A 234,820-nucleotide genomic window follows, 5' to 3' on the forward strand; every position below is an offset into this window, starting at 1 on the left:
ATTTCTGTGTAACTAAGTACATACAAAAAATACATTAAATTTATTGGTATAACTTTTTATTTTATACTGAATTTTTAGGAGGGAAAAAAATTCTGCTTGTCATGAATGTGTAAAAATTAGTTTATTATTTTATCATTTAAATGTATTATGTATTTGAATGCTACCAGATGCTACATTGAATATTATGGTAACACTTTATTTTAGTGGCCAATTCTCACTATTACCTTATTAGCATGTCTATTATTAACATATAGGTTGTTTATTAGTACTTATAAAGCACTTATTCTGCATGACCATATTCTACATTCCTAATCCTACCCCAAACCTAAACTTAACAACTACCTTACTAACTATTAATAAGCAGCAAATTGGGAGTTTGAGTTTATTGGTTTATTGGCAAATTCATAGTTAATGGTTTGTTAATAGCGAGAATTGGACCATAAAATAAAGTGTGATCAATATTATTATTATATCATTGGTATATATTCATCCATTTATTCTTTTTTAATTGTTTGTAATGTTTTAGTATTTGAAATCTGAATTGAGTGTTGCTTGACCTTGATTAACATGTCATTATAGGCATTAGTGTGATTTCCTGTTTTTTGACACTCCCTTATTTTTGCACGTAGTATTGGAAAGTTAAATGAAACTTGACTCAGCAATCAAGAAGCTCTGTAATGCCTTTAGCAAAAACAAGTTTAGGCTATTTTTATGAGTAATAATCCTGAAGAATGTTGTGGGATTGTTCTTTTATGATGGGTTATGAATGGATGAATATGCCTCATTGTTAGCCATCCTGATTATTGATTAATGTAAGGGCCAAGTCAAGTTTATTGTCTTTGGAAGAGTAAAGAATACAAAAGAGGCCATGTAGACATAATAAACATTAAATAGCAGATTACATCTCAAATCAGTCCAAGAGGATAGAGGTATCCAGGGACATCAGTAGTTTTGATCATTTTGAGCACAATGACGCTACACAGCAGCAACCCATTTCATATAGACAGTGCTGCTAAACTTATGTGATTACACTGAAAAAACTTGTAATAATAGATGCTCTGATTCTCCTTTATTCTAAAAGAGTGAACTAAAGCTTTACTCTTTGTGTCAAGTAAATAAAGTAAAATAAATAAATTCTAGTGCATGTCTCAAGGAGATAGATGTCACATCACTGCTTACATAAACCTAAAAGTAATCAGATCATCTCTCTTCAACCCACTCTTTTGTGAAATGGGACTTTCCTTGCACTTAAAAGCAAAAACATTATGACTAGTCCTTGTGTGACAACATGTTCAGTAGAGAGCTGATTTAACAGTGCCATGTAACTCAACAATGTATTTGCAAAAGGGTTCCCAGCAGAGGCTGATTTGTTCAGATATGATCTGGTAATATCCTTACATCCACCTTCAACTCTAGCCCAAGCCTGTTCATAGCTCATAGCAATGTTGTGAAAACTTGTGTTGGCACAAGTCATGTGTTGAAATACGCATTATTTTATCACGCTCCAAAAACAATGAAGGCCAGCTGGATCAACGAAATGACAAGCACACATATCACAACCATTTGCAGAAACCTTCAGAGATCAGCGTGGTTAGCGGTTAGTGAGTGCACACAGACACATACATACATAACACACTAGCTTAGCTGCGGTGCAGATTATTATCTGCTTAAATTTGTTGTCTGTGTTTATAATGTTATGGCAACGACACTCATGACACCTCATACCTGTATTTCTGCAGTTCTCACCTGTTAGACTGTCTCTCTTTCTCTCTCTCTCTCTCTCTCTCTCTTACACAAACACAAACTAGGAAGGATGCATTTTTGAGTTTCTTGAGCTTAACACAAATGTACTGTATTTTGCATGTCACGTTTGTTCTCTCCTCTGCGCTGTATCTCACATTTTAACGAGCAAAATGCGTTCTAAATTGCAACTGTCAAGTTAAAATAAGTTTTAAAAACATGTCTTTACACCTTTTTTTTTTTTTTTTACACATTTTTCCATTTCACATCCCTGCATCTAGTGTTTTTAAATGCAAAAACACATTCAATGAGAACAGCCACTTTAAATGGTTTGTCTGTTTCAGCAGCACCATAATAATATTTTATTTGATTGCATATGCTTTGTTCTGTTTTATAGTCCTATTCAATGTCTATAAATGTAGGAAAGAAAGTCCGATTTCCCATATGATGGTGTCTACACATTGCAAATGACTCCAAAGGCCATTGTTTTATCTGAAAGGTGATTTGAGAGCCTATTTGAAGTGCTGCCCTGATAAGATTCAAAACATAAGAGCTGTGCTGTCAAGTGTGCAGCATGTGAGAGAATCACAACACCCTGGCATTCAGATTGTTGTCCCAGCTGTCATGGTGACTGTAACTATGTACAAACATATATTTACATAATGTTTAGAATATGGGAAAACAAAAAGAATAGAATTGTATGCACAAGAGTTAAGATACATTTCAATGTTCAAGATCACCTGAACCGAGCTATACTTTAAAATGGCAGCATAAAAATACTTAAATAAATATCTGGTTCTCTCTCAGATTTGAACAGAATGATAAGCTGCAGTAGATTCTCTCTCAGAAGTTGTCTCTTCCTTGAGGTTTTTTTTTTTCCCTTCTAAATTTAAACTTGCCCTGACATAGCAGAGACACTTGCAAATAATCTATTTATAGACTTTTATTTCACTGGGTGAATTGCTGGTGATGTCATCTAATCACTGTATCTCTATGCATTTTTATTCTTGGTATTATTATTCCACCCCTGTATTTCTATAAAATGTTGAAAAAAAAGTGATTTTGGTGTGAGGGAAATGGTGTATATTGGATAACCCAAAAATTACTGCAGTTTTGTGAAGCTTTCTCAAACCTAAAAGCCAGAGAAGAACACTTTTCTTAGAAATAAAGTCCAGAATAATCAATTATTCATCAGCTGAATTCCAGTAATGGATCGCTTCTATTTCTCGAGCAACTGAGTTTCCTGATCATGTAACTTGGGTTTGGTGTTTGATTTCCTGTAATAAATGATGCCTGATATGGGAGGATGGGCATTTTTCCAGTCCTCCCTAACTGGAGAATACAGGGAAAGTTTTAGCTTGTTGTTAGAAGTGTTTTGGTTCAACATAGAAATTAGCAATTTGCCAACATCTTAATAATTCTCATTTATTATGAAAACAGGTAACACAATCTTCAGAACCTGTTGCATAAGAGCTGGAAGTTGACACTGACAAACAGTTTGACGTTAAATGCTTCAGACAATTACACTAACATTACATCAGCAGCATGGATGGATAACTGACGTGATGCATCTGACTGCCTGACCTTTGATAATGATAATGCCTGACCTGGTAATGAAAAAGGTTAGAGAAAAAAAGTACAAGACCTTAAAGAGTGGGTGAAGGATTTTGAAAATAAAAATGTATATACACACACAAATAACAGTCATTATAAAAATATGAGATCTTGTTAAAAAGATTTATTGTTGAAAAAGATGCCATAAAGATAACTTTACACCAAGAGCATGTCAATATGCACACATATAAGGACTTTGCATGCAACAATTCAAGAGGTAGCAAATAATGGTCATGTGTGTGTGTATAAAGGTGACACGAGGACATTTCAAAATGGCACAGTACTTTGCCAAACCTTTGCCAAACATTCGTCTCTAAGCCTCAACCGAAGCCAGAAACAGAAAATCTAGAGCCAACAAAACTCTAGTCCTACAATCAACTGTTATCCTATGTTCTATTAAAACATGAAATTCCAGCCTTTAGTGTGAGCGTCATTATAACTACAAAGGAAAGGCTGTCATAATTCTTAAAAATTTTAAACAGCAATTTTTAAACAGAAATTTTAAACAGCAGCATTTTCCTGTTTAATTTTCTATTCACATGAAAACTTTTCAAAGTACAGAAATCTAATATGTGAACCAAATTTAGTTTTAAACAAACTAACAGTAACTTGCAAAGTCTTTCGTTGGAGTTAAGCAGGGTCTAGATTTGTTCAGTCTGACTGTAGCGTAGAGACTTAAGAGAATTTCAACCAAACCAGAACCTGGAGCTGGTCAGAGAAGGTTAAGGTAGTAATCAAGCATCCTAACGCTGAACTTTAAGATTTAAAGAGAAGAAAATTTGAAAGCATAAGAAATTTGTTGAAATTTTAGAAGGACAGTGAAACACACCTAAGATTTATGCCCCAAACCAATAAGCATTAGATATCTATTTAAAATATTCTATATGCATTTCGCTAATCAAATATTTCATGCTAAAATATCCATCAAAATATTTTCCCTATTCCAAGTAACTCAGCATATTGCATTGCTGTGCAGTTTATGCTGCTGTCTTTCAAATATAACATTTACTAAAATACAGGACTAAACTTCAGTTCAACTCGCAGGTTTAACTTTGGTCTGCTATGTGCACAAATGTAAATATTGCAGTTATTCCTTCATTTTCTTTATTGCACTTGATGGATTAATAATAAGACAGACTGCTAATCTAAAAATATTTATCAAAACAACAAAAAAAAGAACAAGCAGCAATTCTGAAAGCAAAACACTAAGGGTGAACCATGCCTGGTGATGAATCCTTGGTAAGCAGTGCTCTTTTTGTTCAGGATGAGTGAGTTCAAAGGTGGGAACACTGTTAGATTCCCTAAAGCAATTTAGATGTCTAGTTGTACACAATGAAAGTCTTACTGGCACAGACAAGGCATAAGGAACAAACACTAAGAAACCTAGTCAGTGTGAATCTGAATTCAGGATTCATTACACACACAAGGGGGGAAAGAGGGTATGGAAATTTCAACAGTTGGCTTCAACACTTCCTTTCTTCATCTCTGATGGACTTTTATATAATTGAAGCCCATGTGAAACTCATAATGAGTGTTATGCGTCACACTGTCAGTAAACTGTTTGTATGAATAAATCCCTGAGAAGGTTGAGGGATGCCCTGAGTTTCAGGCTGATGCTCCTTGGGAGGTCAGTTTTGGGTCAATTAAAGGAGAGAGAGGCTCAGATCGGCAGAATCATATGTAAATCAATCTTTGGGCTTGTCGAACACCACTACACCCAATCTGAAGTACCTTTCCTTGGCAGAGCCTATCAAGTTCTCAGCTTGAGAATGACTGTTGCCAGCATAAGGAAGAATGTGTTCCAGCCCAGGGTGACCACAAAAAAAAACCCAACCTGAATGTGAAATTAGAGAATCGATAGAAGATCAGTACTAGAACATGATCTGATGACAGAAAACAAATCAATGTAGATTTAAGGAAAAAGTTAAATGAGTTAAATTCTTATATTTGTGAAAGCCTCTGTTTATACACATGAACCATTTGATCGAAATGATTCACTAGAATGAATCAGACTTGTCAACACTACATGAGAAAGGGGAGCATTTGGGACAGCTGTTGAGTTGAGTTAACCAAACATTATGTAGATAGTTAAAAATCTGGCTCTACAAGACTATTTTTAAATATAGTCACAGATAAAATTGAGAGCAGTTAGTTTAATGTTATTCATATACTATTATAGTATTTATTCATATTTTAAATTAGCTTTTATTTTTATATTTTATATATCAACAGCTCTGATCTACCCTGTACAGTATCAGTAGTCAGTCAACTCAAATATTTCTGGACTTGAACTTTCACTGTGTGGCGTCCTCTGAGCCTTTTTCTATCTAACCAACCATTTCCCCTCCGTGAGCAATGCTTGCAGATAAACAACAGGGAGGCTGTGTGTTTAATTTAGGAATGGATGCAGAGACTCCTCCTGCTCTGTGAATAATTGAGAGAAGAGTGTCAGGTGTCATGAGGTCTGTTGTAACTCAAGATGTTTGTATCAAAAGGAAAATGTTAGGTGAGTGGGACTTAAGAGAAGATTGTTGTGTGTGTGTGTGTGTGTTGGCTGAACACATCACAGAAGAGACGTTAGATATCTGATGTGTGCAGGTAGGACAGTCCCTTTGAAATATGTGACGTGATGACAGAAACACGGTAGTCACTCTGTTTCTATGAATTGTGATAGGTAAGAAGACTCCACCTGTACCATGCAACTCAACCACTTCGACCGTTGCACACTATTCATGTTGTGTACACATTTGAGTTTGAGTTATTTGAGTTATTAAATTATCAATGTATTTATAATATACTTATAATAAATGAATAAATTCTATTTTTATTTGCAATAAATTATAATGTTTATTATTATTATATATTGCAAATAATAGATTCACATTGTTAAGTTCATTTGAACCGATGCTATGTTAAATGTGTGTGTGTGCATGTATAAGTGTACACACTCTACCTCTGTACATGATGCAGCGCAGGGCTTCAGATGCATAGGTCTGGGGCAGTACTAGACTCAAATAACGCAGAGGATATGGGATACACTCAGCTGGCCAGATAACACCTACAGGAGGCAGACAGAGATGACGAATTTCATTAATGTAAAACTTTAATCTGTAACATCATCTATGTGTATATTTTTAGTAGTTATTAGTTAGCTTTTGTAACTTGAGCAGGCCATAAATGACAAATGACAAATTAGATTCTGCATATTAATGTGAGTTATGACTGGTAAGTGGGGTCAAGACCTCACTAAGGAGAATTTCCTTAAAAGAACTATCTATATTTCCTTTAAATTTTTATCTCATCCATCAATCAACATTCACCCTGTTTATTCCACTCCACAGTCAATCCACGATTTTACTCACTGAGAAAAAATTTATGGTGACAATGATAAAAAGTATTATGAAAGATCTGTATTACAGCTTACACCATCCATATGAAGCACACAAGGTATGATGACACTTTCAGATATTACAATATACTAAATAATATTGTGAGCCGTGTCCTGGGCACCTATCAGCGTCGCCCTGGCAACGGAGGAGATCCACCTGCACACAATCACCGCGGGCTGATCGGTCCCAACTGAAGACGCTCAAAGGGCGACTACAAAAGCTGCACCTGAGAAGACACGGGTGAGAAAGCTCTCCAGAAGATCGCCAGCTAATGTTGTGTCTCTTATCTCTCCAGAAAGCGAGTGACCGACCAGCCCGCCACCTGAGCACCGGACACCGATTCCCCTTGCACTCTCAGCCGACCGGGCAAACAGGATCACGCAGCACCGAGGACGAGCACCGGACACTACTGGCACCTTCACGTTCACAACCACTAATAAACACCATCCGGGGCTTTAACCCTTCATCACAGCCTGCCGTGTGATTCTTCAGCCCGCGACACTGGTGGAGAATGCGGGCAAACTGCTGAAGAATCACCGGCATCACCACTCCAGTTACTCACCAGTTTGTTTGTTTTTTTCCCCCTTCTCTGTGTCGTCAGGCGGTGACCACCCCCCCCCCCCCCCAGCCATGGAGGAACTCCTTAAACACCTGACGGAGATCAGTATTAGACAGCAGCAAATTGACGGAGACGGAGCGTGAAGTCCCGCTGCTGGATCCTCGCGGTCAAGCCACCCAGCTCCTGCCGAAGATGACCGTCCACGACGACGCGGAACATTACCTGGGCATGTTCAAGTCCGTAGCCACTCGGGAGGATTGGCCCCGCGAAAGTTGGACACGGATACTGGCCCCATCGCTGACAGGGGAACCCCAGCAGGCCTATTTCTCCATGTCGGACGTGGGAGTATAACAGCCAGTTGTCAGCCCGTGCCCAAGCCGCCGAACTCAACCGCCTCGCCCATCACTGGTTGCTCACCGGGAACCCAAGTGGCCGAACGCGTCGTCGTGGACCGGTATCTGCATGCCCTACCACGCCCCCTTCGACAGGCAGCCGGAATGAGGAACCCGGGGACCGTAGGAGATCTCGTCGAGGTAGTCGAGCTAGTGGAGGCGACGTTGCGACGAGAGGCTGGGGAGCGAGCACCGCCGTTTCCCCGGAGGGTGTACCAGGAGCGACACACGCCAGAGGGCACCCAGCGCGCAGTCAGCAGGTCAGCGGTTCCCGGCATACAGGATGAGCCCATGCCAACGGAGCCTCCGCCCTCACCCAATCGCCCCTGGCTGGCAGGCTGTGCAGTTCATCTGGAACCACCGCGAGGGGCACCCCAGACCGAGGTTTTCATCAACGGCCGACCGTTTACAGCTTTGCTCGACTCCGGGAGCGCCATAAGCCTGGTCCAGTCCTCCATATTTCCCCCATGGGCGGGAACCAAAGCTCGCATATCCATCACCTGCGTCCACGGTGACACCCAGAGTGTACCTACCCGAGTGGTGACCATCTCCACACAGACCGGCACCGGGCCCCTGGAAGTGGGCGTGGTCAAGGACCTGCTGGTACCCGTGCTGCTGGGGAGAGACTGGCCAGGCTTGGAGCAACTACTCACCCAAGCTACCCAGCCTTCCAGCCCTGCCGGGAACCGCCCGAAGAAGAAGGACCTCCGCCGAGCTCCTCGACGGAACCCTGTTCTCCTGGCCTCAGACAGCGCCCGAGATGGTGAGTCCCCCCCCCAAAGTTCTAACCTTTTTTATGATGTCTTCCAACAGGTTAGGGGTGGGGGAAAATTTGTGGAGGAGCAGCTCGGGGATGATCGGCTAAAATATTGCTGGAAGCAAGTACGGGTGCTTGAGGGAAAGGAGGTCCTTCCACCGCCGCCTTAACGAGGTCTCCGAGTTCGATGGATACCCGATGCCCCGTGTCGACGAGCTGCTGGAGCGGCTTGGGAGGGCCCGGTTCATTTCCACGCTGGACCTCACCAAAGGCTACTGGCAGGTACCGTTAACAGAACCCACCAAAGCAAAGACCACCTTCTCCACCCCCAGTGGCCACTGGCAGAACCGGGTTCTCCCCTTCGGGCTGCACGGAGCTCCAGCTACGTTCCAACGGATGATGGACATCTTGCTGCGACCCCATCAGGCTTATGCCACGGCCTACATCAATGATGTCGTCATCCACTCGGAGACCTGGGAGGACCACCTGGAGCGGCTCCGGAGGGTGCTTCTCGAACTGCGGCGGGCTGGGCTCACCGCCAATCCCAAGAAATGCCACCTGGCCCTACCTGAAGCAAAATACCTCGGTTTCCGGGTGGGCCGGGGTCTGATCCGTCCGCAGGAAGGAAAAGTGGCAGCCATTCTCTCGGCCCCAAGGCCCACCTCCAAGAAGCAGGTACGGGCCTTTTTGGGATTGGCGGGGTACTATAGGTGCTTCATACCCAACTTTTCCTCCCTAGCGACAGCCCTGACAGACCTCACCAAGAAGGGACAGCCGGAGAAGGTGAGATGGGGAACCCCAGAAGAAGAGGCGTTCAAGAGGGTAAAAGCGGCGCTCACGTCGGAACTGGTATTGCGGACCCCTGACTTTAACTGTCCCTTCTTGTTGCAGATGCACGCATTCGACACCGGGTTGGGAGCCCTGCTGTCCCAGATAAAAGATGGTGAGGAACACCCGGTGGTCTACATCAGCCGAAAGCTGTCCACGACAGAGCAGCGGTACGCGGCAGTGGAGAAGGAGGCGCTGGCCGTCAAGTGGGCAGTCCTGGAGCTGAAGTATTATCTCCTGGGACGGAAATTCACTCTCATCACCGATCACGCCCCTTTGCAATGGTTGGCCCGGGCGAAGGATACCAATGCCCGGGTGACGCGGTGGTTCCTAGCGCTCCAGGACTTCCACTTTGACGTGCGACATCAAGCTGGAGCCGCCAATGCGGATGGACTCTCCCGCCTGTGGACAGCTTTCGCAGGTCTGTCAGGGGTGAATCCACCCCCAGCCCCCACTTCCCCACTCGCCCGAGGGACCAGGACGAAGCTTAGGGGGGGGGGGGGGTGTGAACCGTGTCCCGGGTACCTATCAGCGTCGCCCTGGCAATGGAGGAGATCCACCTGCGCACAATCACCGCGGGCTGATCGGTCCCAGCTGAAGACGCTCAAAGGGCGACTACAAAAGCTGCACCTGAGAAGACACGGGTGAGAAAGCTCTCCAGAAGATCGCCAGCTAATGTTGTGTCTCTTATCTCTCCAGAAAGCGAGTGACCGACCAGCCCGCCACCTGAGCACCGGACACCGATTCCCCTTGCACTCAGCCGGCCGGCAAACAGGATCACGCAGCACCGAGGACGAGCACCGGACACTACTGGCACCTTCACGTTCACAACCACTAATAAACACACCCTCCGGGGCTTTAACCCTTCATCACAGCCTGCCGTGTGATTCTTCAGTCCGCGACAATATACAGTATGTAAACATAAAATGTCATGAACTGATGCAGTGTTTATTCAGAGGGTAATCTATAAATAGTGATCCAAACACAGGCAAATGTCAAACCAGCAAAACCGTCCAAACAATAACAAGAAACACAGACAAAGAGTAATCCAGAACAAGGGTCAGAATAAATCAAGACAAACGAAAACAGAAAATAACGGCTCAGAAACGCAGTACCTAACACATGCAAAACTTCACAATCAATCACCGAATGAACCAGGCTAACCCTGCGTTCCATTCAGAAGGGCTCACCCCTTCAAAGGGTTTACCCTCCAAATAGCTTGTAGGGGTGTAGGGGTAAAAATAAAAAATAAATTTTTTTTTTTTGGAACACACTTCTGCATCATCTTAACCAGACGATCAAGGAGGCGCTTTCGTCATAAATTTTGTATGCTGTTGACCCCCAGTGGACTTTTACATTAAATATAATGTATATTTGTAAATGTAATGTAATATATATCTGTAATGTATATTGTGTCTATGTATTTGAAACATTTGAATGGACTGATAAAGGTACCTGTAAATTATTTTGTTAAAGTACAATGTCATTTTGACCATAATAATGACAAAATATAAATTGTAAAAAATATTGTAGTATAGAAAAATACTATACATACATTTATAGGGGAAGTCAAACTCTGTGACCCCAAACAACTTCCCTGTGCAAAAGATCATTGAGGCCTGAAGTGTCCATGAGTTCTACCCTTCGAAATCCTTCATTCCGAAGAGCCCTTTGAAGTGGCCAGTTTTAAGCACTTCAGTTTGGAACGACCCTTCAACATTGCGGACATGATTGTTTTCATTCTGAAGTGCCTTTAGAAGGGCGATAGATCCCGTTTGGAACTCACCATGTATATATTGGGTGAGCAGGGTTTACAAGACACAGGTGTAAATCATAGACAGTAAAAGAAATGGACACAGCGACCCCATTGGATTCAACGGAGAAAAATGAAGTCAATTAGAAGCAAACACTTCCTGGGGGTCGGGCGTACTGCGCAGACTCAAACTGAGCTTGATGACGTAAATGTCACGTGAGCAACCTGTAAGTCTTCTAATCGCTGTGCCAAGAGAAATCTGAATCACCCACCGAATCTTCCAGAGAAGGCAAGCGTGAACAGGAGCAAATTTTGGTAAGTATTCTGATTAATTATCTCCCTTGACTTTATACCTCCATGTCCCCCGATAGCCTCATAGACAGTAAAAGATTGCCTGCGAGCTTCTCCTCCTGTCCATACGGTAATTTCTCTACTGTGCGACAGAGAGTCGCTGGTTATGACGCAATCGTTAGCCTATTTTTTACAAAAACTGTTTCTACGGGAACATAACGTTAAGATACAAGGTAATGGAGCCTTTTATATATTTTCTTGTTTCTTTAGAAATAATAAATGGACAAATGGAGTCTTTAAACGGCTCAAATGTAAAGTTATTCACTGTCAAAGTGAGTCAATGGAATGCTAACAGCAGGTGGGGGTCCGCTAGCCAATGGCAGCGCCCAGAGGTGCTTCAAAAAAATATGAAACCCTGGCCCCCTGGTGTAAATTAGTGCTGATAATTTCCCATAATCCTTTGCCCGGACTTAAGTCCAATACTGAATGACAGAGGAATAGGATGGAGTGCCCTCTGGTGGTAATCAAAGGCACTCCAGCTGGGATCAGCTTTGATCAAAGGCACTCATGACATAGCTCCCCTCCTAAAAAGCGTTTTTCAGACACTCCGAAAAAAAAAAAAAAAAACATAAAACAAAAGTCCAGGAGGGTGGTGGAGTGGAGGCGGAACAGGGGGAGGGATAGAGGGCAAGGTCCATGGAGAGGAAGTAGGACTGAAGATTGAGGTAAATTGGGGAGCCAAGGTGGAGCTAAAGGAGCAGGTGACCATGGTGGTGACAACTACAGCAGAGCAGGTGGTGACAAAAGATCTCCACGGTAGAGCCGATGACAACCAATATGGCTCAGGCTGAGCAGATGTCCACCAAAATTGAGCTAATGAGGCAGGAGACCACCAAGGCGGCCCAGACAGGACTGGAATAGAGAGAACAGAGGTTTAACAACTGCCAATGCAGCCACAACAGGACAGGCAAACAGTTCAGAGATGACTTGACAAGACAAGCAGGGAGTTCAGGAATGGCCTCCTTGGCCGTAACATGGCAGGCCTCTCAGAGTAGCCAGTGGTTTTCTCAGAGACGGCCTCCATGGCCATAACAGGGCAAACTGAGTTCAAAGGCGGCCTCCATGGCTGTAACGGGACAGGCAGCGAGTACACAGACTGTAGTCAAAACAGGACAGGTAGGGAGCTCATGAGTTGATGCCAACACAGGACTGAGCTCTGGGGCTTGAGTGGACTCTGGCACAGATTCAAGGACTGGACTGGGCTCTTGAGCAGACTCACGGGCCAGAGAACAATGTGCAGCCCAAACACTCAAAATGGCCATTGCCATTACTGGAGGGGCACCAGAGGGTGATAGAACCTTTGAAATTGCCAGGCTTGAGAGTGCTGAGGCCACTGTGATGCCTGCCGCTCAAACCAACATCAGCGGTGGGTCCTCCACACTGGACATCAGTCTCGGTTGCCTGGGCACTGCCTTACATACATCAAGAGCAACGATCATGATAGCCGGGAACACTGGTTCAGTGTCCATGACGGCTGGAGACTCTGGCATGGCAGCCATCTTGCAGAGAGGCTCTGGAGAGCCAGCCATGACAGGACGAGCCTCTGGAGTGGAAGACACCACAAATACTGGGCTTGCGATCCTCAGTGTAGGGCATGCTGAAACCCGCAGCCTATTAAGCTCCTTGGCCACTGGCCAAGACTTCACAATCACCGACTGAATGAACCAAGCTATATATAGACCAATTTGGGTCACATGCAGCTGTGCACACATTGTGGTGGCAGAAAAACACTGGGAACAAGTGGAGGAAAACAGGTAAAATCCATGGAATAAGAGAAAAAAATATATTTTTGTGTCTTTGGATATCAAAATCGGAATGCAAATAATTTTTTATAGAATACTGTTGTCAAAGACGAAGCTAAAGCTAAACGAAGCTAAACGCAGACGTTTAAACTGACAGATTATGGATAAAACCTGCTATGATTACCCTAGATTCATGAATTTGAATTAAACAATAGGTCTACATAATATTCACATATGCAGTTCATAAAGGTCATATTGTATTAGCCCTGCAGTTATAGCATGAAATAGACAACTAGGTAAACCTATAACATTTACCCATTTTATCTCACAATTCTGAATTTTTTCTTGCAAATGTAAGTTTATATCTCCTAGTTCAGACTTTATATCTCAATTTAATGCAACAATTCTGACGGGGGAAAAAGCCAGAAGTGTGGGATATAAACTCATGATTCTGAGCCGAGGGGAAAAGAGAGAGAATGATGAGTTTATTTTTCTTATCAGAATTGTGAAATATAATCTAAGAAATGTGAGAAAAAATGTTTTATTCCATAGGTTCCATAGACTGCAAGTATAAAACGGTCATTTTCTGCAACCAGATAAGCCATTATCACCGTTTGTAAACACCAAATTGGTCTATAGGGTTAGCAGATAGGGTTAATGAGACACAAGTGCAAACAATGAGTGCTGATGAGTCTAGGCAAAGGATTATGGGAAATGAAGTGCAAGACAACAGGAGCTGTTGGGGGTTCGGTGCGTTGCTCAATGGTCTCACGTCAGTTGTGGTATTGAGGGTGGAAGAGAGCGTTCTACTCCCCACAGTGACAATTCCTAACCTGAGACTCGAACCCACAACCTTCAGGTTACTAATTCGACTCTCTAACCATTAGGCCACAACTGATTTTAAAAGTAGAAAAGAATGTCTGCTGGGTTCATTTCCCTCTCCACTTCCTCTGAATTGCTATTTCAGTCGCTATGCTGTTCTCCAAAAGCACCCCTCATATAAAGTTTTGAAACATACCATTTTAACATAATGTTGCAAAAATAATATGTGTGTAATATTTAACAATAGGTTGTTTTTAAAAAGTGATTCAAATTGATAGTGTCTGATCATACCGGCACGACAATCCCAGACATCATAAGCAAGTGTATATTGAGTGAAGCTCATAGCTCTTATTGGCAGATTACACAGCACTTGCTAGTCAGTGCAACCCTTTACTGCTACAGTTACACATCAGAAACAGAATCAAATATACAGCTTGGTTTGTTACCAAAGCAATCCCTTTGTTGCTGCGGTGGTCAAGCACAACTCACTAGACACAAAGCAAGGAATTATTTATGAATAAATAAACTTATATGTCTCAGTCCCAGGGCTGTTTCTAAAATAAACAAAGCACAGAATTTCATAGAACCAAATTCCCCCTACAACAGCCCTGCTCAGTCTTGACATGCTTAAAGGAATCGTTCACCTAAAAATTCTGTCATCATTTACTCACCTTCAAGTTGTTCCAAACCTGTTTGAATTTCTTTCTTTTTTCCAAGTTTTCTAATTGTATGAATATTTCACAATAGTTTCCCTTTATTTTAATTAAATAAATGCAGCCTTCATTAGCATCAGAGATATCTTTCAAAAACATTAAAAAAAATCTTGCAACCCTAAAATTCTGAAAGGCATACTTTAAAAAACAGACACATTTTCACAGACTTCTAATTATTTGTCAATAAAGGAAGAAAATTAATTATACTTCTAAAACTTAAGATGAGAGGATCTGATTGCTTGAAATTTCGCTTTAGATTACTTTTGGTCTTGTGTAAATATTATGAACAGTCCTGCACAACTGCAAACTTCACAGTGGACTACTAAACACTCTAAATGTAGACTTCAAGGACGGCAAAGGCTGAAGATTTGGGACCGGACTGTTGAAATGTATATATTACTAATAAATATAATTACCCTTTCACTTACAAACCGAAATAAACAGCACACACACACACACACACACACACACAGAGAGATCTTGAACCTGGAGACATACATGTAAAGTATTTATGGGAGATAAACACAGCTAACACACACACAAACACACACACACTCACTTTGAAGACCAACAGGATGAAGATCAGCAGAAGGCTCCCCCTATTGCTAAATCTCTAAAACTGCTTGTTCACGAAGTCTTGATGATAAGTAGTAAATCAGTTAAAATGAAATGTGCCAACTAACTGATTTTATTTGTGAGAACACCAAAAATTTTGTGTAAACAGGCATAATTTCATATCCTGCAGGACGGTTCTAAGTGCAGGGTTGTGAATGGTTTGTGGGTGGTTTGTAAATAAGACAGGAATATAGGCTGAAGTATTCCATTCATTCTTTAGTGAATTCATCCCTAAATCAAAAGATGGCCATCTGGTGGATGTGAGCGGTCTCACCTGCCACCCAGCACCTGTCCAGCAGCACCCTCCTTTCTCTCTAACACAAAGGACAGAGCGGTCAACCCCACTGCCAGGTAAAATGTGATGCTGAAAAGACAAAGAAAAGGAGAGATAGATGATATTGGAAGAGTTCCAACATGATGCAGTAGTATTATCTGGCACTGCAGTTATACTTTTGAATGGCTGTAAGTGTGCATCTGTATTAATGTTGTGATTAATGGCATATATGTGCATGCATGTGTCTTTACCTCAAAACTGCTCCTGGCGTCACAAAAGTTGTGAAATCGGTGTTCTTTTTTCCATATATAGGTTCTTCAAACTATGAAACCACATGAAACAAGAAATAAGGATGGTATTTTAGGAAATGAAGAATAAAGATAGAAATAAAGAAAAAGAAGACAGATAAATGAGAGGATAGAGTTATAAAAGGCACACATAGAGAAAAAATAAACATCAGTGCTCTGTACTCACTTTTATAGGGACGGCCACCATGTATGACAAACTTCCCAGCTTTGTCTCGATAAATGCCTTTTGAAAGTTCAGAATAAGACAAGGGAAATGTTTCATGTATTTGAAGGATGGGGAAAAACTTAAATGTACATTTTTAAAATTCACCTCAAAGGCCTTTTCTGCAGCATTAGAGCAATCTGTCGGTCTGAAATATTAATGAGTAAGAATGTTATACTGAAATACAGTGTCATTGTTTAAAGATGCAGTAGGTAACTTTTGTAAAAAATTATTTTTTACATATTTGTTAAACCTGTCATTATGTCCTGACAGTAGAATATGAGACAGATAATCTGTGAAAAAAATCAAGCTCCTCTGGCTCCTCCCAGTGGTCCTATTCCCATTTGCAGTAATACACCGCTCCGGGTAAGAAACAACCAATCAGAGCTGCGGTCCGTAACTTTTATTGTGTTCAAAATTTACAAAATGTATATAATAAGTGAGTACACCATGAATCAATTTTCCAAACCGTGTTTTTAGCCTGTCCTGAATCACTAGGGTACACCTAATATAAGTGTTTATATTCTGACTATTTTAGATTGCTTCGGGGGTACCGCGGTGGAGTACTAACCCAGTACCTTTGTGATTCTTCATAGACATAAACTGAGAGAAGTAGCTCCGGCTACAATGTTCTTCTGCAAGACGCAAGCAGTTCTGTTTATTAACCGCTAGAGCGTCAAAAGTTACGGACTGCAGCTTTAACTCAAATTATCTTGATTACATAATATGTAATAAAAACTATCTAAACTGATCAATTATAATCATGTAAAATATAAGCTATTAATGGTCTCAGACTTTTGAATCACACAAAATTCTGTGAAAATCAATTCAGCCACAACCATAAAGGCCATAAAGTTATTCAGCTGTTAATAAAACTAACAATAGTAGGAGATTAATACTCTGTGTGCTGCCTTAAAAAGGGCACCCTCTTGTGGAAATAATATGTAATCATGTGAATTCATAAGCGAAGTAATATTGATTGGGCTAAAAGTGAATAGAACTCACTGGTCAGATCCAGCCAAACATGTAGTGATCCTCCATTAACCACCTCTCTGGAGACTCTGGGCTGCAGCATCCTGCACACACACAAAATATTAAAGCATAATTTCACAAGGGCCAATAAGGTACATTTCACAAGGGCCATGTTTAAAGCATAAAAGAAAAACAAAAATATGTGTAATATTTAAATTTATTTTAAGTTCCAGTCAGGACAGAGATGCACAAAACATGACTCAGACACCTTTGGACAGACTCACACAGAAAGGCAGGACAGACCTGCTTTTCTCCACCTTAGAAATGAACTCCCGCAGCCTCTCCCAACACTCTCTCCATCAGTGGCTCTGCTACAGTCGTTGTCACCTGACAAGTCACATTGTTTATACGAATACTTGCGTTTTTTAGGCTGAAGGGAGTTCATACAGGTAGTTGATGTTGATGACATATTCAATCCTTATGTTTTATGTGCACTGATGCAGTCGAGTGTTTCTGACTATTGAAGCAGGTGTTTGTGTTATGTATAAGATATTTGAGTGTGCATGATTAGCTGATGTAAATGAACCCTTAATAGGAGGAATGGGTCTAAAGAACATCTGACACACCTTAAGAAGATGCAGAAAAAAAAAATCATCACACACATACAGTATTGGGTAACAGAAGTGTTTATTGGTTAAAGGAAAAGTTGTAAATTAATCACTTTTATTTAATTGGTTATTTGGAATGAACTGGCCAAACAAGTCAAATGGTCCAAATAGGTTTTTAAAAATATATACAATCAAAACAAAAGACAGCTTATTTGACAGAGCAAATATGTTTCTTTCTAAAGGTGATCTTTAGATTCAGGTTAATGGAACTTGGCAGACATTCTTTGGTCACAACATCAAAATATCTTCAGGTCATTTTCATAACAAACGTCTTTACACAATTGAGCTCACCTTTTGGTTAGATAGCTGGTGAAATTCTCCCCAAACTCTATGACACCCCAATATTCCCCATTACGGATACCAGCAAAAGCTTCAGAATGAGACAAGCTCACCTGCAGAAAGGAAACAGGAAACTGTTCTTTTATCTGGAAATGAACACTGAAAATAAATGTTAAGGTTTTTTAAGTTGTCTTAGTTCCTCTGAATTTTTGAAGTGAAATCAAGAAATGAGGAAGTAAGAGAATAAGAGTCTGTCTGTCTATAATTTCTATTATATTCTTTCTATTCTTTTTTTATTTTAGAGAATTTAAAAAAATACTGTCAACAGACAAAGTTTAGTCCGATATAGATAGGATTTATTTTGTAAATTTTGTGTTTGAAAACAAATGTTTGTACCTGGTAGATGCTTGTGTTGTCAAGGAAAGACAGCAGTGATCTACTATAGGCACTGGGACTGCTTTCATTATTGACCACAGCCACATCAATGTCTTTAGGGTTTCCACCAATACACAAGCACATCAGACAGATCTGAATTACAGGCAACAGGAACTGGAAACAAATAGACCTGAGTACAAACCAGAGGAACACACAGATCATTGTTTTGAGTTAAAATGCTCTGATTATCTAAAAAAAAACAAAAAACACATTGATGCAAGATATCTGCACAGTGCAAGAGATGGTCAACAGGACAACAATTAGATATTTAAGAACATTCAATTATTCCTGCAGTCATCCATTTATTCAATTCGCTTAATAAGAAATAATAAAAATGGACCACTTTCAATTTTTTTGGAAGAGCTGGGATCCCATTTGCTCCAATAGCATTTCTATGACTTTCCAAAAGAGAAAAAAAAAGAAAAATGTCAAACTTGCAGTCACAAAAACTAGCTGTTTGTTATTTAACACCAAGTTAATATAACACATGGTGTTATAAATTTGTTACATTTTTTAAAAATGAAAAAACTAAACTTCACAGTAAAAATCACAGTCTGTCCAAAGGTTTCATAAATAGTTTGATTAGAACATCATTACCCTGGCATTCGCCTCATTCGAACCAACGTCTTGATCATCAGTGCTGCAATGTTACGCCGTTTTGGTATGACGTGTCTGGCTCGCACTTTCCAGTCAGCTGCAGACACACAAGAACATTTCCACGGAAAACATTAGTCTAAATTGTGATCAAAAGATGCTATTCTAAATTCATATTTTTTTTTAGGTACATTTATAAAACCAGTAACAGTTTTGGCTAAGTTTACACTAGTGCGTTTAAATTAAAAAAAAAATTGTCAACCCTCAAAAAACAAGAGACTTTCGAAAATGCTGCAGACCCCGTTTTAGATCGAAAACTCCGGGGATGCGTTTCAGTGTAAACGGACCAAAATGTAGACTTTTGAAAATGATGGCATGGCTGCCCACATTCGCTCTCTTATCAGATAAAAACATCTCAGTAATCCACACGACTCCAGTCCATCAATTTACAAAGTAAAAAGCTGTGTGTTTATAAGAAACAAATCCATCAGTAAAGCATTTTACTTAAAACTGTAATTTCTGGGTAAAATATGGACTGGAATGGTGTTGTGAATTATTATGATGCTTTTAGCAGCTGTTTGAACTCTTATTTTGACGGCACCCATTCACCCCAGAAGATCCACTGGTAAGCAAGTGATGTAATGCTACATCTCTCCAAATCTCCTAAGAAAAAAAAACTCATTAACATATTGAGTGGCCTGAGGATGAGAACATCTTTAGCAAATTATTAATTCAAGTATAAATCAGTCTAAGATGATTCACTTGCAAAATTCTCCAAAGACAAATAAAAATAGAAACAAATTAAACAATTGTTGGCTGGAAGCAGGAGCAGAGCTATAATTTAATATGGACAACATGGTTCACATGATTTGGTCTTTTTTCCCTCATTTTGAGATCTCTGACTTGGCAATCCTGAGCACAGTTTGTAACACTCTTTTGAAAATCTAAAGGAAACACATTTGAGATTACCAATGTCTGTTTCTTTCAGGAGAAAAATCTGAGAAGCTGAAAACTGAAGCAAAGCAAGACTAGGAGAAACGCATTGTTGTTTAAGATATACTTATCATATTTAGAAATTAACGTCACTGTTCTGGATCGGTGAGTGTATGTACATAAACATGTTGTGATTGTGTCTTTGGTGTCACTCTGTGTCTTTTGCGCATGTGACTCAAGAGTAATACATCAATAGGGAAATTATGCACTGCTTCAAACACAACAGGCATCATGCCCTCAAGACAAACTGGAAAAACAACACTTTGAAGAGAAATACAATTAAACAATAGTCAGGTGATTTAACTTGTTCCTGATTCTACTCCTGGAATCAATGTCTACCAGTGCGTTTTTTGACACAATATACAGTAATACACACTAAATATTGCAGGTTTGTCAGTGGTCTCAACACCAGCATTATGAAACTGAAACTATGAAAGTCTATTTAAAACACTAATCAGAATTTAGTGTAAAGAAGATGATTGGTTATTCAAACATAAACGCTCACCTGTACATGACAAAAGCTAGTTTTGAGGTTACGTAATAGGCCACAGTACAAAGTACATTGGCAAATTAAATCACGACTATTAGAAACAAATCTGTACGAGAAATAAATAGATTGGTTCATCCACACCAAAAATCTAAGATTTACTACATTAAATCATGCACTTCTGTTCTGTTTCTCTACATTTAAACTGAGCATCTTTACATGTTAACTAAGAGTGGGAGTGAATTCTGTTACAGGTTTGTGGTCATTTCAGGAAGGTATCTTACCGTATTGGCTTTTCTAGCTTCCTCAATGTAATGCGTTGTAATAATGACGGAAACCTGTCCTCCTCTTACAATGTCTACCAGGTGCTACCATATTCTGTAGAAGGTGAGAGTTTGTTGTATGAGTGTGGTGCTTTTTTTTCTTTTAATGGGACTTTTGTCTTTATATGAGATTTATATGTTTGCATTTGGCTGATGCTTCTTTCTAATGCAACCAACCTTCAATGTATATACTTTTTATTAGTACCAACATTCCCTTGGGAATCAAACCTGAAATTAATTCAAAAAGCAAACATGTGACACGATTAACACAAACTGATACTAAGTGGAAAGTGTAAGGACAGAGAAGGGGAGAAATGTGATCAGGAAATAATACAGGTGAGATGTGAACCTAAATTCCTTTGACAACAATATGTCATGCAATGATTTACATTACTATTCAAATGTTTGTTTGAAGATTTAAAAAAAAAAGAAATTAAGAGTTATTCAGCAAGGACTTAAATTAATGTGACATTTATAATTTTACAAAAGATTTATATTTCAAATAAACACTGTTCATTTTAATTCATCAAAGGTGTTAATTCATGTAAGGTGTTAAGGTCTAGGTTTCAGCCAGCAGTGAAACACAGGATATTAAAGAAGTTTAAGTTACGACACAGTTATGAATGTAAGCTAAAATGTTAAGTTGAGATGTCTGAGAGAGGAAGAGAGAGAGAAATGAGTGGTGCAAGGCAAAAACCTCATGCTTTTAAAATGCAGAACAAGATTCATCTAAATAAAAGAAATGGTAATATATATATAAATAAGTAGCACAGATAAGCAAAGAACTGGTTGAAATATTGTTATTGCTTTTAAACTATCAAATACACAAAAGTTTATGTTGAAAAGTCAAAAACAGTCTGTTATGTCTGTGAAGGTAAACAGCTGGGAAAGAAATAGCATGTTTATATTAGATCTGTGTGGCAGCAGGTTAATATACAGTACATAAATATATCCACTTCTCTCTTGTCTCCTCTGAGGTTGGGACTCTAAATAGTGTTATGTGCTCGTTTGTGCAGCTAAGGATAGAAGAGTTAGCATGCTTTGTTTGAACTTTTGCCATGGCGCTAGAACTGGTATACCATTATGGCTTGCAAAAACAAGAATGGCGGCACCGTGAGTGGAAATGTGCAGATAAAGGGGCGTTGATTTTATAATAAGATCCCTTTGCCACGTCTCAAAGGGAGCGAAATCTGACATGCTAATTTTTTCAGATGCTTGCAGAAAAAGGCTTACCAAAACAAAATTACCGGGTTAATCTTTTTCACATTTCCTGGGTTGGTAGATGCACCGGGGACCTGATTATAGCACTTAAAACCGGAAAAAGTCAGATGTTCATGATATGTCCCCTTTAAATATAAGTCTGTTTCTTACAAATAGTTATTGTAATACTTCGGAATACTCACATGGTTTGGAACAACATGAGGGTGCATACATAATGACAGAATTTTCTTTTTTAGGTCAACTATACCTTTCGGAAAAAAATCACTGCATTGATCATTGCAAAAAATCATGAATGAAATGAAAAATCATTTTACCTGAGATTTCCCACAAGGCTGTTTTTCTGTGGCAGGTCTAGGAAGATGAAAAGAGAGATGAAAAAAGAAAGAGGAAAAATATATGAGGATTCATTTATGGTAATAATCATACACTAGTCTTTGTCAGTGAACACGGGCCTCTACTAATCTTTCACCTGTGGCATGAATCCCACCATCCTTCCTGGCACTACATGTCCTGGGAAAGCGGGGGGTTTCCTGAGCACTGAGATATGACCATGTGAGATCTTTAGAGTTCCCACAATGCATTTCAACAACGTAGTCTTCCCACAGCCACTTGGTCCCAGCAGCCCATAACTAAGGACTGGAAACAAACATAATCAAAGATCCAGTCAATCCTCCACTGCACATCTAATACAATGAGTCATTCAAATCCTGTTTGAATAAAAAAATGTCAATTTTAATATTTAAATTAAAGTTAATAAAAAGTGACAGTAAAGACATTTATAATTAAATGCTGTTCTTTTTAACTTTATATTCAAAGAAGCATAGAAAAAAGTATACCAGTTTCACACAAAAAATTTTCAGAAGCACATTCACAATATTATATATATATATATATATATATATATATATATATATTTCTTGAGCACCAAGTAAGCATTTTAAAAAGATTTCTTGAGTACTGGTGGACTGGATTAATGACTACTGAAGATTCAGCTTTGCTGTAACAGGAATAAATTACATTTTGAAAATAGTTATTTTATAGTATTACTTGTTTTTGTGTATGTTTTTTACACTGTATGATAATATAAATATAGCCTTGGTGAGCTCAAGAGTCATCTTTCAAAAACATGTTACAATCTTCAAACCTTTTTAACGTTCTAAACAAGCAACTGAAATGCAACGCGACTGTAACAATAAAAACTCCATAATTATGAGAAGGAGATGGGAATATAGACCCGTCAGACCTATGGTGATATAAAAATTAGGTAATTGTGATATATATTGTGGCGGGGTGAAGAAGGACACGACGAGGAGGTACAGGTGAGTTCCCCGAAGGTTGGATTTTTATTAATAAATATAGGGTTGAAGGCGGTGGCGTGAGGTGGCTTGGTGCAGGGTGCTCGGCTTTCTCATCGGTCTGTGCGCTGTGGTAGTGTGGGTCCGTTGTGCTCTCCCATGTGCGGTGGGGCTGGCGGTCACACACTGCTCTCTGCAAACAAAACAGATAGATAGGTTTAGCCGAGTCTCGTGGAGACATCTCTCACCTCTGTGTTCGTTTGCTGTGCTTAAGAAGGCAGCTCTTGATGGTGCGCAGATGTGGCCACTCAGCCCGTGACGAGCAGGAGCAGGTGTGACTGCTCGGTTTCCAGGGCGACGCCGATGAGAGCTCGGGACACGTGTCACAATATATATATATATATATATATATATATAGTAAATAAAAGGGAATTCAAGCTGCCTCTGCAGTTGCATCACATTGCATTCACAGATCAAAGGCCAGATGTTAAGACTCTCTAGCCCATCAGTATTGAGTATTTTAGAGGTTTGTTTTGCTACTAGTAGAGAACTCCTAAGGGATGTCATGTCACATGAACATCAGGTAAGAATTTGGGCATGTTTTCTTGCTTAAATTAAGCATTCAAGATTAGTGTAGCCTGAAAACACATTTAAAAAGCCAAAATGGTGGACTCACATTTGGCCCTGAGGCAATGTCAGATTGAGATTGTTGAGGACTTTCAGTTTCCCATATGAACGGCACACATCACGACAGTGGATTGCAGCGCTGCAACTCCTGGTTTCCAAGTCAATCTTCATAGTACTGCTTTCCAAGTGCTACATATAAAGAAATTGAAATTAACTCAAAATAAATATTTCAACCACAGTAGAAAAAATACATGCATCCAAATAAGCTTTAAAAATGTGAAGAAACAAAAATTTAAGAGGAGACACTTACAATTGTTTTAAACTAATTCTGCTTAGACCCTGAAAAGTGTTAAAGAAAATGTATTTGTGGTGTTGTCTATAACAACACCACACACTAGATGACTTACATCGTTAACATGAACGTAAATATGATGCCTCATTTTTTATCCTTATATTTGTTTACTTCTAATTAAATGAAAGCCAAATACACAAATAATATTAAGACTGCATTTCTGATTAAATAAAGCAGTAACTGAGGCCATAAAATCATGAGTATGTTTTGATTTAAAGGTCAGAAGCTATATAGAAAAAAAAAGAAATATATATACAGGTGCTGGTCATATAATTAGAATATAAAAATAAAAAAAATTAATTTTGATGTTTATAACTGACAACTAAGGAAAATCCCAAATTCAGTATCTCAGAAAATTAGAATATTGTGAAAAGGTTCAATATTGAAGACACCTGGTGCCACACTCTAATCAGCTAATTAACTCAAAACGCCTGCAAAGGGCTTTAAATGGTCTCTCAGTCTAGTAATGTAGGCTACACAATCATGGGGAAGACTTCTGACTTGACAGTTGTCCAAAAGACAACCATTGACACCTTACACAAGGAGGGCAAGACACAAAAGGTCATTGCAAAAGAGGCTGACAGTTCACAGAGCTCTGTGTCCAAGCACATTAATAGAGAGGCAAAGGGAAGGAAAAGATGTGGTAGAAAAAAAAGTGTACAAGCAATAGGGATAACCGCACCCTGTAGGGGATTGTAAAACAAAACCCATTCAAAAATTTGGGGGAGATTCACAAATAATGGACTGCAGCTGTAGTCAGTGCTTCAAGAACCACTACGCACAGACGTATGGAAGACATGGGTTTCAGCTGTCGCATTCCTTGTGTCAAGCCACTCTTGAACAACAGACAGCGTCAGAAGCGTCTCGCTTCAAAAAGGACTGGACTGCTGCTGAATAGTCCAAAGTTATGTTCTCTGATGAAAGTAAATTTAGCATTTCCTTTTGGAAATCAGGGTCCCAGAGTCTGGAGGAAGAGAGGAGAGGCACACAATCCACGTTGCTTGAGGTCCAGTGTAAAATTTCCACAGTCAGTGATGGTTTGCGGTGCCATGTCATCTGTTGGTGTTGGTCCACTGTGTTTTCTGAGGTCAAAGGTCAATGCAGCCATATACCAGGAAGTTTTAGAGCACTTCATGCTTTCTACTGCTGACCAACTTTATGGAGATGCAGATTTCATTGCCCAACAGGACTTGGCACCTACACAGTGCCAAAACTTCCAGTACCTGGTTTAAGGACCATGGTATCCCTGTTCTTAATTGGCCAGAAAACTCACCTGACCTTAACCCCATAGAAAATCTATGGGTTATTGTGAAGAGGAAGATGCGATATGCCAGACCCAACAATGCAGAAGAGCTGAAGGCCACTATCAGAGCAGGCTAATGTTTTTTTTGCACAAAAGAAGAAAAAAAAACCATTAGCCTGTAACTCGCCATGTCACTGAAATGACTGTTTTGTTAAATTAAGCTGATCTTTATGCTAACATACGAATATAGTAAATTAATTGGTTTGAGTATCCACAGTAAGACGATCAGGTCTTCAGATAGAAGATTGAATTATGAATTAATTTTAGAAAATATTATTTCATATCATCATTATTGTTACATATAATTATCCATCATGCAGTTGATAAATGACACTGCAATATTCTAATGTGTCTGCCAATTAAATTTTTATGAAACTTTTAATTTTCTTTACTACATTGCAAAACATAGACTTTTTCTCCCCTTTATTTCAGGAAATTATGCTGCTCCTCGTTATTTGAAAGTGAAGAAATCGATAAACTTTTATTTCTATCGGCCAGTGATGATTCTGAAAGGACATACCTGTAAACCGTTGCTATAGTAACGAACACAATTTCATGATAATCATGCTCTTATTTTAGTGCAGTCTCACAGCCACTGTCAAATATTGAGATAAACTTTATAAAGTATCATCTATTTATATTAAATTGGTATCTTCTCCGATATCCATTTTGTGACCATTGAGCCGAATCTTTTCGATCAGCTGGAATGATTCGGGACATTCTACGTTTAATGTGGCTTAATGCATTAAAACAGTGTTTTAAAAGACCAAACTCAGTAAACAAATTAATAATAAAGCATTCTATTCACTGACAGGCAGATGAGTCCAGAATAAGAATGCAATGTGTTTAATTACGTGTTAAGCGTTTTCCTCCCATAGAAAACCATTAGACTAAAAGGAAAACGCGTAACGTGGCGTAATGCATTAAAACGTGTTTTAAAAAGACCAAACTCAGTAAACATTTTTAATAACACATTTTATTTACAGACAAGCAGGTTATGGGTGGAAATTAAACGCTTTGTGTTCGTATTCTGTGCTCATATCTGCTTGTCTGTGAATAGAATGCTTTATTAATAATTTGTTTACTGAGTTTGGTCTTTTTAAAACACTGTTTTAATGCATAAAGCCACGTACTTTCACGTTAAGCGTGCTTTTAGAATGTACCAATTATTCATTTGTGAATTAATCTGGTCAAGAAGAGTAAACTTGCAGCAGCTAACATCTCTTGATTCAATAAATCAGACATAGAGAGTCAAGTTAACAATAAAAAACTGCATTATAGTAAAGGCTTTGTAAAACTGTACAGTGTGTTTAGCTTTTAAAACAGCATTCTCCGTCCTACACCAACTACGCACACATTTCCTATCATGTATGTCTTTGAAAGACGATCGAACCAATCAGAGTAGGTGTGGGGCGGGGCTGCGCGTGCAACGATAGATCAACGCGTGCAGAGACAGCGTCCTCGATCTGCAGGCTGCAGCCGGGTGCTTCTCGACAATTTCGTTACAACAGCTAAAGTGGTTTGATTTTTCAATTTCTTTGTTTTGGAGGAAGCTCCTCCCTGTCACAGCACCTGACAGGAGCTTCACGAGCTGTTTGGGTCCTTCAGACATACTTTCCAACTATTAACCTATTTGCATGCAACCATCAGTGTTTCAATTATGATATAACGAATAAATTCTACTTTAAAGCTAAATAATAACAGTTTAGAAAGCACAAGATACCAGAGCATGAAATAAGTTTCATGCACAGCCGTTAAAACGGTTAAAACATATCAGTCCAAACTTTAGGAAGAAACATAAATTTATACCAAGGCGGCTTTACAAACCTTGAAGAAAAATCACGTCGATTAAATCAAAAGTCCAGCTATCCGGTTGTGAAACACTGTCTTTACTGTCGCAGCGTTATTTCATGACAGATGAAAAAGTGGCGGTAAGTAAGTGTCTCTTCTATTAGTTTACCGACAAGACCCGCCCCCTAACCAATCCGATTCTGAGAAGCCGTGCAGATTCTGTCTGTGATTGGGCAGTTAGGAAGTCGCTCAAAAAGCCATAGCAATCATAGCAAAAGTGGTACACAGGTGGGCAGAATAACGATGTCTAAATGCTGCATTTCTAGACACATACAACAGACACCTTAAAGAAAGAAATCCCTCGGTGATAACAACTTACAATTTGCAACAAAACGTTTTATTGGTTTAAGCAGTCTGCTGAAACTGTTCTAGTGTTGGGGAGTCTGTTTCATTTTAACGAATCGATTATTTTTGATCGATTATTTTGAACACACACAGAGCAGTGAACACACACCCAGAGCAGTGGGCAGCCATTTATGCTGCGGCACCCAGGGAGCCAATGCCTTGCTCAAGGGCACCTAAGTCGTGGTATTGAAGGTGGAGAGAGCACTGTACATGCACTCCCCCCACCTACAATTCCTGCCGGCCCAAGACTCGAACTCACAACCTTCCGATTGCAAGTCCGACTCTCACGACTTCCCCGACTAATGACTAACGACTAACTGGTTCAATGCCCGATTCAGAAGTTATTTTGCGCCCTGCTGCAATTACCCCGTCGCGTGGCATATTTACATGCTCTTAAGAGTCCCAGTAAAGTCATTATAAGGCACAAAAAGCTGTTTATTACTTTTTAATTATGCTAAGGGTGTTTATGTTAGTTTCATGTGTCCAATATCAGTTTGTTGCAGCCATGATTCAGAGCATAAAACATAAAGTCATTTAGAATTAGAAGCTAAATAGAATTTGCTCTTGAAATAAAGCAATATTAAAATGGTTTGAAACACCTCTTGGTTGAATTAGTTTTTAGTAAGCTATAGCCTACTAGAACTGTAATAATACTATAATACTAAAAATATAGCTGTGTTTCTTATCTGCAGTGATAAGCTTTTTAAACTAGTTTAACCGATTCAAATGAAAAGATCCGACTCTTAAGAACGATTCGCACGGTCATCTCTCGTTCCGCTTCTGCGTGATGGTATCTGCAAGTACATGGTTTAGGGGCCACGTTTAATCAGCTTTAAATATTATTCAGATCATGTGCGTCTTTTCTTCAGAGGAGTATCTTCAGACAGCTGTGATTAGTAGAAACATGTTCATTTGCATGAAACATACCGGTAGATACGCATAACAACTATGGGAGAGAGGGGAAAAGAAAAGAGAAGTCATATATCTTAAGATTAAATTGATAAAGTACTGATATAGCACTAATGTGAACATACAGGAGAAAAGAAAACCATCCAAAGAGAATACTAGTTTCTTTTTATTGTTGAACTTTAAAATACAATTTAAAACATTAGACAAAGACACTACTTCCTTTACACACTTTTTTCCTCACAGAAACAGTACAAACATCTTTTCTTTAAGATGTCATAGCACTTCTGTCATTTTCATATTATATCCGATTGTGCGAAATCTCCACCTTAAAAATAGTGACAGGACAATAATAAGACAAACAACCAAAACACAATTAAAAAAGCAGACATGCAGAAAGAAGCATCTCCCTTACTGAAGTGATCAAAACTGCATTATAATATAGTCCCTTCTTGTGTTCTTGTCAGTTGTGGTAAAACAAAATAAATAAACTTACTGGAAGTAAAAAAGGATGGTTAAAAGACAAAAGTGAAAAATTACCTAAAAGCAGGTAGTTATACATCAATTAAAGAAAGCACTGAACTGAATGACATTTAAAATAATAAAAAGAAAAGCACATACTAAAATATTTATAATTTCATATATATACTAAAATATATATACACAGTGCCTTGCGAAAGTATTCGGCCCCCTTGAACTTTGCAACCTTTTGCCACATTTCAGGCTTCAAACATAAAGATGAAGCTGTATTTTTTTGTAAAGAATCAACAAGTGGGACACAATCATGAAGTGGAATGAATTTTATTGGATATTTCAAACTTTAACAAATAAACTGAAAAATTGGGCATGCAAAATTATTCAGCCCCCTTAAGTTAATACTTTGTAGCGCCACCTTTTGCTGCGATTACAGCTGTAAGTCGCTTGGGGTATGTCTCTACCAGTTTTGCACATCGAGAGACTGAAATTTTTGCCCATTCCTCCTTGCAAAACAGCTCGAGCTCAGTGAGGTTGGATGGAGAGCATTTGTGAAGAGCAGTTTTCAGTTCTTTCCACAGATTCTCGATTGGATTCAGGTCTGGACTTTGACTTGGCCATTCTAACACCTGGATATGTTTATTTGTGAACCATGCCATTGTAGATTTTGCTTTGTGTTTTCGATCATCGTCTTGTTGGAAGACAAATCTCCGTCCCAGTCTCCGGTCTTTTGCAGACTCCATCAGGTTTTCTTCCAGAATGGTCCTGTATTTGGCTCCATCCATCTTCCCATCAATTTTAACCATCTTCCCTGTCCCTGCTGAAGAAAAGCAGGCCCAAACCATGATGCTGCCACCACCATGTTTGACAGTGGGGATGGTGCGTTCAGGGTGATGAGCGGTGTTGCTTTTACGCCAAGCATAACATTTTGCATTGTTGCCAAAAAGTTCGATTTTGGTTTCATCTGACCAGAGCACCTTCTTCCACGTTTGGTGTGTCTCCCAGGTGGCTTGTGGCAAACTTTAAACGACACTTTTTATGGATATCTTTAAAAAAAAAAATGGCTTTCTTCTTGCCACTCTTCCATAAAGGCCAGATTTGTGCAGCATACGACTGATTGTTGTCCTATGGACAGAGTCTCCCACCTCAGCTGTAGATCTCTGCAGTTCATCCAGAGTGATCATGGGCCTCTTGGCTGCATCTCTGATCAGTCTTCTCCTTGTATGAGCTGAAGGTTAGAGGGATGGCCAGGTCTTGGTAGATTTGCAGTGGTCTGATACTCCTTCCATTTCAATATTGTCGCTTGCACAGTGCTCCTTGGGATGTTTGGATCTTGGGAAATCTTTTTGTTTCCAAATCCGGCTTTAAACTTCTCCACAACAGTATCTCGGACCTGCCTGGTGTGTTCCTTGTTCTTCATGATGCTCTCTGCGCTTTAAACGGACCTCTGAGACTATCACAGTGCAGGTGCATTTATACGGAGACTTGATTACACACAGGTGGATTCTATTTATCATCATTAGTCATTTAGGTCAACATTGGATCATTCAGAGATCCTCACTGAACTTCTGGAGAGTTTGCTGCACTGAAAGTAAAGGGGCTAAATAATTTTGCACGCCCAATTTTTCAGTTTTTTATTTGTTAAAAAAAGTTGGAAATATCCAGTAAATTTCGTTCCACTTCATGATTGTGTCCCACTTGTTGTTGATTCTTCATAAAAAAATTACAGTTCATATCTTTATGTTTGAAGCCTGAAATGTGGCAAAAGGTCGCAAAGTTCAAGGGGGCCGAATACTTTCGCAAGGCACTGTATATATATATATATATATATATACTGTATATAGCAACCAGGGGTCAGTATTCATTTACAGTCTCTGGTTTCAAGTAGTAAAATGTGCAATTCTGCATTTCACCTCATTGATTAAAAAGTGTCATTTTCACAAACTGCACTCAAAAATAAAAACCATAACAAGTAATATATCATAGATTAAAGGTGAATATGCTATTCTAAATACTCAGTATATTAAAGACAAAGTGTCTTTACTGCTGAAGAAAAATCATCAGCAACATTTTCACATATTCCAGGACAATTCAATCCAGTTTAAACAAATTTAACAACCGTGGAAGTGAAGGAATAGACAGTTTTTAAAATATTACATTTTTACATCAAATGTGATTTTTTTAAATTAATTTCTTTTATGGAACTAACAGTGATTTGAGCTGTTTTTTGAACTGTCTATAAAACCAATGAATGATGAGGCTCCAAGGTGATTGACTGATGCTGTGTTCAGTCATATGTGAAGGCTGCTGGAGTTAGGATGGAGGGGAACATTAGGACCCTGGCCTGCATGAAGGACAGGTCGGGGAGAAGAGAGATGACTTTTGCTGCCTCTTCGCTTATCTTTTCATCTCTTTCTGGCTTCCTGTCAAACACACAGAAAGAATGAGCATTTTCTCAGTAATTGCAGCAGATTTACAACCTATTTTAATCTTTCTAAACCTCTCTAGCTGTAAAGTAGCCATATAGTTGTGCTCATCATGTTAAAAGTGTATGTATTCATGCATGCACATTTCTAACCTGGCTGTTGTTCTGGTTTTCTCCATAGACTCCATGAGTTTTGTAAATGCATCTGCAATGTTGCGACCAGTGGTGTTCTCCATTTTAGCTGTAGTCAGTTCATATATCTCTGGATCAACACCTAAATAAACATATTATATATAATAAAATATACAAAAAAATTTGTTTTAATTTCCCTGTCATGCTTAAAACTTACAGTTCATCATGAAGACAGTGTAACTATGTAAACAGGATCTCAGAAACATTTTAAAGATCATTTTTACCTTTCAATATCATTTTCCAGAAACACAGAGGCAAATCACTCAATAGTGTATTAGATTAAAGGGAGGAAAAAAAGAGATACTCACAGAGGCAGATACTGTGAGAAAGTCCAGAGAGAGGAAGCCAAGGACAGAACACTAGACTACAAATGCTAAAGATGACAAGCTTCACTAAAGACTGATTTTGAAATCACAGACACAAGAGAACAGGAAGGAAAGAAGCTTTCACAGCAAACCACTCACTTCTCTGAGACAAACCCTTTCTGTTCTAACCTGGTAGTGGAGTGTCAGTTTCACTATCTGAGCTACATTCTTCCACAGGGCCAAAATAGTCCAAATTTAGCTCTGATATTCCACCATCTTGTGCTTCACATGAAAGCAGCAGCAATGACAGCAGGACATGGAGGGCAGTATATTGTTAGTAGTTAAGCATACCCACAATATATTAACAATATTTTACGCACTACCATTCAAACGTTTTGGGTCAGTACGATTTTTTTAATTAATACTTTTATTCGGCAAGGACGCATTAAATTAAGAGACAGTAAAGACTTCTACATAGTTACAAAGGATTTCTATTTTAAATAGATGTAGTCAAACATTCTATTTATCAAAGAATTCTGATTTTTTTATCATGTTTTCCACCAAAATATGAAGCTGTTTTTAACATTGATATTAAGAAAATATTATTAAACAAAATCAGCATATCAGAATGATTTCTGAAGGATCATGTAACCCAAAAGAATATTTTAAAATAGAAACAGTTACTTTGAATGGTGTTTACTGCATTTTCTTTAAATAATTAATAAAAACAAACAAACAAACGAAAAAAACTTACCAACCCCAAACTTCTGAACAATAGTGTACATGTATAACAGCAGACAATCACCAGGAAATTTGAATTAGGAGCGACAGGGCAAGAAAAGTGAAGAGAATAAGACAGGAGATGAAAGCAGACTATGAAGAGAATAGAGAAACTATAGTCATACTGTAGTATAATATGTTTATTGACATATTTAATAACAATTTGATGCAACCTAACAGAAAAAAAAATACTATCCAGAAAAAAAAAATCAGGGTCAATAATTTTGGTTAAAGAAATTTTCTGGATTTCTTCATTTAAGCTTGACAAAATTTGTGGCATAATGCTATTTATTTATCACTAAAAATAATTGACTCAAACTTCAATAAAAAAAGCAAAATATTAAGGCAACTGCACTGGGAGAAAGTCTTCAAATACACAATGCCCTAAAATAATACAGCCATAATAAACTGTAAACGATTTTAAGCAAAAAACATTTATAAGAAAAAGAAGGGAGAAGTCAAAATTATTTTCCGTGGTAATCAACATTATGTATTGTATTTGAACCCATAACATTTGCTTAAAATTAAGCGAAAACGGTATATCACAGTATGCAAGAAAAGTTGGTCAAAAAAGTGCATCGATGAATATTTCACTGCCGGTCACAGTGGATTTTGAGACGGTATAAAAAAACAACAACAGAGGGAAGCCAAAATTATACATTTACATTGATTGTATAACAGAAATGACTACCTAATTAAACCTTCACAATTTTAAAATAGCATCTCAATTTGTTGATATGCTATTTACTGTATGTAAATATTTACTGTATGTAAATCTTTGAAAATGTGGTGGTGCTTCCCCTTTAATTGTAGACAAGGCCAGCTGTGCAATGGCTTCAAGTAAGCACCAGCATAAGGTCAGCTATTCCAAAAAAGATTTGCAATCTCTTTTTTAGTCAAACCTACAGTAGCTTGTGCACAGGGACCAATTTGGTTGTATTTTGACAACACAACTGAGAACATACTTGATAATGGGCATAATTCTCTTTATGTCAAATCTTGCATATAATGGCAAGGTAATAAATCACAGTTGAAGCTGCATACTTCTAGTCTGAGGTAGTATATTTCAGCCTCTCTGTGTGTGGACAGCATAGTGACAAGAGCTTGGACTTTAACAGTGAACAAGAGGGGAGAGAGGCAAGATATAAACATAAATGAACATTTAAAAGGGAAACTAAGATGAATGGATTTATATCTTTGCTGACTAAATAGTGTTTCATGAAGAAAGACAAACAACTGGGGAAAAAAAAGTTCCCCATTCTTTGGAGTATAAACAAGATTTTGATGGCTACTTCTCAAATTGTTCTGCTGATGCTAAGTTGGTGCTGTTTTAAATCAACACTGATAAAACAAGTATCAGGAGAGAAACTTTCCTAAGTGGTGTGTGAATTGTGAAGGGACAGGAAGTTTGAAAAATGGAGAGAAGAAAAGTGTGCCATGAGAGAGGAAGGAAGTGCTCAGACAGGGATAAACGGGAAAGCATCAGGAGTAAGATTTCTGCCGTGAGTGGCAAGTGGCTTTTTCTTGAACTCTAGAGAAGGAGGCACGGCGAAAAGACATACCGTCAATACTAATGGCCAAAGAGGATGCCACCTGCAGGATAACACATGGAGTTAGAAAGGTCCTTTTTCAATCACTTTAGGAGTGAGAGAATGTTCAAAAATATAACAAATCTAAAGACTGAAGATTAGATCACTAATATATCTGTATCTATATATCTATGTGTATTTCTGCTCTTTTCACCTGAGTGCATAGAATATTTCCACTCTCCACAGGAGCAAAAGGGGAAAGTGCAGGGGAGGCTGGAGATTTTTGAGACTCTTTGGTGGGCTCCAGCATTCCCTAAGAAGAAGGGACAGATGTTTGGTGAAAACAAAACATATATAACAAAATATATATTTAATTGTTAGAATTGTTCTTTAACAAAAGCATCCTGCCAACAAACTTTCGAATGGCAGTGGATGTTTTTGTGAAGTTTAGGACTTTATTTACCAGTCCAGCAGCAAACATAGGCACGATCACAGGCTGCTTTTTATCTCCAGTGAACAACTACAAGAGGAATAAGAAGACAGTGAAAAAGTCAAATCAATTATAGCAAAAAAAAAAAAAAAAACTAATTCGAATCAGCTCTAAATCCTGTGACTGTCTGTTTTTAGTGTACACTAACTAGCGATATACTTCACATCAGAGAAGAAGCACTTGTTATTAACAATATTGCATGTCTGTGAGGTATGTACTTTCAAGAACTCACAATATTCCTGATTCCTAGCCAATCCAGGAGTATTTTGTTGCTATGGGAACCAGCCCACTTGTATTTAAGGCCATGAGAGCCGAGGATGTCCTGAAGGTGGCGCCACATGGCCAATGCATTCCTTAAGAAATAAAAGAGAACCATGAGCTTCATACCCTGAGTTCTTTCTCTGAATATATAGACAGACTAAACACACAGGATATATTTAAACACTAGTCTATTTAGTGCAGATAATTGTGAGATAATGTTTAAAATAAGAATGTCAGATTGTGAGATGTGAAGTCACAACTATAACAAATAAAGTCACAATTGTAAGATATAAAGTCAACTGAATTGTATTGCATTTGAAAGCAAATTCAGTATATGAGTCCTGACAGTTGAGAAGCTTGTACCCAAGATGAGTCTCTGACTCCTGAGAGCCACTTGTATCCCTTTGCTGCTGAGGATCGTGAATCTGTAGGAATTTGTGGAGGGGCAAGACTTCAGTGACCCCGCTGACCTCAGGACGGATGTCTGAAGGGAAGGCGGTTCTGAAGAGATGCTGTATTTTGCAGCTGAAATCAGCCTGTGAGGGACACAAAACACAGGTTGCAGTTCATTTAAACTTCTTACATACATTTTAAATGTTTGACTATGTGATTAACATCTAACAACTCACAGTGCTACTCTGGAGGTTGTCGCTAGAGGGCGCTACTGAAGTCTCATCATTTTGTTCTTCTTTACCCATGTAAGCACTCTGTTCATCCTCAAATGTGGCCCATGAATCCTGACCATCTTCAGTGGCTTCAGGTGGTCGAAATGCAGCCCACCTGTCATCGCCTCCCACCACCACACCTCCAGACGGAGCTGAACTAAAGTCAGCAAAACTGTCACTAGGAGGCAACTCTGAACAAAAAGCTACTTCATCATCCACTGACTCCTCAGCAAGCTCTTTGTCATCCTTGAAGTCCTCCAGTGTGTCCGTGTCACCAAACTCATCATCTGTGGAGCACCTGGACATTGCAGTGACAAATTCAGGAAATCCTTCCTGGGTTATAGATTCAGTTCGGCTGAAGTCTGAACCCTGAGTTGCATCTCTGAAATCTCCAATATCCTCGTCGGCTGTGGAGTCCATGGGTGTCTCAACCTCCTCATCTACTTCCAACTCTGCTTTTACAGATGTTCCATGATTTTTCCTTGTGTCTCCGCTCTGTATGTTAGCGATTACATCCACATCCAGTGAGGGGGTCGTCTCTGTTTCAGTTATATCTACACAGTTCGCAGACCCGTCTAGACAGCCTGCGTCACCACATACAACAAAGTTCTCCATTTGTTCATGCTCACCTTCAGCCTCTTGTGCATCTCCACAGGAAGTAAACGACTGGGATTCACTACATGACTCCAATATGGTTTCTGTCTCTCCAGGTTCAGATTCTTTAAGCGATAAGTGATTGTTCGAGTCTGACAGGTTGTCCATTTGGTTAATTAACCGGTTTTTGTCTAACACATCAGCTACACTGACGTCCAGTCTAGAGCCTTCCTCAGTGTCTGTGCTTTGTAAGCAGATGGAAAGAGCTTTGTCCTGCTCTGAATTTGCACAAGACCCACTGTAGCCATTACTGAGGCTGTGTCCATCACCCATGTTGCTGTTTTGGACATCAGAAAGTATCGAGGTAGAGTTCTGACCATTTTCAGTAAAGAGCTCCATTTGTAGGTTGGAGGACGTCATGCCATTTGTGAGAATGTCAGACGATTCCTTCTCTGTTTTCTCGACACTACTGATTGATTCTCCTACCATTTTTCTCTCGTCTTCCCATCCACTCCCCGATACAGTGACTTTCTGCACGGATTTGATGTACAGGTCAGGTGGGGAGTCCTCCAGTGTGTTTGATTGGTTGAATGTTGTGAGTGTGTTGAGCTCTGAGAAACAGAAACTGGAGGACATCCCTCCACCATCAAAACCCCCAAACTCCCCAAACTCATCCTCCTCTTCTTCCTCTCCAGCCTCATCCAGTGGAGGAGGAGAGGAAGAGTACAGATGGATGACATCCGGCTCCATGCTCCTCTTGCGCCACCTGTGGCCACATGCACCCCTAGAGAAAAATAAATAAATAAAACAGAAAGACAATTACAGAAAACTTGAGAAAGTTTGAGATATGAATTTAACATTCAAATTACTTTATCAACTCTTTTCAATTAGCATTATGTTTCTTTTCCTCATCTTAATTTAGTACATATTTAATACTTATAATAGTGCACTGCTTGGCAGTTAGGTCTTGTAGTATAGTTTATGACTGATCACTAAAAGCAGGAATAATACAATGGTAAAAAAATAAAAAAATAAACCTTGTGAAAGGCTTCAGGCTGAAGTAGTCAGCACTGCTGGATCAGAGAGCAGCCCATTTATTATTTACCAGCACTTTAGATGTGACCCCTCTTTCATGGGCTAAATCTAGGGCACGGTTTAAAGAGAGCTGCAAAGAGTAACAAGACTTTTTAGCTTGTGCATGAGCAGTGAAAGGACTTGCAATTATTGTTTTTGTTTAAAGATTAATTTTTGTTGTTTTTTACTTTATTATAATAGGACAGTGTAGAACTGACAGGAAGCAAAGTGGGAGAGAGTGAGGGGGCAGGATCAGGAAAGGTCAATGAACCGGGACTCGAACTCGAAACACCCGAAGCGCAATGACGCTGTATGTCGGCTGTCCACGCAGATATCGGCACTAACATAACTTGCAATTATTGACTAGTCCTCAAACCTCAAAGGATCTGACAGGTCTCACACGATGGTAAAAGTATACAGCTACTAATATTTAACCGATTGTCTCTAGACTCATTAACCTGGTGTAAAGTACAACTGTGGTGCAATGAGGAAAATCAATAATTGTGGTCATATGCAAATTCACATTACATTAGTTTAAAGTAGGTTCATGTTTCCTTGTTTATGAAAGTTTCTAACACAGTCACAATTGTGAAATTGAAAGCTAGTTTGTCAAGTTGCAAAAATCTGTACTGTTTTACACAGCTAGCTGATCTACAATCAGTTTAAACAAAATTATAATCAGGTGACAGCTGGATAACAATTCTAGAACTCAAGAAAAAAACCTGTAGAGCATTAACATCTCAGAGACCAAGCATTGATATTAATGATGTATCAATATCAATGCAATGCCCTCAATTACATTTCAGTGAGCACTGAAACACTCAAACACCATTAGTGTTTCAAACACTTGATCCTTTTGCCTCCTTTTGTTGTTTTACATAAGTTCCAATGACAAAGGCCTGTATCAGCATCATGGATGAGGCATGATGATCTAATGGACACTGTTAGTAATCTGACTTGAGGAAAAACTAAATTAGGTCACACAGTAACCTACATACTATACACTACCATTCAAACATTTGAGGCCCATAAATCTCTTATGTTCAAAGAGAATACATTTATTTGATCAAAATCACGGAAATAATTACAATTTTAAAACTATTTTCTATTTTAATATTTTTTTTTCAATGTAGTTTTTTTAGATGGCAAAGATGAATTTCAGCAGTATTTACTCCAGTCTTCAATGCCACATGATCCTTCAGAATATGCTGATTTGGTACTAAAGAAACATTTCTTATTATCAAAAATTTATAAAGCTTGTTTTGCTTAATATTTGTGTGGAAACCTTGATACATTTTATCAGGGCTCTTTCATGAATAGATACAGTTATTTCAAAAAGAAACAATTCAAAAAATTTTGCCATCACTTTTGATCAATTTAATTCATCCTTGCTGAATAAAAGCATTAATTTAATTCACAATAAACAAAGAAAAAAAATCTCAAATAAGTAAAAAAAAATACATCTTACTGACCACAAACTTTTGAACAGTAGCATATACTGCGGTTTGAGTGTGTGTGTTTGTGTGCGAGACAACATGTTTTTCTGCTTATACATAACTACTAAGTAAACTGCACAGATGCACACAAGTACACTGATGTGAATTCGGGCATTTATGATTTGAAATATTTTGCCTACTAGCCCACATACTAGAGTACTTAGTTTGCCTCATGCAAACAGACACGCTCATATACACATGCACACTGTGTAAACGTTGATATGTGATCTTGGAAGGGAGTGTAAACTGATGAGGAAACCCAATCCACTTCCTTTGTGGCCTCAGACAAACAGCACAGACTCAGAGCCGGAGACCAAACATTAAAGGACAAAAACTTTTCCAAACATAAAGCAACAAGATTAAGCCTAATCCAACATTAAAAAGAACTTTCAATTGAAAACAACTTGAATAGTATTGTCCAGCAACAATACACAATACTAGTTTAGAGGGTATTTTTCTACCCCCATGAAAGACAGCTGAGATTAACCAGCCTATGCTTTTCTGAAACAGAAACATTTAAGTTTATGCTGAAAATAAGGATGTTCAAAAAGCCATTCAAAGTATGAACCTATTACAGGGTCCCAAGACCAATGAATTTCCAGGACTTTTTCAGTCATTTTTAGAACATTTCATAGGTAATACACTCACAAGAAATAATTTCTTAGATAAATAGTGAACAATTACATTCACTGTAGAAATTCTATGACTTTTTTTAATAATGGTGAAGAAATCATTAATACCGATGACTGAAAACTGAAAATCAAGGTTGTCCATGACCTTGGGGAATCCTACTTTATTATTATTTTATAAAATCATTTTTTTTTTTTTTAACAGTAATTTAGTTTTTTACTGAAAAAACAGACCTTAATAGTAAAGGCTCATTATACACTTGCCAACTTAATGTAAAAAGGGGCATAATATGTCACCTTTATGTAATATAAGTCTCTGGTGTCCCCAGAATGTGTCTGTAAAGTTTCAGCTCAAAATACCCCACAGATATTATTATATAATTTTGAAAATGCCTGTTTTTCATGCCTGTCTCTTTAAATTGAAAAATGAGCTACTGCTCCCCACCCCTTTTCCAAACTAAGTTCTTACTCGCACACATTTACGTTAAAAACACATGAGTTACAAAAACAGTCGATTATGTCTGTGAATGTTTTAGATCTGTGTGGCAGCAGGAATATACAGTAAATAAATCAGTAATTCCACTGCTCTCTTGTCTCCTCTGAGGCTGGGACCCTAAGTTTGCATGTTTTGCTAAAACTTTCACCTTGGCATTAGAATTGGCACACCTTTGTTGCTTGCAAAATCAAAATGACGGCACCTTGGGTGGAAACTTGCAGATTAAGGGGTGGTAATATTATAATGAGACCCCTTTGCCACGTCACCAAGGGAGCGAAATCAGACGCAATGGTTTTCTCAGATGCTTGCAGAAAAAGGCTTACCAAAACAAAGTTACTGGGTTAATCACACCATAAAACTCACATAGAAACACGTATCTTGTGGCTATATGCATGACATTAACTACAATATGTGTTCTAAAATCCACTCAAAATATCAAACATGTCTGCAATGCTCAAACTGGACTTAATTCTATCATACACTATGCGATACACTATCTGTGAAACCTGTCAACTTGACAACTTGTGTAGTCAAATCCAACCTAAAGGTAAGTTCTTCCACACAAAACAATAATTTCTTTATGGACTCTTCAAAATGGTTGCAACAACATTAAAAGCATAATTCTCCAGAATGGTATTGTATGCTGTAGCAGTAACACTTGTCCTCACAAAAATCACTGGAATAGCCAAACCCATGCATTAGATTATCCGCGTAATTTTAGCCAAATTATTGTAGGACTGTGCCATACGGGAGTAACCCGAGTGTTACTTAACAAGTGTTTTGACTGAAATATGTATAAGCAGAAGACAAATAAGGTAATGTATAAATGACTCGTGACTCCTGGGTCATGTTACAGGGCAGACAACTAGATACCACAATAATGCAAACCAGGAGTCTTTCGCCCTCCTGTTTCATTTCTAAATACAGAGAAATAAACATTGTATAATAAATAACAAAGAATAACATTATAAATAAACATTAAATACAGATTATTTGAATTGCATAGATTATAAGTGTTTTTTCTTCTTTGGAACACAAAAAGAGCTGTTAATCGGATAGGGGTAAAAATTTCAATAGAGGTAAAATTGACAACCTGACAGTCACTATTTAGGTGCATCGCATCTTTTGGTATAATGCCAGTGAAAGGACTGAGACTGACATTCTGCCTTGACATTCAGCTTTTGTATTTCATGAAAGTCATACATGTTTGAAAAAATATGAGTGTGAAAAGATAAATTTAGATAAATATTTATTTAACGTGCACTCGACTAGCGGAAGTGTTTTGCGCGAGCTGTCAGATCTATTCTGGTATTATGGCACGAGACTGTCATCAGCCGGTGTGGTTTCTAATCCACCTCAGAATAACAGTTATCAGGACTAAGCCACAAGAGTAATAATAAAGTAAGTAATACCATCGACGCTGTCATATAATTGTTTATGAGACTTTCTTGTCCTGTGGTCTGAGTGGAGTGACAACAGCGACAACATTATTCTTACCGTCACTTATCTGCTATGGATGATCATGACGGGCACCGATCCTGTTCAGCGAGAGGACAAGTATCTTCTCGTCCCGTCTCGTCTAAGTAAAGTTAAACTGGCTCTCACTGCCAGTTTCTACGCTCATCCGGAGTTCCGTGTCCAACAACATGCAACCATAGACAGTAAAAGAAATGGACACAGCGACCCCATTGGATTCAACGGAGACAAGTGAAGTCAATTAGAAGCACGCACTTCCTGGGGGTCGGGCGTACTGCGCAGACTCAGGCTGAGCTTGATGACGTAGATGTCACGTGAGCAACCTGTAAGTCTTCTAATCGCTGTGCCAAGAGAAATCTGAATCAATCACCGAATCTTCCAAAGAAGGCGAGCGTGAACAGGAGCAAATTCTGGTAAGTATTCTGATTAATTATCTCCCTTGACTTTATACCTCCATGTCCCCCGATAGCCTCATAGACAATAAAAATTGTCTGCTAGCGTCTCCTCTTGTCCATACGGTAATTTCTCTACTGTGCGACAGAGAGATTCGCTGGTTATGACGCAATCGTTAGCTTATTTTTTTTTTTACAAAAACTGCTTCTACGGGACCATAACTTAAGATACAAGGTAATGGAGCCTTTTATACATTTTTGTGTTTCTTTAGAAATAATTAATGGACAAATGGAGTCTTTAAACGCCTCATATGTAAAGTTATTCACTGTCAAAGTGACGCCAAAATGCGTCTAAGAGAATAAAATAATAAATTAACCTTGTGTAATACCTATATTGTTATTATTATTTCAATGAACAGATAAGAGCAATTCATTTGTGTTTTATTGTATATTTGCATAGACTTTTTTTCTGTTTTGTTCGGATATAAATAAATCAATGGCCAGAGACAAGTTACTTGTGTGTTAAAATCTGTTTACTCATACTGACAAAACAGTGTTTTGATTGTGATTGCTGTATGCTATTAACAGTTCCAGTGATTTGGATCATCGGGAGTAGCTACATTTGTCGTGGGGAAGAGAGGGCCAGAGAGACCATCGGGGCCAAGGTTTACTGGTTTGGCTGGGGTGGACTTCGATGGCACGGACTCCTTCCTTTCTTCTACCGGTCCCTCAGAGGAAGAGCAGCCCCGGATGTCCTGCTGATTCACTGCGGCCGGAACGATTTGGGATGCAGGAAGAGCATCGATCTCGTCGCAGCAATGAAGCAGGATCTGCAACATCTCTTTCGGCGTTTCCCTCAGATGACCATTGTGCTGTCTGACATCACCCAGAGACGTCGGTGGAGATCAGGCCTTCCGGGGAAAATTGACAAGCCCCGTAAATGGGTGAACAGTGTCATGGCTACCTTTGTCTTTGGAATGCAGGGGGTTATTGTGCATCACCCTCAAATTGTATTTAACAAGCCTCAACTGTTTCTAAGGGACAAAGTTCATTTTTTCACCTAGGGGTAATGATATTTTTTTTTATAATTTAGCTGAAGGCTTGAGAGTCTTAATCCAGTAGGGGTGATGCTGGATTAAACCTCTAAGCATGTTTTTAACTTGAAACAGTTGAAGATTGTTAAATTGTTTTGGGGTTGTGTATGTGCCTTTTGTCTTTAGTTTAATACATGTTCACATTGGTAGACATAACACTGTTCAATAGTCACTGCTCTTTCTCCCCCCACCCTTCTTTCTCCCCTCCGTGCCATTCATGTCTAGCCATCCACCCCATGACCTCTCACCTTTCTTCCCCACGACGAATGTAGCTAGAGAGGGGATCAGGATAAAAAAAAAAAAAGTATTACTTTTTTAAAATTGTTTTCGTGTTTCAATAAATAAATATTTATTAACGAAATGATTGAATATTTTTTTATCAAAACACACAGTAGACACTTCAAGTAGACTTCCTTTGACAGAAATATCATGTGTTTTTATTACTTATGGTTTAGAACTTCGTAATGATACATATTCAGTCAGTAGCCTTCACAGTGAATATTGATAAGGGAGATGTCAAGACACCTTTAGATTACATTAGATTTATCTTTATTGTCAATGTGTAGAGTATATATATATATATATATATATATAAATAACAGATAACAAAGAACATGTACAATCATCCAAAATTATTAAAAGTGATTCAAATAGCACATGCACACATACATGCATAAACGCACACATTAAAAAGATGTTCGTTTCCTTCTATCTACATCAAACCAAATAGTAACCCATCCAAAACAGACATATATAATCCCAGGAACCATACTGTCAGTATACAATATCCCCTCGAGTCATTTCCGTATCGATTCAATATAGGCTGTTCATTTATAATCTCTTAAAATTGCTTATTGTTCTACATGATTTCATCTCTTCACATAAAACATTTACCCATAGGCTAATATTCAAATAATTGTGCGCTAGGTGTTAAATAATGCAGTTTTGGCTAATAAATCATGGTCAAAAACACTTGAACAAAAAACTTTTTTCTTTAGCTATTTCACGTTATGTAGGCTGACATTTTGTAGATGGCTTCCGACCAGGATGAAAGGGATCACATTCATCTTCAAGCGTAGACCTGTAAATAAATAAAGGAAACTTAACAGCGATTGACATTGAGATTTTTCTTACACTGCCTGTGTAATTTCCTGATAATTTCTCCATTCCCCGTCAATATACCGGCCGTTACCCATACTTCATTATCTAATGAAGTAGATAAATTATTAAAGTTCGTGTGGAGTCTTTAAACGCCTCAGATGTAAAGTTATTCGCTGTCAAAGTGATGCCAAAATGAATGGGAGTCAATGGGATGCTATATATATATATATATATATAAATTCTAAATAATAAAAAACTAATAAAAGCTAATAGCAGGACATAACTTAAAAAAAAAGAAAGAAAAAGTATGTTTTATATTTTATTATTATTATGAGCTTACCAAGAAAAATAAGCTAGTTAATGCTTGTGCATTATTGCATCTGTAACCCTACCCCCCGTTAAAATAATAGGACTATTTTTTTCCAGTTCACTGTTGTAAAATCATTTTGAAATAATATTAATCACCAGATATATAATATTCATTGTCCTTCATTTTGTGTATAACCCATTTAAAAAAAAAAAAGAAGTAATATAGCTCAAAATTGTAAACCTTGTTAATGATGGAATCATTTTTGTTTAACATATAATAAACAAGTCTAGAAGTAGTTTGGGTTATTATGAAAGTCTACATGAGCCTACTTGACAGTAACTGTGATTTAAGGTGATTTCCACACAACAACAGATAGGTGATGGGGATGTTGAAAGTAAAATTTTTATTAAACTGCTGTCAGGTTAGTATATGAAATTATGCTTCTGGGGAACCACAGGTTACTGGAAAGGGTTAAAATAAAGGATTTTCTTTTTTTTTAATACACCAACTGGCGAAACTCCACAATTAGAAATTCACAATTACTGAAATTTATGAATAACTGAGCTATATAAGCATTGGTCGGCAACTGATAAGAAAATAAAGACTAAGAATTGTTCTGAATAGAAGCAGTTCAGATGGGGCTGCTGTCATCTCAGCTTCGTGGCTTTGTTCAATAAATTCTTATTTTGGAGGTCTGCCTCCTGATCATTTTTACTTTTGCAAGATAGAAAGACTTTTCTCCACCACATTACTCACTTCACTGTAAGACAAAAAAACAACAATATTAATAATGATAAAAGAACAAATATATTTATAATTTCTTAAATATATTATAATTAACTATAACATTTGACCCCAAACTTTCTAGCCCCTACTAAATTTACTAATTCTGGGTAAAATAAAATAATGTGTTTTAATGTATTTACTACTAAACAAATCAAAATAACACAAGCTGGTTTTATTTTTATGATCATTTAGTAGCCTAGTAGCAGTAACTAGTCTAGTAGATAGATAGAGAGATGGATTTCAGCCATCTAAATTAACAAATTAACAGAAAATCCTTACATTTTTGAGAATTTCACAATTTCTCTGAAAATATCCTTTAAGGAAGTCAATTTTTGCCATCCTTTGTCATAAAGTATATAGCCTATAAAAGCACCTCCTTCTGTAGAAAAACACCTGTATTTGTGAAAAGCAAATATTCAAAGCAAGGGGAGTCAACGTGCTGTGAGAGTGAACGTTGCAGAGGGAGTCCCACCTGGAGCAGGAGGCCCTTCACCGTCACATGACTGCATGCGTGCGTACGCGCCGTGGATGCCAGTGAACATGGCGGATGAGAACGCAGAAGCGGAGCTCGATTTAAGGGGCCGACAGAGCCTGCTGCTCGACGAGGACACATTTTTCGCCATGGAGGGTCTGCAAGCCACCTTTCAGCAACTTGAAGCCGAGCTTCGGCAGCAAGACATTTCTGAAGAATCGTCTACGGAGTATTGCAATAACTTCTGCCAGGTACGCGCAGCATGTATGCGAATTGTTTATATGTAACGAGCTGTGGTGGCTCGCGTTAGCCGACCAAGATGCAAGTTGAGGCTGCGACCAACCATGCGTGGATGTTTTCTCAACCGTTTAGTGAGCCATGCAAACGCAAAACTATCGAAAGCCAATTGTGTTGGCATGCACGCCCTATACCCAGCAAATTTTGAGTCGTTGCAAGCTTTAAGTTGGCAATTTCAAGTAGCAAGCTGGTTGTGTTAGCTAGCTGATACTGTATAGCGTGTTGCACGGCTTCCCTTGCCCTCAGTTTATGTTGCGGATATACGCTTGTTTAAAATTGTGTGTCTGTGTGGTCTTTAAAACCACGTTCAAGAATCGGCTCAGACGGCCTGTTTGGAACGGGATTTCCATGCATTTTTGGAACAGGTATACCTTGAAGAGGGGGTCCACAGCGCGTTAGTGGGGTGGGGCTCGGTTGTGTTCTGTACTCGGTCTCTACTAACTTTGATGCCCCTCGGTCACGTGTCACTTCTAATCAACCTTTGGAGTGTTTGGGTGCTTGAGTCCTAACTCAGACCCATTTTAAGAGACCCAGTTCTCGTTGCATCCACACTCAGATCTATTTTTAGTTATGATTGGGTTTAATTTTCATTCACACCATGTTGTTTTTATGGAACCAGCCCACTTGAATGTAATTATGTAGTATTGATGATGGTTAGAGCCGTTTTGAATGTTAAGAGTAATTGTACTTCCTGTCAAAGTTAACAGCCAGTGAACAATACTTGTTTGTGTTCAGTAAACTTTTTGGCAACACGTAACATTATTATTGATTTAATTCAGCTACACATAAATAATACATATATAGAGAGAAATTCCATCCCTACTGAATCTTTTTACTACAAAATAGATTAATCATATTTTTAAAATCTACTTTACTGTACTTTAATCACAGTCCCGTTGAACCCTCAAGCCTTCATTTTGTTTGCTTAAGGAATCACATTGAGTTGCATTTGACTGTAGTAGTAGTACAGTTTCTTTATTTTGAAAGAAATGCATACTTTTGTTCAGTAAGACACATTAAATTTATCAAAAGTTACAGTAAAGACATTTACCGTGTTACAAAAGATTACTAATTCAAATAAATTCGAAAAATTATATTCTTATTTATTAAAGAATCCTAAAAAACTCAAAAATGGTTACACTGATGATAATAAATGTTTCTGTGTGCTAAAGCAGCATATTAGAATGCTTTCTGAAGGATCTTGTGACACTGAAGACTGCAGTAATGGCTGCTGAAAGTTCAGATTTTCCATCACAGAAATAAATTACATTTAAAATATTAGAATGGTAAACAGTTATTTGTCTTAGTCTTATGATCAGTCTTGGTGAGCATAAGAGACCTTTTTAAAATTTGATGGCCCTACATTTTTTTTTACGTTAGTGTATATGCTCCTTGTTCTGTCATATTCATACAATATTAACAATGACACATGGTGGAGATGTGTCATTGTTAATATTGTACAGTACAGCAGATTTGTTAGATATAATTCTTAAGTTAAACGAGATCTGGATCTAAATTCTAAAAAGAAGTGTAACTTTTTCCAGGAATGTTAAGTGTGGGGCCTCTTTTCATTTTGAATTTTTATTAAAGTAAATTTTTTTGCAATGTAACTGTTGCATTTTATCTGCATTTTGGTGAGGTTTTTATCATTGTTAAAGGTGAATAACTGTTATTTGTGACAACACACATCAGTTATACGAAGACTATTTTTATGTCTCCATAACACCATAATAATGCTTGTCTTTCAGTGTTGGTGCTGCACTTGTAATTTGGTCATAACAAGCACATTAACAATGTCCCATTGGGAACCTAAAGGACCATTTAGGTTTAACAGGTTTTACAGTGTTCCTGTAGCTCAATTGGTAGAGCATTGCTTTTATTAAGCGTAATGTTGGGGGTTCGATTCCCTGGGAACACATGATAGGTAAAAATTGATAGCCTGAATGCACTGTAAGTCGCTTTGGATAAAAGCGTCTGCTAAATGCATAAATTTAATAGACAATATTTAACCTCAGCTCTGCCCCTTTTATTCCTCAGCATCAGTGTTGCTCTGGCAACCACTCTAGCCAGTCTCAATCCTGACAGATGCCATATGCCACACCCTACCTTAACCCTCCTTAGAAGACATTTGATCATTTACTAAAATTTTTTTTAATAAACTGGTTTTCACTCCTTATGCGTGCATCATGGGTTCTTCTTTCTGATTGAAACTTAACCCATGGACAGATGTTTGTGAAGCGGGAAGGAGTTATACGTTTTCACCAGAGCAGCCATGTTTTGGTTGAAAACAAGTTGGAACAAGTTTGCTGCTTGCTATAAACCTTGAACGGAACTGTCTGCTACTGATATGCTACTGTACTATTGACCCAGTGAGGTCAATAGTACAGTCTTGCGAAACTGCAGATTGCAATGTCCTGCAGTGTGTTTTATTATTTAGAGTAGGCCTATATGAATATTTCTTACTCAAGATCCGGGGTAAATCTGCTTAACAGGGCTATTCCCAGGTACCCAGAGGAAGCTCACCTAATCTTAGTTTTATAGGTTAAATATGGCATGACATTTCCTCTGTCTATAATAAGATATCAGCTGGGATTTAACATCCTTGAGGCTTGAGGTTTGTGAACGAGGAGTTTGCATGTGTATATGAGGTTATCTGGAGTTGCTCTGTGCTGTAGTTATCCCTAAGGTCCAATCAGTGCGCTTCAGCACAGATGGAGTACTGTGGAAGTGATGTATCAGGGGTTTCTCCTCACATCCTCCCTTGTGTGGACCTGTAGGTTTGCGGTAGAGAAAGCATGCTAACCTGTTTGAGTCAGGCTCTCAAAAGACCCTTGTCGACTCTTTGCAGAAGTCAAGCCTCATCCACCTTTGTCTTGTTTCTTGAGCATAATTAACTAGCTCTCAGAAGATTTTATTTGATTTTTTTTAATGTTTTTGACCGATGTCTCTTATACTCACCAAAGCTGCATTTAGTGATCAAAATGCAGCAAAACAATAATGTTGTGAATATTAATACAATTTAAAATAACTGTAAAATTTTTACTTTTGTCCTGTGATGGCAAAACTCCAGTCTTCAGAGTCACACGATCCTTCGGAAATTGTGTTGTGTTAATCTTTTGTAATATTTTAAAAACTTTTACATTTGAAAAATTAAATGCGTCCTTTTGAATAATAAAAAAATCATACTGTCCCTAAACTTGTGAACAGTAGTGTTCATCTGCACAGAATTTGTAAAATGGTTAGAGTACGCACACCCCTTTTTGTTATTAGTGTATTTTTAATATATGTTAGACCTCTGAAGAGCAGTAAATTGCACTTGACTCGCAAATAAAAGTACAGGAGATCATATCTGTGTGGTGTTAAAATAGCTTGTTTTTTTTTAAATGATCTTGTTAATTTCACTTATTCTTGTAGGCTCTAATGCATTACGCTGGAAGCAGGAATTCAGTGGAACATGGATTGGCTCTTTTGGAGGTCTACTGTCTGTCAATCAACTGTTTTGCTGCTGCCAGGCCACATCTCACAGACGACTCCCCAAATGTTGCCCTTGTGCTCAAAAGACTTGCATTGTAAGTGCTATTTTTAGGATGCTAATATATAAAGTTATAAATTGAATATCCATAATTTATTTGTTGCCTTCATTTAATTCTTTACACAAACATTTGTAAAAATAAAATTATGTCCAGTTTTTTGCTGCTGCAACTGATCATGTAGTTTCTAATGATTTATTTTTTTCAAAATGTTGTGATCATCTGCAGGAGTTGCCTTGAATTGTTGTTATCAGTGCCTCAAAATGATATACCTTTGGAAGCATGGCTGCAGTTCCATGGTTCAGTTCAGGTAAGATCAAATTATTTGGTTTTATTGTGCTAAGTTGAATTTGTGTGATTTATAGATCAAAAGTTAATTTTTTACTGAACAAAAGAGGCATAATGAAATTTTCTGGATCCTAAAAGATAAAAAATCTTATTGTGGAGATTAGGGGAATCTTTTTTAGAGCTCAAACCATAATTGCCAGGCCCCCTATTGAAGACCATTTTCACAGATGAGAGACAGTCTGTACTGGTGTTCATGGACCAGGGGCGGATTTACACATGCTCGCTCATCCTGGGGGCCCTAAACACAATGAAGAGATGTATATTTTTGTTATACTTTGGGCTACCTACAACAGTAAAAGAACTAAAACCCCAGAATACATTGAGCAAATAAATATAACAAACAATAGGGTAAAGAAAATGACAAACTATTTCCATGTTTTCCATCTTTTTTTATGTATTGAAATCATGCTTTCTATCTCCTGTTCTATCTCGCAGATGCACATACAGGTAAATCTAAATAAATTAGAATGTCGTGGAAAAGTTAATTTATTTCAGTAATTCAACTCAAATTGTGAAACTCATGTATTAAAAAAATTAATTGCACACAGACTGAAGAAGTTTAAGTCTTTGGTTCTTGTAATTGTGATGATTTTGGCTGACATTTAAAGAAACACCCACCCACAACTCTCAATTAAATCTCAACAAATTAGAATAATTCACAAATTTTTTAGTGAGTTGTTGGCCTTCTTGAAAGTATGTTCACTTACTGTACATGTACTCAATGCTTGGTAGGGGCTCATTTTGCTTTTATTACTCCCTCAATTCGGCGTGGTATGGAGGTGATCAGTTTGTGGCACTGCTGAAGTGGTGTGGAAGCCCAGGTTTCTTTGACAGTGGTCTTCAGCTCATCTGCATTTTTTGGTCTCTTGTTTCTCAATTTCCTCTTGACAATACCTCATAGAGAATCTAATTCAGGTCGGTTGTGGTCTGACTCTTTGTTCAGGCGGCCCATGAGGCCATGCTGCAGTATGGCAGCACAGATTTGCATGCCCTGCTGAACATCACAGGTGAAGGTGGAGCTTGGAATAATCCTGTCCTGGTCTCACTTCTTACCGGTCAGTCAACAGACCCAGATGAAGGTGAGTAACACCATATTAATATTGCTCATTATTCCCACAATAAATGTAAACAAGTTTTGCATGTCACTGCTTTCATATAGAGAGTGATTGAACCTTTTGTTGTTGGTTTAATCAGCTATGTGGACTGGCTGACATTTTATTAATTTTTACCAGATAATGTATGTATTATCTAAAGACCGACATTAAGACAGTGTTGATATCTGCTGTGAGACACAGTCAGCTGTTTACTTATCATTGTCTTCCTCTAAAACAGTGAATGCATATCTTGCTTTGGAGGGAGAAGGTTTCATGGAAATGCGCATTAAACACCTGGAGAAAGTAGGGGAGGTAGAGAAAGCGCTGATCCTAAACAAAGCCTGTGCTAACTGTAGCCTCCTGCCTAACCAGTCTACTTTTCGCCAAACATTTGTCTCCCAACTGTGCCAGCTGCTGCCTAGTGAGGAAGCAATTTTAGAGGTAAAGTTCCCAGATTTCTTTAACGATTTGCTCATAAATCACACATGATGTTTTTTTAATAAACTAAATTCTTTTTCTATATCTCCCTTGCTTCGTAAGATTTCTAGAATAGATGCAAAAGATGTCCTGGACATTATTTGTAACATGGATGCTGAGGGAGAAGAGAGCACAGCTTTCATCCTGTGCACCACTTATTTTACACAGCATCTACAGCAGGACAACTTGGACTGTTCCTGGTATACCTGTTATAGTCAAAATACACTGGACATTATTTGTACTTGTATTTAGCTTTGTTCACTTGTGAACGGATCACTGGGGATAATGCTAATACCATGTGTAAATGAGATCTAGATTTCCATGTGAATGCCATCTCTAATGAAGTTAATTTTTTCCTATGGTGTTTGTCAGGGAGTTAACCCTCGTCTGGAGCAAACTGCAGAGGAGAATTGATGTGTCTCTTGAATCATTTATTGAACGGTGCCTCCAGTTTGGAGCCATTGCCAGGACTATCTACCATCTCCTTTTCCTCATTCGTGTAATTCAAACAGAGGTGAATAGACCTGTTTCCTCCCTTGTTATTTCTTTTAATGTATGCTAAGCTGTTCCTTACTTTTTGTCTATTGCATTTTTTTTCAGGCAATGCTGCTTGGCCTAGCAGTTTCAGTTGAATTGTGCGTGAAGGCTCTTCGGCTTCCAAATCAAGATGTAGATGCAAAAACAATGGTCTGCAAAGCTGTTGCCTGTCTCCTCCCTGATGATCTGGAGGTTATACGGGCTTGTCAGCTCACAGAATTCCTCTTATGTCCTGTTCAGGAAGCCTTCGATGTCCTTGAGGAGCTCTACACACGTCCTGATCAAAAATATGACGAGGAAAATGCCATTATCCCAAATTCCCTGCGTTGTGAGCTGCTACTTTCTCTGAAAGCACATTGGCCCTTTGACCCTGAATTCTGGGACTGGAAGACATTGAAGCGCTCCTGCATTCAGTTATTGGGACTGGAACCTGAGGAAGAAGTAGAGGATGAAGCAGTACCTGAGGGGCTGTGTAATGTTGGAGAAGTTTTGAATGAAGAGGTTGGAAAGGAGGAAGAAGGTGAATCTGAGATTAGTGTATTTAGCAGCACTAAGCAAGAGCAGATAGTGGTAAAAACAGAAATCAGAAAGGGGCAAAAAGACTCAGAAGATGTCTCTAAGAGATCTGACAAGCATGAGAAGAATAAATTTGTCTGTCAGATATGCCAGAAAGAAGTGGTGGAGACACGAATCTGTCAGCATGCCAGAAAACACATGAAAGATGATGTGTGGACATGCCCTGTGTGTCTACAAAAGTTTAAAAGTAAAAAGGAGTTTGAGCCACACTCCAAAAAACACATTCAATTTCCTGCAGGGGGTCACTGGAAAAAGAAAAAAGTGAAGAAGAAGGTGGACCCAAAACAATATTTCAAGGAGGATAGTTTTGATGAGTTAGAGCCGGGTCAAATTCCTTTGGACCCTTCTCTTGCCATGTACTATCAGTCTACCCATGACCCTGTTGTATTAGAACATATATTAGAAAAAGCTGCCAGTGTGCCTGATAATGAAGTAGAAAATGACTACATTACATTTGACTACATTAAAACACACTATAAGTTACAGGATCGTGATGTTTACCAGTGTCCAGCCAGTAACTGCTCAAGAAATTTTAAACTCTTCAAATATTTGGGTGTGCACATCAAAAATGAACATGATAGTGAAGATCCCAGTTTGAAACATTATCTGGAAATGAAAGACCGTCGGGAGAAGTGCACTTTCTGCCGGAAGACCTTCATGACTGCCTATCACCATCGCCAGCACCGCTGGGTCCATTATGGAGATCTTCCCTACATTTGTGTAGTCACAGGTTGCGGTGCCCGTTTTGACACCACCAATGAACTTCTATCACATAAGCATAGCCATGGGTTCCATTTGTCCTATGGCTGTGAGCTGAAAGGCTGCAGTTTCTCCTATTGTGACCTTGGGCAGCTCTACCACCATGAGGCACAGCACTTCCGCGATGCTGCTTACACTTGCACCAGCCCAGGGTGCAAGAACTTTTTCTACTCTCGCAAAGAATTTCTTCAGCACCTGGCAACCCATGGCATCACCTTTACAGAGAAAGACTTTGAGACACAGAGAAAAATTAAAAGAAAACTCTTGCTCCCAGTTATGGAAAGCTCTAGGTCAAAGGTGGAAGTAGAGAAGGGCATCACAAAAGGTTCAAGTTCTTCACAGCTCTTAGTCAACGGTGAATCTAAGGTCTCGTTGACATGTGTTGCTGTCTGCTTTGATGGTAGAAAATTTACGTGTGGCTTAAAAAGTTGTGGAAGGACTTTTACTACCACAAGAGAACTTCAGAAGCACTTGAGAATTGCTCATCCAGATGAATTAAATGAGGAGGATCAGAAAGTACAAGCAAAGCATTCTAAGACTCAAGCCAAAGAATTGCAAAAAAGTGGTCAGGATAACACTCTAAGAAGGTCATCTACAGAGGAATCTAATCACGAAAAGGTTCCCTCACCTGCTCCCGAGTCCATAGATTGTGACGCAACCATTTCAAATGTGGATCTTGGGGCAGCACTGACTGAGATCATGCTTGGATTGAATCAACTAAGCCTTAATTCTCCAAGAACCAGATATACTATGCGTAATTCACAGAGCACTTGTTCACCCACCTTGAAAGCAAGGTCACCTGCCAAAGCAGCTAACAGCAAAAATGAGGTGAGAACTCAAGTATCAAGTAGTGATTCAAAGAAGCTGCCAAGCAAGCCGGAATCGCCACAAACACGTGACAACATTAAAGACTCAGAGAAAACGCAACTTCAAAGCGAACCCTCAACCAAGCCTTACACCTGCGAAGCCAAAAGCTGCCACTACCAGAGCCTTACCAGTTGTGCTTTAATGCAGCACTACATTAAAATTCATGGTTACTCTGAGGAGAAGGTTAAACAGATGGAGATGTTTCAGTCTCAAAGATTCAAGCCTGACGGCACTGAGAATTCTGTCTTGAAGGACAATCAACCACATAGCGAGTTTCTTGTGCAGGCCACAACAAAACCTTACACCTGCGAAGCTAAAAGTTGCCACTACCAGAGTGTTACTAGTCGTGCTTTAATGCAGCACTACATTAAGATTCATGCTTACTCTGAGGAAAAGGTGAAAGAGATGGAGGTGTTTCAATCTCAAACATTCAAGCCTTTCAAGTGCCATCTCTGCTCCAAGAGCTACAGAAACAAAAAAGAATTGAGAATCCACTATATACAAATGCATCACATAAACAAATCTGTTGTTGAGCAGATGAGCTGCTCTTTTAAAAGAAGGCTAGTTGATAAAGAGTATGTGGTGTCATCATCTAAGGTGAGGAACAGGAAGAAGTCTTTGAAGATGGATGATGCTAAAACCCAGAGACGAGAAAAACACCTGTGGCAACTGAAATGCCAAAAACAAGATTATCGGTTATGGAAGAGCAAACTTCGTAGGAAAAATGGACAAGCTAAAGCCGAAGTGAAAATCCAAATCCCTTCTGAAACTGATGCTGATGTAAAACACTCAAATGTTGATGTTAGGGGAAGTCGCCGCTTGGTAGCAAAAGGGAATCTGAGCTACATTCTCACTAAATACAATAAACCCTTTCACTGCGTCCATAAAAACTGCAATGCTGCTTTCAATAATCAGAATGCCCTTGTTGGCCACCTTCAGTTGGTGCATCACTATAACCGCTCACAGTTGTGCTTTCCATGTGAACACAAAGGATGCAATAAGCAGTTTAACAACTTGTCCAGTCTTACTAAACACTACCGTAGAGAGCACAACTTTAACAAAAAGAAAATTACATCAAAAATGCCCTGCAAGTCTAAGAACATTACAAAAAGACGGATGGCTTCATCAGAGGAGCCCATACCAAGGTTCAAGTGTACCTATGCTAACTGCAATGAGTCCTACCATCTCAACAGCAGCCTCTTGCGTCACACAAGTCAGTTTCACCAGAACCAGACTCCTCTTAATCCAGCTGCTACATCTGCAAATGAGTTTAAATCAAGCTATAAAAAGCATGTGTTATATAGGCACTGTGATCCTTCTGATTCCCTTGTGGTGCGACTCCAGAGTACACCTAAAAAAGATGAGTCAAACAGTGGATGCCAAACAAAGTTAATAATCTCCCCTTCTTCCCAGTCATCGAAAGATTCTCAAAAGTTGCCTCACAAGCAACCTTCCTGCCTAAAGGATCAGGAAATTTCTCGGTCTGATGAGAACTTTCAGTCAATTGAAGAAACTGCAGAGGAGGAGCTGGACGAAGTGCCTAAGAACCTAAAAATCAAACTAAAAAAAGGATTTGACCTGATTTTCCTCCGAACACATGAGGAGGCTTTGCAGATGTGTCAAGACCGCTGCCTTCCTGTGGCATTCCCTTGCATGGTACAGAATTGTGACTCTGTAGTCATGAGCATGCATAGTTTGAATCGACATTATATTAGGGTTCACAAATTTAAACGCAAAAAGTTGACGGAAAATAAGGACAAATTATGTTACACTGCTGAAAAGTTAGAGGAGATAATACAAAATAAATCTGCTGTGTCTGCTATCCCTGATTTAACCAGAATTCCAAATGGCGTCCTCAAAATGGAGTATCAGTCCGAACCTGTGCCCCCAGGTGGCCCATCACTCCCAATGAGTCTCCATTCTATCAAAACCGAATCAAAGGGGCAGGAAGTGATTGAGCTTTCAGGGGAGCCATTGCCTGACAGAAGTTTGCTTATTGCTGCTGAGGATTTGCTCTATGGCTCCCCGAAGTCAAGTGGGCACCCTGAAGAGCCTGTTTCTGAGGAGAGTCCTAGGCACAAAGACAGGTCAGAGTCGGAGTTAACAGCACCTCCCCTTATTCGCCCTCCACCCCTTGACCTCTCTCCACCATCTACCCTCAGAATTGCTGTTGATGAAAGCTCACTTGAACCCTCTGGCAAAGACAGTAAATCTATTAACATTCCTTCTACTCTTTCCATATCAGTTCCCACCCCAACTCGGCAGCCCCTCAGACGAAAGAATGAACTCTCTGAACCACCACCCCAAGTTCCTCTTTCACCCATCCCAATGGATCCTGTAATGCACAGTCTAGCCCCACGAGCTTTTGACATTGGAAATTACAAACCTATGGGCTTTGAGTCATCATTCTTGAAGTTCATTAAAGATAAAGAGGAGGAGATTAAATTTGAAAATCCATGGACTGCAGTGGTTACTAATCCTTGTCTCAGACCTGATCCACCTCGCCGCCGTGATTTATTCCGACGGAACTGCTCTGTTAAGGAGAATACTCAAAGAGGAGCACCAATCTCTCGGTGCCGCAAGATTCGCTCATCCCCTCTGAGGCACTTGATGTCTAAAGGAGAGTGTACCTCTATCCAGAATCTTCGTCTGATTTTGGAGAGAGCTTTAGGGGGCTGTGGGGACCAAGCTATAAAACAACTTCAGTTCTTGAAGCCTGTGGTGGTTCTAGAGAGGCCAAAGTCCTTTGCCTCCATTCTTGATCTCTTACCCTCTGAAACTAAAGCATAAGGTTCTATTTGGCACCAAGGCAGTTAAAGCTCTTGCCCACTTTTTTTATTTGAGACTTTCATAGTATTTTTTATATCATTGATACAGTTTTGATTCTTTGCTGCCAGGGTTAGGTACCTTAAGTTGTGAATGTTTATATCTGTAAATATGGACAAATAAAAAAGAATAACAAATGACTTCGAAAATGCATATTCTGTTTTGTATACACATCTGACCAATCATTGTAAATGACTCCAAATGATCCATGTTACACTGAATTGGTTTTATATACACTAAGAATTAGAATTGCAAATACATTTCTTCAATTTACAAATTAAATGGCAACACAGTTGGTTGTTTATGAGTCTTACAAAAATGTTTGGTAATCTTTGAACAGGAGACTGGCCTACATACTGATATTCATACTCAAAAACAAACGTCAATGTCATTTAAAGCAAATTCTCCATTATGCTTGGATTTGGACCTTTTTGCATCAAATAAGAAAAGCAAATCTGAAATACTTGCCAAGTTGTCGAATGTCTTCCCATCTGTAATGTTTGTAGTATGATGCATGTCACTCTGTGAACAAACAGAAGAGAATGAATTTGGGGGGGAGCTACCATACCTTTACTTTTGTATTATTGTAGTTTATATATATATATATATATATATATACACATACACACTGGTTGATTTTACTGTGTCAGAAAGAGCTGTTTTCAAAGGTGCTCACAACAGTCTGTTGTTAAAAGACCCCAATAATACTAGTGATTATTGCAAAGTATAAAATTGCTTATAATTCAAAGTTTTTACTCATACGGTGAAAGTAATTGAATTGATAGTTGAAGATTGAAATCATATCTACACAGTAAGGTCATGTAGTATATTGTTTCTTCTTTGATTACTGTGGTAATCTCATCCACAGAAAATGTAGTCTGTGAATGAAAATATAAGATTGCAGTTATGCAGTATGAATGAAAAAAATAATATTTATTCTACATTTAGAAATAGAAATCACAACTCCACTACCTAGTAGTTATTATTATAATTTCTGTATCAATTCCTCTGAAGACTGATCCTCGTCCACTGAGTGTTTTGTAGTGTCTATGGAGACAGACCAGGGTCACTGCCTGGATTGTAATCACGGCCACAGACTCGCTGTTCTTCATTGTTTTGCATATTTTCGTTTCACAAAGCGTTTTTTGTCGAGTATGAAAAAAATATAGTCGAGAAATACATTTATTTATCTACATGAAGAGTTACCTTTTACCTTTTTTCTACCTGACCTCTATCGTTAGCTCTCTCCTTAATGTATACACAAGTTGTATGAACTAAGATATTGTGCTTTTTTAACGAAACACAATAAAATATTATAATTATAGGTTATATTTAGCTTTTTTGTTTTTTCTTCAACTTGCGTCTCATTTTAAGATATTAAAAAATAAAAACGTTTGTTCGTTATAGTATTATAAAACCAAAGACTGTGTATGAAACCCACGTGCCCAAAGTTAAAGAACGTCACTTGTTTAAATTACGAAAGTTACTAATGTAATTTTTATGATAATTATTTATTTGGTGTATTTAGCCCTGACTTTTGTCAGTATCAATTTCACTGTTGTGGAATTGTTTATCTAAACATAATGTTTGATTAATCTGTATCTGTTTGTATAAATAAGCCAGGAACCCGTTTCGTTGTGCTGTTGTGTCCGATCGAACACAGTTTCTAGTTGCACCCTATTTCCCTTGAATGGGGAAAGGAAGTGATAGAGCATGAGTAATCGTTGTTTGTGCATCCCTTTATGTCGTTTTTCAATATATGGGCTTAACACATACACATTCTTGTAAGGTTCTAGTCTCGTATTGTGTTGGAATAGGTACGAAGATTATCTGTTGTTTTGAATGACTATCAGACAGTGGAATTACTGGAAATCCCGAAGCTAGTTAACGGTGCACTGCAATCAAATAACTACCGAGCCGTAATAATGCTGCAGGAAATTCTCGCATTACCAGTTGAAGACAAAATCTTTTACGCTGTCCTTGTCTTCTCATGGACTGTGTATATTTGGGAGGCTTACCTCGCATGTAGGCAGGTGAGTATATGCTTACTGCTCATCTTGGTTGTGTTTTCGGAAAACATTAAAAGGCAGACACTTTATGCCTTGTTCTATTCTAATTTGTAGACTTTGTTAAAATCCAAATTAATTTCATTTTAGAGCTTTGTGCAAATGCATTGTGATGTTGTAAAACGATGAACCACTCTGGACACTGTATAAACCAACACGTTTTGCCTGTCACAGAGGAGGATCTACAGAAGTACAATGCATGTGCCCACTGAGCTGGGCAAGATAATGGATTCAGAGACATTTGAAAAGTCTCGCCTCTATCAGTTGGACAAGAGCAACTTTGGCTTCTGGTCTGGACTCTACTCTGAGGCAGAGGGCACGGTGAGCTTCATGACAATTTCAAAGTTTTAAATGAAAACGGACTTTTTTTTTTTTTTTGATTGATTGATTGGTTCTTGTTTTTTTAAACAAGTATAAGGCAGATATCTCAACATCTGTAGGTTTCAGTTGCAAGTTTCTCATGAGTGCTCAGGGAGGGGGAAAATGCACCTTATGGTTTCGTTTGAATTAAGCCTGCATATCTTTTATTTTCCTTTTTAATGAACTCCATTCAAGAATCTTTTTTTTCTCACCCCATTTGCATTTGGTTGTTCCTCTTTGAGCATGTTTAATTTATTTCTGTTTTTTTAGCTGATTTTGCTCCTGGGAGGAATCCCATTCCTCTGGAAAGTGTCCGGGATTCTCACAGCTCGGTTTGGTTTTGGTCCAGAGTATGAGGTAGGTATATTCTCTGGAACCTTTTTAGTGGAATATATATATATATATATATATATATATATATATATATATATATATATAAATTTGTTCTCATTATGTGTGAATTTTGGACAGCAAAATCTATCCCGATTAATATGATGCTAGTTCTAACAGGTAATCCCTTTTGTTCTCAAATGTTAGTATAATTTAATGTTAAACTTCAGCTGAATTAGACTTTAAGATATTAGGTATGATATGCTTTTCAATTTTGTAAATGGTGAAAAAATCTGGGCATCACATATTAAACATCTGAGGGTCACACACTACCAGACTTTTAAGTTGTTCTGAACACAACAGGCTCACACAGAAACATGTGACTTGTTGCTAGCAGATGCATAGCTAAAGAAAACGGTATGTGTTCTAAAACTGGCTCAAAATATCAAACATGTATGATATTCTCAGACTGAATGGAATCATAGTTTGGACCTTAAAGAAAAAAAAAAAGTCTGTGTCTGTCATGCAATAGTTTTCTGTCTGGCCAAATCAGATTTTTGGCAGATAGCATTGACTTCTCCAGTCTGCAGAAATCTACGTAAAAGTTGTGTAATGTGTGTTTGGAAAAAGTAGATATTGTCCCGTTATCACATGAACTCATGTAGCTTGTTAGTGGTTGTTTTAATTTTGAAGGATATTTAATATGCAAATGTCTTGCTTTTGGCAGTCCAATCAATTTATTAGTAAAAGTAATTGTTTACTGTGCATACTATATATACTAAATAGTTAACACATCCAGAAGGCATTGCATTATTTAAAATGGTCGTCTTTCTTTCAGATCTCACAGTCTTTGGTGTTCCTGATGTTGGCGACTCTCTTCAGTGCTTTCACTGGCCTTCCCTGGAGCCTCTACAACACATTTGTTATTGAGGAGAAGCATGGATTCAACCAGCAGGTAGATAAAGTCTTGCTCATATCTCTCGCTCTCTCTGTCATAGCAGGAATAAAACTAACTAAATAAAATATACTGAAATGTCTCTTCTGTCCCTTCTTTATAGACACTGGGTTTCTTCCTGAAAGATGCTCTCAAGAAGTTTGCTGTGACTCAGTGTATTTTGTTGCCAGTGACATCATTGCTTCTCTACATCATCAAGATCGGTGGTGATTACTTCTTCATCTATGCCTGGCTCTTCACACTCATTGTCTCTCTGGTCAGTTTTTTTCCTGGCTTTTGATGAATGTGTTGTCTATGAGAAAAAGAAGAGAATTGATCTGTCCCTCTAATTTTGCTCCACAGATTCTGGTGACTATCTACGCAGACTACATCGCCCCACTGTTTGATAAATTCACTCCACTGCCAGATGGAGAGCTGAAGAGTGAGATCGAGAGCATGGCAAAGTCCATCTGCTTCCCCCTCACTAAGGTCTATGTAGTGGAAGGTACAGAAAGCCGTAATCTTTTCATTTTTATTACTTTCTATAGAACTCCTAATAGTACATGAATATAATCTCCCTTCCCATAGTATATCTATGCTCACTTTTTTAGGTTCAAAGAGATCTTCCCACAGTAATGCCTACTTCTATGGTTTCTTCAAAAACAAGCGCATTGTGCTGTTTGACACACTTTTGGAGGATTACTCCCCTTTAAATAAAGCTGGAGAGAAAGAGCCAGGAACGGGAGAGGAGAATGAAGCAGCGAGCAATGAGAGCAAATCCAAACCAAAGGTCAGAGAGTCCGAGCCAGATCAATAATGAATTAGATGAAAGGTTGTTGTTGTTGTTGTTTACATTTTTGTCTGTATTCAGAACAAGAAACAAGGCTGCAGTAACCCTGAGGTTCTGGCAGTTCTTGGGCATGAACTGGGACACTGGAAACTAGGCCATACAGTCAAGAACATTGTCATTAGCCAGGTGTGTTGCTTGCTGTGTGACTGTGCTTTACTGCTTCAACTCCAGTGTTATAGATTCCTAAAATTACATTTGGTATTTTTTCCCTTCCTATCAGCTGTTTTTGTCACTGCACATTTCTGCAATGTTGTTTTCCCCAGTTGTGAAGGTAGAATCTTATTAGGTTGAACAGTAGCTGAGGAAAACATACGACACCATAAGCAAATGATTTTAAGCGCGCTTGAACAGCGGATCATAATTTGAGGATGTTAAGACTCCCTGTTTCTTTACAGATGAACTCCTTCCTGTGCTTCTTCCTTTTTGCTGTCCTGATTGGACGAAAAGAGCTCTTCATGGCATTTGGTTTTCATGACACCCAACCAACTCTTATCGGGCTAATGATCATCTTTCAGTTTATCTTCTCACCTTACAATGAGGTACCACTTGCATTTCTTTTCTTTCTTTCTGAAAAATACACAGGGATTTGTTTTTTAACTATGCACATTCTGTGTAAATATTTTTGCTTAGAAAAACATGTAGGACATTACAGTACATTTGTAAAAGACATGGTCATTTTCTATGAATGTTGTGTATACAAAAGTGTGATATAGCCATACTAGACTGACTCTAGGGCGTTAGCATTTATTAAAAGACAAGGAACCACCAAAATGCCAATACTGTAGCACTAACCTGTCTGTAAGTATGTTTTTGGCTTGCCCGATTTTTGAGAAAATTATTTTTTAGAACTTATTTTATAAGATGGACACAGAAAAAAAATCACACGTACATTTAAATAATTGTTTATAAAGTTGTATGTATATCTAAATCCAACCATTTTCTGGATATTCCATTTTCTGATCCAATTCATCTTCTTTTTCCTACTTCAGTTGCTGTCGTTCTGTTTGACTGTGTTGAGCCGACGGTTTGAGTTTCAGGCAGATGCATTCGCACGCAGTATGGGCCGATCGTCTGAGCTGTACTCTGCTCTCATCAAACTCAATAAGGACAACCTAGGCTTCCCTGTAGCAGACTGGCTCTTTTCCATGTGGCATTACTCCCATCCTCCCCTGCTAGAGCGGCTCAGAGCCCTCACTGGACCCAAGCAAGACTGACAGCTTTGCAAGGGGGTGCCACATTCACCACTCGCTCCCCCAAGAAAGGGTCTCCGCCGGCTTCTATTGGCCATCTGATATTGATGCCTATTTCGCTCTCCTTCCCTTTCTTTTATTTCCATTCCTCTTCTTAAGTATTTGACTTTTTCCATTTGTTTGTTATCGCCTGGAAAGAAGTCTGAATTGTTTTTAGATGGCTTCGTACAACTCTGTGTTCAAGATGTTTGTTTTGAGTGCTCCAGTATGCCTTTTGCATGCATACAGTATGCGTTTGTTTAGACATTTTAACTGTGATTTGCCCTCACAAGTTCTTTAGATCCATGTATTTCGACTTTAATTTAGTGTCATCCACTTGAGTCATGAGAGCGAGGAGGTTAAAACATCTCAGAGGGGTCCTCAGCAACATATGACACCAAAAGATTCTTACATTTAATACTGAGTGCCAGCTGGTTTATTTTAAATAATGTCTGTCTGTTGAAACCGGAATGAGGATTGTCTGCAGTATATTCAGGTGAAATTAAATTCATCAGATCAAAAATGATATGTACTACCCAATGAGAATGGTATTCTCAACTTGTACGGCTCAGTTAAGACAATGAAAATGTCTATTCCAATTTTAGTTCTTTCAACCAAAAAGAGTCTTTGTTTTACCAATTAAAGGGGTTTGAATGTTTGTGTAATTTTTTTTTTTTTGTGAAATATGAGCAACATACAAGGGAATGGTTGACTTTAACAATATTTAATGAGAGGCTAGAAATGTAGTTTTATTTAGTTAATTTTCCCTCTGTGCCAGAGTGTGCAAGAATATCTGTAGATTACGTTATGTGGTCACATTTCCCCCATTTCCTCAGAGAATTTAAACCCTTGATAATATCGGGGTTCTGTTATATCAGTGAATACTGCATTTGAGGATTCTTGTTCACGTTAAGAATGTTACATTAGGTATGCGATCTTGTCAAAATGTTGAACTCTCAAGGCTTTTACAGTAACTGACACGTTCATGGATTAATGCAGAGTGGAGTCCATGGAATGTCCACCTGTTGAAAATAAACTCTAAACCATAGCAAATCCTTAGTGAGAGTTATATGGCTGTATGTTCAAATTTTTTCCACAAGGAATATGTCTTGTGACATCTGGAATGTTTGGACTGGAAAGATGAACTTTTGCATCACTCTGAATAAAACCGATCACAACAGCTTTAGTGCAAGCTTGTTTAATGTTTCCAATCAAGTTTTCCCCAATCAGCTTTATTCACATTCCTTAAGGGGACAAAAAGATCAAGGAGAAAAGCATTTGTACATTTACATTTACATAAGTTTTGATTTACATAATTTTGTTTGTAGTATTTTCATCAAATTTATATTTGCTCTCCTTTAATTTGCATAGACGGATAGCTATTATTAAACCTATGAGGTTAATACCCCACCCCCCCCCCTTCATTTACAGCAGTATAGTGGCACGTTTAAAGTGATAATGTCAATCGTTGTAGAATGTTTTTGGTGGGATTTTAAGAAAGCAGTGGAGATGTTTCTTTGTTTTGGAAGCTTTTTTAAGCAATGAAAGGGTCAAGATTAGAGTTGTCACGAGCTTGTGAGCACTTCAGGTGCTGTTTATTGTAGGTAATTGTAAGAATAAAAGATTCTATAGAGAAATTTAATGTTTGGGGGTTTAATACATCTGTACATGAATGTTTAGAGTCTTATTCTTTACTCCCAATCGTTCAAATAATTTTAATAAAGGTATTAATACATTTCACTGATGCCTTGGTTTGATTATGTTCATATTTTTTTGTTCACTGCGTTTGCGAAGTTACATGGATGCATAGAACAATGTGATATTCTCGTTTGCGCACGTCAGCTCGTATACAACAATTTACAGGCCGCGGTTATCGACTGTACCATTTTGAGTGCCGTTAAAAATATCCTGTAATCTCTCGGGTTGTTTAGTACAATATAAAACAAATAGTAGAATAGGCTTCCTTTATAAATTATACTTGAATTAGTGTATGTAAAGTGTATGAGTTAACACAGCGCTGACCATTTTATTTTATCTTTTTGCTTTAATAATGGTAGGTTCCTGTTATGAGCCCCCGCGAGACCGGAGCGCACGCTTATGTCACTGCATGCATGAGCGTCTGAAGAGAATGGCGAGGTTTCTAACCTGTAATATAAGGACTTTTTTGACCACACACATCAGAATGTCGTCCGACCAGGTACATATATATAAAATATTTTGACCCAGTAATTTTTAACATACTAAAGAAAAAAATAAAACCCGTTCAGCACGCATTATCAGTCTGTTGACGTATTTCGTCACCTGTGTTGGTTTATTAAATACGCCATATGTACTTTTATCATACAGCGTTGATTAAAAGTATAAACTTTTTTATGCAATAACTCGAGCTCTTTCAGAATGCCCTTGTGTTATGGCCCCTTTGTTTTCATTCAGGATCATTCTCCATTCTTTGAGCTTTCAACTGCAAACTCCCTGTAGCAGTACAGCACATACAAATTTATGTATTAAATAAATGCATATATATATATATATATATATATATATATATATATATATATGTATAGCTCAAAATTTGAGTATATTACTAATTCCAGGTTGCATAATAAACAATTCTGTTTTGTGCAATCTGTGCCTGTGTCTCTCTCCTATAAAGCTAGGAGAACTGGGTAAAGGTGCTGGGAAAGGAGGTGGCGGAGGAGGAGCGGTGAGGGAGGCAGGAGGTGCTTTCGGCAGGAAACAAGCAGCTGAGGAGGAGATGTACTTCAAGTGAGTGGTTTTGTATGATCCCATTGTGAATTTCATCCCTCACACTAGATCTCTACTGCTTATGTGGTTATTAGCTAAATCAGCCCTCTCTGTATTTGATTCTGCTATGTGCAGTTATAAAGATCACACAGTGTTTATTTAGAAGGATTTATTTGGAGTTATTTACCAATATGAAGCCACTAAAAAGCCACTTTTTTCATGTCTTATTTTCTCCTCAATAACCTTCACAGGAGAAAAGAGCAAGAACAATTGGCTGCTCTAAGAAGACACCACCAGGAAGAGATTGACCACCACCAAAAGGAAATCGAGAGATTACAACATGAAATAAGTCGCCATGAGGGCAAAATCAGAAAACTTAAAAAAGATGACTGAGACTAGCAACCCTAGACATTACAGTACATAAACAAATGCCCCACACAGAATGTTTCAAATGGGATTGAATAATTGTAGATGCATTATTTTTATTAAACATTTGAGATGAAAGCATACTGGAATACAGATAGAACTTGAACACTGAAATAAAATGTGTATTTAATCAGTTCAGTTTCTCCTCTTCACAATAAACATAAAATTGTGTCCCAAATATGAACGTGTGTCTTGGTATCAATAATGTGTTTGGTGAACAATTCATTTGGTTTTGGAAAATATTAATCTGTAAATTATAAGCTACTTTATTTGTTTAAAGCAAACTGTACCAAATACAAGAGTTTTCAAGTGTCCTGAAACAGAAATTTGTATTGTCTGACAGACCCATTTCAGTTATTTATGCTAATGAGCCAGTCAGCTGTGTTAAATTTCAGGAACATCTAAAATATGCATTTTGACTAGGTCCGCTTTTTATTATTATTACAAAATTTCTAAAACCCTTGTAGCTCATTTGCGATCCAGCTGATGGCAGTATAAATAAATAATCAGATCTCAAACCGTATCACTCACGTCATTTCCGATGATGCGTAAAGCCCCGCCCCTGCCCCTGTCTTTTACGTCGGGCGGCCCCGCGTGTCTTTCTTTTCCCACATCATGGCGGACCGGTTCAATAAGGTGCGTTCGAGTGGCACGATTTACATCAAACATCTCGCTTTTCTTTGGCGAGATAATGTAGTATTTCAGGGCTAACGTGTAGGTAACGTTACCTGACGCTATTTGCGTTTTTTATATTCCGTCATACACGGTAGAATTACCATTTGGGAGAGAAGTGCGTGTCTACACGCGCATTCCGTCTTGCGGCAAGTCACAGGCCTGTAGTGATCGTAACACTCGTGGGTCTGTAAAATCAAGATTAGAGTTCCAGTCCATGCTCAGGTACTCTAAAATTAAACTACTTGTGTCCTCAGCACATGTAGGTAAATTTTAAGGATGTATGAAATCTGTTTGTTAAATAAGTGCATTTTACTGTAATGAGCTGAGAAACTGCAACGTTGTCCAATGTGGTGTCTTGCTGTATAAAATGTGTAGAAATATCGCTGGTGGCGTGGTTATCTGATGGAAAACGCAAGGCTAACGTCAGACGTGCTTGTCGGTGATGAGTTCGCAACCACAGTTTAGTATTCGAGTTTAACGACAATGAGAATACTTTACGTGCACTACCATCTGAGACAAAAAGCCACGTTTGATGGACGCATATGGAATTATGAAACTAACGTTACTCTGCGCTGTTAAAATCTGTTTTTTTTTTATTCATAGGTTCTGATCCTTGATGGCAGGGGCCATCTACTCGGTCGTCTTGCCGCTATTGTGGCCAAGCAAGTGCTGCTGGGTAAGTTTAGGCTTTTTAAGATGTAATTTATAAACAGTTTCAACGACAACACGTTACTGCGCATGCGCGCTTTTGTGGCCCTAACTTAACTTCCAGTAGACTTTCAAATAAGCAATAACATCAGCTAAATAGTCCCTCTAGTGTAGATTATTTTGATAAGCAAAATACTTTTACTGCGTAAATCAGACTCATTGAAAATGCAAATGTATTCTCTGCCAGCAGGGGGTGCTTTAAAGCGGGAGACACTGAGTTCACAGACGCTGCTTTATCAGACATTACATGCAAGGTGAAATCAAAATGACATCGAAAATTTTCTTAAGATAGTCTTCCTTCAGAAATGCAGTGATTATAAACCCCCGTGCATCATTTTGATTTGTAAATGTGCAGTACATGCTCATGTTTATTCAACGAAGCCTTTTTTGGAAAATCGGTCAGTTGATATTGTGGCGAGCGCCACAAATGTATGGTAAACCTCACACTGCACAACCACCGGAGCCCAACATCAGTCTAGCGTTACTCATCACTTGTGTTTGTAGATGGCGCCGTAGGCAGACTGGTAAACCAACACAGGCTGGAAGTTAACTTTGGGCCAGGCGCCTTCACCCAATGAAACGGCCTATAGTCACTTAGTATTTCTTGCTCAAGTTGGGTGAAATGTCATTAAGAGTTTGATTAACAAAGTTGTCAGTCATGTGCATGAAGTGTACGTGTTTCAACAGCTGTTTGTCTCACGTATGTGTATATAATTTTAAGTAGCCATACTTTATTTACAGGCCACAAAATTGTGGTGGTGAGGTGTGAGGGTATCAATATCTCTGGAAACTTCTACCGCAACAAATGTAAGTATGTTTTAAATGCACTGATTTAATCAATGTGAAACTGTTGACCATCGGTAGTAAATGGGATGGTTTGTGTGCAGTGAAGTACTTAGCTTTTCTCCGCAAGAGGATGAACACCAACCCTTCCCGTGGACCGTATCACTTCAGAGCCCCCAGCAGAATCTTCTGGAGGACAGTAAGAGGTGAGAGCATTATTTTTTTGGCTGTCACGGATGCATTGCAATGGCTGCACTTCAAACAATGATGAATACTATTATCCCGAATCTGAGCCCAGTTTGATGATACCAAACTACGGATCTGACTACTGAGTTTGTCACAAATCATTTGTGATCAGTTTCACCCTTTCAGTGGATGGGTAGATTTAATGTTGACTTTCTTGAACAGGTATGCTTCCACATAAAACCAAGAGGGGTCAGGCTGCTCTGGATAGGCTGAAAGTGTTTGATGGCATCCCTCCTCCTTACGACAAGGTAGCTTATTCTGACACTGCTTATTTCACAAATACTGTCAATGATGACCATAAACCGCCTTGTTTGAATGTCAGCTGAGAACAAACCCATCTGAAACTGAGACATTTCTGCTTCTATAGTTAGAAGTAGTCTTTTTTTCTTGTGGTTTCTCATGTGTTTGTGTTCCACAGAGAAAGCGCATGGTCGTCCCAGCTGCCCTCAAGATTGTGCGTCTGAAGCCCACTCGCAGAGTAAGTCTTATGGAATTTTTTTTCGATATATGAAATTGCTTTTTGTCAGTGATGTTTTCCACAGTAAGTATGAGTTTAACGACCATGAGTCCACTTCATGCACTACCAACTGAGACAAAGAGCAGCAGACGCTTACCCTGACTAAGATGTCCAGAATATTCAACACAGATTTCTGCATTTTAATTCTGGTTTTTGATTTAAAGACAATGTTGTGCCCCATAGTAACCTTTTTCTGATGTCTCGTTAATTGTAGTTTGCCCTGCTTGGACGTTTGGCCCATGAAGTTGGTTGGAAGTACCAGGCTATCACCGCCACTCTGGAGGAGAAGAGGAAGGAGAAGGCCAAGCTGCGCTACACAAAGAAGAAAACTGCGATCAAGCTGACCAAACAGGCAGAAAAGAACGTTGAAAGCAAAATCGCAGAATATACTAAAGTTCTTAAACATTATGGTGTCCTTGTTTGAGCTGTCCCTGCAGCCAGTCCAAATAAATGTTTATAGAAACTATTGTCTTGAGTTGGTTGTTTCTTTAAGAATGTTTTTCAAATGGCATATTGGGTTTAGTAAATTGTCACGGTTAAAATTCCTGTGGCTCCATTTCTGCATAGGTTATGTTTGACTAGAATGGAAGGAAGTGTTAAATGTTTTAAGTTATGCTTGCTTGATACAACATTCATACGGAGTATTGTTTATTTTAAGCTTGAGTTTAGTATAAATTTATACTTGTTTCTATAATGTGTTTGTTTGGTTAAACTTTATTTTTATTTTTTTCCTCTCCTCGTAGAAGCCTTCTGGAGCATTTGTGCTCCTAATTAAGAACCCTAGAAAGCCAAGGTTATCATCACGAAATATAGAGGTGCTGGTCATATAATTAGATTATCAAAGTTTATTTCACTAAATCCACTCAGAAAGTGAAACTTGTATATTACATTCATTACACAGACTAAATTTCAAATGTTCTTTTAAATTTGATAACTGACAACTAAGGAAAATCCCAAATTCAGTATCTCTGAAAATTAGAGTATTGTGATAAGGTTCAATCAGCTAATTAGCTCAAAACCCCTGCAAAGCCCTTTAAATGGTCTCAGTTTAGTTCTGTAGGCTACACAATCATGGGGAAGACTGCTGACAGTTGTCCAAAAGACGACCATTGACACCTTGCACAAGGAGGGCAAGACACAAATGGTCATTGCAAAAGAGGCTGACTGTTCACCGAGCTCTGTGTCCAAGCACATTAAGAGAGGCGAAGGGAAGGAAAAGATGTGGTAGAAAAAAAATGTACAAGCAATAAGAGAAACCGCACCCTGGAGAGGATTGTGAAACAAAAGCCATTCAAAAATGTAGGGGAGATGCACAAAGAGTGGACTGCAGCTGGAGTCAGTGCTTCAAGAACCACTACGCACAGATATGCAAGACATGGGTTTTAGCTGTCACATTCCTTGTGTCAAGCAACTCTTGAACAACAGACAGCGTCAGAAGCGTGTCTCGCCTGGGCTAAAGACAAAAAGGACTGGACTACTGCTGAGTGGTCCAAAGTTATGTTCTCCGATGAAAGTAAATTTTGCACTTCCTTTTGGAAATATACATTTGCTGTTAGCTTGAGTAGGTTTGCGGACGTATAAGGTTGGGCCTGTCTTTTAGCATGTTCACCACTAAGGTACATTAAATGCTGTTTTTATTACATGTAAGATTTGCTCTACTAAATAGAAAGTGATTTTCGATGTAATCTGTTAGTTTTCTGCATTGCCTAGAGGCACTGTAAACATTTGAAACCTTTCATGAAAGTGAGAATTATAACAAAAAAGTTTCAGCTACATTGTGTAGGGGGGAAATATTGAAAGCCAATTACAATTTTTTTTTGTCAAATGAAGTCTTAAAAAATGCAAAAGGGGGAAAACATGTATTTTCCGTGAGTATGTGTGCCGTTAAGCTTATTTTGATGTTGAATGTGTAACTCTAATTTCAGACACGCGTTTCGATGCTTCCCTTGTGTTTTTTTTTTTTTTTTTTTTTTTTTACTAAAATTTTTATCAGGCTAACTCCAGTCGGGCATATAAAGATGTCTATCACTTAAAAAGACTGAGACGAGCTTTAATGTCGAGTACCACTACAGAATATACCCAATTACTAATTTACATATAGTTACTAATTAGCTGATCTAAACACTATGACACAAGAGGCTGTATATCTCCTTTTGAGCAAAGCCGAACCAATTTCACTTCCCAACAACCCAAGTGTGTATGAACGAGATTTCAGTGTTCTGATTGGTTGAGAAAATATAATAAAGAGTAAAAAATGGACTGTGTGGCAACTTTTGTTTAGTGTGCAAAAATCTGCTTGGGCAAACAAACACTCCCCCAGTGTTGGGCAAGCTACTTGGAAAATGTAGTGAGCTAAGCTACCAGTTACTCTACAGTAAATGATGCTTCACTACACTGAAGCTACCCCCTGGGAAATGTAGCAAGCTTAGCTACATCAACAGTAGCTTGCTACATCTAAGCTACTTTTAAAATTAAATTTTTATGTTGAACACGTTTTATTACAAGTCAATGCTATCTCAGTGCTCAAAACTGTCAGTCAAACAGATAGGCAGGTGTAATTGTTTAGTTCAATTGTGTATTGTTTTCCTTATCAATTTGGCAACAAAAACAATCAAAATACATGTAATTCACGTAATAATGTACACACAAGTATGTGTACGCACCTGTTTGCATGGGCATGCTTAATATAGGCCTTTGCAGAACAAAATGCAATGTGAATGTCTTTGGAAACCCAGCTAAATTGATTTATTTTCTGATTTACTGTTTTCTACATTAAATAATCCTAAAGAACATTATGTGGAAATATAATCTTGATAACATTTAAATTATAATTAAATAATATAATCATATCAGTGATTTAAATCAAACTTTAATGGGGTTTTTAAATTCACAAATTCTTAATTTAGCACGAGGGCATGTGCTATTTTCCCCTTTGTTTACAATATATCTGAAATGTGATTTTCTTAACAAGGGAAAACGCTTTTTTTTCTTTCTACCAACAGATAGAAAAAAAGATAGCTAGAAAGTGCTTAGTTTGTGAAGATGCTAATCAAATCTATTTAAAAGTTCCTTATATTGTCTTTCAATAAAAATAACTTGGTTATTACTAAAAGTTTGTCTTTTTTAAAAGTTTTTTTGAGGAGGTTATGATGATGATGAACAAATATGTTATTCCCTCAGAATTAACAGTGCCATTTTAAACCCCTTCAATGCAGCTTTTATGTATAATTCTTGTGATACATTGTTTGCCTCTTTCACAATGCGTTATTAAAAAGTGTGTTTTTAATTATTGTTTAATATTTCACAAGTTTATATTTCATAATTTATATTTAATTTAATTTTAATGTAATCTTTGTTTCTCGTATTTGCCATGTAATTTCTAATATTGTAATATCATCAATAGTAGGCTAATTAGAGTTTATAAATAGTGTTATTTTATCATTATTTATATACTATCGTAGTATTGATTATTTTTGAGAATTAGCTGTCACTTCTATATTTTATATGTAACTTTAGTTTAAAGTAATTTTAATTTGATTTTTATTTCGTTTTTATCTTTAACATTTCCATATAGGTTTAATTTATTTATAATTTAGTTTTAGTCATTTAGTACTTGTAAGTTTTTTATTTATTTATTATTATTATCTGATATTTGCATCTCCTGGTGGTTCCAGCTAACCCATTGTTTCATCACAACTTCTCTATACAGCTGGGTTCGTCAACCATAACTCCTTCCAGGACAGCCAGAAACCTAGGAGTTGTCATGGATCATCAGTTAAGCTTCACAGACCACATTGCTACAACGACCTGGTCCTGCAGATTTGCCCTATACAACATTAGGAAGTTCCTGTCAGAGCAAGCCTGCCAACTTCTTGTCCAAGCTCTTGTTCTCTCCAGACTGGACTATTGTAATGCTCTCCTGGCGGGCCTTCCTGCATGTACTATCAAGCCTCTGCAACTGATCCAGAATGCAGCAGCGAGGGTTATCTTCAATGAGCCAAAAAAAGCTCACGTTACTCTTCTCTTCATCAGGTTACACTGGCTACCATTAGCCGCTCGCATCAAATTCAAGGTACTGATGCTTGCCTACCAGACGACCACTGGCATGGCACCATCTTACCTAAACTCACTGGTTAAATCTTACATGCCCTCTAGAAGTTTGCGCTCTGCTAGTGAACGACGCCTTGTGGTGCCATCCTGAAGAAGTTCAAAATCACTCTCACGGCCCTTTTCCTGGACTGTGCCGAGCTGGTGGAATGACCTCCCAATCTCAATTCATACAGCTGAGTCTTTACTCATTTACAAGAAACATCTAAAGACCCATCTTTTTCGCCACCATTTAACCAACAAATATTAGCACTTTTCTTTCTTGTCTTTCATACATATATATATATATACAGTACAGACCAAAAGTTTGGACACACCTTCTCATTCAAAGAGTTTTCTTTATTTTCATGACTATGAAAATTGTAGATTCACACTGAAGGCATCAAAACTATGAATTAACACATGTGGAATTATATATTGAATTATATACATAACAAAAAAGTGTGAAACAACTGAAAATATGTCATATTCTAGGTTCTTCAAAGTAGCCACCTTTTGCTTTGATTACTGCTTTGCACACTCTTGGCATTCTCTTGATGAGCTTCAAGAGGTAGTCACCTGAAATGGTCTTCCAACGGTCTTGAAGGAGTTCCCCGAGAGATGCTTAGCACTTGTTGGCCCTTTTGCCTCCTGTCTGCGGTCCAGCTCACCCCTAAACCATCTCGATTGGGTTCAGGTCCGGTGACTGTGGAGGCCAGGTCATCTGGCGCAGCACCCCATCACTGTCCTTCTTGGTCAAATAGCCCTTGATGCCTTCAGTGTGACTCTACAATTTATATAAACCCTGGCTATGCATTCTGTACTAGACTAACTGTAACTTGTCATGGCAATTGTATACTGTTGTTGTTCTCTTGTTGATCTGATTGTTTCTATTGTTCTCATTTGTAAGTCGCTTTGGATAAAAGCGTCTGCTAAATGATTAAATGTAAATGTAATCTTATTTAGGTTCATTTAAATTACTAAAAACGAGTTTTATTTATGTATAGTTTAGTTAAAAAATAACAACGAAATAAATGTTTAGCTTTGTCTGGAAATAATGTTATCTTAATCAAAAAAAAAATTATGTCTATTAAAATAACAATAATACATTTTAAGCGTGGTTAAGGTTTTCAAAATGTTTCTGGTTTATTCACTTGGTTTTTTTACGAGTAGAAATGTCTCCATCCTCAGTTTGTTTGTTGTCAGGCCGTCGCGTTGCGCATGCGCACAGGAGGCCATGTTGTTGTAGTTCGTAGGGACTGGACCGTCATATCCCTCCGCTACTGTATGTCTCTGCGATAATCACCCCCTCCCGTTTTTGACATCAGGGACACGTAAATAAACCGGAGGGCGCAAACGGTGACCCTCACAATGAATTTAACCCTGGATCTGTCGCGCAGAAACCCTCAGGAGGACTTTGAGCTGATCCAGAGGATCGGGAGCGGAACCTATGGGGATGTGTACAAGGTAAAGATCTACTGGGTCTCAGGACCTAGTAAGCTTCCTACCTAGAGTGTATTTTTGGCATCATTTACGTTTTCTAATTGTCAGAATGCGCCTATGGTTTCCAGAAAATTCTGTCTAGGTAGACAGCTCATTATGTATTAAGACACAGTCACTTAACTGACCAGTGTAACCAGTGAATGCGGGAGACAACAGATGTGTGTTTATACTGGACCGGAGTGTATCTGTTTTGTAGCAATTTTGCAACTCGGATATGGTGTAATATCCTAAAAGGGTGTAGAAATCTTTGTTTTCATAATGCACAGGGCCTAGCAGGTCTATTTAACCAGAGGAAGCCAGTGCATGGCTGTCAAACTCAAAGTCCTGCATCTCTTTATGTGCTTTATGACATAAACAAAGGCAAGAATTGACCAATACGTTGCAGATGCTGTGCAGTGGCAGATGGTCACTACTGAGGGCTGTTGCGAGGTGTTTGGGATCTAAGGGGGAGAGCAATTGCAATCATGTTAATAAACATTAAATGTGTCTGACTTCCTTTGGTGACAGGAAGTAGCTGAACTTTTAAATTGCAAGTGGGTCTGTGTGAGTGTGTTTACTCACTTGTCCATCCTGTTTGTTTGTAATTGTTCCCTCTTCCCCCTCGTTCCCACTTATGCCTTTCACACACGTTCACTCAATCAGAGGCTTGATGTAGGTGGAGAATGGAATGGGTTCATCTTGACATGTCTGAAATGTAAGACCAGAATAACTAAACCAACAAGCAAAATATTTTTCTGCCATCTCTACAGAGAGTAGACCTGAGATTGGGCCTCATATTCCCAGGGGTGTGAAAATATGATGTGGTTTCACAAATTCCCTGGCAGCGTTTGCCCAGGTTTTCCTCTATAGTAGTCAGTAATAAAATCTGGTTGATTCATGCAATATAATTCTGATTGCTTATATGTTCCTCCTGATTACAATTATCGATTAGCTATTTTAAAATAATAAAGCAGAAACAGCCCTGAGTATATTTATTAATGGACAGTGAAATGCCTCACTGCGGTCGGTTGAGGCACTGTGCGAGTGTGTGTGTGTGTGTGTGTGTGTGTATATGAAAGTTATCTGATATTCTCCTTGTCCTAGTTTTGACAGGCATCACAGCTCTGTGAACATCAGTACACACATTTCACCAGCTTTTCATATGAAACTGTGATGAAGTGTTGGAAAATATTTCTTTTTCTCTTTGTGTCTCTGGTGACATCATCCTCATTTCTGTTTGGTAGACAGATGTCCCTTCAGTTCGGTCTTTCAGATGAGGCTTTTGTGAGTGTGTTTGTGCTTTAACTTGTTAGAGAATATGCAAAATTCTGTGTGTGTTTGTAGAAATTCCTGAAAAACACACTAGTCCTACTGTTTAAAAGTTTGGAGTCTGTAAGATTTGTAAAAAAAAATTTACATTTCAATGTTGTGATTAGGTGCTTAAGAAGCATTTCTTTTATGTGTGTGTGTGTGTGTATTTTATACATTTGGACACAAAACAGAAGTCGTTCTTACTTCTTTACTAGTCTACGACAGACTTGTCATTGTATACTGAACTATTTCTGTTCTCAAATTATTTTTGAGGAAACATTTTCTAAAATAAGTGTTCATTTCAATTTAACAATCTCATTTGCTGTCATTAAATTTTATTTTGTATGTCAGCCACTGGCTCTGTAGATATTTGAAGCATTAGCCCACATTGGTCAACCAGTAGTTAAAATACTTTCTCCAGATACCATCTTACACTCTTGAAAATAAAGGTGCTTCACGATGCCATAGATAGAAGAACCTTTTTGTCTAAATGGTTCCATAAAGAACCATTAACATCTGAAGAACCTTTCTGTTTCACAAAAGGAACCAAAAATGGTTCTTCTGTGGCATCGCTTGAAGTCAGATCCATACAACTACTGTAATCATGTTATTACACAGCTTTTGGGCTTATGGACTCTTATGCTTTCCATTTCCAGGCTCGTAATGTCAACACTGGAGAACTGGCTGCTATCAAAGTCATCAAACTAGAGCCAGGTGAGCCGTCCCAATGCTGTTCCCATGGTTTCTAGTCTGTTAACACTTAACACATTTTTTTTTTACTGAATTATTTTGTGAATCGATTTTTGCAGGAGAGGACTTTGATGTGGTGCAGCAGGAGATTATTATGATGAAAGATTGTAAACACTCAAACATTGTTGCATATTTTGGCAGTTACCTCAGGTACAAGCACTACATAACTATGGACATGCTGGTATCAAATTTTCCTGTTGTGATTAATTGCTAATGCTTTTATTATGGTATACGTTATTATTAAAGTATTTATATTTCATTAAAAAAATGGTCATAATACAGTATAACAGGTTAAATAACTTTTTTCTTATAACAATAATAACTGAACATTTAAATATAATAAAGCAATACAGAAAATATATAAAGTTAAAAGTTTTACACAGATTATAGTGCAAAAGAACTATAAAGATCCATAGTTATCACTTTACAATAAAACCTCATTAGTTAACCTTTAACATTCACAATGAGCAATAGCTACATTTGATAGAGAAGTTATTAATCTTTGTTAAAAAATACAAGTCTTAGTTCATGTTAGCTCATTAAATAACACAGTTGCAACTTTCGATTTTAATGTGTTATTAAAGATTGGAATACCTAAGAATATTTAATTGGCAGTTTATGTTAACCAATGAATTAACTAATGTTGACTAATGAGGCCCTGATGTAAAGTGTGAATGAACATTAAAGAATCAAAACACTTTAAAACAACCGCGTGTCTCTCACGTGATCCTCCATGTGTGCTTTTTTTTTTTTTTTTTTTTTTTTTTTTTTTTTTTTTGTTTTTTTTTTTACATCAGAGCGGCTCATGCGTCTTTCAAAGCAGCATACAGCAGTGTTGTGCATTTTGACCATTTGACCATTATAATTTGTAATATATAATTATTCACTGTATTTAGAAGTGCCCACAGTAACAATATAGGGGATATTCATTACCGTGATATATCGCATATCGAATACCGGCACATGTCTACTACATAACAATTCAAAAGTTTTGGGTCACAGTAAAGATTTTATAAGGTTACAAAAGTTTTCTATTTCAAATAAATGCTGTGCTTTTGATCTTTATATTCATCAAAGAATCCTGAAAATGGACTTCCACAGAAGTATAAAGCAGCATTTGTTAACAACTGTTTCAACACTGATAATATATATTAGAAATGTTAGAAATATGAAAATGATTTCTGAAGGATCATGTGACACTAAAGACTAGAGTAATGACGGCTGAAAATTCAGCTTTGCCATCACAGTTATTTTAAATTGTAATAATATTTCACACTATTAATGGTTTTGTGAGCATAAGAGACTTGTTTCAAAAATATAAAAAAATCTTATTGACCAAGATTTAAAAAAAAAAAATACTTCCTTCTTTTTAACTTTGTTGATATTTTTTACTACCTGTTGAAATACATGCCATAACCCAACTTATACATGCACCTATTTTAGGCTGTTGTGGACAGAATTGATATGACAAAGATTTGATAATTGATGTCTTAATATTTCAGGAGAGATAAATTATGGATCAGCATGGAATACTGTGGTGGAGGCTCACTCCAGGATATTTACCATGGTAATTATTGCCATCAAAATAGGAGTTTACAATGTATTTGTCATCTTGATCTGTTCAACAGTGTCTCTCATATACATGTCTATCTGTATTTCACAGTTACCGGGCCGTTGTCAGAATCCCAGATTGCGTATGTATGTCGGGAGACCCTGCAGGTATATACATACACATTTACTAATGTTAAAAAGTACTGAAATGTGACCATTTCAAGTGATTCAAGTGGTAATATGGATTTTTGTGTTCATTTCAGGGTGTTTACTATCTCCATAACAAAGGCAAGATCCACAGAGATATAAAGGTACAAAGTGGACGTCAAAACACAATTAAATCTCACTTTAATGAGGCTATTCCACTCAATGTTGACATAATTAGCACTCATGTCCCACTTGACTTATGCAAAAATAATAATTGATAATAACATGGAAATTTCAGGGAATTACATGGAAAGTCATGGACTTGTTAAGTCAGTTTTGTTAGTTTGTTCACAAATTGGTCTAAGTGATTCATTAGTGAAGTAGTCTGAATCAAATAGTTATGCAGTTATATAGTTATACAGCAATTGAGAGGATAGTTATAGTTATACAGCAATGTTAAATGACCAGGATTGTTTTAAAGGGGGTTTTATTCGTTGTTATATTTCACAATTGCTCACTGTGGCTCTTCTCTTGTTTTATAGGGTGCAAATATACTGTTGACAGACAATGGCTACGTTAAGCTAGGTAAGAAAACACTTTCTCTGAACACCTTTGGAGTTGCCATTTAATAGGAATTCCACTCTCACAACTGCTGTCTGTCTCTCTTCAGCTGATTTTGGAGTTTCAGCTCAGATATCAGCCACTTTAGCAAAAAGAAAGTCCTTCATTGGAACTCCATATTGGTATGTCAGTCTTCCATTGTCTCTCGTGTGGCAGGACTTGTTTTAATAGTTTAATTGTAGACATTGGACTGTATGAATTTATTTCTCTATGTGTCTTTCTCTGCAGGATGGCACCTGAGGTAGCAGCAGTTGAGAGGAAAGGTGGTTACAATCAGCTGTGTGATATTTGGGCCGTGGGCATCACAGCAATTGAGCTGGCCGAGTTGGAGCCACCAATGTTCGACTTGCACCCCATGAGGTGTGTGTCCTGTGACTTGTACTCATTTAATGTCAGTGTGCTCCAGCATGAGCAATCCATTGCTGCAAGTGCAAGATTCTGCCTAATGAATTAATTTTGTACTTAATACATATTACACAGGACACCTTTAGAATGTTAACAGTCTAGCTTTCTCCCACGTTTCAACATTTGTTTTATTTTAGTCCTTTCTGCTGTGTTTCCCCTTCTCAGAGCACTCTTCCTAATGACCAAGAGCAGTTTCCAACCACCTAAGCTGAAAGACAAAGTAAAATGGTATTTGAAAATGTTTTTAATTTCATTCAAAATTGTGGGGTTGCTAAGATTTTTGACGAAATGTTTTAGATTTATTTTTTTGAATGTTGTTGCAAACAGTTGTGTTGCTATGTCTTGTAAGAGATGCTTTTTATAAGGATTTTCTGATGACCAGAAAATTCAGCATTTATTTGAAATAGAAATAATTAGTAACGTTATAAATGTCTTTACAGTATCTTTTGATTATTCTGCATATATATACTTTTTTTGACCGGTATATATACTTTCATACATAGAGTGAATTTCACACACAGAAATAATAAAAGTCATTCCAGAAGGTCATTCACAAAGAAAATTGTTCCCACTTCACAAAAAGATGATTTATAGCTCAAAATATAAATAGGTTTTTACTAATTCACTACAATTATTTAACATTAAGAGAAGCTTCACATTTCTGCTTTTTAAACCTCACTATTTCAGTTGTGAGGCAGTGATTATAATTTCAAATTTAGATTATAATTACAGTATTTAAAAAAAAAAAAAAACTTACTCACCTGTTTTGTTTTGGCTCATGAAGGACAAATAATTTCCATCACTTTGTGAAAATGGCTTTGATCAAAAATCCCAAGAAGAGACCAACCGCGGACAGATTACTGCAAGTAAGATCCGCCCTTCCTTTAGAGAACATTTATGATTGGCTCCAGTTATCCACCATCATTCAGTAGGTTTTCATTGCATAACTTCTCTTTTTGCAGCACCCATTCGTTACTCAACCGCTTAGCCGGACTCTTGCCATTGAGCTACTGGACAAAGCCAACAACCCTGACCACAGCACACACAGTGATGCAGAAGAGGAGGATGACATTGACCCAGAGGTGATGTTATGTATCTGACTCTCTCTTTACCTTTTAACAAGTGGGAAACCGTGTTCAGCTTTAAACTGAAGCACTGATCTCTAATTGGTTGTTTCTTTAGATGTAGATCCTAATTGAGGGCAGACAGTTGGCACTGCCAGCTGCCAGGTACTAGTGTGTCCGGTTACCCATGCTGCAGTGTGCATATGTGATTGTGTATGTGAATGCATGTGAGTTTATTGGTTTTGAAACATAACAGCAGTGGCTTGCAGTGTTGTCTTGAGGACAGATTAGGGTCTTGTAACAGATATTCACAAAAGGTATGTATGTAACTAAGATTTGTTCAGCTTTCAAGTTTTTGAACTTTATTTGTGGTCTCTGTGTTGGCAGTCTCCCGTGTCTGTTCCACATCGAATCCGCTCAACTAGCAGGAGCTCACGAGATGGAAAGACTCTCTCTGAGATCAACTGTAAGTCATGTATCAATTAGCTTTTGACTCACTGAACCGAAACAAGCACAAGAATTCTCAGACTAGTTCAAGGCACATGTAGAAATCAAGTCTGTGTGTGTCCCTTTTCTAGTTGATAAGGTGAAGTTCGACCCACCTCTGAGAAAAGAAACCGAACCGCATCATGAGATGGTTTGTGACATTATGCCATTCATTTATTGCTATTTAGTGTGTTTGTTTGGATAACTTGTCAGACTGTCTTTTTTATTCATGTAGGATCTACCGTTAGAGCCCCAAAGCATTCTGGGAAATAACAAGTGAGTGTGTTATGCTTTTGTGAGGTTTTCAAAATAAGGAATGAATGAAGAAATAAGGAAAGTTGATGGATAAATGGGTGATAGGCCATCTGTTTGGATCCATTCCTAGTTTAAAGTAACAAAACCGAACAATAAAATGGATTGTCGAAAACCAAGTCTAAACCTTACAAAATTCAATTAGTTGGTTGTTGGATTACTAGTTGGGACCCATCCCTATTTCATACTAAAAAAAATGAATATAATGAAGGAATGTCTAAAACTAATCAACCTGAATAATTAACTAGTCAGTCTTTGGATTACTAGACGAATCCATCATGACCCATCTCTAGTAAAGACCTTTTAACACAAGTCTTGTCATTCAGCAGCCAAATTTCATATTTGAAATAATCAAAGAAATCTGACAACAACTGTGTCATAAATGCTGTTACTCTTGCTCAAATAGCGTTATTAAAAGCGTATTTTTCAGGTTACATCAGCCAGTGCCCATGCACAGTGCTAAGAGCACGTCTCAGAGCGCTGACTGTTTCTCTAGCAACCGGGACTTCTAACGGCAGCTGTAGTGACCCGCTCATGCTCACGCTCACGCTCACGCTCTTTCATTCAGATGGCAGGGCGTCCTGCGATTGAGCGGTCATATTGAGCATTGCATTTTTCCCCATTTAAAACTATACGAGTGACATGTCTTGAGTATACTATAATCTTTGTCTCTAGTTGAACAAAACTAGAACTTGAACTAAAAATAAAGACATTAAGGAAAGTTTAAAACAAGCCAGCATCACTAGTAAACTATAAAACTTCTTCACTAACGACTTCATTAATCAAGTAGTTTTGTTTTTGGATGAATATATTTTGGTGTCACAACCCATCTTTAGTTTATACAATGTGTAAAACTAGTTCTGTCTTTTATTCATTATTTTTGTAGGAGTCTATTAAAATCTGTTGCTGAGGAGCTCAGTCAAAGGTACAGCTCCTCCTACTGTCTTTTTTGATTGGTCAGCCAAACCTCCATGCAATCTAATCTCATCTCCTCTGCTTGGCACTGAGAAGCTCTTACTGCTGTGGGTGTATGTGTATGTGTGTGTGTGTATGTGTGTGGGGGTGGGGGTGGGTGTTTCTGTGTGTGTGTGTGTGTGTTCTCTGCATTCTTCTCTTACTGCTATACCTTCTTAGCCTCACCCTCTTCATCTCTCTCAGGGGTCATGTGACACATTTAGAGGATGAGGAGGAGGATGAAGGTGATGATTTGCAGTAAGTGAGAGGAAGATGTAATGTGAGATGCGTATCATCCAAAAACGCCTGTGGTCATCCATGACTCCCTGTCTGTTAGTGTCAACCAGATGTGAGATTGAAGGATGAGCCTGTTTTTTTAGTAGTGTGTCTGGTTTTTAGTTGCTTGCTGGTGCACAAATGCATGATCATTATTGAAATGCACATCATTGTTTTTTCAATTCATGTGCCCTTGTAACCTTTATTCAAAAACCTTGACCTCCCCTCACCCTTGCAACAACATTATCTTCTGATGTGTGCATTGGCATGCTGTCTGGGCAATGAAGCCTTATCTACAGCAAACTCGTTCAGTCACTCGTATGAAACTGCAGCCATTAAAAAAAGACAATGATCCAATCAATTCCTGATGGACAAAATCAAGTCCTACATTTTCGCTAGTTTGAAAAGCTGTTTCACTTGGATGTACATCACAATAGGGGAGAATAAGTTTCAACTTTAATACGATTGCATATGCTACTACTTTTCTATAAAATTACACTTACAATGTTTGTCTGCCATATGATATTCCCAAAGATTTTCTCATAACTTTTCCAACAGATTAACTTTGAAGGAGAAACCTTGTTCATATCTAGAGAGAAGAGTATCATAGAGACTTAGTGCTGGAGTTTTTTGATTTGGGACAGTATGCAACCAGTTAGGACACCATAGAAACCAACAAGCCAGCCTTTTTTTTGGTACTTTTTCAGTATAGTACCATGCACATTTTCTTCAGAAAATGTAAAAATATAGTTATAAAAATCTATTTTTGTGTATGTTGTAGTGATTTGTTCATACGTTAGTTTTGTTTTGTTTAATAACCTGATGATGAGCACAAGATATACTGCAACAGTTTAGTTTCCAGTCAGTCCAAGTCTTTCAGAGGACAACTGAGAGTTGTATTTCTCCTACTTAGAGTTTCCTGGAACTTCAAACACTAAGAAGTTCAAAATATTCCCAAGCTTTGCTCTGGATTGAGTAGATTATGTTGTATGCTAGCATGTTTAGCACCCAGTTTGTGTGTCTTGTGTTCACATGACCATTCTTGCTTTCTTTCTTGACCGTTTTTGACATTGCATATGAGGTCTCTTTCTTCATCTGATTGTATCCCTGTATGTTTCCACCTTTTAAAGAAAACTGTGCTGTTGGTTCTTGCATCCTGCTTTAGTGTTACATCCTAATTAGCAGCATGGCTAGAAATCGTTTCAATGATTTTGTATGTCTGCGTCTACAGCAGTGACTCCACTTCAACCATGAGGCCTAAAGTACCACCTCCTCTGCCACCCAAGGTAAAAGTTACACACACTGTTCCTATGAAAAACGTGCCTTTTGACATAGTGTGTAACTCACACTGTCTCTTTTCACCTCTATCACTTCCTAGCCAAAGCTTCTGTCTCCCGATCAGAGCAGTACTGACTCAGAGGAAAATACCGGAGAAGGGACCATTAAACGTTCCCCAGCTTCTGCAAGCTCCACCCCTCCTGTTCGAACTGTTTCCTGTGTTCCTCCCAGGCCGCCACCTCCACGCCTGCCTCCACACAGGCATAGTAGTTTAGGTAACAAACCATCTGACCACGATCAGACAGAGCCAGCATTGGATGATGAGATTTATAGGTTCTGGGAATGGCTTCATGCTGAAATACAAGAAGAACAAAGTAAGCTAAGCACCGCCCACTTGAACGTACTCTCCTGTGATTGGTAGACAGCCCTGCCAGTCTTCCTCTATTCCTTGTGCTTTTTAATACTTTTTTAATTTGGCATTAGTTTTTTCACTTAACATAGATAGCTGTAGCTTTACCATAGGTTAGTTGAGAGCTTTGTAGATGGGTCTGTGTGGTATAGTGGTGAGATTGTGTTGTTTGACAACTCAATTCATGTCATAAATTATGCAAATAAGGTAACAAACGTGCACCAAAATGTAGCACATACATGGGAATATCCACCTTATTTTTAGCTTTAGAACGGACATGGCCTATTTTTAATTTGAATGTGGAAGGCTTATGGTTTAATTCACTTCCAGTTATTTTAGCTAAACAAAAGTCTCTTATGCTGCTTGCACTACAAAAAAAAACTGCTTAAAACAGCTTAAACTGGTTGGCTACAATGGCTTAAGATGGAAGTAGCTGGTTTTAGATGGCCTGCTAGCCTGACAAGCTAAAAAAAACTCCTCTAAAACCAGCCTGCTAAACCAGCTATGACCAGGCTGGAAGACACGCCAACCAGCTTTGAGCATAGTAATATTGCAGAATGGTATTTATTATTATGTTAGTTTATTAATTATCATAAACATAAACATACTTCTTTTTAACTTTGAGTTTTACTAATTATTGTTCTTATTCCTCTAGTTATTTACATATAGCAGCAAATGAATCAGAAGTCTTGCAAATTCTAGATGCCTGAAATACTCAGTTACTGAATTCTCAATAACAGCTGCATTAATAAAATAATACACAAATTCTGTGTACTGCTTGCTTTCTGCAGGTAGTATTAGTGCAACCATAATCAGGCAAATAGCATGTTTGTTTGTTTTTGATATTAAATTGGGGCATCTATAAAGAATGTGATTTACATAGGAGTGTCTTTGTTTTCGTGGTTTCAGTTTTCAAAGGACAGATAATATGTGAGTGTTTATGTGCAGGTAATGTAGTTTCTGTTCAGGGGAATGGAGAGAAAGAAAAACTGGCCTCCCTTCCCTCACCTAATCTACAGGTATTGTTAATATATTTATATAAAACATGATGTTTCCTTATTTGTTATTTTTGTATTACCTATTTTGTATAAAACGCATAGAAATTCATCAAAATGTTTCAGATGCCCAGTTAAGAAAATATCTCTGCCTCTTTCATTATGTAATTGTCATATATGGTTGTTCCAAAACGTAATGAAATTATTAAATTGTCTGTGCTACAGACAGGAGGAGATGCAGTAGATAATATACATTTTGTGTGAGCGATCTGACTTTACATTTATTGCCGTGTGAATACTCTTCCCTGATTAAATGGGGAAAACAAAAATAGTGATGAAATGGTCAACTGAGATTGTTACACAAGCCTCTTACAGTGATGATCTGTTTCTCTTTTTGTAGCATCCATTCAGTAACGGCCTCCCACCGACCCCTAAAGTACATGTGAGTCATCCAGCACTCCCTTTCTCTTTATCTCTCCAACTTTCACTATTTTTTCTTCTTTCTGTCTTTCATGAAAAATGCATCAACACACCTGGATTCATAATTCAGCTCTGCTGCTGTGATGTTGATTTTTTTTTCTGCTTTGCAGATGGGAGCTTGTTTCTCTAAAGTGTTTAACGGCTGTCCCCTAAAGATTCACTGTGCCTGTTCCTGGATAAACCCAAACACCAGGGGTAAGAAACTCATGCATTCTCAAATGAAATGCTCCTAAATAACATCCTTACAATGATTGTTTTTTCAACTTTATGTGCTTCCCATATGACTCTTTTTCAGATCAGTATCTGATTTTTGGTGCAGAGGAAGGAATTTATACCCTCAATCTAAATGAAATCCATGAGAGCACGATGGAACAGGTCAGAGCCTTTTATTTGGGTTTTCTTTTGGCGTGGAGGTTCAAAATTAGTATAAATTTAGGCAGGTTTGGCAATATAGATATGAAAAATCATATAATCGTATATAAATCTATGTTTTAAAAAGCTAAAAATATGAAAATGTCATCAATATTTATAAAATGTATAATAAAATTATAAATAGATTTTATATATGTACTCAATAATAATATGTTTGCTCAGAAAAGGAAATTAATGAGTCATCATTTGAAATGTGATTTTGTTGAATCACACACAGCTGGTTCCACGGAGGTGCACGTGGGTCTATGTAATGAACAACTGGCTGCTTTCAATATCAGGTGAGAGAAAACCAAGAAGGAAAAGAATTACCATGCGTTTGAAGGATATTTTAATGTTTTATCTTCACCATAATTTAATTCTATGCACATATTTATGTGTTTTCCACAGGTAAAGCATCTCAGCTCTACTCTTACAACCTGACGATGCTTTTTGAGCAAGCTCGACAAATGCAGAAGTTACCCGTAGCCATACCAACATACAAATTCCCAGACAAAATCATCCCACGGTACGAGCCAGGCTCATATTTTTACTTCTTTAAAAAAATATGTCAGTCCTATTAAATCACAACATTTGCATTTTAGTGCTGTCACGTTAATGCCTTTCTTTCAGGAAGTTTACTGTGTCCAATAAAATACCAGATACGAGGGGTTGTCAAAAATGTTGTGTGGGTCAGTATAAACGCGCTCACATGCACTTTATATTCTTATCTTTTGAAATGCATATACCAAATTGTATGATCAGAACACTGCATTTTTTAGGATTTCTTGCACATTTATTTGTTGGCATATATACAATCAAAAATGAAACATGTATTTGTATTTGTGTTTTTAGTGCGAAACCCGTACACCGGTCATAAGTACTTATGTGGAGCGTTCCAGTCCAGCGTAGTGCTGTTTGAATGGGTGGAAGCCATGCAGCGCTTCATGCTGATAAAGGTGTGAAAGATAAATCAAACTGAGAAACACAAAGAGAATAATACACAAGAGAATAATCCTGCGTGATTTTGTCTGTCCAGAGCATAGACCTCACCCTTCCGTGCCCGTTAGAAATCTTTGAGATGTTGGTGGTTCCTGAGCAGCATTATCCACTGGTTTGTGTGGCTGTCAGTAAAGGAAGCCATCCTGATCAGGTGGTCACGTTTGGCTCTGTTGATCCCAATGCTGCCAACCCGGTGTTCACAGAGCCTGGTCAGTATCAGAGTTTCACTGTGTCTCAGTTCAAAACGGAACTTTTACTTACAAGTTTACTTGGTTTGGATTGCCAAAAAGATGTTTGAAGTTTTAAGAGTGTTGCTCTTGGGATTTGAGTGAACGCTTGTCATGTTGTGTGTTTCCAGAAACACCTCAAACATGTGTCATTCATGTGACTCAGCTGGAGAGAGATACTGTCCTAGTGTGTCTAGATCGTAAGTCAATTATTTGTTTTATAAAAAACATGTTATGTTGATATTTAATATAATACTCTTCTGCTGATATTAAATATTAGACCAGTTTAAATAATAATAATATTCACTTTTGTTTTATGTATATATTTATATACACTAAGTATATTACTTGAATAAATTGGTTGTAATAATTATAATAGTATAATCAGTTCTTTCAAATATAGTTAATGTACATAAATACACACATATTACAAATATAAATTATATAATTACATTTTTTATTATCATTATTATCGTTAATAAATAATAAATACAAATGAATTGTACTTAATGTTCTTTTCGCCATTTTATAAAACCTATAAAACACCCAAAGCTGTGCATTACAGTGGTTTTTGCCACAGTTATAGCTAATTTTAGTCACAATATGATAAAATCACATCATACATGATGAAATATGATACAATATGATAAAAGCACAGATACAATCTCCTCATAAAACTAGAATGGTTTCTGAATTCACGCAGGATCTTTTTCAGTTGACATTCGTGCAGCACAGATTCATGTTCAAACATGCTCTTGCATTTTTGCTTTATCCAGCAGTTCCAGCTCATGGAAGCCATTACTCATAATTTATTTCTGTATTTTGCAGGGTGTATAAAATTGGTGAATTTACAGGGCAGGTTAAAATCCAACAGAAAGCTGTCAACTGAACTCACCTTTAACTTCCAGATTGAGGCAATAGGTAAGAACTAAAGTAACAGAAGAGAGCTTGTGAGCTTTGATTAATAATAATGTATTTGTCTTTTTTTCAAGTGTGTCTGCAGGACAGTGTTTTAGCGTTCTGGAAGCATGGAATGCAGGGAAGAAGCTTTAAAAACAGTGAGGTGTGTGCTGTGCCTTTGGTTTTATAAATTGGTGGATTTCAACTAGTTTTGCTTTAGGAACCAGATTTTATGGCAAACATAAAGTGGTGATCAAAAAGGCTTATTATGCAAAAGTGAATTTTGATGGTTAAATGTTCCCGACATTGTGATGTACCACCGATCTAGATTATTTGATCATAGTCAGTAACAAGTGCTCTTAGTTTTAAGGTGCAGTCATTTTAATCACATTTTATGGGCAAAACAAGCTCTTTTGTGATTAGAGTGATAGATGGTAGCTGATGTTCTCTGCTTTAGATTACTCAGGAGATCGCTGATAACTCGCGAATCTACAGGCTGCTGGGTGCGGACAGGTGAGAGCTCACCAGAACACACACTGTACCACAACTGTGCCATGGTCAGCACTGTTCTTACAAGCATTTTTCTCTCTTTCTCAGAGTGGTGGTGTTGGAAAGCAAACCGACAGAAGACCCTACAGCTCAAAGTAATCTGTACATCCTCGCGGGCCACGAGAACAGCTGCTGACAACACACTGCCTTAACACACACTACATAATGCACGCTACAAAGTACATGTTTCAGAGACTTATACACCTCATTTTCATTTATAATGCTACTGAACAAAACACTACAGAAAAAAAAATACTCTAAGACCGTTGAAATTAAACACTACAAATACGTTTTAAGACCAGAATTTTTTGGTGTGGCATGATACCAGCCCTTGGTACCTCGTATCGATATAAGATCGATACCTCAGTACAAGCAGATGTAGGTAGATTCGCATAGCATGTAACGGCAAATCAATCATTTGAATTAATTTACAGTTAATACATGATATCTTTTGGTATTGTACCAGTTTAAAGTTTTTCTTTTTTTTGCAAACTGTGTGCACTTACTATAGATGCATTTCAGTACACAAAAACAGTGCAAACTAAACTCTTCAGAGACACCTTGATACACAACCATCAGTTCTGTGAGACTGAGATAACTCATTTGAAAACAACAGTCTAGTACAGCAGTTATCTAAAAGAGGACACAAATAACATGGCTTTTATATCTGGCATGATTTGCAGGTGTTTTACCATCTTGTTAGCTTTGTAGCTTTCAGTATTGAAGTGACACTGCCCTGTAAACAGCTCTTCTCTTTTAAAATAGCAATACAGTTCACACAGAATACATAAGTCTAATCACAGAAATCTGTGTGTGGAAGTCTTTCACCCTAACGAGAAATCCTATTGAAATGACTGGATTTTGCTTATGAAAAATTGCTAAACAACTGTAAATGTAACTACACTTTAAGGCAATTCAGTAAGTTTTATGTCTCATTAGATTCACATTTTGATATTAACAGCACAATAACAGACAAAATTGAACCTTAGGGCAGACGATTCTATTAAATTATAAATTATTAATGTTAATCGTCTTAGTGGACATTCATACAGAATGCATTTTTTGTGTCTAAAAATGTGAGACAGGGCAGTGGAATAAAAAAAAGAAAAGAAAAAAAAACTTCTAGAGACACATTTTTTAAAAGTTAAACTTCTTAAGAACCATGTTTTTAGGACGGCATTTAATTTGCAAGATGCTATGAAAGACGCGAGAGCAAAAGTCAGAGCAGTCTAGCACATTTATATACAAAAACTATGAAAAAGCAGCACAGAGAAATACAAAACATGTTTCTGTGAAGACAAAAAAAAAAGCCACTAATATTTAGTGAAGCTAAATATTTTTTGCTTATTAGTTGCTAAATACAAAAATCATTTTGTTATATACACTAGGGGGCGCCATGTTATCTTGTCATTATTCCACCACTCATGTTACTCAAACTGAGGTTAAGTACTGAAGGATTTTTTGGTACCACATCCAGTGGATTAAGCATTGAATGATGAAATTAATTATTAACAGCCAATATACATATTTTCATCAAAGTATAATCATTCATGAATAATGATAATTCATATTTAAGTAGTAATATCCTTAATTCCTCATTTCCATTATTAATAAAAGTACTGTGGCTTTATCATGGTATAGTGGTGGTATAAGATGGCAATAACATAGATATATTCTGAATGATTACCTTAGTCACACACTATGGTATTTACACGGTACTCCAAACAATATCACGGTATTACCATAGTAATGTCCAAGAAACCATGATAATACCACAGTAAGACTGTTTGTGCTGCCCAATACTGTCCGTGGCAGCACACGTACACCACGGAGATGTCTATTTGACATCTGCTAGACATATTTTTTAAGAGTGTTTGCTCATCTGCAATATGTCTATAGGACGTTTCCAATCAGATGTCAAATAGACGTTTAGAAAATGTCTTTAAGATGTTTATGATTTAGAATGTATGTAAAACCGATGTCTGAAATACGTCTTTAAGATGTTTGTATACCACAGATGCTTTCCAGATTAAGCAGTCACGAGCCACTTAATGGGAATGGAGTAATTTTTTGAGTTTTTATATTTCATGTATAGTTAATTACCAAGCACTGTTATTGAAGGTTTGCACAATGACAAACGGTTTGTTATTGAAGGTTTGCTCACGTGTGCTTTTCTCCGCGAGCTGTGTGTGTGTTAATAGGTGAGTTGATGTCAATAGTACAAGTATAACAAACTAAGAAATCCTATTTATCAGGCTCACTGAAAACAGAATAGAGACAACATAATGTCTTATGAATGCAGTATGTGTAAATATTGAAATGGGAAGTCAGAAAAAGCGCTTTCTATAATGTAGTCATTTCGTCATTTTGTATGGCATCATATCTGAATACTGTTCTTTTAGTGTAAAAATAGCAAAATCAAGTTTTGTTTAGCTGAATGCGCAAATTTAGCATGTCAAGTCTACCTCTAAAATGCATTCAAATTTCTTACATAGATCATGCGCCTTTAAAACTCTACTGCAAATAGAGTATCTCCCTAATAGCAGTTTTAAACCCTGGTCTTGTCACTTGATCTATGATGCAGATTTTTGTCAAGACCTAAGTGTGTTTGAGCCTAATCTCCATTTACTCTGTATGTTTGAAAGAAGCACAAATGTGTGTCAAACTACTCCATGTTCACTACAGCAGCATCTCTTGTGTGATGTGATGCACAGGTCTTGTATATAGTGTAAAATAATTTGAGTTTTACAGACTGTATAAAGCCAATATTTAGTTTCAAATGTGGAACTCTTTTATGAGATTTAACACATTAAACCAAGGTTAAAAAATATCAAATCCATCTGAATGGTGTTGTTTTTTTGGCATATATACACACACGCTTTATTATTGCTTTATTTTAATTGTTACTATTTACATTTACATTCAAATGTATTTACATTTTTATTTGTAAAGTATACAACATGTATTTATAGCTGTATTTTTGAGTGATTAACATTCTACATTTTATCAGATATAGTTTTGCATCCTGTCAGTGCGGCCCAGCATAAACTGAACAAAAGATGGATAAGTGTGCCTTTTGTTTATATGAGTGAGTATATATTTACATAAACAATGCAAGAACCAAATGTTTTCACATTTCTGGCCAAAATTATATTAATCATTTATTTATCATGCAAATGTTTTGTGTCCGAAAGCATGAAATCCTCAACCTTCAAGAAATATTTAGAGAGCGAACACAAAAGTCCAAGCATTTGTGGTATTGTGTTGGATCACCACTTGAAGTTCATATCTGTATCCGGAAGCAAAACCAGTTGAGAACCACTTAGTAAAACGGTTTAAACAGCAGTTCCTCTGTCAATGTCTCCTATGTGAGGGGCTTTGGTGGTCTCCAGCTCTCCACTGCTTTGACACTCAGCTTTTACTGTTGTCTTCTCCTTTCCATCGCCACTAGACCTGACACACACACACACACACACACACACACACAGAGTATCATGACTTTAAATGTGAGGACATTGTGTACATGCAAAGTAGCCGTTTGTCTCCTCATATTAACTCACTTCTTCTTGAAAAGCTTTTTGAAGGAGTTCCTAAACCCTTTTCCTTCTTTCCTACTGCGTTCACTCAAAGGGGTGTGGTCATAGTCATCAGACACACCCCTCAATTTGATCTCCTCCCACACCAGGCCTATAGGATCCTGAGGAACAAGCAGAATGAGCTTTCACACACACTCACATCTAAATATATGCATGCTAAATCAATTCGCTTTTAATTTTCAACTTTTATGGACTATTCTAATGTTTAGTGGGTGTTATGTGCGTGTACCTTTTGATGTATTAGTTGCGGCTGCTCCTCTGTGTCAGTGTGTGTCTCATATCTGTGTTTTGGACTACTGGGTCTCTTTCTTGATTTGCCACTTGACTGGCGCTCCAGCCTCGGGTGGGCGGGAGTTTTTGTCTGATGGGCGTGAGTATCAATACTGTCTATCTGCAGGCCGTTCAGTGATTTGCTCTTTCTCTGCACTGCCTGTAGAGGGTGTGGTCTCACAATGTCTGCTGAGTCAGGTGACACACAGGCCCTGTTGGACCTATAAGCCACACCCCCAGCACTTCGCCCTCTACTGTGGGACTGTCTAGGTGGACTATGAGAAGGACTACAATGCACAAAGGCGATATCAATGCTGGAGTCAGAGGAATGAGACGGGCTTGAGCAGCGAGAGCCTCCAGCTTTGTAGGGAAAGAGCGCACCCAGAGCATCAGAGAGGCCAGATCCCGCTCCCTCTGTCCCTGGAATTCTGCGCAGAGGAACTGAGACGGCTTTGTGGCGAGAGTCAGAGTCGGACAGGAAGGAGACAGGGGACGGGATTTCTGGGTCGTAGTGATAGTGTGCCGCTTCGAAGTCAGGGTAGTGTTTGTTACGTTGAGAAGGATCACTTACAAAACAAAAAAAAGAAAATGTATAAGGGTATAAAATGAATAATATTGTATAATGTTTAATAACAGGCACTTTTTTATGTTTTTGAAAGGGACATTAAAGTCTCTTATGCTTATCCAGGCTGCATCTATTTGATCAAAATACAGTAAAAACAGTAATATTGTGAAATATTATTAAAATTTAGAATAACTTTACCATTTTAATATATTTTAAAATGTAATTCCTGTGATGGCAAAGCTGAATTTTCAGCAGCAATCACTCCAGTCTTTAGTGTCACATGATCATTCAGAAATCATTCTAATATGAATATTTAATATTATTATTAATACTGAAAACTGCTTAATATTTTTGTGGAAGTGGTTATATGTGTTCAGAATTCTATAATGAATAGAAAGTTCAAAAGAGCAACATTTATTTGAAATCAAATTGTAACATTATAAATTTTTGTGTTTACTGTTAACGTTTGATCTAATTAATGAATGCATGATGAATACAAGAATTAGTTCCTTGAAAAAAATAATTTGAATGGTAGTGTGTGTCTCAAATTTCATCTCAAACACTCTTCACTAAAGACACTCTGTTTACAGGAAAATTGTCACTGTTGATTTTCATGCAATAAATATAACAATGGTTTATGTTTTTTCCATTTTTGTTTAAATTCTGGTTTAGTTGTATTTTATGATGGCTTATTTATATTGTAATAATGAATTTCTGGACCAAGAGTAAAAAAAAAAAATCATAAAGGGCATAATAAAGGCATTGAAAAAAAAAGCTTTAAAAGTGCTTTGAGTAAAACCCATGAGCTCATTTTGTGATATATTTGATTGGTGCATCTATCTACTCACTTTTGTGCACTGGTGTTGTTTTTTCTATTTTTCTCATAGTCGACTTTATACAGCTGTCTCACTGTAGACCTGACATTAAAAACAAGAGCCAGTAAACCTTACAATACACACACACACACACACAAAAACAAACATATTTGTTCATTTTAATTTACCTGCTAAACTCTTTTCGGGTGTGTTGGGGCCACTCCTGCTGGTGTGTGCACAGGTTGTGTGTGTGTTCTCGCAGGGCATGACTGTGTGTGAGGAGCTCCTGGTTGTGCTGTAGCAGATGGCTGTACTGGGTCATGAAATATCGGAGTTGTTGCACAGACACCAGTAACAGGTAATAGTCTGGATGCTCTGACTCTGTCTGCTGTAGAAGACTCTGTAAAACACAGTAGTATACAAACGGACACATACATGCATTTTCTTGATTAGACAGTTTTTATGTAGCATTGCTTGACCAAGGTGATACCATCACAAGTGTCACTTTATCAAACATGCACAACTAACAAACATGCCTATATGCTGTTAGTATGACAATAAAGATGTGTTTGACTACCTGGAGGAGCGTATGGTATTTTGGGATACAGGTTGTAGAAGCAGAGAGTGTAGAGACGGATGTGTCTCATCCCCTGTGATATCACTCTGGATTTGAACACATACAACAAATAAGAAAGCTATTATGTGGATTCATCTCAAATTTATGCCAGGTAATCTAAACTTGTGTTTTATGTAATAACTAAATGATCTGGGTTTATTGATAATAATATTAAGAGAAATGTACAAATATGAAATAGTCTTATTTATTAATATGGTGAAAATGAAACAGAAATGTAATTTATAGAAACATTATGTACTGTTTTTTTTAATAATTTCTGTGGCATAACACTGTATCTATATGCCTCATATAAATATATATATATAAAAATCACTTATATAAAGTTTTCAATCTTGTATTTATTAAATATAAAATGTGTGTATGTATACCTCAAGAAAGCTGCCTGATTTTGAAGAGGAGAACAGACTAACCACTGTCAAACATTCTGGCAGGTCCCGTAAATATGATACATAATGATCCAGAAAATCACTCTGCAAAACACACATTTGAGATTAAAAATAGTGGACTTTAGGACATGATAGAATAATTGATTGTAGCTTAATTTCACTTTTTAGAATATTTTACTTCTTTGCTAGTGAGTCTTAGAAATACATCTCCCATGATTCCTTGCCAGTGGCTCTTAAGAACTCTCTCCTGCAGGAGGTGAAGGAGTTCCAGATGCTGCTGAATCAAGAAGCGTAGAGAGGGAGGGAAAGGCCTGAGAGAAAGAAAAGAAAATTAAAAAAACAGTATCATCATGCACATCAAAACACTGTTTCGCGTTACATTTTCTTCATCAAATATAATTACAAAAATCAACAAGAGATGAGGAAAGAAAAGAAGATCTGCTTTATATTACAGTATTTCTGTTCCACAGCAGACTATTACAATTTAGAGTCTCTGTTTAGCACTGAAGTATGAAAGTTATCCATAGTTACCGTTTATCTTTGAGACCGACATTTTCCGAGGAGTTAAAACTGATGTTGGCCTTTAACAGGAGTGAGAGATACGACACATAAACTCTCTCAGACTCCAACAGCTCCAGAGCTGCAGTCTGCCTCTGAGCTGAAAATAAAAAGGCATCATTTTAAAACTGTTTGTTCATTTTTCTTTTTCTTTTTTTCAGTTCTTTTCACTTAAATTATTATGACAAAAGAAAAATAAAAGCATTTTCACTTTTATTCTGCTGTATATCACTCCACTCACTTATAGTTGAGTAGTTTTGTTCTTTCAGATCTTGGCTGTTTTTTTTCTCCCTCCACAATGGAGACTTCTTTTGACTGTCATGCTCAGGATAAGAGTCTAACCACAAAAACGCAAATTGTTGTCATCTGATACATTACCACGCTATCATTTCTGACTAGCTTACATTTGTTAGACACTTGTGTTTATAGTACAAAACATCATTCATTAGACATCCAACTAAATTTGTACTCACTCTGACTGGCTGAAAGGCTGCTTATGTAATGCTGAATGAGACTGAGTTCCACTGATCCCTCCCCCCTCGAGCCTTTCCTGCCAATAATACCACGTTTATATATTTTGATTTAAAAAAAGGTACATGCAGTCTTAAACTTAAGCATTGAAGATTGCATCTAATGTTTAATACACTGTACCATGAATTAAAAAAAGAAGAAAAAAATTAAGCAAATTAAGAACTTAGCAGCCACAGTGTATCACCTGTGTTGAGTGCTCTGCATGAGGTCCATGTCCCCCTGCAGGTCTTTTTGTTTACTCCTAACCTCAGAGAGCTGCGTTAGAGCAGTGCTTATGTCTTCCTGCACATGCATACACAATAATATTTAAAAAATGGAATACACAATGTCATCAAAATATAAGCAGTATTTCAAAATGATTATGCAGAAAAATGCATGAAATACATCTTCAAAAATCTGAATTCTAGAAAATAACTAATATTATATTTCAATTTATATTTTAGTTTTATTTATATTTTTTACTATAACTACCAATAGTTCTAGTAACTATTTAATAGTTTGGGGTTGATGAGATGTTTTTATTGTTTTTGAAATAAATCTTAACAATCCTGCATTTATTTAACAGTAAAAACAATGAAACTGTGAAATACTGTTACAATTTAAAAAATACCTGTTCTTTATTTTAATACATTTTAAAATCTAATTTATTCTTGTGATGGCAAAGTTGAATTTTCAACAGCCATTCCTCCAGTATTCAGTGTCACATGATCCTTCAGATATCATTCTAATATGCTGATTTGGTGCTCAAGAAACATTTTTTATTTATTGTGTTGAAAACAGTTGTGGAAACCATGATCTTCTCTTTAATGATTCTTTAATGAATAAAAAGTTCAAAAGTCTTTTCTGACCAGTTTAATGTTTCCTAAGTAAAAGTATTTATTTATTTCCTTTTTTTTAATCGACCTGACCCCAAACTTTTAAGCAATTGTGTATATTATTTAAATGATATTGATTATCCACTCATTTTATATCACATAATATAACTGTTAGAACCTGTAATGTGTTAAGTGTGTTTCTGAGAGACAGGATCTTGTCATTCGTTTCTTGTTGATAGGTGGAGACTTTCTCCTCCAGGCGGCTGTAGGTTTGCCGTAGGGTGGCAAAATCTTCAACCACACTTCCAACTCCTGATTTTAGCTCCACCCACATTGCCTGCAACTGAAGTCAAAGGTCACCAATACTCAATAAGAAACAAACCCAGATAGCGAGAGATTAAACAGGAGCTTCAGATCATTCTTAATAGCATTTAGGGAGGGTCAAGCTAAATGTGGCCTGCGTTCAGTCACACGCTTCCTATTAACTATTCATTGTCTCAATGACTTTTAATTCTAATCACACACACTCATACAGTTACTGCTATTAAGATAATAGCAGTAACTGTATGAGTGTGTGTGATTAGAATTAGTGTTAAGTGAAACAGTGTGCTTAAAACAGAATATCTATTTTTGTCACATACAAACACACTCAAACGCATACAAAATCATGAGAAAGCTATAACAAACTTGAAGTAAGAGAGGGCAATTTAGATTACCTGAAGGTCTATGGCGTCTATGTCATTACCTGTAAATACAAGAACACACAAAAACACAATTTCATGCCGAAACCAGACTTTTATCACACAGAAAATGACAGAAACATGCAAGTTCAAGAAAGAACACTTTTCAAAAGCCATCCATATAAAGTTGACTTCACTGTTGATGACCAATTATTCATGTAAATAAAAAATTATGAAAACATGACGGAAAGATTGTTTACCCTCTATTTTGCCATTCTCCATGATCTGATTGTCTTCCAGGTCCAAATCCAGGAATGTCGTTTCAGTTCTTCTGTGGTTTGGATCCTTTCTAGTAGAGTTTCTTTGCTCAAACTGTTAGTTTTACAAGCCAATGAAATGTCACACTTCTATGTTTTGATATGGTTAGAAATGACAGGAGAGCTTTCTGATTCTGTGACTTTGTCTTTCTCTCTCTCTCATCTGTCCCACCTATCTCTTCCCCTCCTCTTTGAGACATGTGAGTCTGATGAAGTTGAGAACAAAAAGAGGCCTTGTTTTACAGTAAGTGGATGGATGAAGGGAGAGAGAGAGAAAGATAGAGACGACTATTAGCATTTTTATGGCTCAGAATCAGACGATTAAATTTCCTCCTCAACCTTTAAGACCAATTTTCCATTTTGCAATGATGTCACGGTTGGTAAACCGTGATCTCTGGGTTTTGCACTTTGTGGGTGTGGTCTGTGTGTTACGCGTCAGCACTGATTAGTTTGTGGGCGTCTCCGTTAATTGTCATCAGCAACAGCTGTCACTCATTACTCATCCCTATTTATTGGCTTGTCTAGCATCTTGTGTTCGTGAGAGCGTTGTTTCATGTTTATGACCTATGCTTTGCTTTCTTGTGTGTTTCTGCGTTGGATGTCCGTCTCTCCCCGGAACCCCGTCCACTCTACGCAACCCACCACCAAGCAACACCACTTACCTTCGGCTCCATTCCCCGCAGTTCCTGTGTCACCCTCTCCTGCTGCCTACTCACCTCCGCCTTCCGGATTCATCACTCATCACCACCATCTTGGACTATGCATTCCTCCCAGCGTTGTTTGTGTCTCAAGTACTGTCTGTATCATTGTCTTCATTAAATATCATTAATCTCGCACTTAATTCCTGCCACTCCTTCACCCAGTCGTCACAGAGCGCTCTCACCGCACATGGAAGCAGCGAGCACCACTTCACTGTCTGAATTCATTCACCACAGCGTCAACCGCATGGATCAGCAGCAGGAGAGCATCGTGAACACCGGACGCGCGAGCCAAGCGCTGGTGACACAGGGGTCCGAGCTCACCCAGCGGATTCATCAACTCACCTCGCCCACTGCGCCCACCGCACCGCACCGCCTGCGCCGCCCGTCCCCCGGGAGACCTCCCAGGACCAATTCCGGCCAGAGCCGCGACTTCTGGCGCCAGAGAGTTACTCCGGTGAGCCAAACTTTTGCAAGACTTTCCTTAACAAATGTTCCATGCATTTAGCATTGCAGCCCCGCACCTTCGCGACAGAGGAGTCCAAGGTTACGTTTGCTCTTACCCTACTCTCTGGCAGGGCCGCCTTATGGGGGCCGGTGGTGTGGGAGATCTACCTCATCGAGCTGCCCCCAACGTTCAACGGCCTAATCGACCTGGCACTCCGGGTGGACGCTCAAATTAACCGCCTAGGTAGACAAGTCAGTCCTACACGCCATTACGTCTCTCCGGAAAGGGGCCGCTCGAGTCGAGAGAACATGGTTGGTCCCGTCGACGATCACGAACCCATGCAGGTGGGTAGAGCTCGGCTTTCCCGGAGGGAGAGAGAGATCGGCGGAGGTCCCAAGGACTATGCTTATATTGCGGTGGCTCGGAGCATTCCATCCATTCCTGCCCGGTAAAAAGAGCCAGCCCGGTAGTAAGTTTGAGGCTACTATCGGGTGGGATCTCCGCTGGGAAGTACTCAACCACATCATCGACTCTCCTTCTGGTGAAACTGCGGTGGGAGAACCACACTCACGACTGTCACGCCCTTCTGGACTCTAGGGCCAAAGGTAATTTCATTGACTCTCTCATTGCACGTCACTTGAACCTTCCAGTCCTTCCTGTGTCACATCCCATCCATGTCACCGCACTCAATGGCCAGGAACTGCCACCCGTCACCCACTACACTGAACCCATAACTCTGCTCACCTCAGGCAACCACAGTGAAACCATATCCTTTTACCTCATGGACTCCCCTGTAGCTCCCATTGTTTTAGGTCACCCCTGGTTAATCAAACATAATCCACGAGTGGATTGGGGTTCCAACACAGTCACCTTGTGGAGTGAAAGTTGTCATGAGTCTGGTTTCTGCTTGTCCTGTTGTGCCTGTTTCTGTCTTTCAGAAAGAGACCATGGTGTTATCAAACGTGCCCGCAGAGTACTTGGACCTGAAGGAGGTGTTCAGTAAGTCCCGTGCTGCTTCTCTTCCTCCGCATCGTCCCTACGACTGTGCTATAGATTTAGTGCCAGGTAAGTCTCCGCCTAAAGGCAAGCTTTACTCTCTTTCTATTCCGGAGAGGGAGGCCATGGAGAAATACATTTCTGATTCCTTGGCATCGAAGTTCATCCGCCCTTCCTCTTCTCCAGCGGGGGCGGGATTCTTTTTTGTGGGTAAGAAGGATGGTTCTCTGCGACCTTTTATTGACTACCGAGAGCTAAACATCACGATAAAGAACACCTATCCGTTACCGTTGATGTCTTTAGCTTTCGAGAGGTTACAGGGAGCATCCATATTCACAAAATTGGATTTACGTAATGCTTATCATTTGGTCCGCATCAGGAAGGGGGATGACTGGAAAACTGCCTTTAACACCCCTAGAGGGCACTTTGAATATTTGGTGATGCCGTTCGGGCTCTCCAACTCACCAGGGGTTTTCCAAGCACTCGTTAATGACGTGTTGAAAGACATGGTAGATCAGTTTATATATGTTTACCTGGATGACATACTGATTTTTTCTTCATCTCTCCAGGAACATGTTCAACACGTCAGACGAATGCTCCAGAGGTTACTCGAGAATGGGCTTTTTGTCAAGGCGGAGAAATGCGTATTCCATGCACAGTCTGTCCCCTTCCTAGGGTATATCGTCTCGTCCGAGGGAATACGTATGGATCCTGAGGTTAAGGCTGTGATAGATTGGCCATCTCCAGATTCCCGTAAGGCCCTACAGTGGTTTCTGGGGTTCGCCAATTTTTATCGACGTTTCATTCGTAATTTCAGCCAACTAGTCTCACCTCTGACGGCCTTGACCTCCCCCAGTACTCTGTTCAGGTGGTCGGATGCAGCCGAAACTGCATTTACCAACCTCAAGAGCCACTTCGTTTCGGCTCCCATCCTTGTAGCTCCTGATCCCACACGGCAGTTCGTGGTGGAGGTCGACGCATTAGAGGTGGGGGTAGGAGCAGTTCTTTTCCAACGTGCTGCCTCGGACGATAAGATGCATCCCTGCGCGTTTTTCTCACATCGTTTATCTCCTGCTGAACGCAATTATGACATTGGTAACAGAGAATTGTTGGCCGTCAAATTAGCTTTAGAGGAGTGGCGTCACTGGTTGGAAGGGTCAGGGGTACCTTTCATTGTTGGACCGATCACAAGAATTTAGAGTACATTAGAACTGCCAAAAGACTCAATTCCAGGCAGGCTCGGTGGGCCCTTTTTTTCGGTCGTTTTGATTTAACCCGCCCGGGTTCCAAAAATGTCAAATCCGATTCTTTGTCACGTCTTTTTGATCCCTCCGCCCGCCCGGTGACTACCGAGTGTATTTTACCTGAGAAAATAGTCGTCTCAGCACTCGTATGGGAGGTCGAATCGAAGGTCAAGACGGCCTTAGAAGTCACAAATGAACTTTGTATGAGCTCTGAAAAGGATCTGCTAGACATATGAACAAAAACACCCACCAAATTATTGTCATAAACTCAAAAGTTAACATTGAGTCATAACAAATTTAATTGAGGCAGAACATTGAAACAAATAAAACACCCTCAAGAAGTTGTTTGGTTTCAGATTTAACTGCACACTAGGACTTCATGTTAATTTAAAGCAGAATTAGAAGCTAAATGAAAGGTGGTGGATCTCCAGCCGAGCTGTTGTTCCACAGTAAACACGTTCTCACTCCAGACGACAGGAAATTGAGCTTCATGGTCTTACACAACTCTTGACTTCTCATGCAGTCATGAGCTCTGCTGCTTATGCATGCTCATGTATTTTGGAGATGCGCTCCACCAATGGCTGAACTGTACACAGAGAATCACATTCCTCTCACCCTTTGCACAAAACAAAGTAGTGATTCTTTCAGAAGTGTAGTGTGTGGGAACACGTGTTCTTGATATTCAGTGGATGCTGCTGGAACTGAAGTTATTTTATTGGTATACCAGCTCTCATCAATGCCTCAGGGCCGCTAGCTGTGATAATGCATCACGGTGTATATAAGATCTTTTTCAGTACTTCCACGGGTGGTAATTCTAAGAAATTTCAACCTCAAGCTGACTCAAATGCTTGCTTCATAATCTTGATAAGATGCTCATATTGTACTATCACTACTTAAAGTTCAGTTTGGTAAAGTGATTAAATACTTAACATTATAACTCTATCTATGTCATCTAGTTCAGAAAAGGACAGAATATATATATATATATATATATATATATATATATATATATTTTTTTTTTTTTTTATTTTTATTTTTTTTTTTATTTTATATACATATATATTATTACTATTATTTTTGTTGCTGTATTTATATAAATGGTATGTGTCTGTGTGCATGTCACATGTTAACTTTGAGCTTCAGTCCCAGTGCCGCTTTGTTACGGAACATCCCAGTCCACACAAGTCCTTGTGAATCTGTGAACTCCCCTTCACCTTCAAGTCTGCAAAAACAAATTTATTTTATGACACTTAAGCCTTTCTTATGACTATGACGCTGAATCTTGCTTTGCATATGTTTGGAGAACTGACTATTTACTGTATCACCTGTTGTTGTTAAAGGTCCCTGTGTATTCTGTCCCATCAGGAAATCGGTATGCTCCTTTGCCATGATACATGTTGTCTCTGAACAGGCCGCTGTAAATCGCCCCTGAAGGGTGTGTAAGAGTTCCTCTGCCATTCATCTACAGGCCACATTAAACCAGTAACCAAGACATAATTACTAAAAGCATAATAAAATAAGTAAAATAGGTGGTTGTCGCATGTCTAAATTTAGATTTCATAAAATTAGTTGCACTCAAAACTGAGAAAAAAATTGAAAAGTAGGCTTTGACAGGAGATCAGGTAACTAAAGCTCCAGTATGTTACTGACTTTGTTAGCTTTAGTGCACATGAGATTAAATTTAATGTGAGTTACTTAAATATTGTAATTATATATATATATATATATATATAGAGAGAGAGAGAGAGAGAGAGAGAGAGAGAGAGAGAGAGAGAGAAAGAGAGAGAGAGAGAGAGAGAGAGATAGACAGACAGACAGACAGAAAAACATCCCACACACACACACACACCTTATCATTGTCCCATTCTCCAGTGTAAGTAACTCCAGAGGCTGATGTCTGTGTGCCAGACCCTTTCCTCATCACCACACCATCTGAAGTACGACAGCGTTCTCCCTCTGATCACACACAAACACACAGGTACACACCTGGTTAAAATGGCTGGATAAAAATAAAAGAAAACACTCATAGAAAAGTTATAAGATGTCAGCTAACTCACCATATTTGTCTCCATTTGGAAAAATGTAAGAGATTTTAAGACTTGTAATCTCTGCAACAAAGAGCAGTAATGTTAAATCAAGGAGGTTTTTATACCTTGAAGTTGGAGCCAAAAAGAGAAAAGAAACGTAGGAGTTTAAGTTATTTGACAAGTAACAAGTGTTTATATTTAGAATATAACGTTACATAATAAATTATAGAAATAATTGTTATGAATATATTTACCAGACATGATGCTTTATTTAATTGGCTTTAGTGAAAGCTTTTTTTAAAAACTCTTTACAGGGTGGTTGCGACAGAATCTCTATAGCAACGAGTCATCAACTCTGCTTCGTCTGATTGTTTTTGAGTCATGCGCTGCCTGTACTGCCATCTGGTGAACGCGCACCTCACTCCTCACGCGCACTCTATCCAGCGTGGGTAGCAGGAATGGGATCCTACATCCCATCCAAAACCGGTGCACACACAGCAGGTCGAGGAACATGAAAGAGGACTTTTTTTTAGTCTGCCTCTCTTTGGACTCTTGCTCTTCTGGACTCAGAGCAACAATTTAACGTGTGAGCTGAAATTAATTTATGAAGATTGAAAGTAAGTTGTAAAATATAAAATGAGTTGAAATAACTTTGATGATTATTCATTGACAGTTCTCTGTAAATGCAGACCCTGGGCATCTTTCTTCGGGTGTTTTTCAGAGTCAGTAGAAAGGTCTCTTTAATGTCCAAAGGTATTGTAGTTCTGGCTTTAAATGCCTGTGTGTGATCTGTTGGTATTTTATGGACTGTTCCACAGAGCATGTGCAAACATGCAATACTTGTTTATAAATGATAAAGTATAATAAAGAAAAGAATAATAAAGTACAAGTATGATAAAGTATAATAAATATCTGTAAACCTTATTTGGATTTAAAAATGTCCTTAAAAGGGGGGGGGGGGGGTTTCACAGTTTATTTGTCATGCGCCCTTCTGAAACAATGGTATGAAATATATGTAATTGTATAGCATAGAATGAAATCGATGCCAGCAAACTGTAAATGATTAATTGTTATTCTTTCATGGGAAAAACATGGAAATGTACTGATGAAAAATACCCTCAATTATGTTAGTTTTTTTTATACCACAGTTGTAATTTATAGATCCTTTTCCTTATTTGTCCTTTATTCACGTTTTCCACATTTTTTATAATATTATTGACCGAATTCTTCCGTGCTCATTTAATATTAACTGAAATAAATGTACAACAACTCTAGTCTACACGTCTAGTGTGCCAAGTGCTTAAAGTCCTTTTCACGAACATTACACATAGAACTGTATTAGCACTAAGGACAAAAAGACAGACCCAGTACATTTTTTGACTTCGAACCATGTAATTATTGTCATACATTGTATGCAGTGTCTTTCTCATCAGGGTTCACATAGCTCTCTTAGTGGGCTGATATCTTGGAAACGTCCAGCTGTTCCTTCATCCACATTTTATGCCAGGCAGTTCAAGGTCTTTCTGCCACCCAGTGATGAATCTGCCCTGGGCGACACTTGGTGGATCATTCCCAGCGAACTGAACATCTTCACCGGCTACCTTCCCAACAACCGCTATCACCCTCCCACACCGCGAGGCAAAGAGGTACAAATACACCTTTAAGAATTTTAAATGAGTTTGGATTAGTTTAGATGTTTGAGCTGAATCACATGATCAGAGGTTGTCCTTTTCTGTTTATTTGGTGGATAGATTTTTTTGATTGTTTACTTTCCCTGCAGGTACTGATCCACTGAGTATGTTCCACCCACGGCCCTTTGTGAAATCTCGCGTCGCTCCACAGGGAGCTGTGGCTTGTATACGGGCTGCTAGTGACTTTTATTATGACATTGTTTTCAGGTGAGTTAAAAAAAACATGCTGACATGCTTGGATGAAGTTTTTGTCATCAAAAATAAATGGGATTTCTTAAAATCCAGAAGAAATTTACTGTGCGTGTTGCTTAGATCTGATTGTAACTTCAGTTTTAATTTTATTTTTATTGTAAGCCTCCAACAGAGTCTGATCATATTGTATTACTAATTACAGAATCCATGCGGAGTTCCAGCTGAATGATGTTCCAGGCTTTCCATTCTGGTTCAGTCCTGGGAAGTTTGCTGGTAACATCATCCTAAGTCTTCCCTCCACTATTCCTAACTGCATTTCTTTACACTTTTAAGGAGCTGAGTGTAGGGTTGGGTAATTAACAGTGATCATGATTTCTGTTTCTCTCAATTATTTTAGCATGATTGCCTGCAATATTTGCCCACTGGTTCCACGTGTTTCCATATTAATAGAAATATATTAGATTATTAGATATTTGCAATAATTAGAAATTTAACTATTTTAGTTCTTAATATAGAGAATGTTTAAACAATATGATAAAGAAAATATGGAAATTGGATGATAAAATAAACCATGCATATGACTTGACATCTTCATTTGTGTAAGGGCAATCATTTTTTAGATGAAATGTCAGAAGACATTTCTCAAATGACTCTATTTGAGATTAATACTTGTGATTATAATTTCTGAGCAAAATAATTCAGATTTTCAGTTTATCCATTATCCTGCAGCCCTAGTTGATTGTTTTATATGGCAGGTCTCTGAATGTGGACATGGAGTGGCTTTATGGGGCTAGTGAGGGCAGCAACATGGAGGTGTATATTGGATACCTGCCTCAGGTTAGTGCTCATATTTATCTTCAGAGGATTTTGAGTTGTCGTATACATAATGCCGAAAATGCTTCTCCTGACATTTTGTTGCCTGCTTTATAGGTTTTATTTTTGCTTCTGAATCAAAGCCATACATGGCATTAATGCATAAATTAAATGGGCCATATATGTTTTTAGATGGAGCTCCGGGCAGAAGGTCCCTCCACTCCCTCAGTGATCTATGACGAGCAGGGGAACATGATTGACAGCCGAGGGGAGGGAGGAGAGCCCATTCAGTTTGTGTTTGAGGAGATTGTCTGGAGTGCAGAGCTGAGCAGAGAAGAAGCGTCCAGACACCTAGATGTCACAATGTACCCATTCAAAAGGGTGAGTCCCCTGACTCTCAGTGCTCAACCTCTTTCCTTACTTGAAATCTGTTCTTAAGAATCTGCAGATGTTCTTTCGAGATATCTTAGTATTTTGTGATACGGGTTGTTTAACAGACAAGTAGAAATGTTTGCAGGGTTGTCATTATCATTGTCAATCTCATCAGTGGGATTTCTTTCTGCCAGGTGCCATATTTACCATTCAATGAGGCCTTTAGCAGAGCTGATGCACAGAAGAAACTGGTTCACTCCATCCTGCTCTGGGGAGCCCTGGATGACCAGTTATGCTGAGGTAAGACACCCAGAAACAGGCAGGCATAACATAGAATACAAATTCTGGAAAAGTTAAGTTTGGCCATAATGGTCAGCATGACTTTATCTGACATCTTCTGATAGTGTTAATCATTGGTCAGAAGGGGTTTTAAAGCTATAGAGCTAGGATTCTTTCAGCTACATTAGATGTTACTCTAATTTGTGTTCTTTACACATCTCTTGCTCCTTATGTGTTAGGTTTGGGGCAGACTCTTCGCGAGACAGTTCTCGAGAGTTCGCCCATTCTGGCCTTGCTCAACCAGAGCTTCATCAGCAGCTGGTCTCTAGTCAAAGAGCTGGAGGATCTGCAAGTGGGGAGTTTGGGTTATTTAGCTGATGCATGTTAAGCTAAATGAAATGGTCATTATTTAGACCCATATCAGTGCTAATTACGTGTCTTACCTTCATTTAGGGTGATAAGAAGAATCTGGATTTGAGTGAAAAGGTTTGTTTACATTTGGAAAAGTATACTTTTCCAGTGGAGATTATGGTGGCGTTAACCAACGGCACTGTGGTAAGTCAGCTTTAGCTTTCTTAAATTTTTGGTTCAGTCTGTGCCAACTGTTCTTTTTTCAAGCTGCTAAGATGAATATCACTCTAACTTCTGCAGGTCCGTCACATCAATGCTAATAATTTCCTGGACCAGACATCCATGAATCCAGAGGATGAGGGGCCTGCTATCAGTTTCTCAGCAGGTTTTGAGGATCCTTAAACTTCCACATACATCCGCTTCCTGCAGGAAGGGCTCGAAAAGGCCAGACCTTACCTGTAAACATAAAACTGTTTCAAGACCACCTCTCCAGAAACATCGGTGCACATTAAAAATAAATGAGGGGAGTACATGTGGTAGGATGCAATGATATCAACTCCCCCATATCTGATTTTTAGGAATGGAATATGGAAGAGTTGATGCAATTCCTTCATTCAGAAGGCAGCTGATGATCACATCTTAGAGTGACATGTTCCATGCAAAAGTGCACAATATAACATCATGTTGTCACTACTGTCACAAGTGTGGTTTGTCACCCAATGAAAAGGGTGCTTAACTGTACACAACAACACAATATCAATCAAGTCATATATTTTAATATAGAAAATTTGCCATTATGTGCAAACCTCACATGCCATTTAGTGATCCATTGTTCAGACTAATGAACTGAAATGGCATTATGTTGTATATTGATCTGATAAAACCACTTTTATACTTTTGTGTCATGCATACAAAGTCACTTATGTTTTGCAGCATTTTTATTTTTTGTTATTCAATATAGTTCTTTAGGACACAGAACGGTGCTGACTGTGGCTTCCTTGTTTAGACAGTTTGTGATGGTCTGGTCTGAAAGCCCAGTCAGTGTGAGACCAGGCCTGATGTTGTTGTTTAAGTCTGTGGAAGCAATGTCTGCTTTTCTGTGTCTGAACAGAATTCTGGGACTATGCTAAAACACACACAAAGACTTGGAGTTTAGCTCAACCACAGAGCTGCAGGAAAGCTATCAAGGGCTCTAATATATCACACCTGAATTTTTTTTGTCTTTTATCAATTCAATATAATGCAAAACGTTCACATGCACTCATGTCTAATTCTTACTACCACATTTAAGCTGAAGACCAGAGTAGAAACAGGAAGGAGCACAGTAGAAAAAAAAAGTTTTTGACAAGTCTCTTATGCTCACCAAGATTAATTTGATCTAAATACAGTAGTATAAGAAAATATTACTACAATTTATCTTTAGGTTTTAAAATGTAATGTTTCCTGTGATGGAAAAACTGAATTTTCAGCAGCCATTACTCCAGTCTTTAGTGTCACATGATTATTTAAATAATTGCTGCTCAAAAAAAGGCCAACCTTGAAAACAGTTGTGCTGCTTAATATTTTTTGTAAGACATTGTGATACATTTTTTAGAATAAAGTGTCTTTACTGTCACTTGATCAATTTAATGTGTCCTTGCTGAATAAAAACTACAATTTTGTACTGAACTTTTAAATGGTAGTGAATGAAACATCCCTGTAACTGCAGTTTTCTGTAAATTCAATTCTGTCAGTGTCTGTCAAATAAATACAATGTTTTTTTATTTAATATATAAATTAAACAGTTGTTAATCTGATATTTTTATTAGGTGACAAGTCAATGAAAACTTCAATATTGTGTTTTCACATGCATTATATTGCATTGGTTTTGTAAGACTATAATTTTTGACATTTCTAGAAGAACTTTTTGTACAGATAACTTATGGTATTGATTTAATCACCATTGCAAAAGTTATCTGCAGAAAGAAGATTTTCTTCCAGGCTAGGAATCTATCCACACGGGTACTTAAGACATGTGGATGTCTAAGAAAGACTGTGACACCAAAAGCCTCTCGAGACTTGAAACATGTAACTCTAAGGTTTGTTCCACCCACCCAGTCAAAGTCATCTTGGTTTTGTTTTGGCTCGAGCAATGAGAAACCTTCTCCATGTGTAAAAAAGTACAGCTGTAGGTTTAAACTTATGCCTATACCAGTGTTTATAGCCAATGCTGTGCTTACTAACAGCAGACGAGGCTTTATTCAGTGCTGTTGTGAAGTCATAGCATTGCTTATTTGTGTTGAGTCCTTAATTAACACATTAAAAAAAAAAATCACAATAATATTCAAGCTGTAACCAGGGGCCCGTTCTTCGTACGTCGCTAACTCAGTTAGCTGGATTTGATTGTTGACGACTTGGCGTGATCTTGGATCGTTTGGTTCTTCGAAGCTCATCCCGGAGCTGCTGTCATAGCAACAGGTCCGTAAACTTAACCTGCTCGGGAGCAGGCTTATTTCATGTATACAGGATTAGATCGCTTCTTTTCAACCAGAACTGATACTCAAAATATGTCTGCTACCACCTCTACTTTATTACAAGAGTATCGTACTGATCCAGGTACAATAATTTAAAATAATAATCATTTAAAAAATTATTTAAAAATAATATAAAAATGCTGTGTAGTCCATAACAGCCTACTATAGACAGCCAGTTTTACTCACTGAAATATTTATTTGTCATAAAAGTATTACTTCATAATTGTATTAGAGTCTTACACACATGCTATACAGATAATAGAGTCGTGCATTATTTTGAGTGATGACTGCTATTATAAGAGTGGCTTGATGGAGTGCAGGAGATGCAGATAACATGATATTGACCATTAAGAAACTTTCATTAATGCTGTCACGTAACAAATCTGTCCAAATATAAAATGAAATAGATGTTTTCATGATATGAAATGATATGAAATAGATAATTTCTACATTGAAATAAAAATGTAAAGACTGTACAACTATTATAAATTGCGAATCTAAATAATTGGGAATCATGAAAAAAATTCTAATAAAATAAAAACATGCATCTATTATCTGTTTCATGTATCTATTATAACATTTATGTAGTTTTGTTTGCTTGGCTGTTTCCTTATAAAAGTCCAGAAATTTGTCAAGTTTTTCGTCGGGTGTCATTTTAAATTATATGACGTCTTTACATTGCCGTCTTGCCACCAGCCAATCGCTGCTCTGCTGATCATGGTTTCGAGTATCGATACATATCCCCTTTTAAGCCAACACATGAACGCTCAATTATCTCAGATAACTCAATCCAGCGATACTAATCATACACAACAGGTGTGTTCGAAGAACCCAATTAGCCGGATCATGATTAGCACGATGATATCATCTTGGATGTGTCATTTGATCTCGGATGTAATAAGCGACGTACGAAGAACGGGCCACAGAGCTGCAGTAATGATGCAGGATCTGCGATCAACCCAACTAGTACAAACACACACTGTTTAGATAATGTTATTTGGGTAGACAGTCCTTCATTCTGTCCTAGAATTCACCTGAACACAAAATTGATCTTGTACGATGAAGTGCACATATTCAAATAATGAACTGGACTCAAAAGCATCTTAATCATAAGACTAAACAGGTTTTCTTCATCATGGTGTTAAAGATGTTAGGTGAGCTTTCATTCCCTTCAGGCAGAATATTCAGCATTCACAGTTCGAATCGTCTCTTTCCTTTGATTTTCAGGTGTCAGTAAACTGTGGAGAATTAGTTTATCTATTAATGGCCATATTTCCACTAAATCATGATGTTTTGGATCATTTACAATGCTAGTTGTGTCAGCCGAATGTCCAGGCTTCCAACTCCAGGATCGTGAAGTCGTTGGTCTCAGACAAACTGCAGTTATTAAAGGTAAAACAGGGGCTGCTTCTGCCAAAGAACAACCTCTCGTCCACCCACAAACCAAAGTGACCACTGGGATGAAAAGAGACAAATTACGTTTTAAAAAATGTACAAGCTTACCAAATCTCAAATGAGGAATAAGAAATACTCTGGTCTGCATTCAGATTTGGACATTCACATTCTGTAGAAAAGTAATATGTACCTTCCTCCTCCAATGGCAAAAGAGTCCAAATCTCCTTTGATAAAAAAAGAGTTTTCCCCAGTCCAATGGAAACACTTAAAGGAAACAAATTTAAAGTTGAAGGTGTTTAAAAGATATTATCCTTGTAAACCTGTCTATTTGTGTCCCTCTGTGACATTAAATATTCTCAAATATTTTTTTATTGGAATTTACCTTAAAGCGTGGATGAGACAGGAACAGGAAGGTCTCTCCAGTGCCATAAAATGCATCACTAGGATGCAGCGGATGTGAGAGGAAGCTTCCAAAAACCTGTGAAGTAGTAGAATCCAAAAACCAGCAAAACATCTGTCTTAGGTCAAAATTACAAGGGGAAGCAATATTTCAATGTATCGTGGGGAATTAAAATCACATGAACAGTGACCAATGACCTTCAGATATCCATTCTGATCAGAACTGTGAAAAAAATGTATGACCTGCTGGTTGTGGTCCTTGATGAGAATCAGCACAGGTGAGTCAGTGGTGCCGAGTTTCCTGTAAAGAGTCTTGAGACTGGCCCCGTGTTTGTCTGTGCTGTAGGACAGTTGCCACGTGTGTCCGATTGTACGAGGCGGCAGCTCTTTTGCAATCTGAGAGAAGTTGTTATACTACTTATCAGGATAAGTTCAGGACAGATCAAGACAAATCTGTATTTTGCAAAGCTGAATGACTTAAACTATGCATAAGTGTTCATGTGTGTTAGTGCGTACTGACCTCTCTAACTTGTTGGGCATCCAGAATAACACTCTGGTTCAGAATATGACTCAAACCATCTGGTTCAGTAGAGACAGAAACTTTCGGCCCACTCTCCTCCACTGACACCATCTGTACAGGAACAACATGTGAATGACTCACCAAATCATACACTATTGAGTAAAAATAATTTGATTGAAAGACATGAATACTTTTATTCAGTAATAATGCATTAAATTGATCAATGGTAATATATCAAAGTGATAATAAAGACATAGATAATATGACAATGACTTGTATTTCAAATAAATATTCTTTACATTTTTTTATTCATCAAAGAATCCTGAAAAAAGTATCAAGATTCCCATACAAACATTAATAACTGATCATAAGAAATGCTTTTAGAGCACCAAATCAGCATATTAGAATGATTTCTGAAGGATCATATAACACTGAAGACTGGAGTAATAGTCATCATAAGAATAAATTACATTTACATTATTTGAAAATAGAAACATTGATTTGAATTTAAACTACAATATTTAATCGTTTAAAAAAAAAAAAAAGAAGAAATTCTGATTCAGAACAAAAAAGTGCTAATAAAGATTATCTTTATACACACTTTCAACAATGCCATGTTTATATAAAAAGAAGAAGAAATCATCTTAGTGGTACGGTTTGCTTTGTACCATTTTTCTTATGTTTATGGCATAGGACAAGTATACACTAAACTGCACAAAATTAAAATCTAGATATTCAAATATTCTTTAACCTGTGGGTTCATTTTATGGCTTCACATTTTAGATTAAAAAAATATATACTACTATATATTTTAGTATATACAGAATAAAAAATTTACCAAACTGTTCTCCATTAAAAAAATACAAATCAAACTCCAGATCAATTTTACATTTTTATTCAATATGCAATAATATGTACTACACAAATACTTGTTTCCAATTTTTATTTACATCTTTGCATAAACACACACAAAAAAAGTATACACATATTTGCAAAAGACATATTTAAAAATATTATTTCCTATAAACAATTGTCAATGTTAGTCTAAGTAAAAACATGATCGGTTACGTGTGTTTTTTTTGCCCAGCCTCATACAGTATTTGATAGATCTTGAACTTAACCTCAGACTTCAGCTGAGGATTGATTTTTGCCAACATGTCTGCAATGACAGCAGTGAATCTGAGATCCTCACTGTCCTGCTGCACGGCCCTCTCCCTCTCCAAGTCCAGCTGCTCCAGTCTCCTCAGCAAGGCATCTTCAGTGGCAGACTTTCTCTGAGGTATTATGTCAGTGGAAGATGGCGAGGCATCGGAACAGGGTGAGATGCTTGGGGCAGGTAAAGCTGAAATTGAACAAGGTGAGGGGCTGTGTTTGGGTGACAGACAGGGTCGAAGAGGAGTGGAAGAGGTGATGATGGCCTGAGGGACAGAGGTAAAGGGCTGCTGGAAGTCACAGTCTCCGATGTTCCTGAAGCCAGAGCGATTGGGAAACTGTCTTCACTAGTTCCTCAACGGAGAACACTTTACGGAAATCCTTGATTTAAAAAAAAAAAATTTGATCACATTTAGGTCTAAAAGACCCAAGTTATAAACATACTGAACCGGTATTTTCTTCCATATTGCGACCTTCATACAACTGAAAGATTATCATAAAAATGACACTTGGTTCTATCCATCATTGATTGGATGGAGAATCTGATCTGAATGCAAGCTTGAAACAGATTTTAAGAAAGAGGTGGTGTTAAGATAACAAAATTATTGGAAAAGACTGGCATATGTCAACAGAATGAATGGCATTTATAATCGTTAAAAAATTAATTTAGATAAAAGGGTACATTTCTATAATGCTGCAGGACATTCAAGGGTCACAGAAGTCATTTAAAACAATCAAATGATTTGTCAAACGGTGTTAAATTTCAGCTTTTATGGCACAGTAAATGAGAGTTTCATCAAGCCCCGCCCTTTGGTTACTGTTGCTAACTCAGACAAGCTTTAACCCTCTGGGCTTCTTCGCCCGAAAACGTTTTGAAATGTTTAATTTTTTTGCTTCATCGGATGGGGATGAAACTTGGTGACTTTTGTTGTATTACCTATATGAACACACAAAAAAATCAAGGAGATGATTCTGATATGTTAAAGGGTCGTAAAAAAAAAAGTCACACTTAGCTTCCTCCCGCCCGAAAACGGGCGACATAGGAAATGAATGGGAAATACGAAAAAATAGGAAAACTCAGAGAAACTTTTGGTGGTACAAGCTACAGATCAGCAACTGTGCTGAAAAAAAGTGTACAGCAATGAAGGGGTGACACTCTAGAACATCAAGAGTGCAAATAAGATCCCCCCCCACACACACACACCCACGCACACAAACACACACACACATACACAGATAAACTGGCGACTGCAACAGCAAATTTGTAGAATATTCCACATAAAATCAATAAATGTAAAAAAAAAAACTTACTCAAATGCACACACACACACACACACAGAGAGAGAGAGAGAGAGAGAGAGAGAGAGAGAGAGAAAGAGAGAGAGAGAGAAAGAGAGAGACTGGTAAGACTGCAACAGCAAATTTTGAGAATATGCAAAAATAAATAAATAAAAAATACAAAAAGAGACTCTCGCTCAAATGCAACACACACACACACACACACACACACACACATTCACTCACACATACACACACACACACACACATTGTGTTCCCTTTCTAACCAAATGCTATAGTTTGATTGTAATCATAATGCAAAACCTGATACTTATCTAAACATTTTTGTTAAGAAAATAAAGTAATCATCTTTTAGAATATCTAAATGTATATCTAAATAAAAAAAACGAATAAGATAGAGAAATCATGTCTAAAACAACAAAAGGAATCAAATAGCCTTTCTACATAGGATATATAGGAAGCTATAGACAGCCTACAGGCTGGTACAGGACATTACACAAAAGTGGCTATTTTTTAAAGCCACTAGATGAAGTTCTTCTCCTGGAATATTTTTTTTTTAGGCTGGCACTCTATTTTGATGTGAAATGCTGCATTTATTAAATTTTTTTTTTTAAATAAATATAAAATAAAAAATGATATATTAATTCTAATGGAAAAAATAGCTCATAAAAATTATATAATTAATGCAAAGTATCATAAAAAAATCTAAAAATTCTAAATAATAATCAGAAAACATTATAGAACAAAAATATATTTGATTGGTTATCCTGGGAAAAAGTAAAGTACAATTTTAAGGCTTCGCCCATTTTCGGGCGGGAGGAAGCTAAGTGTGACCCATTTACGAAGAAGCCCAGAGGGTTAAAACAGCTCGTGTGACTGAACTTTACTACAGTGACTTACAATGTGTGCAATACACGGTGCAACACTCTAAAGTAAACTGAAACGGATTTACAGTTTCCATGAATGAGGTAAAGTTACATGAGTGACTTTTCTGTTGACATGTTTTGGTCTCCATTGTTCTTACAAAATTAATCTTATTGGAAACTTCATAACAACAATCAGTGATGCGCAGGTCAATGTATTAATAACCCGCACCCGACCGACGTTTTCAACTAACCCGCCCGCAACTCGGACCGCAAAAAAAATTAAATACATTATTGTATCCGACCCGATTCCTGAACCGCATTTTTAAAAAGCAGTAAATGCTCATAGTAGCGTCATTGGGCCATAGGAACGTAGGCAAAACTAACTAGGCAAAAAAAAAAAAACAACCAACAAAACTATATATATTTTAATTTTTTCAAGAATTATAAAAAATCATCAGTAAGCTTATAATTTGTACTAAAATAGTCTAGTCTGGCTATGTCTATATGTATGTTTCTGCAAGGTCAGCAGACATTGAGGCTCGGGTTTGTTTTCTTTTACTGTCTATAAGTGATGCGCGGGTCAATGTATTAATAACCCGCACCCGACCGACGTTTTCAACTAACCCGCCCGCAACTCGGACCACAAAAAAAATTAAATAATGTACCCGACCCGCATTTTTAAAAAGCAGTAAATGCTCATCGTAGCGTCATTGGGCCATAGGAACGTAGGCATAACTAACTAGGCAAAAAAAAAAAATAATAATATTAATAACTTAATATATTATATTTTTGTCAAGAATTATACAAAATCGTCAGTAAGCTCATAATTTGTACTAAAATAGTCTAGTCTGGCTATGTCTATTTGTATGTTTCTGCAAGGTCAGCAGACATTGAGGCTCGGGTTTGTTTTCTTTTACTGTCTATGGTTTGTTCGAGCGGCAACCTCCCGCTCTCTCTAGTGAAGCCAATAAGGAAGTGACTAAAACTGCAATTCAATCGACTGTCCGCTTGAGGCTGGCTGCAAAAGAGAGCCAATCCCATAGACTCCCCATGTTAAAATGCCCAACTTTACAGCAGAAAAAAACATGTTTTCAGCCTGGTGCAAAAAAATGATTTTGGTCTATATAGCTAATTTTGCCCTTCATGACAACTGTGAGGGGGGTGAATTTTTTTATAACTCATCCGTTTAAATTATATTAAGCCTTAAAGTTCTGCATAATTAAGGGCAAGGCCACTTGAGTGACAGGTGAATTGCCACTGCTGTGAGAAGGGTCTGCCTGCAGAGCCGGAGAGGCTGCATTTTCAGGACCTGCACTTTTAGGACCGCATTTCTAGGACCCTAGGTTTTTAGTGACAGCGCCACCTACCGAATTAGAGGACCAGTGAAGCAGCGAAGATGGACGACAACCAGAGTGTGAGTATCAAATGCGAATCAATTTTTACAATTGCGGTGCATTTAATTGGAAAGTTAACGTAGCAAACGTGATGGTGATTTGCTAAATAAATAGTCTTGAATGCATAGCCAAAGTATTTAGCCTCTAATGCTGTAAAATGAATTGTTAGCACGTTCATTTAACGGAACTGTTGCATGCTAAGCCTGTGTTGACTTATTGACAGCACAATAAAACTGTAGCATGTTCGTTCTGAAAGCTTGTTAATTACTCATTGTTTTTCCATTTTAATTCAGTTAAAATAATCTTAATGTTTTCACTGTCACGTGCTCACAGTCAGCCTGTTTAACGTTACCCACAATACATGTTATGTGTAGCCGTCTCTTCATTTTGACATGGTTTCATAATGTTGGTTGAGACATATGACATTTTAATAGTCAGACATACCAGAGAGGCCATTATAATAATTGACTGTTAAAATACCACGTGTTAGATTGTGTAATTTACTGTGTACTGTATGCTATATGAAGTGCTTTTAAGGACACAGCTCAGGGTTTGCAAGTATGGCAAAAGAAAAATAAATAAATTGGTTAAGTACTAGGCTTAGGCCTAATTTATTTCTATTTATTTAAAATGTTTTTCAAGAAACACATAACAATCCAAGAAGGGAGATCCTTTCCTGAACTAAAGAGATGTACTACATGCTGCAAGGAGTTTCACTGTCCGTTCTGCAGTTCTGCTTTGTTTCAACCAACAAAGTTGAGCAAAGTGGAATACCATTTGGAAACCCATTTTAAACATGCAGTTCTCCATGAAGGTTACATTTGCAAACATTCTTCTGGGAAATGCAATATTAAGATTAATTTAATTTGAGCAATGAATCCAAACAACTGCATTTATGTTTTGTTTTTGTTAACCTGATTCAGATTTTTTGTTTCATAATTTACACTGATGACCATCATAATAATAATACAGTTTATTGTTCTTATATCGTAGGGTATACCATTCACAGATGTGGATTAGATTGCCACCCAAAGTGGCATTATCACTGCATCCACTGTAATTCCATGCTGCTACACAAACCGGACTTCATTAAGCATCTGTCTTTTTGCAAGGGTAAGCACCCTGCCGCCGCCACCACCACCACCATCTCAGCTCCAACCATCTCAGCTCCAACAACCTTCAATGTGCCAGCCACCCAGAGTACGCAAATACAATGGGTCCGGGTGAAGCAAGTACTGCGTAAAAATTGTCCCATAATTTTTTTCATTAATGTTAGAAGGATGTCGACATGAAAGACTTCTTAGTCTTTCCAGGTTGGACCGAGGCAAACGGGCCAGCACACTTTGTTCTCTGTGTAAGGGAATGTTACTGTTACTAGATACTATATAGTACATGTAGTGGTAATTAATTTGGTTTGTTCATGTGTATTCCAAAAAAGTGAACTGCAGCTCTATTCTTTGTCCTAATGACTTTTAAACTCATGTGCATATCTTTAACCATTATCACATTATATATCATGAAGCCACTCCTGAGAGAGATCCTCTTTTTAGACTCGCAGTACACACTGCATGAGTCTGGGTTTGGTGATGCTGAGTAAAGAGCCATTTTTAGGTCCACATTTGAGGCATACTGTTTGCCATGTTCATATAGCAATTTACATTTCATCTACGTTCCTATAGCCTGTACTGAGGTGTTTCGGCTACGTTCCTATAGCCTGTACTGATATGTTTCGGCTACGTTCCTATAGCCTAATGTCTCAGTGGTTGTCACATCTATCTGTTTTAAATTATTTGTATTTTTTTATTGTGTAGAGATCTGGCTCAGAAAATTGATCCCGGGAACTGGACCGAGAAGACTGGGCACGATATTGTGGTGAATAATATATTGCATAATTAGATATTCCAATGAAATATGATTGCCCGTAATCTGTATTTCATATACAAGACATGTGACAGAGAAGACAGCAGCTTGGGTTTATCAGTCATGTTTCATATATCACTAATCATACCTCATTTTTTTGTTGATTATAGGGCTTGCCACGTCAGATTTGTGGAAATGACTGTGGGATTTTTATTCTTATGGTAAAGTGTAATGTGCGTGTGTGTGTGTGTGTGTGTGAAAAACCATTTGCATGTTTCTGTCAACATAGTAAATAAAATGTTTTTCTCCTTCTCGGTTTCAGTATACACTTTCCATTGTGACAAGCACAGGGTTTCCATTCCAAGAGGTGAGTTGATTCAAATAATTATTATAAGGATGAAATTGATTCTTTAAATGTTTCTTATATACTTGTTTATCTTGAAGTAAAGAGACACATTAAAAACTAAAGACTCTCCTTATCATTGTTACATTTCTTTCAGATGGACATGCCTTTGATTCGGAAGTGGTGGTGTCTTCTTCTAATGGAGCGTTTTAAAATTGATGGGTATGACAGCCCTAAACAATATGTGTATATTCACCTGTTGACTACATTAACTTAATGTTATAAGTAGACCCCAATCATTTTATGCAATACTTTAGATTCATTTTATTGTTAATTTTTGAAAGGTATGGTCAGAGGTTTGCCTTCTGGACTGATGAGGCCAGAAGCTTGTTACAGGGAACCCTTCAACCAGTATTCAGAGTGCCAAGGAAGCGTGCCATCACTGAGGAAATTCCAGCCCACATGCAGGCTGTCTTTGACCGCACCGCAGAGGAAAAGAGACTGGTAGACTTCATCGTACAGTCATCGGGAGCAGAACAGCATTTGGTGCTACTTAGACATATTCATCATTACAGACTCACAGTAAATAAATCAACCAGGGCTTTGTTAAAAATATTGTCAACTATGTGGCCCATTTATTGGCAATGACAGGCCAATAAAAATCCTGTCTGTGACTGGTCGCCTACCTGCCTCTCTAAATACATACCTGTCTACCTGCACACAATCTGCCCATGCACTCACTGATCGTCAGCGGAGCACTCCAGCAGTAATTAGGCAGTGTATGTCCATTTGTTTTGGAAGTTTGGCTTTAAAACAAGCCCTAAATGAAGGGGTTGGAATATTTTCAGTTTTGCTTTTAAAATCTACCTTTGTCTTGTTCGTTTATCCAATTCTGGATATTCTAGCTTTAAAGTCAGTTGTGCCATCACTATCACACAAAACACTTAAAAATCCTATTACCACAAAATAATTGTAATAATTGTGGAAAAATAATTTGCCTGTAGAACGTACTCAACGGGAAGACATCAAAGTGGTACCCTCCGAAGTCCTTTCGCCAGGTGCCTGTCTACCTTGAGAGTGAAGAGCAACAGGACAACCTTTTTGCTTTTCTGAAGTCTGTACTGTATAAAACACCAACGCAACTGAGCTTCACGGATGAAGTGCAGTCAATCTGTGGTGTTCTTTTTCCAGAGGTATGCATAACAATATAATATATTGTGCATTTTTCTGCCCTTTCAAACCCTACTGTGTATAACACCTTATGCTACTTATGTACAGACCTGTGTATATTTCAATTAACAATTTTCTTTTGATAGGCCATCATATATGGCCTGGCTGGGCTTCAGAATGTGTCTCTGCAGGATGCTGAGCAGGCCTTCCTCTCTGGTCCTGATTATCATCACAGGTAAGAGTAGAAAATGGAATTGTTTTTTTATACAATGTCCAATGCATCCTTTTTTAAGCATTAACAGTATTTCTGTTAACCTAGCAGTGATTATGTTCTCCATTTACTATTTCAGTGAAGTTGAAGAATTTAATAGGCTGATAGAAAAACAATTGCGAAAAGAGGGGAAAGCATCCAGGTGGTAGGTAGTGCTGCTGCATACATCACAATGTGTGCTTTAAATATTATATATATATATATATATAATTTATATATATGGTATATATGGTATATATATTTATATTTATATATATTTATATATATGGTATATGTGGTAATTTATAATATATATATATATTCTGACCATATATATATATATATATATATGGTCAGAAAAAAAGTAGTGTCAATGTTATTTCTATTCAGATTTCTTGCATCTCTCTATTTTTTTTCTCAGTTGAGATGGGCTTTATTGACATGAGTGTTTCTAGAACCTTTGTTCCCACAACATCAAAAACTTTTTTTTCCAAATCTTTGAACAGTATGCAATAATAGTATTATGAACATTAATTGATATGTGTGCACTGTTTGGTAACTAAGAAAAAATTAAAAAAATTAGAGAGTAGAACATGTTCAACTAAATGTTCCTTATTTAATTCACTTCTCTCTCTCTCTCTCTCTCTCTTAGGAGTCAGTGATGATGTTGTCCATTAAGTGCTGTTTCTGGTCCACATCATGAACAAATTTGTTTTTGTGTGTTTAAGTTCAGTTATTATTTATTATTTTGTAAAATATTTTGTGTGTGCAAGTTCAGTTATTATATATTATTTTGTAAAATATTTAGTGTGTTCAAGTTGAGGTGTGATATATTATTTTGTAAAATATACACAATCTACCCCCAAAGTCATCCTTGTCTTCCCTCTATACTTGAAAATGTGGTCGATCTAGTGACTGAAAAGACTATAACTTGATTCCTTGTTTATTTTACTTGTTATTATATTATGCTACTTAGACCCAATAATTTCTCAACATTCCTAGGAACCAGGTTTAATTGCAATAAATAAAGTAGTATTTGGGTGTAATAAAGCTGTAAAACTCTAATGTAGTTAAAACTGGGTGGGTGGAAATACTGCCTGGCACAACTATAGGGTCCTGGAAATGCGTTCCTGAGACTGCGGTTCTCCGAGTCGGTAGGTGGCGCTGTCACAAAAAACTAGGGTCCTAGAAATGCGGTCCTAAAAGTGCAGGTCCTGAAAATGCAGCCTCTCCGGCTCTGCAGTCAGATAATATTGACTGCTGTCACAGCCGTCGCGCTAGGTGGGCGTGGCATCAGCAACCAGCTCCCGCCCTTTTGCCCATTTTCGATTGTCCGGGAGAGTTGCGAGGTGACGCGCTGCCAAGATGGCGACGACTCGCTCTGCACACTTTAGGCTTCAAAAACTCTCTTCAGGAGTCTACGGGTGACGTCACGGACACTACGTCGTCCATGTTTTTATACAGACTATGGGTTAGTTTCTGAATATCCTAATCCGCTCGCTCATTCCGTGGGGTCTCGCTCAACCCAGAATGTCCTGCTGGTTCGAAAATATGCAAGGAGTCATTTTATTGTTTAGTAATAAACTGGTGTTTTCTGTGTTGCAGCAAAAATGAAGTTGACAATGCAGACTCGCCATGAACGCCAGAGAGAAATGCACATTTCATATGGATTACATCATCAGAGTTTTCGTTTAAAAGAAGACATTTCAAGCTTTCTGTAATATATAGCCTATATTTCTCAAATCTGTGAGGCACACGCTGAGTTTAGTTCACATGCAATGCAAGTAATCGTGCCGGCGCCTCATTACATTGTCTGCTAGGCTATATTATATTTGCTTCTTATTTATTAAATACGGGCAACTGATTGATAAAACAATGATCAAAATTAAGATACAATTTATACAAAACAAAAATCTTTTAAAAAGAGTTTTCTATAAAACAAAACTTAATGAAGTCGTCAAAATCATGTTTTACCAAAAACAGCGATGTTGCTCCCCATGCAGTCTTCTTTGCCGCCTCCATCTCTACGTGCAGACTGAGCTCGTGAGTCATCTTCACCAGTTATTCAGCCAATAAAGTGTAGGCCTATGTATTTCAAAAATGTGTCTAGTATATAAATGACAAAGGTTTAATTGCCATTTTTATTTCAAATGACCCGACCGATCGGCGACCCGAATATCATTAAAAATATTTTTGGATGACTCGTAACCGCGGGCGACCGCAGGCACCCGCTCATTTTGGATCAACCCGCGCATCACTGACAACAATCATGCAAAGAAATCAGAAGTACTAGAAGACAACATGGTACACTTTTTTTCAATCAATACAAGCAGACCAGCTAGCTAGGATGCTACTATCCATCCAGACAGCTGTCTAGTGATAACAAAAAAATATATTTCTTACCTTCACATTTGGGGCTTTTCTCCTATGTTTGACAAATTGGGTTAACCATCCCAGCTCTTTTATGATCGTGTAATGACTTGGATCACTGCGTCTTGCTTGGACCCTCTTCTTGATCCTCACAAACTCTTAAGGTCTTCCACTCTTTACGGCATTCTGCTTAGTCTTTTCCCGCACCAGCAGGACGTCGGTCCACTCTTTCTGAATACACTGACTGGAGGTCACTATGATCGCGCACACTTGGATCATAGAGGTGCCTGTGGCGACGCACTTCCTCCGCTAATATTCTCTAGAAAGTTATTCATTTTTACTGAAGTAGCGAAAATGTGAGACGTGTGAACGCGCGAAGCCACGCACGAAACCTACGTTTTTCATTAATAAAATTAAACACATTAGTTCACAATTTTCCACACCACAATCAGTCAAGCTCATATCACCAGCAAACTTACACTCATTTACATCCTTCTCTTCACTCTCTGAGGCAGAAGTCTCAAAACTCATCCTTTCTAATCACCCTACAACTTGCCCGCTTGATCCTATTCCATCTCATCTCCTTCAAGCCATTTCTCCTGCAGTTGTACCTGCACTCACTCACATCATCAACACATCCCTCCACACTGGTGTTTTTCCCTCATCATTTAGACAGGCACGTATAACTCCACTACTTAAAAAACCCAACCTCAATCCATCTCTTTTAGAGAACTACAGACCAGTTTCCCTTCGTCCTTCTGAAGAGAACGCCTTATCACCCATTGTTTTTAGGTGCGTTACCGGAACAACTAAAAGACCAGCATCGGCCAAGTAGACGCGAGTGTTGACAGTGCATGAAAGTCATGGCTGTTGGTGTTCTACTATAAAATAGTTTTTTCTTAAAAAGATCGGTATGACCTGACTTTTAAACCAAGTTCCAACTACAACAAAAAAGTTTTTTGATAAGAAGTTGACACTGTCCTGGTCAACGGATACACACTTTTCTAGGCTATAGAATATGTAAGTAAAAAAGAAAGCTGTTCAGTGTGCAATAGAAGCCCCCAAAACAACCCTACTTTTTTAAAATAACATTTCCTGTAATTTTACAAGATCATATTAATAATTCATATCATATTAATATTTCTAACATTTGTGAAAATAAAATGTTTCGCATGTAAGATGTTAAGCATGTAAAAAGTTCATTGTAAGAGCTAACTTAAGGTCCAAAACATTACAGTTAAAGCTAAAATTATTTACATACAGACTTAAACTTTTGAACATTAGTTTAAGTCTGTATGTCAATAATTTTAGCTTTAACTGTAATGTTTTGGACCTTAAGTTACCTTAAGAGTTGGTAAGATTTTTTAATATTCTTGAAAGAGGTCTGTTAACCTCACCAAAGCTTCATTTATCAAAATTACAGTAAACAGTAATATTATGGAATATTTTTACATTATTTAAAAAGAACTGTTTTGTATTTTTAAATGTACTTTTATGCAAGTTTTTTGTGACTTGGTTGTCATAGGAGCAACACTACAAGTTGAGCAATTATCTTAAGAGATCAACAAGTGAGTTATGACCTTTACACATATACATATTAGCAAAGTGCAAAGTTTGAGTTGCCCAATCCAAGCATTTAGTAAATGACTGACCTCCCAGTCCTCCCCGGCCTGGCCTTCGCGTGGAGACCCCTCCTCTTCCTCCTGCTCCTCCTCATCCAGAAGCACAAAATCCTCTTCATCACGCTCTGCTTCATCCTCTTCACCTCCCTCCAGAATGCACAGATCTTGCCGATGCTGGCTGAGGTAAGCGTAAAGCTCATCTGATCTACAGCACAAAATGTCAGACAGAAAGAGAGAAGAAACATAGTGAGATGAAGAAGCTTGTGCTATGACATTATCAGCACATCTCTGCCCTGTCTTTCCATTCATTTCACCAGGTAGACTGTGTAGTATAGGAAATGTTTAAGTACCTTTCCTGATGCAGGGTGAACCAGGCGTCTCTGGAGGGGATTTTAGGTTTTGAAAAAGCCTTTTTTTTCACATACTGAATTTTGTGTCGAACTCTCACAAACATCAGAGATCCATTTATACCACTACTGGATGTAGCAGCACAAGTACCTGATGAGTTAAAGTAATAACTAAGTGAATTTAGTGATAAAAATAGATAATGCTTACTTTTATTCGTAATCCTTGCTTATATTATTTAGTACAAGTTAAATATAAAAGTTCTTGAATAAAGTGATTACCCAACAGTTGTCTTTCCAAATATGATTGCTGTTCTGTTCGGTCTGTGTGTTCATATGCTTTGTTTCCTCTCTCAGCGTTGTCTGGTCCTCCACAACAGAAAGTAGCAGCCGCTGTTAGCATTCCACCAGACTCCAAAGTCAGCCGTCTCTCAGCTTTGGCCATGTCCCCTGGCTCTCCACCTTCCTCATCCTCTTCCTCAGGATTTACAGCCAAAATTGCTGTTGTATCATGTGAAACAGGGGACTTGGGAGGAGCAGGAGCAGCCTCTAATGCTGCCTGATGGGTCTTCTTGTGCTCTTTTTTACTCTTTGATGGCTTACAACTGCTAAATCTGGAAGAAAGAGGTTAATGGAGTATATATATATATACAAAATATTACAAAATATATTTTAAAGCTCTCAAAATTAATACACATCAAAGAAATAATATTAAAGAAATATGTAACAATGACTTTTTGTCATGAGGATTATTGTGATATATTTATTCTAATAATAGTCTGTAACAGAAAGACATGACAAAAACACTAAAAAAATTTGTGAAAACACAACAACATTAAAATACTGTGTTAAGTTTTAATCTCAGTAAAACTCTATTATTTGATTTAATAAAATGTCAGTATAGATGACAATTATTTAATTTTTGAAACAGCATCCAAGCAGTAAAGCAGGACGCACCTGTATGTTGTCTTGTTAAAGTGAATGTGAGAGATGTCCGTGTAGAAGGAAACTGAGGCAAGATCATCCACAGAGCAGGAAAATACATATTCTTCACAGCCATTCTCCTGAACGAGTGGGTGAGACTTTTGAGGGTCAAAGAAGATCTTATTGGACGTCACCAGCAATATTCCAGAGACCACACCCTAGTCAGTCAAACAGAATGGACAGTCTGAAGTTGACTATGCTGAATTTTAAGAAATGTAATGGGAATACAGGACAGCATAGCATAAACACAACATTCTCACCTTTCTGTCTGTGATGTAACGAGAAAATAGTTTGAGGCAAGACATGCCGGCTGCCCCCTCCACCTGAGAGCATTCAGATGGGAGAGCCAATAGACATACATTACCATCAGGTAAAGGAACCGCCTCCACATCCTAAAAGAGATTAATAAACATCAAACAATGCAACAGAAAAAAGCTATTGTAAACCACTACAGAATGGTATCACAAAGAGCTTAAATTGTCCATTAGTGCTGCAGACCAGCTGTATTGAGATTTACCATTCTGTTTACTATAGTTACACCCTAATGCATTAACAAATGTTTACACTCTCACCATCAGCTTGTCATATTCTGCATCTGTGGAAGGGGACAAGAGGGTCGCTGCTCCCACAACACCACTGCCGAGTGCAGGATCGAGTCTTTGCTCTTGTTTAGGATGCAGGTCAATTGCCGTCTCTGTAGAGGTTGGGGCCTTGTTCTTGGGTAACTGTTTGAGGTGGTTCACAAGGAAAGACATAGTCACACTGACAATGGTTTCACTTCCCTTCCCTTCACACTCCTGTACGCCCCCTCATTTCCATTTTCATAGACCTGTAACATCAGATGACTGGACAGAGTCACAGCAGACAGAAACTATGAGCCAATCACAGATGCAGAAGAATTCATGCAAATGGGATCATAGGACACTGTTACTTCCTGCCTTAGATTATTTTCCTTTGCCATGTTTGTCTCCCTGTGCATTCATAGTAAGTAAGCAGGCAGAATTGCCCTGACAGATCTCATACATAAAACACAAAATATTGGTTTAAATGCATTTTTTTTTAAGAATCTGAACCGTAAAGACAACCTATTGGCCTGTGAGGTTGAGTGGGGGAGGCTTACTAAACTAAGGGAAATATTAGAATGATATCTGAAGAATCATGTGACACTGAAGACTGGAGTAATAGAATCCCAGGAATAAAATTAAATTTTTATATATATTAAAATAGAAATAGTCTTTGGTAATTGTAATAGTACAGTAATTGTTATAATATTATATAATATTACTGTTTATTGTATTTTTGACCAAACAATTGCAACCTAGGTGAGAATAAGAGATTTCTTTCAAAAACAAAAACAAAAATCATACTGAACCCAAATCTTTGAACATTAGTGTATAACAAAAGTAAATATAATAAATATGGCTGAATATGCATTATAAAAAGTACATAGGGACAACATAAAAGAAAACCTGTGCTAAACAATGCTGGTGTTATTCTTTTCATAGACTAAAAGGAGGAGTTCTTTTTGTTACTCAAATCAATGAACTCTGTGCACAGTGCAATATCTGATTGTCCGAACTCTAATTTTCTTTTTTTTTAAACTCTAATTAAATCACAAATCCACACAAGTGTCTGTTGTTCTTATTCTGTGACATAATGGATAGCATAGTTTTAACTTTAAACCTTCAGCACTTTGACAATCATTTCTAGACTTGAAACTGTTTAAACCCGGCACACATCATAGCACACTAATGCAAGTCAGTTTGTTTCCAAATGGTAGAAAAGTTAAACAGAGAATCTGAGAAGTGTTGCAACACATCTCATCTGGTGGACATTAATAACCACAGAAAACTCTAAACTCTGAAACACTATTCGAAGAGAAGAGGAGAGGAGAAATATTTTGCTGGGTCATCAGATTTAGCCTAGTTTACTGTACCTGGTTTATTAATTCATTTTAAATAATGAAATATTAGTTACCACATTCTTTGCATTCGATATTTTCCCTTTATATTTGCAGTAAATTCTCCATGCTCTATTTGAAATATCCATTCAGACCGTTTCATCAGAGATATTTCCAGCATGACTAGACAGCGTGGAGTGTTTCAGGAACCTTTGTTCTAAACTTATCAGTTGATGACAGTGATGTATGACATAATGTTGGCTGTTATATTTATGGAGACTTCTATCATATATCAGCAGGATTATGAAGGTGATGGAGCGTGTGAATAAGCTTAAAAACTTTACTCACTTCATGTTGAATTTTTTTGCATGACTCCAAAGTCTTCGTTGTTGGATCTATCGCTGGAAATGCCGCCTCTATGAAGATAAAATGCAAAAACACAAGCTGCATCAACTAGAGTGAAAGCAGATGTGTTTGTTTCGCAGTTACTTTCCTCAGCTGATTAAACTAAAGACACAGAGAATGTTTAGGAAGCAGTAACTACCTTGAACCTACAGTCACCGTTGAATCGAAGTATGGTATTCAAAATACTAATAATTAATTTAAATAATATAAATTGGAATTTTTACTGTGTAATATAACTGCAAGTTGGCTTTAATGCACAATGCCATTTTAAAGTTTAGTTTAGACTTTCATAAGGCATTTGATACTGTTGGGCATAATTTAAAAAAAATTCGCCCAATAAAAATGTGGTTTTAGTAACCATTTCATTAAGACGACATTATACTACAATGGTAACTGTTCAAACTTTGTGCTGGCACCTCACTCAGATGTAATCTTAATCAGGGATTCCATATTTGCCTAGCTGTTCTTACTCTGTTCACAACTTCTTGCTGATTTTATTAAACAGAGCATTTAAAATGATTTTATTAAACAAAGCCTCATGGTTTAAATAGGTGTCAGTGAGTAGTCCTACTACCGCCATCTAGTGGCCATTCATATTTCATGTGTTTGCTATTTTTATACCAACGTGAGTCACCAGATGTCGCCAAAGTATACCAAATTTTGAAGTTTGCCTCTTTAAAATGAATTTTTAAATGAAGTAAAAAAGGGGGTATTTTAATGAAAGTGAATATTTTTTTAATATATTAAATATTTGACATGAAAGCGAATGGTGTAATTTTAGATGTAAATAAGTTAAAAACAATTCCGGTAATTTTACAGCAATTTACTGGTATTACTGTTTGAAGGGACTATTGTTTACACAAAAACGTTAAGCAGCAAAAACCGTTTTTAACATTGATAATAGTAAATAGTAAATGTTTCTTGAGCAGCAAATCAGCATTTTAGAAAGATTTCACAATAATCATGTGACTCTGAAACTTCTCTTTGTAAACAGCAACAGATTTATAAACGATTCTAATGACAAATGTTGCGTTCCCAAATATAAATTAAAGCGATTCTATGCAACTAGCATCTACAGTGAATAGAAACTGAAAACACACTACTGTTAAAGCAGACATGTAGCGTGTCAGACTACAGCCTATATTTATATAATTACATCATAACAGTTGTGAATTTTATAAAACTAAGCAATCTCAAATTCTCACTACCATTCATAAAAAACTTTACACCATGGGGTATGATTTTTGGCCAAAATAATAGAAATTTCTGGATTCATCCAAAAGAATCACATCCCTGTGTGTGGTTAGGTGCCTTACAAATCAGTTAATTGTCAATCATTTTAAATGGTAATTCATATACCCTTTAGATAGTACTGTCTTAGTTTGGGGTTCCGGATTTGGTGATGTCCTTTGACACATTCCTGGCCAGCACTCTTCCCCATTGCACCCTGAGCGCCAATGGAACACTGAGCAGTAATGAAGCCTGGAGGCTGAGAAATACCAGCCGGCAGTTTTGATCCCAATCTAATGAAAAAAAATGACACGGGTCTCTTTGTGAGCTGGATCTACACATCGGTTGATTTCTATTTTCATCTGTTCCTTTAAACCCACCCAAAGCTTACCTATTCTTAACATTTCCAAAGTAGCTGGCCCTGCTCTTGTCTCTCTGAGCTCTGAAGTCCATGAGGTTTGACTGCTGAGAATGAGAAATGGCCAGTCAAAATGTTTACCCTTCCAGTGTAAGAATCAGTGATAGAACGATTGCCCACTGCTGTGTCAGCATCTGGAAATCTTCCTTCCTTCTCATCATCCTCATCAACATTATCTGCATTCTACAGAAAACCTGCAATATGAGAGGAAGAAAGGCAATGAACATTTGGTTTGATTCACCTTATTTATTGAATATACTATTTTTAGATTTTAGTCTGCAATTTGGTTAAGGGTAAGAAAAAACATGCATATAAAGGTTTGTGGACTGAAAGATATTTTCTCTTTATATCAATATACAGACATTTAATGTTCAGGAAATACATACAGTCTATCAAAAAGCACAGGTGGGCAGATTTAGGCATACTTGAGCCCAAATATTACAACAAATACCATGTCCAGTAATTATGTGGTTTATCTCACATATACAAGCAACTGAAAACAGATGCTTAAAGCTAATTCAGTCATTTAATGTCGAAGCAATAATCAGGCCCAAACCAGCACAAGACGTGGATTGTTTTTGTTGATATTATCTAATGTGCTGCTGCAGGCCTCAGCTGCATCACAATGTCGCACTTCTGTGTCTAGCATCCTTATTGACAGATATATACATTAATAATAAACACTTAATGTCCGATGTCACTCACTTTACTGAATCCTTGAGAGATCATTGTTATCAGTCCTGATTATAATTCTTTAGCAGTAATCGTAACGTCGGGCCACTTATTGTGCTGGTGTTTGTTATTCTCTAAACTTAGCACTAAACTTGGGTTATAATGATCTCAAATCATTAAATACATGCACTTGTCTTACCTCGGTATTTAATGATCCCATATGACGTCCAACTGATCGAGACGCTCCGCATCATTCGCTTGTCATGGGTTTTGATGCTGCTGCAGTGAATCTGTCACCAGTCAATACATAATGGAACAAGGACCGCACGATTACATTCGAAATTTCTCTTAAATTGTCAAATTACAATCAAAATGTCGTTGTAGACTGCACCGACTAAAAATCTCTCTCTCTACAGAGTTGAATTTATATATCTACGTTTCGGTGTAGTGTAGCTAAACAGGTATATCAACTTTATCTGCATACTGACTTTTATTTTATTTTATTATTATTATTATTGTTTTATATATATATATATATATATATATATATATATATATATATATATATATATATATATATATAACATAAACCAAATGCTTCTGTGTTTAAACTTTCTAAGCATTAAATCTTAAATCTATTGTGACACTATACATTTGTTTCAAAGCTGTATTTTAACTTTACGAGCAAGTTGACTTTTATTTTGCATTTAGGGCCATATTCTATTGGACTGTGAGGTAATAAATGCAGAATTCGAACCAATCACAGGACGAAGCTACCACACGCACGTCCGACTCCTCTACTCGTGCACTTCTTGCAAATCAGCCGGGGGCGCGCTGAGCTAACAGCTATTCAGCTAACATCAACTGAACGGGGAGAAAGGAAGCCCGGACGATTCACAACACAGTAAACCAGAGAAATCTGCACTAGTGCAGAAAATAAATTGATCTAATCTGACCACGCACGGTATGGCTTATATTTCTTCCAAATGCATAAATAGCAGATGCACATTATTAGAACGTTTGTTAGCTAATATGCTAAAAATAGGAATTAGGGTCACAGGGCGCCTTTGGTTTGTTTACCTTGCGTACATGATAGGTTTGATTGTATTTATTTTCCCAGTTCGCAATGCTTTTTTTAATACCATATCTACCATAATCTCCTGTTCATTTACTTGCCCATTTTCTTGTTTATTCTTATATAATTGTATTAAGTTACTCTATCTGAATATTTACTTTTTGATTTAAAGTTTTGATAACGTAAATAGATAAATTATATAATAATAATATAGCGGTTGAGCGTCATTAAACAAAATTTACGCTGTGCTTAAGGCATCTTTATTTATTTGATTTCCAAACTGTATAACAAAAGCACTAAGTATGCAGTAACTGCAAAAACATCATTAACTGTTCTCTGTAATGCCATACATGATTCCTTGACAAACATTAACGTTTTGCACATCATATCTTTATGTTTCTCTTTTTTTTCCAAGGCAAAAGGAACTCTCTTCCCAGATGAACATGTTAAGTGTCCTGTAATAATAATATTAATAATAATAATAATCAAAACACTACTATACAATCCAAGGTGTGGTGCTTTCTTTCTTCACTCTCAGCAAAATGGAAACAGAAGCCGTGAGTAGATGAACATCTAAACAGCTATTTTATTCATGTTCTCTCAATGTTTATATATTTTTAGACTATAAATTTTGTTTGCTTGTTCTTCAGGAGGTAATCCCTATATGGCAAAATAAACCACATGGATCCACTCGTAGTGTGGTGAGACGAATCGGCTCGACGCTGCCTCTTAAACCTTGTCCCAGGGCTTGTTTTCAGGTATGGGAATAAAAAATTGTTCATATAAGTGAAATGAAGTGACGTGACATGACATACAGCCAAGTATGGTGACCCATACCTATAATTTGTGTTCTGCATTTAACCCATCCAAAGTGCACACACACAGCAGCTCACACACACACACTGTCAACACACACCCGGAGCAGTGGGCAGCCATTTATGCTGCAGCGCCTGGGGAGCAGTCGGGGGTTCGGTGCCTTGCTCAAGGTCACCTCAGTCATGGTATTGCCAGCCTGAGACTCAAACCCACAACTTTAGGATTAGGAGTCAAACTCTAACCATTAGGCCACGGTGGGTGCATGAATGTATGTGTGCGTTTATATGGGGAAGTCCCCATATAAACGCACACATACTTTCATGCACCCAGATGTTGTAAACTAATCCTCCTAAGATTTCCCAAAAAGTCAGACTGAGCAAACACTTTCTATAACAAAAAAATGACAGAATAGCGTATATGTGTTCTCCAGGAACTCCCAGGCCTTCCACCAATGCGTTCTATGGACGGTCCTTTGGTGCCTACATTAGCAGATATTGCCTGGATTGCAGATGATGAGGAGGAGACCTATGCCAGAGTCAGGTAAGTGGTTTGTTGTGCTGGTGCATTTAGTTTCCTCTGATTTTGTGTTTGACAGGTTTTTAAAAATGGCGTTATGTAAGATATAGAGCAGAATTGAAAAGTGTTGGGTCCTCAGATGAAAATAAATTTTAAACCAATGCTGTCCTGCTATTTGTCAGGAGTGACACGCGTCCCCTGAGGCATGAGTGGAGGCCAACTCCAATGCTGGTTATGCACAGGAACTCGTCTGTGCCAAACTTCAGGCGAGAAGGCAGGCGAGTCGAGGGTCTGAGGAAACCAGGAGTAACCGCTTTAAACCGCACTACAGCTTTACAAGATGAGCTAAGTCGACTCCGAGCCCAAATCGCCAAGATTGTTGCTTCAGAATCAGGTTTAGTAGTTGACTAAAGCTCATTTAATTATCTGTCATTTACAAAACAAACCTCTGACAAAGGTAAGTTAATAATAAATTGGAATTTGGCTCAAGTGGCACCGGAAATGTAGTCAATTTGATGTATTTGCTTGTAAAGGTTTTGTCTTGTAGTCCCTCATAAAAATGTTTAAAATGTTTCAGATTCGAATCCCATAACCCCTGACCTGCTGTCCCCTGACGACACTAGTGTGGGCTTCTCCATGGCTCACTTTGAGGCAGCTGCTTACCAGCCAGCCCCTTCAGCCTCCTTTGTGATCAGTGATGTCACAGAGGAGGAGGAAGAAGAGGAAGAGGATGAAGAGGAGGAGGTGTCCGAGCTAGTGCCTGATCCTGTGCCACCTGTTTCCATGATTGCATCTGCAACTTTTGATCTCGATCGCCCTACGATGGACTTCCGAGAGCCAGAGGAGGACACTTTGTCTCTTTCAAAATCCACAAGCTTTGCTGATGTTATGGACATCCTGAAAGACATGAACCGAATGAAGATGAGCAAGGAAAGGTGAGTGCAGTTTTTGTGCAGTTGTTTAAAATAGTTTTTTTTTTAAGTTCATTCTTCTGTAAAGGCCTTTTCATAGTACAGTGTATATGAGGGGAAATTTTATTTATATTATATTACTACTGCTACTAATATTAGGGGTGCGCCGATCATGATCGGCCGATCGTTAATGCGCATCTCGTCAGTAAAGCCGGTTCTCTAATCAGCGGTAAATTCCCTCAGGTGTGTGATTTCACATAAAGCAGCTGTTACTACACAGAGCCGTTGTTAACTGAGAAGATGCGCAAATAAACGCTGAAAATGAACGTGGATTTGCGCATCTTCTCAGTTAACAACGGCTCTGTGTAGTAGCAGCTGCTCTATGTGAAATCACACACGAGGGAATTTACCGCTGATTAGAGAACCGGCTTTACTGACGAGATGCGCATTAACGATCGGCCGATCGTGATCGGCGCACCCATAAATAATATAAAAAGTAATTAAGTAAATAGTAATGATATATTAATATATGCTTTTTGTTGTTGTTGTTGTTATTATTAATATTCTTTATTAATATATTTAATGATGTTGTTGTTTTGGGTGATTAATAATAACTGATCAGATATATTTCTATACTAATATTATTACTATTGACACATATAATAATTAATACCGATTGTAATAGTTGTTATTATAAATCAATAGTTATCATATTATTATATATTATATTAATGTTTATTATTATTTTTTTTATTATATAAGAATAATAACAGATATTGTTGGTAATGGTGTGTTAATGCCTATTATTTTTGATTGGTTGATAATGATTAATATAGTAAATGTTATTGTGTTTTGAGTGTTACATTTATGGTAATAACAATAATTATTACGAAGGAATAGTGACATTATCTTTTTTTTATACTCTTATTAATGATCAGTTGATTCATATTATTATTATTATTATTATGAATTAATATAGTAACTAATGTTATTGTATTAAATTTATGATGATACACTGATACTACTAATAATTACTGTTCTAATAAATAGTCACAGCATATAAATACCTATTGTTGTTTGTTATTATTAATAAATATAGTAAATAATGTTTTTTTGTATCTTATTTAGATATAACCGTGGTTGCATCTCACTAAGGGAAGAAAATTCTGCCTCTCTTATATCTGAAGCATTGAGGAAGAAATTCATTCTGAAGGATGATGACATCGGTATGAGGAAATAATCAATCGTCTGAACCCTGGCAGCAGACTCTCCATGTAAGGCTAAACTGCATGGAGTGCTTTTTCTCTTTGGTTTAAAGCTGGAGATTGACATACAGAACCAAGACAATAAAACATGGCTGTGAATTTTTATGTACTTAAGTCTTATCTTATTTTTCCCACTGGGTCAATAGGCCTGTGCCTGTGGCACATTGCCATGAAAACCCCATAAAGCCTCTGAATAAACTTAGTGGAGATCTTCTACGTTCCTCAGCTATCCCACAATGCTGCGCTGTTGTGACATGAATGGAAAAAAAAAGAAGCAGTTCTCATTAGTACACACACATACACACTCCAACTTGCACTGAGCGGCCAAGTTTGTAAAGTCTGTGTGTGCACATAAGGGTCCATAAGCATATCCTGGATCAGTGATCACTGAGCCTTTGTTGTTCCATCATAGATTTTGTGAAATCCAAGCACTACTTCCTGTTTCAACATCATCCTTTTGTTAATTTCAGTAGGACCGTTTATCAACAAAAAGTGCATTTCACACCATATTAGAAGATTCCTGGAGGAGCCCAGTTCCAGTTTGTCGTCTTGTAGATGTGTATAGTTTGGAACTGTAGAAGTCTTTCTCTTGCCTTACACGTTCCCTCATACAAACCCTGTAATACTTGAAGCTGTTTTAATGCGTGATCTGATGTTCAAATACTGACATGCATTTGCCTCTGTTTAGAAACTAAGCAAAAAGAAGTTCTTCTATTTAAATGGTTTTTGTGCATGTGCACTGAAGACTTTAGATTGCATTCACTTGTAATTAGCGCTCTGTGATGTTCCCTTCTACCCTACAGAATTTTGAAGTGTATATTGTGCCAGAAAACTGATGTGGTTCAGCAAATAGTGTAACATAAGTTTGAATTCATAATGTGTGTGGTTTATCTTCAGGAAGCACATTGGAAAATAACTTTTTTTGGTTTTTGCTTGTGTCAGGCAGGTTATTAATGTTTCTGTAAAATCTGAATAGCATGTGTGTGATGTGGTGTTGGGTGTGACTGTAAGCCAGTTTTCAGGACGCCTCATGTTTTATATGATGATGAAGGATGCTTTTTTCCTTTTGCAAACTGTAACAAAAAGCTATTTTAATGCATACGCTGCTTTTGTGCCATGATTACTCACTAAAGTGGGAATCAAAGTCCAAAATCCATTTTTTTTTTTTTTTTTACATTTTTGTTTAGACATGCCTGCAGCAGTTTGTTTCGTCTGTCTGACACATTGCATTGGAAGCTTTTGGTATTTTTAATCCAAAACATTTCTTCTCAAACTCCACAATACTCCAGTGCAGTGAAATGCTTTTAGTATCACTTATAGTTACTCTCACAACATCGTTAAAAGCAATGACTACCTAAAATAAGTTTTGCTAGTTTACAGTACAAATGTCTTTATAATAAGAGTTATATTCTCAACAAGACTTGTTACTATCAATGCTAATGAGTGAATAGAGCTGTAATATAAAACGTTATATATCATGCGCTGAATATACTAACGTATGTTCCTGTACCTGTCAGTAACGGGTAAAATGTTTGTGTGCTGCTCTTTCATTCTGACAGCTGGGTTTCATTTATAGTTTTAACCATAGTAAACTGCAAGTTTGAGTTGATTCAGGTCAGTCTTGCAGTGCAATGGTTTCCTTTAGGAGACAGAAACTTGTGTGCTTGCTTGTTGTCAAATAAGGCAATTATATTGACTGTTTATGCGTCAGACAGGAAATAAATGGTTTGAAAGCATAAAAAAATCCTCCTGTATTTTGTTCAATGTAATGACGATCATCAGCCACATGGAGGCGGTATTCTCTACAGTCTAAAATAAAATAAAGCATATACTACCGTTCAATACTCGTATTCAGCAAATACACATTAAATGGATTAATAATGACTATATATATATAATGTGACGAAATATTTCAAATAAATCCTGTTATTAAGACCTTTATATTAATTAAAGGATCACTGTTAAAGTTTATCATGTTTTCCACGAAAAGAACAGCTGTTTGCAACATTGATTGTGCACCAAATCAGCAATTTTTTAAAATTTCTTCTAGAAATTTGAAGAATCATGCGACACTGAAGAAAGGAATATTTTAGAACTGCATTAAAATATAATACATATATTTATAAGTACAAAAACTTTCAATGCTTCTTTTGCATTTTTATTGAACCATTTAGCATGTGCTTTAGGAAAAACTTAACCAGAAATATTAGACGGACCATAATACTGAATTTGTAGTTCTGCAGTTCATGGTAATACATTTTCAGTTTTATTTTTTAAATAGTTATTATTTATGGTATTGCTCACAGACGAGGTGTATAGTCAGCCATTTTTAAGGTTATAATGAACTTTTAATAATTTCTCGAGTCTCGATGCCATAGGATACCACAGGATACCACAAAACAATACATTTCCTGTTAAGACAAACTTTCTCTTCAGTGACACTGACACTGATCAATATGCCAGCAAGCCTTTGAGTTTGGTGTCCTGTCAGGTAAAATAATGAGATCGCTCCACCTCTACTGCTGAATCTCCTGCATTTATCAGTGCCCGTGGGGCCTCGCGTTACTCTCCAGGGATGCCCGTGACTTCGAAGATTGTAGTTAACCTCATTTTTCAATTTTTTCTCAAAGACCTGATTTGATCCAGGCCAGTTTCAGTGTTCAGTCTATTTTCTGTGGCAGTCCTTGGCCTACTTTATTACACCTCACCTCTGGAAAGCAGATTCTGTCTATTTTGGATCGGAAAGGATTTTAGATGTCTGTGGAGGTTTTGTTTAATAGAGTCCAGTGACACAGTGGCATTGTTTGAGACTATAAATATTGACCTCTGTGTGACATTGACACTAATTTAGCCTGTTGCTCAAAAGTTGAACAGATCGTTTGTTTTTTGTTTAACCCGGAAATTTTATCCCGGCTGCTAAATCTAAATGCTGAAACATGTTTACATTTTAATATAACCTACTGGTCAGATTAAATTAATTTCAGGTTTTGTAATGTTGTAAGTTGTTAGACAAGCTTCAAGCTCAAGACTGAACAGTTCATGAGGAGAACAACAAATAAAGCATCTTTTTTTCTTTACTTCAGTCACCAGAAACACATTTATGATCTGTTTTAAGACCAGAGTTCTTAATGTCTAACCTGTCTTCAGTGTCAGATGAGTAGTTTTTGACTGAAGTAGTCTCATGTTACCAATGGAGTCATTTTCACCCACAATGAGCTTGTGATTCAACATTAAGACATACCTGAAGTACAGAGTCTCCATGGTTTAAATTGGAGCTTGACTCTAAGAATACAAACCAATAAAAAATTTCCTTAACAACAAAACGGGGTCTGAATTCTGGCATGCTTCTTTTATGCATTTAAATGTGGCAGTAGTGGCACAGAGGCCTATGTAAGTAATGTAATGGGCCCAGAATAAAAGACAGAAAAAATTCCTAGGCGCCTTCTGTATAAAAAATGTATTAGTCTTCAATAATACATTTTGCACTTTTGAACAGTTCAGAAAGGCTCTTTTATGGTTGCACGCTGCAACATGTCGTCAATGGAAGAGTTTCGCTGGACCAGTTGAGACCATTAGGCCTCAAAAAAATTAAGTCAGTTTTATACTTTCCCATGGTGCTCTTCTCATCTGTTTTCTTTTCACAGTTTCTCTTTTTTCAAAGACTTGCATCATACACAGTGATTAATTTTTCATGGTCTGTGAAATTACAAAAAGATTTCTGCTGAAGAGTAAAAGGGTTTGAAAATATAATGTTTGCATATACAGAGGGTTCTTAAGTCTTATTTAAAATCCCATTTGAATCTGTTAATAAACAGAAGATTTCGTGATTTCAAGATTTTCAATATTTCTAGGTCTCTCTATTCAAATCAGTATATTTCCTTGACACAGTAAACTCCTTTGTACAGACAGTCAGGTCTGTAGATGTTCTTTGGATCATCTCAAATCAAGCTGGAGAACACTGGGACTTTGAACTTGAGCGCAAATGTCATTAAAGCAAGTTGAAAACAAACCAATTAATATTTTACAATTTTTATTTGATTTTTAATATTAATTTTATTTAAATATAATTTTATTATACTTAATACATTTAAAAAATTATTACTGTTTTTTAAAATTAATTAATTATTAAAGCATTTTTACAGAAGCAATCTCACTAGTGATCTCATACTTTTTTTTTACCCCGAAGTAATCTTTGTTTTTCCATACACTGTAAATTTACAGTAACCCGCACAAGCAATTTTCTCTGCTAACATTCACACAAAACACACTTGTCAGTCCTGCATCCTTACAGCTGTACAAGGTTTAATCCTTGTATGCTTGAATCCTACGTGTTTTATCTATATCTCTGACTGTGAATGGCCTTGTAGACACTGGTGGATCAAAAACACAGTACACAATCAGTGCAAACATGTTGTTTGTCAGTTGGTGGAGAATTGTTGCCAAGCACAAATGTGATGTATTTGTTTCTCATGATGCATCACTAGACATGATAATAAAGAGGTTAGTTTTCTGCTCTAAATAGAATGATAAACACTCTTTGTCTTTCAAAGCTTTCCAAGTGTGTTTCAGCTGATATGTGTTCGACGCGGAGGTGTGTGTTACATTAGGAGATATCAACAGTCTCAAGATGGGTTTGTCTTGTGAACAAAATAGAAACGATAAACACTTTTGCTTTCAAAGCATTCCTAATGTTTTGTTAGCAGATATGTGTTTGATGTGGAGGTGTGTGTTATATTAAGCGACGTCAGCAGTCCCAGACAGTATTTGGAAAACATACTATATGTCCCAGTTTCACAGGTCTTTGATTTATTGGACAGTATTTTGAGCTTGATACTGTTTTTTTTTCTTGCCTTTAATAAACACATAAGTGAAAATTTGACTTTTACACCCTTTGTAGTCAGCTGCATGATTAAACCTCCTTTCATTCTTGAAAACAGCCATCTGCCTCCACCCATGCATCTGAGGAAGAAGGAGAGACAGACGAAGAGGGTGAAAACAAACTAGGTGATTTTTCTTGGCATGTTATCATGAATTACTGGCTTCAAGATTTTTATTGTTCGTGATCAAGATTTGAAAACAACAAAACAGCTCCAGAAGATCAAAGCTTGCCGTGAAGCTTCAAGCTGATCTGATCTTTGGATGGTTTCATCAAGTGCCTACTGAAAGTGTCACATTTATCTGCCCTCTTTCAGTGTATCAGAGTGAGAGATACTGGCATCATTTCACAATGGGTACTTTTGCTTTTCTAGCGCAGAGCGAATAGAAGAGGTTGGATTTGGGATTTTAACATAATGCAGGTTGAATTTAAACCATATGCTAAGACCTATATAAAAAGTAGTTTTCTCGTTATCGCAACTTTTTTGATTTGATGTCATAACTACTGCTTTATTTTTTCAGAAACTTGTTTTATTTTATTAATCTACGGTAGTACTGCTGTGCTGTCAGATTATGGGTCGGACATGTCAAGAAAAAACTTTGTTATGTCGAGATCCCGAGAAAATCAAGTCATGATAACGAAAAACAACTTACAGTAAGTCGTGATCATGAGAAAACAAGAAAACTATAATAATCCATGGCCTTTTAGGGTTTCTATAATCCCATGTCCCTATGAGAACACAACACTTATTTGACTTAAGCATGTGCATAAACTGTCCAGCCGCTCAAACAAATCATATAAAGAAAGGGGTGAGCAAAGCAAATTTTCATTTTGTTCTCTAAATTTTCACCATATGGACCTACATTAATACAGAATAAAAAAAAATGTGTATGAAATAAAATATTAATTGCAAAAAAGTCAGCTTTGTTTGTTTAAGCAGTTTATTCTAAATGACACTTCATCATCTGATATATATTTTCCAATCTGCTATAAAATCACAGACTGTTTCGTGAGTCAGTTTTTCCATTCGAGCTGACAGCTGTGCTTTGTTCTGAATAAATAAGAAAATCAAAAATCAGACTGAAAATGCAACAAAAAATTTCAAGCAGTAGTCATAATCATTATGTAATTGTGCTCAGAGTCACCCACTCACTTCCATAATATACTCACATGTGCAGTTCACAGTGCTACCTTCTTCTTTATTGTAGCAGTGATGAAATAGATGCAAAACATTTGAAATATTTACATGTCTATGTACATTCTAGAAAACTCACAGCACATGGCATCCTCCTATGAAATGTGAACTGTAAACCAGGCTTCAAATGCAAACTGACTTACCAAATCAGAAATTTCACAAGCATGTAAAGTAATACAAAACCTAAAACTCTGCTAAGCTGCAACATATAATTGTGTTGCAGTGCATCTGCTCTGAAGCTAGACAGTCCAGACCAACAGTTCAAACCTGATTAACACTGTTATGGCATTGGTTCAGCATGCATTAGGACTGCATAAAGTTTTCCAATAACTGCTGTGTCAACCGTAACCGATACATTTAATTCAGATAAATAATGATTTTGGAGAAGTGACATGTGAACATGTACAACATGTACAAATAAATGTATTAACAAGTCAAAATACACTAAACCGCTCCTGGGAGATCGCAAAGTGCACATGTGGGTTAAAAGCAACCCGAACTGCACAGGTTGTTCTAAGCTGTTGCATATGTGCATGGATGCAAGTTTGTGAATAAGCCTCTGCCAAGAACATATGTGTGTGACAGAAAGGATGTCCCTCTGGTAGAGACACAGCATGCTGTTTTTAGCTCCAGTCTCATTAGCGATGGCCTGAACAAGCAGAGCGGTCTTAGGGGTTCATTGTGCGTCAGAGAACCGCTCACGCTCCCCAGATGGGAGGAAATATCATTCTTCACTCCCTGACTCAATGCACTGAACAGAAAATAAGGTGCTTCATTAAGGTGCTTTGATGATACTAATGACAAAACAGTTGAGAGATAAACATAATATGCACTTCCAGGAACAGCAGATCATGGATTCATTTTTACTATTAAAGTTGAGCTACTGAGGTAACAGCTTAGAGACTTGAGGTAAATTATGAACAATTTAAAAACTTTGAGTTGATGCAAAAATAGATAAATAAATAAAAAGGATTTGAAAATCTGACATTAAAGACAAAGGTAGAATACTGTGTACATAATAGCTCTGTTGAGGGAAATAATTACAATCACATAAAGCATTGTGAAAGACATAAATTAAAAACAATGTGTAAATATTAAACTATTCATTTAAAGATGTTGATTATACAACCCGAATTCCGGAAAAGTTGGGACGTTTTTTAAATTTTAATAAAATGAAAACTAAAGGAATTTCAAATCACATGAGCCAATATTTTATTCACAATAGAACATAGATAACGTAGCAAATGTTTAAACTGAGAAATTTTACACTTTTATCCACTTAATTAGCTCATTTAAAATTTAATGCCTGCTACAGGTCTCAAAAAAGTTGGCACGGGGGCAACAAATGGCTAAAAAAGCAAGCAGTTTTGAAAAGATTCAGCTGGGAGAACATCTAGTGATTAATTAAGTTAATTGATATCAGGTCTGTAACATGATTAGCTATAAAAGCTTTGTCTTAGAGAAGCAGAGTCTCTCAGAAGTAAAGATGGGCAGAGGCTCTACAATCTGTGAAAGACTGCGTAAAAAAATTGTGGAAAACTTTAAAAACAATGTTCCTCAACGTCAAATTGCAAAGGCTTTGCAAATCTCATCATCTACAGTGCATAACATCATCAAAAGATTCAGAGAAACTGGAGAAATCTCTGTGCGTAAGGGACAAGGCCGGAGACCTTTATTGGATGCCCGTGGTCTTCGGGCTCTCAGACGACACTGCATCACTCAACGGCATGATTGTGTCAATGACATTACTAAATGGGCCCAGGAATACTTTCAGAAACCACTGTTGGTAAACACAATCCGCCGTGCCATCAGCAGATGCCAACTAAAGCTCTATCATGCAAAAAGGAAGCCATATGTGAACATGGTCCAGAAGCGCCGTCGTGTCCTGTGGGCCAAGGCTCATTTAAAATGGACTATTTCAAAGTGGAATAGTGTTTTATGGTCAGACGAGTCCAAATTTGACATTCTTGTTGGAAATCACGGACGCCGTGTCCTCCGGGCTAAAGAGGAGGGAGACCTTCCAGCATGTTATCAGCGTTCAGTTCAAAAGCCAGCATCTCTGATGGTATGGGGGTGCATAAGTGCATACGGTATGGGCAGCTTGCATGTTTTGGAAGGCTCTGTGAATGCTGAAAGGTATATAAAGGTTTTAGAGCAACATATGCTTCCCTCCAAACAACGTCTATTTCAGGGAAGGCCTTGTTTATTTCAGCAGGACAATGCAAAACCACATACTGCAGCTATAACAACAGCATGGCTTCGTCGTAGAAGAGTCCGGGTGCTAACCTGGCCTGCCTGCAGTCCAGATCTTTCACCTATAGAGAACATTTGGCGCATCATTAAACGAAAAATACGTCAAAGACGACCACGAACTCTTCAGCAGCTGGAAATCTATATAAGGCAAGAATGGGACCAAATTCCAACAGCAAAACTCCAGCAACTCATAGCCTCAATGCCCAGACGTCTTCAAACTGTTTTGAAAAGAAAAGGAGATGCTACACCATGGTAAACATGCCCCGTCCCAACTATTTTGAGACCTGTAGCAGAAATCAAAATTGAAATGAGCTCATTTTGTGCATAAAATTGTAAACTTTCTCAGTTTAAACATTTGCTATGTTATCTATGTTCTATTGTGAATAAAATATTGGCTCATGTGATTTGAAAGTCTTTTAGTTTTCATTTTATTAAAATTTAAAAAACGTCCCAACTTTTTCGGAATTCGGGTTGTATAAAGAAACAATATATTTTACATTTTATTGCAAAATATGCATATGCATATCCAAATTATTGCACCCTATTTTACCTCCAATATATAAGGCCCGGGGCACAAACAACACAGGCTCATGTATCTGCAAGCTATCTCAAAACATATATTAACCTGCCCAAAAAAGAAGACCCCCCCCCCCCCCCCAGCATATTAGGACTCAGAGATGGCTGTTGAAAGCATTGAACTTTACCTGAAGAATCTTTACAGTGTTAGTCATGACTCTCAGCCCCCATCACTCCCGTTCTCTTGCTCTCTTTCCTGCTGGGATGCAGGCTTAAATCCCTCATTAGGGGGCGGTTTAATTGGTACTAATGCTCTGGGGAAGTTCTCAGGAAATCCATTTAGCACATTCCAGAGTTTTCCTGCTGTTCTGACTCTCTAACAGTGGTACTAGAGGACCCTGTTCACTGTGTGGGCGTCTTGTATTGGGTTCATATTGAGTTCAGCTTAACATCTAAGCTGTTTAATTTCATGTTCTTTGTGAAACAAATTGCTCACAGCATTTGTGATGTCATTATTTTGATAATGTCCAAAAACAGCAATTTATGCAAGGGAATTTTTGACAACTGCAGGAAGGGATCACTGTATGGTCCATCAAATCAACAAACCTTTTGACAATTTTGTCTCTCACACTGTTGTGAGCCAATGAGTCCACCGATCTAGCGCCCTCTGGTGGAGCCAGCAATATCTGCTCTGTCTTCTAACTGTTGTTCTCATTTGACGATCTCATCTACTCACAGTCACAGGACAGACCTTCACCTGCTTTAGAGGGCATGGTGTGTTGGGGATGTTGTTTTGTTTGTTCAGCTTCTTTAACTGTGTGTTGGGATGTTTTGGTGTTTATTTAGGTTTTTATTATTCATTGGCATTGCAATGTGCACTGAGGCCGTTAGATTGTGTGTTGGGCTTGTGTTGTAGAGATGTTTGTGGCTGATCAGCTGTTGTTTTGGCAAGTATTGGTGTTTTTCTAACTGGATCTTAAAAGTGTGTGCTTTTTTGTTTTTACCCTTATGTTTACCTTCATAAAACTATATCAAACTGTTGCACACAGAATTAGCTTGTTTGTGCTCTGCTGGCATCTGGATATGTGTGTGGCATTTAATATTTGTAAGTTTACCTTAAAATGTTTTATTTTCTGCTCTCTGCTTTGATGTAGTTTCATCCAGAAGTGTTTAGGACTGGAGCATGGCGACCTGTTTATCTCTCAGCCCTGGTGAAAATGATTAGAGTCAAATGTCATTACTTGCAGAGGTGTGTGTGTGTGTGTGTGTGTGTGCGCTTTCCCTTGAAGGCATTTTAACAAATGTTTGTGACTCCATGATTCATGTGGAGCTTTGAACAGAACAGATGGAATATCCTGAAAGCAGTTTCATCACACTATTACACTGAGACTTTAACATCTCCCTCTGTCTTTGTTTCAACAGATGGAGAGAGAGTGACGGTTCAATGAGGCTGTGCACTGAACTGGCATGAAATCCAAGTAAATGACCATCATTTTGTAGGTCAAATTAAACTGATTTGAGGATGAGGAACATCAAGTACGATATTCAAGAGTGTGATCAGGTCATTAGGATAACAGATCAGAACATGAAGATACTGTACTCCTCAGACTAATACTGTACCGATCATCTCCTGTTTTTGTGATACTGCGGTCACACCTTATGTGGGATGCCATTAAATATTCAGCGTCATAGTGGATTTCTGTCTAACTGTTTGTCTCTCTCTCTCTCTGTTTATGTTGAGTCATCTGACAAACAAGCAGCGAGTACAATAACCTCAGTCCATTATTCAGACACTAAACTTAGCAGGGTTCAGAAGTACAACAGATGACAAGAAAATTATTGTTGATATATAACATGAGCCATAATTATATTTAGAGTCAGATATTTTAAGGTAACCGCTCAGTAGTAAGTGTATTTATGCTTGGATATCTGATTGATTCTAAGCCATTTAATTTTCAAAGCAATGCCAAATCGGTCTCTGATCACTTTGTATAGATTCATCACTGGGAAAATGCTTGAGCAGTTATGTCATATTGTAACCAACAAATGAAACATTTATTTTAGACCAAGGAGAAATTAGCTGAAGGAGACACTGAGAAATTTTTGAGAAATAAGGACCTTTGAAGGACTCTAAATTATCTCACATAAAAATACTCAAATACAAATATTCATGACATTCATGACCATTTCCATTCATTAACCATGTTATGGTTGTACTGAGCCAAGTACAGCCATAATTTAACCATCCTCTAGATTGACATAAATTCGCAACCTTACATTTACATTCATGCATTTAGCAGACGCTTTTACCCAAAGTGACTTACAAATGAGGACAGTGGAATCAATTAAAAAAAAAGCAATGATATAACAAGTGCTATAACAAGTCTCAGTTAGCTTAACACAGTTCACGTAGTAAGGGCTTTTCAATAATATAATAAATAAAAAGAAAACCGATAGAATAGAACAAGAATAGAGCAAGCTAGTGTTAGAGGTCTTATATATATATATATATATATATATATATATATATATATATATATATATATATATATATATATATATATATTATACACACACACACACACACACACACAATTGCAGAATAAATGAAAAGAAAATAGAATACAAATAGATTAGAAAGGTAGTTCGATTTTTTTTTAAGATTAGAATTAGAATAGTGAGTTTAAAGTTAGAGGGTCAAATAAAGATGGAAGAGATGTGTTTTAAGCCGATTCTTGAAGATGGCTAAGGACTCAGCTGCTCGGATTGAGTTGGGGAGGTCATTCCACCAGGAGGGAACATTTAATTTAAAAGTCCATAAAAGTGACTTTGTGCTTCTTTGGGATGGCACAATCAAGCGTCGTTCACTTGCAGAATGCAAGCTTCTAGAGGACACATAAGTCTGAAGTAATACATTTAGGTAAATAGGTGTAGAGCCAGTGGTTTTGTAGGCAAACATCAATGCCTTGAATTTTATGAGAGCAGCTATTGGTAGCCAGTGCAAATTGATAAACAGAGGTGTATTCTTTTGGGCTAATTATAAATTAATCTTTGATGCCACGTTCTGGATTAATTGTAAAGGTTTGATAGAACTGGCTGGAAGACCTGCCAAGAGGGCATTGCAATAGTCCAGCCTGGACAGAACAAGAGCTTGAACAAGGAGTTGTGCAGCATGTTCTGAAAGAATCGGCCTGATCTTCTTGATGTTGAATAAAGCAAATCTGCAGGCTCGGACAACCTTGTTACTTTTATTACAAATCATCTTATAAAAATGTGTCTGGCATATGTGGACTATTAAAATATTTGAGATTTAACAGCAGTCAGATTAAGACAGATTAAACTTGAAATTTCCAGGAGAAGATAATACTGGTGTCACTGTGCGAGATCTTGAACTAATAGAGTAAAACCCTTCTGTCCTCCATAATTAAGACCCTGCTTTCCTTTCCCGTGGCCTTCACTCCTCTTCTGCAGCTGGGGAGGAAAATTACAGCCCTTCCTCGCTTTCTTCCACTGCTCTCGTATTCTTTCTCTCATATAAATGAGATGCCATCTGTTGCCATCACAGCTGATGGATATATTTTTCTACATCTGATGTCACTGTAACACATTACATTGGTCATTCTTGCTTATTTTTTCACCAAATCTGTGAAAATAAATGATGTGATTGACTGGAGATTTCTAGAATGCATGAAAACGCCCTGGATCTACAGCTCATATGATATTAATGTAGAAGAATCTCTCACATATGGTGAGACTAATTAAATAATGATAGGAATTAATCAGACCAAGAACCTTGACTTAACAGACTGTGATGTGTTTTAAAAGATATTTACAATACACAAAACTCCTGGATGCTCCAAACTGTTGCATCTGGTGTGTTTACACAGCAGAGTCAAGGCCAATTTACCAAATAAAAGCAAAATGGCATAAATGTACAGTTTTCACATAAGATCCATGTAGCCGATACGCAGAGGTGGAAAGAGTACAAAAATATTCTACTCAGGTAAAAGTACCATTACATTAATGAAATTTTACTTAAGTACAGGTAAAAGTACCAGTCTAAAAATCTACTCAAGTAAAAGTAAAAAGTAGCTCATTTAAACTTTACTCAGAGTAAAAATTACTTAGTTACATTTTAACAGTTGGAGGGAGTCAAAATGGGACAGGCCAAGGGTGTCAAACTCAGTTCCTGGAGGGCCACAGTCCTGCACAGTTTAGATTTAACCCTAATTAAACACACCTGATCCAGCTAATCTAATCATTTAGGTTTATTTGAAAACTACATGATATGTGTGCTGGAGCAGGGTTAGAACTAAACTCTGCAGGGCTATGGCCCTCCAGGAACTGAGTATAGGTATATTAATCTCAAACTAGTTGTTTTTAATCAAAGGAATCAGTTATTTAGAATAATAAAACATTTGGGCTGTTACCAGGCAAATCAGTATCAACAAACTCATCTTTTAATGCAGAGGAAATGCAGAAGATTCATTGGAAGTGGCATTTAGATGTATTACACTGTTTAGTGCAGGACAAGAATGCATTTAACCTGCAGTTACCAATGCATGAATAATGTTTTGATATACAAGACATAAAATGTTGAATACTCATTTGAAATGATAAGAAATTAATTATTTTAAAAAATCAAAAGATACTTTAAATGTGAAATTAAAATGGCCAGTATGTGTCAGCAAGTCACTGTTAATAAGTGAGTCATTGCGACTGAACCGAATCATTTAAACGGTTGATTCATTCAGGAACGAAACACTGTCACGTTGCTCAGAGACGCAAAACTGTGCTTTGGTGGCTGTGTTTGGAATTATTTTCTGTTGTAGAAATAGAGCTAAAAAGGCAATATGGTGTCTAAAACGCAAGTCTCTTAATTAACTTGTTTACTGAACTGTTATATATATGTATGTATATATTCATGATGATTTTTGGAGGAAACGATGGCATTCTTTGAGTGATTTTGATTTAATATATGAAATTATATAAATATGTGAATTTTCTGCCCCTATATCTTCAATTTTGTGATCATTCTAAATGCATTTTAGGAGACTGAATCACACAGTGAAAGAACGCACTATAAATGCGCGCGCACATCATTAAAACAAAAATAGCACACTCCTCACCACTGTCTTTTTGGCTAATTTGTGCAAAACCTCTTGCTAAAATGTCAAAGCTTCATTTTAACCACCAATGCAACGATGCAATTATTTAGCTTACCTCTACATTCTTGCGCAGGGTTGATGTTTTGTCGAGATTTTATAAGCTGCTAGTTTGGTCTTCCTAGGCAAGTACAGCTTACACTGCATAATAGAGCATACATGTGGCCAGGGGTTCACTTCATTTCCTTCGAGTTCAACTGCAGAATATGACGGGGTTTCGTTTTCAGCGGTGTCTGCACCACTAACGCCTGTTTTGTCCGTCTGCATCTTTCTTGTGATTTTAGCGCAAGTTTGCCCTCCTGCTCATTATTTACTGACATAGTTTCCAGGGAGCGATTTTTTTACTTTTTTTTTTTACTCAGTAATTAATGTGTTTCAAAATGTAGCGAAGTACAATACTTCAAACAAAATATACTTAAGTAAAAGTAAAATTACAGATTAAAAAAATTACTTTAAAAAGTATTAGTACACAAAAAAGCTACTCAATTACAGTAACGCGAGTAAATGTAATTCGTTACTTTCCACCTCTGCCGATACGAGAAGTTGAGAGTTCCATCAATACACAGATACACTAGTTGGTCGTCTGTCTATTGAATGCATATTTTTATGCAAAATCTCAATTTACCTCACTCTGAATAAACTTGCAATCGAAAGTTGCATCCCAAATGACATATTGTACACTATGCACGTATAAGCCTACATATGCAAAAAGAATACACCTTTTTTGACACTCCCAAACTTAAGAATAGTCCATATATTTTGATACTAACAAGCTTTAGTTACGAATTTCTTCAAAGTTTAAACCATAATTGGGAGCCAAATCCTCTCCAAACCCCCTACACATTGCACTCTAGATACAATTCAATCCAGAAATAGAAAAAAAACTGTAGCACTAACCATTAACACTATTATTTTTAGATTCACAATAATAGGATGAATGTGAAGAATAAGAATAGAGGTGACAAGAGCCAAACTGGATCCATTTAAAAAGGATGGGAATGAATCAGATCTAAACTCCTCCTACAGCGGGGTCTGATTGGCTGATCCACAGTCTGATCTAGTCAGTCTGCTGGACGATACTGACTCTAATGAAGTGAGTTCATCTCGAGCGGACTGCGTCTCCACTATGCAATGTGCAAACTGATGGAAAGTCGATAGATGAGTGCGATATTGTAGACCATTTTTTTCGCAGCGCATCGGCAGTTTAGAACTTCCAGCTCAACGCAACATGTAGAGCGCGACTGGTGCCCAGACGAACCCACAGACTGGTGCTGTTGAACTGTTATCAACATGATTCCGCCAGCGAACATGATTCAGGAGGACATCATGGGCAAGGAGAACGAACGGGACCACCGTGAGCCCCAGTCACCCACATCCTTCGGTCAGCAGGAGTCAAAGGTTTGAAACTCACATCTTGTAAAAAACATCAGTCACAGAAAACCGTCAGAGATTTATACAGTGCGCAGTTCACGCGTCCTTTCCCACTTTTACTGCTACAGAGAGCGCGGAGTGGTGTGACATTGTTTTTAGCGTCTGTTTTGCCGCTGTATGTCTCAGACTATAATATTAATTTACTCGTCTGCTCCAAATTAGTTGTAGGCTATCACTTACATTCATGTGAAATGTGATCACATAGTGTATACAGAGTGACGCTGTTACAAGTGTAACATTACTGAGGGGCGTGCTAACAGTAATTGCAAACGGGCGTTTTACATTTAGTGCATGGATTTACTATAGTCGGCTAAACAGATTTACTTGTTCAAATGATTGTTATGCCACTCATCACCTTGCTCAACCTTGTTTTATTTAAAGTTATTTCAAAATGGTGGACAAAAAAGTAACAATTTAATGTATCAAAGCAAAATACCGAATCAGAGAAATATAAATGGGCCCATATAAAACAATAGGCTAACAAAAACAACCAATGGTGCAGATGGTACCAGTTCTGTCATTTAAAAATCTCTAACATGACATTTTAAAACATGGGTGAAATTTTACTTTCTTATCTAATTTTTTTGTCATCTAAATCCTTTTAAATATTCACACAGAGTCATTTTCTACTTGAACACTTGTATCTTATTTCTAAATGGTGTTCTAAGCTCACCATGTATTACAATAACACTCCTCTGTCTCACCTGTTTCACCTGTCCTATGAAATTAAATATTTGACTCAATTGATCTTTGATCATTTTAAATCGTAAAGCATCCGTTGCTTTATGTCTAACAGTAACATTGTGCACAACATAATCCAAATTCAGAAACAACCCCACACTGGCAATATTAGTTGTTTGTTGTTTGTTTACTAGGCTCATAGGAGTCCTAGTTGAAGGTTTTTTTTTTTCTAAGTTAAACCTTGATGTGTGATGTGTTGTGTATGATTTAAGATCTGATGTGTGAAGTTGTAGCGGGTGGTCTTTAGTCACATTGGCGCTGAGTTTGAGCTCATCTGTTTTTCTGGGTCATCTGTGGCCCAGAGTTCTACATTCAGTCCTCAAATGTTGGGCGGGTCACTGTGCTTTTAGATCTCAATGCCAGTTGGGAATTTTGTATATTTATTGTATTTAAATCAGAAGAGATTAAAAGCTGCAAGACAGTAGTGCTTTATTTAAGTAGTTATTCAGAAACGGATTCAATATTTACTTTGTGTCATTCCCCTCCTCCCCATAAATTTTGTTTCAGTCAAACTGTGTGTGTGTCTGAGTGCTAAAGTTTTACATTTGTACATTATCCATGGCATTAAAGTGTTAAATATTGCCTTTGCTCATCGGAGGCATCTTGAGGGATTTGTGTGTAATTGAGAGCTTTCACTTTCAGCAGTGGGAGCACTTACAATTTGATGTTATTTACTGAAGCCCTGTGGAAATGTTTTTAATCAGATCATAATTTAAAATAATTTTTTATTGTTTGAAAAATGTTTGAACCTTTTTCTAGAGTTATAATTTAGATATTTCTTGTAGAGAAAAATTGGACATAATAATCAGAGAATTTCATCATTATGAGGGATTTTATTTGCTAATCTATCAAGCATCTTACAGCTAAATTACTGAACCAAGATCTATCTATTTCTGTCCAAATTAACATATTCATGACCACATGGCACCTTTAACTGATCCAGGCAGGAACACCTTTTATGACTAAAACCCAAAGTGAATTTTAATCTGTCAGTGCTTCTGTTTTCCACTTTGTGTCTGATTGCTTTTTGTTCATTTGTGTTTGATGAGATAAAAATGTGTTAGGAATAAAGCAGGCCTAATAAAATGTGTCCCTCTTTCTCTAAAAACAGAAATCTTGTGCTGAAAAATACCTGACTTCCACCTTAATCAGCTTCATATCTCAGCGTCGTCCTTCAGGTTAGAGCAGGACACACATTTGGTGCTGACAGCAGCAGAATTGATTTCTAATAGATGTATAAGATTAGAGATTTTCTGGCAGAACTGGTCATTCTTTTTTGGAAGAGGTACTTTCAGTGCAGTTCTAATTCAAGCCTTCATATCTTATTTCAAATTTCTTTAAATTATCTGGTTGGTCTTTTATTTAAGGTCCTATTTCCCTCATTAATTGTAATCTGTGCAAAAGGGAATATATTGACCGTTCTATTACTTAATTTCTTATATGTGAGGAACCTGGCCTCAAAATCTCAAAATGAAAACCCAGACATGTATATTTTCAAGCAGCGTTGATTTTTGTGTGTGTGTTCCTGTTTGATTAATTTTATTGTAACTGCCAGGCATAGTGAGACTTGAACTAGGCAGTGTTTTTTTTGATAGCCTGTTGTTTACAGTTAGTTCTGCCACAAGGCAAGTGCCTTGTAAATGTCAGTAAATACTTAAAACCAATTTATAACCAACAGCATTTGCAACTTTATAACTCATTTGACGTAACTCACAGTGCTTTCAAGTGGAAGAGCTGCTTGTAGGGGACCTTTTCTGTAAGTTGACCATGAACTATGAGCGTTGAGGGAGGGACTAATTGATCAGTCACACTCTGTTGGCCATCAGAGATCAATAGGTCATCATCATACACAGGCATGCAGCTCACTAAACACATTGCAATGATTCACTATTCTGATCGGTCGAGAAATAATGTGAGAAGATTGTCCAAGTGGGCAATACGTCCCTCTTTCACAAACGCATACATCTAAAAAAAAAAACATATGCACACATAGGGCCCCCACCAGAAAGATGCCCAAGGGCTGTTAGACCAGCAAATAGAACCATCACTTGCATGATCAGGCCAGTTCTGCAATGGCACTAAACCTTACATTTGTTTATCTTGTACATGTTTTTATGTCTTGCAAACTTAAACAGATGGTTTTCTGATGGAAGCCAGAAGTTGACTTTAAAGTATCAGTAAGCATGGGCTGAAAATTATAAGCCAATTATATAATAATTTGCATTATATGTTATTGTTTTCCAGCTACAGTGTGTTTATAAATTCATAGCTGTCTTGGAGTTATCTATTAGTGCACTATAATTTTCAGCTATTACTTAATTTCATAGATTTTTGTGTTTTATTTTAAAAAGTAATTTTGTCAAAACTATTTGGCACATAAAATATTGTGCTGATATAAAATTATTTGACTAATTTATATAAAATTATAAAAATGATTGTAGATGCAAAAGATGTGTGTGTATGTATGTATGCATGTATGTGTATATGTATATATATATATATATATATATATATATATATATATATATATATATATATATATATATATATATATATATATTATACACAAAGAAACGATAAAAAAACAAATATAGTAAAATGTATTTACATTTGCTTTTATTTGTTTGGTGAGCAGTGGAGATGTTGGCAAAGTAAAAAAAAAATTGGAAAATCATAAGAAATCCTTAAATAAAGAAATACTCTTTGATCCTTTACACAATAATATATTTTCAGATTTGTGGTTGACCAGCAGGGCCATCCTTAGCTGATGCTGGGCCTGGTGCGATGTAGGGTGCGTGTCCCTCTCGGTCCGTTCGTGATCCAGTTCCGGAGGGGTGTATGGACCCCTCATTTGCACCCCCTTAAGGACGGCCCTGTTGACCAGTATAGATTTTTTTCACTTGAGTTTTAAAGTATTATATGTGACCCTGGAACACAAAACCATTCATATGGGTCAATTTGACTTTTTTTTTTAGATTTGAACATCATCTGAAACCTGAATAAATACGTTTTCCATTGATGTACGGTTTGTTAGGATAGGACAATATTTGGCGGACATACAACTATTTGTAAATCTGGAATCTGACGATGCAAAAAAAATCTAAATATTGAGAAAATCACCTTGAAATTTGTCCAAATGAAGTCCTTAGCAATGCATATTACTAATGATAATGCATTTTTTATATATTTACTGTAGAAAAATTTGACAAAATATCTTCCTAGAACATGATCTATACTTAATATCCTGATGATTTTTGGCATAAAAGAAAAATCTATCATTTTGACCCATACTATATATTGTTGGCTATTATTAAAAATATACCCTTGTGGAAGTAGTGCAAGTTCCTGTTTCCTTGAGGACATCTTAAGTAGGCAAAGATGATCCTGGTGGGTGTTGTCAGCTAATATAGAGGACTGTCAGTGTATGACTGATACCATGGTTAATGTGCACCGCACAAAGAGGTTACGTACCAAGAGACATGACAGCCCATCTTTCTCTCCGTTTCCTCTTTCATTAAGCCTTTTGATGCTCAGTGAGTTAGATGAACATGAATAATCTGTCATTTTAGCCTTGTTGAGTTGGTTTAACATATGATGGCTGGAGAGAGAGTATAATAATCTGGAGATTGTTTTAGTGAGAATGCACTTATTTGACACCTGTCAAACATCAGAAATCGCCCACTTACAGAGTTTAATGCTCTGGGGGCTGTTTTTTTAATGTCATATGAGTTTGATCAGTCTAAATCAGATTCATTTTGTACTATGTTTTACATTTATTTCAGCTGCAGAGGCTAAAGCGTTCACTGTCCTTCAAGACCAAGAGTCTTCGCAGCAAAAGTGCCGATAATTTTTTCCAGCGGCCCATCGAGGATGTGAAGTTTCAAACCGAACTGCTCTCGGATGTCAGCAGCAGCACAGGTCATCTGAGCACCATCGGTGTGTCTGTCTCAGCGTCCTCAGCGATGTCCCTTCCTCCACCACCCCCTCCATTGCCCGCCGTAATCCCGGGCAACCTGCCCATCACAATCTGTTCTCCATCCCGCGCCCCCCGCCCAGCAGACCCCAACCTACACACCTTTCTAGAGCACATCTTCAAGAAGCCCCATTTCTGTGATGTCTGCAACCACATGATTGTAGGTAAGAGGACCTGTTTTATCTTTGTGACCGACAACAGCTTTGCAATCTAATTACACAGGAAACCCACAAACAAAACTATGCTTGTGTTTTAGACAAAGGAGCCTATTTTGATCTCTAACATAATGATTATAGATTAGATGATTGAATGCTTAATCTTAAATTACCTCTATTACCCATCTGCTGTCCGGCCACCAGACAATAATGTTTTGTTACTGTGGACGACACCAACACACAATGATTTGACCATTTAGAGAGCGGTGAACAATGATAGAGTGGCACGACGTAATGAATTAAAGGCTCCGTGAGATAAAAATCGAAGTATTGTGGCTGTTAGTCAATGTCTATTAGATTTGAGTTCATATGTGACTGCGCTCCTAAAAGCTGACCAACCATGGCACATTTACTCTACATATAGTTGTTTCTTCAATCTGAAGCAGTGAGGTGGTTTTAAAATAAAGATTTGAACTTACAGTTCATGTGGTGTTTAAGAGCATAATATGTTCAGCTAGATGTCTACTTGTTTGAAAAGAAAGACACAAGGTTGAACACGTAGTATACGTATACGTAGAATACTCTGTCGTGTTTTGTGTTTTTGTATATGAATGTACAGTGTATGTGTGAGTGTGTTTCTGGTTGTGGCTGGCATATGGATCTGTCAGGCCTCATCATCTCTTTACCTCACTAACACTGCCTCAGAAGAGCACACTAATGAGGGCAGGGCTCCAGATCCGATCCTGGCACATCCTCATGAAAAGGACATCAAGAGGCCAAATCATGCATTTCAAAGCTTCGTGCTAAATGTAGAGAAACCTGAGTTTATGCAGCATTAGATGAGGAATGATCTGTCGGTTCATTATCCCACAGCATTCTGATTACTGCCATGCAGGTAGGTTAATTTCATGAGATCTCACCAACTGTCTGGAAAAAAAATAGTGAGTTGAGGCTGTAGTTTCTTTGATTGTGTGTGTTGAGTCTCAATTTCCTGCTGTGACTAATGGGTCATTACTAAATAACAAACAGTGAAATCTCCCCATATGGATCAGATGTCAGGACACCTGTGTGTGCCCCAAATCTCCATGGGTGGATCATATACCTGTTCACTTGTGTTTGACCCAAATCTCTACAGGTTGATTAAATATGAGCCCATGTGCCATTGACCCAAATCTCTGCATTTGGATCAGATATCAGGATGCCAAAATTAACTGGGTTTCGGCATCACGTGCCTTTGTTTTCCATGCTTGTTTGTTATAGCCAGTGGTGCGGTGAATGGGGGATTTGAACCAAAGATACTGATACCTGACCTGTTGCTATGTTGTTTAGTTTCCAGTTCAGAGTTAAGGAGATTTGTGGTTAAAAGTTTGTATATTTATTTAATATTTATTGATTTATTAACTTACTAACTTGATTGCTTGCTTACTTCAACTCAGACCACTTTTTTAACCCAGAGTTTAGGTTTTCATTTTTTAATCATGCAATCATTTATTTTGTTCCTTTATTATTTACTTTGAACTTTTTAGTATTTTTTGCCTTTTATGTGTAGTTTTTATTGTTTAGCTCTTGTCTCCGACCCATAGTTTTAATCTTAAACTATGGAAATCCATCATAAAATAGAAAACAATATATATTTAAAATAAACAAATTATTTCAGTATTTATTTTGTGAAAATTATTTACATTCAATTTTTTTTTAGTTTTCCTAAAGTTAGTTTTATTTTATTTAGTTAAATTGCCAAATGTTTTTCTTATAAGGGATCATTTCCAGTTAAGCTGTAATTAAGTAAAATGAGTTTTACAAAATAATATTTTTCGTATTGGGGATCATTTACCAGTTAAGCTGTAATTAAGCGAAATTATTTTTACAAAAATTACATAATTCTTTTGGTTGCATGTTTTTTGGCTGTTGACAATTTCGGTGTACAAATTAAGTAGAGAGGATGTGTAAAATGTGTCTTTTCTAAAAGGCCAAAATGGAAGAAACGCACACTAAACCCCAAATTTTATAAATGTTTTAAAAATGGTCAGTTGTGCAGCTGTAAAGAAATTTACTGACCATGAACTGACTGTGCATTTCATTCAGAATGAAAATTTAACAAGTGTGTTCTGTATCACTAATACTTCATATTGAGCTCATTTTAAAATGATTCAACATTTTCTGGATCGGAGAGAAACACATTTTTCATGCTGATGTTCTCTCATGTTTGGCTAAGGCAGAGGCATCTATTTCTAAAGACACAGAAACCATGCTGTATTTCTGAGTATAAAAGGAGGCTTAGCATATTGGGAATATGGTTGGCTGTCTGTGTGGGTGGATTCCCATCCCATTGGGCAACTGATGACATTAACAACACTGAAATGAAATCCACATAGCATATCATGCAGCTTGCATGTAAGTGTTTTTGAAAGATGAAATAATTTCCCTCTGTTCCTTTAGGGCGCACAAGTCCAAAATGAAGACCAAACATTTAATGACTTTGACGAAATATTCTAATATTACTTTCAGGCATTTTACTGAAGCTTGGCCTGAGCTAGATCTGTGAGTCAATGGCGTTTGCATAATAGGAAGAATTTCATTATGATTGTTCTGCCCAGTATCACCACTCAACCCAAGAATAAATACTCAACACATAAATACTCAATCATTAAACACATTAAAGATGCATTGAAGGAATTTTTTTTTCTCTCAAAGGCTGAAGTGATCAGCACAGGGAGGCATGAAAGAGTGGACTGAGCATGTGATGTTTGATTAATCGATGGATGGCTGGAAGCAGCTTGTTGGAGCAGACAGGGGCAAATGAGCCCTGTGACAACAGCGGGACCTGATGTTTTCACCATATTAATCATTTCACATTCATATTTATCATTCAAAACTACATTTTCATTTATCATTTTAAATCTTAAAGCCACTCAAAATAAGGAAATATATTTTTACTCTTTGATCTTGTAGATGTAGATAAAACGTTTTTTTTTTTTTTTTCATTTTTGGGTGAACAATGCTTTTAAGGCTATCGGATTTTTCAGAGATACATGTTTGTTTTGAAAAATCAACATCTACAAACATAGAATGAGCTGTAACTAATGCCATGTTGCCTTGTTTGACCACCATTTTATCTTTATATTATAAGGAATAATTGTAATACAATAGGGTTCTCTCCTGTAATTTTTTTAGCTTGCCAAGGGGGAGCAGGCAAGGTGTTCGGTAAGTCTGTTCTGTTTGATGATGAATTGAACTCTTTAGAAACCGAATGAAAATAGATAACTCCCTTCACCCACCTCCAACCCCGACCCTCCATCTCCCTGCTTCTGCGCTCATAATGACTTGTTCAGCACTCTCCGGAAATTCATATGATTAAGTATCTGCTCATATGTTTGGCAGACCGATGCTTAATAGAATTTTTCTCCAGACAGGTCAATATCAATTCCTTTATTCTGTGATGGGATAGTTTTTTTCTGTTGTTTCATTACTGTCAGGAATATTATGTTATTCTGTGCTGTTGTCCAGAGCTTTGCTATGCATGGTGTTGTTATATACTGTAAATGATGGTTTACTTTTGTTCTGGTGGTTTTAAAGTTAATGAAAATATCCTATTTGTGTGCTTAGATATAGTGGAAGATACAGAGGCTTTAACCAATAGGTGGCTTTATTCTCAAAGTGCTGCTCGCTCTTGGGAAGCACCTGGTGACTTTAACACACTACAATTTCAGTAATTAGTATTTATTGTCTCACCACAACAAAATCTGTTTATGTTTATCCTGCACAACAGCAGTTTTTCTTACAACCCGAATTCCGGAAAAGTTGGGACGTTTTTTATATTTTAATAAAATGAAAACTAAAGGAATTTCAAATCACATGAGCCAATATTTTATTCACAATAGAACATAGATAACGTAGCAAATGTTTAAACTGAGAAATTTCACACTTAGCCACTTAATTAGCTCATTTAAAATTTAATGCCTGCTACAGGTCTCAAAAAAGTTGGCACGGGGGCAACAAATGGCTAAAAAAGCAAGCAGTTTTGAAAAGATTCAGCTGGGAGAACATCTAGTGATTAATTAAGTTAATTGATATCAGGTCTGTAACATGATTAGCTATAAAAGCTTTGTCTTAGAGAAGCAGAGTCTCTCAGAAGTAAAGATGGGCAGAGGCTCTACAATCTGTGAAAGACTGCGTAAAAAAATTGTGGAAAACTTTAAAAACAATGTTCCTCAACGTCAAATTGCAAAGGCTTTGCAAATCTCATCATCTACAGTGCATAACATCATCAAAAGATTCAGAGAAACTGGAGAAATCTCTGTGCGTAAGGGACAAGGCCGGAGACCTTTATTGGATGCCCGTGGTCTTCGGGCTCTCAGACGACACTGCATCACTCATCGGCATGATTGTGTCAATGACATTACTAAATGGGCCCAGGAATACTTTCAGAAACCACTGTTGGTAAACACAATCCGCCGTGCCATCAGCAGATGCCAACTAAAGCTCTATCATGCAAAAAGGAAGCCATATGTGAACATGGTCCAGAAGCGCCGTCGTGTCCTGTGGGCCAAGGCTCATTTAAAATGGACTATTTCAAAGTGGAATAGTGTTTTATGGTCAGACGAGTCCAAATTTGACATTCTTGTTGGAAATCACGGACGCCGTGTCCTCCGGGCTAAAGAGGAGGGAGACCTTCCAGCATGTTATCAGCGTTCAGTTCAAAAGCCAGCATCTCTGATGGTATGGGGGTGCATAAGTGCATACAGTATGGGCAGCTTGCATGTTTTGGAAGGCTCTGTGAATGCTGAAAGGTATATAAAGGTTTTAGAGCAACATATGCTTCCCTCCAATATGCTTCCCCACATACTGCAGCTATAACAACAGCATGGCTTCATCGTAGAAGAGTCCGGGTGCTAACCTGGCCTGCCTGCAGTCCAGATCTTTCACCTATAGAGAACATTTGGCGCATCATTAAACGAAAAATACGTCAAAGACGACCACGAACTCTTCAGCAGCTGGAAATCTATATAAGGCAAGAATGGGACCAAATTCCAACAGCAAAACTCCAGCAACTCATAGCCTCAATGCCCAGACGTCTTCAAACTGTTTTGAAAAGAAAAGGAGATGCTACACCATGGTAAACATGCCCCGTCCCAACTATTTTGAGACCTGTAGCAGAAATCAAAATTGAAATGAGCTCATTTTGTGCATAAAATTGTAAACTTTCTCAGTTTAAACATTTGCTATGTTATCTATGTTCTATTGTGAATAAAATATTGGCTCATGTGATTTGAAAGTCTTTTAGTTTTCATTTTATTAAAATTTAAAAAACGTCCCAACTTTTCCGGAATTCGGGTTGTAATTTCTGAATGCAATTAGGCCTGATTAATTCTTCATTACCCAAGGATCATCCAAAGAAGCATGCATCAAAAAGTGTTGCATAATTTGTAATGGCGAAAAAGCTGTTTATATTGGTTAATGAATCATTCACAACTATCTGTAAGAAATAAACACAATTTTAATGTTAATATTTAAATAATTACCTCCCTGAGCTATCATAATCAGAGGAGTCAGAGGCATATATGGATTGAAGAATGGTTTTATTATTACTTTTTTTTTGTTTTGCCACAAGAATATTGTTACTGGAAAAAGCAGAGAATGGATGTTATAACATGCTCATCCCTGGTGAATTTGTTTTGTTTATATTTTGTATGCATTTTTATTGACAACCTCAGAGTTTTGCTGCTTTCACATTCTGACTTCTGTGGAGGAGATCTGCTTACAAGCAAACACAAATGTTTTTTACAGATATTGATATCAGGCTAAGAATGTATATCCTTCTATAGTTTTTCCTTTTTTGTTCTTCCTTCCTCTAAGACCTTCCATAAAGTGTCTGAATCAATAAAACTATATCTCTGAATGCATGTTCTGAGCACCAGGTGCGGTGATATCAAGTTGTGAAAATGAGCAAATATAAGAGTAGGATTATAATAGTTGTTAGAGAATTCGGAGTGCTGTTATGTTAGATGGTTTCTTGTACATGTGGTTTTTGCTCTCGTTTGTCTTCAGCTGCTTCTGTTCAGCTTAGCATCAACACCTGCATTTTCCTGTTTCCAGTACTTCCTACACGTTTAGATTCTGCAAGTGTTTCCAGGACTGTGAAGTCATAATTTGATGATCCTCTTATAAGGGATCTTCTTTTTAGGCAAAAGAAATGTACGTCCAGAATGATGACTAGCAACCTGAACGCTTGCAGAACTGCACCCCCACACTCTTAAAAATAAATTCTCTATTGGCAGTGTTTGGTTCCATGAAGAACCTTCCAAATCCATGAAAGCTTTTCATTGCGCAAAAGGATCTTTTCAGTGGGAAAACAATCTTTAGATAACTAAATCTAAGTCACACTAAGAAAAAGTGTGCTATTGGAAACTTTATTTTTAAGAGTGTTTTAAGATGTTCCAACAGAATTATATGGAATTTCATGTGAAACTACTAATTAAGAAATAGTTGTGGATGATGAAAATCCCAGCAGAACTGCAAATGTGGGTTTTTCCAACTCTGACTTGTATTTATTGATTGCTTTCTGTTGTTTAACTTTAATATAATAACATTGTTTTGTACCAATAACCTCTGCTCTCAGAAGACTTTTAAACCAGATATTAATTAATTGAATATGACTTCAACTGCTAGGCACAAATGCTAAGCTGGGCCTCCGGTGCAAAGCCTGCAAGATGGGCATCCACAACAAGTGCCTGGATCGAGTTGGACAGCAGAGATGCTTGGGGAAATTGGTGAGATATTTTTTTACTTTATGTGAATGGAGTGTTTTTCCCGTCACTTTGATTTGATTACTTTTAAAAATTGAATTTCTGAGGAACTGAACAAGTATTCAGTGTTTGTTCATTTGTTGATCAGGCTGGCCTATGTTTGTTTATCGTATGAAGAGGTTTATTATGACATTTTAGAGAAATCACACTTTTCCAAGACCATACATAAAATTTGCGGTATCGCTTTCCTGGTGTTTTTTTTTCTGGCAGTAGGTGAAGATTTGTAGTGTGTGAGTGTTAAGATATGTTACTCTTCACTGTGCTATTTTTGGGGATTTGAAGGTGTGATTCATCAGTCTGTCTTTTCCTTCCATGAATTTATGTGTGAGTATGAATGGTAATGATTCTCTGGTGTGTACTGGAGAAAGTGAGAGCGAAGAAAGATGGGATAGCTGATACAGAATATCAAGATGCATCTATCATGTAAACACCTCTTTGCTTTACTCGGGGGACCCACGAGTCACGACTCTTCTGGCAAATTCACTCGCCCCCCACCCCCCACAAACACACACAGGGGAAAAAATGGCAAAAGGGGAAAAGAGTGCTAAAATTTCCATTGCTTTTCCCATGGCTTCAGTGAAATACAGGAGCGAGTCGGGTTTCTCAAAGAATGATTGAGTGACCTGGAAGTGACAAGTTCAGCTTTCTCAAAAACCTGTTCTCATGTAGAAATGTCATAATGCTGTGGTAGTATCACACAAATAATAGATTAAGTTAATAATTAGATCAAGATATATTTATATATGTGCAGAATTTAACTTTTATATAGACACACATACTATCGTTTAAATGATTGGGGTATGTAAGGTTTAATTTAAATGTAGAGTTTGCATTTTTCTATAAACACAGTAAAACTGTAATTTTAAAATCTTATTACAGTTTAACATAACTGTTATCTATTTCAATATTATTCAACTGTAATTTGTTTCTGTGATGGCAAAGCTGAATTTTTATCAGCTATTCCTCAGTATTACATGATCCTTCAGAAATCATTCTAATATGCTGATTTGATTCTCAAGAAACATTTTCATTATCTTTGTGCTGCTTAATTGTTTTGTGTAAACTGTAATGAATTTAATTTTTAGGATTCTTTGATAGATAGAAAGTTTATAAAAACAGTAATTTATTTGACAAAAAACTTTTGTAACAAAGTAAAAGTCTTTACTGTCACTTTAAAACAATTAAATGCATCCTTGCTAACTAAAAGTACTAACTTATCAAAGAAAAAACAAATACTTAGTCCAAACACACTGGTGACCTTCATCACATTGTATCCACATCCCTCCCCCACATCTTGTCTGACATGTACCTGTATTTTAATGCTTATGATGGCCAGAGCGGTAATAAAGCTTCATTTCCAAAATTGCGAGTTCACGGATGGGGTGATTTCAAATGCTGGTATTTCAAAAGGGTGGGAAAATTTTTTTTATTTGTTTAAACTTGGGAGTTTGCTTTGAGGTATGAAACCTGCACTGTGTTTTTATTGTGGAATATCTTCTTGTATATGTTAATATCAAGGACATTTTGATTTTCCATTTCATGACCTCTTTTAATTGTATTCTATATCTGCGTTATCGCAGCCATTCTGCTCTCTAAAAGGAATTATAAGACAAATAAAAACATTTCACATTTATTAACACATCACATAATTAACCTAGGAACTGTTCACAAAAACACCCAACCACAAAATCAACTTCTGAAAGAAAAACACAACAGAACTCTGGGTAGAATTGCTTTTGACCAGCGTTTTTTAAATGTATTTTTTATTCTTAGAGCCCAACACTTTTGATTCTAGTACTGTACTATGAGATCAACAACACAGGAAGTAGAAAGAAATGCTGTGCTTGTGCTTCAGACTGTTTGGTGGGTTGAGATAGCAAGTCTTCTGATGATGTAGTGGGCTCTCACAGATGGAAAATATAGCTGTGGGGGGTCAGGATTAAAAAGAGAACAACTCCCCACAGGATTTGGCTCTAATTCCACTTTTGCCCTAAAGTGAACAAGTTGCTATTTTTAAACTCTGTTTATTTCTCTTGGCTTGTCTGATCAGCGAGAACCTTTGAACTACGAGTGCTTTTCAGAGAACAGTGCGATACTACCAGCATGACATGAGCTGAGTCCTGATTGTTAGTCAACCATTAAAACTCTCATAATGTGCAACTGAACATTGCATGGTGTAGCTGTTATTGTTCTTTTAGTTGATTAAGCAAATTAATCACATGGAAGTTTTTCGGTTGTCTCACTTCTGTATTTTAAGGTGCTCCCAGACACAGTGCACTTTTGTTAAATGCATTAATTAGCATCTACTTCAGCACTGAACATGTCTATTTACACGCTTCACCAGTGAGCTCTTGGAGAAATGTGACTTAGGAGCACTAGAGAGCTTGTCTCTTGGTTCGAGTGGTACTTAAATTAGTTCCCAACCACAGTTATTTGGTAGTTATATTTTAGTTATTTGGTGGTGTCTGATACATATTCAATATATGTATTTGCTATTAAATAGTTCACAGGAACCAAACCATTATTTGATAATCATGGCATTTTTTTCCCATGCAGTTCTTTTTAAAACGAAAACAGTGAAGTGTGATGTCTTTAAGTGTGATGGGATCATCTTGAAATTTCAGCATAGCAGAAATTAACCAGATCTTAAGCCTAAAGAGCCACTGAAAGTAATAAAAATGCCATGGGTATGTGTTAATGTGTTATGATAACTTGTGATTTGTTTACATTTACATTTGTGTTTGATGTTGGTTTTATTTCACGATAATAAACCGGCAAAATCGGTCAGATTGAGAATCAGTAACTGGTGATTTTTGGTTTTGATTTGATGTGCTTATTTAGCATAAATAGATATTGTGTTTTTATTTGTTTTGTTTAACATGCTCCCATTGAGGTCAAACAATGCATATGAAAATAAATTCTGTGAATAAAAAAAAGTGGATTAATGAAATAATAAAATGTACTGATCCTGTTTGTGTGATTGCAGCCCAAAGGTTTTCGGAGATACTCTAGCTCCCCTCTGCTGATTCAGGAACAGTTTGGCTGCATTAGGGAGGTTATGCCTATTGGTGAGCAACAAGCTGCATTCAGTTTTTTTTTTTTTTTATACTTCTGCACCATATGCCATAGCATCACCAGCTTGATCATCCTGTTCACTGTTATTTTGTAGTATTTTGACATGTCTTTTGTCCTAGCCTGTGGCAGTAAAGTTGACCCGGTGTATGAGACTCTGAGATTTGGAACCTCTCTGGCACAAAAGACCAAGCGGACCAGTGGATCGGAGTCACCACAGAGAAACTCTGTAAGAAACACTTGTTCACTGCTATCCCATTTGTTCACTGCTAACCCCCACTTTTAAAAGTGCATTATTCCAATAAGTGTATCAAATCAAATAACATATTTAAAATATAATTTTAAAAAGTGCTTTAAACAAATGCTTGTGTGAACTGAATTTTCAAATATTCAAATAATGCTTTTTTTGGAAGTTGCATACAATTCTATCTGAAGGGGCACGTGACAGTTTGAATATATGCTTGTAATGCTTGTGTGTGTGTGTGTGTGTGTGTGTGTGTGAGAGAGAGAGAGAAACTGATCATGGTAAACATGCATTCATCATTTACATTCAGGCGATCCACTTCAGTTTAGGCTTTAAAAAATACTGATAATGCATTTTAATGTGTCTACCTGGCTGCTTGTGCAGAGAGTGAAGCGGTTGTTGTAAAAATGGTTATGATTACTATAATTATTTTTAAAAAAACACTTAAGACAATTCAATTTAATGTCCTTGAGATGCTCTCTGCTTGAGTCATAATTCAGGTCCATTATTTCCTCTCTTCATAAGAAGTTTTATTCTTCTATTAGAGGCATTATCATAGGGATGCAGTTTCTTTACACAGCAGTCTGTTATAAAATAAGAATGTTTTCAACATTACGTTATTTGTGGCAACGTATTAGGACCTTGTCATTAGTTTTAATACTTAAGTACAATGTTTACATTTTTTCGTACTCAAGATCATCATGTCAGTGAGTGAATGTGAATGTTTAAACCATCTAATGTGTAGTTACTATATTTGTTAGAAAATCTAAGATTGAAACAAACAGACACACATGCACCCTGGAAGGAAGTGATGGTCAGCTTCAGATAATGCCTCTCTAAAGCAAATATAACCAAAAAAGGGAGAAAATAAGATGAAAGAGAGAACAGAGAGAGCATACAACATGACAGAATGAAGCCAGGATGAAATAAATCAAATGATTTGCAAAAGAAAGATAAGTTTGTAGGGTACTTAATAGATGTAAATCTCTGAATAATAATTAGTTAACATGAATCTTGTCATGTTTTAACAGAAAAAGACATTTCTTGGGACATGTGTATGTGAGAGAACTCGTGTTTTTATCATTTGTTCAGTCCAGTGATGTGGTTCAGGTACCAGAAGAAAAGGCGGCCCACATCAGTCGAGCTCAACTCACCAGGAAACCCAGTGACAACGGTAAGAAATGTATAATTTAGCATGTGAAAAACTAACAAAAATCCCTGTTCATTTTATGTAAAAAACAAATCTAAAATCAAACTGGCCTTTAGTTCATCACAGACTGACCCCAGCTTCAGTGAATTCATGTGCCCATGACTGTGTGCAGATATTTATTCTCTGGTGAAACATAGGTGCCAGCATGACCAAGAATCAGTGGTATTTTTGGGTAATCAGTTCACCACTCGGAAGAATGACCCACTACAATTGCATCATAAAGTTAACATTGTGCAATGAAAAGAAAAAATGCAAGGTTTATTCTGCCATGACTCGCTTGCTCATGATCAACAGTTTTTACTCATTGATTTTTCTTTTGTTGTGTGTTTAAGTTTTTACGCAACTGGAGAATGGAACAGAACATTTTCATATTGCTGAAAGGAAATCAGAAGAATCACCTGTAAGCGTCACCACATCTATCTTTAAAGACTTTATGATAAGATCCATAATGTTTATTAAGCCATCTTCATGTGTCTGTGGGTCAGTCAGTATAGGCACATACCTTAAAATCTTTACTACCAAGAAGCTAGTGAACTTTTGAACCATACTGTTCATTGAACACAAAGTTAAAGTGACAGTAAAGATTTTTATTGGAACAAAAGATTTATATTTCGAATAAATGCTGTTCTTTTGAACTTTTTATTCATCAAAGAATCCTTAAAACTGCCACAGTTTCCACAAAACTATTAAGCAAAATAGATTTTAAATAAGAAAATTTTGTTTTTCCATCAATGGAATAAATAACATTTTAAAATATCTTAAAATAGAAAACAGTTATTTTAAATTGTAATAATTCTTCACAATATTAAAGACTAAAAACCTTACAGCTACTTGTTTCTGCTGTGTAGCACCAGTGCTTGAAACATAGGAGTCATGATATTTAAGGCCAGAGGAAAATAAGCTTAGTCATCATTTTAATTTGTTGTCAATTCTTTCTGACATTTATACGAGGCAGCTAGATGCACTTCATTCACTCATGATTCAGAGTCAGGATTTAATCACATCTGAACTATTCTTAGGCCAGTGTGTGTGTGTGTGTGTGTGGCTGTGTGCCTGCTTGCACTCACAATTTCCCAAGAGCTTGTGGAAAAAGTCCAAATTTAAGTAACACCCCCACCTTAGCCAATATTTCAATCCCAGTAATGTATTGATAATGGAATCAATCTTTATTTAATTATGACTATATATAGAATTTTATTATTTGAAATATTTTCCTTTAATTGCATTACATAAAAAAACAAAACCGAAACATGCAATAATATCAAAAGTAATTCTCCAAACTCCCAATTAAATTCTGATTTTTATTTTTTTACATAAAGGCTTGTATTTATCTTTATATCAGACTGAGAAGTATTAAATGCAGTAAAGAGAGTAACAATTAGCCCCGCTCTCCCCTGCACACATTTTCAGCACAATTCCTCTTGATTTCTAATAGTCTCTTCTTGTTTATGTCCCTGTATGTTTAAACTGTAGTCAGACAGAGAGCTGAACAGGGACCCACTGCAGCTCAATACTTATGTGGCTTTGTTCGAATTTACCCCCCAAGACAACCAAGACCTAGAAATGAGGTGAGAAGAATACATTTTGTAGCTTTTTAAAACCGACACAAGCTGCTGTTTTATTCCTTTTTTAATTTTATTTTTATCTATTTTGTGATATCAACAGCAGATAGTAATATTTTACTTAATATGCAGAAAACATAGTGTCCTTACCTACACTGACAAGCACACTCTTGGATAAACATGAATATTAATTAGGCAATCTTTTTAGTTTGAGTCAGTTTTTCACTTTTATATTGTTTCTATTTAATACATGACCTTGTGATTAAGGTGCAGGCACACTGGGCATTGAGCTTGCAAAAATACTTCAGCTATTCCTACGAAAAGGGGCTGATTTTAGTAATAAATTACAAATAACAGATAATAATGATAAATGAATGATGGTGCACAGTTTGTAATTTACCAGTGTAACTCTTCCTTGCAGTAAATACAGGCTGGTTAGGTTCTTCATAACAGGCTGAACATGGACTATAAATGTACAGCATTATAAAGTTAAAAGTACATCAACCAGTGGATTTCCCAGAGGCTTGGTCTGGTACTTTGATTGTGACCGCTGTGTTATTGTCCATGTTGCGGCTGAATTTGACTGCACACACATTTCACTTTACAGTCATTCACACTATAGAACTTTTATTTCTTTTGGTTCAGATCTGATTCTAAGAACCTCAGAAGAAGGCTGAGACTGCAGAGGACTTTTGACTTTGTATCCCTTTCCATGTTCAGTTTCATACAGCCTATTGTGATGGAATGAAGATTATCGCAAAATTTCAGAACAGCCTCATCAAAGCTTTGAATCATAAATTAATTCCAAAATTAATTTCCAACTATTGAAAGGGGATGTAATATGTTATTTTGTCCTAATGTGTTCCTTCCTTTCTCCCTACAGACCCGGAGATCGAATAATCCTGGCAGATGATTCCAATGATGACTGGTGGAAGGTAAGATTGTTACAGATTTGCAGAATGTTTGAAGAAAAAAAACCCCCGTAATGGTTAAACCTTGATTCTCTACAAATGTGACATTCTGTATCACTAAAGGCTGGAATACACTACACAATGTTTAAAATCTGAACAGATTTTACTAGAGAATTTTGATGTTTCAGAAAAAACTGCAAGTATTTCAAAATTGAATTCACAGAAATTCTTACTGTTAAGTCAAGAGGAGAAAATGTGAAAACCATTTTCAATGCTCTCGTCCAAGGAATTACAAATTTATGAGGACTTAAGCTTTCAAGCTTTAAAAGGACACAAAAGCACCATCAAAAATAAATGAAGTGGTCTATATGTATTTTACACAATATTTGTGCTATATTTCAATTCAGAGTTTGACGCTGTATGATGCTTTGTGTGAGAAACTAACATTTATGTCAAAATGATTGCAGAATCAATAGTATATTTTAAGATGAGTGTCTGTGGTTTTAAATTTTTGTTCTTGTAACAATTCCAGGGTGTGATTGAAGATAGAATAGGTTTTTTCCCAGCATCCTTTGCGCATCAGGTGAGGGCTGGCGACAGGGTGTTCATATGTAACCGAACCTTTATTGGCTGTAAGGAGCAAGGGCAGATCACCCTGAAGGAGGGACAAGTGAGTACACTAAACTTGCTGTAGCCTCAAATCATTTCTAACTTGGATTCTCACCACAAACGGCTTGATAATGCTGGTGTATCGACACACTTTCAGATTTGTGTCAGCGGTGAGGATGAACACAATGGCTTCATCAGAGTAGCCAGTGGGAAAAAGAGAGGATTCGTGCCCTGTGACGTCCTGGAGAATGTATGAAGTGAAAGAACAGAGAGAATGGGTCAATTTAAAGAAAAGGAAAGAGTTTCCAGGGTGATGACTCCAACACTGCCTCTGAGACTGTTTGAGTGATCTTTGACACCGGAGGGCTCGTCAGAAGGGACCCCTGTCTCCCTCTGTGACAATGGAAGAATATACAGTGACCCCAAAGAGTATTAGGACATTTAAGTTATCAACCATCTGCAAACAAAGGATGCCAGAGATTTTCTTACTTTTCTAAGCAATTTTTTCAACCAATCGTATTTGCTGAATGAAATCCAGTACTTGTTGCTTACTAAGTTAAAAGTTAAAAAAATAGTGCCTGTTTTCCTCTAGTACATTACACTTTCTCACAAAATGGGATGTGCTTTTTGTAGCATTTTTCGAGAACCATTTGTAAGGTTAAGATGTATTTCCCCTTAATTACCAGAAAAACTGCCACAAAGACATGACTTTTATCTTCCTCTGAGCCAGTTTACAACTATTTGTTCACTTGGTCAGCTGGTTTTCACATGTATGAGGCCTTTTTTTGCAAATCAGTTTTTCCCCCCAAGATGCAGGGCTAGTTATTTTTTAAAACCTAGACTTATATTTCCTTCTAGCTTGAATGTCCAATTAGTTCTTGGGGCCACTGAATGTGTGTTTCATTACTTGCTGAATGTCAGTGTCATGTATTCTGGATCTAATTTATTGAATGTTAGTGTAGCGGGTCATCAACCACAGAACTTTCCACTATCAACCATTCACTATAGCATCAGAACTCACATTGTTTTAAAATATCTTACTTCTAAAGACAACATATTTAATGCTTCACATATTTCCATAAAATCCAATACCTGTCTTAACACTATGTAATAAATGTTCTTTTTTTTTCAGCCGTTCTTTCCAATAAATGTGCAGGTGTTTTTTGTTATTCATAACACTTCAGAATTTGATGATTAGTTAAATTTAACTTGCACTCCCAAAATGTTATTTTCCACTCATGCTTCTGAGAACAGAGAATGAACAGATCTCAGCTGTGTCATGGCAGGATTCTAAGTGTTTTCAGATATCACTTCTAATTCGAAGCAGAACATAGACATTCCTTCATCAAACACACTCCATGGCTGTGATAAAACCATGTGGACAAGGGTTTCAGCGAACAAATCTATCTTTTTAATGTCCTAGTGTGTTCAGATGTCTGTGCTACATGTCATCTGTACTAATTCTCTTTTATTATTAAGACATTTTAGAAAATAAACATTTTAATTTTGGAATTTTAAATATTAAAAAGCTAAATGAAGCAGAGTTAGATGAATTGATACACCATTACAGCAGGTATGACTTAAAAGATGATTACAGTAAAGATTTTTAATTCTTTATTATTATTATTTATTTGAGTCTAATCATGGAAGAATAGGCATCATGTATTGTTCATTTCAATGATACATAATCTCTGTCTCTTTATAAGTTGTCTCATATATATATAATTTAACTCCTCTTGTCTGGTCTTTTGATAATATTTTAATTTGAGCTAAATGAAGCTAACTGATTGTACAGGATCATGATATTGCTGTGTATATACTTTATGTACAGAATTAAAGTTTATTTATTGATCTGTTTGTTGTCCTGTGCATTTGTATATTTAAGGAATTGTTCAACCAAAAAACTGAATAGAAATTTTGTTTAAGATGTGCTCATCGACAGGCCATTGAAGATTTAGATGATTTTGTTTCTTCATTGGAACAAATTTGGAGATATTTAGCATCACATCACTTGCTCACCAATGAATCATCTGCAGTGAAAACAGTAAAAACATCACAATAATCCACACGACTCCAGTCCAAAAATTAATGTCTCATAAAGCGAAAAGAAAAAAGTATTTTTGTTTGTAAGAAAGAAAAACAAACAACATTTAGGCATTTAAACTATAAACCATTGCTTCATGGCCAAAATATGAGTCCATAATAATTAAAAGTTAATAATAGTTTTCTCCAGTGAAAAAGCCCTGTCTATCACAACAAAATCCACTTTTTTTTTTAGAGTGTTTTGGACTGTTTTCACTTGTAAACAGTGGTTGATCTGTGCATATTTCTCTCCCGATTCAGACATGGTGACTTTTTCACTGGAGAAAGCAATATCTAAAGATAAAACATCTTGATGATTGATTTGTATCTTTAAAAACATGCAGCTTTTTGCGCCACAAGACACTAACTGATTGACTGAAGTTGTGTGATTATTGTGATGTTTTTATCAGCTGTTTGAAGTCTCATTCTGACGGCACCCATTCACTGCAGAGGATCCACTGGTGAACAAGTGATGTAATACTAAATTTGGTTAAACCTGTTCCAATGACCAAACAAACTCATCTACATCTTGGAAGACCTGAGGATGAGAAAATGTTCTGCCTATTTTCAATGTGTTTTCTTAAAGCCACTAAAAACAAATTGCTCTATTTAAATGTACACAAGAATTGACCTAGCGATGAGACAAACACAATCATTTTACAATGATATTAATAATGGAATCATCTGAGTTAATTTTGACTGGTAGATGACTGTCATAATGAGTTGTGTAATAAAAAATAAATATTTCCTGGGTAATGTATAAGTGCACAAAGTAGTACTAGTGCAGAATCAGGGACATGTTCCTGATCATTACACCAGTCAGAATAAAAGGAGACGCTGTACTGTCTGACGGCTTCAGGTGGAATTAGCTAAATGAGCTGAGTGCAGCCGTTGTTCATCACTGACTCTAGTTTTGCCATCGTCCTCTTCTGTCACTGCTGTCAGCGAGTCTGAAGTAAATCTGGTAATAGAGTTGGCCTCCCTAATTAGTTTGATCAGATGCCTGGAAAGGTCTGAGCTCTTGTTGTTCAGCCAGCAAAACACAGTGCTTATTACAGACTGGTAGAACGTCTCCGTGGGTTCGCTGGTGCTGTTCAAAACAATGCCACGTTTACATGCACTGTGCTAGTTCCACCTTTATGTTGTTCTTTCTTGACACTGGAATATAAATTATCCAGGGCATCTTTGGTCCAATCGTCTACAAACAGAGAAGAAGAGAAGAAGAAGAAAAAAAAAAAAAGATGATGGTGATAGAGCAACATGATTAAAATCCCCAGAGGCAGCATTTGGGGTTTCTAAGCACTAATATAAAAGTCATTTTCCATGTTTATGTGCAGATTACATATTATTCATGCATTGAGGAGAATATTAAATTACATAAACTATTGTTTCCTAGTGTTTAGGAGCCACATAGGTTTGTAACATCTTACATTTGAAAACATAGACAAAAAAGGTAAGAAGTGTCTGTTCAATGGACATTAAACTAAATTAATTTAAATCGTGCATGCATACCAATTTAATTGCCATTTGAATGTTTGTGTGATAGTTGAATTATATTCATGTATTAATTATAAGATATGAAAAGAGGATGAGAAGGTAATGTGTATGCAGGCAGGTACATTTTTAGGTACAGGTACGTCTTTTTTTCTTCTTTAAAGATCAGTAACTAAAAATTTAAAAATAATAATAATAAAAAAAGATAATTGGAGTAGCTTTTAAAAAGAAAACTATTTTTAGTCTTTCTACTTAAAAAAACAAACAAACATTTAATTAAATATAATTTCTTTGTGAAATGTACTAGAAATTTCTGATTGAAAACTGTTTTAAGGTAGATTTTACTCTAATTTCTTTTCAGTTCATCTGCTTAATTTTATTCGTAATGTTTATACCCCACGCTTTTTACTTTATAAAGTTTTAAATATGGATATTTTTCTTACAAAAATTTATCGATTCGCTTCAGGAGGCCTTTATTTACAGCTGGAGCACTTATGATGAATTGATGCACTTTGGACTATTGAAAAATTGGTCTTATCAGCAACTTTCCATCCCCAGAAGTCAAAAACAAGAATTGTCAATCACATTGCAGGGACATCAATGGCTTGCTAGAATTATCATCCTAATCACACTGCAGTGACTTCAATGACCTGATTTCATAAACCTTCATAAGACAGTAGTGTACTCAGATACAATGGCGTCGCACAGTTGGTTACACACTAGATAGAGATAGACTGAGAGAGAGAGAGACAGAGAGATGAAGAAAACAAATAGACAATTGAGAAAGAATCAGTACATGATTATTTTAAAAGTACAGTTGCATCTCAATAAATTAGAATGTCTTGGAAATGTTAATTTCAGTAATTCAACTCAAATTGTGAAACTCGTGTATTAAATAAATTCAATGCCCACAGACTGAAGTAGTTTAAGTCATTGGTTCTATTAATCGTGATGATTTTGGCTCACGTTCTAATTTATTGAGAAGCACCTGTATCTGAAAACGTCACCAATCATATATTCAGTTTTTCTGATCTCTTGCTCAGGTAAGACCCAATTCTAATATTCCTGAAAATATTGGTCCTGTGTAAAGTCTTTGATTTACTGTGTATTTATTCTGTGTTATGAGAACTTTATCAACATTCAGTTTATGTGAACTAAAATATGTCACGAGCCGGGCTAGAACTCAGGTCACTGATGTGGTGGTTAAGAGATCTGCCACTAGGCCGCAGAGGCTGAGGTGTTGGACCCAATTGAAATACTCAAGGCAGTACTCCAAGTAATATTGGTTTATTAGAAATAAAGGACTTCGCAAGCCAAGAAATCCAACAAAAGTTCTTCTCAGACAGAGGAATTAATAACAAGAGAGATAATGGGAAAACAAAACCACAAGGGAAAATAAAAACTCCACGAGGGGAGAAAACAAAACTAGAGCATGTGAACAATCAAATAACTAGGAACACCTTACTTGAGGAAGCATGGAAGGACTTGGAAGGACTTGTAAATACAGAGCTGGTAGCACGCAGCCTGGACTCAAAAACCAAGTGTCAAACAAAGGGAAAGACTCAGCTAAAATACTCTAAGAGAAACAAGGCACAGGTGACCTGGATAACGCTAACAAGGGTAGACAAAGAAGAACTAAGCAAGAAGGGAACAAAGGGGACCTCTAGAGGCACGGAGACAAACTACAGGAGGTCAAATGCTGACAAAAATAATTATTTGATCATTTTCTTTTCTTGAAAAGCCCCCAGCAAAGAGTGAAAATGAAGCTCTTTCTGTTTGGTGGGATCCAGAGATGCCTTCACATTCTGAAACCTTGAACAGTTTGATGGACGGCTATGGAAATAACTTACCGGTATGTACAACACTTTGCCAATTATACTCATTCACTAATATGTCCATTTAGCATAAGACTCACAAGATGTCATTCAAATAACTTAATATAATTTTTCTTTCTATTCTTTCTATTTTTTACCTCATTACCCACCCCCTTAAATTCAGCTCAACACTTTGGACTAATGAAAGATAACACCCATTCACTGCCATTATAAAGCTTGGAAAAGCCACGACATTTGGATCCCTTGAGGGTGAGTAAATCATGGGGTAGATTTTATTTTTGGGTGAACTATCCCTTTAAGGGAAGTCGTGGCCTAATGGTTAGAGAGTCTCCCAATCGAAGGGTTGTGAGTTTCGAGTCTTGGGCCGGCAGGAATTGTAGGTGGGGGGAATGCATGTACAGTGCTCTCCACCCTCAATACCACGACTTAGGTGCCCTTGAGCAAGGTATCGAACCCCCAACTGCTCCCCTGGCGCTGCAGCATAAATGGCTGCCCCCTGCTCTGGGTGTGTGCTCACAGTGTGTGTGTGTGTGTGTGTGTGTGTTCACTGCTCTGTGTGTGTGCACTTTGGATGGGTTAAATGCAGAGCATGAATTCTGAGTATGGGTCACCATAATTGGCTGAATGTCACGTCACTTTAACTTTTTTTCACTTTTTAACTTTGTGTAATATCAAAAAATGCATTACAATCAGGTTCTTCACATGTGTTTTAGTGTACATTTTTTAGATGATTAGAACAAAGTTTTACAATCTAATTTAAAACTTTGAATTTGACATTATTACAAAGTGCAATTAAAAAAACACTTATTAAAGTGTTTTCTCTTTAAATATACCTAAGTGGCTTAAAAAAAAAAAAAAAAAAAAAAAAAAAATACTTTTAAATACTTTTTAAGATATGAAATAGGCTACAAGTCCACATTTGAAACAAACAAACACACGAGGGACATGAAGTGTGAGTGTAAAAAGCTGACAACACTATTGCATATCAAGGTGTTATATGTCAGCAACTGGAATCTTCCCTTACTATATAAATATAGTATTCAGGCATAATAGCGGGCAGTGCTCTGATTGCTGAAAACTTTGACAGAGAGATGACTAAATCACTTGTTTTTCTTCTGGCATCCCTTGTGCTCTGTTCAGGTGAGATTTGCTCTTGTATTCGAAGTGATTTATAACAAATGTAAACCCAGAATTCTGAATGTTTAAAACAATTGCAGATGTCAACTGTACTAGTACATTTAATAAAATGAATGAGGGTAAACTTCAAAGTCAAGTTTTCAATTACCATTTCACTTGCGCATGTGTCAGGAGATTTGTCACAGATTACTGTATTTTTTAAACTTTGCATATTTAAGAATTTTAAAATGTGGTATTTACCCTGTTCTTTTTAATGATGTTGTTATTAATGTAATTGAATTCTTATTTAATAACAGTTTATATAAACTTTTCATATTTAGACTAAAGAATTAAAAACAATGTCTTGGTAATGTAGAAATAATTGTATTATACATGCACAATGTTTATGGCATATTCAAATAAACTGAATTGTTGCCTCGCCAATTCCTATAAAATTCTGTAGTGTTCCCTGATATGAATTTAATTGTTATTTTTTCCTTTTATGCACCAAAGTTGTAACATATTCTGATGTTCAGGCATTTCAGATGTTCAGATGGGGATGTCTCAGTACTTTGAGCATCCGAATCCTGTGAGGGAGATGGAGTTCAGTTATCATGACAAAGCAACGGAGAACAAACAGGTTAAATATATCCACTTAGAGGAAAAATGCAAAACATAAATTTCTTTCTTTTAGCAATATTCAACTTTCTCCCTTTATCTCTCCCTCAGATTATATACTGTCCTGTTTGTAAGGCCATCGTTAGAAAACTGATATCATATATTGGAAAAACTGCTAATAAGGTTTGTGAAACATAATATTTGTACACGTTAAGCACGCTAAATGTTTTCTCATGTTTTTGATTGGTTCTCGTCTTTTTGCAGGAGGAGGTAAATCGAAAGCTTGATAATATTTGTAAAAAAATAAAAATACCTGGATGTTCCAGTTTTTTGCGAAAATATAAGAATAAACTGGTCATTGCGCTGCTCTCTGGAGACAAAGCAGGGACCATCTGTGTCAAATTAAAATTGTGCAAAAGATGTACATAAAAACAAAACAGTAATGTGAATACTTCAAGAATTGTAATCTCATTTATGTTATCATTTGTTACACATGATTGGAATAAGTGGAGAACATTTTTAAAAAGTCTGCTACATACTTTTTCATGACAATAAAGTTAAGGCTCTCAATTGTAGTGAGTTTGTTTTCAGTTTTCTTAGGATAACGACACACACACACACACACACACACACACACATATATATATATAAGATAAAATATTTTATTGGCCAATTCGGAATTAAATGAATCCAACAAAAGGACCTGAAAGAAACCTAATCATTCATCAAAAGTCATCGAATGTTTAGGAGCTACTTGATAAAAAATTTCCACTGCAATCACCTGCACACAAAAAGAAAGAAAATTGTTTGTTCTCTTTGAGCTTATCAACAACTTTCCACTAGAAGAATTATTACAGGATTTAAACTAGTAGATGTTTGTGTATTGTAAAACTTTATGATTGATTGGGATAGATGAAATATTTAGAATTGAAAATAAAATAAAAAGTTTATACATACTATAAACAGTAAATACAGTTTTTCTAAAAGAAAAAAAAAATGCCTCTATCAGAGTAACAATATATAAAGCTGACGTTTAGCACTGTGGTGTTGTGGGATTGCTTAACATTATGTCAGCTCCTTTACAGGACATGAATAAGCAGTTTAACTCTCCTTGTGAAAACAACAGCTAACACATTTTATGTCATCAAAACAATTCACAATAAAAATCTTACTTTACAATAATTGAGCTCAAATGTAATTTAATGTTGATTTAAATGTTGTTAAATAAAGATGAAAAAAACATGAGGAAATTACATTTTTGGCAAAAGTTTTTGGTAACACTTTCTATGAAGCCCATTATAAGGGTATTCTTAAGGCATTATAATGAATGCATAATGCATCATAAAAAACCTTATAATATGTTATATCAACTCATGAATAATCATAAAAACAATTATAATACATCATAATACTTACGTATATGTGGTTATAAGTTTAAGAGTATGATTATTTATAACACAATGAACGCCATATTAAATCTACTTCATTTACAGTATAATGGAGTGTATCATTTCTTGACATTGTTTAAGATCTGCACAGTATCTTACTACAGCTTGTGAGTGGTTAGTGTCACGGCTTACGCTGCTGGAAGGCACACGGAGCCGAGGGATAAACGAAACAAGGATTTATTAAATCAAACATAGGCAAGGCAAGTAGCAAATAACAGGTGGCAAGTAACAGGTAACAAGTGGACAAGTAGACAAGTTGACAAGTAACAAGTAGACGAGTCGACCCGACAAAACAGAACTGAAAGGACAAGGCTTTTGTACAAGGGATAATGGGGAAACACAGGTGGATGGCATGACTAAATTAACAGGGACATGGAACACATGCGGAAATGACTAGACACACCTGGGAACTAATCAAACCACACACGGAAGACAGAAACTGGGTCACAGGGGCAAAAACACACAAAATGAGTCCAGGTGTGTGACAGTACTCCCCCCTCCCGGTAGGTGCGTCCTCGCACCGTAGAAACAACAAAGGGAGGCGTGGGTGGGAACTTGGGAGGAGGTTCCAGTGGAGGACAGCCTCCCAGGAGGGGGCCAGCAGACAGGGACCACAGAGGAAGGAGCCAGGGAGGAGATGACGGAGGGAGGAGCCAGGGAGGAGACAGGAAGGATCTGAAGCAGGAGGTACCCAGCAGGACCCAGGCCACAGCCATAACGGCCCAAGGTGGGGCCGACGGAGGAAGGAGCCATGGAGGAGGAATGGTCACCGACTCCAGGGACTCGACCCACGGCAACGGAGCAAGTGGAGGAGGAGCCCGAGGCGGAGACGGAGAGCCGAAGAGCCAGGGTGACGGGGAGGAGCCGGAGGTCCTAGGCGGAACTGATGGCTCTGTGACGCGGCGATGTGGATCCGGAAGGCCGCGGTGAGGCCCGAGTGACCGAGGACTGAGGTGTAGCCGAGGGGATGAAGGAGCCTGACGGAGCCGGAGGGACGGAGGGATGAGGCGAAGCCGGAGGAGTGGAGTCCCGAGGCATAGGATGGACGACGCCAGACCAAGGCGGAGCCGGAGGGACGAGGGAGCCAGGCAGAGCCTGCGGACTGCCGGGCCACGGCGGAGAGGAAGGAGCTAGGAGCCATGGTGGAGCCGACGGGTCAACGGGACGAGGCGGAGTCCAGGCCTCAGAGGCTGGAGGCGGAGGTGAGGGAGACGCCGACCAAGGCGTCACTGGAGGATGGCGTTCCCGCTGAGCTCGCACCACAATGATGGTAGGCTGAGGGCGAGCAGAGGGGCAGCCAGACGACAGCGGAGGAGGAGGCAGGAGTGGGTGGGAATTTTGGAGGAGCAGGCATTGGAGTAAGCTCTGGGGCTGGAGCCCTTCCTGGGCTTAACGGAGGATCAGGAGCCCGTCCTGGGCTTAACGGAGGATCAGGAGCCCGTCCTGGGCTTAACGGAGGATCAGGAGCCCGTCCTGGGCTTAACGGGGGTTCAGGAGCCCGTCCTGGGCTTAACGGGGGTTCAGGAGCCCGTCCTCGGCTTAACGGGGGTTCAGGAGCCCGTCCTCGGCTTAACGGGGGATCAGGAGCCCGTCCTGGGCTTAACGGGGGGTCAGGAGCCCGTCCTGGGCTTAACGGGGGATCAGGAGCCCGTCCTGGGCTTAACGGAAGATCAGGAGCCCGGCCTGGGCTTAACGGAAGATCAGGAGCCCGTCCTGGGCTTAACGGAAGATCAGGAGCCCGTCCTGGGCTTAACGGAGGATCAGGAGCCCGTCCTGGGCTTAACGGGGGTTCAGGAGCCCGTCCTGGGCTTAAAGGAGGATCAGGCATAGGTGAATTGGAAACCCCCTCATATTGACCCATTTGGCGCTCCACATTTTGCTCCCTCGTGGTGGGCTGTGTCGCCGGCTCTCGCACCTGGTCTGACGGGTTGCTCTCTGGCTCTCCGTCATCGGTGGGCTCGGGCTTATGCCTCGTACCGTGGGGAGATTGTAGGCTGGGCTCTGGGTCCAGAGTGGACCTGGCGAGATCCTCCATTGGGCCGACCATGAGAGGTGACCCATTTCTCACCAGATTCCACTCTATGAATGCGGCGAAATCCTCCCGAGGACCATCTTCGGGCGACAACGCTCTGCACCTGGAGTTCAGGCTGGCGTGATAAAAGGTGCGGAGCGCGTGGTCCGGGTAGCTGGTGGCATTAGCTAGCCAGAGAAACCGTCTAGTATGGTCCTCGAGAGAAAGTCCCTCCTGCTCCAGCAGGAGGAGGAGGTATTCGGGGCGATAGAGGGGATCCATGACACACTACGGAAAGAAAAAGACTGTGAAAAAACGGAAAACAAAACGGAGGGAAAACACGCAGTTTTTAACTTTTTAGGTCGGGTCTTCTGTCACGGCTTACGCTGCTGGAAGGAACACGGAGCCGAGGGATAAACGAAACAAGGATTTATTAAATCAAACATAGGCAAGGCAAGTAGCAAATAACAGGTGGCAGGTGGCAGGTGGCAAGTGGCAAGTAACAGGTAACAAGTGGACAAGTAGACAAGTTGACAAGTAACAAGTAGACGAGTCGACCCGACAAAACAGAACTGAAAGGACAAGGCTTTTGTACAAGGGATAATGGGGAAACACAGGTGGATGGCATGACTAAATTAACAGGGACATGGAACACATGCGGAAATGACTAGACACACCTGGGAACTAATCAAACCACACACGGAAGACAGAAACTGGGTCACAGGGGCAAAAACACACAAAATGAGTCCAGGTGTGTGACAGTTAGATGCTGAGTGTTATTTGAGCGTTTCCTTTGGAGCTAATGTTAATTAATTGATGTGAGTTTAATACTCCAACTGAAAAAAAAATGCAATGTTTTATATGGTTACATTTTATTTTGATGGTCCCCGTAATTAATAGACTATATGAAAATTTGCCACTACATGCCAACTAACTTTCATTAGAGTATTAATATGCTTAAGAATGGTAGAATCTAGTATGGTAGAATAAGCTGTTGACTTCCAAAGACACTTACAGTATGTCACTTTAACTTTTGGTTGACCATAAAAATAAAGTGTTAACATATATTTACAGTAGCAGACATACTAATACTCTAATGACCACTAGCTGATATGTAGTTGCAGAGTTACTTATCAACAGCTGTGTAAAGGGTACCATCAAAATAATCAAATTGATAACAGTAAAAAATAGCTCAAAGCAAATGTATATTAAACATTAATCTGATCTGTTATGTGATCTTATGGCTGTTTGAGAGAGAGAAATGTGTTTTTATTGTTATTATTATTATTATTATTATTATTACTACAGAGTGGTCTTTGACCGCTTTAAGTAAAGTAGCATCAGAAAAATGGCAAGAAATGAGACTTATAATACTACTACTAATAATAATAATGCATTTTATTTCATGGCGCATTTCAGGGTCACCTTACAAGCAATACAGATCACTGCATAAGACAAAACACACAACAAACAAACAGCATATACATATAAAGTACATTTAAGTCTCAATAAAACATATTATAAAAACGTCTGTATAAAAAGATGTCTTAAGATGCATTTTAAAAGTCAACAAGCACTCGCTATTCCAGGTGGGGAGCAACATAACTAAAAGATCTGGCACTCATAGTAGTAAGTCAAATCTGAGGTACCTCAAGAGAAATTGAAGATGAAGATCTAAGTGCACGTGAAGGAGTGTAAACCAGGAGAAGCTGAGTAAGGTATTGTGGTGCAAGATTATGAATTGCCTTATAAGTGAGTAGCAAGATTTTGAATTTAACTCTATATTTTACTGGAAACCAGTGCAATTGCTGGAGAACCGGAGAAATGTGATCAGTATAAGGTGTTCTAGAGAGAAGACGAGCTGCAGAATTCTGAACCAATTGAAGCTTATGCAGCAATTTGGAGGGAATACTTGAGAAGAGCATTGCAGTAGTCTATACGTGAGGTGACTAGTGCGTGAATGAGAACTGCAGTATTATTATTTGAAAGAAAGGGATGGAGATTATTAATATTGCGCAAATGGAAGTATGAAATCCGTGTGATATTATTAATTTGAGCTTTAAAAGATAGTGTGCTATCCATGATGACACCCAAACTTTTAACCTGAGAGGAAGGACAGATTGCAGTATTGTCAATGTGTAAAGAGAAACAATTAGATTTAGACACAACAGATCTAGTGCCAACAAGCAGAGCCTCAATTTTATTGCCATTTACCTTCAAGTAGTTCGCTCAAAGCCAATTTTTAATTTCAGCTAAACAGCTTGACAAAGATGGCGGAGGAAAAGAACCGGCGGGTTTGGCAGACAGGTAAAGTTGGGTGTTATAATACATTATAACTATGAGAAATATAATCCATTGTAAAAGTGGATGCAAAGTGTTCATTGTGATATAAATAATCATACTCTTAAAATCTATAACCACAAATAAGTAAATATTATAATATATTAAAACTGTTCTTATGAATTTTCATAAGATGATACAACATATTAGTTTTGTTATAATGCATTATGCATTCATTATAAAGCTTTAAGGATACCCTTATAATGTATTATAAATGCGGGCTTCATAGAAAGTGTTACCAAGTTTTTTTCCCTTTTCTTTTACAGAATATAAACTATGTCTGTTACAAATTCATAGAGCCTGTTCGAAAGATCTGCTTTAGGCATGCAGTGAGATATCGGGACATCATACTGCACAAGCTCTTCCCTGGAGGGAGTCCAAGGGGCACATGTTTCCAGATAAAGTTATGCTCGTAACAACTGTGCTGTTGGCTGTTGAAGGGATACATTTACATTGACTGTTACTAGCTCTTTTAAATGTTTTTACATTAACAAAACAGTTTTTCATTATTTCATTCAAAAAATGCAGTAAAATGCCTTTAAAGTCAAAAATGCCTTTAAAATGTTCTAATAGATGGATGTTTATTGTACTGAAGATCATTCTACTGGGTTTTGAGGGGGTCCTCTGTAAGGTGTAAGACTGTGTTGTTTTACATCAAATACTCATTAAAAATATAATCATTTTCATGTGATTTTCTCATTCTGGTTGTTTTCTGTTGACGGTAATAAAAGACATTATGTTCTGTCATAAAAGTTGTTGTCTCTCATTTAGCAAAGCCATGCCAAACAGATACTGTTGGGACTCAAATATTTCATGTCATAATAGCCCAATGATTTGTAAAAATTATACAGTAGGCCTACATGTATAAAAAAGCTAAATATGTAATTGTGTAACACCCCCCCAGTTGCTTTACACTTTAAACCTGATCATTTTGTTTCCTTGTCATTCTCAGTCACACCGTTTCACTTTTTTGTATTGCCCATAGAGTTTATGATGCCTGGAGAGTTTTAAAGTTGTTATTTAAAAGAGCAGTTCACCCCTAGTGAAATAGTAAAATCATCATTTACTATACTGTCATTTACTGTTAGGGGACACTGTAAAACACACTTTGAACACTGATGAAGTTTCTGACCTTGGGAATTTAGCCCTATTACTATCAGACAGGATTGCAGTTTTCAGACAAAATGAGGTTTCACATTATACTATAAGGAATTTAACTAAGAATACAAACAGGCTAATATAATAATAGTGATCAGCATCTGAATACTTAGGTTACATCATAAGAACATATGAAGTGTTGGTCCTGCACTAGATGAGGGTTTCACTGACTTTACTTCACACATTTGACAGCTTTGTCTGTGCACACATCAACAAAACCAAAGACGAAACACGGTTTAAGTGCACTGTCACTTAAATAAACATTGCAATGTATCTGGCCTGTATTGTTGGATCATTTATAATTCTCTTTGGTAAGATTTTACAAATGTTTTACCACTTGTTTGGCACATATTTATTTGATCTTGTCAAAAGATTTTGAACTTTGATTGGATTGGATTTTGTCAGAATGTTAAGATGTTTAATGTAGTTATATGATATGAAAATATGTTTTGTGCAGCTGCTGCTGAGAGTTCTCACTATGAGTCCATTCATGAGATGCTACAGTCAGTCACCTCTCATGACAATGAGGATGACTGTAAACCTTTCAAGGTAAAATCTGTGAATACATTGTCATCTTTAAATCTTCATAATGCTTTTTTTTTATGTAAAATGCATACAGTTGGTGGTAAAGTTGAAGATGATAAGTTTGCCATATACATTTCCCTTGATCACCACTCTTTATTATTTTTGTTTGCATCTAATTGTAATCTCTCTTTCTAGGTCAATGTGAAATGTTGTATATGTTTCAAAATGTTAAAGAAATATTTACCCAAGATAGAGGATCTGATTGACAAGGTACATTTTTACTTAGTTATTTCCTGAATCTGTATTAAATTTTTTTTTACTTTTTTCGAAAACAAAACTCAATATTTGTGCATTTTAGTCATATATTTATTTTAAAATGTTTATGAATGTAATTTTCTAAGCCATCCTTGGAATTGCATTTGTTATTAGTCATATTATGGTTACAGTTCTGTTATTAATTTTCTCTATGAAACTGTTCACAGTAAATGATGTACTAATGTAAGTTTACTTTATTAAAACTATCTTTGTTTCCTCACTCAGAAAATAAGTGCTGTATGCAGTGCCAACCTACTTTTCTGGAAACCATGTAAATTGTTTGCCGAAAAAATTAAATACAAGGTTTTCAATGGATTTTTCCCAGCAAAATCCCCTATAATGTCTTGCATTAAGTACAACATGTGCAAATTCTTTGACTGATTAAACTTACACTAACGAGTCAATCGAAGTATCAGATCTTTAGATAAGTTTGTTCACTTGTTTGTTTTGCCAGAAGCGTGAACTAATAAATATTCTGAATGAAAAAGCAGCATGAGCAGATGATTCATTCTGAGTTTTAAATACATAAGGAAGCAGATAACTGACATCTGAAACAAAATAATACTGATGGTTATTTAGCCATTTACAATATCGGTACACCGGCTTTAATTAAATAGATCAAAAATCAATTAAGCATGAATCAAGAATTCAGGTACAATATTAGGTGAACTGAAGAGACAGTAAGTGTAGAAAATGCTGACCAGAGCTCTTATGAAAACACGCTTGACACTTTGGTCCACAGTGGTTTTGGTGCCCTGAACATCAGCAGTCCAAAAGACTTGCATAGACATTTATTATCTTCAGCGTTCTTTATAACTGTGAAGACGACAAACACGAGAGATGGTTTCACTTGAACTGAAAATCACCTGAACTCTTAAAGAAAGCAGATGTGCATTAACAAGAAACAATGGAAGAGCATGCTGGAAAGAAATAGCTGAACCTTCTCGAAGAAGGCGAAAGAGTCGTGAATTGAACATTGAGGTAAACTGATGCATAATGTAATGCAATAGAGTTTAATTATTTTTTCCCCCTTGCATTTCTTAAATTTTGACCATCCCCAGAAGTCAAAAACAAGAATTGTCAATCACATTGAAGGGACATCAATGGCTTGCTAGAAATATCATCCTAATCACACTGCAGTGACTTCAGTAACCTGATTTCATAAACCTTCCTAAGACAGTAGTGTACTCAGATACAATGGCGTCGCACAGTTGGTTACACATTACACTGGTCACTTGTGGCTTTTCTTACTGAAGGAGAAATAGACTGAGAGAGAGAGAGAGAGAGAGAGAGAGAGAGAGACAGGGGGGGGGGGGGGGGGTTGAGAAAGAATCAGTACCTGATTATTTTTAAAGTATCTAAAGACATGTTACCAATCATATATTTAGTTTTTCTGATCTCTTGCTCAGGTAAGACCCAATTCTAATATTCCTGAAAATATTGGTCCTGTGTAAAGTCTTTGATTTACTGTGTATTCTGTGTTATAACAACTTTATCAACATTCAGTTTATGTGAACTAAAATAATTATTTGATCATTTTCTTTTATTTAAAAGCCCCTAGCAAAGAGTGAAAATGAAGCTCTTTCTGTTTGGTGGGATCCAGAGATGCCTTCACATTCTGAAACCTTGAACAGTTTGATGGACGGCTATGGAAATAACTTACCGGTATGTACAACACTTTGCCAATTATACTCATTCACTAATATGTCCATTTAGCATAAGACTTTTATTATTATTATTTCTATTATTATTTCTTATTTTTTTAACCTTGTTCCCTATCCCTCACATTCAGAAAATTCGGCCAAACATCATCTTCTGTTGTGTGTGCCAAGAGGCTATAAAAAAGGCTAAGATCGCAGTCTATCAAAAGATGCAACAGGTAACATTCAGTTGTGTTTCTAATGGCTCTAATGACAGTTCATCATTATGTAAAGTAGGATCATCATGACATTTACAAAATTATAAATTAGTCAAAATACCAATTCACAATAAAAACCTTACTTTACAATAATTGAGCTCAAATGTAATTTAATGTTGATTTTAAAAGAAAAGGTAAATAAACATGAAAAAAAACAACAAGATGAAATTGAATTTTTGGCTAACAAAAGTTTTTTTCCTGTTTTTTTACAGAATATAAACTATGTCTGTTACAAATCCATAGAGCCTGTTCGAAAGATCTGCTTTAGGCATGCAGTGAGATATCGGGACATCATACTGCACAAGCTCTTCCCTGGAGGGAGTCCAAGGGGCACATGTTTCCAGATAAAGTTATGCTCGTAACAACTGTGCTGTTGGCTGTTGAAGGGATACATTTACATTGACTGTTACTAGCTCTTTTAAATGTTTTTACATTAACAAAACAGTTTTTCATTATTTCATTCAAAAAATGCAGTAAAATGCCTTTAAAGTCAAAAATGCCTTTAAAATGTTCTAATAGATGGATGTTTATTGTACTGAAGATCATTCTACTGGGTTTTGAGGGGGTCCTCTGTAAGGTGTAAGACTGTGTTGTTTTACATCAAATACTCATTAAAAATATAATCATTTTCATGTGATTTTCTCATTCTGGTTGTTTTCTGTTGACGGTAATAAAAGACATTATGTTCTGTCATAAAAGTTGTTGTCTCTCATTTAGCAAAGCCATGCCAAACAGATACTGTTGGGACTCAAATATTTCATGTCATAATAGCCCAATGATTTGTAAAAATTATACAGTAGGCCTACATGTATAAAAAAGCTAAATATGTAATTGTGTAACACCCCCCCAGTTGCTTTACACTTTAAACCTGATCATTTTGTTTCCTTGTCATTCTCAGTCACACCGTTTCACTTTTTTGTATTGCCCATAGAGTTTATGATGCCTGGAGAGTTTTAAAGTTGTTATTTAAAGAGCAGTTCACCCCTAGTGAAATAGTAAAATCATCATTTACTATACTGTCATTTACTGTTAGGGGACACTGTAAAACACACTTTGAACACTGATGAAGTTTCTGACCTTGGGAATTTAGCCCTATTACTATCAGACAGGATTGCAGTTTTCAGACAAAATGAGGTTTCACATTATACTATAAGGAATTTAACTAAGAATACAAACAGGCTAATATAATAATAGTGATCAGCATCTGAATACTTAGGTTACATCATAAGAACATATGAAGTGTTGGTCCTGCACTAGATGAGGGTTTCACTGACTTTACTTCACACATTTGACAGCTTTGTCTGTGCACACATCAACAAAACCAAAGACGAAACACGGTTTAAGTGCACTGTCACTTAAATAAACATTGCAATGTATCTGGCCTGTATTGTTGGATCATTTATAATTCTCTTTGGTAAGATTTTACAAATGTTTTACCACTTGTTTGGCACATATTTATTTGATCTTGTCAAAAGATTTTGAACTTTGATTGGATTGGATTTTGTCAGAATGTTAAGATGTTTAATGTAGTTATATGATATGAAAATATGTTTTGTGCAGCTGCTGCTGAGAGTTCTCACTATGAGTCCATTCATGAGATGCTACAGTCAGTCACCTCTCATGACAATGAGGATGACTGTAAACCTTTCAAGGTAAAATCTGTGAATACATTGTCATCTTTAAATCTTTCATAATGCTTTTATGTAAAATGCATACAGTTGGTGGTAAAGTTGAAGATGATAAGTTTGCCATATACATTTCCCTTGATCACCACTCTTTATTATTTTTGTTTGCATCTAATTGTAATCTCTCTTTCTAGATCAACATGAAATGTTGTATATGTTTCAAAATGTTAAAGAAATATTTACCCAAGATAGAGGATCTGATTGACAAGGTACATTTTTACTTAGTTATTTCCTGAATCTGTTTTTCATTTTTATTCTTTTTTGTAAATAAAGCTCAATATTTGTGCATTTTAGTCATATATTTATTTTAAAATGTTTATGAATGTAATCCTTGGAATTGCATTTGTTATTAGTCATATTATGGTTACAGTTCTGCTATTAATTTTCTCTATGAAACTGTTCACAGTAAATGATGTACTAATCTTTGTTTCCTCACACAGAAAATAAAGGCTGTATGCAGTGCCAATAAATATCTGAAGAAACCATGTATAAAGTTTGCCAATGCCATCAAAAAAAAGGTTTTTAAAAGATTTTTCCCCCAAAAATCCCCTATAATGTCTTGCATTAAGTACAAAATGTGCAAATCTTTTGACTGATTAAACTTACACTAACGAGTCAATCGAAGTATCAGATCTTTAGATAAGTTTGTTCACTTGTTTGTTTTGCCAGAAGCGTGAACTAATAAATATTCTGAATGAAAAAGCAGCATGAGCAGATGATTCATTCTGAGTTTTAAATACATAAGGAAGCAGATAACTGACATCTGAAACAAAATAATACTGATGGTTATTTAGCCATTTACAATATCGGTACACCGGCTTTAAATAAATAGATCAAAAATCAATTAACCATGATTCAAGAATTCAGGTACAATATTAGGTGAACTGAAGAGACAGTAAGTGTAGAAAATGCTGACCAGAGCTCTTATGAAAACACGCTTGACACTTTAGTCCACAGTGGTTTTGGTGCCCTGAACATCAGCAGTCCAAAAGACTTGCATAGACATTTATTATCTTCAGCGTTCGTGAAGACGACAAACACGAGAGATGGTTTCACTTGAACTGAAAATCACCTGAACTCTTAAAGAAAGCAGATGTGTTTAAGCTACTTTTTAAATAGAGGATTTGAAGAACAATGTCACCTGTTGTTCATTTTGGACTGCTTATTGCATGCTCAGGTGAGTTTGAAGAACTAATTATATTCAGCCTAAAATTTCTTCTAATACTCGTTCATTGATTTGCATTTACCTTATTATTGGTATCATATTAATCAAATTCTGCTCTCAAGTGTAATCTGTTTTTGTGGTTAAGTCCTTGTTGGGTGTAGCAGCATTAACAAGAAACAATGGAAGAGCATGCTGGAAAGAAATGAGCAGAGCCTTCTCGAAGAAGTCAAAATGAGTCATGAATTGAACATTGAGGTAAACTGATGCATAATGTAATGCAGTAGAGTTTAATAATTTTTTATATCATTTTTATATTATTTCTTACATTTTTACAATCCCCAGAAGTCTGACATGAACACCATTATGTGCTGGGTTTGCAAGACATCAATTCATGAGATCAAGGGTGTGGTTCTCCATGGGGTTAAAAAGGTGAACTAAAACTCTTTCTTTTACTTAAATTGTACAGATATTTTGGTAGAAAAGGCCTGGTCAACTTTTAATTAAATATGTTTTCTTTCAGGAAATAAAGACACTGTGCAAAGCAATGAAAATCCTTGAAAACATCTGTGAGCACACTGCATATAAATACCAATTACTGGTACTTCATCTACTGTTTCCTGGTAATAGCAAACAAACCTGTCACCATTTGAGCATGTGTAAATAAATTGTATTGCTCTGTCCTGAAGAATCAAATTATTTTCCAAATATTTCAATAAATCAGTCTGTGATCTGTTTGATGTCGATTTTTTTCCCCCAATGCCGGCAATGCAGTGTTACTTTTCTAGAATATTGTGTGTATTGTACGCTGTCTAAACCATAAGTTAAATCTAATAACCAACAAAAATGCAATAAATTTGTTTATTTAATTGTAATGTACTGCCTCTCCTGTATATTTTGTTCACTTATTCACTAATCATGATACTAGATTTTATTTGCATTTGCTGCAAAACAGCAAGGTTTTTAATAGGACATATGTTCCCAGATATTCCCAATTTGTTTTTGTTATTTATATATTCTGACCTCTGATTGAAGAATATTTTGCCATGTGACTGCTGACACAATTCCCGCGTTGGGAAGGGAGAGGAAGTGCACGTGCGCTATCGCGCGTCGTCCAGTTTGAGATATTTTGATTTCGTTTTAATTCACTTTTAAATTATCATTAATGTTACAGACATCCGCTAAACTGCAATCTTACCTTCTCCAAACACATCCCTGGGAGCGCGTGAAACCATGCGCGTGTCGTAATTACTGAGCCGCGGTTTTTTAAACTGAGGTAAATTTTGTTTACAGGTGAAAACTCGCTCATCTAACTGTTAGGGCTAATAATTATCATAATCACACAAAGTTAAAAATATAAGTATTTAAACTTAAATTTGGGAGTGCTGTGAGTCATTTTTATAGATTTAGGTGATAGATTTTAAGACTAACGTTACGTTAAATTGCATTTAGAAATATCTGTGATTATGAACAAACGGGAATTAAGAAACGTAAATACCTATGTCATTTATACTAAGATAAATATCGAATAATTATTCAATTATAATATGTACACAGCTGGCACTTCTGTAATATCGGCTGATTTAATCGCTGAAACATGATTAAACTGAGCCGACCATGGGCAGAAACAGCCCCGTCTGGACCTACTCACAGCCTGCAGATCCGGCGCGGCCCGCGGAGAACCAGGCCGACCCCAGCGGCTCGGAACCAGCCTGACTCCGCTCAGCAGCCTCGCAGGAAGACCCCCGGGCCGAGCCTGCTGATCCAGAGGCAGGAGATGGCCGCCTTCCTCAGACTGTTTGGTGGGTTCAGCTAGTAAGCTTAACTAAATGTCACCTTGTGCATCCCACAAAACACCATTTTTTCTTTAGTAGCTTAATTCAAAATAGAAAAAGATGAAATTCCGCACACTGTCACTTTTTGCTAAATATTGAAGTTTATTAACAAAAGCAATGTTTCGGTCCACTAAAGGTCGCGCATCTATATATTTTTTTTCTTCTTAGGTGTGCTGAGTTTGTGTTGATTGAGTACTAGCTTATTTTATATCAAGATTTACTTCAATAGAATAAAACCTTTTTGATTTGCTGTCTGCTCAGATGATGATCTCATACAGGACTTTCTGTGGATGGACTGCTGCTGTAAACTTACAGACAAGGTAGCAAGACATATTTTGGTGCATTTAATATTTCGTGGTTTTTCATTTGTGGACAGTTTTGAATTAAGGCAGCTGTGTCTCTAATCTCAGTTCTCTATGTCTTTATTTTCATATAGTATTTGTTGGCTATGACATTTGTGTACTTCAGGAGGGCACGCTTCAGTATCACCGAACACCGTAGAATGAACTTCTTCCTTGCCCTGTGAGTTGATTATTCGGAGGAAAAAAAAGTTACATTTGTGAAATACTGGCAGCTGTGGTTGGCAGGAATTCACTGTAAAAAAAAAAAAAGTGTTTCCAGTTTTAAAAAAGTGACGTGACATGTGGCCAAGTATGGTAACCCATAGATTTGTGCTCTGCATTTATCTGATCTTAAGTGTGCACACACAAATAGCAGTGAACACACACACCCAGAGCAGCCAGGGGTTCGGTGCCTTGCTCAATGGCACCTCATTCGTGGAATTGAAGGTTGGAGAGAGTGCTTTACATTCACTCCCCAACACACAATCCCTGACGGTACAAGACTTGAACCTGCAACCTTTGGGTTACGAATTCATTTCTGTAACCTTTAGGCTTCTTACAGGAAGTCTGTATGATTTACAACTTAACACACACTTTAAACAATGTAACATTTAACACCCGACATTACTAATATTAAATTAACAAAATTATTTCTATAAAATATAATCATATGTGATGTGTCATGAATGGACACATCCTAATAGGAATGTAGTTTTACTGTTTTTCACTAAATTTTATGGTAATCACTATTATCACAGTTAGGTAAAAAATGTTAGCCTGAATGCACTGTAAGTCACTTTGGATAAAAGTGTCTGCTAAATGCATAAATTTAATCAAATTTATTTACATTACAATTACATATAATGTGGTGTTAAACCATTTATAGTTTTTCACTATAGGAGGTGCGGTAACTGGAGTTTTTCTGCATTTACGGTGTATAGGGGTTGCACTTGGTTTTAGAGATGTTAATTTTAAAGGGCTTCAGTTGTACTGCAATATGTTATGAGCATGACAGAAAAGGCCTATTTATGGATACAGCCTTAATTCCTACAGTCCAAGTGCTCAATTTTTCATACTCTAGCTATCTGGCAAACACTATGGAAGAGGATGAGGAGGAAACCAAATATGAGATCTTCCCCTGGGCTTTGGGAAAGAGTTGGAGGAAACATTTCCCACGATTCCTAAAACAAAGAGACCAGTTGTGGGCACGCATAGAGTACAGAGCGGCTGTCAGCAGACATTGCTGCGAGGAGGTACGCAGTTAACTAAACATGCATTTTATAGGTTGCTGGTTCTGAAAAATGGCTTACTCATGTTGTGCTTGATGCATGATTTAGGTAATGGCTATTGTGCCATCTCACTTCATCTGGCAGCGTGAGCGTGCAGAACATCACAGTGGAGCTCAGAGACTGTACCATAACCGTGAGGAGATCCTCATTCCCCGCGGGCCCTCTGCTTCGCCAGAGCCTTGCTTTCTCTGTGCCAAAACCTCTGCTCTTCCTGTACCTCGTCCATCCTCTACTGGAGCCCGCTCTTACCCTGTGCCACTAAAGGGCACTGCACACAAGGCCCAAGCTTCACATGGGCCTAGTAAGAAGACCAAAGCTCAGCACACCTGTAATTGCAAGACTAAATCAGGTAAATGAGTGTGTGGCGCCCTCTAGTTGTGTTACCGGGAATTCGAGGTGTGTGCCACTGCTTTTCATGAAAGCTTGGTACATTTTTTTTAGCCTCAGCTGAAATTACATGATCCATATCAGTGCCTCTTTAAATTTACCATTGGCTTTTCTTCTGTTTTTATAGGCACGCTTACAGGAAGTGATGCATGTCAAGATCATTCAATGGACTGGATCAGTGAGGAGTAGCTTTATTGCATAACAGCAAACCGATCATATGCCTGTTAACCATATCAGGCATTTCAGCTGTCTGAGGGCCACAAGAGAATTTCAGTCTCTAAACTAACCTGAGAAATGTATAGCTTTATTGTGAATAGGGTGATAAGTCATGTACATTGTTCATATAAGATGTAAGAATGTCAGAAAATATTGTGTGACGGTTTGTACATGTATTTTACTGTATCATAATCCTCATCACTATTTATTTCTAATTGTTGTGCAAAGTACTTTGCTATTTCTGTAGTGTGCACTTGTTACTCTCTTATGTCTTAGACATAATTGTCAATGAAATGATTAGGAGTTAAACATGGCAGGATTAAGTCTGTCTTAAACAAGTATAACGTGGCTGATATAAATATGAATAAACTCCTATGAAATTTAGTCCATGAATGGAGCAGATAGATTCATTATATATTTGGCTTAAATACTCGGAAAGGAGAATGCAATAAAATGTCTTTTTATTGTACAAGTTTACTGATACAGCATAATATCATAATATTCATATTATGAAACCGTAGCTTTGTTGTGCTCTTGCATATATTAAATGTGAAACATCTATTTCAAGATTTTTCGTAAGATCTTTCAGAAAGCTGAAAAGAAACAAAATCAGACATTTCAATAGGATTCTTAAAAATACCTTCATGCACATAAACTACCTTCATTCACAATCACATACAAAGTGGTTTAGGATTACTAGTGTTTCTCATTAAACATATTGAACTACACACAAAAAAATGAAGATAAAACTAACCAGTATGGCCAGCCAGTCTATTCAGGATGAGGATGTGCAATGTATGGGACATCTCCAAACGCCACCGGATCCGGATCATGATTTAATTCTATCTGAACATTTACACTGATGTTTGGATTTTTGTAATAGCACCAAATCTGTGACTCCTTTACGAAGTAAAACAAAAGGTAAGCATTATGTAAACATCATAAAATTTCCATTTTATGAAAGACCTTTTGTGTCTTCATTTGATTCTCCATCATAATCTTCATGAGGAGCTTTTCATTTGTTAAGTGTGCCATCTTTTTTGAGTGACAGGCCAACAAGCCGATCCCTGTACTGAACCCCAACAATGTGTTCACACACCAGAGGAAGGGGAGAGCACCACAGACCCTCCATCAGATCAATGACCTGTGTGATACTGGTGACAAAGTCAGGAAAACATTCAATATGCACCCTTCAAAAATGTTTTGTGTTTGGGGGGGAAAGCAATGAATACTTTTATTCAACAAGGGTGCATTAAACTGATCAGAAGACACAGTAAAAACATTAACAATGTTACAAAATATTTATATTTAAGATAAATGCTGTTCTTTTGAACTTTTTATACAAAAAACAAAAAATATGGTTTCCACAAAAATATTAATCTACAAAAATGGATATAAACATTAAAGTGTTAGTTCACCCAAAAATCATAATTATGTCATTAATAACTTACCCTCATGTCGTTCCAACCCCGTGAGACCTAATCATGATACTAGATTTTATTTGCATTTGCTGCAAAACAGCAAGGTTTTTAATAGGACATATCTTCCCAGATATTCCCAATTTGTTTTTGTTATTTATATATTCTGACCTCTGATTGAAGAATATTTGGCCATGTGACTGCTGACACAATTCCCACAATTCTGCTGACACAGTTTAAGATATTTTAGATTTAGTCCAGAGCTCTCAGTCCCTCCATTGAAACTGTGTGTATGGTAAACTGTCCATGTCCAGAAAGGTAATAAAAACATCTTCAAAGTAGTCCATGTGACATCAGAGGGTCAGTTAGAATTTTTGAAGCATCGAAAATATATTTTTGTCCAAAAATAGCAAAAACTATGGCTTTATCATTGGACGGCTTCTATACAAAGCTCTCCGGGAGAACTGTGGGAAAGTGGACTCAGGAGCATCTGAACCACTCTCGTCTCTGTCTGAATCATTTGGGCCAGTCCCAAAGTTTCTCAGACCACAGAGAAATTGTTTAAAGCGAACCACATTATGTCTCTCCAAACCTATGACTTTGGCAAACTTTAGAGTCAGGATTGAGACAACCAAATGTGGAGAATCTGTCATGCTTTTTAGCCTCCACAGAGAATGACTTGAATGATGAAGATGATACTTTGAGGGCTTTGTTCTTCTCACCACACAGTGAACAGAAAAAAACACACAACACCTACTTGAGTGCTTATATGCTTAACAGAAAAGAGATATTGATAAAAACAGACAAATCATGCATTATAGGCTAATTCACTACAAGTTACCTCTATTCAATTACCTTTGTAAAATACAAAGTCAAACAAATTTGTAGTAAATAGATCATTTCAAACGACCTGTCAAGTATTTCGATATAAAATAATTTTCTGGCTAGATAGTACTTTAAGTGGCAACTTGAGTCCATTTCGTTAGAAGGAAAACAAGTGCAAGCATGATTCTCGCTGGGCGCCGCCATGATAGAGAAGACGTCACTGATAGATGCAGTACAGCCTGGTCATCAGTAGATGGAGTCTTTCTTCTTCATTACTGTCTATGTTCATTACAGGCTTTTGTTATTTTCCTTTCACACGTCGTTAAAAGAAGAAAATATAACTACTTATGATACTTATATGATTAGTCTAGGACATTATTTCCTTATATAAATTCAAACGTAATAATAAGTAATTAAAACTAAAAATTCTTTATTCTATTGGTTTTTAAAAGAAAAGATGTGGGTCAGAGTAATGAGGAAGTCTTGAAGCATCTTTATGGTGTGCAAAAAAACTTAAACAAGGTCAAACAGACATTATCTTTTGTTAGTGTTTATAATATTAATTATGTGAAAAAACAACTGAAATTGTTTTTTAATACACGTGAAGAGATATATAATTTTTTTTAAGTTTTAAATATACATAAGATATATGATCCACAATGTCTTTCGAATAATTACTAGTACAAAATAAAAGTGTAGCCGTTTCCTGTAAATGTTACAGAATAATCAGTTGGGTGAGTTTGTGGATTTATTTATTTATTAAGTTAAAGTTTAATACTGCTAGTAGGTGAGTATTATGAAACTTTAAAGTGAAGACTAATTAGTTTAGGTACTATATACTAAAACGTATTTACTTCATATATGCATCTGAAAAGAAATCCCATAAATAATTTTGACTTTTTACTAAATAACAAAACTCGGGCATGAATCCTCCGCATCCGTCTGTGATTGGTTTATATCAATAAGGGAACGCCCTTGGAACCCAGCAGGGCCAATTAGCGTTTCCCCTGCGCCTGTGCAGCTGCGCATGCGCGCTATCCAATTGTCGCTCACACGTGTTTCCCGAGCAGACGGACGCACGCGGAATAGTAAGATGGCGGCGGACGGAGGCCGATCTGCGCTACCCTGCGCCTTCAGCCCTAAATCACAACAGTTCCTGGCTCTCTGCGCACAGGACGGGAGACTGCGCATCTGGAATACCGACAGCAAAACTCTACAACAGGAATACGTGCCTTCCGCGCACCTGAGCGCAGCCTGTACCTGTGTGACATGGGGACCGTGCCGAGCTGTTCAGGTAGCGTTCAGTGGTCGGGGGATGCGGCCTGTTGCAACGCAGTGCATCATCATAGGGTCTTCGGGTCGCTTTGGCTCTGTATTTATCTTCAATGTGATCATAAAACTAAACACAGATTGTTTGGGAATATCTATTTTGGGTGCTTTAGAGCTGCGCTCGCGTAGCACGCTGCGCACATGTTGCGTGTGGCACATGTTCAGACACAGGCCGCGAGACCTGCAAATCCAACACAAAACCTGTAGAATTCACTGTACTGATGCCAGAAGTGCAGCTGCGTGCTTATTTCAGGTCTTGTTAACGTTGTATTCGTCTGTTGGTTGTCTGTGGCTAATGACGTAGGTAAAATAAGTTAATGGGCTAAAGTGTTCAGTTTTTTTTCTAACCCAAAATCATGCCAACATGTCTGTGTTAGTATAATATACATTCTTGTACAATTCTAATAAACAGTATCTTATTTAGATGTATTGAAAAGGTCTAAAACTTGGTCACATGGCTGTAACATTACATTCCTTACTCTTAAACTTTAACTTGTTTCTCTTTAATAGTGTTTATCAAAGATGACCTTTTTCCATCAGGTTTATGTATATTCATAACACGCAAAACGTCGTAAGTCGTTGATTCTGGATATTGTTGGAGAAAGTTGGCCCTAAAACAGCTTTGACAAGTAATTCTTCCATTGTTACTAGTAACATAGCAAATGTTTGACTTGCAGTTCTCTTTTGTTTGTGTACCAATATCAAACATTCACTTGGCACTGGTATGTTTTCCAGTTGGTCTGATACCTGTTCAAGTTTTTCTGTTTATTAGCTGAAAATAGTAGGCCTATTTGTTGCATCTACGCAAATAGTTATGTTCCAGTTTTTATAGCACAAACTGAACGGAAACTAGTACTTATTTATTAGACTAACTGTTAAACTAATTTAAAGGCAGCACAAGTTCTACATCTTATTTTCTTTCTTTATATGTGTGCTGTAGGATGTGCCACAGAGGAAGAGGAGGAAATGTGAGGCCGGGTCGTCTCCTGAGATGTCAGATCTGTTGGCGCTGGGCACTGCTGCTGGGTCGGTTCTCATCTACAGTACATTGAAGGGAGACCTGCATTGTACTCTGGTAGGAATTCATCAAAAATAGCTGGACCTTATGATATTTGACTCATGCAGCACAAATATTTTTTTTGCCTAGGTTTGGTGCAAAACTGTTTGCTTTTAAATGGCAAGAAAACTGGCACACATTACCAAGTCGCTTCTATAGTTTTGTAAAAAACAAAAACAAAGAACAACTTTAATCTAACTAAAAACATCTGATACACGGGTGAAATTAGGAATGTAATGATTGTCTTAAAATGTCAGGAGGGAGGGCACAGTGGATCAGTGAACAGCGTCCAGTGGCATCCAGAAGACTCAGTGTTGTACAGCGGTTCAGATGACACACACATAGCCGAGTGGGACTTGCAGACAGGAAAAGTTCGTTGGTGAGTGTGTGCTGTTATGTATGTTAGATGTTTGGCCATTATGGGTTGCTTCTAGCTTTATTCAACATGACGTTATTTGTCTGATTTACAAACAAACATGACATGTCCTGTGTTTAGCAAATGGAAGGCAGACAGATCAGCTGTCAGCGGCCTGTGTATAAGTCCAGATGGAAAGCTGCTGCTCTCGGCGGGAATGACCATCAAGATGTGGAACCTGGAGACTAAGCAAGTGTACAGGGTGAGTCTGACCTCCATGTTTCTACTGTCAGCCTCAGATAAATGAAAACCAAAAAGTTACAGATTTAACAATGAGATGTCCACATTTGTAGAAATTCACAGGTCACTCTACCATGGTAACGACTCTGTGCTTCGCCACAACACGACCCCCAGACAGTAATGGGATGTACTTCTTGTCAGGGGCAGCTCATGACAGGCTCTTGAGTGTGTGGTATGTTGTATGGTCTTTTTTTATACTTTAGCTTAAAGAAATAAATCCATGACTATTATTTAAGGTTTGTGTACAGTTCAATACTACAGCTTGTCCATTTTGAGATTATTAGGATAAATTCACAAATTAACCAAAGTGTCTTTCCACTTTTTCAATTCCAAATTCTACTGACAGCTTTAATTAATAATTAAATTTGTTTTTTTTTTCTAGTCACTATTGTGCAAAATGTTTTTGCTATTTCTTGGCATTATATTGGCTAATCAATTAAAAATCATATTAAATTTGGAAAGACAATTTTCATGAAATCACATTTGTTAATATTAAATAGGCTATGAATGTGTGAAATTAAATGTTTATGAACATCACTTAACACGGTTTATATTATCTTTTTTTATATGACTTTTTGTTATTATATTATGTTCATTTAGTTTTCCTTTTCCCTCACTTAATGTTAAACTCGGTTTGCCCTTTATTTTTTTTATTGTGAAACATAATTAGAACAGATTCAAGACCGCATGGATCATAAATTTTAAAAACAAGGTTTCATTATTTGCAAGTAAATCTCGCATCAAAGTTTTAATGGGAAAAAGGACTTCAAATAGTCCTCATTTCCCCAAACACACCTGCTTAAAGCAGCTTCAGTTTTGCAGCATGTGAGAGATAGATAATGACAAACATGTGAAGTAAAAGTGCAGAACAGCAGTGTCTGTTTTGTGCACAACTTGAACAAACTACAACAGGTAAAGCTGTCAGCTGTGTGGATATTAGCAATAAACAATGCCACATAACAGTAAATTTACCTCTGAAAAATCATTTGGTGTCCATAAACTTATTAGTCAACTAGAAAAAACTAAGAGATAATTTTTCTATAGAAGAGCATTTTACTAAATGTGTGAGATATATTGCTTATTCATATTTTTATGTAACTTTTTGTCTACATAAGACAATGCATGGAACAAAAGATAAAATTCAACACCTTATATAATTGCTAATGAAGAAAAACAGACTGGATGTGTGCAAGACATGACAACATTTATAGGCTGCATTGAGGACGAGCCCAAACTACACTCAATGGCCAAGTGATGCTGATATGATTATGGTCTATGATATTGGTACAGACTCTGTGTAATAAATTGTGACTATATATGGTTCTCATTTGGAAAAGACATTTGTGACCTGTGCTGGCAGTAGGAGTGAGAATGCGCACAGGCTAATTTTGAGCTACATGCAAAAAATGAAATGTTGATTTTAGTCAAATTTGAAGTTTTCACAAAAATGAGTTAAGCCCTCGTCTAGTGATCCCGATGCTCCAGATAGTAATTAAACATTTAAAATGATCTTAATTTGTAAATTTTTTGAGGAGTACCTTGACTGTTACCCAAATCATGTGCATGAAGGTGCTTCCGACAGCACTTTCCCGATAAATATACACAGAATTATAGTACTGAAGTATTCATGCAAACATAGACTTCTGTTACTACTGTTATGTCTTAACAAGAATGAGAAACATCTGATGTGTGACATTATATTAGATCCGGTCGAGGTTCCAAGTGATCAGTACCATTACCAAAACGTGACGTATTAACTCACTGATTGGCCGGAGAGAATCGTCACTACCTGCATCACTGAACTTGTGACCTACACAAAAGTACCGCTAGACTTGAATCAGCACAGCCAGCGAAGGATTGAACGCCACCGTTTTGAACAAACCCACCTTTTTTAACAACCAAACATCTTAGTTGACTATTGTGGAAGTACATAGGTTCCTCTCGTTGATAGCAGAGGAGTAGATCCAGCGAGAGCTTGATAGGGCGACACGTGATGAAAGCGTTTTTTTTTTTTTTTTTTTTTTAGGAGTCACGGGAGTAGAGGCAGTGCAGCTTTAACAACATGTGAATAATCCCACCCTCTCTAAAGCGATACTAAACTGCACTGGAAAGGCAAACCTTGACCTGACTGAACTGTGCCAGGTCAAGTCATACCACGCAGTGGAAAAGCGCCATTAGTTACCACTTAGCTTACCCTTAGCTCCCAGGATATCTACGAGATAGATTGAAATGCTGATAAAGACAAAAATAGATGGAACATAAATGCATGACAGTATAACTGAAATGTTAAAGTGTTAAAATCTGAAATGTTTATTTTGTAAACATTAAAACAATAATTTGGCTCTTAATTTTGTTTCTTATAGGAGCCAATGTCTCCTTAAGGTTTTTTTTTTTTTTGGTCTGGAGACCTGCATTTATTTATTTTTGTTGTGAAACATAAGACAGCATGGTTCGTGAAAAAAAAAAAGGTTCTCAGCAATCTACGGACACCTAGTTTACTCGCCTGACTGATTTATTGATGTACAATGTTTGCAAAATGGCAGTTTATGTAAATATCTGAACAAAATACTGATAAGAACAATATAAAATACATCAAAGATTAATGAGCTACTGAATTCATGAATATTAATCAGGTTTTGTGCATCACTCAAAGTGATTTGCTGAAATCAAAACGGGTAATAATAAATAGGTGAGCGCCAGCCAATGAAATTGCCGTCTGCGCATTAGTTTCACCCACTACCAGAAAACCCGACAGTTCTTAGAAGCTGTAGAAGAATATTGTTTACATGTAGCATGTCAATTCTCTCTCTCCCTGCGTGTGTGTGAGACAAAGCTACGTCAAGTCGTGCGCCTTCACACTAGAGGTGCGCTGCACATCCATTGAGATGAACTGAAGAATATCACAGATGGCTTGACGGAGAGAGAAACTCAAAGCACTCAGTCAGAGTGTTCGGCGAGTGAACATATATCTGAGCTAAACTTATACTTGACCTTCAACTCACACACTGGACAGTCAAATCTGATCATTTATTAGCCACTGCCTAGTATTAGACATCATTTAGTTGCCCAGAGTGAAGATTTAGTGACACATGCGAGTGATTTACTCTTTTTGAGGCTTGATAAACTGAGATCTTATTTGGTTCCCTCTGTGCTCATCAGGCAGGTACAGTCCGATGGCAAAGACAAGAACTCTGTGGTGTCTTTTACTCTGACAGATGAACCCCAACACATAGACCTTCAGACATCCAACTGCAAAGATGAGGTCAGGATTTATTGTGCTTTTACTGTAATTATCAGTCATTTTGGTTTCCTTAGATCTGACACCTGTCTGTGTGTTTCTCAGCCTGTGAGGTTAGCAGTGGTGTGTAAGGACGGTCAGCTTCATCTCTTTGAGCACTTTCTCAACGGGTGAGTTTGTCCATCTTGTATTTATCACTCAAGAGTAATTATTTAAAACCGTTCAGTGAATCTCATGTTTATATTCTTCTCCCACAGGCCGTGTAAGAAGCCGCTGTCTCCAGTGTGTTCCCTGCAGGTGTCCACTATGAAGGGAGACTCACCAGTGCCTGTGCCTTTGCTCGCAGCAGCTCTGTGTGCCGACAGACAGAACCTGATGCTGGCGTATGGACATCACCTGCAGCCGGTCATGGAGAAAACTGTAAGTACAGCAAAAACCTTGTTTGCCTGGTTATTCAATTGGTCAATGATACTGACATGCTGTTTCCTCCCACAGCCTTTTAACACGTCAGAGAGACACACATGCTTAGTCAGAGATGTACATGGCACTCTTTCTCTCTCTGTAGACACTGCTGTCTCCAAGGTAAGAGCCCATCTGTGCTATAAATTTATTACTGACCCCAAACTTTTGTGAGGTAGTAAAAAAAAATTAACCCTTGAATCTTGATGTCAAGAATAACATCTTACTCTTCAACTACCCATTTCCTCTGTAACTGGTATGCTTCTAGTTCAGAATGGTTTGTGGGCTCACTACATTGATTTGAACATCATCTTCTAGGTGAAGACACCAGTTGTTAATAAACAGAGCAAGGTTTTAGTACCAGGACTTCCGGGACACAAGGCACCAATCAGATTAACTCCCAATGAAGCAGAGAAAAGGAAAAAAGAGGACAGTACCACAGAGGTAAGACTCAACACTTCCGAATGGAGTTCATTAAATTTGTGTAAAATCATGCATTTCCCCTTCCAATAATTACATTTAAGGAATTTCTTCAATCTAAAACATGCTAAATGCTCTCCATCTGATTGCAGATGTCTATCGAGGAGCGGTTGGAGCAGATTGAGTTGAGTGTTGGAGGGAGGGAGGCTGGTAAAGGCACGTCCTCCCTGCAGACGGACAGTTTTGCTGTACTGCTTGTGCAGGGACTGGAGAGCAACGACCAGCGGATCCTTACTGTAAGTTACATACTCCTCTTGCTACAAAATTCATATACATCTACTTGTTGCCGTCTGAAATATGATTACTCGGATGATCAAGATTTGGACTATGCAAAGTTTGGAGTGAATGATATTTAGTGTTTGTCTATGCACGTTGTTCATGTTCTCATTGTAATTTGATTCATTCTAACAGAAAATATTTCAAACCAAAAAAGAGATTTTGATAAAGAACACTGTTGCCCGGTTACCACCTCAGGCTGTCCTGCCATTACTGGAAGAGGTATTTTGTCATTTTCACAATGTAAAATATCTATTATGGACTATATTTATATGACTAAAAGTGACTGTAAAGACAATGTCAGTAGTATTTCTGATTCAAATAAATGCAGTTCATTGAACTGTGTTTTACGTGATTTGTGTCATACAGTTTGATGACACATCACTATTTTATTTTTATTTTTTTGAATAAATGCAGACTTGGTGAGCTTAAGAGGTGTCTTTCAAATCAACCCCAAACTTTATTTATTTTAATTGAAATATTTTAATTATTTTATGGTTGTTTCTGTAGCTGTCCAGGAGACTGCAGGGACATCCATTTGCGTACGTAAATTTTGACTTCCGTTGGATTTTACTTTTTAAATCTCTAAGAGGGATTGAACCTTTTGTAACATGACTCTTTTTGTCTGTGCAGGGCTCTGCTTATAGTTCAGTGGTTTAAGGCTGTACTTACACAACACACATCGTACTTGTCTTCGGTAGGTCCGTGTGCATCTAAAAGTTACACAAATGTGCATAATCCAGATCTGAATGTTGTGACGATGCATCTTCAGTCTTGTATCCACAGTATATCATAATTGAGTTCCTCATTTGGTCTGTTCATTTCGTTTCCTCACAGCTGCCAGATCTAGTGTCTCAGTTGGGCTCCATTTACCATATGATTGAGAGCAGGGTAAAGTTATATCAGCAGCTCACTCGACTCCATGGCAAATTGTACCTGCTCATGACACAGGTGAGCTGCTCAAACTCAACCAGATCAAATGGGTCAATCACTGCTTTGATTTTTTTGGTGTGCTCATTTCCATGTTTTTTCTACTAGGTGGCGACAAACAACAGCGCTAAGAATGTTGGTAACATTTCTCACAAAGCAAAGTTGGTTTATGAAGAAGGTAAAGAACAGCCTTTATTTTCTTTTGTTTTTTAGTAGTGTTTTTGCAGAAAAATACACATGTAATTAAAAACTCTTTGAGTAGATTTTATTGTTCTCTATGTAAACTATCTCTTCTAACCTTTTTACTTTCTTTTAAATGTTTATTAATTTACCTATTTTTCAATTGATTCTCAAAATGTCCTAATTGTCTTTAATGCTGACATGGCAAAAATAAATTGATAAATTCTTCATTTTCTACATACAGAGTCTTCAGATGAGGATGAAGACTCAAGAGATGAAGGGCGTCCTGAGGATGATTCGGATGTAAGAGATGCTCTCAATTCTTGTTTATGCAATGTATCGTTTCGGGATTGTTCTAAGTCTGATTTGACTTTTCAGAACTGGGAGGAGGACGAGGCAGCAATGGAATTGACAGAAGACAAAAAGAACCACAAAGATGAGGAGGACGATGAAGAGGACGATATGAATGATGAATCAAAAGCAAATGGTGATTCAGATCTGGACCCTGAAAATGAGAGCGAGGAAGAATAATACACAATCAGGCCGCAGAATTCAATAAGGACCTTTACATTTATATGCTATTTCATTTTATTTTTCATTTTATTGTAACACAACAAAAGTTTGTTTTATAGAATAACCTTTGCGGCCTGGACTTGTGGTTGTCTTTCTCAGAACGGTCATAAGGGTGTGTGACCCTTGACCCAGACTGACAGCTCCTCGTGCGGAGTTCTCTCACATGATTGAGGTCCATTCGAGTCACTTTTCCTTTGACTTGAAACTGCCTCTGTTTTGTTGACCAGCTACTATAGGATTCTGTGGGATTGATTCCCAAACCAAATCCCTCTCCATCCCTCCACTCGGTTGCATCTTTAATCGCACATCTGACGTCCCTGTGGTCTGAGCATATGACAATTATCATGATTATGCCCATCAGCACTGTCCTCTGATCACATCTTAAATTTGTTGTCATTACTCTTCCGCGGTCATTTCTCATGTTTGAATCCCGTGTCCTGTGTGCGATTTATTTCAGATGAAGGTATTTTTTACACCCTCTGCAGTCATGACCCGGTTCTCGGTCTTGAGAATAGAAAATATGAACCTCTCCCAGTACGACAGAAATCTTAAAAACAGTTCCAGAGGAGTGTATGGTTAATTATACAGTGGTTGCAGTGAGTCAACCAAAACTTTTCATGCACACAATATATCGGCAACTGTTGTACAGTTTAAATGAAATAAATACCATTTTGTTCTCTCTCTTGTTTGGAATCATACTTTTGTTTTTTGTTTTCTGGTGCAAAATTTCAGCTATTTTGAAAATTCGGGAAAATGTCAATAGATTTTAGTTTTTAATTGTCGTAGTCTAAATAAAAAAAAAATCTGTGTTGGCTGAATACAGTTAGTAGCTTGTGCAGTTAAATACTAAAAATAATTCTCAGCAGTTTAACTTATTTTATAAGGGTATACTACCAGTCAAAAGTTTTTGAACGCTAGATTTTTAAAGAATTCTCTTTTGCTCACCAAGCCTGCATTTATTTGATCCAAAATACAGCAAAAGCAGTAATATTGTGAAACATTTTTAATATTTAATATAACTGCTTTCTGTTTGAATATATATTAAAAAGTAATTTATTCCTGCGATTTCAAAGCAGATTTTTAGCAGTATCACTTCAGTCTTCAGTGTCACAATGATCCTGTAAAGGAAATGTGAAAAACTTCTTCAAATACAGTATAGTACCCTATTGTTACAGATTTAGATTGTATAATTATGAGCATTATTAGGTTACTTTTCAAATTGTTCAGCTGAACTATAGTATAATAGAAAAATTATTCAATGTTGAGGTTTTCATCTTTGTCACCTTTCTCCATCTATGATGAAGTTCCCTACCATGAATGTAGCACATAAAAAAATGAAATAAAAAATCCTTTTCTAGAGCTAGAAATCATAATTTGGATACCACAGAAAACACATTTCTTGCTGTAGAGAAATAAAGGAAGTTAGTGAAGTCATGGTCAGTTTCTTCAGGTAGAAACCTCTGTAGGGTAATTTTATAAATGATTAACCAGCAGTTGTATGAATTGATTGGGAAAAATAATAATAAATAGGTCAATTATTATTTTTATTGTTTCAGCACAACTGATTTACAATGTTCAGCATATCCTCAGCTCGTCCCGTGCTGTCCTCCAGGTGGCGTCAGAGCGTCATTCTGCTCTTCTCCAGCAGGTGGCGTCGATGTGTTCATTTCATCACACGTCAGCTGTGTTTAACGCACGCAGTTCGAAAAAAAAAAACGCACGCAGTTCGACGGACTGCTACAAACCAAACAAGAAAATCACGGCGTTCTGACTGCACTGTAGACAACCGCGAATTCTCTGACTGTAAGTAAACTCTAAACATTACTCTGTATGTTTGTTTGACTAATACGTTTGGTATACATATATAGATTATGTTTCCTCAGCACTTTTTGTAAGTTTTTATTTTTAACTTTACAGTCAAAATCTGTTATAGATGGGTTTGTGAACAGAGTAAGTTAAGTTAGACAGTTGAAAATGTGCGGGGTTTGTACAAAATACACATTGTTATAACAACTACGTCTAAATAGTTATTGTTTAACATCATTCCTAAAACGTGGAAATAGATTATTCTCGCAGAACTAACACTTGTCTGAATCTTGAATTCATCGGCACGGGAGTCTTTCTATTTTTGATGCAAATTTGTACTTTTATTATTGTCTTGTTTGATCTAATTATTGTTTCTTCATAACTACTTTTATGATATAAAAATATTAAATATGTGAATTTACGTGAACTTCTGACAAAATATAAAGTTCAGCTAAATGCTTCATTGAAATATATTAAGTAAAATTATATGTATTTGCTTCTGCATATCACTATTTTTAAAGAGCGTTGTACATAAAGTATGTAAATATTAACAAGGCACTGCATGTTATAAGCTTGACTTAAATACAACACTCAGTTTTACACATTATATAGCGGGAGTCACTTCTCCATCTTTCTAAAAGGTTAAAGACCCCCCTGCTTTAATAAAACTTCAAATCATTACAGAAAGTGTGAAGTTTAACTTTGTAATTGAAACCAGACCAGTGATTTTTTTTTAATGGAATGGCAAATTTATTTTGTCTCTCTCTCTCACTCTCTGCTCCCCTCCCTTTCAGGTGAGAGCTATTCAGGTGAGGTAACCTGAGCGCTCAGGGGTGCCATGAATTGGGCTTTTCTCCAGGGTCTCTTGAGTGGGGTCAACAAGTACTCCACCGCATTCGGCCGTGTCTGGCTGTCCGTAGTCTTCCTTTTTAGGGTCTTGGTCTACGTCGTAGCTGCGGAGAAGGTATGGGGTGACGAACAGAAAGACTTTGCGTGTAACACAGCTCAGCCTGGCTGCCATAATGTTTGCTACGACCACTTCTTCCCTGTGTCCCACATCCGTCTGTGGGCACTGCAGCTCATCTTTGTCACTTGTCCGTCGCTCCTCGTGGTGCTGCATGTGGCCTACCGTGAGGAACGTGAGCGGAAGCATCGCCTGAAAAACGGCGAGGGCTGTCAGCGTTTGTATTCCAACACTGGAAAGAAGCGCGGTGGTCTTTGGTGGACGTACGTCCTCTCGCTGGTTTTTAAGGTGGGAGTGGATGCGACCTTCGTGTATCTCCTGTATCACATCTATGAGGGCTATGACTTCCCGACTCTGGTCAAGTGTTCTGAGTCTCCTTGCCCTAATGTGGTTGATTGCTTCATCTCTCGGCCCACAGAGAAGCGGATCTTCACCATCTTCATGGTGGTGACAAGTCTGGTGTGCATCCTCCTCTCCCTTTGTGAAATCCTCTACCTGGTGGGTAAACGCTGCTTTGAGTGTATCCACAGGATGCAGGGCTCATGGCAGATAAACAAGGCAAGGTCCATCGCTAACTTGAGGAGTTCAAATGCTCATTTAGATTCAAACAGCAAGAAACTGGCAAGCAAAAGCCAGCTAGTGCCAGCATACGGTGTGGTCGTCCCATCCTAAAAAACATGAGCTTGGAAAATACTTTCACTCAAAGTGGGACCAAGAGAGATAAATATTTTTCATGTTCACCACGATGTGAACTCAAACATGACCAACTCATTAGACAGTTGGCAGTAAAGGAAGCGCTATATCCAATGGATCTTTTGCTGTAAAGTTGTGACCTGATAAAACACACTGTATATTTGAAAAGCTTATGGGGTCAAAATGCCAACATTCAGGATGACACAGACTTTAGATTGACTAAAGCATGTCACTTCAGGGTTTTGGGTGTGGTGTGGCTTCTGTTAGGCTCCATAACACCAACACCAATAGGCACTTTAAACACCAAATACAATACAGATGGTATAAACCCAGATTACAAATGACAGTAATTACTATTAATTACAAAGTACATATTTGCCAGGTTTTCAACTGACACTAACAAGCAAAACGTGACTGTAAATGATGTTTAATCACTCTTTGCGTCACGTATTTTTATAGTTATTAATTTTTCTTTCAGAAGAAACCAAAAATAGTATAATTAATTGATGGAATAATCTTTTATCTATAGAAGCCTGTTTTTATTTCAGAGTAATTGTGACTTCATATCCCACCAAAAATGACAGTTCTGTCATAATTTACTCCTCATGTCGTTTCAAACCTGTAGAACTTTCTTTTCATATTCTGAATAATGTTTTTGTCCACACAGTGACATGTCAATGAGGTGCAAAACAACACTGAAAACTAAATTACTTTAATAATAATAAATAATGACCAGATTTTAATTTTCGGGTAAACTGTCTCTTTAAACATCACAGTTGTGAATCACAATATGACTTTATGATGCAATGTGACTAAATCTCACAGTTGTGGATTTATAACTTGTAATTGCAACATCTTGCAATGTGACTTTATATCTTGTTAAACTGCTAAACTTTATCTGACAATTAATTTACATTTTTTACTCTAAGATATAAACAGGCTTCCATAGCTGGAAATAAATTTGACTTTTTACCATGCTTTTTCTCAGTTGGATCTGGGAACAGCATGCATAGATACATCACATGCAGAGACTACATTTCTTCTCCATATACTTACAGTCATCAAATAAAATAAATGCTTTTAAACTCAACACATTTTTACATACAGTCTCCCCAAATCCATTATTTTGTAAACCTGCATAGCCACCTTAATTTTTTAAAAATTTGTTTGTTTACAGATTTGTATATATATAAAAAAAAGAAAAAAATTGTACTGTATTTTATTGAATTGTTTTTACTATTCAATATTTTGTCATTATTTTTGTTTTGTATATGAGCTGGTGTGTGTGTATGCTAATGTGTGCTTAAACTGTGATGCTCCAATCAAATGTCTTTCAATAATTTAAAATATCAAGAATCGAGTGATAATTGATAATTGATGTTCAACACTGCCAGATGATCAAATTCAAATAAGGATGTTTTGCCTGAGTGTGTGTATGAGAGTTTTTCATTCACTGATAAACTTAACCGGGAAAGTAAACCGAAATACTCTGTTTGTATGCTAACCTTCTGCATTTATTTCCAAATTACTGTGTTTAGAGTTGTTTACATTTTGAGATACAATAAAATCTGCTTTTTATTTTCTTACAATCTGCTGCTCATTTGAATCAGTGATGTCATGTGAAAATGGTCTTTCCTGCTAATAGATTTGACAGTTTGAAACTATTTACTTAGCATCTGATTGTGCTGTAGAGCAAGAATGAAAATAACAGAGATAAACATCATGTGCTGTATCAGCTTGACATTTCATTTGAATTCACAAGTTTGAAAATCACCAGATAAAATGAGAAAACATAAATGTTCTTGTTTAATTTTTGAATACTTTTTCAAAGAAAATAAAATCAGTTAGGCTAATTATACACACACAATGATTTTACAAAAATTCTCTCAATAATGTTAGGGCATTTAGACAATTCTGTCTATACATTTTTAGATGTCTGTTGCACTGCGGAATAATAAATCACTTTTAGGCAATCCTTAAGCTGTGGATTGTATGTCAGGTGTATTCTGTTTTCACCATTCAGTCGATTCTTTTCAGTACATAAAAGCTCCCCAAGACAACAAAATCATCGCTCCCTGTTTTGTTACCATTGATTTGGTCTTTTTCTTGATATCTCTATAACCTCTGTACAGTGAAAGGGTAGGGTAGATACAGTTAATTCATGTCGAAGCAGGTTTTGTGAGTCACATCTATATTCTTAAGGTGTGGAAACCTATCCAACGAGTCCTTTCCTTTTCCAGTGTAACCAACATTCCACTCCCTGTTCATTAGGCATGTGCTTCCTCTTTGTCTCTTTTCAATCATTGTTAACGCCGCTTTAATCTATAAATATAAACATTTACAACTGCTAACTATAGATATTAACTTTTTGTTGCTAAAAATCTGTTACAAAAGTTCAAATTTAGTATGCACATCTAATGGAGGTTAACCACTCCCGCAAATAAACAAGTGTAAACCAGCTGAAAAACTTCACAACAGATCTGCTCGATCTGGTTAAGTGTTTTTTTTATCGTGTTTCATAATGTTTCCTCTTGCTGAACAAACAAGTTCAGACAGAACACATGGCCTGAATAACTCAAAGCAGGCATGAATTCCTTTATGACTTTGAAAACACACTGAGGGGAAGACTGGCAAGCCTCATGATTATAAATTATAAAACTATAACTCTTAATGCTTTATGTTTGAGGTTTTAGCGGTGAGTCGGAGGGCTTTGTATGTGCAACTGACAATAATTTCTCAAGCTTTGATGAAAAAGAACCACAGAGACTTTTCCTGTGGAAAACTCCACCTCTGGGTTACTAGGGATCAAACAGGCAGTCTTTTGTATTACCAACACAAATCCTTCACCATTAGGCTCACACCACTAGCTAAAACTGTTGCACTCATACTATAAGAAGAATCAACCTGAGATAAATTCATATCCACACCAAAAAGCTTTCATGGGGGCATTATACCAGTTGCTCAACAGAAAAAAGAACACAATTTAAGATATTTTGGATGAAAACGGAGGCTTGAGACTGTCCCATAGAAAAAAATAAAGTTGTTATTTTTGTTTTCTTCATATACAAAAAATATTCTCGTCGCTTCATAACATTATAGTTGTACCACTGATGGCAGATGGACTATTCTGACGATACATTTCATATTTTCCTGGACCTTGACACTGTTATTTATTTGGCAGTATTTATGTGATAGTCTCAATCCTCCCAGTTTTCATCAAAAATATCAGTTACATTTACATCTTATACAGCTCATCTGTATGTGGACACTTTTTGAGTAGAAATTCATATTGCTATTTTGTTTTGTTGCAAATAAAACTCCCATAGTCCATAACTACTGTAGCTTTAAGTCATTGTAATACATAAATTCAGTTTGTACATTTATATGACTTGACAGTGACTTGCTTGACCCAAGCTACGACTTGACTTGAATTGCTTGACAAAAGCAGTGATTTGACTTGATTTTCACAAAAGTTGACTTGTTTGAGACTTGAAGGTTAAGACTTGAGACTTACTTGTGACTTGCACATGTGTGACTTACTCCCACTCTGCTTTCCAGGTTCCCTTATGAAAATTACCCATGGTTTTAACAAGAATAACACCAAAATTCATGGTTCTTGTAGCCATGGTAACTGCAAATTAACCATGGTTTTGTTACTTCAAATAATAATTCACAAAGAAGTATTAATATACTGTAATATTTTTGTTGTTGTTGTTATAAAAACTAAAAACTTAAAATGCATTATATAAAAACAATGAGGCAATAATGATTGTTTAATAACACTGTTAAAAATACATAATGTAGGCTAATACTAAATAAACAATTTATGTACATAACATGTTATTACAAATACCTGCAAAGGGAGCCATAGGGTAATTGCTGCTGTTACACTTACAGGACGATCAAATCCTTTAGGCTATTGGCCAAACATTTAATTCAAATATCAACTTAATCTTTCATTTTTGGCCACCTTTTTGCTATAGATGACATAGCTTTTATCATTTTTTCAACAAAAAACGTGGACATCACAACCCTTACAAAAATAAACCTTTTATCATAGTAAAACTACTTAATTTTCTTTTGCATGATTTCTGAATGCTTGAGACTATGAAATCAATTAGTCATACAACCCGAATTCCGGAAAAGTTGGGACGTTTTTTAAATTTTAATAAAATGAAAACTAAAGGAATTTCAAATCACATGAGCCAATATTTTATTCACAATAGAACATAGATAACGTAGCAAATGTTTAAACTGAGAAATTTTACACTTTTATCCACTTAATTAGCTCATTTAAAATTTAATGCCTGCTACAGGTCTCAAAAAAGTTGGCACGGGGGCAACAAATGGCTAAAAAAGCAAGCAGTTTTGAAAAGATTCAGCTGGGAGAACATCTAGTGATTAATTAAGTTAATTGATATCAGGTCTGTAACATGATTAGCTATAAAAGCTTTGTCTTAGAAGCAGAGTCTCTCAGAAGTAAAGATGGGCAGAGGCTCTCCAATCTGTGAAAGACTGCGTAAAAAAAATTGTGGAAAACTTTAAAAACAATGTTCCTCAACGTCAAATTGCAAAGGCTTTGCAAATCTCATCATCTACAGTGCATAACATCATCAAAAGATTCAGAGAAACTGGAGAAATCTCTGTGCGTAAGGGAAAAGGCCGGAGACCTTTATTGGATGCCCGTGCTCTTCGGGCTCTCAGACGACACTGCATCACTCATCGGCATGATTGTGTCAATGACATTACTAAATGGGCCCAGGAATACTTTCAGAAACCACTGTCGGTAAACACAATCCACCGTGCCATCAGCAGATGCCAACTAAAGCTCTATCATGCGAAAAGGAAGCCATATGTGAACATGGTCCAGAAGCGCCGTCGTGTCCTGTGGGCCAAGGCTCATTTAAAATGGACTATTTCAAAGTGGAATAGTGTTTTATGGTCAGACGAGTCCAAATTTGACATTCTTGTTGGAAATCACGGACGCCGTGTCCTCCGGGCTAAAGAGGAGGGAGACCTTCCAGCATGTTATCAGCGTTCAGTTCAAAAGCCAGCATCTCTGATGGTATGGGGGTGCATAAGTGCATACGGTATGGGCAGCTTGCATGTTTTGGAAGGCTCTGTGAATGCTGAAAGGTATATAAAGGTTTTAGAGCAACATATGCTTCCCTCCAATATGCTTCCCCACATACTGCAGCTATAACAACAGCATGGCTTCGTCGTAGAAGAGTCCGGGTGCTAACCTGGCCTGCCTGCAGTCCAGATCTTTCACCTATAGAGAACATTTGGCGCATCATTAAACGAAAAATACGTCAAAGACGACCACGAACTCTTCAGCAGCTGGAAATCTATATAAGGCAAGAATGGGACCAAATTCCAACAGCAAAACTCCAGCAACTCATAGCCTCAATGCCCAGACGTCTTCAAACTGTTTTGAAAAGAAAAGGAGATGCTACACCATGGTAAACATGCCCCGTCCCAACTATTTTGAGACCTGTAGCAGAAATCAAAATTGAAATGAGCTCATTTTGTGCATAAAATTGTAAACTTTTTCAGTTTAAACATTTGCTATGTTATCTATGTTCTATTGTGAATAAAATATTGGCTCATGTGATTTGAAAGTCTTTTAGTTTTCATTTTATTAAAATTTAAAAAACGTCCCAACTTTTCCGGAATTCGGGTTGTAATAAAGTTATAGCAATAGGCAAATGTCAAGAGCTACAATTGTAATTTGTAAATAATAAAATGTATTTATTAACTTTTTAATTTATTTATTTTATTAAAGTTCTATTTTCACCCCTATAGTAGTCAAAAAACGTCTCTAAAGCAGGAGGGGTTGTGGTCCATTACAGGGCCATGCCGAGACCTTTAGAGGGGCAGGTGCTCAACGTATAAAAGGGACGTATGGAACATGTCTTTTAATAGTGCTGTGTTCCTTGCTGATATGTGTATTGAAACGGACACTTCTGTATTGACACAGCAGCAAATGCCATGACACAGACAAAAGAAAAGACCATTTTAAGCTTAAAAGTTATAGAATTGTTTTCTTTGCACCTTTTAATTACTCTGGAATTAGAAACTGAATGATATTATTGATACAAAGTATGAATTCAAAGTATGAATAGTTTTTAGTCAAGTAACATAAAAAAAGACAAGACCCCTCAATGCCCTTTAATCAAACAGCAAGAACGAAAGAGAAAATGCACCTTTGTTTATTGCTGTGTGTAGAGCAATGTTGGCTACATTTTTAATATTTAAAAAGTCCCCCGAACTTTATTCTTCAGGTATGTTCACATAGAGGTTTGTAAATCAAGTTACACAAATGTTGACAGGTAATGTATGTTTGGTATTGAAACTATAACATATATTTCCTGCCTTATTCTGTGATAAATATGGGAAAAGAGTTGTTTGTAGTAGCCTTTATACAAACCTGATTCCAAAAAAGTTGGGACACTGTACAAATTGTGAGTAAAAAAGGAATGGAATAATTTACAAATCTCATAAACTTATATTTTATTCACAATAGAATATATAGTTAACATATCAAATGTTGAAAGTGAGACATTTTGTCATGCCAAATATTGGCTCATTTTGGATTTCATGAGAACTACACATTCCAAAAAAGTTTGGACAGGTAGCAATAAGAGGCCGAATAAGTTAAATGTACATATAAGAAACAGCTGGAGGACCAATTTGCAACCTATTAGGCCAGTTGGTATATATATATATAAAAAGAGCCTCTCAGAGTGGCAGTGTCTCTCAGAAGTCAAGATTGGCAGAGGATCAGCAATTCCCCCAATGCTGCGGCCAACAATAGTGGAGCAATATCAGAAAGGAGTTTCTCAGAGAAAAATTGCAAAGAGTTTGAAGTTATCATCATCTACAGTGCATAAAATCATCCAAAGATTCAGAGAATCTGGAACAATCTCTGTGTGTAATGGTCAAGGCCGCAAAACCATACTCGATGCCCGTGGTCTTTGGGCCCTTAGACGGCACTGCATCACAAACATGAATGCTACTGTAATGGATATCACAACATGGGCTCAGGAATACTTCCAGAAAACATTGTCGGTGAACACAATCCACCGTACCATTCGCAAAACTCTATAGGTCAAAAAGGAAGCCATATCTAAACATGATTCAGAAGCTCAGGCGTTTTCACTGGGACAAGGCTCATTTAAAATGGACTGTGGGAAAGTGGAATACAGACAAATCAAAATTTATTTTTGGAAAACTGGGATGCCATGTCATCTGGACTAAAGAGGACAAGGATAACCCAAGTTGTTATCAGCGCTCAGTTCAGAGGCCTGCGTCTCTGATGGTATGAGGTTTAATGAGTGCGTGTGGCATGGGCAGCTTACACATCTGGAAAGGCACCATCAACGCTGAAAGGTATATCTAAGTTCTAGAACAACATATGTTCCCATCCAGATATCGTCTCTTTCGGGGAAGACCTTGCATTTTCCAAAATGACAATGCCAGACCACATACTGCATCAATTACAACATCATGGCTGCGTAGAAGGACCCTGGTACTGAAATGGCTGAAAATGCTGTCGAGATCTTTCACCCATAGAAAACATTTGGCAGATCATAAAGAGGAAGATGCGACAAAGAAGACCTAAGACAGTTGAGCAACTAGAAGCCTGTATTAGACAAGAATGGAACAACATTCCTTTTCCTAAACTTGAGCAACTTGTCTCTTCAGTCCCCAGACGTTTGCAGACTGTTATAAAAAGAAGAGGGGATGCCACACAGTGGTAAACATGTCCTTGTCCCAACTTTTTTGAGATGTGTTGATGCCGTGAAATTTAAAATCAACTTATTTATCCCTTTAAATTAAATTTTTTCTCAGTTTAAACAATTGATATGTCATCTATGTTGTTTTCTGAATAAAATATAGAAATTTGGTACTTCCACATCATTGCATTCTGTTTTTATTCACAATTTGTACAGTGTCCCAGTGTCTCTTTTTTGAAATCGGGTTTGTAAACCAGTCATAAAATTAAGGAAAATATTGAACAAAAATATTATGGTCCCTTGCTGCAGCTAACGTAACTTCCACAGGCTACACACAGCAATAAACAACAGCTGTGCATGCTCTCACGTAGCTCTTGTAAATAATAATAATTTAATAAATAAACAAGCACACCACTCACTGAAAAACTTCACTTCCCGGCAGCCGCGGACATTACTGAAGGTATCTGATAGTGCACTAAATTACTAAAGGTGTGTGAACATAAGGAATCGTCGCAGATGAGATCATCAGGAGAAAAGATATGTGGGTCATATTTTTTAGGCTATATATTTTTTTAACTAATTTTTACTAGTAGTTAGATTTGGCAGGCCTTCACAAAAGGGCGTTTAAAAAAAATTTCCTGACAAAAGGGCACTTGGGGCATCAAGGGGAAAAGGAGCACCACCGCGCGCGCCTCTGCACGCGCCTGCTGCAGACGTTGGCAACACCACAAACCACTAACACGCAGTGTACTTGACAGAACTGTCCAAACAATGGGAGTCTTATTTATTGTACAATAAGATGGAAAATGACTAGACTGCACAGGCAAGGGTTTACTATTTGTTCCATAAAACACAATGCAGTACCATAATACTAACAGTATATACTAAAAAAACTTTTTATGGAGTGATGACTTAACACTGCAACTTCATAAACATAACAATCCTGTTTCCAACACTGGACATTTAAGACAATACACCGGTAAGCATGATGCTTCTGAGAGCATATAAAACACAAATATGTATTTAGTTATCATGCTATCTTTACAGTAAGAGGTTTTTAGCGTGTCTGTGTCCTTTAGTCTGGATACTGAGCTCCACCCTCACTGAGACTGAGGCGTGTTAACAAACCAGATCCACAGGGAAGTAAAGCAGAGGTCTCCAGAGTGTTTAACAGCCGCTGAATTACAATAGAAAAGATACATCCAAAGTAAGTAATAAGCTTTGTTTTTGTGTATGTTTAGAAGCAATTGACATTTTTTCAAATGACAAGCAACTCGTCAGCATTTGCACTACAAAAATGTTTTCATTATAACATCCTTTCACTTACCGTTCACTTACCTTGACCTGTCATTTCTACTTGATGAATCGATTTTATTAATCAGTAATTAAAGGGAAAGTGGCTGAACTGTATACAAGTATAAGGTAGCTTACGTTTAAGATTGTAATCGGTTGATTAAAAAAATTGTAAAATCTATATTTAGACTGATTTATGCGCTGATTTAATAGGGTACATAATAACAAATAGCCTATATCAGCATTTATAAAAGAAAAAAAAAACTATCAAAAAGTTGATATAATTTTATAATTATTTTATACATTTTGAGCACTGGAGAAAAACTTAAGTGCGATTGACGAGTAAAAACGAAAACCGCTGATAACAACAAATAAACTAAGGACACAAAGTAGCGAGAAAGAGAGCCGCACATGTTTAACGTTGAATACACAAAACAGTAGAACTGAGTAGATTCAGGACATGTGAATGTACTACAGATATAAACAAATGTTAACCCTTGTGTGGTCTTTGGTCATTTCTGACAGGAGAATTTTACAGTTTAAATTGTTTTTTTGTTTTTTTGCTTCACCAGGATGGTACGAAACTTGTTGACTTTTATGGTAGTAAAACAAATAGTCACACTCATGGTCTCCGGTCAAAAATATCGGACCATAAGAAATGAATTTAAAAAAGTAGTGTATGGGGTGTAGACTGATGTGGAGAAAGAGTCATTTAAAGCAGTTTAACATAAAACATGAAAAAAAATAAGGGGTATGAAAATGATTCTTATGACTTGTGCACTATATTCTTAAAGTCACCTGAAGTCATACAATAGCATTCTGTGAATATCAGGTTGAAAATTAAGTCATTATTCACTTTAAACCTCATCTCAAGTGATCTGCTCATTGCTGTGATCAGATCATTGAGTCAGTGAGCTGAATTCAAGAAGCAAATTAGTTTAATGAATAAGTGAATGATTCACGACCTCTTTCCCAAAATCACTATAGTCCATTTATTTTATGGATAAGAATGGCCTAGTTATTCTTTAAAGGGGTCACATGATGCAATTTCAAGTTTTCTTTTCTCTTTGGAAAGTTAAAAGCTATTGGTCCATAAAGAAGATCTGTAAAGTTGCAAAAACTAAAGTCTCAAAACCAAAGAGATATTCTTTATAAAAGTTAAAAGTCAACCACATCCCCCTAAAACGGCTCGTTCTAACACACCCCCACTTGTCTACATCACTATGTGGGAAGATTTGCATAACACCGCCCAAATGTTCATGGAAAGAAAGAAGGTGTAACTTTTGATTCTCGCTGTTGCTGCCGGCGCTATGTTGTGGAGAAGCTGTTTCGTTGTGAAAGCGAAAATACTTTGTTTGACCTTCCAAAAGAGGACACAACTAGAAATCCACATTTTGTATTATTCTCATATGGCTTCAGACATTTGTTCTATCCGAATGTAAGTGCCCTGCGAAGTGGGTGTCACAGGATATTCATTTCTATCGCGTGCTTGAGGCATTCAGCCAATCACAAATGGCAAATCAGAGCACACCTTGCTTTTTAGATCGATCAGCTTTGTAAAAAACAACTTTTTTCAGAAAGGCGGGGCATAGAGGAGAAACTATAATGTATAATATGTGGAAAATAATGTTTTTTTTTACCTTAAACCGCACAAACACATTTAATTACACCAAATAATGTTCTTTTTACCAACATCATATGACCCTTTAAAAAAAAAAAATCACCTTTTTAGTGCGTTGTAATAACATTGTTATTATATATTTTCAGATTGCTGTATTCTTTATGAGAGATATTCAGTGTCAAAGGGGATCAGAGGACACATTCAGGGAAGAGAAGTGAGTTGGCCTTGCTCTGAACCATGGACTGGAAGACTTTTCAAGCCCTTCTCAGTGGAGTGAATAAATACTCCACTGCATTTGGCCGGATCTGGCTCTCAGTGGTTTTTGTGTTCAGGGTGATGGTTTACGTTGTGGCGGCTGAGAAAGTTTGGGGTGAAGGGCAAAAAGAATTTGACTGCAACACCAAGCAGCCGGGCTGTGCAAATGTCTGCTATGACCACTTCTTTCCTATTTCCCACATACGACTATGGGCCCTGCAGCTCATCTTTGTCACCTGTCCATCGCTGATGGTGGTCATGCATGTGAAGTACCGCGATGAGCGTGAACGCAAGTACCGTCAGAAGCACGGTGAAAAAGCCAAGCTCTTTGACAACACAGGGAAGAAGCATGGTGGACTGTGGTGGACATACTTGATAAGCCTTTTTGTCAAGACTGGCATCGAGATCACTTTCCTGTACATCCTCCATCACATTTATGACAGTTTCTACCTGCCACGACTCGTGAAGTGTGAAGTCCAGCCATGTCCCAACATTGTGGACTGTTACATTGGTCAACCCACAGAGAAAAGAGTCTTCACTTACTTCATGGTTGGAGCTTCAGCTCTTTGCATAGTGCTCAGTGTCTGTGAGATCATCTACCTGATTTCCAAACGTGTCATTCAATGTGCCAAAATAATTAATAGGCACCACAGAAGCAGTACACCACGTAATGGACGATACCGTGATGCAGGCAGCAACCGCACCATTTCTTTACATGAATTGGACAGCAAACCCGAGTTTAAGATGGAGTCTAAACCAGGCTTTAAGTCTGACTATGAACCTGGGTCTAAACCTCAGTTTAAAACTCAACTCAAGCCAACATTTAAGCCAGCGTACAGAATGAGCGAAGACATGAGAGCTTCTGCTCCAAATATCTCAGTAACCATGTGTAATATACAATCTCATATACTTTGAAGCACATTTGTTTTTCTCCCAAGTGTTAACAAAAAGTCATCTTTAGACATAAAACAAGCCTCAAAGTCTTTAATTGTCCATCAAGACCTATAAAACTGCCAATCTTGTATCATTTGGCAGAAGGTTCATGAAATTATAATATGACAGATTCAGAAACTTTTGCCTGGAAACAGCTGGGATTTAGTGGAGTGCCTAGTGTGGCAGAGGAGATTTACCAGTATTATGATATCATTGGTACCTGGGTTCAAACCCCAAGTCTTTTGATTTCCAGCATAGTTCTTTCAGGGTTTAACTCCAGCTCAAATGACTGCATAACAACCATGATCCTAAGAATTAATGGGGACCAAATGCATTCCTTTCTTCTGATTCATTTCTTATAAAGAACAAAGGTGAAAACCCATGAAAAAGCTCAAGTTATCAAAGATCCAGGAAGACTTTCATGGAGAACACACCCTGCATACAAAATCCACCTCCACCTTCACACGCACACAAAAAGATAGGAGGAAGAGTGAAGTTCTGTTGTTTGTTAAAATATGTAATGAAATGCCTCATGGGTGTCATTGTTTACGGGGTCTCCTGGTATTTGTTACAAAGATCAGAAGTTTTATAGTTGAAGCTGTTCCTACTATAACAGTTTGATAAAGTTTATAGTGAATGTTTATATGCAAACACACCTGAACTCAAATTCATATGCTGGAAAAATGAGAGGTTTATAAAATATAAAATATAAAATATAAAATATAAAATATAATAGTCCATAAAATGGGCTATCAGGGAAAGTTTTTTCTTCCTTCCTTTTCTTCCTTCCATTTCTTGTAACTTTACTGTAGACTGTGGACTCATCTGATCTACGCTTGGCAAGCATTTGTAAGAGTCTGACTTTGTTCAGACTTGCTGTTATGATTGTGTTACATATTTTAGCTGAGATTTTTAATGGTGCTGCACACCCTGCCTTTGTATCAAAAGCTGAATCAACACACTGACATATTACCTTGTGAATTATATGTATAAAGTTGCCAAAATTGAGTTTTTTTGTAAGGCAGATATTGTAAATGGGGATGTTTTTAAAGATTATTCATTTTGATACTGTATAAATAAAGTTGAAATTGCCATTTTGTCACATTTTTAAAGATTATGTGTGAAAATGCAATAGATTAAATCATGAACAGACATTTAAATCAAAGAAGAAACAGATTTAAGGAAGTGGATAAACAACTTCAACTAACTCTGACAGAACATGAAAATCATTATTTATCCTTTGTCAGAACGTATTAAAATAGTGACCAATTTACACGTATGCTTATACACTTATTCAAATCTTTGCGCCACTACTCAAAGGTTTGTGTTTACTAACATTTTTGATACTTTTATTTGGAAAGAATGCATTAAATTGAACAAAAATGACTGCTATATTGCTTCAAAAATATTCCAAATACATGCTCTTTGAGCTTTCTTTTCATCAAAACAACACTGCACTATTTAATTATTTTCAATTGTGATAAGAAAGGTTTCTTGAGCCCCAAATCAGCAACCGATGGCCTTGGTGACCATAAGAGACTTCATTCACAAACATTAAAAAAATCTTACTGATCCCAAACTTTTGAATGGTTGTGGGATTCTTTGAACATGCTTCCATTCAGTTTCTTTTAACTGCTTTACAAACATGTTCATTTGCTATTATAGTTAGCATCTGAATGGATCAAATCTCTGGAATGTATCATAAGGCCTAATCAAAGTACATCTTATTGGTTCATAGAGATATTAATATATAGAGAAACTTTTTTTATTATTATTATTCTTCAAAATAAGCAAGTACGTACATGCACAGCCTTGCATTAACAGATTGTTACTTCCTGATCAAAGTACAAAAGCTATCATTTACTTCTAAATAGCTTTTTTCTTCTTCTTAGTCATGCATGAGTTTGTAAAATGTTTTTGAGGGTGGGTATATGATGTCAAACATAATGCTTAGATGTGCAAACTTGTTGATCCAGTTAATCAGCTTTTAACAGATAACAGAAGTATTGCATATAAGAATGGTGGGAAGTGAGAAGGATCCAGTTTTAGGTGTGTTACTATTATGAAAAGATTAGTTGTCAGCCTAACTGGTAAAAGTTAACCTGGAAGAGAGGTTTGGTGCACTGCATTTATAAGAACACAAAAATTCACATTTCTCATCATCTTGTCTTTAATCATTAAAATTAATAATCTCTTATTAAATAAAAAAGAGTGAAGTGTGCAAGTAATTATCTCTTATTAAAATAAAATAAATACAATCATTCAATAATGTCAGTTATCAACACAAAGAGAAACAATAAGCTGTAATAAACCCAAAAGACATGTCTCAACAATAAATTAAAGGAAATGAAAAGGTATGTTCCTATCACAGAGAAAGCACTCAAATTATGCATGTTTTTTCCTGGAAAGAAACAAAATTAATCAGCAGTCATAATGGTGTTATTTTGGTATCTGAAGTTCCGTGAGAGCCTTTTCATTATAATGGGTTTGTTATGAATACCAGTGTAGAAATACATTTGTCTGGTAATGACAGATATTTCCGTCTCAAAATGAGTCAAAGCATTAACGGACACAAAAAAGGGGATATTGAATATAAAACCATTTGTGACCCTGGACCACAAAACCAGTCTTAAGTCGCGGGGATATGTTTCCATCAAAAGGCAAAAAATATTGTATGAGTCTAAATTATCGATTTTTCTTTTATGCCAAATATCATTAGGATATTAAGTAAAGATCATGTTCCATGAAGATTTGTGTAAATTTGTGTAAACATGTAAATTTCCTACTTTAAATATATCAATGCTTAATTTTTGATTAGTAATATGCATTGCTAAGAATTAATTTGGACAAATTCAAAGGTGATTTTCTCAGTATTTTGATTTTTAAATTCCAGATTTTCAAATAGTTGTGTCTCGGCCAGATATTGTCCTATCCTAACAAACCATACATCAATGGAAAGCTTATTTATTCATCTTTCATGTGATGCGCAAATATCAATTTAGGAAAATTGACACTTAAGATTGGTTTTGTGGTCCATGGTCACATTTGTGACGTCTCATTCTATGATACATCAATAAACAAATATTCTAATCAAGATTAGCAATGTGATGCAAACTAACCAGCAAGACATTTGCATATAGATATCATTTATAATATTCTGCAAAGTCAAATTCTGTCCCATTCTAGCATTTATTGCCTTTAGGCAATATTATCAGAAATCAAGGCACAAGAAAACAGCTTAGGTCCATCTGGTTGTAAATATATTGGGTGATATGAGCTCACAAGTGCCCTTTTCATCACTACCCTCATTCAAACATTCACAGTAGAGAAACGGTTGCGCTCATCCCCGATGTCCAGCTCCACTGTTTAGAGATATTTATTTAAAAGATTCTATAAATTAAAGAAAAATCACTATATACTAAGGGGTAACGGAGTGTGACCTCCAAAAGAGTAATGTCATCATACCAGGGACTATAATAACTATGAAGAGAAAGATGACTTCAGAGCTTGCAGGAGGCCTGAGCTACTTTTGAATTTGTCCTTCTGTTGAGTGAATGACAGATGTATGAGCCAGCATCCAACAGTTTGGGCAGGTCCACTCCCTGAAACCAAGAAACTACAGCTTAGATGTGAGGTATAACTTTTTTTTTTAAAGGAATTATCATCATTTAGTTGAGGTCCATTGGTGTTTTTGTGACATATATATATATATATATATATATATATATTTATTTATTTATTTTTTTTAAGTATAATTATTATATTATGACCATTTTCCACCCATTCTCTGATCCCAAAGGTGACAAATGACTTTAGAACTGCAGGAAAAAGACCCACTAACTAAAATATCAAAAGTCCCCAAAATTTTTAGGTTTTCTTGCTAGATTTTGTGACGTCCCATATTAAATCAAGGTGTTTTAGGTAGGGATGGGAGTTTTCCGCAAATATCACATTCGAATATTTGAGCTCACAAAAAACGAATATTCGAATATTCGTTTATTTAAATTAAGTTTAATGAGACAGACGTTATTTTTTAGCAACATTTATTGTTTCCGTCATTTTGAACAAGCTTACACACAATAAGCTTGAACATTACACATCGTGTTTTGTAGCTGGAAACCTTTAACAATGCGTGCAAACAAACAAAAGTACAGATTAAAAAAAAAAAAAAAGGTGAACAAAGAAAAAACGTAAAGCAGCCTGCAGCAATTAGGCTATTGTAGAACGTAGCCTACACTTAACTTTGAAAATTTTAAACTGTCAGCAATCTTTTTTGCTTTTTTTCTCTTGTTTTACATGTTCTTGTTAGGAAATACGGGCATGTAAACATGATCGGGGGAAAGTCGGCTCCTTAGTCTGTTAACAATAAGACCGGCCGCGGAGAAAACGCGCTCTTGCATCAAGGAAAAATTTTCTGATAATGTTCAAAAAAGTTTTTTTTTCTTACTTCTCTCATGTTTTCATCGAGAAACCGCACCGCATCAAGTTAAAAACATCTCAACTTTTCAGAATGCCGCAAGCGCACCGCAGGTCATGTGACAAGAACTAATAATATTCAGCTTCATCCTTTCCCATAACAACGGTTAAAGCTCAGCCAAGATGAAGGAACAGCTGATCATAGCTGTATATGGATTGCCATTTTGAAATAAATTTAGTAGCAGAACTACTGAAAGGGATTTTATTTATCCTTTATTTATTTATCTCCTAAAGAAGGAGAAAGCGGCGCGCCTAGCGTTTTCCACGCGTTTTTGGGTGCGATATGTGAACGGCCCCTTATTCATTCATTAATTATTTTTTGCTTGCATACATCTTCAAATATGCCGTGGAGAATCACAGAAAGTGACCAAATTAGGTTTTATTTTGAATTTTTTTTTTTTTTTTTGCGAAATTCGAATATCATTTTTATTTATCGAATAATTAGAGCAGAACGAATATTCAAATGTTCGACTATCCGTGCACACCCCTAGTTTTAGGTTGTCCGGGTGAGATTATGCATTTACAGATCAGAATTTTCTAAAAGAATCTAGACTGCTGTTAAATCCGATGTAAAGATGTAAATGTGACACAGACACAGTCCTAGACTTACTGTATGGATTCCCAGTCCATGCAGCATATAGACCACATCTTCAGTTGCAACATTTCCAGGCGCCCCCTGGGCATAAGGGCAGCCGCCCAGCCCTGCAACAGATGAGTCCACGACACTTACCCCATTCTAGAAAAAAACACATGAAACAAAGGTGTGCTGTATTTAAAGAGAAGTTGCTCATTTTAAGAATGTGAAAAATGAAAAGGCCAGAATGCATGGTGTGTACGCAAGGCAATTGTGTCAAGTGGGTCTAGAAAGACAGTAAACCAATATGAATATAACAAAATTATAGATGTCAAGACAGACAGGCAGAAAGGTACTGGACATTTATTCCCACTTCCTTACTCACCTGTAATGCTACAAGTATGTTAGCAAGTGCTTGTCCGTAAGTGTCATGACAGTGAACTGCTAAAGCCTCCACGGGAACCTCTTTCTTCACGGCATCCAACATCTCTGTCATGCCACCTGGAGTGCCCACTCCGATAGTATCGCCAAGTGAAATCTCATAGCAGCCCATGGAATACAGTCGCTTAGCAACCTCAGCCACTTTGGTAGGTGATACCTTCCCTTCATATGGACAACCCAGCACACATGACACATAGCTGGAAAAAACAGAGCAAGAGAGGATATTTCAGAGATAAGAGCACAGGGTTATGGAAAAAAGTCCATAATAATAATAATAACCAAGAGACTGAAGGTGTTTTACCCTCTCACAGGAACTCCCTCTTGTTTGGCTGCTCTCACCACCTCTTCAAAGCGCACAAGACTCTCCTCCACTGAACAGTTGATGTTCTTCTTACTGAAGAGCTCTGATGCAGCACCAAATATTGCGACCTCTTTTGCACCAGCCTTCATCTGAGATAATATGTATATATCTTACTGACGCCATAGTATATAGACCATAGTAAATAAATAAGCATATTCTGTATATCACTAGTCTACATGTATTTCACTCACAGCAGCCTGGAATCCCTTCAGATTAGGGGTCAGGACGGGGTAGTTCACGCCAGGTTTCTTATGGAGGCCACGCATCACTTCCTCTTGATCAGCCATCTGCCAATCAAATACAGCTAGTCTCTCATGATTCTCTCTCTCTCTTTATAGTGTTTTATTGTATGTTGTGAGAGTTTGTTAATGAAATGTTTGCAAGCGTTGATGGTGTGTGCGGCATCTCACCTGAGGGACCCATTTAGGTGAAACAAAACTTGTGGCCTCGATGACAGTAAGTCCTGCTTCTGACAGCATATCAATCAGACGGATCTTTACCTCAGTGGGAACAATGGTCTGATGGATGAAGAGTTTGTGATTAACAGAAACGATGCATCTCTTGTATTTCACTCTACATGGTTTCCAGAACTTTGTGTCACTGGGGTTTGACAGTTGGCAGTCTTAAAACAGAAGTGTTTAACCTCACTGCACAGAGCTGTCATGCTGGAGCTGGTGCAGGTTAATTCAGAATTACAGAAAACTTTTTCACCTTCTCATTCTGAAGTCCATCTCGAGGTCCAACCTCCACAATCTTCACCCTCTCTGGGAATGAGAGTGACTGTGTGGCAGACACACTGACCTGTCAGATCACACACACAACGTCATAAACATGTCACTGCAACTGTCAATCAAAAAACTGAATTGAATTGTCATTCGTAAATTAATTAAGTTAGGTCAATACAAACCACGCAACATCGTCACATTCAGAGAAGCAAACGTGCACTTACGGATTTGAGTATTGCGGCAGAAGCGGAGCGCAGAGCGGGTCGGTGAACCCGAACAAAAGCGAAAGGACCTGGACTAACTCTCATCACGAGCGCCGCCATATTCACCCGCCCACATTCGCCACATGACGTCACGAGTTAATAAATGGATTTAGATCTCGCGATAACACGGGATCAGATTCCTCCAAGTACACGCTCCTCGATTTCGATCAGCTCGGCACCTTTTTATCTGTTTGGAAGGATGTTAGGAACATTAATACAAATTGAAATATATGGAGTTCATTTTCGTTTTTGTATAAGATACCATTTCATATTCTTTCATATTCATGTAAAGAAATGGGGTAAAGCTAAGCCAAATTGTGAACAATTTATAAAAGAAATTAAACAATAAGGTACTTCTTTGCACAATATTAGAAACAAAAAAGCTAAAAGCACTAAGCACTATGTCACTTTAATTTTGTTAATTAAATGTTTTACATTTGTACCCCTGTAATATGTATGTATTTGTGTGTGTGTGCCTATCAGCGCTCGAATTGAAGGGGGGCTGGGGGGTATCTGGGTCCCTCAGATATTTTTATTTGAGTAAAAATGATAATGACAAATGTGATTAAATTCATGCAATGGATATTGTAAATTTCGTGAATTCATTATATACAATAGCCTAATTTAAGTTTTTAAAAGACCGCTAAACGCAAGACATCGGTGACGTGACTGCTGGATTTCCGCCGCTCTGCTGAAGCTAACTTCGGCTAAAAAATAGAGAATAATAAACCTCCACTCGCAGTCGGGAAGAGAAAGTTTCTTACTGACTTTTTTGAGGGGTAATTTTCTCTCTCTCTATATCTTCTCACTATATTTATTAACTTCATTTGGGGCTTTTGGATAAATTATTATTAGGCCTGGTTCAGGGGTGCTAGATATCTCGATTAAGAGGATTGACAGCTTTAGTAATTACAAAGAGAGTGCTCGTTGTGCGGTTTCTGTGCTATATATAATCCATTCAGAATTGTATAAAACTTGTTTTTCATGCTACTAAGACCAACAGCCCAAAGTTTCGGGAATTACATCGGCAAATGCGGGATTCACTCTTGAAATAGCTATGATTGACATATTGATAGCCATAGTTAGATCCTGAATAAAGCTGACTTTTGGACTGAAATGGTTGAATAGTCTGCTGACTGAACAGACTCACTTGTAACAGTCCTTTGCCTCCACCTACTGGACCTAACGATGTAAACTGTACTGAAATCATTGAAAAATCCCCACAACAATAACATACAGACTGACAGCCAGTCTTTTCACATTTTTTATATTTAATAAACTCGTTTTTTTGCATTCAAACAAGCCTTTTTGGATCAAACATTATTATCAAAGGTGTCAATCATCCAGTTGTTTTTAGGGAAAATAATAAATAGTACATTCGTAAATAATGCAAGATAATAAAGAATTATTCTGTTGGACGTACAATACTGTTCAAAAGTCATTTCTGTTCACCAAGCCTGCATTGATTTGATCCAAAATACAGTAAAACAGTAATGTCATGACATACTATTACAATTTAAAATAATAATAATAATACAATAGTAAACAATTTTCAGCATCATAACTCAGTCTTAATAAGTGTCACATGATCCTTCAGAAATCATTCTAATATGCTGATTTGGTGCTCAAAAAACATGTCTGATTATCAATGTTGAAAACAGTTGTGTACAATTTTTTTTTTCAGGATTCTGTGATTTAATAGAAAGTTCAAAAGAACAACATTTATCTGAAGTAGATATAATTTGTAACATTATACACTTCCGTAAAAAAGTTTGGGGTTAGTAAGAATTTAAATCATTTATTTTTTTGGGTGGAAAGAAATTAATACTTTTATTCAGAAAGTAAAAGTATGCATTAAATTGATCAAAAGGGACAGTAAAGACATTTATAATGTTATAAAGGGTTCTTTTTCAGATAAATGCTGTTCTTTGGAACTTTCTACTCATCAAAGAATCCTGAGAATAATTTGTACACAACCGTTTTCAACATTGGTTTATGCCTTCACCCACTGGTTCCTGAAATTACCCTGAGAGCTGTTATCGATAAATGAGTTGACTTTTGAGAATCTCCTGCCTATGTTAAACTTATGAACTATTATAAAGACTATATCCTGTTTGTCCAGTTGTCTTGCACTCTTTGAATAATACCTAATGTCATCTCTATAGTATCATTACAACCTGATAGCATTTTCCCATCCTTTTGCCACCATTTAAGTAATAAAAAGGTCCTTAAACAGGCCCATTTGAAGGTGACTGACTGCTCCTTTATCACTGCTTTCTGTGAAATTATGAAATAATTAATCCTGTGCCACTGCTGAATCTGAATACCATTCAGTGAGTCTGAAAGCCATCTGAATATTTTCTACTGTTTTTGAGAAATTTCAATATATTTTGATGTCACATGCTTTTACAGATCATCAAGTGCCTTATATGTAGTCCCCTGGTATATTTTCCATAGTTGCCCTTTTGGGGTGGGTACCTCCCATAAGACTTGATTCAATTCGAGCACTGGTGTGTGTGTGTGTGTGTATATATATATATATATATATATATATATATATTCCTTATTTAGGCCTATATACACTTTTTCCTATTTTCATATTTGTTGTGAGATTTATATGTTTGTACTAATCTTTGTACATAATTGCATAATAAAACAAATTATATATATATATATATATATATACAGAAATAAAAACATAATTTCTCCCTCTGCATCAGTCATCGCAGCTCTGAGAGCTGAATGTTTGTTGTTTGTCTAAAAGGTTAATTAGATGTTAAAGGTTAGCATAAAGGTAGAATAATTACATTTATTCCCCCTTTTTCATCCTATTTAAATGGCAATGATTCATACAAACACTGCTTTTTTTATAAAATATTTTCCTTTAGTCCAAATAATCAAAACACAAATAATTTTGTTTAAATAAGACAAATGGCAAAGATTATATATCCAGAGTGAAACAGAAACACTGATACATGTATATACAATATTTTATTTAATGTGTATGTTGAGCCTGTGACTGGTAACAATGTAACTCCTTTTGTTTTAAATAAATAAATGAGTTTGTTGCTCATCATCAAAGCAGGTCACATGGACTCCATGCAGCATATAGTTTATTAAATGATATATGTAAACCTTGGCATTAACTAAAGTTGTAGTAATCTAATGTGAAAACTTAAAACTGCTTTGAAAAATTGAAGTCTAAACTAGAATATTGCAGATTTGTTTTTTAATTACAGAAAAATCTGTCCCATTGCATCATCCCTGTATCTAAATTAGATTTCCATATTGTCATTTTGCCCATAAATGCCTTTTTTGAAATAAACTAAATATACTTTAAATTACAGAAATATACTTGTATTTTTAAAAAAGCTTTTATATTTTAATACTTTTCAATGAGAAAGTGTTTTTATTTGTACAAAAATGCACAAACATATTCCTTATGAAATTTTAACAGGCCTTAAACTGCCAGGAAGACAGCTTTTGCCCATTCACCCTTTCACACACAAACACAAGCACAAGCACAAGCATATCATCACTTTACACTGGCTTCCTCGTCGCTGTCCTCCACTTCCTGGATTATGAGATCTGCCCCAGAATCTTCTGCTAGGTCATCGTCGTCCATGACCCATGCAATTTGCCTGTTCTCACTCATGTTCTCTTCCACACCCAACAACAGGCCTTCCTTCTCCTCATTTCCAACAGTCTCATCTGTGATCAACTCACTGTAGCCGCTTTCTTGAATGCAAACGTCACACAGCCTGTATCTGCGGGTTCCCTCACTTACCACCCGCCCAGTAGCTTCAGTCACATGGCGTTTGCACTTCCTGCACACAAGCTTACGGGCCTGATGGATCTGTGGATCACAAGTGAGAAAACGGGAAGTTTTAGATATCACATTAATGTTTGTGGTTGTTTTTTGTTTTTTTGACAGCCTGAAGAAAAGTACAATTATGTAATCACACATTACATTTGATTTAATTCAGCCCTGAATTAATGACCAACAGTAGCATGTGGATGTACAGTACAACCTGTGGAGGTGTTAATGGACCAGACATGTATGAAGTGGAGTGTGTTTCTCACCGTCTCAAAATGGCTGCGCAGGTGTTCCAGGCGCGTGAAACGTTTGCTGCAGGCCTGACAGGGATAAGGACGCTCACCTGTGTGACAACGGAGGTGACGCTTCAAGTCAGCCTTTCTCTTTACTGTGTGCGTGCAGAATGGACATTTGTATCGCATAGAGGGAGTGGAATCTGAGACAGACAGAGACAGACATTTACTGTCAGATCCCTTTCATGCATCACCACATCAAATGACTATTTGAAAGCCTATTTAAAATCAAACCATCTCTTGTTTACTCAGAAGCTTAAAAAACATATCATAAAAGAGAATAAGTGTGGGTAAAAGGAGAAAGGTTTTCCATTTTTAACTTCTGTAAAAGTTTTGGCTGTTGTTTAACTTTGAATGGCTTTTAATTGCAAAAGGGCATTTGGATTTGTGCAATATGACCATAGAAAATCTAGTCTAAGCACTTTTATTGTGCCTTCATATATATATATATATATATATATATATATATATATATATATATATATATATATATATATATATATATATATATATATATATATATATATATATATATATATATATGAAGGCAGAATTTAATGAATTTATTTGATCAAAATACAAGAAAACAATATTATTTTACAATATTATTACAACTGAAACATTCATTTCTTCCTGTGATGGCAATGCTGCAAAGCCCATTTTTCAGCAGCAATTACTCCAGCCTTAAGTGTCACATAATTTATCATAAATCATTCTGATTAGTTCTGGACATTTCTTATTGTCATTGTGTAAACTATGATTGTTTTTTGAGGTTTCTTTAATGGCTGTAAAAGTTTAAAAACAACATTTATTTGAAATTGTTTTTGTAACAGCATAAAGGTCTTTGCTGTCATTATTGACCAATTTAATGCATCATTGCTACATATAATTATAAAATTATATATATATATATATATATATATATATATATATATAAAAAATAACAATAAGATAAAAACTTACTGACCCCAAACTATATATGTACAATATCTGCAGGTTGGTGCTCACCTTTATTAAACACCCCAACTACCCCAACAATAGACGGAAGGTTGGAGTACAGATCGTCTGCTTTCTGAGAGCAGTGTGATACCACTCCCTGCAGGTCAATGAGAGAAGTGTCTTCTGTTACCAAGCGACTGGTGGCAGTTCTTTTCCTGCTTCCTCTTCTTCTGCGTTCAGGGATCTCAGAGCCGAACTGCTCCTCCTCCATTTGCGCCTCCAGACTGGACTGTGGTGGAGAGTTCTGCTGAAGCCCTGACGGCTGTGGGCTTGTTCCTCTGAAGTCCTCCTTCATCTGATCCTCCTCTGATTGATCCCAGAGTCTGGTCTGTGAGCTCATGCTTACGTCACACATGTTGGACGGCTCGATGACATTCTCACGTCTCTCCTGAAGTGGACTGCTGTCCGACAGACACAGATACCGACTCTCATCGTCCTCTTTTGTGCTGATCTCAAGGAAAGATTTAATGAAGACCTTGCAGTAGGAAATGACGTCATTCATCTGCAGGTAGCTGGCGGCTGACATCACTTCTATTACATTAGAGCTATTGAGCTCCAGCTGACCGGAGTAAATGAAGTCCAGGATGATGGCAAAGATCTCAGGGCTGAAGACATCAAAAGAAGCATTTATAGACTCTAGAGTGTCTTTTGCTCCTTGAGACAGCAACATCCTGAAATATCCACTGCTGCCGTACAGGACGTTACGGTGTGCACGGAAAATCTGACCCTCCACCAGCACGTTGCAGTCACAGAACAATTCCTGCTGTCGTTGCTGGTCCAGCTGCTTTAGCAAACAGCTCTGGTGAATGGCTGACATATCAGCACTGGTCCATTTGTGAACAGGCCTGAAAAAAGGAAGTGGCACATATAAAATATAAGAAAAAATATCAAAGAATGAGTAATTAACAACTGTTATTCATGATTCAGTTTTAAATTCCTGCAGCTTGTTTGTACAGTGCCAGTGTTGTGCTTTGTGTGATGTAATAGCAGCGATTTGATTTCACGAAAAGGCAGATAAACTCCGCCCACTGTGTCCTGATTGGATGACACATCTGTCAATCGTGTACATTCGCTGTGGAAGGGGCAACACCCGACTTTGCGCATCGGGTAACGAGGGAGAGAAACGGAGAGAGAAAAGAGAAATAAATACAGAGAGATGGAGAGAAGAAGAGAAACGCGAGTTTAAAACATGAAAAATATTACAATAAAGGAAAAATTGGCGACGCTGTTGCTGATAAAATATCTTATCATTGGTTCCCTCGCAGCACGCGCACACAAATAGAAAAACTGGGTTACAGTGCAAGACATTTAAATAAATAAATAAATAACCAACCCAATTAACAAAGACATAAGTAACGTTGCAACACCGAAAACGCTAGAAAAGTCAATTAGGCTATACGATTTAAGTCACTGCGCCCTATATGTGCAAAACGCCCGCCGGAGAAATACCTGATATAACGCGCGCACACGCCTGAGATTCACTAAAAGGACATTTAAACATTAACCAGGCATATAATTTCTTACATTACGAGAGGCAGTGGGTGGTTTCTGACGGGAGCCCAGTCGTCCGTGGAGAGCCGCCCACCAAACCGACCTCAGCTGGAAACGCTCCAGACTGGATTTTAAAACGCAAAACACCCGGCTTTGTAAGCACCTTCATAGCGGTTTCATATTTCAGACCACTTGAGTTCGGACGACCCGCAAGTTGGCGTTTAGCCTCGTGCTGGTCCCCGTCGACCACCCTCTTTACCCGGGAACCGTGTCCCCAGTCTCTTAAACATAATACTCACAGATGCCCCGCGTCACCCGCACTCCGGTACGGTCGACATGTCCCACTTTCACAAACCATCTCCATTTCTCTGCCTATTTTGGATGTATTTCTCCAGATTTTGTTATCAGGGCGAACGGCGTTCACTTCCTGCTTTGCCCGAAATACCGAAACCCGTTTGTGCTGGAAAAACGTTTTGCTGACGTGGGTGTCCGGAGCGCCCGGGACCGGAGAACCGCTTAAAGTACACGCGCCTCCCGTACAGCAAGCCCGATACATATATATGAACAGGTTCTGGCTTTGAAAATGAACAAATGTTTGTTTTTCAGCACTTATGTTGAGCCTTTCTCTCATTGGAAACAGCGCCATTGATTTGACCGTGCATGGTGTTCGTTACATACATATATAAGTCTAATAAGATTGATTTTTTTTTACAAAAACAAAAAACAAAACCCTTTTATAAAGACCTGTTAAATGTACAATAAGTGAATTTGCATGAAAAAATACTGTAAAATATTGACCCTCGATAGACATACATATAATAAGAACACAGTAAGTTATTTCTAAACAAGTATAATAATTTTTATTTATTTATTTTTTACTGACAAGGAAGTATAAATAAGAAATGAGCCATTCAGTGTGCATTGATAAAAGTGAGATGACGTGAAAATGGAGGACGTTAGAAATTTAATAAAATCATTTGTTTAGCTTCAAGTTTCTTGTAATATAATGATTATACATATAATTATTCAAAAATAAAAAAAGACTTCATGGTCCCACTTTGGCTACGTTTATTGCCACGAGTGCAATTCCCTTATTTTCCCTAAGAAACATTCTGCATTCATCCAGTTTCAAGGCTGTGTTCCCTTACTGAATCCTGTGGGATTCTGGGATTGCCAGCGCCATAGATCTTCACCTGTGATTAGAAGAAACAGTCCGATTAATCATGAGCTGTCAGTACTTCACACCCCATTACACTCTTACCTACTTATGCACACTGCAGAATTAAAATGATTTCAATTCACACTTACACATCCTCTCCAAGCCATATTCAGCCTTCCAGCCCAGCTCTTTCTTCGCAAGAGATGGATCTGCATAGCAGGAGGCCACATCCCCACTTCGTCGAGGAGCAATCTGATAGGCAATCTGGGACCAGAAGAAAAATACTAGCATGGACAAGAATATCAAATCCGAAAAAACTTTTATGCCAGTATAAGCATCATAACACAATTTCATAAAAGCATGTGTTTGTGTGTGTAATATCTATCTATCTATCTATCTATCTATCTAT

The 234,820-nt window shown here is 37.3% G+C and overlaps 18 protein-coding genes, 3 long non-coding RNA genes, 3 other non-coding genes and 2 pseudogenes across 36 annotated transcripts in view; 16 read left to right on the forward strand and 10 right to left on the reverse strand.

Moving 5' to 3' along the window:
- Positions 1-15,537: 15,537 nt before the first annotated feature.
- On the reverse strand, positions 15,538-16,082 carry LOC132111521 (uncharacterized). Its single transcript, XR_009424817.1, has 3 exons — positions 16,024-16,082; positions 15,801-15,871; positions 15,538-15,639 (listed from the first exon to the last, which is right to left on the reverse strand). It is a non-coding gene; the product is annotated as an uncharacterized LOC132111521 (long non-coding RNA).
- An 81-nt stretch (positions 16,083-16,163) lies between these two features.
- LOC132111910 (ABC transporter G family member 20-like) lies at positions 16,164-19,612 on the reverse strand. The gene is made up of 6 exons (XM_059519533.1): positions 19,609-19,612; positions 19,011-19,107; positions 18,375-18,543; positions 17,991-18,091; positions 17,065-17,135; positions 16,164-16,207 (listed from the first exon to the last, which is right to left on the reverse strand). Exons 1-6 carry the CDS (start codon positions 19,610-19,612, stop codon positions 16,164-16,166), a joined length of 486 nt encoding a protein of 161 aa, XP_059375516.1.
- Positions 19,613-22,505: 2,893 nt separating this feature from the next.
- On the reverse strand, positions 22,506-27,545 carry LOC132111520 (uncharacterized). Its single transcript, XR_009424816.1, has 3 exons — positions 27,418-27,545; positions 24,003-24,142; positions 22,506-22,660 (listed from the first exon to the last, which is right to left on the reverse strand). It is a non-coding gene; the product is annotated as an uncharacterized LOC132111520 (long non-coding RNA).
- Positions 27,546-31,425: 3,880 nt separating this feature from the next.
- Positions 31,426-41,796, reverse strand: LOC132111522 (aftiphilin-like). 2 transcript variants are annotated; one of them, XM_059518893.1, is made up of 10 exons: positions 41,618-41,796; positions 35,796-37,209; positions 35,530-35,702; positions 35,138-35,258; positions 34,879-34,935; positions 34,630-34,728; positions 34,449-34,479; positions 32,296-32,388; positions 31,763-31,883; positions 31,426-31,607 (listed from the first exon to the last, which is right to left on the reverse strand). In XM_059518893.1, exons 2-10 carry the CDS (start codon positions 37,173-37,175, stop codon positions 31,472-31,474), a joined length of 2,211 nt encoding a protein of 736 aa, XP_059374876.1. In that variant the 5' UTR covers positions 37,176-37,209; positions 41,618-41,796; the 3' UTR covers positions 31,426-31,471. The 2 variants fall into 2 exon arrangements, with proteins under 2 accessions (XP_059374876.1, XP_059374875.1); XM_059518892.1 differs by lacking the exon at positions 32,296-32,388 and having other exon boundaries at positions 41,618-41,793.
- A 3,915-nt stretch (positions 41,797-45,711) lies between these two features.
- LOC132111523 (zinc finger protein Rlf-like) lies at positions 45,712-57,433 on the forward strand. Its single transcript, XM_059518894.1, has 8 exons — positions 45,712-46,002; positions 49,463-49,617; positions 49,807-49,888; positions 50,870-51,005; positions 51,259-51,461; positions 51,561-51,697; positions 51,870-52,011; positions 52,098-57,433. The coding sequence occupies exons 1-8, from the start codon at positions 45,787-45,789 to the stop codon at positions 57,024-57,026; spliced, it is 6,000 nt and encodes a 1,999-aa protein (XP_059374877.1). The 5' UTR covers positions 45,712-45,786; the 3' UTR covers positions 57,027-57,433.
- A 1,266-nt stretch (positions 57,434-58,699) lies between these two features.
- Positions 58,700-64,011, forward strand: LOC132111524 (CAAX prenyl protease 1 homolog). Its single transcript, XM_059518895.1, has 10 exons — positions 58,700-59,095; positions 59,303-59,449; positions 59,759-59,845; positions 60,657-60,773; positions 60,877-61,029; positions 61,116-61,257; positions 61,364-61,542; positions 61,624-61,728; positions 61,998-62,141; positions 62,592-64,011. The coding sequence occupies exons 1-10, from the start codon at positions 58,988-58,990 to the stop codon at positions 62,814-62,816; spliced, it is 1,407 nt and encodes a 468-aa protein (XP_059374878.1). The 5' UTR covers positions 58,700-58,987; the 3' UTR covers positions 62,817-64,011.
- Positions 64,012-64,877: 866 nt separating this feature from the next.
- LOC132111526 (ATPase inhibitor B, mitochondrial) lies at positions 64,878-66,180 on the forward strand. The gene is made up of 3 exons (XM_059518899.1): positions 64,878-65,028; positions 65,485-65,597; positions 65,828-66,180. The coding sequence occupies exons 1-3, from the start codon at positions 64,882-64,884 to the stop codon at positions 65,967-65,969; spliced, it is 402 nt and encodes a 133-aa protein (XP_059374882.1). The 5' UTR covers positions 64,878-64,881; the 3' UTR covers positions 65,970-66,180.
- Positions 66,181-66,508: 328 nt separating this feature from the next.
- On the forward strand, positions 66,509-69,397 carry LOC132111525 (large ribosomal subunit protein uL13). Of its 2 annotated transcripts, none has more exons than XM_059518897.1 (7): positions 66,509-66,638; positions 67,281-67,353; positions 68,127-68,192; positions 68,273-68,374; positions 68,577-68,662; positions 68,833-68,892; positions 69,146-69,397. In XM_059518897.1, the coding sequence occupies exons 1-7, from the start codon at positions 66,618-66,620 to the stop codon at positions 69,353-69,355; spliced, it is 618 nt and encodes a 205-aa protein (XP_059374880.1). In that variant the 5' UTR covers positions 66,509-66,617; the 3' UTR covers positions 69,356-69,397. The 2 variants fall into 2 exon arrangements, with proteins under 2 accessions (XP_059374880.1, XP_059374881.1); XM_059518898.1 differs by lacking the exon at positions 66,509-66,638 and adding an exon at positions 66,677-66,899.
- Positions 67,110-67,197, forward strand: LOC132112173 (small nucleolar RNA Z195/SNORD33/SNORD32 family). The gene has a single exon (XR_009424914.1). It is a non-coding gene; the product is annotated as a small nucleolar RNA Z195/SNORD33/SNORD32 family (small nucleolar RNA).
- On the forward strand, positions 68,428-68,503 carry LOC132112177 (small nucleolar RNA SNORD50). The gene has a single exon (XR_009424917.1). It is a non-coding gene; the product is annotated as a small nucleolar RNA SNORD50 (small nucleolar RNA).
- On the forward strand, positions 68,934-69,011 carry LOC132112174 (small nucleolar RNA Z195/SNORD33/SNORD32 family). The gene has a single exon (XR_009424915.1). It is a non-coding gene; the product is annotated as a small nucleolar RNA Z195/SNORD33/SNORD32 family (small nucleolar RNA).
- Positions 69,398-74,252: 4,855 nt separating the features above from the next.
- LOC132111527 (mitogen-activated protein kinase kinase kinase kinase 3-like) lies at positions 74,253-89,743 on the forward strand. 4 transcript variants are annotated; one of them, XM_059518900.1, is made up of 33 exons: positions 74,253-74,484; positions 76,467-76,524; positions 76,620-76,710; positions 78,063-78,127; positions 78,224-78,279; positions 78,375-78,422; positions 78,801-78,843; positions 78,929-79,001; positions 79,108-79,239; positions 79,450-79,512; positions 80,069-80,150; positions 80,247-80,366; positions 80,736-80,814; positions 80,927-80,985; positions 81,070-81,110; positions 82,033-82,071; positions 82,305-82,358; positions 83,608-83,662; positions 83,755-84,028; positions 85,012-85,082; positions 85,459-85,500; positions 85,649-85,733; positions 85,834-85,913; positions 86,188-86,248; positions 86,358-86,475; positions 86,580-86,638; positions 86,802-86,905; positions 86,986-87,157; positions 87,307-87,375; positions 88,004-88,096; positions 88,168-88,238; positions 88,533-88,588; positions 88,673-89,743. In XM_059518900.1, exons 1-33 carry the CDS (start codon positions 74,389-74,391, stop codon positions 88,758-88,760), a joined length of 2,697 nt encoding a protein of 898 aa, XP_059374883.1. In that variant the 5' UTR covers positions 74,253-74,388; the 3' UTR covers positions 88,761-89,743. The 4 variants fall into 4 exon arrangements, with proteins under 4 accessions (XP_059374883.1, XP_059374885.1, XP_059374884.1 ...); XM_059518902.1 differs by lacking the exon at positions 82,305-82,358; XM_059518901.1 differs by lacking the exon at positions 82,033-82,071.
- A 1,769-nt stretch (positions 89,744-91,512) lies between these two features.
- Positions 91,513-98,157, reverse strand: LOC132111528 (rho guanine nucleotide exchange factor 33-like; annotated as a pseudogene).
- A 3,382-nt stretch (positions 98,158-101,539) lies between these two features.
- Positions 101,540-103,692, reverse strand: LOC132112064 (MORN repeat-containing protein 2-like). Of its 2 annotated transcripts, XM_059519655.1 has the most exons (6): positions 103,462-103,692; positions 103,238-103,288; positions 103,030-103,136; positions 102,506-102,642; positions 102,312-102,402; positions 101,540-101,796 (listed from the first exon to the last, which is right to left on the reverse strand). In XM_059519655.1, exons 1-6 carry the CDS (start codon positions 103,466-103,468, stop codon positions 101,704-101,706), a joined length of 486 nt encoding a protein of 161 aa, XP_059375638.1. In that variant the 5' UTR covers positions 103,469-103,692; the 3' UTR covers positions 101,540-101,703. The 2 variants fall into 2 exon arrangements, with proteins under 2 accessions (XP_059375638.1, XP_059375639.1); XM_059519656.1 differs by lacking the exon at positions 101,540-101,796 and having other exon boundaries at positions 102,242-102,402; positions 103,462-103,686.
- LOC132111911 (selenoprotein N-like) lies at positions 103,589-107,367 on the forward strand (annotated as a pseudogene).
- A 2,980-nt stretch (positions 107,368-110,347) lies between these two features.
- On the reverse strand, positions 110,348-130,486 carry LOC132111529 (oxidation resistance protein 1-like). Of its 2 annotated transcripts, XM_059518906.1 has the most exons (16): positions 130,211-130,486; positions 129,460-129,533; positions 129,313-129,386; positions 129,051-129,214; positions 127,635-127,702; positions 125,959-126,111; positions 125,647-125,778; positions 125,360-125,544; positions 124,685-125,016; positions 124,409-124,556; positions 124,089-124,263; positions 111,733-111,843; positions 111,456-111,608; positions 111,196-111,291; positions 111,004-111,077; positions 110,348-110,873 (listed from the first exon to the last, which is right to left on the reverse strand). In XM_059518906.1, exons 3-16 carry the CDS (start codon positions 129,372-129,374, stop codon positions 110,738-110,740), a joined length of 1,989 nt encoding a protein of 662 aa, XP_059374889.1. In that variant the 5' UTR covers positions 129,375-129,386; positions 129,460-129,533; positions 130,211-130,486; the 3' UTR covers positions 110,348-110,737. The 2 variants fall into 2 exon arrangements, with proteins under 2 accessions (XP_059374889.1, XP_059374888.1); XM_059518905.1 differs by having other exon boundaries at positions 129,313-129,533.
- A 990-nt stretch (positions 130,487-131,476) lies between these two features.
- LOC132111530 (mitochondrial fission regulator 1-like) lies at positions 131,477-136,338 on the forward strand. Of its 2 annotated transcripts, XM_059518907.1 has the most exons (7): positions 131,478-131,643; positions 131,737-131,844; positions 132,333-132,442; positions 132,601-132,812; positions 132,996-133,353; positions 134,458-134,603; positions 134,741-136,338. In XM_059518907.1, exons 1-6 carry the CDS (start codon positions 131,629-131,631, stop codon positions 134,567-134,569), a joined length of 915 nt encoding a protein of 304 aa, XP_059374890.1. In that variant the 5' UTR covers positions 131,478-131,628; the 3' UTR covers positions 134,570-134,603; positions 134,741-136,338. The 2 variants fall into 2 exon arrangements, with proteins under 2 accessions (XP_059374891.1, XP_059374890.1); XM_059518908.1 differs by having other exon boundaries at positions 131,477-131,643; positions 134,458-136,338.
- Positions 136,339-144,172: 7,834 nt separating this feature from the next.
- On the forward strand, positions 144,173-145,130 carry LOC132112065 (uncharacterized). The gene is made up of 2 exons (XR_009424878.1): positions 144,173-144,208; positions 144,589-145,130. It is a non-coding gene; the product is annotated as an uncharacterized LOC132112065 (long non-coding RNA).
- Positions 145,131-149,631: 4,501 nt separating this feature from the next.
- LOC132111531 (SH3 and cysteine-rich domain-containing protein-like) lies at positions 149,632-171,019 on the forward strand. 2 transcript variants are annotated; one of them, XM_059518909.1, is made up of 12 exons: positions 149,632-149,997; positions 154,554-154,908; positions 158,074-158,103; positions 161,569-161,669; positions 164,692-164,773; positions 164,900-165,006; positions 166,114-166,195; positions 166,564-166,631; positions 167,705-167,799; positions 168,677-168,728; positions 169,237-169,374; positions 169,471-171,019. In XM_059518909.1, the coding sequence occupies exons 1-12, from the start codon at positions 149,890-149,892 to the stop codon at positions 169,567-169,569; spliced, it is 1,317 nt and encodes a 438-aa protein (XP_059374892.1). In that variant the 5' UTR covers positions 149,632-149,889; the 3' UTR covers positions 169,570-171,019. The 2 variants fall into 2 exon arrangements, with proteins under 2 accessions (XP_059374892.1, XP_059374893.1); XM_059518910.1 differs by lacking the exon at positions 158,074-158,103.
- A 19,037-nt stretch (positions 171,020-190,056) lies between these two features.
- Positions 190,057-193,472, forward strand: LOC132112066 (speedy protein A-like). Of its 2 annotated transcripts, none has more exons than XM_059519659.1 (7): positions 190,057-190,296; positions 190,578-190,822; positions 191,117-191,175; positions 191,292-191,377; positions 192,278-192,449; positions 192,534-192,834; positions 193,000-193,472. In XM_059519659.1, the coding sequence occupies exons 2-7, from the start codon at positions 190,618-190,620 to the stop codon at positions 193,059-193,061; spliced, it is 885 nt and encodes a 294-aa protein (XP_059375642.1). In that variant the 5' UTR covers positions 190,057-190,296; positions 190,578-190,617; the 3' UTR covers positions 193,062-193,472. The 2 variants fall into 2 exon arrangements, with proteins under 2 accessions (XP_059375642.1, XP_059375641.1); XM_059519658.1 differs by having other exon boundaries at positions 190,057-190,291; positions 190,574-190,822.
- Positions 193,473-196,378: 2,906 nt separating this feature from the next.
- On the forward strand, positions 196,379-204,487 carry LOC132111532 (WD repeat-containing protein 43-like). The gene is made up of 18 exons (XM_059518911.1): positions 196,379-196,625; positions 197,601-197,735; positions 197,975-198,096; positions 198,214-198,334; positions 198,426-198,544; positions 201,532-201,634; positions 201,716-201,780; positions 201,868-202,030; positions 202,106-202,192; positions 202,388-202,513; positions 202,642-202,785; positions 202,961-203,047; positions 203,336-203,367; positions 203,459-203,522; positions 203,663-203,776; positions 203,864-203,933; positions 204,180-204,238; positions 204,314-204,487. The coding sequence occupies exons 1-18, from the start codon at positions 196,425-196,427 to the stop codon at positions 204,464-204,466; spliced, it is 1,965 nt and encodes a 654-aa protein (XP_059374894.1). The 5' UTR covers positions 196,379-196,424; the 3' UTR covers positions 204,467-204,487.
- A 1,735-nt stretch (positions 204,488-206,222) lies between these two features.
- LOC132111533 (gap junction beta-4 protein-like) lies at positions 206,223-208,570 on the forward strand. The gene is made up of 2 exons (XM_059518912.1): positions 206,223-206,311; positions 207,109-208,570. The coding sequence occupies exon 2, from the start codon at positions 207,153-207,155 to the stop codon at positions 207,948-207,950; it is 798 nt and encodes a 265-aa protein (XP_059374895.1). The 5' UTR covers positions 206,223-206,311; positions 207,109-207,152; the 3' UTR covers positions 207,951-208,570.
- An 8,236-nt stretch (positions 208,571-216,806) lies between these two features.
- On the forward strand, positions 216,807-220,528 carry LOC132111534 (gap junction beta-3 protein-like). Its single transcript, XM_059518914.1, has 2 exons — positions 216,807-216,917; positions 218,771-220,528. The coding sequence occupies exon 2, from the start codon at positions 218,862-218,864 to the stop codon at positions 219,792-219,794; it is 933 nt and encodes a 310-aa protein (XP_059374897.1). The 5' UTR covers positions 216,807-216,917; positions 218,771-218,861; the 3' UTR covers positions 219,795-220,528.
- Positions 220,529-222,760: 2,232 nt separating this feature from the next.
- Positions 222,761-226,739, reverse strand: LOC132112067 (hydroxymethylglutaryl-CoA lyase, mitochondrial-like). 2 transcript variants are annotated; one of them, XM_059519661.1, is made up of 9 exons: positions 226,614-226,739; positions 226,376-226,465; positions 226,075-226,182; positions 225,856-225,951; positions 225,605-225,753; positions 225,248-225,500; positions 224,899-225,024; positions 223,278-223,414; positions 222,761-223,202 (listed from the first exon to the last, which is right to left on the reverse strand). In XM_059519661.1, the coding sequence occupies exons 1-8, from the start codon at positions 226,710-226,712 to the stop codon at positions 223,313-223,315; spliced, it is 1,023 nt and encodes a 340-aa protein (XP_059375644.1). In that variant the 5' UTR covers positions 226,713-226,739; the 3' UTR covers positions 222,761-223,202; positions 223,278-223,312. The 2 variants fall into 2 exon arrangements, with proteins under 2 accessions (XP_059375644.1, XP_059375643.1); XM_059519660.1 differs by having other exon boundaries at positions 222,761-223,414.
- A 2,891-nt stretch (positions 226,740-229,630) lies between these two features.
- Positions 229,631-233,841, reverse strand: LOC132111535 (zinc finger and BTB domain-containing protein 8A-like). The gene is made up of 4 exons (XM_059518915.1): positions 233,552-233,841; positions 231,771-232,606; positions 230,736-230,905; positions 229,631-230,508 (listed from the first exon to the last, which is right to left on the reverse strand). The coding sequence occupies exons 1-4, from the start codon at positions 233,806-233,808 to the stop codon at positions 230,188-230,190; spliced, it is 1,584 nt and encodes a 527-aa protein (XP_059374898.1). The 5' UTR covers positions 233,809-233,841; the 3' UTR covers positions 229,631-230,187.
- Positions 233,842-234,212: 371 nt separating this feature from the next.
- The window catches only part of LOC132111536 (UDP-glucose 4-epimerase-like), a 5,206-nt gene continuing 4,598 nt past the window's right edge, over positions 234,213-234,820 (reverse strand). For both annotated transcript variants that reach the window (XM_059518917.1, XM_059518916.1), the window contains exons 10-11: positions 234,561-234,675; positions 234,213-234,445 (exon numbers count right to left, since the gene is read on the reverse strand). In XM_059518917.1, the coding sequence (XP_059374900.1) occupies positions 234,381-234,445; positions 234,561-234,675 (180 nt within the window). In that variant the 3' untranslated portion in view covers positions 234,213-234,380. The remainder of the gene's footprint in view (positions 234,446-234,560; positions 234,676-234,820) is intronic.

The sequence above is a fragment of the Carassius carassius genome, chromosome 31, assembly GCF_963082965.1.
Source record: "Carassius carassius chromosome 31, fCarCar2.1, whole genome shotgun sequence".
NCBI classification, from domain to species: Eukaryota; Metazoa; Chordata; class Actinopteri; order Cypriniformes; family Cyprinidae; genus Carassius; species Carassius carassius.

Coding starts and splice junctions, on each gene's coding strand:
- LOC132111910 (XM_059519533.1), bottom strand. Junction 18,092..18,374: donor ACAACACAAGCATCTACCAG/GTACAAACATTT, acceptor TCCTTTCTGCAG/GTGAGCTTGTCTCATTCTGA. Junction 17,136..17,990: donor ACCAGCTATCTAACCAAAAG/GTGAGCTCAATT, acceptor GTGTGTGTGCAG/GATGCTGCAGCCCAGAGTCT.
- LOC132111522 (XM_059518893.1), bottom strand. CDS start 37,175: ATGGAGCCGGATGTCATCCATCTGTACTCTTCCTCTCCTCCTCCACTG. Junction 35,259..35,529: donor GAGTCAGAGACTCATCTTGG/GTACAAGCTTCT, acceptor TTATTTCTTAAG/GAATGCATTGGCCATGTGGC. Junction 31,884..32,295: donor AACTGACACTCCACTACCAG/GTTAGAACAGAA, acceptor ATGTTTATTTAG/GTGTTGATCCAGAGATATAT.
- LOC132111523 (XM_059518894.1), top strand. CDS start 45,787: ATGCGTGCGTACGCGCCGTGGATGCCAGTGAACATGGCGGATGAGAAC. Junction 49,618..49,806: donor GTGCTCAAAAGACTTGCATT/GTAAGTGCTATT, acceptor GATCATCTGCAG/GAGTTGCCTTGAATTGTTGT. Junction 52,012..52,097: donor TTCGTGTAATTCAAACAGAG/GTGAATAGACCT, acceptor ATTTTTTTTCAG/GCAATGCTGCTTGGCCTAGC.
- LOC132111524 (XM_059518895.1), top strand. CDS start 58,988: ATGCTGCAGGAAATTCTCGCATTACCAGTTGAAGACAAAATCTTTTAC. Junction 61,030..61,115: donor TCACACTCATTGTCTCTCTG/GTCAGTTTTTTT, acceptor TTTGCTCCACAG/ATTCTGGTGACTATCTACGC. Junction 61,258..61,363: donor TAAGGTCTATGTAGTGGAAG/GTACAGAAAGCC, acceptor TCACTTTTTTAG/GTTCAAAGAGATCTTCCCAC.
- LOC132111526 (XM_059518899.1), top strand. CDS start 64,882: ATGGTAGGTTCCTGTTATGAGCCCCCGCGAGACCGGAGCGCACGCTTA. Junction 65,029..65,484: donor TCAGAATGTCGTCCGACCAG/GTACATATATAT, acceptor TCTCCTATAAAG/CTAGGAGAACTGGGTAAAGG. Junction 65,598..65,827: donor GAGGAGGAGATGTACTTCAA/GTGAGTGGTTTT, acceptor TAACCTTCACAG/GAGAAAAGAGCAAGAACAAT.
- LOC132111525 (XM_059518897.1), top strand. CDS start 66,618: ATGGCGGACCGGTTCAATAAG. Junction 67,354..68,126: donor GGCCAAGCAAGTGCTGCTGG/GTAAGTTTAGGC, acceptor CTTTATTTACAG/GCCACAAAATTGTGGTGGTG. Junction 68,663..68,832: donor TCCCTCCTCCTTACGACAAG/GTAGCTTATTCT, acceptor TGTGTTCCACAG/AGAAAGCGCATGGTCGTCCC.
- LOC132111527 (XM_059518900.1), top strand. CDS start 74,389: ATGAATTTAACCCTGGATCTGTCGCGCAGAAACCCTCAGGAGGACTTT. Junction 85,083..85,458: donor TTCCCTCACCTAATCTACAG/GTATTGTTAATA, acceptor CTCTTTTTGTAG/CATCCATTCAGTAACGGCCT. Junction 87,158..87,306: donor CCCGGTGTTCACAGAGCCTG/GTCAGTATCAGA, acceptor GTGTGTTTCCAG/AAACACCTCAAACATGTGTC.
- LOC132112064 (XM_059519655.1), bottom strand. Junction 103,137..103,237: donor TCCAAATGGAGACAAATATG/GTGAGTTAGCTG, acceptor GTGTGTGATCAG/AGGGAGAACGCTGTCGTACT. Junction 102,403..102,505: donor GGGACCTTTAACAACAACAG/GTGATACAGTAA, acceptor TTGTTTTTGCAG/ACTTGAAGGTGAAGGGGAGT.
- LOC132111529 (XM_059518906.1), bottom strand. CDS start 129,374: ATGGACTTCAGAGCTCAGAGAGACAAGAGCAGGGCCAGCTACTTTGGA. Junction 125,017..125,359: donor TTTAACAAGACAACATACAG/GTGCGTCCTGCT, acceptor TCTTTCTTCCAG/ATTTAGCAGTTGTAAGCCAT. Junction 111,292..111,455: donor TCAAGGACCACAACCAGCAG/GTCATACATTTT, acceptor ACTACTTCACAG/GTTTTTGGAAGCTTCCTCTC.
- LOC132111530 (XM_059518908.1), top strand. Junction 131,845..132,332: donor GTCCCAGGGCTTGTTTTCAG/GTATGGGAATAA, acceptor TGTGTTCTCCAG/GAACTCCCAGGCCTTCCACC. Junction 132,443..132,600: donor GAGACCTATGCCAGAGTCAG/GTAAGTGGTTTG, acceptor GCTATTTGTCAG/GAGTGACACGCGTCCCCTGA.
- LOC132111531 (XM_059518909.1), top strand. CDS start 149,890: ATGATTCCGCCAGCGAACATGATTCAGGAGGACATCATGGGCAAGGAG. Junction 161,670..164,691: donor AGAGATGCTTGGGGAAATTG/GTGAGATATTTT, acceptor GTGTGATTGCAG/CCCAAAGGTTTTCGGAGATA. Junction 167,800..168,676: donor AACCAAGACCTAGAAATGAG/GTGAGAAGAATA, acceptor TTCTCCCTACAG/ACCCGGAGATCGAATAATCC.
- LOC132112066 (XM_059519659.1), top strand. CDS start 190,618: ATGATTAAACTGAGCCGACCATGGGCAGAAACAGCCCCGTCTGGACCT. Junction 191,176..191,291: donor GCTGTAAACTTACAGACAAG/GTAGCAAGACAT, acceptor ATTTTCATATAG/TATTTGTTGGCTATGACATT. Junction 192,835..192,999: donor TAATTGCAAGACTAAATCAG/GTAAATGAGTGT, acceptor CTGTTTTTATAG/GCACGCTTACAGGAAGTGAT.
- LOC132111532 (XM_059518911.1), top strand. CDS start 196,425: ATGGCGGCGGACGGAGGCCGATCTGCGCTACCCTGCGCCTTCAGCCCT. Junction 197,736..197,974: donor GAGACCTGCATTGTACTCTG/GTAGGAATTCAT, acceptor TTAAAATGTCAG/GAGGGAGGGCACAGTGGATC. Junction 203,934..204,179: donor AAAGTTGGTTTATGAAGAAG/GTAAAGAACAGC, acceptor TTCTACATACAG/AGTCTTCAGATGAGGATGAA.
- LOC132111533 (XM_059518912.1), top strand. CDS start 207,153: ATGAATTGGGCTTTTCTCCAGGGTCTCTTGAGTGGGGTCAACAAGTAC.
- LOC132111534 (XM_059518914.1), top strand. CDS start 218,862: ATGGACTGGAAGACTTTTCAAGCCCTTCTCAGTGGAGTGAATAAATAC.
- LOC132112067 (XM_059519661.1), bottom strand. CDS start 226,712: ATGGCGGCGCTCGTGATGAGAGTTAGTCCAGGTCCTTTCGCTTTTGTT. Junction 226,466..226,613: donor CTGCCGCAATACTCAAATCC/GTAAGTGCACGT, acceptor GTGATCTGACAG/GTCAGTGTGTCTGCCACACA. Junction 223,415..224,898: donor ATGGACTGGGAATCCATACA/GTAAGTCTAGGA, acceptor TCTTGGTTTCAG/GGAGTGGACCTGCCCAAACT.
- LOC132111535 (XM_059518915.1), bottom strand. CDS start 233,808: ATGTATCGGGCTTGCTGTACGGGAGGCGCGTGTACTTTAAGCGGTTCT. Junction 232,607..233,551: donor GCGGGTGACGCGGGGCATCT/GTGAGTATTATG, acceptor TCCTTTTTTCAG/GCCTGTTCACAAATGGACCA. Junction 230,906..231,770: donor AGTTGGGGTGTTTAATAAAG/GTGAGCACCAAC, acceptor TGTCTGTCTCAG/ATTCCACTCCCTCTATGCGA.